The sequence below is a fragment of the Canis aureus genome, chromosome X, assembly GCF_053574225.1.
Source record: "Canis aureus isolate CA01 chromosome X, VMU_Caureus_v.1.0, whole genome shotgun sequence".
NCBI classification, from domain to species: Eukaryota; Metazoa; Chordata; class Mammalia; order Carnivora; family Canidae; genus Canis; species Canis aureus.
In genome coordinates, this window is record NC_135649.1 from 66,245,873 (window position 1) to 66,527,964 (window position 282,092).

Below are 282,092 nucleotides of genomic sequence, written 5' to 3' on the forward strand. Positions count from 1 at the left end.
AGAACTTTTTGAAAAAAGATTTATTTATTTTAGAAAGAGATATTGGGGGGAGGCAGAAGGAGAGGGAGAGAGAATCTCAAGTAGACTACCTGCTGAGTCCAGTATGGGGCTTGATCTCACAACCCCGAGATCTTGACCTTAGCCAAAATCAAGAGTCAAGTGCTTAACCAACTGAGTTACCCAGGTGCCCTGGAAAGAACTTTTTAAATAAAATTCTAGAAGACAAATCATAAAGCAAATCTTTGATAAATTCAAATATGTTAGGATTACATATTTCTATTTGACATAAAACACCATGGATAAAACTGATAGGAAGATGATAAAATTATAGTAAGTATCTTCAATGTCTGAAACCAACAAAAAGTACCTAAAACATATGAGAACTCTGGCAAGTCAACAATGAAAAAATCAGTAATTTCAGTAGAAAAATAGGAAAATAATATTCATAAGCAATATACTACAAGCAAACCCAAAAGATTAATAACATATATAGAGATGCTCAGATTGATCCATAATCAGAGAAATGTAAATTTAAAAAACCAATGAAATATCACTTTATACCTATTAAACTGTTAAAAATTAGAAAGCAGGGTCATGCCAAGTGATGGTATTTTTTTAAAGATTTTATTTATTTATTCATGAGAGACAGAGAGAGAGAGAGAGAGAGAGGCAGGCAGAGGGAGAAGCAGGCTCCATGCAGGGAGCCCGACGTGGGACTCGATCCCAGGTCTCCAGGATTGCACCCTGGGCCGAAGGCAGGTGCTGAACCACTGAGCCATCCAGGGATCCCCCCAAGTGCTGGTATTATGTAGATTTCTACATGCAGGTAGGAATGCAAATTTGTGCCATCATTCTGAAGAACTAACTGAAAGTAGTTAATTAAGGGAGACAGAACGTAATGACTGCTAACTCTGGGAAACGAACTAGGGGTGGTAGAAGGGGAGGAGGGCGGGGGGTGGGAGTGAATGGGTGACGGGCACTGGGTGTTATTCTGTATGTTAGTAAATTGAACACCAATAAAAAAAAATAAAAAAAATAAAACTTTAATATTATAAATAAATAAATAAATAAATAAATAAATAAATAAATAAATAAATTTAATGTATGTCTCCATTCCCCAGCAATTTTGTTCCTGATTCAATATCCCCCAAAAATGTTTACATGGATTCAGGCAGGGCTATTCATTGCAGCACAATTTGTGGTGGTGGGTAGTTGGAGATGCTAGGAAAGTAATGCAGCAGGAAAAAAGCAATGAGCTAGATCTACATACAGCAAAATGGATGAAGCTTTAAAATTTTAAATACAGTGCTGGGGGGAAATGAATATACAACATAATTTTATTTACATATAGATGAAAAGTATGCACATAAGATAATAGGCATTTTGCAAGAATACCTATAATTTTTATTTCTTGAGTAGGCTCTATGCCCAGCATGGAGCCCAACATGGGACTGGAACTCATGACCATGAGATCAATACCTGAGCCAAGATCAAGAATCAGACACTTAAATGACTGAGCCACCCAGGTGCCCCAAGAATATCTATAAACTAAAAGATAGTCACTAAACATGTTAGATTAGTTACATGTAGAGAATGGAGAAGTGAAATGGGAGTCCTATACAGGAATGAAAAAGAATAAAACAAGAAATGGGCATTGCCCAGACCAATGATACTGTGAAAATAAAACACCAGAATACAAAATTATCCAGTCAGAGGGCAATAAAAAGTAGCCAGTGTGCAGATTTCAAGAACTACAAAGGCCATATTTCTGACTCTTTGAAAACCTATAGGGTAAGGAACAAAAAAAGGGGGGGGATTGAGTATCTCAGTCTAGAGGCTGAGCTGCTACAGAAAAATATCTAGAACTGATGCTTGGTGGTCACTTCTAGACAACCTCTCTTTTTCAAGGGTCCACTCCCTATAGTTCACCACACATTTTAAGACGGATTATATTTTGAAAGCTTACTTATGCTAAATTTGACTGTAGCAGGAATGAGATTCATTCTAGGGTCATCTCCCTAGATTCATTTACTCATTTATTTACCAGATATGTATTTGATGCCTAGTATGAAAGGGTGAAACTGAGAGTGTAGTCACTAGATTAGAGGTTGTGAGTATATTCTGTTAGGTTCAGATTTTGCCAATGGTATAGAAATTTCACAGTACAAGGTGTAAGTGGAGCTATAGGCTTCTGGACAAGGAAGATTATTTTTTAGTAAATGTATTGCTCAGAAACCCTGAGATTCTCATTGACTCTTGTGCCAGTTCTTTTTATCACAAGGGAACCCCCTGCATCTCCCATAAAATGCAAAGTATGGGATTTTTAGCAAACATCACTCCCAATGTAAAATCTGATGTGGTTGAGGAGCCCCAAAATGGTTTAGGGTTGTTAATTATTTACAAATAACACTTCCCAGTTAATTTAAAAAAGGAGTAAAGCTAGGTCACATGCGACCTTACAAATGCTTTCTTCTATTAAATCTTTGCTGAGAGTAGGGATCCTGCTGTCAGGATTTTGATATAGGAAACTTACAGGGCTTGCTGATGAGCAGAGGAAATAATAAGCTAAAGTCTGCTACATAGTACTTCAGACTTTAATGGTGATATTTTATACCTTGACAGCCCAATAAATATGTAAGAAGTCAATGGCATTAATGTGTCCCCTAGATGCAGCCTTTAATGGATTAGCATAATGAAGCAGTATAAATTCACGATTGGTCAATCTCCCTAGATTTCTAAACTCCCACTTCTTTATTTCCTACCTCATTGTGTAAAAACATCCTATAGGAGAGTTTAGAATCAGTAATTCTCTACCAGAGGCTTTGATGAAGCAGAAATCCTACCCAACTAGATGAGGTGCCTCCTAGGAAAAACCAGAGTCATGTTTAGGCCCCAACCCATATCCTCAGCTCAACGAAAGCTATAATTAAATATAAACTATGATCTGCCTTTAAAATGTCCTCCACTTTCCATGCCTCCTGTGCATAGCCAAAACTATTATTAAAAAGTCAAATCATCAAGGGCTCAGATTGGGTCATTATCCTGTTCTCTCATTTCTGATATCAAATGTATAAATACTTAAGCTCTCCTGTCTGATTCTGAAGAGCTTGTTAGAAGCTTTTTAAATAATTGAGTGGTGTGAGAGATTTTAATACTCATTCCCTCTTGGGCACCTGCTGATATCCTCAAGTACAAACTTTATACCCTTATCTCAGTTTTGACATGGAGGATGGAGTTTTGGAGATGAGAAATGAAAAGTGACTGAAGACCTACAAACCTGTCCTGCTTGCCAGCTTCCCAACAGAATAAGGCTTTTACCACTACAGTTGATTTAACACTGGCCTGTAAAATGGATCGCCCAGTTACCAGTTGCAGTGGTATATGGCTTTTTAGTTAAGAATTTCCAGTAAAGTGTCCAGACAGGCTAATTAGCAGAACCACAGATTTGGACAAGACCCAAGATTACCCAGGCAGGGATAGTATAAGGAAACAAGGGCTTGGGTTTAGATTGACAAACTTGACTGGAATGATCCACAAATATTTACTGGTCAGTTTGTACACTTAGCTTTGACAAGTACTGTCTTTCTCAATATATGACAAAAGGCCTATAGACCTATATATAGCACCATTCAAAAATCTCCCTTTGATTCTCTATTTCATTACTTATGAGAGAGGTTAGCATATTTAAATATGCATGCCTATATAGATACATAGGCTTATATGTATGCTCCTGCACAAATTCAGTTAGCCAACATTTATTGAATGCAGAACACTATGTGGTAGGGAGTATCAGGAGAAATTTTTTTTTAAACTTTATTTTATTTATGATAGTCACACAGAGAGAGAGAGGCAGAGACATAGGCAGAGGGAGAAGCAGGCTCCAGGCACCGGGAGCCTGACGTGGGATTCGATCCTGGGTCTCCAGGATCGCGCCCTGGGCCGAAGGCAGGCGCCAAACCGCTGCGCCACCCAGGGATCCCTGGGAGAAATTTTTTTAAAAACCTAATCTCTGCCCACATGATAGTTACAGTCTAATGGACAATTTGCAATGCACAGGAAGATGAGCAAAAACTTATTACTCTAGAGATAAAAATCTTCTTTTCTTCTATAACATTTATTTTTCTTCTGAGGACAAAAGTTATAATGTTTCTTGCAAACACTTTGAGAAATAATTGCCTGTAATGACAGTACCCAGAAATATATATTAACATTTAAATATCTATCCTTCCAGAATTATCTTTTCTGTGCTTGTAAAACATGCCTTTATTTTTTTAGGATTTTATTTATTTATTCATGAGAGACACACACACACAGAGGCAGAGACACAGGCAGAGGGAGAAGCAGGCTCCATGCAGGGAGCCCGACATGGGACTCGATCCCAGGTCCCTAGGATCAGGGCCTGGGCCGAAGGTGGCGCTAAACTGCTTAGCCACCCAGGCTGCCTTAAAACATGTCTTTAAAACAAAATTAGAATAAAAAAAATAAAACAAAACTAGAATCATACCATGTGTATGTGATACACTGATTTTTTTCTCATTTGACAACATATCACAAATGTTTTCCATGTCAGCAAAATAAACCATTTAATGGTGCTATAACACTCCATCATAAGGTGTGCCATAATTTATTAACAAACACCTTAGTTCACTACAAAACTATACACTTAAAAATGGTTAAGATTATTTTAAAAAACATTTAAAAACACCCTAATTGAGTGACGGCTGGGTGCCTTAGCATCTGCCTTCAGCTCAGGGCCTGATCCCAGATTCTCAGGATTGAATCCCACATCGGGCTCCTTGCATGAGCCTGCTTCTCCTCCTTCTGCCTGTGTCTCTGGCTCTCTTTCTGTGTGTCTCATGAATAAATAAATAAAATATTAAAAGAATTAAAACACCCTAATTGGGACACCTGGGTAGCTCAGCGGTTGAGCATCTGCCTTTAACTCAGGGCATGATCCCAGAGTCTGGGAATCAAGTCCCACATCAGGCTCCCTGCATGGAAAGTGCTTCTCCCTCTGCCTCTCTCTCTGCCACTCTCTCTCTGTCTTTCATAAATAAATGATAAAATCTTTTTAAAAAAAATAAAAATAAAAGACTCGAGCAGAACTCAATGAAATAGAGACCAGAAGAATTGTAGAACAGATCACAAAACCAGGAATTGGTTCTTTGAAAGAATTAATAAGATAGATAAACCCCTAGCCAGCCTTATTAAAAAGAAAAAAAGACTCAAATTAATAAAATCATGAATGAAAGAGGAGAGATCAAAACCAATACCAAGGAAATACAAAAAGATTTTAAAACGCATTATGAACAGCTATATGACAACAAATTAGGCAATCTAGAAGAAACAGACACATTTCTGGAAAACCACAAATTACCAAAACTGGAACAGGAAGAAATAAAAAACCTGAACAGGCCAATAACCAGCAAGGAAATTGAAGCAGTCATCAAAAATGTCCCAAGACACAAAAGTCCAGGACGAGATGGCTTCCCAGAGTAATTCTATCAAATGTTTAAAGAAGAAATAATACCTATTCTACTAAAGCTGTTTCAAGGATAGAAGGGGGCAGAATACTTCCAAACTCATTTTATGAGGCCAGCATCACCTTGATTCCAAAACCAGGCAAAGACCCCACAAAAAGGGGAATTATAGACCAATAACCCTGATGAACACAGATGCAAAAATTCTCAACAAGATAGTAGCCCATAGGATTCAATAGTACATTAAGAATATTGTTCACCATGACCAAGTGGGATTGATCCCCAGGAGGCAAGGATGGTTCAACACTTGTAAAACAATCAATGTGATAGATCACATCAACAAGAGAAAAAAACAAGAACCATACAATCTTCTCAATAGATGCAGAGAAAGCATTTGACAAAATACAGCATCCATTCCTGATCAAAACTCTTCAGAGTGTAGGGATAGAGGGAACATTCCTCAGCATCTTAAAAGCCATTTATGAAAAGCCCACAGCAAATATCATTCTCGAAGGGGAAAAAAATGAGAGCCTTTCACCTAAGATCAGGAACATGATAGGAATCTCCACTCTCACCATATTATTCAACATACTATAGAAGTACTAGCCTCACCAATCAGGCAACAAAAAGAAATAAAAGGCATTCAAATTGGCAAAGAAGCAAACTCTCCCTCTTCATAGATGACATGATACTGTATTTAGAAAATCTAAAAGACTCCACCCTAAGATTTCTAGAACTCATACAGCAACTCTGCAATGTGGCAGGATACAAAATCAATGCATAGAAATCAGTGGCATTTCTATACACTAACAATGAGACTGAAGAAAGAGAAATTAAGGAGTCAATCCCATTTACAATTGCACCCAAAAGCATAAGATACCTAGGAATAAACCTAACCAAAGAGGTAAAGAATCTATACCCTAAAAACTACAGAACACTTTTGAAAGAAATTGAGGAAGACACAAAGAGATGGAAAAATATTCCATGCTCATGGATTGGCAGAATTAATATTGTGAAAATGTCTATGCTACCCAGGGCAATTTACACGTTCAATGCAATCCCTATCAAAATACCATGGACTTTCTTCAGAGAGTTGGAACAAATCATCTTAAGATTTGTATGGAATTAGAAAAGACCCTCAATAGCTAGGGGAATATTGAAAAAGCAAACTAAAGCCAGGGACATCACTATGCCAGATTTCAAGTTGTACTGCAAAGCTGTGGTCATCAAGACAGTGTGGTACTGGCACAAAAACAGAAACATAGATCAATGGAACAGAATAGGAACCCAGAAATGAGCCTTCAACTTTATGGTCAACTAATATTAGACAAAAGAGGATAGAATATCCATGGGGAAAAGGACAGTCTCTTCAATAAATGGTGCTGGGAAATTGGACAGCCACATGCAGAAGAATGAAACTAGACCATTCTCTTATACCATACACAAAGATCAACTCAAAATGGATGAAAGATCTACATGTGAGACAAGAATCCATCAAAATCCTAGAGGAGAACACAGGCAACACCCTTTTTGAACTTGGCCACAGCAACTTTTTGCAAGATACATCTATGAAGGCAAAGGAAACAAAAGCAAAAATGAACTTTTGGGACTTAATCAGGATAAAAAGCTTTTTCACAGCAAAAGAAACAGTCCACAAAACTAAAAGACATCCTACAGAATGGGAGAAGATATTTGCAAATGACCTATCAGATAAAGGGCTAGTATCCATGATTTTTAAAGAACTTATTAAACTCAACACGCAAGAAACAAACAATCCAATCATGAAATGGGCAGAAGATATGAACAGAAATTTCACAGAGGAAGACATAGACATGGTCAGCAAGCCCATGAGAAAATGCTCCTTATCAGTGGCCATCAGGGAAATACAAATCAAAACCACAATGAGATAACACCTCACACCAGTGAAAATGGAGAAAATTAACAAGACAGGAAACAACAAATGTTGGAGAGGATGTGGAGAAAGGGGAACCCTCTTGCACTGTTGGTGCCACTCTGGAAAACTGTGTGGAGGTTCCTTAAAGAGTTAAAAATAGAGCTATTAATGACCCAGCAATTGCACTACTGGAGATTTACCCCAAAAATACAGATGCAATTAAACAGCAGGACACCTACACCCCAATGTTTATAGCAGCAATGTCCACAATAGCCAAACTGTGGAAGGAGGCTTGGTGTCCTTCAGCAGATGAATGGATAAAGAAGATGTGGGATATATGCATACAATGGAATATTACTCAGTCATTAGAAATGATGAATACCCACCATTTGCTTCGACATGGATGGAACTGAAGGGTATTATGCTGAGTGAAGTAAGTCAATTGGAGAAGGATAATTATCATATTGTTTCACTCATACGGGGAATATAAGAAATAGTGAAAGGGATTATGAGGGAAAGGAGGGGAACCGAGTGGGAAAAATTAGAGAGGGATACAAACCATGAGAGACTCAAACTCTGGATAAGGAACACAGACTTGCGGAAGGGATGGGGGTGGGGAGTTGGGGTAACTGGGTGATGGGCACTGAGGAGGGCACTTGATGGGATGAGCACTGGGTGTTATACTATATGTTGGCAAATGGAACTTCAATAAATACAAAAAATAAAATAAATAAAATAAAAATAAAAACACCCTAATTATTTGAGAGGGCATTTTACTTTTTTATTTAAAAAATTATTTATTCATGACACACACACACACACACACACACACACACATACACACAGAGGCAGATACATAGGCAGAGGGAGAAGCAGGCCCCTTCCGGGGAGCCCAATGCAGAAATCAATCCCGAGACCCCAAGATCACACCCTGAACCAAAGGCAGGCACTCTACCACTGAGCTACTCAGGCATCCCAGGAGAGAGCATTTTAATATTTTGCTGCTGGGATCCCTGGGTGGCGCAGCGGTTTAGCGCCTGCCTTTGGCCCAGGGTGTGATCCTGGAGACCCAGGATCAAATCCCACATCAGGCTCCCGGTGCACGGAGCCTGCTTCTTCCTCTGCCTGTGTCTCTGCCTGTCTCTCTCACTGTGTGCCTATCATAAATAAAAAAATAAAAAATAAATATTTTGCTGCTAAAAGTAATTTAGAACAACCTCTGAGTGTTATTTTTGTGCATGTGTGTATATCTGGTTCTTTCTTTAGGAAAAAATCCTAGAATTAGAAATGCTAAGCTAACGAGTATGAGCAAAAATAGAAACATCTTTATTGCTTTCCCTTATTTTAAAAATAATTTATGATTATAAATTGTTTTAGAAAATTTCCAAAGATACAAACAAGAAAATAAAAGTTACCTTTAAGCCTACCATCCACTAGATAAACATCATATTTTGGTGACTATCCAGAATTTTTTTCTTTATATATATTAGTATCCATATTTTAAAAGGAGAATACTATATTTGGTAACCTGCATTTTCATATTATATACATATATTTCCATACCAATAAATATGGGTAGACATAATCATATTTCATTCCTGAGATACGTTTTACTGTGCAAGTGTACCATACATTATGTAACAAATACTGTATTTCTGAGTATTTTTAGTGTTTCTAGCTTTGCTTTATTATTAACTTTTTAAAAACTTTTAAAAGATTTTAAAGATTTTATTTTTTAAAAGATTTTATTTACTTATTTGAGAAAGTGTAAGCATGGGGAGGGCAGATGGAGAGGGAGAAGGACAGAATCTCAAGCAAACTACCCACTCACTATGGGGCTCAATGTGGTTCAGTGGGGCTCTGAGCGGCTCCTCAGCGGGGCTTGTCTGGGCTCCACGCAGGGCTACACTCATTGTGGGGCTCAGTGTGGGGCTGGATCTCACAACTCTGAGATCACGACCTGAGCTGAAATCAAGAGTTGGGCGCTTAACCAACTAAGCCACTCAGGAACCCCAACAACAATATTTTGATCAGCAGTCTTATATATATGGTTTAGTGCACTTACATGATTGTTCCCGCAAGATAAAGTCCTAAATGCAGAATTTCTAAGTGTAAGGGCGTGCATATTTTTAAGGCTTTTGGTATATAATGCCAAATTTTACTTCAAAAAGAGTGGGCCAGAGCAGCCCGGGTGGCTCAGCAGTTTAGCGCCGCCTTCAGCCCAGGGCATGATCCTGGGCACCCAGGATCGAGTCCCACATCGGGCTCCCTGCATGGAGCCTGCTTCTCTCCCTCTGCCTGTGTCTCTGCCTCTCTCTCTCTCTCTCTCTCTCTCTCATGAATAAATAAAATATTTTTTTAAAGTGGACCAATATACACTTTCGCCAATTGCAGGAGTTTCAATTTTTTTAAAAAAAGATGTTTTATTTATTTATTCATGAGAGACACAGAGAGAGAGAGAGGCAGAGACATAGGCAGAGGGAGAAGCAGGCTTCATGCAGGAAGCCTGATGTGGGACTCGATCCTGGGACCCCGGGATCACGCCCTGAATCAAAGGCAGATGCTCAACCGCTGAGCCACCCAGGCGTCGCAGGAGTTTCAATTTTTACATATAAAATTGTTTCATCCACATGGATATTATTATTATTTGTACTTTTTTGGTTAGTTTTAGAGATAGAATTTGGTGATTCATCAGTTGCATATAATACCCAGTGCTCATTATATCAAGTGCTCTGCTTGATGCCCATCATCCAATTATCCCATCCCCCTACACCTCCCGTCCAGCAACTCTGTTTGTTTCCTGGAGTTCAGTGTCTCCTATGGTTTGCCTCCTTCTCAATTTTCATCTTTTATTTTTCCTTCCCTTCCCTTATATTCATCCGTTTTGTTTCTTTTTTTTTTTTTAAATTTTTATTTATTTAGGATAGTCACAGAGAGAGAGAGAGAGAGAGAGAGAGAGAGAGAGGCAGAGGGAGAAGCAGGCTCCATGCACCGGGAGCCCGACGTGGGATTCGATCCCAGATATCCAGGATCGTGCCCTGGGCCAAAGGCAGGCGCCAAACCACTGCGCCACCCAGGGATCCCATCCGTTTTGTTTCTTAAATTCCACATATGAGTGAAATCATATGGTATTTGTCTTTCTCTGACTTATTTCACTTAGCATAATACCTCTAGTTACATCCACATTGTTGCAAATGGCAAGATTTCATTCTTTTTGATGGCTGAATAATATTCCATTCAACCCAGCAATTGTACTACTAGGTATTTATCCAAAGGATTCAAACACAGTGATTTGAAGGATCACATGCACCCCAATGTTTATAGCAGCAATGTCCACAATGGCCAAAATATGGAAAGAGCCCAGATGTCCATCAATGAGTGGATAAAGAAGATGTGCTATATCTTTGGTACTTTTTTGTTCAAAGTTTATGAATTGTGTGAAGATCACTGATTAAAAGGTAATCTATATTCAGTTGATTTGAAATGCCATCTTTATCATTTACTTAGAATATTTGCATATGATTTGAGCTTTCTATTCCCCACACATACAAGCAGTAGTGCTTGCATCTGGCACTACTTCTTTGAAATTTTCTTAAAATAATAATAATATACCTTCTTTGATCCAATAATTGGATTGGAAGCATTTAATAATGCTTCTTTAGGTAATTAAGTCTACAGAATTAACCTTGCCTGTAGTAACTGCCTACAGTGTGATTTGACAAGTGTCAAGAAGCACTGTCATCTGACAATATGTTCCCTACCAATCTGCTATGGTTCCCTCAAAAGACCTTCTCTTTTGGTTACACCAAAGTTCCCAAACAGATTCCACATTTGAATTACTTGGAAAGGTTTATTCATCTGCTTGTTTTAATTTTTTTTTTTTTGGACTTGAAATTGTTTTTTTATTTTTTATTTTTTTTAATTTATTTTTTATTGGTGTTCAATTGACTAACATACAGAATAACCCCCAGTGCCCGTCACCCATTCACTCCCACCCCCCGCCCTCCTCCCCTTCTACCACCCCTAGTTCGTTTCCCAGAGTTAGCAGTCTTTACGTTCTGTCTCCCTTTCTGATATTTCCCACACATTTCTTCCCCCTTCCCTTATATTCCCTTTCACTATTATTTATATTCCCCAAATGAATGAGAACATATAATGTTTGTCCTTCTCCGACTGACTTACTTCACTCAGCATAATACCCTCCAGTTCCATCCACGTTGAAGCAAATGGTGGGTATTTGTCATTTCTAATAGCTGAGTAATATTCCATTGTATACATAAACCACATCTTCTTTATCCATTCATCTTTTGTTGGACACCGAGGCTCCTTCCACAGCTTGGCTATCGTGGCCATTGCTGCTATAAACATCGGGGTGCAGGTGTCCCGGCGTTTCATTGCATTTGTATCTTTGGGGAAAATCCCCAACAGTGCAATTGCTGGGTGGTAGGGCAGGTATATTTTTAACTCTTTGAGGAACCTCCACACAGTTTTCCAGAATGGCTGCACCAGTTCACATTCCCACCAACAGTGTATGAGGGTTCCCTTTGCTCCGCATCCTCTCCAACATTTGTTGTTTCCTGCCTTGTTAATTTTCCCCATTCTCACTGGTGTGAGGTGGTATCTCATTGTGGTTTTGATTTGTATTTCCCTGATGGCAAGTGATGCAGAGCATTTTCTCATATGCATGTTGGCCATGTCTATATCTTCCTCTGTGAGATTTCTGTTCATGTCTTTTGCCCATTTCATGATTGGATTGTTTGTTTCTTTGCTGTTGAGTTTAATAAGTTCTTTATAGATCTTGGAAACTAGCCCTTTATCTGATATGTCATTTGCAAATATCTTCTCCCATTCTGTAGGTTGTCTTTGAGTTTTGTTGACTGTATCCTTTGCTGTGCAAAAGCTTCTTATCTTGATGAAGTCCCAATAGTTCATTTTTGCTTTTGTTTCTTTTGCCTTCATGGATGTATCTTGCAAGAAGTTACTATGGCCGAGTTCAAAAAGGGTGTTGCCTGTGTTCTCCTCTAGGATTTTGATGGAATCTTGTCTCACATTTAGATCTTTCATCCATTTTGAGTTTATCTTTGTGTATGTTGCAAGAGAGTGGTCTAGTTTCATTCTTCTGCATGTGGATGTCCAATTTTCCCAGCACCATTTATTGAAGAGACTGTCTTTCTTCCAATGGATAGTCTTTCCTCCTTTATCGAATATTAGTTGCCCATAAAGTTCAGGGTCCACTTCTGGATTCTCTATTCTGTTCCACTGATCTAATGCCTTGAAATTAGAACTAAATCACAACAAGAAGTTTGGAAGGACCTCAAACACGTGGAGGTTAAGGACCATCCTGTTTTAATTTTTTATTTTAAAATTTCTTTTTATTTTAATTCCAGTATATTTAATATACAGTGTTATTTTAATTTCAGGTGTACAATATAGTGATTCAACAATTCCATACATCACCCAGCGCTCATCACAGCAAGTGCACTCCTTAAAGACAGATATCTGGAGCCCACCTCAGTCTTATTGAATCAGAGTTGCCAGGGTGAGCTTTGGCACACATGATTAGGAGGTTTGGATGTCATTTTTCCAAGGTTTCAAGAAAAAAGTCAACAATTAACTCAAGAAGGCAAAAGTTAAAACCCCTATCTATTATCTGGAAAGAATCTCTTCCAATCCTTTTTCCTAAGCTGGAAACTGGTTATTCAATTTGAGCTAATTATCACTTTAGAATAGTCAACCAAGGAGGCTTGAGCCCTTGAGGAAAAACTATAGAACTGGCTTAATTGGGAGGAGAAGGAAGGAATATAATGCAATACTCTGGACAGTACTGGGTTTCAGAGCAGGAAGACCAATTCATAAACAAGGTTTCCTTTGTTTATGTTAATCAGCATGTTAAATGTAATCAGCTTGATCTTAGGTGATACTCAAATGAACATCCTGTGTTTTACTACTTATGTATTGATTTTTCTAACTATCTTCCATTTATGGCAAATGATACTGGTTTTCCATTTATAATATTGATGCAAAATATCTTTTTAAATAAACATATTTACATTTTAAAAGGTGAGTCTACTTAAAGAAAAAAATTACTGACAGCTAGGAATATAGTAAAACTTTTGAATATGGTTAGAAATAACTAAAGTTGGCTGAGCATTGACAAATAAATGTTTGGAAGTCTAGTTGGGGGAGCAATGCTGAAGGTACAATCAAAATAAGATAGACAAAACTTTGTCTACCTGGCAGCTTTGCTCAGGATCAGAGCTAATACCAACTACATTGGTGTCTTTTAGGTTCCTCACCTCACCTTGTATTGGCTTTACTGCATTTATTCAACTGGCAGCATGAATAAAACTGTACGATTTCAACTTTACACTAGTGGAAAGCAACCAGTCCAGCTATGCTGCTATCAAAGTCTGATGAGAACATCATGATTTTAGGCTTCTTGTTGAGTAAAGTTCTGGACCAAAGAAGAGAGTAGGAAATCTAGTTATGTGTCTTAGTATAATGATATTTGTGTTACTGCATAGATAGAAATCTTTAGAAAAGATAGAATCTTTTATAAAAGATTTTCTTCAAAAATGGAATGGTAACTCAAGACCCTGGCATCTGGAATCAGAGAAATAAAGATTCCTTACCCTTTACTCTTGAAGAAACAGGATCACCTCTGTCAAGAAGGGGAGCCTATAGGCATCCATAACCAGGCAGATTTAAGCTATAATCCTTCCTTTGAAAGTGAACGTGTGCTTTCCAATATGGGAATAACTGAGAGACCACGATGGAGAAGATAGTACACTGAGTGGAAAGGAACAGGCAGTATTTCCTCTCTGTTCAATGCTCAAACCAGTGCAAGTCAGCTACCACTTAACATGAAGTGGCTGTAAGGGGGATGGAGCATCACATGTGAGAAATGGATGCATCTGCTGGCCCAGTGCTCCATGGAGAAAACAAAAGCAACCAAAATAAAAATACTGCTTTTCACTCACTATTCTAAACCATGTGAATGTGTCTTCAATAACTCATTTGCAGTTCTTTTTTTTTGTCTAAAGGTGCTGACTTTCTGAAAGGTTGACTTGTGGAGGTTTGATAGAGGGATTAATCACCTACTCAGACTCTAAAGTCACAGTCTCAATTTGTATCCTTGGCTGCTCCACTTACTAGCTGTATTGCTTGATAGAGTTAATTTAAACTTTAATTTTCTCAGATTTAATGTGAGTATAACAACACATACATCACAGGTTTATTGTGAACATTAAATAAGAGGACTGCTTAGTGTTTGTATAGAGCCTGACATATTTTAATTGCATAATAAATGTTTTATTTATTATAGTAAGTCATATATTTAAATACCATTCTTTTTTCTCCTTGAAATATAGAGTTATGGAAGACTGATAACAATTTTCTCACAGTTGGATTATCTTTAGTGTTTAGAAGTAGATGAGCACTGACCAGGCTTTCCTGAAGTCAGAGATTTCATTCTTTTTCAATTATTTCCAAGTTCTTTCATCCTGCCAAAAAGGAAAAGAAGGAATTAACCTAGCCAAAGAAATAAGTGACTTTAGCAGATTTCTGCAATGTATATATAGAGGGAGGTGGATAAAAAGGAAGTGGGAGAGAACTTTTATTCGGAAAAAAAAATGCCCATTCAAGATCTTTAGTATTATAAGATATGTAGAGCTTTTTACGGATAATACGTCAAGCAGAGACAGATTTTCTATCTTTTCAATCACCTTTAAGGAAGTATTTTTTTAAATGTATTATTTGCTTGAGTCCTGGTTTAGGAGCTAGGAGATCTGGGTTGTTAGAAGCAGCATGCACTTAAGAGTACAAACCTATATCTGTTATTCACAGTTGTATGATCTTATGTAAATTTTGGCGTTTCTGCTTTGAGCTTCATTTTCCTCAACTATAAAATGCTCATAACATCTTGTGTGTGAGAGAGTTAAATGAGATAATGTGCATGATGTTCTTGGCACATAGTAGGCACACATGGAGGATAACTATTATTGTTTTAACTAAGTCCATCTTCTAAGCACTTCTCTGCAGATAATCCTCATCTGAATCTTCTGGAGAGTTTATCTAAAATGAATATTCCTGAATTGTACCCTAAAATATCTGAATCAGAATCCTAGGGTGAGGCCTAGGAAATTGTATTTTGACAAAGTGCCACTTCCCTCTCCCCTTCTGGGTTTGAGATATGAGATTTTTCTAGGAAAAACAGTCTACACTTGGGTTTTTTTCTCAGTGAATCTAGGGAGAGGGGAGGTCTTTTGGAAGATGGTACTTCTCAGTCAAAGTGCTAAGAAGGACAGACTCTTCAATGAATAGACTAAGAAAGCAGGGGTATGTGCTAGTATTAAACGCATAGTTTCAGAGAGTTCAGTGGAAAGTGTTGAGAGGGTGCAAAATAGCAGAGATGGAGATGGAAGTGGACTTATAGCTGATCTCTATGGAAATGAAAGGTTAGGTGGGTGCTAGACAAGATGGGCTTGAGGCTTTTATGGTGACTGAAGGGGATGGAGATATGAAAGAGGGAAAGAATCATCATCTCATCTCCCCAGATAAGTCTTTTGATGCCAAAGACAGTGTGCATAATCAACCTAGTCTAATTTAAACAATTTTCTCTTCACAGTTTAAATAATTAAACGAAAATGTATTTATTAAAATAGATTGCTAATTGGAGATAAGATAGGTATTCTTCTCTAACCCGTCTTGTCTTCTCCCTGCTATATTGCACTTAATTTGTTACAGAAAAATTACGTTCTGGTTGTTTTGGCATGATTTAGAAAACTACTCTGTGCTTTCTGTATCAGAGCATCTAAACCTTTATGTTTGATGCATAAGGTGCCTGATATTGCTTCCTTAGGAAGATTGTTTTTACATTCCCAGAAAGCATAAAATGTAAAGAGAGACCTTTCATTGCTGCTGTAATAGCCAGAAAAAAGGCACTACACTAAATCTGCTAAGTTCCCCTATTTACTAATGTAATTAACCAGGCATCAGTACATATTTTATTTCTACTGTGTTTGAGTATTTGAAATAATCCATTCTATTTCTAGAGTATATTTTTCTGGAGAAGAAAAACCCCAGGTAATTAATCACATGGCATTTGTAGGAGAAACAACATCCATCATTATATACCTTTTTCAAAGAGATAAACTTAGTTATACAGCAACAGGATTTTCTATAGCAATACTGGTATAAACATGCATTGTGCTGCTAGGACTGAAAACAATTGTCATCTTTTTACTAGCCTAAGGTAAATATACAGCATGCCATTCTTAAGTATTTCAGGTTAAAATGTCTTCTACAGATGGTAAGGAATAAAAGGACTTTACTCTCATGCTTTGTGTGCTTCACTCCCTAATCTTTAATTTATTTTTTAAGCCCTCTAACATTCTATAAATACAAATTGGTGGGTGACTTTCTTAAAAGTGTTGCCTGGTGGCCACAGCAACTTCTTGCAAGATACATCTATGAAGGCAAGGGAAATAAAGGAAAAATGAACTATTGGGGCTTAAGATAAAAAGCTTCTGCACAGCAAAAGAAACAGTCAACAAAACCAAAAGACAATGTACAGAATGGGAGAAGATATTTGCAAATGACATATCAGATAAGGGGCTAGTATCCAAGATTTTTAAAGAACTTATTAAACTCAACACCCAAGAAACAGAAAATCTAATCATGAAATGGCAAAAGACATGAACAGACGTTTCACCAAAGAAGACATACACATGGCCAACAAGCACATGAGAAAATGTTCCGCATCACTTGCCATCAGGGAAATACAAATCAAAACGACAATGAGATACCACCTCACATGAGTAAGAATGGTGAAAATTAACAAGACAGGAAATAAAAAAAATGTTGGATAGGATTTGGAGAAAGGGGAACCCTCTTGCACTGTTGGTGGGAATGTGAACTGGTGCAGCCACTCTGGAAAACTGTGTGGAGGTTCCTCAAAGAGTTAAAAATAGATCTGCCCTACGACCCAGCAATTGCACTACTGGGTATTTACCCCAAAGATGCAGATGCAGTGAAACGGCAGGACACCTGCACCCCAATGTTTATAGCAGCAATGTCCACAATAGCCAAACTGTGGAAGGAGCCTCGGTGTCCATCGAAAGATGGATAAAGAAGATGTGGGATATATACACAATGGAATATTACTCAGCCATTAGAAAGGATGAATACCCACCATTTGATTTGATGTGGATGGAACTGAAGGGTATTATGCTGAGTAAAGTAAGTCAATCGGAGAAGGACAAACATTATATGGTTTCACTCATATGGGGAATATAGGAAATAGTGAAAGGGATTATAGGGGAAAGGAGAGAAAATGAGTGGGAAAAAATCAAAGAGGGGACAAAACATGAGAGACTCCTAACTCTGGGAAATGATCAAGGGGTAGTGGAAGAGGAGGTGGGCAGGGGGATGGGGTGACTGGCTGATGGGCACTGAGGGGGGCACTTGATGGGATGAGCACTGGGTATTATACTGTATGTTGGAAAATAGAACTCCAATAAAAATATACATATAAAAATAATTATTTTTAAAAATACATATTGAGATAGAAAAAAAGTGAAAGTAGTTAGAGATTGAGGGAAAAACAATGGACATGCAATAACCCAGAAATCAATAAAGTAGCTTACTTAAAAAAAAAAAAAAGAGTGTTGCCTGGGTCCCTGCAGTGAAACCAACACATTAGCTTTAGCTTCAACATATTTTTACAAATTGACTGTAGATGGAACTATATCCTGCCTCTTCTGGATGTGAATTTTCTCAGTACAGTGACTATATCTTTTATATCTATAGCCTCAAGGGCTAGCACAGTGCCACAGCACACAATAAATATCATTGAACAAATGACTTGACTGAGAAAAAGAAGAATTACTAATTACTTTTCACTTATCCCTTCCCATCCTGCTATTCTCTTCATCGGGCAAACTGAAGGAAAGATGTAGAATTCATTTATATCTTGAATATTATTGCAAACCCCTAAAGGAGCAAACTGAGGCAAAATGGAATCACTAATGCAGGCATTGGTTTTCTGGTTAAATTGATTTTGGCCAGTAGTTCTTATTCAAAACATTAAAAAATAAAAAGCTTCTTAGACACACTACAGGCAGTATCTAAACTAAATAAATTGATATTTTGTGGGTTGTCTTTAAAAAAAAAAAAAACCAGCTGAGCTTCTTAAAGATAAAGGAGTTTGGAATTTTGAAATAGTCAGTATACTCAGCATCCCTGGGTGGCATAGTCCATTGAGTGTCTGACTCTTGATCTCAGCTCAGGTCTTGATCTCATGGTTGTGAGTTCCAGCTCAGTGTCAAGCCCCACGCTGGGCGTGAAGCCTACTTAAAAAAATAGTAAGTATACTTACTATAAAGAAAATGCAATCTTGAGCACATGGCAGTGTGCTCAAAGTTTAAAGAACTTTAAAACCCTGTATCTGATAAGTTTTTAACTACATTTTTAAAACTCTTCAACAACTTCCCATTGCCCTTAAGATCCAAAATGTCTAATATGAACTACAAGCTAATTCTCTGATTCATTCAAGAAATATTTTCTATTATGTATTTTAGGCTCAGAAAATACAGTGGTGAAATAGTGGGACAAAGCTCCAGTTTCCATGGCATTGAACACTGGGGGCAAGCCAGTGGGAAGACTGACAGGCTAGAAACGTGGACATACAAACAGTAAACAACATAAACAAATAGAAAAGATAGATAAATTCCAGCGTGATAAATGCTAAGAAGAAAATCACAAAGAGCAATTTTCTAAAGAAAATGAGATATTCTTTCAGTTCTCCGTTTTCTCACCCCAGGAAATTTGTACAGATCACTCCCTCTTCCAGGGCTACTCCTTAATCTTTTTTTCTAATTGTCATTCTTACTTTATTTTTATTTTTTATTTTTTTTCATTCTTACTTCAGCTCAGGTCTTAGCTAAAAGTGGCAACATCTCTAGGTCAAATGTTCCTCTTATATACATCTCCCATTGTACCCATGCTTTCTTTGTAATGTTCATTACTTTTGCAAGTATTTGTTCAATGTCTGTCTTGCCACAAGGGTAGGGTCTTCCTGCCTGTGGCCTATTGATCTATTCTTAAAGAGCAGCATACAGCAGATGATCTATATATTTTGTTGAATAGATGAATACAAGAAAGACTGGGAAAATCTTTCATTTTTCCTGTTAAAGGACATCTTATCAGGAAGGGATAAAAATCATCTGAACATCACACATATGTAAGAAGCGCATGGGAGAAAAATGCAATTAGATTGAATGGAAGCTAAATGAAAATTCCTCAGTGGTTGTTTCCTTGGGTTTTAGGGTGACACTGAATGCCATCATAGGATAAACTGTTTTGAGAAGTCACTTCCAAGATATTGGACGTAAGCAGCTCCTTGCATATAAAACTGCATAGAAGAGAGGAAGAGAAAAAGAACAGAAGGAAGAGAGAAAGGGTATATTAAATGATGAGTAGAAAAAAATAGGTGGATGTGAAGATACTTTTTTCTTTTTTCCTTTTCAGAGTTAGACAGACTTTAGTTTCAAAATGAAAATGGCCCCTTCTCCCAATATCAAGTAATACGTGCACATTGCAAAATATTCAAGACAGTGTAAAAAAGAGGAAAGAAGAAAGGTGACAAATAATTTCTTCATATCTTATTTGCATGTATACACATCTAGACCGTTTTCTATGCATATTTACACATATATTTTCAATATAAAAATGGAACCATACAGGCTATTTTGTAAACTGTTTCTTCATTTTATAAATGGCAAGTTTTCAGTTACAATATCAAACATTTCCTAAAATCCATTCTGTAAAAAGAGTTATTTGAGAAAATATCATATTTACCTTGAGTGGATGAGTTACGAAAGAAGAGGGTGTATATCTGTATGTGTGAGAGAGAGTCTGTGTATGTTAGTATGTTAGGTAGCCTACTATTTATACACTCTCATCATGACAAAAGCACATTTGGAATAGTTATCTTTTTTAATTAAAAAAATCCTTAGAACATAGTTAAATTTCCAGTGGTAGGATCATGTTCTAAGTATTTAATAGAATTTATGCATGCAATAAGATAACTCTGAAGATTATAAAAACAAAATATTTGTAATACAACCAAAATATCCTACCCCAAATGTATATGTTATGGCAACTATACAAAGTATGTTTCTAAATGTTGTATCCTTGGAATATAAAATAAAAAATAATCACCTCGGGAAAAAAATAAAAATAAATAAAAATAAAAACAAATAAAAACAACCTGAACATATTTCCAGACCTAGCTACTAATTTTTAATGGTTATGTAGGAATCCATTATGTAGATGTACTGTAAAGTATTTCACTAATTATTATTGAATAGTTTCCTGATTTTTTTCAGTATTTCAATATTATTAGTCTCACTATGATTAAAATCTATAATTAAAATCTTTGTACAGTAATTATATGCATCTTCACAAATGTGTCCACTTCTTCTCCTTAAATAAATTCCTATGTGTGGACTTGGTGTTCAAGCAGTACACTGAGGCATTTGATATGCATTGTTAAGTTGCCTAAAATATGTCAATTTCTACCAGTACCATACAGCTGTGCCCATTTCATAGGATCTTCATAAACACTCAAAATTATCAAATTTTTAGCATTCCACATTCCAAGAAGAAAAAAAGAAATGACTGTTTTTATTTTCACTTCTGGTTACTAGTGAGATTGAACCTATTATCATATGCTTATCAGGCAAATGTTTTCTCCCCTTTTGAATTGCTTATTTATGTCCTTAGCATAAGGGGTGTTTATCTTTTTTAATAAATAAATTTTAATAGCTCTTATAGACTTGTGATATTAGTCATATATGTTTATCATATATGTAGCATTTTTAGCAATTTGTCATTTGTCTTTTAATTTTATCATAGACTAGTATTAGCCCTTAGCTCTCATATGTTACATTGAAATTATTTTTTTCAGTTTGTCATTTCTCTTTTAACGTCGCTAACCTTGTATTTTGACTTCAGGAGCTTTCATTTATGAAGTCTTATTTAACAGTAATTCCTTTTTAAAATTTTGTGTTATGTTTAGGAAGTCCTTTCACATCCCCAAGAATATAGACATATTCACTTACATTTTCTCCTACATCTTTATTTTAAAAGACTTTATTTATTTATTTATTTGACAGAGAAAGAGCACAAGCAAGGGGAGTTGCAGACGGAGAAGCAGGCTCCCCAGTGAGCAAGGGAGCTCGACACAGGGCTGGATCCCAAGACCCTGGGATCATAACTTGAGCACAAGGCAGACGTTTACCCACTGAGCCACCCTTGGGGCCCTACTACTTCTTTGATGACTCTAAATTTCACATTAAGCCGTGTTTAACTCAGGAATAGGTCAAGGAGCGGCTAATGTTATTACCAGAAGCTCAATATCGGGCTTAATAGCAGTTGCAGGCCACTGAAGAATTCATTTTACACATTCTAGGTAAGAGTTCTGGTACTCTACATCATATAAAACAAAAACTGAATAGAGCCACAGCACCTAAATTATGTGCACATAGTATAAAAAACTGGCAATATCAACCCTGGTGAGAAGATGACAGGAAATATGAGAATATATTATTTTAACAGCTTGGAGTGAAATACTTATATTCCAGGCTGATGAAATGGCCATCATGCTGAGGGATGCATGCTCTCAAAAAATATTTGATAGTCCACTATGAGCTCGCTGGGGTTACAATAAACAAAACAGTGAGGTTTACAGGTCTTAAGGGGTGGGATAAACAAATGAATAATATGCTTTCAGATTAAGTACTTTAAATTAAATTAAGCAGTTAAGGGGATGGGGAAGTTGTTATTTTAGCGTCGTTAGGGAAGACTCCTCTGGGGAGAGGAGTCATTGAGAAGATGCTCAGTTAATGAGAGCAAAGATATGAAATGAAAATATTGTAGCCTAGGGCAGCCCGGGTGGCTCAGCGGTTTAGCGCCGCCTTCAGCCCAGGGCGTGATCCTGGAGACCCAGGATGGAGTCCCATGTCGGGCTCACTGCACCGAGCCTGCTTCGACCTCTGCCTGTGTCTCTGCCTCTCTCTCCGTGTGTCTCTCATGAATAAATAAAGTCTTAAAAAAAAGAAAATATTCTAGCCTATATATAGTTATAGAGGTGGGAACAAGTTTGGTTTGTTGGAAGAATATTGAGAAAACATGTAGTGGCAGTGTTATCTGGAAACAGAAAACAAAAAAATGGAAAAAGAAACACAGAAACACCCTAAAAACTTGGACAAGATTGTTTTTTTAAGTTAACTGTGAAAACAGGAATTGGATGCTGTGTGGTCGGTTCCCTAACTTCCTTCAGGCATTATTACCATCTAAGAAAGGCCTTCCTTAACTGTCTTTTTACAAATTCCAACGTTATCAGATTTTCCCATCCTGTTACAATCATCGCCTTTTCAAGCATTTCAGAAAATTACCATCTCAGAGAGGCCATCTCTAACCACTCTTTAAAATTGCAATTCCCATTTACCCCCACCCAGCACTCTCCCACCCCACCCCCTTTCCGAATCTTTTTTCTCCCCAGCATTTATCACCGATAGATATAGATATATAGTAATTATTGTCCCTCCCCCAAGTACTAGGAACCATGAGAAAGTAGAATATAAAGAACCGTAAGAACTGGGATTTTGGTCCGTTTTAATTTCCGTTGTATTCCCAACATCTACTACAATGCTTGACATACAGTTGGCACTCGATAAATATATGTTGAATAAAAGGTAAGACGCTGTTCAACTTAGTCTGGACCAATTGTGTGAATTGACGCCAGGTTGGACTAGTATCGCATTTCTCGCTCTCTGAAAAGGGCTTCAAGCAGTCAAGTGGTGACGTTCTTCAGTTTTCAAAAACGGGAGAGCTAAGGTTCCCACAGTTCTCAGAACGCGAATTTCTCGCCACAATTCAAAATGGCGGAGGAGGGTGGGGCCTGTCACATGGTGGGCGTCACAGCAGCTTTCCTTTTCCAGACTGCTGGCCCGCCTTGCCGCGTCGTCTGCTGCCCCCTTCTTCCTCCCGCCGAGCCTTTTCGAGGAATCGCCTGGGATTGGCTAATAGGCTGGGAGTGGGGCTGCAGGGCCGGGACGCTGCATCATCACTTCCTGTTGTGGGCTGTCGTTTCCTGTCGCTGCTTGGTAACAATGGGGAAGATAATGGCTGCCTGAGCAACGTCTCGGAGCAGGCGCTAGGCTAGAGGCGGGTCTCAACCAGCGACTCATCGGAGGCGGGCTTGAGAGCAGCGGCAGGGGAGGCGCGCAGGAGCCTCAGCGGCGGCAGCAGCCAAACCGACGGAGTCGGACCCGACACTAAAACCGAGTAAGTGAAGCCTTGGGAAATCCTCTTGAGAAATGGATGGAGAGCGAGGGAAAGACAGCGGAGCTGCAGCTGCCGTGTTCTCTCAAAATGGCCTGAGTCCCGCGTTGTGGCGGACGCTCAGCACCGCCTCCGGACCCCAGGCGCTGATTGCTGCGGGGGGCTCCGTGGCGTAGTCGCCGCTGCCATTTTAGTCACAGTCTCTTGAAGAAGGGGAAGGAGGTGGGTAGTACTTCCTCTCCGTGGCGGTGCGAGCCAAAGCCGGGGGCCCTCCACAGTCTGGAGAAATTGGGGGAGGCGATTTTTGAGTGTTGGCCTCAGGCCTGAGAATCTTTGATAGTCTTAAATTTTTCTCTTTGGTTATCTGGAGGCGTCCCTCGCCTTCCCATCCCCCCTTTTATATGGCGGGCTTGGGTTTGGGAAAAGGGGGAAATATCAGTCTGCTCTAAGTCAGCTGCTGGGAACTCTTGGGCCTTAGATTTCCCAGGATTTGCAAAACCCCATTTTGAGCCCTTTTGCTGGGTACTATCAATTAGGCGCCCCCTGGGGCCACGATGACATCTTCCCTGAGGATCCGGGGCAACTGTGGTTTTGCTCCCTTACTCAGTAACCCTGGCATAGCCCTTGCCAGATATCACTGCAAGGATCCCCTGAAAAGGCAGGGAAAAGCCATTGCGTGTTGTTTTTTCCCTGGGTAAGGGTGGGAATTGGGCCAAATGATTTTCAACTTAAATTTCCGTTCAATCCGGCAACAACCCAACCCCTCCCCCCTCAAAGAGAAAAGCCTAAGGGTCTCGGCTTTTGCGGGCGGTACCTGCCACGTACGCCATAGCTTTAGTAACTAGTATTAACCGGTTGGGCTTCTGCTTCCTGAATACTCAGTCCCTTTTTCCCTTATGCTGATTAATTTCAAGATGGAGGAGACAGCCACGTTCCTTCCCTAGACAGTTTCCCCATACTTATTCCACAGGTTACTCTGGGAATCTGAGGCCTAGCAGTCTTGTTATTTAGGTCATTCTTTTTGTTTGGGGGCAAGAGGAAGCATTTATATCAGGTTGTCATCCACCATTTGCGAGGTCCCACATTAATTTTTTGGTGCAAATAAAGAGCCCGCATTTCCTCAATCAGAATTAACCGCAGTCGCTTTGGATGATTGAAGGGAGGAAGAAATAAATGTACTATAGTCGTTTCTACTACTAGAAACATGTATTTGATTCTTCCTCATTAAAGACAAAATTACTCATATCACCCTATCAGGTACGTTATGTCCATCCTGAATGACTTGCGACCAGGCAGGCACAATTAGAGCCCTCCAAAAATCAGTTTTCTAGATTATAAAAATAAAGTACCCAGGAAGACCAATCCAGATGCTTTTTAAAGTATGATTTAGGAAACTGTTGCACTGAAAAATGTTTCATTCTTTAGCCTAAGTATCTTGATGATCTTTCATACTTTAGTTTCTCCATAGAATACTGTAATGTGCCAAGTAAGTCCTTGAAAGTATCAGAATCTGAAAATATTACTGGTTTGAAAAAGAAAGGCCTATTTTAAGCAAGCTTATATTAAAAGGTAGATTGGCTTTCAGCCTTTAAAGAAAATCTGATATCTAACACAAGATTCCTGGTTTCCTCTGACCTTCTCCATCTTCCCAAATATCCTAATTAGGTTGGGTTATGGGGTGTGTAACTTAAGATATATAGGATGTGTTTTTTTGAGGATGTGTCTATTTCATAGAAAATGTGTATCTTATGAAAGAGGAAGAATAATGGATTCTTTTTTTTTCTAGAGCAGAGAGTGAAGAAAACTAAAATCCAGTTTATTGTATTACAATACTATGTCATAACAGTCAGGTAATTTATTTTTTGTTGCGTCTCCTGATGATTTATGTGTAGAATGCATGTTTAAAAATATTTATTTTGTATTGCAGGCCCTGTAATTGGATGGGCTTATTTGATATATGTTTATTGGTGTTGGGCATTTTTCATAATGAGAATGGGTATTTTTCATTGGGAATTCAAAGGGTAGTGTGTCTGAATAACTGAAACTCTGCTAGTGTTTATCTGTGAATTTTCCTCTTTTAAAATAATGTCTGAAGTTTACCAGTACCCATATAAAACAGAAAGAACAAAATAGAAATTTGCTGCTTTAAATCATTGTTGGTGGGATGGGTCTAAATAAATAGCGTTTAAATGTTCATTGAATAACTAAATGAAATATCAGTAGAATATCTTGCAGGAATGTAATCTTACATTATTTTGTGTGGTGTTCATTTTTTTCCTTTAAGATCCAAAATGTCATAATTAATATATAATACTCTGATATTAACTCCTTTCATCATCATCATCATTGTTAAGGTAAGCACATAATTTATTGCCTTAACCAGGATGCTTTTTTTATGCCAACAGGTGCAAACCTGTATTGTGCCAAGCAAACGGGGATGGAGTTAGCCTAAATTCATAACTAACTTGAATGCTTATGTGCTGTGTCCTGTGCTTCACATGCATGACTTTATAATCTTCACAGCAAAGCCTTGTGAGGATATTAGCTGTTTTACCTAGTTAACTGAGACTCAAGGAAGTTAAACATTTTGTCCTCAATTAAATAGCTAATAAGTAGTAGAGCCCCCATTTTAACCCAGGTCTCTCTGATGCTGAAGTCACTAAACTTTTATGCCTCTAGACTTAATTGCTCTCTAATTAGATTGAAAAAGGAAAGAAAATAAAATTTGTAATTAAAGAATGTGTAGGCTATGTCATATCCAAAACTTTTGTTCCCACTTAAAGGGAATCTGCTTTATGATGCAGGTGACACTTTTTTTTTTAGCAATTTCCCTCTCCCCTTCTTTGTGAAATGTTTTTAAGGAAAAATGGTTTTAAGAAATAGCTTAATGTAATGATATCCAGAAATGTTGTGCTGGTTGGATATATTCTTTCAGGTTAGTTAACATGTGAGGACTTAATACAGTAGGTCAAATGGGACGTCTGCATCTATGGAATTATAAATATATTTTTACATAGCCCTAGTAGATTGCAAAATAGAGCAAATCACTCACCAGCTTCTTGTGTTTTGAGTTACCATAGAGTAGATAACAAATTAGAAATGAAAAGTTCTCTCTCAAATCTAGACCCAATGAGGTGCTAGAATTTTGGGCCACTGCCTATGACATGTTTCTCTTTTGTAAGTCTACTTCCTTATCATCTCTATAACACATAGATTTCCAAAACCTTATGACCCATCGATTTCACAAAGTATCAGTTTACATAATCCATAGACATTTTGAAGAAAGCAGTTATACTTCCATGTCTTTTTTCCTTTATTATTTTTCCCACCCTTGAATATGGAAATTTCCCAGATAATCAAACATTTCATTTTTCCTGTCATCAGTTGAGGTTTTACTTTTTTTAATATGAAAATCTTGGCAGTTTTGAACAATTCAGGAATATGTTTATGAATTTGTGGTTTTGCTTCTAAAGTGTATGGTTGATCTTTTTGTTGTAGATTTTCTGACCCAAGACTTTAATTTCATTAGTTATAGCAGTACCTACATATGTGTGAGACAAATATCTATAGACAGTTCATGGTGTGTATATAGATTTGTGGACCTTTTGCAATAATTTCATGACTACAGATTGGGCTGCCATTATAACATTTGTATGGTGGTGAACATGATACTTTGTAGGAGGAAGGAGATACTTGTGTTCAATATTTTAAACTTTATTTAGAATGAAGAATGAATGGTTTCTTTCCTCTCACTCTTCACTTAACTGTAGGGAAAAAGAAGTTAACTCTTAATTACAATTTTCATTTTTTTATTGACCAAAGTTCCTGTTAATGTCTATTGCATCTAAGGTGACCATATTAATTTATCCAAGCTGGGATGCTTTTGAGAGTGAAAGAGGACCGTATTAATAATTACTATGGGACAACAGGTGTAGATTGCCATTCTTCTGGACAAACTGGGGACATATGGTGACTTGTTATCATTTCTATGTAGGAACACTGGTTCAGGAAGCACAGTTGTCAGCATGTTTGGTTTTGTAACAAAACTGTTTTCCTCAAATAACATAACAGTCATTTGTATAGGTAATGCTTTCTTTTTTTTTGGTCAAGGGATTTTAATTTTAAAGATTCGCTTCACTTACTAAAAAGTTAATTTTTGATGGAAAGCTCATGTTCTTAAATTAGTACCTTATCGATTAACACCAAAATTGCTGGTAATCAGTGATTTTACATTAATAACTTTTTTTAAACACATGAACATTTTTTTTTGACTTCTTGGGACTAATGAGAAGGCAGAATCGAGTTTGTGTGGGTTAAGACCAAATTCTAATTTAGTAACATAGCTCAATAAAAAAAGAACATGAAATGGGTAATCGAAGATTAAATTTACTTTCTAAAGTACTTGAGTGAACAGAAATGTCATTAATGGTTTTCTTTTTTAACTAACTTGTTCCTATGAATTGATAGCATTTGATTTGTTTGATCTCTGTCCTCTGATTCGTTGATGTTCTTATTAATAGTCTTTCGATTTAACTGTTTTAGAGGATTTGTAATAGAACTGTTTGTGAGCTGCAAGTCAGTAGACTTCCTGCCAAGAGATGAGACACATGAGGGACATTTCTGAATCCTTTTTTTCCCCTGCTGTCCTTTTCAAGTGGTAACAATAGAAGAATATAAAGGAGGCTCGAGTAACACGGCCATGCAGATACTATTTTATAATATTGTATTGCTATAATAGCATCAACAGTGGTAGAGATCTTGGTAGCATCTTTTGACAGGCCACTATTGGAAATAATAAACAAATTGTGTGGGTGGTGACAGACCTCATGCAATGGGTAAAGGTAGTGAAATATCACCCTGTTCTGTTTTTTTTTTTTTTTTTTTAGAGAGGGATGCTTTATATATGTTTTGAAAAAAGTAAGATAGTCACAAAAGAGAGACAGAAGGGCATAAGTGAAATGGTAGCAAGAAAAGCACAGCTTTTTAAGATTATATCCTAGTTATTCATGTTGTTTCTTAAGCTTTATTTTTGACCTATTATCATAATGTGACCTGGGCTATATTTTATTCATAGTCACAGATTCATAGAGCTGGAAGGTACCTTATGGATGGTTTTAATCCAGTGCTCTTAATATTGATGAAGATCCTGAGGCACAAGAGATTAAGTGAATTGACCAAATTTACATAGGGTTAATGTTATAGCCAAGACTAGAACCCAGTATCTCCTTTTTTTTTTTTCTTTTCACAGAACCAAATTCCACCCTTTTACTGATAGGATAAAAAAAGCTATCTGATTGTCAGTCATCTTTTATTTGTTTTGTTACAAATCTGTAAAATTTTAATTAAACATTTTGTATATAAAGAATTCTCAACACTTTTGGAGGCTATATACACACAATGGTACTTTATATTGTGACCTCAAATTCAGTGGTTCTTTGTAATTTGACTTTTTAAAAAACTGCATGAGGTATTTTTTATTTTGGCAATGGTATTATTGAACTATTTATTGACAAGTATCACATGTCATTAATTTTCGTTTATTTGAGGTTCTTCATGAAGCTCTGTTGCAAAGTGATGCTTGTTCTTTTTCAGTATGATACATTTTATGTTGCTACTATCTTTTTTTTTAATTGGCATGTTCTGCTTTAGAACACTATCGAGCTGGGAGCTTTTATGAACACAAAAGATGAATATGCTCAAGATACTTTGGTAGTTAGTTGATTCTAAGTTACCTTGATTCTTCCTTCCCACATACCTTTTTGTTTTTAAGAAGAGATGATTTCTTCCAGACTTAATAGATGTGGCTTATTTTTAAATTAATATTCACACAAGCATTTGAATTTCAGAATTTAGTTTTATATAAGTCTTTTGTTGAACAGTATTTTGGTACCTTGAGTTTCCTTCATTGGATACTATGATGCAGTATGTCTATTGAATATATATGTGTGCTTAGCACCATGTCTCTTGCCCCATTAGTAGTGAAAGATATGGTTTAAGTAACTTTTCACCCTAATGTAACAAAATTGCATTTTTAAAGTTTGGAGTACATGGATGAAGAGAATTAATGAGAGACTTTTAACAGTGGTCAGAAACATATAATATACTAATATATAATAATGACTATAGAAGAAGTTGAGATCACTAACAGTGCTTTAAAATTCTCAAGGTGAATAAAATCTGTCTTAAATTCCCTGATTACAGAATAAACCTCAGGTTTGGTTTTCTTACTGGCTTGTCCTCGCTGGAGTTAATTTACCTGACACAGTCATACATTCATTGACCAAATGAGTAGTTTTTGAAATGACTGGGCAAAATTTCCAATTTGGCTGCATGTTTCCAGGATTGAATTTGGATATATTGGCACACAGTACTCTGAAAGAAATAAGGTTAATAAAATAGGCTATTTTTTGTTTTTAAAACAAAAATACTAAAACTTGACTTACTCAAAAGTAAGTCCTGCTTGGTTCATATTGCTTATAAAAGATATTTTGTTATTTTGGGAGTTTTCATACCAAGAGTGAACATGGTATAAACAGCTCATAGTGAGGTTGAATACTTTCGACATGCCTATTGGGATGGAAGGAATGTGTTTTAAGGTATGTAGTTTTGGGATATTATTGGGAGGTGGTTGTTCATTCAGTGAAAAGTTGACTGGATTTGGAATTAGGAGACCTGGATTTAATTACTGGCTCTTTCTACGTATTAGCCACATGGCCTTTGGCAAATCACTTTCTCTTTCTATACTTCTGTTAGGTATAAAATATAGGTGACTATTCCTACTTTATAGGATTGTTGTAAGGATTAAATGAAATATATATGGAGGGCCTGTGTAAATAAATGGTGGTGGGTATTGCTTATAACTAGGAAGAGACCCAAGTGACTTAACAGTTAAATATTTGATCTCTTAAATTGTTCTGTTGGTAAGCTTTTATAGAAATATTAAGTTTAAAAGTGTCTGATGTTAATTATATACCTAATCCACAATTTTTTACTTAACCCACATGAATATTATAACTGAAAGTAAGATAACTAAATATAGAGTTAAGATCCTCTCTTTTATAATGAAAGAAGGAGCCCAGGAACGTGGGAGGATTCTTCTTTCCTTTTAGTAGTTAATTTTTTAAAAAAATTTTATTTATTTATTCATGGGAGACACACCAAGAGAGGCAGAAACATTGGCAGAGGGAGAAGCAGGCTCCCTGCAGAGAGCCCGAAGTGTGACTCCATCCTAGGACTCCAGGATCACTCCCTGAGCCAAAGGCAGACCCCCAACCACTGAGTAGTTAAATTGGAAATGTATTGCAGTGTCCACCATAAAAGTAGAATCGAGAGACCCATTTTGGTAACAATTCTTTATTAAAATTTGACACCAAAATGGAGAGAGCACTATATTTGATCATTTGAATTATGATGTCCTGACATCTTTAGCGTGTTTAACTGTTAAAATGTTCATTTTCACTTACCAGTAGTGATACTACATCTACCAAGGGCTGAACTTGTGACTTAAATTTATTATATTTTTTTCATTTTGTGCCACTTAGGTAATAAAGGGACTGCTTAAAATAAGACCAAACTCATGGGTGGGTGGGGTGTATGTAAAATTATTTTACAAGGCATTTGAGGACATTGCTTACATTCAGGATTCCCCCCCCCTTTTTTTCCCAAAATGAAATTCCTTCTAGTCCAGGGGAGCCATGTCAGTGCTGAAATCTCTTGCCCCCCCACACCCCTCGCCCAGCCTAGGAGAAATGCAGTTAGGCAGACAGGAGGCAAGAGTAGGGAGGCAAATCAGATTTTTCTCTCCTTGTCCCCTAACCAACTACAAGAAACAAACTGCTTCTTTAATGGGAATCTATACCTTAGCAAAAACATTGTGTTCTGTTTAATGAAGTCTTGCTGGTCTGGTTGCAGTTTTGAAATAAATAAGTGTGTTGCAGGGATGTCATGTGGGAAAATCATTTTCCTTGATTTTCTCTGGTATATATATGAGAAGGGGAAAGGAGAAAAGGATGTGATTGTGGAAGTAATAGTAATTTGGACAATCGTGTAGTAATTTGGACAATCGTGTTGCTTTGTGAGTGTGTCTCATTGTTAAAATGTTGAATTTAGAGATAAAATTAAACCAAGATAAAAATTCTTGCATGGACTACACTAACCTGTAAGTTCACCAGGCAAGAGCTGTTTAGTCAACAGTCCCTAAAATCACAGTGTCAGTAGGGTCTTGTATAGATGTATAATGTTTTATCTCTACTTGACATGTAGGAAATGATAGAAATTCTCAAAGGTTAGGAATGAATCTTGAAGATTGGTGAGCATAGGAAAGAATCATCTATTCCATGTGAATTTGTAGAATATTCAGCATTATTTTATGTTTGGAAAACATAAAGAGGATATAGAAGTAGTGGATTTATAGAGTATGAAAAATATAGTGGGAACACATTGAAAGTCTTCCCTTAATGTGGGATTTCTCTACCTTACAAACATTTTTTTTTTCAAATTGCACTGCCCAGTGGGATAGCCACTAAGCACGTGAAATGTCACCAGTGTAACTGTGGAGCTGAACTTTTCGTTTTCTTTAATTTTAACTAAGTTAAATAAAAACTGAAGGAGTGTGTATTTTCTCATTAAATACAACTTTGTTCTTTTGGCAGGACTACATTTTACTTTAACCATTGAAAATTTAGTGTCCAACTTGAGATGTATTGTGAATATAAAATACCGCATTTCAAGACTTAAGTATTAAGAAAAGAATATAAAACATCTAATTTTTTATAATGAGAACATGTTAACATGATACTTCGGTGTTGGGTATATAAGATTACTAACATTATTTCAAAGATAGAAAAGACCGGGACGCCTGGGTGGCTCAGCGGTTGAGTATCTGCCTTCAGCTCAGGCCATGATCCCGGGTCTGGGGTCTGGGGATCGAGGCCCACGTCAGGCCCCCTGCGAGGAGCCTGCTGCTTCTTTTGTCTGTGTCTCTGCCTCTCTCGTTCTCTGAGTCTCTCATAAATGAATAAATAAAAATTTTTTTTTTTTAAAGAAAAGACCATGTAAGGCACAAAGTGCCACTCTTAGTGGCTCAGACAAACACTGTGCAGGTATGGATGAGAAAATTGCTAGCCGAGCAAGTAATAGCTTCTTAGGAGGTAAGATTTCATTGAACCTGAAATGAGGGGAGACTAAGAAAGGGCTGAGGGAACAGGGTTAGTTGAAGTGTAAAGGTAGTGAAGTACAAGGTGTATTGGAGGGCAGAGATGGAACCCCTTAAGTGAATTGGTCTTGTCAAAGTGTTACAACAAAATTATGGCGCTGGAATATGTAGCTATTTTAATAGGACCCTAGGCCCAGAATAGAAAACCAGGAGACATTCCCATCCTTAATGACATTTTAGTTCAAAGGGTCTTTTGAAGTCAGTCTATTCAAACTCCTAGCTAATAAGGAATCTCCTCTTAATATCCTGCCTGTGCTTGAATGTTTCCAGAGAATGGGTAGTTTGCTTGCTTCAAGAGGCTGGTGGCATCTCCACTTTTGGACAGTTTGTTAGAGCTTTGTATTAAAAGAATTTTCTGCTTCCATATTTCTTCAGCTATTGTCCCTGGTGTGATTCTGTGGTTCTGCTCTTTCATGCTGTAACTGTAAACATTTGACATTGGTGATCATGCCCATTTTTAGTCTTGTCTTCAGGCTAGATATCTCCAGGTAATTCAGCATTTCCTTTTTGGTGTTCCCTAGCTTATCATCTTGGTCACTCTAGATCTGAACAACAGATTATAGTGGGTCTGTTACTCCTTTTATTTAAATACTGTGATCTATGAAAGCACCAGGAGACTCTCTTAGGTTCCATAGCAGGTCAAACAGGCTTTTTATTGACTTCTGTTAACTTAAGAATCTTCAGATCTTCTTCATGTGAACTGCTTTTTTCACAGGAGTTGGTTTCCCCCCTACTCTGTACTCTTACTAGGGGTTATTTTAGTTTGACAGTCCTTCATAAAGCATTCAGGATAGCACATTTTATCAACATTTTTGTTGATTTCAGCTCATCCTCATAATCCACTGAGAATTTAGGGCATTATTTATCATAAACATACATCTTCATTACTAATTCCCAGCTTTGAGTTGCTTAGATTTGGTTAGCATGTCTTTGATATGGTTCTTTTTTAAATGCTGAAGACAGGACTGTTTGCAGGTTAACATTGCTTTGAGGGTGGTGTTTGACAGCTGTGAATCTGTTAAACTGTATTGTCTTCATGCTCTTTGCTACTCATGCCGTGCTTCTTATGATCAGCAGCATCAGCAGCACTTGGAGGCTTATTTAAAATGCAGGTTCTCAGGCCCCATCCCAAATCTACTGAATCAGAATCTTTTTTAAAATTTGCCATGTGATTCACTCATATGCTGAAGTTACAGAAGTGCTGACTTTAGCTTACATTTCTCCGTGACGCTAAGGATGTAAAATCTTCTCAGACTCTGCAGAAGTCAAGCCAGACTAGTCAACAGTGTTATCCTTACATGTTCCTGTCAAAGAGATTCTCAACCCTAACTGCACAATAGAATTCTATTGTAGAATAGAATTTTTAAAATATTGCTAGCTGGCCAATTCCAGAGAAAGTTTCCCAGGTGATTCTAATGTGCAAATCAAGGTTGAGAACTATTCCTCTGTCAAGCAAATAAGGTTAATTTGGCAGTGAACCCCACTTCTGGTGAACAAATTTTCTACTACATGTTTGCTATATATCTGATAGTCTTTACAGAATTTCCCCCTAGGTTTATTGTCAGATTTTGCTATGCTAAGTTGATAGACTTCACTCTATTTGAAGATTATTAGGTCATTTCTAAATCTAGTATTTTTAGTGTCTTTTCAGTTCTCTGTGATTTCTCAAAGATTAACATTAGAAGTTTTGCAGTTTGGGGTCTTTATTCTCTTTGAGAAGTTTGTTTTTCCATGGTTTACCCCTGGAAAGTGATTCTCCTTGTTGAATAAAATAGAAACAAAACAGAAGTTAGGTTCTTCTACCTTTCATCCTTTGTTAATATACCAACTCCCCCACCTACTCAGTACAAGACCCTTTTCTTATTTCAGACTACGTCTTTCAAAGCCATTTTAAAAATCTCCCATATTTTTGTAAGTTTCTGTTCCATATGGGCTTTAACCTCCCTGACACTCTTCTTCAGATTTTATGCCATTCTTATAACAGTCCTTCGTGTGTGAGTTTTCTGTTATCTTTGGTTCATGTCCTTCAAATGTCAGAACTTTTCAGACATTTCTGTTGTCTTTCAAGATTTTTGTTTTGAAAGCCTTTCATCCCTACTGAGTTGTACTTTTTTATAAATTATTTTTGGGGCACCTGGGTGGCTCAGTTGGCTAGGTGTCCGGCTCTTGATTTTGGCTCAGGTCATTATCAGGATTGTGAGATGGAGCCTCTCATCAGGCTCCTCATGGAGCCTGCGTAAGAATCTCTCCTCTCCCTCTCCCTCTTCCCTGCCCCATGCTCTCTCTCAAAAGAAAATTTATAAATTATTTTTAGAACTATTTACTGATCCTTCACAAGTGGACTTTGTCCTAACTTTCATGTTGTTAACTTTAAAAATAGTAAGTGCTTAAGAACATAAGTGAATATTACTGGTGGTTTTATTTGGTTTGAAGAATTATGGCTGAAGTTTCTTTTTCCTTTATGCTTTTCTGTATTTTTTTTAAGTTAGCTGCTTACTGTTCCCAATACCAAATTGTATTCCTTAGCTACATATGGAAAATTTTGGCTTTCTTCTGTTTGTTTTTTACTTTTCATTGCCTGACCTATATAACTTTAAGCTGTTGATTTCCAGTCTTCTTAAAGTTTCAAGTTCTAAAAACCAGACAGGTAGAGAAGCTTGTTTTGTTTGTTTGTTTTACTATCTGAAAGAGGGTTTGTTTTTATTTTTGTCTTTAGTATTGAATTGTGAACATCCAGATACTTCATGTGTTGTGGTGAGATTAAATCTTAGCACCAATATAGATTACCTCTTCCACAATCAGATTTGCATATTTTCATGGAATTAACTTTTTTTTTTTTCATTGTGATCTTAAGGTCAAACTGGCGTTGAAAGAAGAACTAGAGGATGAAATACTTTGTTTGGCATCTTATTTTAGATTGCTTACTACTGTTGTCTTCATTGGTGTGGTTGGTTGAGAGTAATAGAAAAGCCAGGTAGTAATTTGTTCTTTTGCTTTGCTGATCAGAAAATAAAATTGAGGGATCCCTGGGTGGTGCAGTGGTTTGGCGCCTGCCTTTGGCCCAGGGCGCGATCCTGGAGACCCGGGATCGAGTCCCACGTCGGGCTCCCGGTGCATGGAGCCTGCTTCTCCCTCTGCCTGTGTCTCTGCCTCTCTCTCTCTCTCTCTCTATCATAATTAAATAAAAATTAAAAAAAAAAGAAAAGAAAATTGAGCATATTACATAGTAACTTAGAAAGAGAAGCCCAAATTTCTACAAAGTTTTTCTTGATAAAACTCAAAATGTAGTAATAATGATGATGGGGTAGTGTTTTGTAATTTAGGTTTAATAACAAGAAGAATGGCATTCTTTTTTGGAGGGATAATGTTTTGCTTAATCAGGGCTAAATATATTCCTCATCAAAACTATTTGCAGATACTCATCTCGTGTTACTGACTTGAAATGAGATTTTCCATATCTCCTTTTTTTTTTAAAGATTCTATTTATTCATGAGAGACACACACACAGAGAGAGAGAGAGGCAGAGACATAGTCAGAGGGAGAAGCAAGCTCCTCACAGGGAACCTGATGTGGGACCCAATCCCGGGATCACTCCCTGAGCTGAAGGCAGACACTCAACCACTGAGCCACCCAGGCATCCCATCAATACCTCATTTTTGGTAATGTCTTTCACACATAGAGGTACAAGAAAATCTTGAAGATATTGCAGGTTCAATTCCAAACTAACATAATAAGCAAATATTGCAGTAAAACAAGTCAAATGAATTTTTTGGTTTCCCAGTGCATATAAAAGTTACGTTTACACTATACTGAAGTCTGTGAAGTGTACAATAGCATTATGTCTAAAAAGCAATGCAGAGCTTAATTTAAAAATGCCTTAGTGCTAAAAAAAAATGTTAACCGTCATTTGAACTTTCAGTGAGTCATAGTCTTTTTGCTGATAGAGGTTCTTGCCTCGACATTGCTGCAGCTTCTACATCAGCACTTGCTGCTTCACTTTGCACTTTTATGGTATGGAGATGACTTCTTAAGCCTCATGAACCCACCTTTGAGCTTTTCTTGTGCACTCTCCTTACCTCTCTCAACCTTCATAGAATTGAAGAGAGTTTCGGCCGTTGCTCTGGATTAGACTTTGGCTTAAGGGAATGTTGGGGCTGGTTTGATCTTCCTATCCAGACCACTGAAACTGTCTCCATATCAGCAATAAGGCTGTTGCACTTTCTTATATCATTCATATATTCACTGAATTTCAGCTTTAATTTCCTTCAAGAACTTTTCCTTTGCATCCACCATTTGGCTGTGGCTTTTTGGCTTATCATGGCTTTTGACATGGCTTCCTCACTAAGCTTAATCGTTTCTAGCTTTTGATAAGAAGTGGGGGAGGTGTGATTTTTCCTTTCATCTGTACACTTAGAGGCCATTGTAGGTTTATTAATTGGCCTAATTTCAATATTGTGTCTCAGAATAGGGAAGCTCAAGGAAAGGGAAGGAGACAAGGGAACAGGTGGAGCAGTCAAAAACACATCTATCCGTTAAGTTTGCCGTCCTATATGGGTATGGTGCATGGCACCCCAAAAACAATTACAACATCAAAGATAACTGATCGTGGATCACCATAACAGCTATGATAATGATGAAAAGCTTGAAATATTCCAGTAATTACCAAAATGTGAGACAGAGATATGAAGTGAACTAATGCTGCTAGAAAAATAGCACCAGTAGACTTGCTCCCTGCAGGGTTGTCACAAAGCTTTCAGTTCATTAAAAAACAGTGTCTGAAGCACAACAAAACGTGATATACCTATATTGCTATGTTATCAATACTTGTGGATATCTATCCATATATTTATCCCTTAAAGAATGCATCTATAGAATTCATTTGATATTTACCTTTTAGTGTATCATTACACAGCAGTTATCACTTTTATTTTTTTAATTGAAGTTCGATTTGCCAACATACAGTGTTAACACCAAGGGCTCATCCCATCAAGTGCCCTCCTCAGTGCCCGTCACCCAGATACCCCATCCCCACGCCCGCCTTCCCTTCCACTACCCTTTGTTTGTTTCCCAGAGTTAGGAGTCTCTCATGTTTTGTCTCCCTCTCTAATTTTTCCCATTTTCCCTCCTTTCCCTTAAAATCCCTTTCACTATTTCTTATATTTCCTGTATGAGTGAAGCCATTTGATGATTGTCCTTCTCTGATTGACTTAAATCAAGGTTAGGTGGAAACTCCTCAGATACATAATTAAATGGATTTTGAAATAAGGAAATTTTCTTTGTACTTGAAATAAAGTCCGAAAAAAGCTTCTGGAACTGTAATTTGTGCTTAGAAAATAAATCTGCTACAAATTTGTATGGGAATGGAGCTCTTGTTTCTTTGATGGCATAAGAAGTGCATAAAGCAGCTTGCTTGACGTGATTCCAGTGTTGTTGAAATGATTTTACTGCAGTATGTTTTGCATATAGGTGCTGTTATCAAGTAGCAGAGCAAGTTAGGATATTCAACTTCTATTTATGACAAATTCAGAGAACTGGTGATGGTTGAGTCCACAATAAAATTCACCATTAACACTACTGGTTCAGTAATGTGATAGATTCAGATAGTTTCTACAAACTATCTGCTGATGAATAATACAAGGAATAACCATAGACTTTAAGCACCTTACATTTTCACAAGCTTTATGAATTTGTCCAACTTGTCTTTTGCTGCTTTACACATACAGTTGCCACCTCTTCAGTTACAACACATCTTAGCAGACTCCACTTCAAACTGTATGTAGTGTTTTTACTCAACTTTTTTGAAATACCACCTGAAGTTGCTCCATGCAGATTATTCATAGAGGCTACTTTATAGTTACTTCAAACTTCTGGAGTAATCAACACTTGATTCTTTGAATAAACAACTGAATAGTATCAATTACATTTGTTGACTCATCAAGGGCCAAGAAAAAACACTCAAAATCATTTGCTGTCTCATTTTTCAATCAATTATGACATATCACAATATCCTGGGGTTTTTAAGCAACTGTTCTCACCAAAAGGCTAATAATCAACTTTATTTCCTCTGGACACATTTCTTTAGCTTCTGCAGTCAGGCACAGTTTTAATTAATTCACCATCAATAATACAGCTTTTCTTGCATAGCCAACAAACAAGCAACTTGGAAACTTACTGTGATTGAAGCCTTGTCTTTTATCCTTATGAGAAAATATTTTGTGTTGAGATATTTTATTTTAAATTTTCCAATTTTTCGGACTGTAATTTTTCGGACTTTTGTGATGAATACTTGATCTGATCACATGAACATGTATATTACATTAGCACAGTTAAGTAGTGTCATTGCATACTAAACTCAGTCTTTTCCATCTCACAACAGAATAATCCATACTATGCCTTTAAGAGTGACATTCAAAGTACACTTTTGCTTCATTTGACATGAGAATGTGCCAGTAATTTCTTAAAATGTCATAGTATGGTGAAATGCACAGCACTTGAAATGCTGTCAGGTTACATAACTGCAATTTATAAGGCACAGGTCATCACCAGTACAAAGCAGTGAGAGTGCCACATTCCATCTCTTTGGCTCTGCCATCGTAGCACAGAAGTAGTCACAGACAGCGTGTAAATGAATGTATATGACTGTATTTCAATAAAACTTGATGAACACTGGAATTTGAATTTCAAACATCACAAAACATTTCCCTTTTGTAAAAAACAGTCTTTGAAAGTGTAAAAACCATTCTTTGATCTCAAGGAAAAAAATAGGCACCAGGGTGGATTTTGGCCCATGGGCCATAGTTTGCAAATTCCTGACCTACTTTTTTCCTATATAACAGCGCTTTTTCAGGAGTTTTTCTTTTATGAAATTTTATTCATACGAGATCTTAAAATTCACATCTTGACCTGCATTCTGGATTTTCACATAATTAAAAGTGTTCTACAGAGCACATGCTAACTTTTGTTTTCAAGATTGGATTGATCTCCTTTCTCCTTTTAGATAATTTTCCACTTGTTCATCAAGATGGAAAGCTCAGATTCTAACGATAAAGGAAGTGGTGATCAGTCTGCAGCACAGCGCAGAAGTCAGATGGACCGATTGGATCGGGAAGAAGCTTTCTATCAATTTGTAAATAACCTGAGTGAAGAAGATTATAGACTTATGAGGGATAACAATTTGCTAGGCACCCCAGGTATGTGATGTGTAAAGATTTATATATGTAAATTACTGGTTTTTTAAAAAAATCACTTATTTTAAAAATCTGTTTCTTCAGCCATTATGAAGTATGATTTTAATGCAGTGGATACAGAATGACATTATTGCTGTACTTACTGCCTGGTTCTGTTCATTCCTATTTGCAATTATCCTATATCATATTTTTCAGTTAAGAATTATATTATGAACTTAGAGCAAGCTGAATTGAAAAAGTGGAACTTAACAATATTTTTATTTTTAGTTAGCTTTATTTGATTTACTAGAGATAAATCTTAAGGGTGGAAGAGCTAATGGGAATGTTAGTTCCTAGGACAGACTTCTTTTTTTCTTATTTCTGATTCCAAGATTATGTTCCAGTCATAATCCTCCAAAGCTGTCCTTGGGTAAAATAGTCAGTTTAGGACTTTGTGCTTGGTGATTCTTTTTTGCCAAGTTAGGTCCCATTTGATCCTGATTAAAATTCATTATCTCCGGTGCTCCTCCATTCTATTTAGTTCTAACCTTTGAGTTATTGTATACATTTTAAAACGTAAGGTGTTAGGAGAGGGAGTGCATTTTGAGCCAACCATACCAGACTTGAATCAGGATGCTGAAGTTGGTATTCTGGCCCTGCCATTTCTTAATACATCAGTCTATCACTTAGTCTCAGTTTCCTTATTTTAAAATGCAGATAATAATTTCCACCTCCCAGAGTTAGAGTTTAAAAGCGTGGGATAAAAAAAAAATAAAAAAAAATAAAAGCGTGGGATATCGTATGCAAAAGCACTTAGTAAACTGGAAAGAAACTTGGCATAAATTGTAATGTCATGCCCCCAAAGAAGTAAATTTTATCCAGGTTCCTACTCCATCGCCATTTTTATTTGTAATTTGGCAAACATTTCTAAACTATTTTCAGGTGAAAGTACTGAGGAAGAGTTGCTGAGAAGACTACAACAAATTAAAGAGGGCCCACCACCACAAAACTCAGATGAAAACAGAGGTATATTTTGTTTTGGGTGGGGGTGGGTAGGGGCTGAAGTAGATCAGGAACTACTGGAAATGTCAGCCAAAGATTATCCAGAAACAGGACAAATTAATTTAGTGCTAAGGAACTGTTAACAAAAAAGAGAACTGGCATTTTCTTGGTATTTGGCGAAAATGTCAACATGTTTTTTTTTTCTGCTTCACCTTTGAGTTTATATTAATTGAGACATAGTGAAAAATGGCCTATTTAAATGTGTTGGATTTTTTTTTTATTTTGCATCTCCGTTGAAATTTCCTCCCACCTACTGAATTATTTCTTCCTTATAAACATGTGCACTTTCCACCAGCAGAAAGAAATGCTGTATTCTCTAACCTAATGGTTCTCAATGGATTATATCTCCACCCCTGTCCAAGGGACACTGGCAATGTCTTTAGACATTTTTGGTTGTTGTCACAGCTAGGGGTTTGCTACTAGTATCTAGTGGGTGGAGGCCAGGGATGCTGGCAAACATCACAACATACTAAAACTCATTAACAGCGCAGCCCCCACAACAAAGAATTATCTGGCTCAAAATGGAAATAGTGCCACTGTTGAGAAATCCTGCTTTTAATTTGAAGTAGGATTGTAGGAAATTTCACTGTCTGACATAGGCTATAATAATAATTTGGTTCTTGAGCATGCCATTATATATACCATGCTAGGTGCAAACTGTTCATTTGGTCTGATCTCTAATTTTGTGTTAATTTAAAATCTTGGCAATAAAGTATTAGAATACTTTTGAAGCAGTAAGCCCTGTTTCTATTTTTGCAGTGGCCACAGCAGTCTTGTATTTTAAAAGTCCTGTATTATCAAAGGCACTTAAGTCAGGATCCTAGAGGAAATGTAGACTAATGAAAATTTGACAAAAATGCAATTTGAACTAAAATACTAGCCCTGTACCCTAACTGGCATTTACCTTGTTTGATTAATGTTTTGACAGTGGACTCAAAAAATGTCTTCTGACAGTCCACAGTGGTATCATAAGCTCTGTATATGATGAAATACTGAAAATAGACTTCCTCCTGATTCCCTTTAGATAAACTTTCCCTAAATTTCTTTAGGAATAGCTTGCTCTTTCAAAATGGAATTGGAAAAAAATGGAATTGAAAGATTCCTGCCTTTACTTGCAAATCTATGCAGTATAGTTCACAAAAATCTGTAAATGTGAAATCTATTCAGAATCTTTGTCCTTTTTTTCTAACACAGTTTCAGAGTACTATTACATGATTGTCCTAATTTTAGTAGTTCCTGTTTCTCCCTCTTCCCTCCCTTTTTTAAAAACAGGTGGAGACTCTTCAGATGATGTATCTAATGGTGACTCTATAATAGACTGGCTTAACTCTGTCAGACAAACTGGAAATACAACAAGAAGTGGGCAAAGAGGAAACCAATCTTGGAGAGCAGTGAGCCGGACTAATCCAAACAGTGGTGATTTCAGATTCAGCTTAGAGATCAATGTTAACCGTAATAATGGGAGCCAAAATCCAGAGAATGAAAATGAGCCATCTGCAAGACGTTCTGGTGGAGAAAATACAGACAACAGCAGCCAAAGGCAAGTCGAAAATCCACGATCTGAACCAACATCCACAAGGCCATCCAGATCAGAACGAAATTCAACTGAAGCGTTAACGGGAGAAGTCGCACCTACCAGAGGTCAGAGAAGGGCAAGAAGCAGGAGTCCAGATCATCGGAGAACCCGAGCAAGAGCTGAAAGAAGTAGGTCACCTCTGCATCCAATGAGTGAAATTCCACGAAGATCTCATCATAGTATCTCATCTCAGACTTTTGAGCATCCTTTGGTGAATGAGACCGAGGGAAGTTCTAGAACCCGGCACCATGTGACATTGAGACAGCAAATAAGTGGACCCGATTTGCTAAGTAGAGGTCTTTTTGCAGCTTCTGGAACAAGAAATGCCTCCCAAGGAGCAGGTTCTTCAGACACAGCCAGCAGTGGTGAATCTACAGGATCAGGACAGAGACCTCCAACCATAGTCCTTGATCTTCAAGTAAGAAGAGTTCGTCCCGGGGAATACCGGCAGAGGGATAGTATAGCTAGCAGAACTCGGTCAAGGTCTCAGACTCCAAACAATACCGTCACTTACGAAAGTGAACGAGGAGGTTTTAGGCGTACATTTTCACGTTCTGAACGGGCAGGTGTGAGAACCTATGTCAGTACCATCAGAATTCCGATTCGTAGAATTTTAAATACTGGTTTAAGTGAGACTACATCTGTTGCAATTCAGACCATGTTAAGGCAGATAATGACAGGTTTTGGCGAGCTAAGCTATTTTATGTACAGTGATAGTGATTCAGAGCCTAGTGGCTCAGTCTCAAGTCGAAATGTGGAAAGGGCAGAGTCACGGAATGGAAGAGGGGGTTCTGGTGGTAGTAGCAGTTCTGGTTCCAGTTCGAGTTCCAGTTCGAGTTCCAGTTCAAGCTCCAGTTCTAGTTCCAGTTCCAGTCCTAGTTCCAGTTCCAGTGGTGAAAGTTCAGAGACTAGCTCAGAGGTGTTTGAAGGCAGTAACGAAGGAAGCTCATCATCAGGCTCATCGGGTGCCAGGCGAGAGGGTCGACACAGGGCCCCGGTAACATTTGATGAAAGTGGCTCTTTGCCCTTCCTTAGTCTGGCTCAGTTTTTCCTCTTAAATGAGGATGATGATGACCAACCTAGAGGACTCACCAAAGAACAGATTGACAACTTGGCAATGAGAAGTTTTGGTGAAAACGATGCATTAAAAACCTGTAGTGTTTGCATTACAGAATATACAGAAGGCAACAAACTTCGTAAACTACCTTGTTCCCATGAGTACCATGTCCACTGCATCGATCGCTGGTTATCTGAGAATTCTACTTGTCCTATTTGTCGCAGAGCAGTCTTAGCTTCTGGTAACAGAGAAAGTGTTGTGTAATTAAGTTCTGAACTCTCAGCTACGTAGCTGGTATAGTGATGGGCAAACAGGAATCACTTGCTTTATGCCCACTTTTTGAGTGGTGCTTAAATGTAAAGTAGCAACCTGAATTGAGTCATTGCTTTCTGAATGAATCATTGTCCTTTTTCCAATTTCTGTTCCAGAATAAAAGGAAATATTTAAAAAGCAATGTTTTAGGACATAAAAATCTGATTTCAGTACCAGTAATTGATATTACTGATGATTTGTCATATATGCTTATCAGTTTTCTCCTTTGTTCTCTTAAAAGATCTGCCTTAGCAATGGCTCTTTATCTGTTTCTCACATTGATCTTTAACGTTTCCCATGCCATAGGAGAGAGGGGCAAAGGAAATTCCTAGTTTAGACTAAGTTTCAGTACGTTTCATAAGTGATTGCTTAAAGCTATACTATTCCCAGTTAATTAGTTGGCACACATTCAGCTACATGCTGAATATCATTTGTTCACCTTTCAGATGAGGTGATATTGGACGTCAGTGTAAATAACACTAAGGTTAGGATCTTCTAAGTGTGTAAGCATCTCCTAAGCCCATCACTGTGGCACACTGTAGAGTGAGCTTGTAGTTTAATTGAGATATTTATCTTGTGGAAATATTAAAAAAAAGCCTATGCTTGTGTAAGTGAAAAAATCACATTCATTTGTTTAAAAATGTAAAGCTATTTTGTAGAGGCTCAGTACTTTTCCAATGCACTGTTGTATTAATGCATTAAAAATTGTAAAGTACCATGCTTAGAAATGAAAAAAAAAACTGCTTTTTGTGAGCCAACGTAGTAAAAACCACACCAAACAAAGTACAAAGCTGCTTTTGTAAGTGTGTAGATGTCAAGAGCAGAACATATCTAGTATTTAATGTATGTGAACAGCTACTGTGACATGAAAAGGAAAGGACAGAGTGCAGAATTGAACTGCATTGAAGATACCAATGGAAACTGTATTTTTAACTTGGATTTAGGCAGGAAATGAAAGACGGGAGAAGTAAAGAAAACTGCTCTGAAGAATTTAAAATTTTTATGAAGACAGTAATCATACAGATGTGAACTGGTTTCATATGGTGAGGTCCTTGACACAGTATTCTACTTGAGCTGATGAAGTAGATTAACAAATCTGGTAGAGTTTTGGTTAAAAACAAAAAAACCACTACCACCTAGCACAAATTACGTTGATGTTTTTACAAGTCTGCTCCTCAAAAAAAGACAAAAGGAAGAAGGTGGAGGAAAGAGACTATAAACCACATTTAGCATAAGAATTGAAGTTGGTACAGATGTGTGTACTAATAGGAAAGTCTCAAATTTGCATTATTTTCGAGATTTGTCATTTAAGGTACCGGTGCACACTTGTTAATACTTCATTACTATGTAACACAGATCTAACATCTTATATTTAAAGGCCAGTTGAAGAATTAAGGGGTGTTTATCCTTTGTTGAAAGTGAATCATGTTGGGTCATTTGAGGTTCAAATTTTAATTGTGCTGCCCATATTTGAAGATGAGGCTGCTGACTCACAATCTATGGGACATGCATTTTGTGTTGCTTCCTTAATAATGAGATTAGGTTTGTGAAGAACCCCAGTACTTCTTGCCAAATTTCTCTTTTGAGGCCAGTTGGGGTTGGGATTAGTCTGACCGTGGAGGACTTGTTTGTTTATCTGGGAAAATTGGGAAAAGATAGTGGGCCCAAAGAGGAATTGAACACATCCTTGGTGTTTAAAGTGAAAACTACCCATGCTTAGTCAGATACTCTACAAAATAAACAGGCCTGCTTCAGGAATTCTCTGGCTACCTTAACTGTTATCAACTTAGCCATAAAGGTTGTCTCAAAGGTCATTCTTTCATATTTTCCTCTGGCTTTCACTCCTACCTAAGTATCAAGGAAATTAACATGTAAATATGGTAGTTGTTTACTAAGGATATGTACTGCTCTTGCAAGGAAATAATGTCCAAACAAAGCTTCACTTATTTTTTTTAATATAAGCAGATATCACTGTTTATGGCGCTTATGTAATACATTTTATCTTTTTAAAAAATTGTCCATGTAAAAGTCAGGATTCCTTTATATTTGTGAGCCTCCTTATCTCCTTTCCTAAGGGTGTAACCTACAATTCTCAGATCTGCAGGGTAGTCCTGATTGGCTAAAAATCCATTTTCCTCTTGGTATAAAATGTCCCATTATAAGGATGTTCATTTGAAATAGTTTAAGAACTGCAGCACATTCTAAGAATAAAAGTTATTGATAACAGGTACTTCCCTAACCTCTCAATATGTATTACTCATTTGTGAAGTATTAAAGTAAAAGGTAACTCCTGCAGAATGCTGGTTATGAATGTAGATATTGAAGCTATTCATAAACACTGGAAATAGAATTTTAAGTTTTTAGCCTTCAGTAGAGTGCACATATTGGACATGTGCATGTGGACACCTTTTTCAATAGCACTCATTAATTTCCATTGGATTGTGTAGAATGGATACAAATATTTTAGTGGAATTTGCTACTTAATTTTTTTACAAGGTCCATGACTATACTTACTAGTGTTGTGGACATTGAAGACAAGGTCATTTGTAGATGTCAGATGTACAATGGAGAACAAGAGTCTTTTTTTCCCCACCAGCATCCAAAACACGTATTCTCTTGAGGGAGCATTTTCTTTGAAAAGACTTTACATTTCTTTTTGTATCTTTGCACTTTTTATTACAGAAAGGTTCTGTCTTGAAGATCAAGTTTGAACTTCATGCAGTAATAAGAACAAGAAAGAACAATGTTGGGAAATTACATTGTTCAAAGCATAGGGAAAATATTAAAACCCGAGTTTCCTTGAGTATTTCAGATATTTTTAAAAATTCACTTACTGGTATGAAGCGTTTGAGGTGTTATGTTGTTTAACTCCAAGCAGCTGACAAGGTTGAGATTTATTAGTACTAAAGCCAAAATCGAGCAAGTTAAGTTTAAAGTGTGCAGACTTTATCTATACCGACACTAGAAGACGAGTCATGGTGTTAATTTGGAATATTTGCTCTAAAAGAACACATTAGTTATACTTCAGTGGTGTTCATGGTTAATGGAGGTGGGAATTGAGAAGAGTGTTCACATTAGTGTTGGGAGTGTAGGAAATAATCAATTGTACAGTTAAGGTTTATTACCATGATTTTATGTGTGTGTGCGTGCGTGCACGCACATGCACCACACACACATAATCTCTAAAAACATGATCATTGAGTTTATCCAAACTTTAAGATTAGGAAACTGCTTAGCTATAAGTGTTACCTCAAGTAATTTTTTTTTCCCTTGGGAAAACATGTCCTTTCTGTGCCAAGTGTTCTAATGTCAGTGTCTCAAATTGTATTCATGAAGGGTTATCACTTTCTATGCTTTTTTATTTAACCACCTGTTTCCCAGATGACTATGACTTGAAATTGGTCAAGCATCAATCATGTCTTTCAATCATTTCCCAAAATACCCATGTGATAGGGAGGTGAATGTTGCAAAATGCCTGTTAAAAGGTCACTTTTACAGCTTACTAGAATACAGTGGCACCTTGTGGTGGTTGTTGATACTTTTCTTTTAAAAATGGAGGATATTCCCCCTCCACCCCTTTTTATTTTCCTTTGTTCTTTTGTGAACAAAAAATACTAGTAATCAGCCTTGAATTTTTGAGTTTTAACTTACTGGCTTCCCTGTCAAATGTATTATCAATATTAAGTACGTAGAAGCCACATTTGCAGGGCACTTTTATTCTTTTCTTGTCTTATTATAAGACTGTGCTGACTGCTACTTTCTGAAGTATTCTGTACCTTAGTGATGCAAGAGATTGATAAGACACATATAGAAAGTGTCAGGCGTTTGTTTTTCCATTAAGCATAGTATAATTCTTCAATATGTTTAATATTCAATAACAGTGTTGTAATTCATGGAGTTAACTAGTAAATTATATGCTTTTGAAGAACATTTGAAAATGTAAATCAACAAAAATAATCTTCATTTGGAAAGTTAAAAGTGCAAGGTCTGAGGAATGAGTATTTCACGTATTTCGAAATTGGATTTTTAGTTGAGCAAATAAGAAACAACTATGAATTAAGTACTTGCCCTTCAAAAGTTTTAACATTGTTAAATTGAGTTCTTAACTGGAACATTTCTAAAATACTATAATATTCCCAACAGGTGAGTGATCTCACTTGCTTTAGTAACTCCACTTTATATTTAAGATACAACATAGAATTCAGCTGTTATTGAAGTGTTGGAACTCTCAAGGGATAACAGTTTGTATCAGTTTTATGATTATTTTCATGTTTATATAGGTGTTTTAATTCAAATTTGAAGGAAAGGAACACTCATACAATTACAGTGAGATATTTGGTTTTGATTAGGATTTGTTTACTAAAGATCCACAAGCTGCTTTATAGTCACTTGGACTGAATGATACTTTGAATACATGCAACAAAAGTGAACCCCACCATACCACTGTGCCTCGTTATTTCAGGGTTCTTTTCAGTTCCTCATCTTGCATATTTATTCCAGTACTAAGGTATGGTTGAACCAGCTACCCAGCCTTACCTCTATTTAGTGCCCCTCTGCTAACATTCTTTTAACTGATTGATTGGTATGTATTTTAACTGTCAGGTGTTTGGATTTTACCTCTTGTTAGCTCCATTTGTCCCTGGTGCTGCTTTTAAAGATATAGGGCCATGTGATCAGGTATCAAATTGAGTAGGTACGCAGTTGGCCTGGTTATGTATCTGTGCCTGTTTTATCTTCTCCCAGGAAGAGCTGCTTTGGTATAGATGTTTACTTGGATTCATATATAAAGAATTGGGCAGCAATCTTAGAAAGCTTTCATAAGCCAAAAGAACCTGAAGGGATTTGGAGGGGGGATAGTAACAAAAGCTGCCTTTATGTCTTTGAACATGAAGCACATAAATGTATGTTCTGTAAAGACTAAAGTGATTGTTATACCAGGGCTTCCTGACCTCTGGGAGAGACTTTCAAAAAAAGCAGAAAGGAGCGCAAAGTGAAGTGAATTTGGTTGGCTTGTTTTTATCTGGTTTCTCATTTTCTTTCGATTTAAATCTGAACATAACACCCTTCTCCAATATCTATCCAGAAGACTCCTGGTTTGGAAGCCCTGTATTAAATTTTGAGAATGTACCCAGTTTTTTTTTTTTTTGTACAGTGCTTTATACCTGCTCAAAATTAACTTGTTTAATGCAAAACAAGACCTTGAAAGGTCAAGTCATATTAAGGCTGGTTTGATTATTAATAGTTATCTTTTAGGAAGAAGCTTTTTCCCTATGTAAGATGTCATACTGCAGATTTAAAATATAGACTATCAATAAAATGCATGAAGTGATCATTTGTGGCTGATTATCTCTCGGGTTTTTCTTTAAAAGGGAATATGATCTGATAAAGGTTCTGTTGCTTCAAACCAATGTCAAATAGACTTGATTTTTAGAATCAAGTGAAACTCCAGTGCAACCCTGATTTTTTTTTTATTTCCTCACTGCTATGAGTTTGAGCAAATACTGGTTTATGGGATATAACCTCCATTTTGTGTAGTTTAATGGCTTAGTCTTTGAGTGGTAAAATAAAAGATTAAAGTATATTCCATTATGAGAATCCTGCAAAGATTTATGTAAATGACATTTATGTAGGTGCATCTTCGCTGTTCCTTGTATTCTCACCATTGCCCTGCTTACTCTCTTGCTTGACCTCTATAAATACAAAAACTTGTCTAGATGTGCACATATGCTCATGTAGCTTTTGTTTTCCATCCCTATCTTGAACCTCTTATATGTGTTGTGTAAGGTGTCCTTACTAAGATGTCCTTGTTTTGTAAGTAGGCCTGTCACATTCTGATACCTAGATGAGACTTCCCCCTGGTATTGGTATTTGTTTAGCTGGAGGCGAATTTTATTAGTTTCATTTCCTCTGGTATCCACCGAGCCCTATCATTGGCATAGGAACTCAGTTCCTTGGGGTAACTTTGGTGTGGTCAGCTCTTTGCCTTATGACCTTCCCAGAGATTTTAAGTGTTCATGATTCTACTCCTTGAAGCTTAAGACCACCACTGGAATGTTTCCATTCTAGGCAACAAAGCAAGCCAGTGCACAAGCATCTTGAGAGAAATCCGGTGGAAGAGACCATTATCTAGAACAGGATCTGGTCAATCAGTGGAGTGGAGTATAAGCTATACTTTTAATGATCATTTAAAAAATATAGGAACTCTGGGACGCCTGGGTGGCTCAGTGGTTGGGCATCTGCCTTCGGCTCGGGGCATGATCCTGGAGTCCTGGGATTGGGTCCCATGTCGGGCTCCCTGCGTGGGGCCTGCTTTTCCCTCTGCTTGTGTCTTTGCTTTTCTCTCTCCATGTGTCTCTCATGAATAAATAAATAAAATCTTTTAATATATATATATGAAATCTGGGGTCCAGTTTGAATTTGAGGTCTTTGAATTCAGGCAAGATTTAAATTTAAGACATTCCAAATTGATTACTTAGTTAGCTATATTAAAAATAGCTAAGTTTTTCTGATTGCTGTTAGATGTATCAGTGTAAAATTATTTAATCCTCATAATGACAGATGTGTTATTGCCACCCTGTTTTATAGGTGATGCAGATGAAATACAGGCATTTGGTAATTTTCCCAAGGTCACATAGTAAGTGGCCAATATTTCCAGTCATCTCTGATTCCAGAGCTTATTTTCATTGTACTTTTAGCCCTGCTCCTGTATGGTTCCTAATTGATTTTTTTAAGTCATTTATCTCAAGCCCTAGACGAGATTGCTTTATAAGGTCTAATTTCTTAGAATAAACATAGGTTTTAGCTAGTTTTCCTTGGCAAACTTTAAGGGCAGATCTGAGGAATAAAGGTTATATGTTATAAATTCAGTAAATTCCTGTGGGCATTACCAAATAAACCTAAGTACTCTTCATACCAACGTTTTCATTTCCAAAGTTTTAGAAGGATGGAATACATTTTGGGAATCTTTAAAGTTAATAGTCCTCTCAGCCCCTTATTACATGTGCTCTTGGCCCCAGTTTTTACTCAATTTGAAATGTGAAATGACTAGAAAAGATGGCAGCTTTTTAAAAAGTATGCCAACTAGCCCCCTGGCATCCAAATACATGCCCTGTGCCCTTTAAAGTTGCCTTGGGCAGCCATAGGTATTCTAAGAATGCTGTCATTGCTCAGAAGATACTTGATTGCTTTCAGGAACAATTTTATAAACTGAGAGAAGCAATTTCTTCACATTATTTGCCATATTGAGACAAATCTTGGCTTTCCAAGAATTACCTTTTCAATGATTGGAGATGCCACCTTTAAGCAAATTCAGAAGAATCTACTATGTGCTCTAAAGGCAGTCACAAAAGAAAGGCATTTCAAATAATAGGTACAGTAAGTAGTATTTAGAATAGGTAAATAGCTGCTGAGGTGAGTACTTTGAAGTGATTATCACTCATTCAACACGTAAAGCACAGGAGAAAGGTCTAATCCCTACTCACAAGGAGCAGGCCTTTCAGTGGGGAGACGTGTAAATAGTTAATATTAAAAACCTTAAAAGATAGATATGCTGTAAATGTTCCATCCCCTTTCAAATGGTATTTGAGAGGAGTGGTGAAGAGTTATGGGGTCAAAAATGGGCTCATCTGAACTTAGAGTTTTGTCAGCTAATAGGTAATGTGTGTTTCACTGTTACATTCTAAGTATTGTGCTGGTCTAAGATTTCTTGGTTTTGGCAGGATGGGGACCTAAAGCCTCTGAAATACTGCCGAGTTTATCAATGGACAGTGTTGGTGACTGTAATGTACCTACTTTTTAAATTCACACTTGTTCCCTGTCTACACCAAATGTTCTAGAATAGCACTGTTTAGTAGGAGGATAATGCAAGTGATAAGTAATTTTAACTTTTCTAGCAGCTGCAGTACAAAAGATAAAAAGCTAGAGGCTAACTTAATAATTTGATTTAACCCAATAAGGTCAAAATATTTTAACATGTTGAATTAATAGAGAAAATAATTGAGATTTACATTTTTTCAAATTGAATCTTCAAAATCTGGTATATTACACTTAGAGTATGTCTCATTTTGAATAAGGCATATTTCTAAATGTTCAATAGAAACAAGTAGCTAGCAGCCTCCATATTGGACAGTGCAGTTCTAGAATATGGAAGAGAATGGTTACAGTAAGTAGGGTGCAACTGGTGATGGATTTTTTAAGTTCACCTGTAGATATGCAGTCTTACCTGCTCACCTACACCACCCTACAACTAAATGGACATTATTTTTTAATAGTGTGTTAAAGCTGTAGTTTGAGTGTCCCAGGTGCCTTGGTGGCTCAGTCGGTTGTGTCCGAATCTTGGTTTCAGCCCAGGTCATGATTTCCTGGGTTGTGAGATGCTCCCCACCCCCGCACTGGGCTCCATGCTCAGCAGGGAGTCTTCTTGAAGATTCTCCCTCCACCCCTCCTCCCACTCACTTGTGTGTGTGCTCTCTCCCAAAAAAATAAATTTTTTATTTTAAAAAGGTGTCTATCCAGGCTTACAAAGCTACCATCATTCCCTCCTTTAGAGGTTAATGTACTCCCTACCAAAGCTTCAAATCTAACCATTAAGAATTAGCAAAAGACCTCAGCCAGTTGAAGAACCAATGATTAAAAATTAAGGAAGCTCATCACAACTTCAGCATTATGTAGCAGCCAATAAATAGTGGTTGTCACATTTATCGCAGGAACAAGCACCCAAAATTTTATGTGGATTTTCCTAGTTCTGTTATGTTAAAATAATAAGTAATTTACAAGCAGTTGCCCTATCATCTGAAATCACTGCATTTGAATATTTTTGGCACTTGTTAGAAACAGCTAACCTGGATTTATGTTTCCACTTTAGATAGTGATATATTGTGTTTAAATGACTGAGTGGAAGAGGAAAAGCTGACATGAGAATAGAGGCTACAAAATCAGACTTCAGCCCAAGTGAAAGCACGTATTTCTTGTTACCAAGTCTTTCTGATGCATTGCTGAAAAGTTTGTTTGGTTCAACAACATGGAATGAAAAATTAATTCCTGTGAAAAAAGAGCCTTTGGAGTTGAGGTTTGGGGAAAAGCTAATTTATTTGGGTTGGCTTTACTTCTATTTTCTGTGTGAATATAATGTAACATTTTCTGTGGCCTTTTTATTTGGGAATCTGTTACTTTTTAAAGATCTGAGGTCAAAATCACCTTGAAAAAAAGCTGGAAAAGCCTTCATTCTTTCTCTCCATCCTACCCCAAGGTGTTTCCTTCAGCCCATACTACTGGTACCTTTTAAGTTACCTGCCCAGAATATGTTAACTAGGCCTGGCTTAGGCCTTATTTCCTGTTTAAAATGCCAGTTTATAAACGTAAGCCTAGAAACTTGAGTGGGCTAGATTCCTGACTGAGATTTTTGTGGATGACAAAATGGTCTGATGTGATTGTGCCTAAGATGGAATAGGGTGGTTGCAGAAGATCTTACGAGGCGATGACACAAGCTGAGACCTGAATGTATAGGAAGCAGAACATTCCAGCCCCAGGAAATGAGCCCAGGTCATTATTTAGAGAGAGGAAAAAGGAGCAATGTTGAAGAGGGGGGAGAAGAAATGAGTCAGGGGCCGGTCTGTGAGGGTTTTATAGTCTAGGGAAGGAAGATGGGATTTGATCCTGAGATAGAAGCTGTTGGAGTCCCGATCACAAAAGTGAAGGGTTCTGCCTTAAATATCTACTAAGTGGTAAAATCAGAGCTACAAAACAGATCAAACTCTAGGGCTGCTGCATGTTCCACAGAGGACTGTCCGTTCCCTCCCCCTTTTCCTTCCACAACTGGAAATGCAGGGAAGCTGGGTCTGCAGTACCCAGTGGAGATGGCTCTGCAGTGCTCTAAGCTTTTGACTTCTCTTTCTAGGTTTCCTTGTTTTCCTAAGAAATTTGGTTTGTGAGATGCATATAAACAGCAAGGTAACTCTTTTTTTTAAAAAAATATTTTATTTATTCATGAGAGACACAGAGAGGCAGAGACACAGGCAGAAGGAGAAACAGGCTCCATGCAGGGAGCCCGACGTGGGACTCGATCCCAGGTCTCCAGGATCACACCCTGGGCGGCAGGCGGTGCTAAAGCACTGCGCCACCGGGGCTGCCTGCAAGGTAGCTCTTTATGTTATTTTACTGTAATCCAATTTGATTTTTCTGCCATCTATGAGAAATCCTCAGATAATGGGGACCTAATGCAACAAATAAGATGGAACTAGCTTCTCACTGATAACTGGGCCAGCATTGCTCTGTTTTTCTTGGCTAATAACTGTAGGAGGCAGGGTTGCCCATATAATGAGCCAAAGGGATAGCTGTTTTTAATTTTTTAAAGAGGGGATTACTAAAATCCTCATTGGATGCCTCTAGGTGACTTCTTGTCCGTGATTTTACCGATAGGTAGACTAAATTCAACAAACTTGGATAAATCTCGTAAATTTAACATACATTTGTGGATGAGCTAATATGCTATGGCATTTTATGATTGATAGTCACCCTGTTCAGTTGCCTGCATCTAGGCAGGTCTACATTCAAACCATCCTGAGAAAGAATTGGTAGCTGAAAAAAATGGTAAGTCCAGATTGAATGTTTCTAGTTGTTTAGGTGTTATGAGAACCTAACCTAACCATGCAGTAGGGGTACCAACCTTGGTGTCAATGTTCCCAGTTCATCTTCTGGATTTCAGATACAAGAGCAAATGGCCAAATAAATTAGGGCCAAAGGAAAGGCAGTTAAGGACATATGAATCAGGACAGGGTGCATGGGAACTGGCTTTTCTGCTTGTTATGATGGCAAATATTGCTTCCCTAGTCCAGGAGATAGGTCCATGTTGCAGTCCTACCTCATCCCTCTGCTATGCCACCACTAACTGTTGGGATGGGCCTGGTGGTAATTTCATAGCCACATTCCCTCTGTATCTCCAGCCCTGAGATTTTCAGGGCTGCAGGTGAGTACACATGGAGCTGACTCATTTGCAGAGATCCTCTCAGGCTGAGCAACAAGTTTTGAGAAGAGGCCCTAGTTGAATGGGTGTGGAAATTAAGTTACTATGTTACTAAGTTATTATGACAAAGGACTCTGCAAATAGCATATTTGATATGGATCCTACTCTTGTATAAGACACTTGCCTGGGAAAGTTAACTCTAAGCTTCCCCACCCTCCCCCTGAACCTTCCCTCTATCTTTGCTCCTTCAAAAGAATCTATTCACCTGTAGATCCAATTGAATTATTAGAATTGTGTCTGGATAAGGACACATGGCCCCAGGAACTTTGTTTAAGAGGCAATATAAGGTCCAGGGCTTTAACAATAATGAGCAACAATGATTCTATTAAGCAAATAGCCCATCAGGTAATTTGGAGACCTAAAGATGCAGTGAAAAGAATATAGGTTTAAAAAAAAAAGAATATAGGTTTAAGAGCCCATCAGACTTAAATTCATAATGTCTCCTACAAGCTGTGTGGTTTTAAATGATATTTCTCAGAGCCACAGTTTTCCTTTTTGCAAAGCAGGGATAATTATGCCTACTTTGTTAGAAGCTTAGAGATAAAAAAAAAAAAGAAGCTTAGAGATCACATAGGTAAATTCTCTAGCACTTCAGTGGGAGAGACATTTAGAAAAAAATCTTAATTTTGGGGTGGCCTGGGTGGCTCAGTGGTTTAGCGCCGCCTTCAGCCCAGGGCCTGATCCTGGAGACCCGGGATCGAGTCCCACGTCGGGCTCCCTGCATGGAGCCTGCTTCTCCCTCTGCCTGTGTCTCTGCCTCTCTCTCTCTCTCTCTCTCTGTGTGTGTGTGTGTCTGTGTCTGTCATGAATAAATAAATAAAATCTTTTAAAAAATCTTAGTTTTAAAAAAAAAAATCTTAGTTTTGTTGACTGGATGGAACTGGAGGGTATTATGTTGAGTGAAGTAAGTCAATCGGGAAGACAGTCATTATATGGTTTCACTCATACAGGGAATATAAAAAATAGTGAAAGGGATTATAAGGGAAAGGAGGGGAACTGAGTGGGAAAAATCAGAGAGGGTGACAAAACATGAGAGACTCCTAACTGGGAAATGAACAAGGGGTAGTGGAAGGGGAGGTGGGCGTGGGAATGGGGTGACTGGGTGACAGGCACTGAGGGGGACACTTGAGGGGATGAGCACTGGGTATTATATGTTGGCAAATCGAGCTCCAATAAAAAATATACCAAAAAAATCTTATTTATTCATTCACGAAAGACATAGGGAGAAGCAGGCTCCCCACAGGGAGCCCGACATGGGACTTGATCCCGGATCCCAGGATCACACCCTGAGCCAAAAGTAGACGCTCAACTGCTGAGCCACCCAGGTGTTCCGGGAGAGACATTCTATTTAAGATATTAGTAAAAGAGGAAAGCAGTATTCCCCGGTATGGAGGAGGTGGCTGAACCATCCTCCAATGGCTGTGAAGTCTGTATCTGTATATCTGATTTTGAGACATCTAAAGGATATTGAGCATGTAATTTGGGAAACCAGCTTCAATAAATACAAGTGCATCTGAACAATGTTCTTTGGATGTCCAAGAAAGCCTACTAGGTGTGTATGAAGGAGACAGGCAGGGTGACAGACACAGTTGTTCTAGAATAAGATGTGATCTGTCCATTGTGAGAGAGTTTAAAAAAATATAAAAGCTCATGTAACAGGTCCCTACTTTACCAGGTGAACTAGGATCACGCATAATTGCCTGTGAAACAACAAATCAAATCAATGGCTGAAGATTTGTTGCTATGACAACCTTATTTATTTTCTTTTTGCTCAGCATATAGCCATCGTTTAGAGGCTACAACCATAGCTAGATAGGCAAGTAATTAGACATACCGGGTGCAAAAAATACCCCAAACCCTAAAACAAAATAAAATCTAAACACACACACAAAAACTGTTCAGATAAATGCCAAAAGAAGCATCTTACAATGGTTCTTTCAAAACTTGCATGTGGGGGCACCTGGGTGGCTCAGTGGTTGAGCACCTGCCTTTGGCTCAGGTTGTGATTCCCGGGTCCTGGGATTGAGTTCCGCATCGAGCTCCCTGCAGGGAGCCTGCTTCTCCCTCTGCCTATGTCTCTGTCTCTCTCTGTGTCTCTCATGAATAAATAAATAAAATCTTTTTAAAAACTTGCATGTGGCTCAACAAAGATTCCACACATGCTGAGTGATGCTAAAACAAAACAGCCCACCTTTGATAGAGTTGAAAAATATGGAGAAGGAAAAGAAATGTGGAAAATATGTGTCTGAGGCCCAGGGAAAGCTTTTGTCAGAAACCAATGACTCTCAGAATCTTACCTAGAATTTTTCTGTTTCCCTTTCTCTTATAATTTGGGGTCCCTTAGGAATAGCAGCCTTCAAGTATCCCTTAGCAACATTTTAGACACTTTATCCAGCAGCCTTCTGTTTGTAATCAGCATCCCCAGGTCTGAGTTGAACTGAGATTTTTCCTTTGTTCTTCTGAAAGGAGTGAACAGACTGCAAAAAGATGGCTGAGACAATTCATCTAGAGGGAATCCCTCCTTGCATTACCCTATCCATCACAGAAAGCCCTGATGCTTTCCTCTTGCTCAGGGCTGTTCAGGGTTTCAAATGCCTGAGATAATTGCTCAGAGAAAAAAGGACTATTGAATCCTTCATTCTTCTCTAGTTAACACTGATTTTATCCAGCCACATGGTATTGTTCCTTTATGTAAAAATTGTTTATCTTCCTATTAGAGAAGAAATTTCCTCATGGTTTTAACTATTCTCCACACCCTGACAACTCATGAATCTGTATCTCTAGGCCTGACCTCTCCCTGGAACTTTAGTCTCCCAGTTGTTTGCAGGACATCTCAACCTGGATATTTTACAGGCACTTTGTTTTTTTTTTTAAGATTTGATTTATTTATTCCTGAGAGACAGAGAGAAAGGCAGAGACACAAGGCAGAGGGAGAAGCAGGCTCCATGCAGGGAACCCGATGCAGGACTTGATCCCGGGACTCCAAGATCACGCCCTGGGCCAGAGGCAAGCGCTAACCCGCTGAGCCACCCAGGGATCCCCTACAGGCACTTTAGACTTATGGAATATCCTCCCCCTATTTCAGTAGGTGGCACCATGTAGTAATTGGCGGTGGACTTGAACTGCTAGGCCTAGACAATGATTGGGCCATTTCTCAACAGAAAAGATTGTGAAGGAGGCAAGAAGCTCCTAAGAAACCTTGAGCATGATTGAGCCAGATCCTAAGGATTAATGTAAAGAGGAATAAAGATTAGAAAATCTACCTTGGCAATGTACATTTAAGTGTATGGCTGCCAAATAAAAGGTTAAGCCATCTAGAGGGAAAATACCAGGAGGCAGGAAGACTCCTGACCCGCAAGAAGAACTAAAAGAACTTTGGCATAAGAGAATGTGGTGTAAATGTGGACAAGTTGATGCTGAAAAGTACACTGGTAAGAGTTCATGAGTTTTGAGTGGTTAGGTTTCAGGTTAGGTTTCAGTAATAAAAGTTGCAGTCTCAGTGCTGCACTGACAGTTGTGAAACATTGGGCCAGTTACCTGTCCTTTTGGCATCTCAGTTTCCTTATTTGTAAAATAAGGGATTTGGACTAATTTTTCCAAGATAATTAAAATTTTAGCCTTTTATTTTGAAATAATTATAAATCGACAGGAAATTGGAAAGATAAAAGAGGGACTGTATGTCCTTCTTCCAGTTTCCCCCATTTACTACATCTTAGGTAACTAATAGTACAATATCAAACCAATAGTACAATATCAAAACCATCAATACAATTTGTATTGGTACATGCATGTGTAGTTCTATGCCATTTTATCACATGTAGATCCATATAACCACCACAACTATCAAGATATAGAACTATTCCACCACCCCAAAGACCTCTCTTATGCTACCAATTTATATTCACACCTGGTCCCCCCACACTACCACCTGGCAATCACTAATCTCTTCTTCATCTCTATAATTTTGTTATTTAGAGAATGTTATATAAATGGAATCACACAGTATGTGACCTTGTAAAATTGGCTTTTGTCATTCAGCATAATACCCTTGAGATCCTTCCAGGTTGTTGCATGTATCTGTAGTTCATTTCTTTTTATTGCTGAGTAAGTATTTATTGTATGGATGTACCATAGTTTAACTACTCATCTATTGTAGGACATTTGGGTTGCTTTCAGATTTGGGCTTTACAAATAATGCTGTGAACAATTGTGTAGAGATTTTGTGTGACATAGGCTTTCATTTCTCAGGGATAAGTGCCCAGGAGTGTAATTGTGTCTCATGGTAAATGTATAATTAGCTGTTAAAAGAAACTGCCAACTTATTTTCTTATTTTCTAATGTACCATGTTACATTCCCATAGCAATGTATGAGAGATTTATTTTCTCCACATCCTTCCGGCTTTTGACATTGTCACCATTTATTAAAGCTGTTCTGATAAACCTATAATGATATCTCATTGTGATCATAGTTTGCATTTCCCTAATGCAAGCAACGTTAAACATCTTTTCATGTGATTATTTGCCATATATATATATATATATATATATATATATATATATATATATAAAATACATATATCTCCTCTTTGGTGAAATGCTTCTTCATATATTTTGTCTGTTTTCTAAGTGGATTGCTTGGGTTTTTTCTGTTGAGTTTAATTTATATAGTCTGGACATCAGTCCTTTGTTAGATGCCTGGTTTGTAAATATTTTCACCCAGCATGTAACTTGTTTCATCCTATTAAGACTCTTTTGCCCAGCAAAGTTTTTAGTTTTGATAACATCCAATTTATTTATTGATTTTTCCCCACTATGGATTGCGTTTTTGATGTTATGTCTAAGAAATTCCTCTCTAAGCCCTGAGTTCTACAGATTTTCTCCTGTTTTCTTCTAAAAGTGTTACAGTTTTACATTTAAGTGTATGATCCATTTTGAGTTTTTTCCTTTTTGCTTATAAATATCCAATCATTCCAACACTATTTTCCAAAAGATTATAATTTCTCCCTTAAATTGCTTTTGTACTTTTGTAAAAAATCAGTTGATTATACTTGCATGGGACTATGTCAAGGGTCTCTATTCTGTTCCATTGTTCTATATACCTCTCTACCAATACCACAGTCTTGATTACTATAGCTATATAAGTCTTGAAATCAATTGGAGTGATTCCTCTCACTTTACTCTTCTTGGTAAAAATTGTTTCAGTTATTCTAATTCCTTTATCTTTCTGATATAACTTTTAGAATAATCTTATCCATATTTACAAAAAAAATCTGGTTAGGACTTTGATAGGAACTGAATTAAAACTGTATCAGTTTGGGGGAAATAGACATCTTTACCATGTTGAGCCTTCATGAACACAGAATGTCTTTCCACTTAATTTAGATCTTTCTTGGTTTCTTTCACCAGCACTTTGGCATTGTTAGCATACAGATATAGTACATGATTGTTTAGGTATATACCTAGGTATTTCTTTTTCTTTTTGGTAATGATTATAAATGTTACTGTGCTTTCAACTTCAGTTTCTTCATGTTCATTGATAGTATATAGAAGTGTGTTTCATTTTTGTGCATTGATCTTGTATAATGTAATGTTGCTTTATAAAATTTTTGTAGATTCCTTGGGATTTTCTATGTAGACAATTCTGGCATCTGCAAATAGAGACAGTTTTATTTCTTCCCTTCCAATCTGTATTTGGCTTAGCTTATTGCAGTGACTATAATTTCCATTAAGATTTTAAATAAGAGTGGTGAGAATGGGCTTCTTTGCCTTGTTCCTTAGCTTATTTTATTTCTTTTCCTTAGCTTATTGCAGTGGCTATAATTTCCATTAAGATTTTAAATAAGAGTGGTGAGAATGGGCTTCTTTGCCTTGTTCCTGATCTTAGCAGGAAAACATAGTATTTTCCCATAAAGTATGACATTAGAGGGACACCTGGGTGGTTCAGTGGTTGGGGTCTGCTTTTGGCTCAGGTCTTGATTCCAGGGATCAAGTCCCACATCGGGCTCCTCATAAGGAGTCTGCATCTCCCTCTGTCTATGTCTCTGCCTCTCTCTCTGTGTCTCTCATGAATAGATAAACAAAATCTTTTTTTAAAAAGTATGACATTAGATGTAGATGTTACTCAGTTGATAAATGAGTATTAGTTTTTGTCAAATGTTTTTTCTTCTTTTTAAAGATTTTATTTATTTATTCATGAGAGACACCGAGAGAGAGGCAGAGACACAGGCAGAGGGAGAAGCAGGCTCCATGCGGGAAGCCCAATGTGGGACTCGATCCCAGGACTCTGGGATCATGCCCTGAGCCAAAGGCAGATGCTCAACCACTGAGCCACCCAGGCGTCCCTCAAATGTTTTTCTGCATCAGTTGATAGGATATAGGATTTTTCATCTTTAACTTGCTGATATGATACATTACATTGATGGAATTTTGAATATCAAAAGTCTCACATACCTGGAATTAATCTCATCTTGGCATGATGCATAATTCTTTATACATTTTTTTATTTTTTATTTTTTTAAGATTTTATTTATTTTTCATGAGAGGCAGAGACACAGGCAGAGGGAGAAGCAGGCTCCCCACAAGGAGCCCGACGTGGGACTCGATCCTGGACCCTGGGCTCAGGCCCTGGGCCAAAGGCAGATGCTCAACCGCTGAGCCACCCAGGCATCCCTAATTCTTTATACATTAATGGTTTTGGTTCATTAATATTTTTGAGGCATTTTGTGTCTATATTCATAAGGGATATTGGTCTATAATTTTCGTTTTCTTTTCCTGTTGTATTGTCTTTGGTTTTAATGTCAGGGTAATGCTGGCCTTTAGAATCAATTGGGAAGTGTTTCTTTATCTTAAGTTTCCTGGAACAGATTATATAAAATTGCTGTTAATTCTTCTTTGGAAGAATGTTTGGTAAAATCTTCCAGTGAATCCATATAGGCTTTTCTTTGGGGGAAGTTTTAAATTAAAAATTCAATTTCTGGGATCCCTGGGTGGCGCAGCGGTTTGGCGCCTGCCTTTGGCCCAGGGCGTGATCCTGGAGACCCGGGATCGAATCCCACATCAGGCTCCCAGTGCATGGAGCCTGCTTCTCCCTCTGCCTGTGTCTCTGCCTCTCTCTCTCTCTCTGTGACTATCATAAATAAATAAAAAAAGTTAAAAAAAAAAAATTTTAAAAATTCAATTTCTTTAGTGGTTATAGGACTATTCATGTAATATGTTTCCTCTTGGTTGGGTTCTTGTAGTTTGTGAATTTTGATGAATTTGTCCAATTTTTTATCTCTAGTTATTAAAATTTATCAGCTGTGGGACCTTGAGCAAATAAACTCAAAGCAAACAGGAAAGTAAACAATAAAAGGCAGAAATCAATAAAATCGAATATAGGAAAACAATAGAGAGTATCAGTGAAACAAAAAGTTCTCTGAAAAAATCAGTAATATTTGTAAACCTCTAATAAGACTGCATAAAAAGAAGATTCAAACCACCAATATCTGGTATGAAATAGGAGATAACATTACAGATCCTGCAGCCATTAACAAGAAAATAAGAGAATACTATGAACAACTTTATAGTCATAACTTTAATAAGGAAAATCTGTTGTATTTACTCATATTTCTACTGTTTTAATTGTATTTTCTTCTTTTCTGATGCTCCAAGATTCCTTATTTTGTCATTTCTTTACTGTTTGTAGAACTTCCTTTAGCCATTCTTTTAGGGCAACAAATTCTCTTAGTTTTCCACCATCTGAGAATGTCTTGATTTCCTCTGTTCCTCAAGGATATTTTTGCTGAATATACAATTCTGAGATAACAATTCTTTTCTTTCAGTACTTGAAAAAAATTGTGACTTCTTCCTTCTCCCCTCCATGGTTTCTGAGGAGAAATCAATTATCATTCTAATTGTTTTTTTTTTTTTCTATAATTAAGGTGTCATTTCTCTTTCACTGCTTTAAGGATCTTTTTTGTCATTATTTCTTTGAATACTTTCTCAGCCACACCTTCTTTCTTTTCTTCTTCTGGTACTCTGATGACATGAATATTAAGTTTTTTTCTGTGGTAATCCCACAGTTCCCTAGGGGTGTGTTAATTTTTTTCAGTTTATTTCCTTTCTCTTGTTTATTTTTTTTTAGTAGGCTCCATAAATAGGGAGCTTGAACTCACAACCCTGAGATCAAGAGTTGCATGCTCTTTAAGTTGGCAAGCAAAAATAAATAAATAATTAAATAAATGTTCCCACTGTGGCTGACTTCAAAAAAAAAAAAAAAAAAAAAAGAGTTGCATGCTCTACCTACTGAGCCAGCCAGGCACCCCCCCCCCCTTTCTCTTATTTACATGAGATAATTTATATTGGCCTCTTTTTCAAGTTCTCTGATACTTTCCTCTTTCTTCTTCATTCTGTTGTGGAGCCTATCCACTGAATTTGTTGTTTTAATCTCAATTACTGTATTTATTTTTTTTTTCAATTACTGTATTTATAGTTCCAAACTTCCATTTGGTCTCACTTTATAGCTTCTTTTTATTTATTAAGACTTTCTAATTCTTGGATTATTTCAAGCATGTTCATAAATACTCACTGAAGCATTTTTATGATAACTGCTTTAAGCTCCGTGTCAGATAATGCTAACATCTGTGCCATCTCATTATCATCATTATTTTTTTACTCAAATTGATTTTTTCTTGGGTCTGGTATGATGTTCTTGTGTCATGAATTTTTTATTGAAACCTGGACATTTTTAGTAGTATGTAATGAAACTGTGGGGTTTTAAAAAAATCTATTTTAGCAGACCTCCTCTGACAGCATGCCAGTGGAAGAAAGGGTACACTACCTCATTACTGTCAAGTTAAGTTTCCCCACTGGGCCACTACTGACACCCCAGTGTTGAACAGCTCCTCGTTACTGCTATGTGGGGGTGGGAGTTCAGGCATACCACTAGATTTCTTCTGATACTACTGGGGATGCAAGGGACATGTGTTTCTGTCTGGCTGGGGTGAAAGTCTGAGCTCCATACTTAGCCTACTTTGACACTACCATGGTGATGAATGGGAGAGAGGTTATTTGCTACAGCATGATGAAAGTGGGAATCCAGGCTCTCCACTTTGCCTTTGCTGGCTGGGGTGGTGCTGGGACCATGGTTTTTTCCATGGTGTTTGACTGAAATAGAATGGTTATTAAGGAGAAGTTTTCTATCTTTCTAGGCTGACCCTTTCATGATTCTTTGGCTAGAGAGGGAAAGATTTTCATTGGCTTTTTATGTCAGTTCCCATTGGTATGTTTGGGTTTCTGGCTTCTCCAGCACCACATTTGGGATACATAGGCAAAAAAGAAACTCACCTCAAGTGAGTCACCCCTCAGGTTCTGAGGTTCCTAGCTGGTCTGACTTATCTCCACCTTTCAGAGTCTTATTATATTTGTTTTATATATAATATTCAGCATTTTTATCTGTTGTTCATAGGAGAAATAGGGAAAAATCAGTCCCAGAAATTTCAGTGGACTTTGAGGTAACTCTGAATTCCTTAAAGGAGTCACACTGTATTCTGTGTGTATTACTGGATCTGAAGCTCTCCACTGTTTTAATCCTGACCTTCTTTGGATCTTTGATTTCCTTCTGGTATGACAGCCCCTAATTATATTGACCAATGATTGTGAAGAAAGAACTTAGTTGACTAGAAGAAGATTTAAGGTAAGCTTGTTTGTAGCCCCTGTGCTCTGTCAACATAATATTTAAAGTACTCCTGGAGTTCACTAGTTATAACTATTTACAGAGCTAATGAACTAGAACTAGCTTTGCCTAGAACTTGACTTTCCCTGAAAGTGGCTGTCCTTGCCTTCCAGGCCTAGCCTGGTTGACAGATGAGTCCTAACCTTGGAGGGACCTGGCTTGGATTCTTGAAGCTGTTCAGCATTCAGTAAGGTGTCCTGGCTTAGGTGAGGACTTATTGGGATCAGGAAATTTAGAGCCTACCAAACAATGTGGTACCAAGTGCTGGGGGCTGCTAGATGACTAAGCTCCCTTGCAGATAAAAGGAATATCTTACCTGGGGGCGGGGAAGATGAGGAGGAAGGTAATGGCCATGATTACTGAGAGTTATATACAGAACAAATCCACCTCACTGAGGTGTGTGGGCAGAAGTTTAGGAATGTTCTCCACTTTTCCTTTCCACAGGTGCTGCCTTAGGAGTTTCCCTACCTTTAATTGCATGGTATTTGCTACTTTTTCCCATCCCCTCTCTGAGGCTTAGCAAAGCACTGGAAGTCTAAAAAAGAGGGGCACTTTGAGCTAGCAATGTTGACCACTTAGACACACAAATCCTTTCCCATAAAAGCAGGGCCCCCCAGGAACTGTTCTCTCCCCATTTAATAACCAAACCTGACAAAGATTCCTTTTGGGTCTATCAGCATTAAACAAAGCCTTGGAAATTATCCCTCAGTGGTGATAATTCTATTGAATAATAAGAGGACAGAGGGAGTAAGACACAGGAGAGTTCATTTTGGAGTTTTACCTCCATTTTGAGGCACAGAGGAACCCAGAAGACAATGTTGTGTATTCCCATGGAAAGGCAGATTAGAGACTCCTAATTACTCTTCCAGACTCCCCTCTTCATCCCTCTCTTTCCATAGCAGAGGCTGGGGTGGGTGAGTGGGGGCTGTACAAGGACTCTGGCTCAGCTTCTGCAGCCTTCATGCCTCCATCTTGAGGCTATGGTGCCACTCACTGTCCACAGTTTTCCTTGGGGGACAGAGTGGGCCTGGGGGCAGCAGGTACTGTCTCCAGAAGCAGCAAGCAGACTTTCTGAGAAGTCCTGGGAAAAGACAGTCACTTACTTCCCAACTTTGTGTAAGGAAGTGTGGAAAGAGTCTTGGAGAAGGGGTTTGAAAACTGGCACTTAGTTCCCCTCTGGACTTCACTTTCTCTCCATAAGAACATCCATCTCATCCTCTCAGGATTAAGGGTTTAATCCAACCCAGAGGTTGTATTAAATGTGATGAGGGCTATGGAAGCATCTGTGAACTGTAAATTGCCCACCCAAAGGTGAGGGCACCCTGTTGTCCTTGAAGGGAGCTTCTGTGTTCAGATGTGCGGGGGAAAGACCCATGTGTTCATGGAGCTAAAGGATGAAGGACATGGGTCCCTGTTGGGTGGGGAGGCAACAGGATGAATGAGGAGGCAAGTAGCTGAAAGATCTCCCTGACAGGAGGAAAGTCTGGTCTTTTCAAGGCTTTGAGGTGGATGGAACTGCAGGGCTGGGCGTCCCAGAAGACTGCAAAGACTGCACCCGAGAGGAGAAAGAGTGAATGTGGCTGTCTGTGAGAGAGAAGTGGATGTGGTTATCCTGGCCCTCTCCTTCACTCCCACTCAGGCAAGTGGCTGAATGAAGCAAGTTGGTGGAGAGTAGGGCAGAGGAGTGTTGGATGGAGAGCAAATTCAAGAGGGGATCTTAGAGTCCATCTGGTCCATTCCTGGGTCTCTGTTTAGGTTTGGAGGAGGTTTCTCAAGCCTAGGAAATCCTGCTAACTAGTTCACCTGTGTGAACCTAGGGCAGCTGGTGTGGGTTCAGCTTCACCCTGTGTGGTACCCAGGGACTGTGTGGTGAGGGAGCCTACCTGAGCTGGAAGCTCCCACCAGCATGGTTGGCCACCCCTCCCCAGGAGTTCTGGGACAACTATTACAGGGGACTCGTGGGATTGAAGGATGGGCTCATTCTTTGGAAGGAGCAGCCCCATTGTGCTGACTTGTATGGAGGAGGTGGCCTCCCAGGCCTAGAAGGAAGGAGGTTGGAGTGGAATGGGGAAGAGGATGGCTGCTCTGGACCAAGCATTTCCTGGAGGCAATTCCCACCCCCAGCCCCTTCATCTCTGAGAGCCCCTTGCCTAGAATCACTTAGATCCTTCATTAGCTGCAAACCAATTCAGCCCTTGGGGTCTTGGGGCCAGATCAGGTACGGGAAAGAGTGAAGAGGACTGCTGGCAAGAAGAGGTTGTCGCCCATTCAGCCTGGATCACCCCCAGGGCTCTAGACAAAGTGTTAGGTGGGGGTGGCATGGGCAGGGCAGTAGGGGTGGGGGATGGAGGAGGAGCTGATCCCAAGACCTATGACAGTTGCAGTGTATTCACCTGGCTCCCCAGACAGCTGGCAGGGCCTGGGGCTGGTTTCTCCCGGCTTCCTTCCCACCCCCTTGCCCTGGGCCGTCCTGATTCTCATCTGAGTGGCAGGGTCAGATATATCTCAGTGGTGTGTCTCCTGGGTTCTTACCCTTCCCAGACATGGAAGTGGATAGAGGGCCATGGAGGCGCAGGAACCATGCCTTTCCCCACCCAAGGTGACCAGAGGCCAGTGGCAGAACCAAGAGATGCTGCAGCTAGGGCCCCAGGGACCCCAGCCCCATCTCCATCCCCAGGCACTCCCAGAGTGTGAGCATGAGGTAGATGTGGACACCTGGTGAGAAGTGGTACTGATTAGCACCCCCATCCATGGATTCCAGGGCCCAGTCATTGCAAGGGCAGTGTAGGGTGGGTGTGCAGTGGAACAAGGGTAGTGGTCTCCTGCCTCTAGCCTTCCATCCCTGGAGCAGGTAGGCCTGTGGAGCAAGGAGGCTGTGGGCTGGGGTTGCTTGACAGGTGCTGTCCGTCCACGCTTCCTACTGGCTAGGCAAGAGTGCTGTTGGGCTCAGCTCTGGCACTTGTTAGATGTGAGCAATGGGCTAATTTTATCCAGCTGGGCTCTGCTCAGCAGGAAACCAATGCTGTAGAGTACATAGTTCTTCCAGGTGGCTTTGGCTAGAGGGAGGTCAGTCGCCAGTGAGGAGGTAGAAATGCTGGGGCCTTGGTATTGGAAGGGCCCTGGTGGTTCCTGTCTGGTCTCAAAGGCTCTGAGGTCAGTAAACTCTGAGCTGCTGGGATCCAGGAGAAAAAAGTATCTCAGAAAAAAAAATAGTACAAATTCTTTCTTGTTTTTTTTTTCTCTTTGTTTTCTCCACCTCTGCTTCTTTCATTCTGAAATCCCCGAGTTCTAGCAAAGTGCCTGACACATAGCAGGTCCCTAGAAAATAGTTTTTTGACTTGAAAATCAGCCATGGACCTCTGCTTCTGGTGACCACTAGGGAGAGCTGAAAGGCAGGAATTGAGGGCCTTCTAAAGCAAAACCTCCTAAATCCCTGTAAGACTTGGATATCTAATCCCTTTCTTTGTGCCTCTGGAGTCTCCTGTATATTTCAGCTCATTAAAATTTCAGAACTTCCTTCAAGGGTTCTAGTTCAAACCAGCACCCACTCTATCTAGGCACCAGCTGTCAGACATCAGGGATTTCCTGGGGGCATCTGTTATTCCTTTCAGGGGGCCTACTCTGCTGCTGTGGAGAAGTGGAGAGGAGCTGCTGGCTCCTTCTTCAGACATGAAAAGGCCCTGGAGGAGAGCTTGTGATCATAAAAAGTATAGGATTCCATGGCTTTGAAATCTAATGCTCTAAGTGATCAAAAGACTGGGGTTTTGGGGCTACTAGAGGAGGGACTGAAGGGGCAGCGGAACTTGTGTGGGAGGGCCTAGAGCTAGGCAGCAAGGCAGAGTAATTAGTCTCCTTGGGAGGAGACAAGGAGGCTGGCAGCCTGAGGATTTCTGTACTGAGTCAGGGGAGAAATGACAGTCACCAAGAGCAGAGTAGTAAACCCTCTCTTAGAGAAAACCAGCCCCCTCTCTTTACCCCTCCCGTGTTCAGTATATGACCACAGAGAGATGGACTTTATTTGTACCTTTTGGTTTCCTGGGGGTCAAAAGCAGTAGGTGGGACCAGCATTCCAAGGCCAAGGCTGCATGAAAGTCTGGAGTGCTTGGAAAGCAAGAACACCAGAAGTATGTATGTCCTCATCTGTAAAATAAGGGGTTTGAACTGGCCCAGAAGTTCATGTCTTGGCATGCTCTGTCACTGATGAACTATGTGAACCTGCTCAGTCCCTTGCTTTCTCCAGGCCTCAGTTTCCCCATTAAATTCAATGCAGAGGATGGACAAAGGTACTCTCAGCTTTGTCATTTGTTGTAGGTCTCTCTCCTTCATCACCCTCAATTCCAGGGTCTGTTGCTGTCTGGCTGTTACCCAGCTATACCAGTCCCTTCACATTCTCCCATAGATAACAAGGGAGAGAATTAAAATGGATTGTTGCTAAGGTCTTTGTCCATTCTCAACATGGCATGTATGTAGCAAGGTGGTAGCCTTGGTAAGGCCTCCACTTGGCTTCAGCTACTGTGTTCTCATCTTGTAAAGTGACTACTTTTCCACTTCAGGGCTCCCTAAAAATCTAATCCTGAATAGTCCATCCGTCTCCAAGCCCCTTTTATATATAGCTCCTTTTCCAATTTCTGCTCTCACAGAGAGTAAAGACCCTGGCCGAAATTTTATTTGAAATGAGATTTCAGTTTTGAAGCCAAACTTCCCACTGTTAACTAGATTAAAACTATTTTACCCTATAGGCAACACACACACCAAATCTAGATTTTTAGATCTGTTTATTTTGTTCCAAACCTTTTGAGGATTTAAATGTCTCAGATCTCAAGCTCCCAAATTTTGTTCGTTCTCCTAGATTTAACTGTGCTGCATTAGAGGCTGCATCATACCCTAAATATTAATACTGAGCTGCGTTCACCAACCAACATTCTCTCCAAAAGCACACAAGCTCACACATGTACATGCACATATGTGGAAGAAATAAACTGACACCCCAACTATGTTATGTGATAACTGATAGGGCAGATTTGGGACCTGTGAATGTCTTTCCTTCATCTGGAGAGAAGTGGTTGGCAGCCTGATTTTTAAGAGCTATCTTCACCTTGAGCAACAAAGGAGGCCCTGGAGACTGCCCTCCTATGACTTGGTGGGGGAGGGACAGGAGAAATGGGAGCAGGGGTTTTGTTGCTCCAATATTTTCAATGGTCTCTCCTTGGAGTTACAAGGCTCCTGGGGCCCAGCTTCCCCTGTCCCATGCTATTTGAGCCAGGAGGATAATTAGGCCCCTTACTACCCACAGGGCTAAGAGCCAGTGAGTTTTCCTTTGGGAAGTTAATAAAAGCAGGACGTTGGCCTTGAATGAGGCCATCATAAGCCAACCATGCCCCAGCTGCCTGTTTGTAATGGAAAATGTTATGGTTAGGGACCACTATTTTCTTTGGAGCCCCTCATAGGGAACCTCCTCATCCTCCTGACCCTGGATGCTCTGAGTTAGGGTGGCAAGTCACTGTTAGCTCCAAGTAACAACCAAGGATGCCTGATAAGAAGGTGACAAAAAAAATTAGGGTAACAGGAGCACAACAGACAAAGGCCCAGAATAGAGAGAAAGAAATACAAAGAGACCAAGTAAGGAGAGAGACTGAGCTCCTAAGGAGGTGAGTTGAGCTAACTTGGACACAGCCTGGCTGGAAATGCTGTTCAGCAAGAGTGTTGCCCAAAATCTGAACATAGGTAAGCATCTGGCACCTATTTCAGGGGGATTAAGATGGTCCAGAGTCTACCTTTCCTGGCACCTTTAATGTCCAGAGTGGCTCAGGATGCCCAGCATGGGAGACATACTGGGTGGTAAAGGTTAAGATTTCCTCTTTCTAAAAGAAACTGTTAAATCCTACATGCAGCTACCACTTCTACCTTTTGGGGATCCAGGTAGGGAATGGGATTTTCCCTAAAACAGTCCCTTTCCTGCCCTGCCCCAGGTGGAAAGATTAACCTATCATGACTAATGAGAAATGGAGGAGTTGGTCCTTTGCCAGGTCAATAACTATTGCCCCTCCCCCAACCATGCCCTTCCCCGTCATCAGTCGCTCCTCTGCCTGCTGAGATGAAAGTAATTTCTTCGCATTTTGACAGGTGAATACACAGATGGGGAGCTGGAAGTGCCTGCAGGTTAATGCACTGGCCTGGGAAATCTGTAAAAATCAGTGAGTGGAACCTTATGGTATTTAAGGCCCCTTCCCTATGTGATATTCTATTCTTCCAGTTTATAGCTATAGCAGCTTGAGCCAAAAAGTGAGATGTAAAGCTCAGCCTGAGATGAGTGGAATTGATGATAATATTAGGGGTGGGCTGGGCCAAGGTGAGGCTGATTGGACCAAGCTCTAGGTCCCTCTGTCTTCAAGCACCCATACATCCGTGACAATCATAAAAAGAAATAGAGGGGGAAGAGAAGGAAGAAGAAGGAGTAAAGGAAAAAAATGAAGAAAAGAAGAAGGAGGCAGATTGTTAACCAACTGTATGATGGGGAGACTATTTGTACATTTGTAAAGTAATGTCACCCACAGCTCTTGGGAAGCCACAGCCCTCAGAAGCTCTGAGACTAAACAAGTCTCCTTGTCTGATTTTACCTCTCTGCCCTTTCTCTGCCCCGTTACCAATGGCCCCCAAGGACAGATGGCAAGGAACTCCTGAGCACACAGAGGCTTGGGTCTTCCCACCAGACTCCTAGGGACACAATAGCACCTTTGGAAGTTGCTTTTAGTGGGTAACTAGCAAGCTGGGGCCAGTAGGTACCATCTCCAGGTGTTAGAAAGTATGTGGAGATGTTCCAAAGGCCAGGGAGATCCCAAGCTTTCCTAGATCCTGAGAGAAGGACCCTAGCAAGTTTAAAGGCATTCACAGGGAGAATTTGGTTAATGAGTTTAACAGGAGCTTTGGCTCGAAGGGGCTGGTCAGGTGGCTGAACTGCTGTGTGTGCATGTTTGAGAACAAGTGTGCTGATGGCAAAAATGTAAATGCTGAGCAGAGTGGGGTGAAGGCAAAGGGTTGGGGAGGAGCATACAATGGCAAGGAAAATGCATTAGATTGGTTCCTCAGGGATGGGGGATCCCGGCAGCAGCTCCCCATTGGGGTCTGCATCAAGGGCCAACATCTTATCCTTGCTGGAATCCCTTTGCTCTTTCTTGAACATCCTTTGATGCATCAGAGGGACGAAGAAGAGGATTATAGCCCCAATGATGGGGGGCACACCAGCAAAGTAGAAGGCCACATGGTAGTCTCCAAAACAGTTGCGGAGTAGGCCTGAAACAGTCAAGAAAGACAAGTCAAGTTCAGCTTTGCTCTCCTGCCCAAAGGTGCTCTCTGCCTCATTTAGGGACCATAATAATGCCCATCCAGAGAACCTTGGCCTGCACTACCTTGACCCAAATGCCCCTTCAGTTCAAACATTCCTAATGTAAAAAATAAAAGCTCTGTTACAAATTCAGGTGGCTCCTCCCTGAGATAATGGGGCTGCAGGCCCTTGAGGTTAATGCCTATTATGAAAGAGGCTAATGAAGCTTCTCTTAAAATTCTCCATTTTTTACTTTCATGAAGCTACAGCTTAACTTCTAGTCACTCCTAGGTATGGAGTTAGGAGGGAACCCAGTTTAAAAGAGTTCCACAGAAGATGGCCAGGTCTTGCCTTGATTCATAGTGATATATACCCTCCAACTCCCAACTTAGACTAGAGTGTTCTTGTGGAACAACTCAGCTAAGTTCCTATTTCCTCTTTCTCTGAAATTCCCTCTCTCTGAAGTTTCCATTCACCCTAAGAGAAGGCTATATGTGTATTTTTCATCCCAGTTACAGATATGGTTGGCTCCTTTGGGTTTCTATAAGTTGCCAATACCATGAATATGGCTGGCGTGGTATGCAAGAACTCCCCTGCTTGCCTTCAGAAGCTAATGTGGGGTACCTCATAGGAAAAATGAGCCCAGAAATACTACTGAGGAAAGGAAAATAAGCCTTTGGGCTGCTTAGATGGTAAGCAAAATGGAAAAACAGGTGGATTCTGGGCTCCACCTCTGGGATCAGAGACTGGATAGAGGCTCCCCTTCCCTAGTGAATAGTGTGGCTGTTGCACAAAGGCATGGGTGGAATCTTCTGTCACTATCACACAGCATTACATGCCCTTACAATGCCTTTCACAGAATCGGCGTTCAAGGGATATTTGTTGAATTAGTCCAGTTGGCCAGCCTAGAGATATAAATCAATATTTGCAATAAATTTTAAAGAAAAGAAATGAAGTTCTCTTTTCATTGTTTTTTCTTGTTTCCCATGTTCCCTAGGGTATCAACAATGCTCTTCTTGGAGAGTGGAGAAGGAAACTGAGAGTATTGAAAGACTGCAAGCCAACATTTTTGCCTGCTACCTGCTGGAAGTAAGCCTCACTGGCCCAGTCCTAGGATTTGACTTTAATCAAATCTCTTCTACAGGCTCAGTTCAGAAGCCAATAGAGAAGAAGGGGTGTGTCTGTAAGTCTTAATAAAGCTAGGATCCACTTTCTCTTCTCTTTCTGCACAACTACCTTGCAAATAATTACCTTTATAAAGAGATAGAGATAGACGTAGAGAAAGAGAGAGAGAGAGAGAGAGGAGAGCGAGAGAGAGAGAGAGAAAGATACTGGACCAACAGAAAGATCAAGAAGATGAAACTCATTTCTTTATCCTCCTGGAATCAGCTAGGCTGTCTAAAATAAAACCCCATGGAAACAGCCATGAAAAGCCCATTCTCAAAAAAATGAATCCATGCATGTATACTAAATATAGTGGTAAGGGTTTCATGCACTCTAACAAGGCTTCTTAAATAGAGAATAAGAGTGAAAGGGACTTCAAGCCAAGGTGCTCAGGATTGCTAGGGCCCAGGTAAGACAGGACTCCCCCACTCATGCCCTCCCTGTAATATCAGCCTCACCTGCAATGGGGGGCCCAGCAATCATCGGCAGGGCCATCATGCCAAGGAGGTAGCCAATTGCCTGTGAGGCCTGCATTGGGCCCACCAGCTCAAATGCGATGGGGGCCATGATGGTGATGAAGAAGCCATCACACAGGCCCAAGAAGAGGCAGACAACGATGAGGCCCCCAAAGCCCCGGCACAGGGGAATCATCATAGACATCAGGCCCAGGAGCAGGAAGGAGATGACCTAGAGGAGCAAAGGCCTTAGGTCATGTTGTGCTTGTCAGTCAAGACCACATAGCAAATCATATCTCCTTTCTTAGGGTTTCATTTCTACCATCTATAAACTGGGATGGAGGTGTCAACAGAGAGAGAGAGAGAGAGCAGTTAGGCTATCCGGTTACTTAGGCCCCTTCTAAGTGCTGCACTGAAGGATTCAAGATTTTTAAGACAGCCCCTGTTTAACAGTGATTCCATCAAGACTTTTTTTTTAAGTTAGGGGACATAGCCCCTGTAATTAAGAAGTCGTCTTTTCACTGGACTCCAGGCTAAAGGAAATTGCTGTTTTTCTGATCTTGTGTTTGGCTGTCCCAGGCATTAAGGTCTGGAATCAGACCATGCTGGTATTCTCAGATCCAAGTAAGATATCTTAAGAGGAAGGGAACTTGAATGATGTTCAGATGGGGGCATGAATGGAAGGCACAGCTTCCTGAAGTGAGGAAGAACCCAGTGCCTATTTATGTGCATGGCTGCTTTTAGAAAACACACTGTCATGACATAAACCATTGGGAAGTTCACTTGGGTTCCTTATGATTTAGGACACGGGACACGCCACCCATGTCAGATAGCATGGCTGTGGAGGTCCTCTGGACTTGGTTGGGCACCATATAAAGGTAATAAAGGGGACTTTAAGGAGAACTAAGACACTAGGAGTGGTTCTAGGGAGCCTGAAGCCAGCTCAGGGGCATTGACTAGCCACCAGGCTTTCTTGGGGATAAGCAAAATGACTTCAAATCAAAGAAACTGTCTTTCCAGGAGCTGTTTTTTTCCCACTGAACAGAGAGAAGAGCAACTGGTCTTTTGATTAAGGTCATCTGCAACCTGTGTCAGTGAGCCAGACTGAAGACCTGGGGTGCAGGCAGAGAAATAAACCCCTTTCCACCCACTCTAGTCAGCAGAGCCAGGTCATCCCAGGGTCAGGGCTAAGACCTGATCTGTTTACGAAGTCCTTGATAGGATTCAGGATTTTCTAGTCTTTCACATACAGGCAAGCAAACTTACCCAGGAAGGGTAAGCCATCACATGACCACATGGATGGGGTGGGTAGGAGGGTCAAGGCTCTTTCAAGCCCTAAAGATTTTCTGTGTTATAACTGGCAGTGGATTTGTTAGGATGGTCAGTTGGTTTTTGTTTATTTGTTTTTTGTTTTGTTTTGTTTTGTTTTGTTTTGCTTTGTTTTGTTTTGTTTTTTTGGTCAGTTGGTTTTTATAAACAATAAGAAATGTCCTGGCTGAGCCATCTGAGGAAATCTCTTCATTGGATGACTTTTGAACTTTTCCAAGGCTGTTTTGGAATCTAGGAATAAGAACTCTGATATCCCAGCTTCACCTCTAAGAGATTCATGTACAACGATAAGATAAAAACCAGACCCACCTATCAACCAAGCCATAATGGTATGGCAATTAAGAGTTAATACCATTACACAACACAAAGGACCCCATTAACTGATTTCAATCATCTCTAATTAAACCTATTGTATCTAGCTGCCCTTAACACCCTCCATGAGGCCTTGCCAAGTTTAGAAATTAAAAATCCCTCTTTGAACTGAGAATCAGACATCAAGAATTGGCCCAAAGTGAGGCTGTCCTGCAGGTTATCACCATTTCTTTCTAGCAGACTGTCCAGGGGCTTGACACCAGATATATGTACCTGTCTTTGCCAATAGTAGGAACTACAGGGTCTAGTGGATATCTCTTCAGAACCTGAAGTTGTATACACTCTTTTCCTCTCCCAGGCCTATACTTAATGCATCTGACCCAGGGAGAAAGTGAGGCAAATGCCTGTGATGGATTATCTTGAGTAGCTCAAGAGAAAGAATTTTATCCATGTCTTGTGCTTTCTGCCTGAGACATTTGCCAGCAAGAAGAGTTTGAACCAAGTCACTTTCCCTTTCTAGGCCTCAGTTCCTCAATTTGTAAAATGAAGGAGTTGGACTACAATCAGTAAAGATATATTTTAGCTATAACATTCTAAGATTATTTTATATTACTCTAAGTGGTAACATTAGGTTAAGTAAGACTGGAAAAGGGGAGAGAAAGTGTTGGGTGGGTAGAGGAAGTGATCAGCAGAAGCACTGGGCCCTAAGCCTAATTCTGCTTCTGACTAGTTAATGCCTCTAACTCCCTGGAACTCCCTCTGCACAATAGAAAGCAGAAGCTGCTTGGACCCTATTTATCTCCTAGGGACTGTGGTGAGAAATGAGCTATATGGCTAGGCAAGGGCTGCTCCTTTTCCTCAAGATAAAGTCCTGGCCCAGTGCTAGTTTACCCTGATTTCTAACACCATTAGCATCTTGGAGCAGCTGATAATGACAGGGAAGACTAGAGGGGTGGCATATGGAAGAGGCTGAAAAAGCCACACATTCTCCTATGCAAAAAGCTACCCAGATAAGGCATTTGCTGATATTTTCACAGGAATCCAAAATTTCATAACTGGTTTATCTCAATCACAGTCTTTTGAGTTGACTTCAGTCAAGTCACTTATCTCTGGGACACAGCTCTGTCACCGACCACTTAGCATAAAGTGGAATATGAGAAAAGTGCTACATATCAATTCAATTTTGCCATGACTATCTGTATGAGTCTTTCCCTCAATTTCTGTGTAATGAGAAGTTGGATTGGATGAGCCATAAGGGCACCCCTAGCCCTGACAAAGCAGATTCACCAGCTTTTGCAAATTTAGACTGAAACACAACAGAAAACTGTAATCATATTCTTGTTTAAGACATCTAAGAGTATTTAAGAGAACACTTGGGGCTGTCAGAAAACAGAGAAATGCCTTCTATGTCAGGGCCCCTTGAAATTGCTTTTAAAGCTTTACCAGGAGACTCAGAACTCAGCCACTTTTTTAATGGATTATTTGTGGCCACATGTTTTGAGGGGCTGCTGTTTCCCCTTCACAGGGTTCCACATTCATGTACCTTCTGGTTAACCCAGCTGCAGGAACAAAAAGCATCAACAAGGTCAGAAAGGCAATACTGCTGCCAGGTAGACAAAGACAGATAGCTTTAACAGTAGTCTCAAGCCAGATCAGAGCTCAATTCACACAGAAAGTGGCCTCTCTAACATCTAGGTGGCTACTCTCCACAATATGAGGGACTGTGTTACTGTCCAAAGGATTAAAATCTTGCATGGCTATAACATTTTTTACTTCCCAAACCCTGGTCACGCCTATCAAAAGAAATTTTGTTCTTCACCTGTGAGGTGAGATAAGAAAGGCAAGAATTATTCTTATTGCACAAATGAGGAAAGTGAGTCCCATAGAGGGGAAGTAGGGTTGTGTTTTCTGGCACTTTTTTTTTCTGTCAATCAGGAAGATAGCATTTGAGAGCCAATGCTTGGTACAAGTAACTCTGGAAGTATAAGAAGTAAATGACTTGAACCTGGACTTAAAGGAGAGAAATACTGGGCCACACAGTACTACCGATGCCCAAGGCCTTCCAAGAGAGTATGAGGAGGCAAGGAAATCAATTCTCAATGGGGACAGCATCTAACTCCTGGCCTTAGTTTCCCTATTTCATATGGAAGAGCCATTATTAATAAATGCTTTCTCTAAAAGTGTTCTTAGTTCCATTTACACACTACTCTCATTGGATTCTCACTCCATCTTGATGAAGGAGGCAGTACAAGGATGATTGTCTTCGGTTGAAAGCAAGGGAAACTGAAGCTCAGAGAATTTGATTGACTTTCCCATGTTGAACAACAAGTTCATGTCAAAGGTGGGGCCCAGGGAATGGTAATGACACAACCTACCATTCTATCTCAAAGGCTGGAGGTAACCTAGCATCTGTGTCAGGACATTCCCCCCCCCACACCACTGTGGTCAGGGCAAGGTGGTCACACTTACCTGCAAGTAGATCTTCTTAAGTCCAGGAATGGAGTCACTGACACGGCCTGACACAAGACGCCCAAGGCCTGAGGTAGCCCCAATACACACCAAGAGCACCCAGGTCTGCTTAATTTCCAAGAATTCCTCTTCCACATACTTCATCTGAAAAGCATAGCACCAGGACCCCAGGGACAGGAGGAAGAAAAGGAGCTGACTGGTTAACAGTTGGCATATTCAAAACCCTCTACTGCTTACTTTCCTTGACCATGGCAAGAGCTCCCTCCCCTGTAACCCCCTACTTTGTAGCCTTAGAACCAGTACAAGCTCTCTGGTTGCTTCTAATTGCTAAAAAGGCTTCATATGCCTTGATTTTTTGGATTCTGGGCTTCTGAGCAATAGCTGAAGGGAGTGGGTATCTTCAAGCCCCTTCTAAGCCTTGGCAGGATAGAATACAGACAGCCTTAACAACTAAGAAAATCCAAGGGCTCCCCTCAAATCTCCCCATTTCCTGACCCAAAACTGATAACATGGGGCAACATCAGGTCACCAGGGGAGAAGATCCACCAACCTCCATGTAACACTTCCAGAAGTGTGTTTTAAGAAATACGAGGTCTATGGAAGCTAATGACTGGACTACAACTAACAGTTCTGTGGCAGTATAATTTGGGTGGATAATGGTTAAACAAAGCTAAATGGGTTTCTTTTACTGCTGGATTTTTTGGTACCTTTAAAAGACTGCCACAATATGAAGCTAGAAAGACTTTATATATTGGTTCCTGAACAAATCATTTGACCACAAAGACCAGCATTCCATAGAACACACTCTTAGGAAACTCTATCCTTGAGTCATCTGGGCCAGTCTTCTCCATCCCAGTGATGCTTATCTTCTCCTGAAAACCTGTCTATATTTATCAGTCAGGGGAAACCACAGGCATGGGCTTTCGCCTAAGGAACTCCATCGTTTTCCTGTTGAGGTCAGTCTGTGTTCTTTCCCACTCTGGGTCTCTTCAAAGATTGTTTGGTCTCTTTTTCCAAAGGTCCCAGCTCTGCCCTTTCACTGTCCTCCACCCCACCCTCTGGACTTCGGGCAGGCTAAGGGCAGCTTCATGGAGGTAAAGTGGGTCCACCTCGTAGTATTCCTTACCAGGTGTACATAGGGAACGAAGTAACCAAGGGCAGCAGCAGCAATCCCGAAGGCCCAGATGCGGTAGGTACGTTGGCGGAATACTCGCATGTTGAAGTACTTTCTAAGCTGAGACAGAATGCGTTGGCACAGGGTGCGGACACCTCTCTTGTTTGGGGTATCCTGGGAACTGGGTAGGAGTGGCCGGTAGGTGAGCGAAAGCAGCGTAAGAATAAACATGAAGGTACTCAGCACCTGGAAGGTTTGGGCGAGCTTGATCTTAGCTCCCAGAGTTTTGATGAGAAGAGGAAAGGATATGGAGAAGATGCTACTCCCAGCAGACACCACACCATTGGCCAGACCCAGACGACGTTGGAAGTAGTGGCCCAGGATGACGAGGGATGGCTGAAAGGCGAAGGAACAGCCACAACCAAAGAGAATCCCATAGGTGAAATAACGCAGACTTAGTGAGCTGTGGGAGAAACACCAAGAGCTATTCATAGAAGCCTGACCAGAAATCCACCTGCCCTCTCCCGTCACCCTCCTGAGACCTGCATACCCCCATCATTAATCCACAGCCCTACTTACCACTGACCCTCAGAACAGACAAAGAACAGGACTTTATAATCCCTACTTTGCAGATGAGGAGACAGAGGCTCAGAGAAGTAATTTAACCAGTGTAGCATAACTGGGGATCAGCAAAGCTTAGACTTGACTTTAGATCTTCATGACTCTAATTTGAATCATAGCACTCCATCAGAGAGAATTGTTTAAAAGAATGCCAGAACCAACCTATGCAATGGCTGGATAAGAGGCTATAAGGAGTAAGTCAGGGCGTTAGAACAGTTTAACCTTCTGCTCACTAGACACCGTGGGTAGGCTGGCAGCCAGCTTTATCCCAAGTAACAACAAAGTTCTGCAAGGAGCCAAGATCCTGGAAGGTCAAGATCATCCATGGGACTCTACTATATTTCTTTATGCTCAGAGCCCTTCATATTTCAGAAAATGGCTGGTAGTTTCCTGAGAGACACTTCATCCCCAGCCCTACCCAAGGTCTGGCTCTCCCAAGACCCTTTATTCCAGACCCTAGATGACCCCCTGGGGATCCTGAAGTAAGAAGTCCCTTTAAGTTCCAGAGCCTAGCTCCTGCAGCTGGGAATGATATGGATTAGCCTCCCAGAGTAGCCTGGCTGCTTGATGGGAAGTGGAGCCTCAAAGAAGTTGTGAGCCTGACCAAGTAAGACAGGTTCTGGTTTAAAACTCTTGGGTTCTGCTGTGGCCATAAGCCCCTGTAACAGAAGGCAAAATGTCAGAAGAGTAAGGGCCATGGAAAAGTCAGGTTGGCCAGCTATCTGCCCTTAGACAATACTGGCACAACCTAGTGAAGAATTTTGTTTTCTTTTTGAAGCCTCCACATATTTTGCAATAGTTCTTATCTGACCATTTAACTAATTAATACTCTCCATGGTCAGGCAGTTGCTCCCCATAGATGGACCCAGTCCTCATACAGCACAGGACTAGGCCTATGTTATAGAGATGATGTGGTGTTAGCACTCATGGTTCTAAGACAGCTATATCACCATTGTTTTTATTTGTTTTTATTTTTATTTAAGTGTTTATTTAAATTCCAGTTAGTTAACATATGGTGCAATATTACTTACAAGTGTACAATATAGTGATTCAGTACCTCCTTATAACACTCAGTGCTTATCCCAACAAGTATATTCTTTAATCCCCATCACATATTTCACCAATCCCCCAGCCCACTTCTCTGGTAACCATCAATTTGTTCTCTATAGTTAAGAACCTGGGATTCCTGGATGGCTCAGTGGTTGAGCGTCTGTCTTTGGCTCAGGGTGTGATCCCAGAGTCCGGTGATCAAGTCCCACATTTGGTGCCCCATGGGGAGCCTGCTTCTCCCTCTGCCTGTGTCTCTGCCTCTCTCTGTGTGTCTCTCATAAATAAATAGATAAAATTTTTTAAAAAGAATCTGTTTTATGATTAGCCTCTCTCATTTCCCGCCCCCCTCCATGTTCATGTTTTGTTTCTTAAATTTGACACATGAGTGAAATCATGTGGTATTTGTCTTTCTCTGACTGACTTATTTCACTTAGTTTAATACTCCCTAGCTCCATCCACATTGTTGCAAATGGCAATATTGCTTTTCATCTGCTTACATTCACTGGATATGAGCAAAAGCTTTAGTTTTAAAAAGGGGGCAGCCCTGATGGCCCAGCAGTGTGGCATTGCCCTCAGCCCGGGGTGTGATCCTGGAGACCCGGGATCAAGTCCCACGTCGGGCTCCCTCCATAGAGCCTGCTTCTCCCTCTGCTTGTATCTCTGCCTCTCTGTGTGTGTGTCTCTCATGAATAAGTAAATAAAATCTTTTTTAAAAGGGGGTTGCCTCCACTTGGAACAGATAGCTAAGCCAACTGCTCCTCTTCTGTCAGATTTTTTGGGGATTGGCCTGGTCTGGGGGCCTTGTCTAAGGGAAAGGAATTAGGAAGGTCTAAGGAAGATCTTCAAGAAGAGGTCCAGTGGAAGCAAAGCATGGTATTTATTTCAGAGTGCTGTCTGGTAGATCTATTTCTACCAAAGTTGGGGCCTCAAGACAGGAAGCCCCCGCATAGGCTTGCCAAGAGTGCCTACACTCTATCTTATCTCATGCCAGCTAAAAAAAAAAACTCAGAGCCCTGATTCAGACAACAGGAAGGATGACTTAGAGCTCTAGCCACAAGCAGAGTCATTTTTCCCCTGGACATAAAGCCATTCAGAAAGTTTCTTGGCTCTAAAGATGTTCTTACAGAAAAGGCAAAGGGGATGGGGAAGGGCTTTGGGGCTGGAGAACAGAATGCCTACTCCAATGTGCCTAAAGAAGAGTGCCAGAAAAAAATACATCTAAGCTCCTTCCCCTCCTGCAACTGAGCTCATGTGTACTGGAAGATAAATAGGATCCGTATGTTGCTAATTTGTTTACACTTTGCTCTGCTCAACTTTAAAAAACAGTGCTGAGACTAGAGCCACTTCTGAGGCCTAGCTCCTTCCCTCAAGGGGCCAAGCACCAGCTTGCTAAGGGCAAATGAGGCCAACCACTAGAGGGATCCTAAAAGGGTTTAGAGGGGCTGCCATAAGGAGGGTTGAGCACATTCCAAGCAGGACATGGTTTTTCCCTCCTCTGTCCCAGTTGGATGGGGTCAAGCCAGGAAATCACTGTAGGCCATATCCAAGCTCTGCTGGAAGGTAGGCTGGGTAGCCAGAAATGCTCAAGTCATACAGAAAGCTGGCTCCATTTCACAGGGCCCAGTTGTGACAGAACACAGTTACTCTCCATTGTGATGGAACCTTAGGCCTAGAGAGTATAACTGTAGTCCTTCTCTGGTGACCCAAGATCAGAAAGCAAGTCTCTGACAAGTTAGCCATGTCCCCAGGCCGGCATTCTCATATACCAGCCCAGGCAGATTGGAAGTAGGAGGTATAATAACTTCCAAAGTGTCTTTGGCAGAAAGTCAACAGACTTCTTTAGAGTCCCATATTCCTCAGGCCATGGTGGAGGTTTCATTTCTCCCTTCTCCTGCAGACATGCTTCTGCGAGGTTGGCAGAAAGAAACCAGAGAATGAACTTATAGCCTTCTTCTTGCCTGATTCTACCAAGTTTTGACAGTAGCACCAACCAGACCAGAGTCTGAGGTTAGTCTAGGCCTAACTGTGTAGCTGGGTGCTAGATCCAGACCTCTAGTGGAGGATGCTGCTAAACATTCTTTCTCATGCCCAATACATGATTTTTTTTCCCAAATTATCCATATTTTGGCAGCCAAAAATACCTGGAAAGAAGCCAGAAATATTAAACAGCCTTGGGTTCAGCTGACTTCTTTTTCAACATAAGATTCCCTCAGGAATCCTGTAAGGTAGGTGTTTCACATGGATTCATTCCAGAAGCTCATTCCCAGGAAGGCAAGTTGTGTAGCATATTGGGAATATTGGCAGAGCTGGAAGAGACCTTAAAAGACCATCTGGTCTAATCCCCTCATGTTGCAGATATAGAAACTGAGGCCCAGATGGGGGAATGGTACTTATTAATTGTTTCATAGCCATTTTTGTGGCCAAAACTGGACTTAGGCCTAGCTTTATGAACTCCCAAGCTTAGGTTTCTCCCACCACTTTAGAACTCTTGGGTCCTCTTTGGGATATTGTATACCAATGTGTCCTGGAGACCCTACCTAGATGAATCCTATTAGACAATTATTCTCAGAAGCAGGGTCTCTGAGGGCCCTACATGGAAAGGGCCACAGTGGATTCTGCAATGAGAAGTGTCCCTAGCTGAAGCCCAGAAAGAAGCCAGCCTTCAGCCTTGGGCAAAGCCAGCAACTCCTAGCCTTACCTGGTGAAGGAGCTGGTATGGAGGCCTATGAAAGCGACAGCAGCCCCTGCAGTTGCTGTGATTCGGCAGCCCAAACGATCAGTGAATATACTCACAATGGGAGAACAGAAGAAGATCATGCCCATTGAGAGGGCTCCTACCCATGCTGCAGAGAAAAGAAGCACAAAGACAACTTAGCTTAATGTGGTACCCAGTGATGCAGCTGGTATCTCAGTTCTTCTTCTCTGGCCTTTCACAGGCAACACTGCATTGGCCTCACTGCCATTCTGCTGGTCCCTAATGGTCAGAGAGGTTAGGTGCCTTTCATAACACTTGAGCAGGACAATGTGAGAACCAGGAGTTTAGTTAACAAACACACCTAGAACTTCAGGGCTGGGGTAAGGAGCCTTTGGAGATCAAGTATATGATGGGATCTTCTAGCTAGTCCCCACAAGTCTGTACTACATTTCTCAGCTACTTTGGCTGTTTGGTCTGACCATATGACTGAATTCTGACCAATAGGATGTAGTTACATAATGAGGGCCATTCATTACAGCAGTTAAACCAACATAAACTAAAAAAAAGAAGAGTCCTCCACTACCATTTTACTGATAAGGAAACAGGTCCAGAAATGTGAAAGGACTTACCAAAGATCACACAGCAAGTTAGTGGCAGAGCTGGGACTCAAACCCAACTCTTCTTATTCCTAGTCCAATAACATGTAGTTACCCACATCCCCTCCCAGGCCTAGACCATAAAAAACTCTCATGAGATTTCTGCTTTCTTGTGAGCTACAACTGCAAAGTGACCTTGTAAGCAATGTATTAAGACTGGGAGAACTGCCATCAGTTCTGTCTGGGCCCCTAGATAACTACGGGAAGTAAAGTTCCCTCTCCAATCTGGAACCCCTTCCCTGAACATTGCATTAGAAATGAAGAAACTTTTTTTAATTTAAATTCAACTAATTAACATATAGTGTATTATCAGTTTCAGGGGTAGAGTTTAGTGATTCATCAGTTGCATATAACACTCAGTGCTCAAAAAAAAAAAAAAACACAACACTCGGTGCTCATTACATCAAGGGCCCTCCTTAATGTCCATCACCCAGATACCCTATCCTCCCACCCACTTCCCCTCCAGTAACCCTCAGTTTGTATGCAATAATTAAGAGTCTCTCAAACTTCTTATCCTATAAGCCACTGAATTTTTGAGGGCCATTCATTACAGCAGTTAAACCAACATAAACTAAAAAAAAAGAAAAGTCCTCCACTACCATTTTACTGATAAGGAAACAGGTCCAGAAATGTGACGGGACTTACCAAAGATCACACAGCAAGTTAATGGCAGAGCTGGGACTCAAACCCAACTCTTCTTATTCCTAGTCCAAAGTTCATTGTATTATGTCTTCTATTGGGATGAATGAAGCTTTCCATAATTGGAGATTTGCAAGCTGATGCTATATATAAAACAGGGGATTCAAGAATTGGGGTCAGATTTGGACTAGCCAACATTTTAGGCCCTTCCAGGCATGCTAAGCCAGATTTATAGCCTTAAGCACTGTTCTATTTAGCTTCAGGGTCAAGGAGCATGGGCATTAAGCCTTCAGGAGCTAAGGTAAATTTTATTTTGGCCACTGAAACAGTCCTGTAAAGATGCTAAAACTAAGGAGCAGAGAATTCCACAAAGTCCTCCTAGAATTGAATGAGAACACAGGGCAGATTTAGAAGCCACCCAGAGATTTCTAAGGAAAGAGGTCATGTAACCTTTATGCTGAAATCCTTCATCAGAGCCGATGTTTGGGAAATCCCTGACTCCAAACTCAAATAAGAAGAGTTTATTCTGCTTATAAGGGCTTTTAAGTGTCCATAGCAATCCTTACCAGGGAAGAAGAAATTTACTTTTTACTTAGATTCTTCCAGCCCATTTCCCTTTGCTTACCCCTCAGAAAGAAAGCTCAATTTTTTTTCTTTTTTTTTTCAGGTTTTTTCTTTGAAAACTTGTTAACAAGTTTCTTCGTGGGCCTCTTTTCTAGGCAAAATAATATTAGTTTCCTTAGTTAATAAAACGTTCTTTTTAGCTTTAATTTCTAACTCAGTAATTACTTTCAGATCTCTCCTTTGAACATGTTCCAAGTCTTCATCATCATCATTAAAAAGCATTCACTGAGGGATGCCTGGGTGGCTCAGCGGTTAAGTGCCTTTCTTTGGCTCAAGGAGTGATCCTGGAGTCCCGGGATCAAGTCCGCATCAGACTCCCTGCATGGAGCCCGCTTCTCCCTCTGCCTGTGTCTCTGCCTCTCTCTCTGTGCGTCTCTCATGAATAAATAAATAAAATCTTAAAAAAAAAGTATTCACTGAGTATCACCTGAGCAAGGTACCAGGCCAGCTTCTGGCTCTCTTCAATTGTGGAATCCCAAGCTGGTCAGAGGAGTGCAGTCTGAGGTAGATCACAGCTACTCCACTATGTCTCTTATCTTAGTGCCTAATAGGTTGCTCAGATCCCCACCAGGAAGGAATCTTTGCTTTGCTGGGGCACCAACTTGAGCCCCAGCTGCTTGGCTTCAAAAAAGTACTGACCTGGGACAGCAGGAAACCCGAACTTTCTCATCAGAGTTTTACCTCTTACCTTGCAATTTCACCTGTTATCAGCTGTGGGACCTTGAACAAGTCACACAGCACTTCTCTAACCCTCAGTTTTCTCATCAGTAAAATGGGGATTTAAAATTCCTGATGTGCCTTCCTCCAAGTTTTCTTTTAAATAATAATCAGATGTAGTAATATTTAAGAAAGCTGTATAAATACCAATAGTCACACCATATACAAAAATTAATGCAAATGGATCATAGGCTTAAATGTAAAACTTAAAACTAAAAAACTTACAGAAAAAAAGTATAGGAGAAAATCTTCCTGACTTTTATTTAGGTAAAGATTTCACAGATATTAGCAAAAAGTATGATCCATAAAAGAAAAACATACATTAGACTTCATCAATATTTAAAATCTCTACCTTTCATAAAATAGTGTTATCAGAATGAAAAAACAAGCCACAGGCTGGAACAAGTATTTACAACAAACACATGTGATAAAAGACTGGTATCCAGAACACAAGTGTTAGTTGACTCTCACAACTCAATAAGAATAAAGCAAGCAATCCAGTTTAAAACATGGGCAAAAGATTTGAACGAACATTACACACACACACACATACACACACTATGAATGACAAGCACATGAAAAGATGCTCAATATCATTAATCATTCAAGAAATGTATATTAAAGCCACAGCGGGATACCCCTACATACCCACTAAAAAGGTTTTTAAGAAATTGCAATTCCTTCTACTGGGGAGGATGTAGAAGAACTGGAAATCTCATATGCTGCTGGTGGGAATGAAAGTGGTATACCAACTTTGGAAAATAGTTTGGCAGATTCTTATAAAGTTCAACATATAATTACTACATGACTTTGAAATCCCATTCCTAGGTATTTACCCAAGATAAAGGAAAACATGTTTACACAAAAATCTATACCTAGATGTTCATATTTTCTCATTTTTTAGTTTTTGTTCTCATTTTTAAAAATTTTATTTAAATTTTAGGTAGGTAATATACAGCGCGATATTGGTTTCTGGAGTAGAATTCATAATTCATCACTTACATACAATACTCGGTGCTCATCATAACAAGTGCCCTCCTTAATACTCATCACCCATCTAGTCCATCCCCAAACCTACCTCCCTCTGTCAACCCACAGTTTGTACTCTATCATTAAAAAAAACATCCAGATGGCTAACAGACACATGAAAAGATCTTCAACATCACTTATCAAGAAAATACAAACCAAAACCATGATAAGATATCATCTTACACCTGTCAGGATGGTTAAAATTAACAACATAAGAAACAACAGGCATTGGCAAGGATGCGGAGAAAGGGGAACCCTCTTGTACCGTTGGTGGTAATGCAAACTGGTGCAGCCACTCTGGAGGACAGTATGGAGGTTCCCCAAAGTGTTTAAAAATATACCTACCCTAAGATCCAGCAAATTGCACTACTAGATATTGACCCAAAGGATGCAAAAATACAGACTCGAAAGGACATACGCACCCTGATGTTTATAGCGGCATTATCTACAATAGCCAAAAAGATGGAGAGAACCCAAGTATCCATTGACTGATGAATGGATAAAGAATATATGGTATAGGGACACCTGGGTGGCTCAATGGTTGAGTGTCTGCCTTTGGCTCAGGGCATGATCCCGGGGTCGGGGATTGAGTCCCTCATGGGTCTCCCTGCATGGAACCTGCTTCTCCCTCTGCCTGTGTCTCTGCCTCTCTCTATGTCTCTCATGAATAAATAAATAAAGTCTCTTTAAAAAGAAGATATGGTATATATACACAATGGAATATAAGTCAACATCTTTCTTTATAACTGCCAAAACTTGGCAATAACTCAAATTGTACATCAACCAATAAATGGATAAGTGGGTATACATTAATACAATAGAATACAACTCTGCAATAAATAGGAACAAATTCCTGATACCAGCAAAAACTTCAACAATTCTCAAAGGCATTACACTAAGTGAAAGAAGCCAGACAGAAATGATTTTATTTATATAAAATTCTAGAAAAGGCAAAACTATGGGGACAGAAAAACAGATCAGTGGGTACCAAGAGGAGGGATGGGGGTTGGGAGAGGATTCATTCCAGAGGAGCATGAGGGAACTTTCTAGAGTGATGAAATGTTATATATTTTAATTCTAGTATGGTATTCTTTTGTCAAAATTCATATTATTGAGCATATAAAAAAGTGTTACCATATGTAAATTATACCTCAATAAATCTGATGTTATAAAAAAAAAGGAGAGAGAGCTGGGAAGCAGAAAATGCCAATGGGAGATCTCATTTATGATGTATGTAGTATTATTCTGGAAAAATTTCCAAAAAAAATAGTTCTAGTGTATTGTCAAAGAGGAAAATATTACATTCACTAAATCATCTTGCTGACATTTAATCAACTAGAACTCTTGATTATTTGGCCCTTCTGAATATTTACAATACAATGAAAACTGATGACTGGGCTTGAAGGTAGCTTTTGTGCAAAGAAAGTTTAAATTTATATTTGATATAGCATTTTATGGTTAATAACATATATCCATCATCATGGTATCACACAGAATATTTTCAGTGCCCTAACAATCCTGTACTCCACCTATTCATCCTGCCTCACCCTTCCAACATCTGGCAACCACCAATCCTTCTACTGTCTTCATAGTTTTGTCTATTCTAGAATGTTATATAGTTGGAGTCCTACAGTATATAGTCTTTTCAGATTGGCTTCCTTCACTTAGTAATATGCATTTCAGGTTTCTCCATGCTTTTTCATGGCTTAATAACTCATTTCTTTTTAGTGATGAATAAAATTCCATTGTGTGGCGGTACCACAGTTTCTTTATCAACTCACCTACTGCACTGGAGGACATCTTGGTTGCTTCCACATTTTGGCAATTATGAATAAAGCTGCTATAAACATTTGTGTGCAAATTTTTGTGTGGACATACATTTTTCACATATTTGGTTAAATACTAAGGAGCTCGATTATTAGATCATATGTTCAATTTTGTAAGAAACTGCCAAACTGTCTTCCAAAGTGACTGTAACACTTTACATTCCCACTGGCAACAAGTGAGAGTTCTTGTTGCTCCACATCTTTCTGGCATTTGGTGTTGTCAGTGTTCCAGACTTTGGCCATTCTAATATGTATGCAGTAGTATTTCATTGTATTTGTAGTCTTTCCAAATTTTTTATTGTACTTGTCTTCTGGTTTCATAGCATTTTGGTCAGAAAAGCTGCATGGTACAACTTCAATCTTCTTATATTTGTTGAGGCCTGTTTTCTGACCTAATATGTGCTCTATTCTGGAAAATAGAATGCACTTGCAAAGACTGTGTATTCTGCTCTTTTAGGATGGAATGTTCTGAATATATCTGTTAAGTCCATCTGGTCCAGTGTGTCATTCAAAGCCATTGTTTCCTTGTTGATACTGTGTTTAGATGATTTATCCATTGATGTAAATAGGGTGTTAATTTCCCATACTATTATTACATTACTATCAATTAGTTCCTTTATATTTGTCATTAATTTATTTTATATATTTGGGTGCTCCCATGTTGTGTGCATAAATATTTACAATTATTAGATCTTCTTTTTGGATTGCCCCTATTATGATTACATGGTGCCCTACTTTGTCTCTTATTACAGTCTTTGTTCTAAAGTCTAGTTTGTCTGATATAAGTATTGCTACTACAGCTTTCTTTTGATATCCATTTGAATGATAAATATTTCTCCATCCCCTCACTTGTCTGCAGGTATCTTTAGTTCTAAAATGAGTCTCTTGTAGGCAGTATGTAGAGGGTCTTTTAAAATTATTATTAATTCTGACACTCTGTCTTTTGACTGGAGTGTTTAGTCCATTTACATGCACAGTAATTATTGATAGATATGTATTTATTGCCACTTTATTACTTGTTTTGTCATTTTTTTTCTCTGAAATTTTCTCTGATCCTTTCTTGCTTTTATCACTTTTGGTCTCTCCTTTGTGCTCAAAGCAGGGCTGGTTTAGTGGTCATGAACTCCTTTAGTTTTTATCTGGGAAACTCTTTACTTCTCCTTCTATTTTAAATGATAGCCTTGCTGGATAGAGTATTCTTGGCTGCACATTTTTTTTTCCATTCAGTACTTATGCCATTTTCTTCTGGCTTGCCAAGTTTCTGTTGAGAAATCCCCAGCTAGCCTCAGGGGTTTCTCCTTGTAAGTTAAAACCTTCTTTTATCTTGATGCTCTTAGGATTTTTTTTCTTTATCACTATATTTTGCCAATTTAATTACCATGTCTTCATGTTGGCCTGCTTTTGTTGATTTTGATGAGAGTTCTCCCTGCCTCCTGGGTCTAGATATCTTTTTCTTTTCCCAGATTAGAGAATTTTTCAGGTATTATTTCTTCAAATAAATTTTCTTCCCTATTTCTCTCTTTTTCTTTTGAGACTCCTGTAATACAGATATTATTACATTTAAGGGAGTCACTGAGTTGCCTAAGTCTATCCTTATGTTGCATAATTCTTCTTTCTCTCTTTTGTTCAGCTTCATTATTTTTCATTACTCTGTTTTCCAGGCCACTAACTCATTCCTCTGCTTCTTAGAGCCTACTGTTCATCGCATCAAGCTTATTTACAACCTCATTTATTGTACTCTTTATCTCAGATTGATTGTTTTTGAATTCTTTTAACTCTGTGGCAAAGGTTTCATTGAAGTATTCTATTCTTTTCTCAAGCCTAGGCTTGAGAAAGGATCTCTGTATCCTTATGATTGTTGCTTTAAACTCTCCATCAGGAATGTTACTTATATCTGTTTCACTTCACTCTCTGGCTGTGGCCTTTTCTTCTTTCATTCAATATGAAATTTGAATGAAGCAACAATATGATTATTGCTTTTAAATTCTCCATCAGGCATATTACTTTTATCTGTTTCATTTAGATCTCTGGCCTTATCTTCTTCTTTCATTCAATTTATCATTGGATAAATTCCTTTATTTTTGCATTTTGTCTAAATCTCTGCCTTCTTTGTGTTAGAAAAGCCCATTATGCCTCCTGCTCCAGAAAGTAGTGGTCTTATGAAGAGGTCATTAATGCCGAGGGCCTGGTGCTTCAGGAAGTGTCTTTGGTGTGCTCTGTATATGCTCTGCTATTATGTTTTGACTGCTCTATCCTCAAGCCAATAATTTGCAGAGGTTCTGCTTGCCTGCTATGGGCAATGTTTAGTCCCTGGTCTGAATGTGGCAAGTTTTAACTAGGTGTCCTCTGGTCTGCTTTATGAAATGAGACCAGACACCTCCTCCACCAGAACTGAGGCCCTGCAGAACTCTCTGGTCAGGAGATGTAGTGTGGGTAGAGGTTTGTGCTCGTCTAGGGGAGGGGCCTGCTGCACTGGGACTGAGGCAAGCATGACTGAGAAGGGTAGTCCCACCAGAGCACAGGGATGGTGGAACTTTTATGTAAGTTTGGCAGGCAGTGTCAGCACTATGCTATTTCTGAAGGTGGCTCTGTGTTTAAGCTGAGGGGTGAGAGAGGGAAATGTCACCTACCAGCTCATTTGTTTCCAGAGAGACGTCTTCTTGAATGCTGACTCTCAAGGATGACTCTGAAAAAGAGTGAATAATCTTCCCACTGTGTACACCAGGTACTCCTCAGATGCTGTTTCCACACTGTCTTCCCCCTAGTTGTCTGCCTGCCTTCTCTCCAGGAGCAGCACAGTGCCCTCAGGGCGCTATCCTAGCCAAGTCTACTGACCTTTATAACTCCAGGCTTTAAGCTCCAGGGGTTGCAAACACTCACAAAATTCAGCCCCTTTCATTTCTTTATGCCAATGGCTTTGGAGAAATGTCCTCCTTGTGCATTCTCCTGTGTGCTCTCCTCTCTCTTGCCCTTCTCTACGACCATAGCTCCCTCCCCTCTGCTGCACTCATGATCCATTTCTCCTTTAAACCACATCTCCACATTTTCTACCTTCTTCAGTGTGGCCTCTTCTCTTCTTTTAGTTGTGGGTTTCTTTTTCTTTTGGTCTTCAGGTCAATTTCTGGGGTATTTAAAATAATTTGATACTTATTTAGTTGTGTTCATAGGACAATATGGGCCCTCTAGGGCCTCCTACTCCACTGTCACCTTCCTCTGAGATCTATGTATTTTCTCTGATAAGGTTTCTCCTAAACTTTGACACATTTTTAAATGTGGTTGTTCATTTTTTTATTGTTGAGTCTTAAGAGTACTTTCTATATTTTGAGAGTACTTTTTAATATTTTGGATAACAGTCCTTTATCAGAGATATGTTTTGCAAATATTTTCTCCCAGTCTGTGACTTACTTTCTCATTCTCTTGACATTGTCTTTTGCAGAAATTAATTTTAATGAAGTCTACCTTATCAATTATTTTCTTCATGACTGTACCTTTGGTATTGTATCTAAAAAGTCATTGCTCTACCCAAGGTCATTTAGGTTTTCTCCATTGCTATTTTCTAGGCGTTTTATAGTTTTGTGCTTTACATTTAAGTCTGTGATCCATTCTAAGTTAATTTTTTAGAATATTGTGATGTCTGTGTCTAGATTCATTTTTTTTACATGGATATCCAGTTGTTCCAGCACCATTTGTTGAAAAAACTATCTTTGTTCCATTGTATTGCATTTACTTCTTCGTCTAAGTTTAGTTGGCTATATTTATGTGGATCTATTCCTGAGCTTTCTATTCTATTCCACTGATCTCTTTGTATATTCTCTCACCAATACCACACTGTCTTAAATATTGTTGCTTATAGTAAGTTTTGAAGTTGGGTAGTGACATCGTCCAACTTTGTTCATCTCCTCTAATACTGTATTGGCTATTTGGAATCTTTTGGCTTTCCATGTAAGGTTTAGATTCAGTTGTTAGTATCCACAAAATACCTTGAATTTTGATTAGGATTGCATTGAACCTATATATCAACTTGGGAAGAACTGACATCCTGACAATATTGAGTCTTCCTATGCATGAACATGGAATATCTCTCTATTTATTTAGTTCTTTTTTAATTTCATTAATCAGAGTCTTGTAGTTTTCATCATATATTATATATTATTATATATATATATATATATATTAGTTAGTTAGATTTATACCTAAGTATTTCATTTGTGGGGTTCTAATATAAATAGTATTTATCTTTAAAATTTCAAGTTCTATTTGTTCCTTACTGGTATATAGGAAGGTAATTGACTTTTGTATATTAACTTTGTATCCTGCAACCTTACTATAATCACTCATTAGTTCCAGGAGTTTTTTGTTGATTCAGATTTTCTACAAAGATGATCATATCATCTGTGAATAAAAAGACCGTTTTAGCGCAGCCCAGGTGGCTCAGCGGTTTAGTGCCACCTTCATTCAACCCAGGGCATGATCCTAGAGACCTGGTCGAGTCCCATGTCAGGCTCCCTGCATGGAGCCTGCTTCTCCCTCTGCCTGTGTCTCTGCCTCTCTGTGTGTGTCTCTCATGAATAAATAAATAAAATCCTTTTTTTAAAAAAAAGACAGTTTTATGTTTTCTTTCTTAATCTCTATACCAGTTATTTCCTTTTCTTGTATTATTACATTAACTAGAACTTTCAGGATGATGTTGAAAAGTGTGGTAAGGGGGGATACCTTTGCCATACCTGATCTTAAAGCTTCAAGTTTATCATCATTATGTATAATGTTAGCTATAGGTTTTTTAATACAGTTTTTTTTAATTTATTTATTTGGGTTTCTTTTAAACTTTTAAGTTTTAAAATAATTACAGGTTCACAGGAAAGAGCCAAAATAATCCAGAGAAGTTCCATGAACCCTTTACTCAGTTTCCCCTAATGGTTATATCTTATGTAACTATACTACAATATCAAAACCAGGAAATTTACATTGGTACAATATATGTGTATAGTTCTATATAGATTTATCACATGTGTAGATTCTTTTTTTTACATGTGTAGATTCTTATAACCACCAATGCAATCAAGATACAGAACTATTCCATCACCACAAATATCTCCTTTGTACTATTCCTTCACAATCATACTGAGTCCATTTACCTACTATTCCTATGCAACCATTAGTTTTCCATCTCTGTGATATTATTTTAAGTTATATAAATGGAATCATATAGACCTCTAAAAATTGGCTTTTTTCACCCAGCATAATTCCCTGGAGATACATATTTTCAGTGAGTTTTCTGTATAGTTGGGATTTGTGGGCTTTTTTTCTATCCACTCTGCCAATCTCTGTCTTTTAAGTGATGTATTTTGACTACTTGCAATGGACACACTCATTAATATGGTAGGGTCATTTTATTTTTGTTTTCTGTTTTTCCTTCTTCTAGGTCTCTTTTCCCTGCCTGCCTGTAGGTTCTTTTTTTTATTTAATAAATTTATTTTTCATTGGTGTTCAATTTGCCAACATATTGAATAACACCCAGTGCTCATCCCATCAAGTGCCCCCTTCAGTGCCCGTCACCCAGTCACCCCCACCCCCCGCCCACCTCCCCTTCCACAACCCCTAGTTCGTTTCCCAGAGTTAGGAGTCTCTCATGTTCTGTCTCCCTTTCTGATATTTCCCACTCATTTTTGCTCCTTTCCCCTTTATTCCCTTTCACCATTTTTTATATTCCCCAAATGAATGAGACCATATAATGTTTGTCCTTCTCCGATTGACTTATTTCACTCAGCATAATACCCTCCAGTTCCATCCACGTCAAAGCAAATGGTGGGTATTTGTCATTTCTAATCTGCCTGTAGGTTCTTTAACAGTTTTTAGAATTCCATTTTGATTTATTTACACTGTTTTGGAGTGTCTCTTTTTGTATACCTTTTTAATGGTTGCTCTAGCTATTATATGTATACAACTTAAAGTTTGAGTGGAATGTAAGAACTAACCTCCCTTATGTGCCTTCATTTTCCCTCATTTATAATATAATTTTTATATACATTTTATATACATTGATAACCACATCAGGAATCAATATAATTTTTGCTTCAACTGTTAAACTTAATTTAGATAACACAAAGGGAGAAGGAAAGTCTTTTGTATTTATCCACAATTTTACTCTTCATTATTTTCTCCCTCTTCTTCATGTTTCAACATTCCTTCTTTTATTGTCTCCTTTCTGTTTAAAGAACACCCTCTGGCCATTCATTTAGGGTAGGTATGCTGGTGGCAAATTCTTAGTGTTCCTTCATCTGAGAATATCTTGCTTTCCCCTTCATTCCTAAAGGATATTTTCATTGGATATACAATTCTGGATTGACAGGGTTTTTTTCTTTCAGCACTTAAAACATGTACCAATTCTTTCTTCTGCCCTTCATGATTTCTCATCAGAAATCCACTGTCATTTGAATATTTCCCCCTTAGTTAAGATGTCATTTCTCTTTCGTGTGTGTGTGTGTGTGTGTGTTTATATTCCAGAAGTTTGATTATGATGTATTTTGGCATAAATTTCTTTGAGTTCATCCTCTTTGGGATTCACTCAGCCTCTTGATACTGTAGATTGTCTTTGCCTAATTTGGGAATTTTTCAGTTATTATTTCTTTGAGTACTTTTTCAGCTGCATCTCCTTTTTCCTCTCCATCCAGAATTCTTCCTATGACAGTAATGTTAGACCTTTGTTATAGCCCTACAGTTCCTTGAGGCTCTGTTTACCTTTTTCTAGTGTTTTCTCTCTGTTGTTCAGATTTGATGATTTCTATTGTTCTATCTTTAAGTTCATTGATTCTTTCCTCTGTCCTCTTTATTCTTTCATGGAGCCTATCCAGAGAGATTCTAATAGTCACTATTTCAGTTGTTGTAGGTTTTAGTTCTAAAAAGTCCATTTTGGGGGGCACCTGGGTGGATCAGTGGTTGAGCATCTGTCTTTGGCTCAGGTCATGGTCCTGGGGTCCTGGGATTGAGTCCCACATCAGGCTCGCTGCAGGGAGCCTGCTTCTCCCTCTGCCTATGTCTCTGCCTCTCTGTCTGTGTCTCTCATTAATAAATAAATAAAATCTTTAAATAAAATAAAATGTCCATTCATTTCTTCTTTGTATCTTCTATTTATTTGTTGAAACAATATTTTTTCATTTGTTTCAAGTATGATTTTAATTGCTCATCAAAGTATTTTTATGATGGCTGTCCTTGTCAAATAATTCCAAAATCTGTGTCATCTTGGTGTTGATGTTAGTTGATTAGATTTTCCCATTGAAGTTGAGATTTCCCTGGTCTTTGGTATGACAAGTGGTTTTCTATTCTGGACATTTTGGATATTTTAAGACTCTGAATCTTATCTAAATCTTGTCTTTTAATAAGCCTACTATGACATTGTGCCAGTAAAGCCCCGCTTCATTATTGCTGGATGGGGTATAAGAGGTGGGGGTGGAAGTCCAGGTTCCCTGCTTAGCCTCCATGGGGTATAAGAGGTGGGGGTGGAAGTCCAGGTTCCCTGCTTAGCCTCCCTGGCACCGGGAAAGAATGGGTGCCTTGTTACTGCTGGGCAGGGTTGATGTTCAAAATCCCCACTGGTCTTCTTCTGATATTTTCCTGGCTAGGAAGTGTAGGGATTGCTTATCACTGTTTCCCACATTGCTTTAACTGTTACTATATTGAACTATGTTAAAAGTCTTACTTTCCTACTTGGCTTTCAATGACACCACCTTGGCACTTCTGCAGAAATGGGAGGAGAGTCAAAGGTTAAACCCTGAAGTCAAAGGTGAAAGTCCAGGCTCCTTCCATTGACATTATGAGGGAGGAGTGGCCTTCTTACCACCAAAAGGAAATGAAATTCTTAGCTCTTCACTCAGTTTCTTTTACTATCTCAGCATAGTGGGGCAGTTTGGGGCACCTTGTTACAACTGGGTGAATGTAGGAGTCTAGGTTTCCCACTAGGCCTTTGCTGATAAAAGTCAGATGGGGGCAGCCCAGGTAGCTTGGCGGTTTAATGCCGCCTTTGGCCCAGGGCATGATCCTGGAGACCCGGGATTGAGTCCCATATCAGGTTCCCTGCATGGAACCTGCTTCTCCCTCTGCCTGTGTCTCTGCCTCTATCTCTCTTTCTGTGTCTCTCATGAATAAATAAATAAAAATGTTTTTAAAAAGTCAGATGGGATGAATTTTTTTCCCCATTGTGTTTGGCTGGAGCAGAGTGGTTATTGTCTAAAAGTTTTCTTGCTATGCTGCCTCTTTTGTGGTCTTTTAGCTAGAAAAATCAGGATTTTCTAGGGGCTTGTTTATTCATTGGTATTTCTGGGTTACTAACCTTTTCAGCTCTAGGTCTAAAATATATGAGGCAAAAATAAAAACCATGTAAATCACTGCTGTGTTGTCCCTTGGGTCCTGAGGTCCCTAGCCCATCAGCTTCCTTCTCTCAACCTTTCAGTCTCTTATATTTTATATAAAATATATAAATATCTTGTATATCTTATTTGCAGTACCCAATGTTTTTAGCCATGCTTCATGGGAGGAATATAGAAAAGTACCTTGATATAGTTTTTTTTTTTAGATTTATTTATTTATTTATTTATTTATTTATTTATTTATGATAGACATAGAGAGAGAGAAAGGCAGAGACATGGGAGGAGAGAGAAGCAGGCTCCATGCTGGGAGCCCAACGTGGGACTTGATCCTGGGACTCCAGGATCGCGCCCTGGGCCAAAGGCAGGCGCTAAACCGCTGAGCCACCCAGGGATCCCCTTGATATAGTTTTTAATGTTAAATGCATATTATAAAAAATGAAGCCACCTATATATAATATTAACTTACTTGATAGTTATTTTTTAAAGATTTTATTTATTTATTCATGAGAGACACAGAGAGAGGCAGAGACATAGGCAGAGGGAGAAGCAGACTCCCTGCGGGGAGCCTGATGCAGGACTCGATCCCAGGATCACGGGATCACGACCTAAGTTGAAGGCAGACACTCAACCACTGAGCCACCCAGGTGCCCTATTCGACAGGTTTTTAGCATCCTCTCTGGCCTAGACACATGGCTATCCTACAAACACCGAGGTTGCTAAATAAGTGATATGTGGTCCTTGTATTCAAGGATCTCACAGAATACGGAACATTTTTTTTAAAAACAGGGCAATACAATTTATAAATCCTATGGTTCAAGACTAGAGTAAAATTTTATATTTATAGATTTTCATACAAGTCAGCCATTCCAAGTGACAGAAAAATTGTTATATTGAGGGAAAGAAAGGTAACCTAATAGCTAGATTAATAACTGCATGATAGAAAACAACAGCATGATAGAAAATATTTAAAAGATTGTTAGAAGTAAAGGTTATCAGAGGAAATTTAGTAAGATAAAAATAATCAAGGGATGACTACATTTAAAAAAAGAAGAACCAATAATCATAATAATAATGATGATGATTATTAAATGCTATCAGTTATCCTTTACTTTCCTTGAGCTCAGTTCATTTTTTGATGAATAAAAAGCATGAGTAAGCGTTTTCTAGAACTTTTGACAGTCCTTAGACTCAAAGCTAGGGAGTTTTTGTTTCCTTGTATTTCTCTTGCTCTCATATGAGGAAGACAAAGAGATTTCAGTGAAGCACCTGAAATCTGGGAGACTTGTGAAGCATGAAAAGTATAGACATACCTCATTTCTCTGTGCTTTGCTTTATTTGTTTCACTGATTTTGAGGTTTGTGTGTGTGTGTGTGCGTTACAAATTGAAGGTTTGTGGCACCCCTTCATTGAGCAAGTCTATTGGCACGATTTTTACAACAGCATATGCTCACTTCATATCTGTGTCACATTTTGGTAATTCTTGCAATATTTCAATTTTTAAAAATTTTATTATACATGTTATGGTGATTTGTGATCAGTAATCTTTGATGTTACTATTGTAATTGTTTTAGGACACCACGAACTGTGTCCATATAAGATGGCAAACTTAACAGATAAATGTTGTGTGTGTTCTGACTGTTCCAATAACCAACCATTTTCCATTTCTCTCCCTTTCCTCGGGCTTCTTTATTCCCTGAGATACAACCATAGTGATATTGGGTCAATTAATAATCCTACATTGGCTTCTAAGTATTTAAGTGAAACAGAGAGTCACATGTCTCTCATCTTAAAAGCTAGAAAGTAAAAAAAAAAAAAGCTAGAAAGTAGTATGCTTAGTGAGGGAGGCATGTCAAAAGAGGAGAGGCTGAAAACTAGGCTTTTTTGCCAGCCAAGTTGTGAATGCACAGGAAAAGTTATTGAAGGAAATTAAAAGCTACTCCAGTGAACACATGAATGATAAAAAGGAGAAACAACTTTATTGCTGATATGGAGAAAGTTTCAGTGGTCTGGTTAAATGATCAAACTAACCCCAACATTCCCTTAAGCCAAAGCCTAATCCATACCAAGGCCCTAACTCTCTTTAATTCTATGAAGGCTAAGAAAGGTGAGGAAGTTATAGAAGAAAAGTTTGAAACTGGGAAAAGTTGGTTCATGAAATTGAGGAAAATAAGTCACCTGTATAATACGAAACTGCAAGGTGAAGCACCAGTGATGTGGAAGCTACAGCAAGTTATCCAGAGAATCTGAGGTAGATTGATTGAAGGTGGCTACACTAAATAGCAGATTCTCGATGTAGGAGATACAGCTTTCTATTGGAATAAAATACCATCTAGGACTTTCACAGCTAGAGAAAAGATGTCAATACCTGGCCTCAAAGCTTCAAAAGGCAGGCTGACTCTCTTGTTAGGGGCTAATGTAATTGATCACCTTCAGCTGAAGCCAATACTCATTTACCATTTTGAAAATCCTAGATCCCCTAAGAATTATGCAAAATCTACTCTCCTTGTACTCTACATGTGGAACAACTAGCCTGAATGGCAGCCCATTTGTTTACAACATTGTTTACTGAATATTTTAAGCTGACTGTTGAGACTTATTGCCCAGAAAAAAAAATTCCTTTCAAAAGATTATAGTTCACTGACAATTCATCTGGTCACTTAAAAGCTCTGATAGAGATGTGCAACAAAATTAATGTGTTTTTATGCCTGCTAACACAATATTCATTCTGTAGCTCATGGATAAATGAGTAATTTTGACTTTCAAGTCTTATTCTTTAAGATATTCATTTCATAAGGCATAGATCCCACCTACTGAGATTAATCTGATGATTCTGCACAAAGTAAATTGAAAACCTTCTGGAAATCATATAGCATTCAGGATGGCATTAAGAGCATTTGTGATTCATGGAAAGAAGTAAAAATATCAACATTAACAGGAGTTTGGAAGAAGCTGATTCCAAACCTCACAGATGACTTTGAGGGATTAAAAAATAACAGTGGGGATCCCTGGGTGGCGCAGCGGTTTGGCGCCTGCCTTTGGCCCAGGGCGAGATCCCGGAGACCCGGGATCGAATCCCACATCGGGCTCCCAGTGCATGGAGCCTGCCTGTGTCTCTGCCTCTCTCTCTCTCTCTATGACTATCATAAATAAATAAAAAAATAAAAAATAACAGTGGAGGAAGTAACTGCAGATACAGTGGAAAAAGAAAGACAAATAGAATTAGAAGTGAAGCCTAAAGATGCAACTGAACCTTTGCAATCTCATGATAAAACTTGAATGGATAAATTGCTATGGATGAGCAAAGAAAGTGGTTTCTTTTTTTAATATTTTATTCATTTATGAGAGAGAGAGAGAGAGAGAGAGAGAGAGGCAGAGACACAGGCGCTAAACCGCTGTGCCACTGGGGCTGCCCGGGATCCATCATTCTAGATGTCATTAAGTACATTAGTGATTCATGGGAAGAGGTCAAAATACCAATGCTAACAGGTGTTCAGAAGTTGATTTCAACCCTCATGAATGACTTTGAGGAATTAAAGACTTCAGGGATCCCTGGGTGGCGCAGCGGTTTGGCGCCTGCCTTTGGCCCGGGGCGCGATCCTGGAGACCCGGGATCGAATCCCACGTCGGGCTCCCGGTGCATGGACCCTGCTTCTCCCTCTGCCTATGTCTCTGCCCCTCTCTCTCTCTCTCTGTGACTATCATAAATAAATAAAATTAAAAAAAAATAAAGACTTCAGTGAAGGATTAACTGCAGATGTTCTTGAAATAGCAAGAGAACTAGAATTAGAAGTGGAACTCAAATATGTGGCTGAATTGCTGCAATTTCATGATAAAACTTTAATGGATGACGAGTTCTTCTTTTGGATAAGCAAAAAACCCGGTTCCTTAAGATGGAATCTACTCCTGGTGAAGATGCTGTGAAGACTGTTGAAATGACAACAAAGAATTTAGAATATTATATAAATTACATGTTAAAGTAGCAGCAGCATTTGAGGGGACTGACTCCAACTTTGAAAGACATTCTATTGTAGATGCTCTCAACAGCATCTCACACTACAGAGAAATTGTGAAAGGAAGAGCCAATCAATGTGGAAAACTTCATTGTTGTCTTATTTTAAGAAATTTCCACAGCGACCCCAACCTTCAGCAACCACCATCCTGATGAATCAGCAGCCATCACCATTGAGGCAAGACCCTGCACCAGTAAAAAGAATACCTCACTAAAAGCTCAGATGATGGTTAGCATTTTTTAGCAATAGAGAGTTTTAAGTTAAGGTATATATATATTTTAAACATAATGCTATTGTACCCTTAACAGACTACAGTATAGTATAAACATAACTTTTATATGTACTGAGAAACCAAAAAAATCACTTGACTCACATTATTGTGATAGCTGCTGCTTTATTGTGTGGTCTGAAACCAAATCTGCTGTATCTCTGAGGCATTCCTGTAGATTTTAACAGAGTACATAAAGGGCCATCTTTCTAAACAGGCTTTGCAAAATAAGAGGTGGCACCCCACAATTTTCCATCAGGCACAGAGTATTATTTTCAACCCACTGTAAGTGTTATAAGTGCCTAATTTCTGACTAATAAACTATCTGTCCAGTACAGCCCTAAGACTTTGAGGATGAACTATGTATAAATCCACTATCCACAGCTTTCATCCATTAGTTCCCAAGGTTCTGTTCAGCCTCAATCATTATCTTAGGTAAGCTAAATACTTCCAGAGAGTTGGCCTCAAAAGGTCTGTACCTGAAGTAAACACAATGTCTGTATTCAGCAGGCACCCCCCCCCCCCCCCGCTTTCCTCCTTTAGGCATCCACAGCCAGCTGAGTTTTTGTTGGGCCTCAGCATTATAAGAGCAGAACCCTGGCCTTTCCAGATCCATCCTGGTCCTATTGGTCCTCAAGATTCCTTATGCTCAAAGTCTTTTCACTCAAGTGCCCAATTAGGGCCCCAGATCCTTACCCAGGCACACAGGCTAATGCCTTTGATGTACTAGGATAGAACTCAAATGCAAGACCAGATTTCTCATTCCTTGGCTGCCAAAAGCCAACCTTCCTGAGATCTCCTTCTGAGCTGCAAAAGGAGGGAAGGGTACTCTGAGAGCCAAACTCTCCAAATAAATTACGGGCTTTTACAAATTAATGTTGTGGGGAACTAATGAAAGCTCAAATGAGGGAATGATGGAACAAAGCAATAAAGGGGCAAAGCTGGGGAAAGGGGCAGATCAGAGAAGTGAAGGGGGGCTGACATATGGATGAGATGGCTCTATTCAAGAGCCTCTACTTCTGGGCAAGGTTCACAGTATGATGAAAGGATAGCAAATAGGATTAGAAGGTCATGTTTTGAGGCTTAGCTCTCCAACTATTATACATAATGTTAAATGGGAAAAAGTGGCACCATGAATTACTGTCTCTGTTACCAGAAGTATTCCCCTGTTTCTGCTTCATCTCTATCCCTCTTCAGAGTCCCCAGAATATGGTAAAGAGTCTAAATTAATTTGAGACAAGTGAGGGTGGTCTTAATGGTTTGGTAGGGCATGGATACTATGTGGGATAGGTGGCAGGCAGCTCAGGATAGTGCTGATAGTACATCAGGCCAGGTGGTCAGCAAATACTAGTCAGATGACTGAAAGCACTGTAGAACACAGTTACAAGGAAGCACTTTAAGGGTCAGCTGGGGAGCTTTAGAGGGAAGAAATCAACCCCCTGGTCTTCCTTTGGTATTTAGATGGCAGAGCCTTGACCTCCATTCTTTCTGTGCCTGACTGGAGAGTGACCTCCAGCTCAGCTTCATTTATTAACTATTTCTTTAACCTTATGCAGAAACCGAAGTTAAATGCTAGGTAGCTATTTCTCGAGTTAATAGATGAAAATCTCTTGTTCACAGAAGCGAATTCCAAACCTTCTTCCATTTTCTAACAAACATTTATTTGAGAAGCTCTTTCTTCTAGCTTTCAGCTTCTTTAAACCATTTACCTTGGTAGCTTCTCACCATCCATTCATTGTGTTTAGAATTCTACAGATTTGTAGCAAGGCTTTATTTAAAAATTTCAAAAGTGTTTTTATATTTGTCCTGGCATTTGATCATTTGATCCTGCCAGTATTTAATTTTTTTCTTCATTAGAATGTGGTGGTACTTTTCTGGGTTGGCACAGCAATACTGGAAAATATTCTTTTGTAAGCATTCAATATCTAAACAAATCCCATTTTTAACTTTCCATTCTATACTTTGCCTCAAAACATGCCAACTTTAATGGTCTATCTATTTTTGAGTATTAGAACTTAAAAGTCAAATAATCACTGAAAACATAAATTGTCTTACCCTCTTATTAAGTCATTTGGCCTCCTTCTCTCTGATGCTATTGTTTATTTACTTTCATTTTTGGAATCAGAAGATCTAGAGATCCAGTTTCTAATTTTATAGGTAGTCAGACTCAGAGAGACTAACACTTAGAAGTACCCACATCAAGTCTGAAAATTCAGTCCTTCTAACTTTTGCCCAAGTCGTTCATGGGTTGACTGGGCTCTACTTAATGGTCTATGGCCCACTGATTTGGCAACCACTGGTTTAGGACAATAGTCAGTTATCTACACTAGCAGCTAAGGTATATTATAGGTGGTTCTTGAGCCAAAACCATCAGTGCTTGGAGGAACAATGAATTGAAACAATTTCCTCAGCTCTCTCTCTGAAGAGGCTAGCCAGCACCTACAGACTCAGATTGTCATTCATCTGATAGAGGGTATGAGAAAGAGGGAGGAAGCAAAAACAGACAGATAAGAAGTAAGGAGACAAGGAGAGACACACATAGAAAACAGAAAAATTGATGACATAGGCCTTATTAGAATTGCAGAATGTTAAAAATGAAGAGGCCCTCAAGAATCATAGAGGGGATGGGGCACCTGGCTGGCTCAGTCAGTAGAGCAAGCAACTCTTGATCATGAATTCAAGACCAATGTTGGGTATGGAGCCCACTTTAAAAAAAATCATAGAGAGGGTAATCAAGATGATTTCACTGGTGAATTTGAAACATTTGAGGAAACAGTAATGCCAATTCTACACAAACCCTTAAAAATAATAGAAGACAGAACACTTTCCAATTCATTCTATGAATAGTATTAGTATTACCTGATACTAGAATCAGATAAAGACATCACAAGAAAACTACAGATGAATGTCCCTCATATAGTTGCAGAGCCCTTAACAACATTTTAGCAAATTGAATCTGACAACATGTAGAAAGGATAAAACATGATGAAGTTGTATCTATCCCAGAAATACAAGATTACTTCACATCTAAAAATTAATCAATGCAGTATGCCATTATAACAAGACTACAATATAATTATCTCAATAGAGGCAGGGAAAAAAAACATTTGACAAAATTAAATATTCATTCAATATAAAAGCTCTCAGCAAACCAGTAATAAAATGGGACTTTCTCAAACTGATAAAGAGCAACTATAGAAAACCTATATCTAACATCATATTAATTAGTGAAAAACTAAAATCTTCCACCTTAAGATTAGGAACTAGGCAAAGTTGTCTGCTACTTGTATTTAACATTGTACTGGAGGTTCTCATCAGTGCAGTATGACAAGAAAAAGAAATAGAAAACATACAAATTAGAAATAAGTAAAACTACCTCTATTTATAGACAACATGATTGTCTATCTAGAAAATTCAAGACTGCAAAAAAGCTACTAGAACTAATAAGTGAGTTAAACAGGCTCGTAGGATACATAGCCAACATTCAAAACCCAATTGTATTTTTATATACTAGCAATGAATAATTAAAAATAGAGGCAAAATATCATTTATAATGTCATCAGAAACTTGAAATACTTACAAATTTGATTTTAAAATATGTGCCAGACCTCTATACTGAAAATTACAAAATGTTGATGACAGAAATTAAAGAAGACCTAAATAAATAGAGGGATATATCTTGTTCATGAGTCAGAAGACTCATTATTGTTAAGCTATCAATTCTTCCCAGATTATTCCATAGATACAATGCAGTCTCAATCAAAATACCAGCAAGGTTTTTCTTTGTAATTGGATTTTTAAATTTATGTGTAATGGAAAGCATATAAAATTGGGGGAAAATTTTTGACAATGAAGAACAAAGTTGGTGGACTTACAATGACCTGAATTCAAGATTATAAAGTTACAGCAGTCAAGACACGGTAAAAGATGGATATGTAAATCACTAGTAAAAAATGATGAGTCTAGATATGGGCCCACACATATATTAACTAGCTGATTTTCAACAAAAGTGTCACAACAATTCATTAGAGAAATAATATTTTCAACAAATGGTGCTGTGTTAACTGAATATCCACATGAAAAGAGTGAAGTTGGACTGTGACTTCATATCATACTTTAAAATGAACTCAAAAATGGGTTATAGACCTAAATATAAGACCTAAAACTATAAAACCTCTAGATAACAGGAGAAAGTCACAGTAACCTTGGGTGAGGCATTCATTTCTTAAATAGAACAGAAAGAGCCAAATTATAAAAAAATACATAAAATTGACTTCAACAAAATTTAAAAATTTACTCTTCAAATACACTTTTAAAAGAATTAAAACACAAGTTACAAACTGAGAGAAAATATCTGCCAATTATATATCTGATAAAAGAGGTTTTATATCCAGTGTGTATTCTCAAAACTCAAAAATATGAAATTATTTGCAATTGAAAATAGGCAAAATATTTGAACTGACACTTCACCAAAGAAGATACTTAGATGGTTAGCAAGTACATGAAAAGATGCTTAACATTATCAGTCATAAGGGGAATGCAAATTAAAGCCCAATGTGGTGCCACTACACAATTATTAAAATATTTAAATTTTTATTTTTTAAAGATTATTTATTTATTCATGAGAGACACACACACACACAGAGGCTGAGACACGGGCAGAGGGAGAAGCAGGCAGGCTGGCAGGGAGCCAGAAGTGGGACTCCATCCAGGTCTCCAGGACCACACCCTGGGCTGAAGGTGGTGCTAAACCAAGCTGCCCAAAATACTTAAAATACTTAAAATTTTAAAAAATAGAACATGGCAACTGTTGTTAAGGATTTGGAAAAATTGGAACTCTTAGCTGCAGTTGTACAGCAGCTGGGAATGTAAAAGAGTGCAATCACTCTGTTAGTTCTTCAAATAGTTAAAAATGGAGTTATGATGACCCAGCAACCCAAAAGAAATGAATGTAATAGTAAATAATAAAAAACTAGAAACAAATGAAGTGTTCATCAATATGTAAATGGATAAACACATCCATGCCAGGAAATGGTACTCAGCAATAAAAAGGATTGAACTATTGATATATGCAACAACTTGGATGAATCTCAAACTATTGTGATATGTGAAAGAAGCCAGACTAAAAAAAGACCACTTTTGTAATGACAGAAAGAAGAGCAATGGTTTCCCGTGGATAAGGAGACTTCTGAGGATAATAGATATATACTCATTATTTTGAATCTAGTGATGGCTTCATGATGTATACATATTTCAAAACTTAGCTCTTATCTTTTTGTAGAAGCTATGTAGTGTCTTTGAAGGGAGTGAGGAGAGAGAAGGAACATAAGCAGAGTTGTAAACACATTTCTACCCTGATTGGTCTTCAGCCACGAAACTAACACTGACTAATACCTTGCCAGGATTTTGGCCTGAAACCAGGGGCTGAGGTGGCTATGGAGCAATGCAGAGTCAAAGGTCTGACCAGTCCAAGCAGGAGGCTAATACACATGTAAAGGGAGCCTGTCTAGTGATCCTAAATGCCAGCTTGGGTAATTCAAAGGCACTGTCAAGTGGAGAGTTCTGGATTGGTTCAACTAGTATTGTCCATTGTCAGGGTCCATTGTGGAATGTAGGGATAGCAGGAGGAAGAAGTCAGAAGGACAATTAGGATAGAGATCTCATTCAGAAAAGGTCTTCAATAAAGACCTTATTAAATAATTATCTTGTGAATGGTATATGTTGCATTTTATATGAGTGATGTATGTTAAAATGTTTAGTTGTTAAATATAAGTATTTCAAAAGTACCACAATTTCTGATAATATATTTTGACTTTATTTTTCATTTTATAATATCCAGAAAGCCCCACAAAATGGATGCATCCTAAGCCTTTCTCCAACTTTGAGTATAGAGAGTTTCCAATGACAGTATCAGGACAAGGACCCGGATCTTTTTTTTTTTTTTTTTTAAGGACCTGGATCTTTAGGTACTAGAGCCCCCACATGTCAAGCAGAATTTTAGAAAGATAGACATGGTCATTGTGCCCATAAGGATGTGAAGGCAGGATTAGAAGCCATCCTTGAGGAGGCTGGTGTCAGTGTTTTGGGGGGACAGTAGGAAAGCGCCTGGACTGGGGACCTGCCAATGGGAGCAGACTTAAGTTTTAATCATATATACAGAAGTTTATAATAACACTTAGTGCTCATTTAAACCAATATCCTCATTTTATGCTGAGCCCAAAGAGATTAAAGTGTATTACCAAAGTTACTAATCTGTTAGTGCCAGAGCCTATAGTAACACATTATATTTTTCTAGTACAGGAAGACTTGGGATACTAAAAAGAGATGGGACTCTTTCTAGAGAGGGGAAAGAGAGACCTGAAAAGGACTCCATGGCTTTAAGCATGTACCTACATCTCGGATAGTCTTGGACATAAGACCTGAAGATGTTCCTTGGATCCTCCTACCCTGGAGGATGGACAAGATTTCAGGAAAACTTCAAAGAAAGTGGCTGAGGCCTTACCCTCAGGTCCAGGGCTGGGGTGTATAGAAGACACTAAGGGCTCTTTCCATGCAGTGGGCCAGGGGCCAGTCTGAGATTTGGCTAAGGATCCTTGCCTGGTGGGTTTTGGTGGACCAGCAGGTATCAGTAAAAGCCAGGCTATTCATCTCCTATTGCAAGCTATTCCATTCTTCAATGTGGGTGGCATTCCCCAAGGGGCAGGGTTGGAGCAGGGTGAACAAGCTAGGGAACAGCAAGGTGAAGAAGAACAGGAGCTGTTTATTGAGACATGCGATTTTTGGAGGAGGTGGTCCCCATGCCAAGACAAACTCCTTCAGAAATAAAGATTGTACACAAAAGAGTAATTATGGGTTTGGAGTTTAAGGTTTGGTAGAAGAGAATTGGTTCTGTCCAGGATGAACTTTCGCAGTCTTCAGTGCCAGACTACAGAAGGGGAACATGTGAGGGCAGAGTGGGAAGTAGGTATCTCCAGTACCACTCAGCAGTCTCCTCTGGCTAGGAGGTGATATTTATCTAGGGGGAGACAGTTCTATAAAGTTGGTTTTCCTGGGAACTAAAACCAAAGGGAGCTAAAGCAGAGATGGGGCCCACCAGAAATGACAGCAGCAGCACTAGGGTCTTGCCCCTTGCCCTCCTTGTTCAAGGGGCTACAGCTGCACCCTTTCCAACCACCCTACTCAACTGGCTCGTGCTATTGTCATCAGCTGCCCCTTAAAGTGTTCTTTGCCACCAGCCTAAGGAGAGTATCACTCTGCTTCCTCCTACACTGAATGGCATCCTCTCTGCCTTGTCTGCCCAGCTGAGGTTAATACACCTCCAAAAGCGCCTAAGTTGAAGTCAAGCAGCTGTTCTATACATACCTCCAGGCCTCTCTGGTGAGATTTTGGTCTGGAGACACTAAACAATAGTCTTGACAATTGAGTGCATAGTCCTCGCCTCATCATTTAACTTCTATATACCTTCAGGCAAGTAAAATAACCCCTTCTAATTAATTATCTTACTCTATAAAATGAAGGTAATAATTCTCATAAAGTTATTATAAGGATAATATAAAATAATGCATACAAAGTAAAATGAATAGTACTTAAATAGGTGGAGAACATAATTTATCATCCAAATCATGCCAATGGGTACATAAAATTTTCTTCCAATAATTAAAATGGGAGAACATTCATAAACTGGGACTTCCAGCTATTCAATTTATAAAGGCTACCTATTATTAAGAAACATGAGTTTCAATTCTGCAATTGATTGCCATGGAGTTTTGAGCAAATGAATTCCTGTCTCAGAAACTCTGTTTGTCTATCTTAGAAATAGAGTGTACAAGGTACAAGGGATAGGCTTAGAATTATAACAAGGTTGATAATTGTTTGAGATCCAACAGGACTGTGCATTCTATTCCAGAACATAATTCTGTGATAAGCACTGCATTAAATTACTAAAAATTGAGTGAAATAGAGGTACACAGAATTCTGATACCTGTGACAAGAGCAAGTGCACTGTGACCTCTAGGCCTTGGATCCCAGCTCTTAGTAAGAAGGGACTGGATACCACCAATCAGTGCTCTCCTATGATTCAAAGTCTGACATGGGTAGAACTTAGTATGGAAGAGAGAAGGAATGTGAAGCCCTGGACCTCAAAGGAATGGAGGCTGGCTGTCTTCCACGGGCGCAGGCCCCACACCAGTGACATTGGCAAAGAGAGAGCACCTACATATGAATGGAAAATCTGAGATAAGAAGAGGCCCAAGGAAAAAGAGGGCCCTCCCTTTTCTGCTCCAGGAAAATATACAGATCCGTAACAACTCAGCACTTACAAAACAGCCTGAAAACAGAAAGACCCAGAAACCAAATAATAGGAATGACCAAGCAGCTAAAACAAGGCTTTCCTTATTTTTTCCACGAAAATTTCACTTAAACATCTCTACATGTCACTGAGCTCAGTTAAATATAGAATCCACAGGACACTTTCCAAACTCCCTTCCCCTTTGCTTCCTGTGACACTTCCCTCCACACAAATAGAAGAGCAGCAAGAGTGGAAAAAAGGGGCACCTTTGCTCAGTGCCCTTCGTATTAATTGTCAGGATCAATGGGAACTGAATCACAGGCACAGGTTTGAAGAGTGAAACGACTTGAGAATGAGCAAGGGCAAATTTCTTTTTCACAATAATTTAACTTTTGACGCTTTTTGAGTCCCCACAACCCACACTTCACATCACCACAACCACTAAAGAGAAAGGGGTCCCAGTTCATATGTAACTTCTACTCAGAAGACTCAACAGTGAGCTCTGGGGCGCCAACCCATTACTTCGAGAGCCCCTACCTGAAGAAGGAGGCCCTACCTCCCCTCCAAGTCCCAGAAGTTGTCCAGTTCCTACTGAGATAACAAAAAGTTCCTGAGGGTCATCCACATCCTTTAGTCTGCCTGCCTGATCTAAAGAAGGGAGATCACTTTCTCCCCATGGCTACCTTACCAGCCAACCAGAGCTGACTCTTCTAGAAATGAGCACAGCCAGGGAGTGCCTATAGCACAGTGCCTGTAGCCCCTGAGCCCCTGAGATGGGCTCTGGTGGGTTCCCACAGCTCCTGGTTTCCTTGAGCCTGGGACTAGTTCCCTGGGTTGGAATCTCCTCTTGAGCACTTGCCTGCCTAGCTATGTTGGAAACTCTGAGAGGGCAGGGACCATGTCCCACTTGTTCACAGTTTGGTCCCAGCAACTTAGTCACCATTTGTTGAATAAATGAAATAGCTGGGAGATTCAGCGGCTCCTGGTGGGGTGGTCATGTTAGAGCCCCAGCTCAGCTGCTTGGTAGTCAGACATGTTTGTGACCTCTTCTCCTGTGGTGTGTGGGTGTGGGTGTGGGTGTATGCATGTTCCCCCAGGAGCTCACTGATGGTGGGTTTCACAAACTGGTTTTCGTTTATGCCACAACTCTGCTCCTTGGGGACTGGCTCTCTTCCTCACCATCTCCACCCCTCACCAGGAAAGATACCTCCTGAGGAGGTCCCCAGCTCTTCCCCACTCCAAGCTCCTTTCTGCCCTAGATCTCTGTGAGCTTTGACAAGTCTTTCTTTCCTTATCTAGAAAATGGAGAGGTTGGGCTACATGGAGGGCAAGGCAATCAGTGTCACAGTTATTCATCTCCATGATGTCTGAACATGGCTGCCTCCTGAACACGTCTGGGGTTGGGAGCAGGGACTGCAGGGCTCCAGACCCCACTCTCCCACCATTGTGACTTGAGTTGTGCATTCTATTCCATGAGAATGCCTGTTGCCCACCCAGGTACTTCCAGGACAGTCAAGATGCTTATCCAGACCTGGGCCTTCCCAGAGGAGCCAAGGCTCAGAGACAGTAGGAAACAGACAGGAAGACCTTCCTGACTGTAAAGATAATTAAGAACAGTAGCCATTTACCAAGGAATGTTGTGGGTTTCCCTTTCCTGGCGATCACAGGAATGTGGAGGCTAGTGGGCCCCTAGAGATCATCTGGTCTAATCCCTTCATTGTATAGATAAGGAAATAAAGACCAACAGGGAGGAAATTGCCTGCCCAGGGTCACTGAGCAGCAAAGTGAAAGAGCAGAGACGCAGACCTGCCATCAAGGTTTACCAGCCAGAGCACATTTCATTGCTCCAAGCTGAGGGCTCCTACAACCACAAGACAGCCCAACAGTATCTTTGCTGTGCAGATGAAGACTCCCTGATGCTTTCAGAGGGTAAATGGTTTATAAGAGGGAGGGGTGAGGCCAAAGGCCCCTGTTCTCAGGGTGCCTGGGCCCAGGCTGCTCCCTGGACACTGCCTTGCCTTCTCTGAGGACAAGAGGGACCACTTTCACTCTGCAGTGTCTGATGGCTGCTCCTTCCTGGGGTCCAGGATCTCTTCTCCCAAAGACTCACTGTATTTCTAGCACACCTATCCTCCAGAAGGTCTCTGACTCAGGCAGTCAGTAGGTAGGCCCTCCCTTTGGGGAGGACCTTCCAAATGCCTCTGGGTGAGTCCTCAGCTGGGGCAGGTCACCAATATCCAGAGCCAAGGTCCTTGCACTCAGGAGCTTTTGAGTGAGTGGGAGACTGAGGCACATGTACCCAATGGCAGATACTTGGGAGAAAGGAAATGGGCCAGTGCAGTCAGAGGAGGTGGGATTGCATGGGTCTTTCACAGATCCTGGGTAGTACTTGGATTAAGAGGTGGTCAGGGGAGGCCTTCCCTGACTCCTTCCTAAAGCTTCTCTTACCTCTTTGGAGGCAGGACAGGTGGGGGTGGCAGAGTATGGTTGTCAAGACACATACAGTTAGGAGTTTGGACTCTTGACATGAGTTATTGACCTGGATCTGTGCCTCATTAGCTGGGTGACATTGAGCTCTTCATTTCACCACTTTGAACCTCAGTCTCCTCATCTTAAGGAAGCCTCACACAGCTCAGGGCAGAGCTCATAGGAAGTCTAGGAAGAGCTTAGGGGTCAATAGTTTGTTTCCAGGGTAATTTAAGTTCCTTCTTATGTTGGAATATTGTGGGGACCCACTTGGAATCCTAGAGTTGGTATAAAGATTATTTTTAGCTAAAGACACGTGAGATTCAACAGATAACAGGGGGGAAATCCTTCTTGGGGCTTCCCTTATTTGGCTAAAAGCAGCAACTTCTGGGAAATGAGGCAGCCATAAATTCCTTCTCAGGCCATCTACACCCAGAAGGTAGACTGTGAATAAAATCTACCTGAAATCTCTTCTCCAGGAGAATCTTTTGGCTCTGAAGGAGACAGAAAGACCATTCACATGTGTAGAGACAAACACTATCACAAATCTTCCTATCAACTGTTTGTTCTCCTGAAAACTCATTTATCTTTCTAAAAAGGCATTTGTTTTCCAGCAAGTGCCTTTCTCCCCTAGCCTTCACCTAGTAAGATGGCATATAAGCACCAAACTCCAATCACTCCTTTGAGTTATGATCACTCAGTTTTTGCCATGTATATGGAGGTTGCACATGGAAATAAACCCTGGTTTTCCCCTCCTGTTAGTCTGTGTTTTATAGGCTTAATTTACGTACCTCACTGAGTTTAAGAGAGTAGAAGAAAAGTTTTTCCTCCCCTACAATATTCAGAAAGTGGAATGTGTAGATTGATGTATAGATTTATTTAGATCCTGACCCAAATAAACTGTTAAAAAAAGACCAATCCTTCATGATATTGATGATACATTTGAACGTTTGAACACTGATAGGGTATTTGATGATATTATGGGTTTATCGTTAATTATTTTAAAATAACACTGTAAAAAATAAAAAATAAAAAAATAACACTGTAGTTATGTTAAAAAGATAATCCTAATGTTCCAAAGCCACATACTGAACGCTTGCAGATACAATGATGTGACAATATGGCTTGGAGTTAATAATTGTTGATGCTGGGTGGTGTGCACAAGAGGGCTCATTATGCTATTCTACTTGTGTGTAGGCTTGAAATTTTCCATAACAAAAGGTTTTAAACATGAAATAGAAAAACGGTGGATTAAGGAGGTATTTATCCAAATGGGGTTATCTGTCCGACTTTGGAAGGCTTTTCATTATAGAGCACAGCCATCACAAATTTAAGAAAATGTGTAATTTGTGAGCACCAGAGGCAGTGCTGGCAGAGGCTTAGGACGAGAGACAAAGATTTTGCCCCTTGTTTCAGCCCCCTCATTAGGCAGCATCTGTGCTGCTCTTCTCAGCCTGTGGCAGTCTGGTTGCCAGGCAATGGAAGCCAGAAGCCCTTTTCTTGGGAGAGAGAAAGGGGGAAAGGGAGGGAGAGAAGCAAGAAGGGGGGGAAGGTAGAAGTTGCCCAGGGGAAGGCTTGTCCCTGCCTAGAGGCCTGGCTCAGGGTGAAAAATGGGGATGGGGGTCCCTTGTCCGATGCCAGTTTCCCACAGCCCCCACTTTCCATGGTTTATCTCTAGGGGACAGCCCTGCTGTTAGAGCTTGAGGCCCTACAGAAGGGGTAGAGGAATGCATGCATGTGTATCTCCTGTGAAGTCCAGTGAGATCTGAGATTAAGATACCAGTTAGCCCCCACTCACAGAGTCAGAATTCTGATCAGTCCTCTCTCTCCTGGGGGATGCTCCTGAACTCTTATTATGTTAAAACATTCTAGGAAAGCAGCTTGTCAAATGGAAAATCTGTACTGATCATCACCCTGAGCTGAGGCCATCCCAAAAAGCAGGAGGGCAGAAGGCTTCTTCTTCTTCATGGTGGACAACCCTGTCCTCACTGTCTTTTGAGGAGGGGAAGCAGAAGCCTGGTGTGCTGCACAGTAGCCTGGCAGTCTCACGGATGCTGACTGTGTTGGGGAGCCTTGTGCTCTGGCATTGGTTCAGACCCAACTGTCACTGAAATGTTGTGCGGATCTGAGCCCATCTGACTCTCAGTTTTCTGACCTCTAGAAGTAGGGAGTTATTGTGTATGGTCCCTTGTCTCCCCTCAGACTCAGGTGGGCTGGGATTACAGTGCACAGCCCCCTACACCCAGGGCAGGAATTGCTCTCACCCTGAGTCAAAGGAGCCTGGCCCACCCCACTCCCACCCACCAGGCCAGCCTGGAGGAAACTATGTAGCCAGTGATCTCTGTCACTGGTCACTGGAAGGTGAGGGCACTTCCTAGAGCCACCCTACTGTGATCATGGGCTGTCTTCTGCTGGGCTTGGAGGTGGGATTCAGGGAGGCTCCAGGCAGGAAAAATGGGGGGGGGGGGGTGAGGTCAAGGCAGCTGCCCCAGAGATCAGCCTTTCAAGACCTGGCATCTGAGAAAGGAAGGGTGTCTCTATTCGATGAGAAAAACATCAGGGAGGCCAGCAGTCAGGAGCTGAGCAGGGTTCAGACAACCCCTTCTTTTTGCAGCATCTTTGTGGCTTCTGGTTGCTAGGATCAGGCTTTTCTGTTGCTAAGCAACTAGAGCTGGTGGATTAAAACCAATTTCCTGAGCTCACTGGCAGGGGGAGGGAGAGAAAGTGCAATGCAGATGCCATGGAGAAGCTCATCCAGGCCTCCAGGCTTTGTTGGGGGATGTGGGCGGTGGTGGGTGAAGGGAAGATGAGGCACAACTTTGAGCTGATCTCCAGGGAGAAGAGGGGTGGCAGGAATAGGAGAGGATTAGGCACCAGGTATTCACTATAAAGCCTAAAAGAAGAGAGTGAGACTGGCAATTAAAATGCCAATTAGAGGGATCCCTGGGTGGCGCAGTGGTTTAGTGCCTGCCTTTGGCCCAGGGTGCGATCCTGGAGACCTGGGATCAAATCCCACGTCGGGCTTGCAGGGCATGGAGCCTGCTTCTCCCTCTGCCTCTCTCTCTCTCTCTCTCTCTCTCTGTGTGTGACTATCATAAAAAAATTAAAAAAAATAAAATGCCAATTAGAGCACTAATCAATGCTAATGCTGCTCCTTTTTGAAACCTCAGGAAAGGGCTGTTGGTCCCTGGGGTGCTTCTGAACCACCTGACCAGGCCAGACAGGACTGGGCAGGGTTTGTCCTCCAAAAAGTGGGAGGATCAGAGTATTTTAGGGTCCACAGGGCCCCCAGGGGTTCTGGGGTTCAACCTCTTGCTGAATGCCAGAGGCCCCTCCACACCTGTCTGCTCAGATAATAACCTCAGTATGACAGAGAGCTACTTCTTCCTGGGATAGCCCTTTCTGTACCTTATCCTTAGAAAGTACTCTGTCCCTTGTAGCCCAAGTCAGTCTCACTGTGGCTCTTCCCTCAAGGGCCAAGGGAGCTAGTCCAATCTGCCTTGCTGTAGGGACCTGTAGTTTGTCTCTTTTGTGAGCCTCATACCCCACCTCTTGCCACTTCTTGGGGAACAGCCTTGGTGGAAGACTTATGGTGACTGGTGCCCTCTGGTCCCCCACTCTCAGTCTGATCTTTAGCCTCCTTAGGGGGTGGGCCACTAGGATAGACAAATTTATAGAGTTCCTGGATTAATTCATCTCCCAGAGTCCATGCTTTTTCCACCACCCTGCTCAGGTGGATACCTCCTAGCCCAGGACAGCGTATCAGGTCAGAGGGAAATAAATTACTCTGAAGGTTGTTTACAAACCTAACAGAGAGGTTTCCAGTTTTGAAATGAGGGGTATGATGAGCTCTGTAATCCCATTTTCTAGTGAAATAACTGTAGCTGTTAAATTTCATTAAATTAATGTTGTCCTAATGTCATACAACAAATGAAGCAGTATTTATTCAAGAAACTAATAAATCTTTGTAAGAACAACAAGAGTCTATGGCATTTGAAGCATGAGTTTTCCTGTCCCTGCTCACATCCAGCTCAGTGTGATGAAAGTTCTATTCTGGGTGGGTGTGATCAATAACTTACAGTTCCATCATCTAGTACTCAGCTACAGTTTGATCCCTGGAAAGGTAAGATGCTAGAATCTTAACATTACTTTCTAGTTCTTTGTTGTAGAAGCTTTATTCTAGACTGGTGGAGCCAAAAGCCCTGGAGAGTCTTTCTACCACCCAGCTTCTCCTAGTGTGTGAGGTGAACGTAATAACCACTACACTACGGAAACTGGCCTAGCTTCTCCTAGTGTGGCTGGCCAAAAATATTGTGTCTTTGTTTACCTCAGCCTCATCTCACTCATAGGGTGGAGCTTCCATGCTAGGTTAAGTCAAGATGAGAAAAGCAGCAGCTATCATTGTTTCCAGCACCTTGCTTACAGAGCAGGGGTGTCATTCTGGGAGATGTGGGACTGGTATCCCCACCTCCAGCTCAAGTGCAGTGGGGCAGAATTTCTGCCTGGAAGAAAGACAGGTTTTTAAGAATGGAGAGCACCTCAGTTCTCCCTAAATAGACTAATATTATGTGGAAAAGTTCTTCCCTGGGGGTATTTTCAGAAACAATAAAGGTCTTGGTGGTGAGTAATTAAGAGGGAACTGGTAGCTCCATGACTCTAGTAGCAACTGTAGATTGGTAGACTAGCTAGAAATGTAATAGAAAAAAAAAGCACAGAAAGATCTAAGAAGTACTATTCTAGGATCTAAGCAAGCCTCAAAGACTGATAATACCCTGCCCCTGCAATAAACTACAACATTAATTGGATCAGATTGTGGAACAATTTATGCCCACAGGCATCATTAAAAACACAATGGTGGAATTAAGCAGCAATTAGCATAGGCTAATAGCTGGGTGTGATACCACTGGAGACAGATTTGCCAGAAGCTAAAAGGAGATCTCCGTGAAAGAAGCAGAGAGCCCCGCTAAAACCACAGTAGTAGTAATGCTGTGTGCATGTCCAAGGCTACAGCTACTTCTGGGGAGCAACATAGGGCCATGTACTGCAGGAAAGAGACTTCACCAAACAAGTCCAGAAAAGTCAGTAGTAGTATCCAGAGTTGCTACAATATATTATCTAAAATGTCCAGTTTTCAACAAAAAATCATGAAACATGCAAAGAAATAGTAAAGTGTGATCCATAAATAGGGAGAAAGAGCAGACAATAGAAACTGTCATGAGGAGGCCAGATGTTGAGCTTAAAAGGCAAAGCACCTATTACAAATATGTTCAACAACTAAAGGATATCATGCTTAAAAAATTAGAAGAATGTATTATAATAATAATGTCTCATCATATAGAGAATATCAATCATGAGAAAGAAACTTTTAACAAGAACTACATGGAAATTCTGGAGTTGTAAAGCACAGTAAGTGAAATAAAAAATTCAAAAGAGAAGCTCAATGTAGTTTTGAGGTGGGAGAAGGAAAAAATCAGCAAACTTGAAGGTAGATCAGTATATATTATGCAAATTGAAAAAGGATTGAGAATATAGAATGAAGAAAATGAACAGAGCCTCAGAGAAATGTGGGACATCATTAAAAACACCAATATACACACAATGAGATTGTAGGAAGAGAAGGGAGAAAAGGACAGAAAAAAAATCAGAAATAATGAAAGCTCCTCAAATTTGAAGAAAACATTAATCTATACATCTAAGAAGCTTTTACAAATAACAGGTTGGATGGACACAAGGAGAGACATCCCAGACACACCACAGTCAAGATGTAGAATGCTAAAAACAAAGGGAAATTTTGAAGGCAACAAGAGAAAAAAATGACTCATCATGGACAAGAAAAACTTCAGTACAATTAATGGCTGACTTTTACCAAAAATAATAGAGGCTGGAAAATAGTGGGATGACATAGTCAAAGTAGTGAAAAGAAAAAAGTTGTCAACCAAAAATCTTTTCTATGAAATGTCCAAAATCCATAGCAGAAAGTAGATTACTGGTCACTAGAGACAGAGGAAAAAGGAGCTAGGGGAAATACTGCTACTAAATATAATCTTCTGGGGGTAAAAAAATGTTCTGGAATTAGATAATGGTAATCGTTGGAACATTAAAAACATACAAAAAGCACCAAATTTTACACTTTAAAAGGATGAATGGTATGGTAGGTGAATTTTAGCTCAATAAAAATTTTAAAAATAAAAATCTTGAGTCACTAGCCTAGCTTTCCAGCTAAAGAAACTAGAAATAGAGGACCAAACTAAACCCAAATTATGTAGAAGAAAGGTAATAATTAAGACTACAAGAGATATAAATTAAATAAACAATAAAAAATGGAGAAAATCAATAAAACCACAAATTGGTTATTTAAAAATATCTGCAAAACTGACAATTTTTAACTGGATTGACCAAAAAATGAAAAAAAGATTCAAATTAGCAAAATTAAGAATAGATCTGGGGGGTTCCAGGGTGGCTCAGCAGTTGAGCATCTGTCTTCAGCTCAGGGCATGATCCCAGGGTCTGGGATCGAGTCCCACATCTGGCTCCTTGCAGGCAGCCTGCTTCTCCTTCTGCCTATGTCTCTGCCCCCACCCCTCTCTCTCTCTATCTCTCATAAATAAAAACTTTTTTTAAAAAAAGAATAAAGCTGGGATATCTACAACTTTACAGAAATAAGAGGAGCACAAGGGAATACTATCAACAACTATATGCCACTAACTTAGATAACTTAGATGAAACGGACAAATTTCTACAAAACCACAAACTATCAAAATTGATACAAGAAGAAATAGAAAATCTGAAGAGATACATTAAGAAATTGAATTAGTAATTAAAACACTCCTCCCTTTCTCAAAAAATCCCTTTACTGATTAATTAATTGTATCAAACATTTAAAGGATAATTAGTACCAGTCTTCACTAACTCTCCCAAAATAGAAGGAAGCATTCCCAACTCAGTCTATGAGCCCAGTATTACCTTGATACCAAAGCCAGCCTAAGATATTACAAGAGAATAAAACTAAAGACCAACACCTTTCATGAATACTGATGCAAAATCCTCAACTAAATATTTGCAAATTAAATACAGTAACATGTAAAAAATATTGTACACCATGACCAAGTGACATTTATCCCAGGAATGCAAGGTTGACTTAATTTCTGAAAGTCACCTAATGTAATACATCATATCAACAGAACGAAAGACAAGAACCACGTGATCATTTCAAAAAATGCAGGAAAAAGAATTTGAAAATACACAATATTCTTCGATGATAGAAGTATTCAATAAACTAAGAATAGAAGGGAACTTCCTTGACCTGATAAAGGCCACCTATGAAATAGCCAAGGCTAATATAATACTTATTGGTGAAAAACTAATTTCTTTCCCCCTAAATCAGAAGCAAGACAAGGATATCTGCTGTCATCATATCCATTCAACATTGAATAAGAATTTCCAGCCAGGCCAATTAGGCAAGAAAAAGAAATAGAAAGCATCCAAATTGGAAATGAAAAAATAAAATTATCTCTATTTGCAGATTACATGATCTTATCCTAAGAAACCTGAAAAATATATATTAGAACTAGTAAATTAGTTCAACAACATTGTAGGATACATTGTAGGATACAAGTATACAAAGATCAATGATACATCTCTGTAATAACAATAAACAATGTGAAATGAAATTAGGAAAACAATTCCATTAAGAATAGCATGAAACAACATAAATTAGCTAGGAATAAATTTAACAAAATAAGTATAAAACTTACACTCTGAAAACTACAAAATACTGTTGAAAGAAGTTAAAGAAAACCTAAACAAGTTGAAAGACATCTCTTCTTCATAGATCAGGAAATTTCATATTGTTAAAATGAAACTTTCTCTTAGTTGATCTACAGGTTCATTACAATTACTATCAAAATCCTAGCTGCTTTTTTTTTGCAAAAATTGATAAGTTGATTCTAAAATTTGTATGGAAATGCAAGAGATTCAGATGGCCAAAACAAACTCGAAAAAGAAAAACAAAGTTGGAGGACTCACACTTCCAGATTTAAAACATACTACAAAGCTACAGTAATCAGACAATATAGTACTGGCATAAGGATAGATAGGCACATTATTAATGAAATAAAATTGGGAGTCCAAAAACAATTCACATTTATTGTGAATTGATTGCTGTTAAAAGTGCCAAGATAATTCAGTGTGTGAAAAAAATAGTCTTTTTTTGACATGAGGTAGGATTTATTGGTGGGCATGAATAAAGAGGGGGTAGTGCCAAGGTTCTCATGAGTGCAGAGCCTGCCGTTTGTACAGAGGGCCATGATTAGGGATGTATTTGACCCCACAACCACTGACGATAAGCCACTTTTCAGCCACCATGTCTTCAAATTTGTCCACATTAAATTTAGAAAAAAAAAACACTTCTTGGAAATGTAGATCTTCTGACAGCCAGGGAACTTGAACTTGGCCCTGCATAGGGCCACAATCACATGTTCCTTATTCTGCAGCTTGATACAGATGGACATGATGACTTGGCCAATGTGGACCCTGGCCACTATGCCCTAGGGCTTTGCAAGGTCACCTTGCATACCTGTCTGGAGCCTGTCAGCCCCAGCACAGGACATCTTGTTGATATAGATGATATGGAAGGGGTGGAATTCCACTCAGGTGTGAAAACCATCTTTGCCACAGCTTTTCACCATGTACTTGTTAGTACAAATATGGGCAGCATCCAGAGCTTCAGAGGAGAGCTACTCATATTCATCTGATACCATGTGCCCACATAGTGGGAACTCCTCGACTTTTGCCTGCTGCCCCAGGTCAAAGATGTGGATCTCAGCATCAGGGGCACCTCTACAGAAGGGAGACTTGGGATATTATTTGTTTTTACAATACTGGTAACACCAGTATGGACAGTGCTCCATGGTGACACCAAGACCTTCAGTGTGCACCAAAGGAAAGTAGAGTGAAAAATAGTCTTTTCAACAAGTGGTGGTGAGTCAATTGGATGCAAATGAATTAAGTTGGACCCTTACATCACACCATATACAAAAATGACCTCAAAATGAAACATAGGCCTAAATGTAAGAACTAAAACTGTAAAACTCTTAGAAGAAAGAATAGGAGTTAATCTTCATGACCTCAGTTCAGGCAATGGTTTCTTAGATATGATAACAAAAGCACAAAAGAAAGAAATGGATAAATTGGACTTAATAAAAATTAAGAACTTTTAAAATCATATACCCAAAAGAATTGAAAGCATGGACTTGGACAGATATCTGTATACCTATGTTCATAGCAGCACTATACACAATAGCCAAAAGATAGAATGATCAAAATGTCGATCAACAGATGAACGTATCAACAAAATGTGATATATACACAATGGAATATTACTGAACTTTTAAAAAGAAGAAAATTCTGACACATGCTACAACAGGGATAAACTTTGTTGGCATTATGATAAGTGAAACAAACCAGTTATGAAAGAATAAAGGTATGACATCACTTTTAGGAGTTATATAGAGTATTCATAGAGACAAAATGTGGAATGTTGGTTGCTAGGGGTTCAGGAGAAGAGGATTGTGAGTTATTGTTTAATGGGTACAGAATTTCAGTTTGGGAAAAAGAAAAAGTTCTAGTTTTGGGTGGTACTAATCATTGCAAAACAATGTGGATGTACTTAATGCCATTGAAATGTATACTTAAAATAGTTAAAATGGCAAATTTTATGTTATGTGCATTTTGCCACAATAAAATATTTAAAACTTTTGTGCTTGAAAGAACATCAGCAATATAGGAAAGACAACCCACAGTATGGAAGAAAATATCTGCAAACCACTTATCTGAAAAGGGTTGAATATACAGAATATATAAAGAACACTGACAACTCCGTAATACAAGAGAAATAGGCAAAGGGCTTCTGGTCTGGCTTGTAAGGAGCTTAGAAGTCATTTATCACTCTAATTAAAGCTAAACAGACTGAAAAATCACAAATGTTTCTTAGATCCATCAGAGAAGTGAGGTCACAGGGAAAATCACTGTACCAAAAATTATAAAGACAGTTGAATACAGAGAATCACAACTTATTGGAGCTGACACCTCTGTGGAACAAGCAGCATGGCTGGAAAACCTAAACTGTAACTGGAAAATTTTTAGAGGCTCAGTGTGAGAAAGTATGAGACCTAAAAACTCCAGGAGGGGCCCATGATGGGCGGGGGGGAAACATTTTGTAAATTTTACCTCAACAGCTCTACAAAATTCTCACAGTAAAGACTGAAGAAAAAGCCTTTCCTGCTTCTGGCAGGAGAAGGGAAAATGTAGCCATTTTGAAACACACCAGAGCATTCTGTTCTTCTTAACAAGGTCTGCTCTCAGCAGAAACAATTTTACTAGAGCCTAAACTATAGGGGTTTTATTGGAGACTAACTCACCTGGAGGAAGAGAAATACTCAAGGCAGCAGAAGGAAGGAAATAATAAAGATTAGAGCACAAATAAATGATGTAGAAACTTAAAAAACAATAGAACAGATCAATGAAACCAAGGGCTAGTTTTTTGAAAAAAAATTAATAAAATTGATAAAACTCTAGCCTGACTTATCAAAAAGAAAAGATAAAGGACCTAAATTAATAAAATCACAAATGAGAGAGGAGAAATAACCAACACCACAGAAATCCAAACAATTCTAAGAGTTTTTCATAAAAAACTATATGCCAACAAATTGAACGACCTGGAAGAAATGGATAAATGCCTAGAAACATACAAACTAACAAAACTGAAAGAGGAATAAATAGAAACTTGAACAGACTGAGATCCTGCAAAGAAATTGAACCAGTTATCAAAAACTACCAACATACAGAAGTCCAGAACCAGAGAGCTTCATGTGCAAAATCTACCAAACACTTAGAGAAGAGTTAATACCTATTCTTCTCAAACTATTCCAAAAAAATAGAAAAGAAAGGAAAACTTCCAAATTCATTGTATGAGTCTAGCAGTACCCTGATGTCAAAACCAAGTAAAGACATCACTAAAAAAGAGAACTACAAGTCAATACCCATGATGAGCATAGATGCAAAAATTCCCAATAAAATACTAGCAAATCAGATGCTACAATACATTAAAAAAATCATTACCATGATAAAGTGGGATTTATTCCTGGGTTACAAGGGTGATTTAATATTCACAAATCAATCAACATGATACACCATATCAATAAAAGAAAGAATAAGAACCATGTGATCATTTCAATAGATGCAGAAAAGCATTTGGTGAAGTATAACATCCATTTATGATAAAAATCCTCAACAAACTAGGGTTAGAGGGAACTTACCTCAACATAATAAAGGCTATGTATGAAAAACTGACAGCTAATATCCTTAGTGGGGAAAAACTGACAGATTTTCCTCTATAGTCAGGAACAAGACAAGGATGTCCACTCTCACCACTCTTATTTACCATAGTACTGGAAGTCCTAGCCACGGAAATCAGGCAACCAAAAATTTTAAAAGGCATCCACAATGGCAAGGAAAAAGTAAAATTACTTGCAGATGACATGATCTCATATATAGAAAACCTGAAAGACTCTACCAAAAAAAATCCACTAAAACTGATGTATGAATTCAGTAAAGTCTCAGGACACAAAATCAATGTACAGAAATTTGTTGCATTTCTATATACCAATAACGAAGCAGCAGAGAAATTAAGGAATAAATCTCATTTACAATTGCACCAGAAACAATAAGATACCTAGGAATAAACCTTACCAAAGAAGTAAAAGAAAACCATAAAACACTGATGAAAGAAATTGAAGATGATACAAAGAAATGGAAAGACATCCCATGCTCATGGATCAGAAGAACAAATATTATTAAAATGTGTATACTACCCAAAGCAATCTACACATTTAAAACAATCTTATAAAAATACCAAAAGCATTTTTCATGCTACTAGAACAAACAATTCTAAAATGTATATGGAACAACAAAAGACCCTGAATAGCCCAAGCAATCTTGAAAAAGAAGAGCAAAGCTGGAGACAACACAATTCTGGATTTCAAGATATATTACAAAGATGTAATGGTCAAGACAGCATGGTACTGGCACAAAACCAGACATAAATCAATGGAACAGAATAGAAAATCCAGAAATTAATCCACAACTATATGGTCAATTAATCTTTGACAAAGAAAGAATATCCAGTGTGAAAAAGACAGTCTCTTCTACAAATGGTGTTGGGAAAACTGGACAGCAACATGAAAAAGAGTGACACTGGACCATTTTCTTACACCATACACAAAAATAAGTTCAAAATGAATTAAAGATGTAAATGTGAGGCAGGAAACCATAAAAATCCTAGAGGATTTAATCCTAGAGGCAATAACTCTTTGACATTGGCCATAGCATCTTCTTACTATATACATCTCCTCAGGCAAAGGAAATAAAAGGAAAAATAAACTATTGGGACTTTATCAATATTAAAAACTTCTGCACAGTGAAGGAAACAAAAACAAAACTAAAAGCAACATAAGTAATGGGAGAAGATAGTTGCAAATGACATATCTAATAAAGGGTTAGTATCAAAAATATATAAAGAACTTAGAAAATTCAACTCCCCAAAGCCAAATAATCCAATTTAAAAATGGGCAGAAATCATGAATAGAGATTTTTCAAAAAAAAAGACATACAGATGGCTAGGAGACACACGAAAAGATGCTCAATATCACTCAGCATCAGGGAAATACAAATCAAAACTACAATGAGATAGTAGCCACACACCTGTCAGAATGGCTAAAATAACACAGGATACAAAAAATGTTAGTAAGAATGCAGAGAAAGGGGAATTCCCTTACATTGTCGGTGGGAATTCAAACTGGTGTGGCCACTCTAGAAAATAGTATGGAGTTTCCTTTTAAAAGTTAAAAATAGAGCTATGATCCAGCAATTGCATTCCTAGGTATTTGCTCAAAGAATACAAAAATTCAGCAATTGCATTCCTAGGTATTTGCTCAAAGAATACAAAAATTCTGATTCAAAGGGATGCATGCACCCCAATATTTATAGCTGCATTATTAATAATAGCCAAATTATGGAAAGAGCCCAAATGTCCATTGACTGATGAATGGATAAAGAAGATCTAATATATATATATCATAAAAAATGAAATCTTTCCTTTTGTAACAACATGAATGGAGCTAGAGTATTATACTAAGTGAAATAAGTCAGTCAGAGAAAGACAAATACGATATGATTTCACTCAATGGATTAAGAAACAAAACATGAACATGGGGGAAAAAGAGAGAGGCAAACTATAAAACAGACTCTTAACTATACAGAACAAACTAAGGGTTGCTGGATGGGAGGTGGACGGGGGATGGGTTAAATGAGTGATGGGTATTAAGGAGATCACATGTTGTCATGAGCACTGAGTGTTATAAGTGATAACTCACTAAATTCTACACCTGAAATTAATATTACACTGTATTTAATTAACTGGAATTCAAATAAAAACTTGGTGGGGGAAGGAAGACTAAAAAATTCCTGGAATTAATAAGCAATTATAGCAAGGCTGCAGGGCACAAGGTTAACATAAAAAAGTCAATCGTTTTCCAAAATTAACAAGTGAAATTGAAATTAAAACACACTACCACTTACTTTATCACCCCTCAAAATGAAATACTTAGGTATAAATCTTTAAAAGTATGTACAAGATCTATATAAGGAAATCTACAAAACTCTGATGAAAGAAATAAAAGGATTAAATAAATGGAGAGATATTCCATGTTCATGGATAGGAACACTCAATATTTTCAACACATCAGTTCTTCTAACTTGATCAATGCAATTTCAATTAGAATCCCAGCAAGTTATTTTGTGGCTGTTGACAATATGACTGAAGTTTTTATGGAAAGGCAAAGGACTGCAAATAGCCAACATGAAATGAAAGAGAATACCCCAAATACCAAGTAAAGTTTGGAAGAACTATATGTGACAAATGATGCTGTTAAGTCCTCTTACTTGAGGACAAGTTATTGTTTATCTTGAGAAAAAGGATATAATAGTTTGTATCTTCTTGGCTATATAAAAGAGCAAGATTCATTTTTGTCTTTGCAGTCTTAGTGGATTGACTATGGTGTAGGCATCATAATCTGGATTAATGCTTAATCCATAATAAAATTATTTTCTTTATCTTTTAAAAACAAAACTGGTAGAGAACAAAGTGGGAGGGCTGATACTACCCAACTTCAAGGCTTACTTACTATAAAGCTTTAGTAATCAAGATGCTGTGGCATTGGTGAAAGAATATACAAACAGATCAGTAGAACCCAGAAATAGGCCCATATAAATATAGTCAACTGATCTTTGGCAAAGAAGCAGAGACAATACAATGGAACAGAGATAGTCTTTTCAAAAAAAAATAATGCTAGAACTGTACATCCATGGACAAAGAAAGAAAGAAAGAAAGAAAGAAAGAAAGAAAGAAAATTAATCTAGTCACAGACCTTACATTCTTCATAAAAATTAACTCAAAAATAATCATAGGGGATGCCTGGGTGTCTCAGTGGCTGAGCGTTTGCCTTCGGCTCAGGGCATGATCCCAGTCCAGGAATCGAGTTTCCATTGGGTTCCCCACAGCAAGCCTGCTTCTCCCTCTGATTATGTCTCTGATTCTTGCTCTGTGTTTCTCATGGGTGAATAAGTAAAATCTTTAAAAAAAAATCATATACCTAAAAATGGAAATGCAAAACTCTTAAACTTCTAGAAAATAATGTAGAAAAAAATCTAGATGACCTCAGATATGTTAATGACTTTTTTATATAATCCATAAAAGAAAGAATTGATAAACTATATTTCATTAAGATTAAAAGGTTCTACTCTGAAAAGACTCTATCACAAGAATGAGAAAACAAGTCACAGACTGGGAGAAAATATTTGCAGAAGAATATCTGATAAAGGACAGTTCCTAATCCACAGTATACAAAAAACACTTAAAATTCAATAATAAGAAAGTAAACAAGCCAATTAAAAAATGGGCAAAAGATCTTAACAGATACCTCACCAAAGAAGACATACAGATGGCAAATAGGCCTATGAAATGATGTTCCACATCATGTGTCAATTAGGGAATTGCAAATAAAAACAACAATGAAATAGCACTATACCCTTATAACAATGGCCAAAATTCAAAACACTGACAAGGACAGTTCCTAATCCACAGTATACAAAAAACACTTAAAATTCAATAATAAGAAAGTAAACAAGCCAATTAAAAAATGGGCAAAAGATCTTAACAGATACCTCACCAAAGAAGACATACAGATGGCAAATAGGCCTATGAAATGATGTTCCACATCATGTGTCAATTAGGGAATTGCAAATAAAAACAACAATGAAATAGCACTATACCCTTATAACAATGGCCAAAATTCAAAACACTGACAACACCAAATGCTGGTGAGGATGTGGAACAACAGGTTCTCATTCACTACTGATGGCAATACAAAATGGTATGGCCACTTTGGAAGAAAATTGAACAGTTCCCTACAAAACTACATCATCTAACCACATGATCCCCTCCAGTTACGCTCCTTGTATTTAGCTAAAAGATTCAAAAAAACCTATGTCCACACAAAAATTTGCACACAATTGCTTATAGTAGCTTTATTCATAATTGTCCAAGCTTGGAAGCAACCAAGATGTCCTTCAGTAGGTGACTTGATAAACTGTGGGTACATTCAGATAATGAGATATTATTCAGTACTAAAAAGTAATGAGCTATCAAGACAGGAAAAGACATACTACTAAATGAAATGCATATTACTAAGTGAAAGAAGCCAATCTGAAAAGGCTACATATAATATAATTTCAAGTATATGACATTCTGGAAAAGGCAAAACTATAGAGACAGTAAAATGATCAGGTTATCAGGGGTTCAGGGGAAGGGAGAGAGGAATAGCTACAGAGCACAGAGGATTTTTAGGGCTGGGAAACTATACAATAATATAAGGGGGAATATTATAATGGAGGAGTTTGACATTTGTCAGAGCTCATAGAATGTGAGCTCTGTTCAATGTTCAATGTGAACATTGAAGAGTGAACCTAATGCAAAATATGGACGTTGGGTGATAATGTGTCAATGTAGTTTATTGATGGTTGAACTTCAAATGTATCACTCTAGGATGTTCGTAGTAGGGGAGGCTGTGCATACAGAGGAACAGAAAAAATATGAGAAATTTCTGTATCTTCCATTCAATTTTGGCATGAACCTAAAAAGAATTTTTAAAAGTCAGACAAAATATTTGAATAAATATTTCTCCAAAGAAGATATATGAATGGCCAATAAACATATGAAAAGATGCTCAACATCAATTGGGAACTGCAAATCAAAATCAAAATGAGATACCACTTCACACCTACTAGGATGGCTATAATAATAATTAAAAAGGAACTAAAAAATAAAAATTTTTAAAAATAATAAAGGAAAAATAAATGTTGGTGAGGATGTGGATAAATTGAAATCATCATGCATTGCTGGTGGGGATGTAAATGGTTCGTTTGCTTTGGAAAACATTTTGGCAGTCCCTTAAAATGTTAAACATAGAGTTATCATTTAATCCAACAATTGTACTCCTAGGTATATACCTAAGACAAATGAAAACACATCTACAAAAAAACAAAAACAAAACAAAACAAACAAAAACTCGAATACAAATGTTCATAGCCAAAAAGTACATAAACTGATGAATGGATAAACAGAATGTGGTATATCCATACAATGGAATATTATTTTGCCATAAAAAGTAATAAATTACTAATACATGCTACAATATAGAAGAATCTTCAAAATAAAAAAAATATTTTGATAGGTGAAATAAGCCAGTAAAAGAAAAAGAGCACATATTCCATTTACATGAAATGTCTAGAACATGTAAAGACATGTAGACTAAAAGTACATTAGTGTTGCTTAGAACTGGAATGGCAGAATGAGAAAATTCAGGGTGATAGCTAAAAGGTATAGGTTTCTTTTTGGAAGATGACAATGTTGTAAAATTGATTATGGCGATAGTTGCACAATTCTGTAAAGATACTAAAAAACATTGAATTGTGTACTTTAAATGGGCTGATTGTATGGCATATGAATTTTGTCTCAAACTTATTTTAAAAAAGCTTAGCAGAACAAAGGTAGTTTTTGGGGTGAGCCATAGAGAATGATCAAATAATCAAAGTAAAGAAAGGTATTTTAAGCTAGTGGAAAAGTGTGAACAAAATATGATAATATGGTACAAAATATGAATGATATGATGTGAATGAAAAAGGCATGTGTGCGTGGTTTAGATAGGTGTTAAGTGGAAGATGAGCCTGAGAAAGTAACCTGGGAACTTGAATGGTATACTCAGCAGTTTGGATCTAATATCACCAAGTTAAATGAAGATTCATGAGTGGTTCCTGTACTGGAGACTGACAAACCCAGATTTCCATTTTATGGAACATGACAACAATCAGTCTATAGAATATATGAAAGGAGGCAAGGAGGTTATGGGTCTTGACCTGCTTTCTCTATGCCCCCCCAACATACATAATTTAGGATATCCTCTGTTTTAGAAGCTTCCCTTCCATCCTTAGCCCTAGACTCCTGTTCCCAGCTCTGCTGCTAATCTATGTGACCTAAATCAAATCCCTTACTCTTCTGCATCCTTGTTTCTCCATCTATATCATGAGGAGTTCTTTTTTTTCCATCAGGAGTTCTGAAAAGAATTTCAATAAGGGCCCTTATCACTTTCCAGTTTAGCTCTTTTTAAGTGGAATTAAGTCCTAGTGAGCAGAGAAGGGACAGCGATAGAGAATTGCCGGAAGGCAAGGAAAAGGGATAAGCCCTTAGAGGTCCTTAGATCATATTGTTTTGGGTTAAGATAGGAACCCATAGGTAGGAATCCATAGGAAGCATACCTTCATTAACAACCTAAACAATCCACTGAAAAATGGCAGGCAGACCAAAAAGTCCTTGGAGATCAGGCATAGCAACACTGTAGTGAGGATCCTTGCTGTGGCCTTTTATGCCTATCCTTAAGAGGTTTCTGGGTTCCTATCCATAATTCACAGAGGCCTTACAACTGAGGAGAAATGACCCAGAGAAGAAGGTCTACTTATCCACAAAGGAGCCATGGTTTAGAAGGCTGGTGTGGCAGTGTCATAGAAACTGGGGATCCAGGTTTAGAAGCAATAAATATGGGTACAGCAGACAAAGGGAGCTGGGATTGATTCCCTGGGGCACCCCTAGGGCTGATGGGAGCTTAGTGAGCATCTGTTCCCCAGCTTCTAATTGAGAGTGGTAGAAGTAGTAAAAAGGGAGTGGAAGGATGGAAGTCTTTGAATAAATCCAAAACTCTCAAAGTTTAAATTGATCCAGGATAAGATGACATATAGTATATGCTCACTAAATTTCAATTTCTTTCTTTTTGGCTACACCAGTCATTATCTTTACTGGTCAGTTCTGATTAGCAGTTATGACATCTGCTAATAAGATGAGGAAATGAATTATCATGTAATCAATATATTTATTGGTAAACAAAATCTTGAGAAATGCATGGCTCAGGAGAGGAAATATTTTAAAGGGTGAAAAATTTGAGAACTGTTGACAGAATCCAAGCATTTAATTTTACTCATGAGGAAACTGAGACCCAAAGAACAGTAGTAACTTGTCTGAAATCACATAGTGAGTCTGGTTCTGTCAGATCTGGAGCCCAGGTCTTTTAGTCTTTTAAGCACCAGCCAGAACTCTGTTTCCTCTGCTCCTCTCCACTCCAGGACTGCTTATTCCCCACAATAAAGTAGGTACTCAGGAAAGATTTGTTGAATTAAATGAAACCCATCAGTTTTGCCAGGAAAGTGTCTAGCTTAATTGTTTCCATGGACTGAAAGTGATCTGTGTTGGCAGAATTGGGCCAAAAAACCTAGACCTTAGGCCAAAAAGTCTAAAACCTCTGTAAGGCCGTATCACTAAGTATTGAGTATTATGACAAAATCATGGGCTTCTGGACCATGTTAAATTTATGGCAACAGTAACTTAGATTAAGACAACATTACAGTCTCAACCCAAACCACAAATTCCAAAACTCCAAGATCCCTTTGACCAGGTGAGTGTTTTATTGTACCCCTAATGTCACTGAACTGGCCCTGAGAGTGGCTGTGGCTTGGGTGGAGCTTGGTAAAGTAATTCAGGGAAGGGCAACTTTGTTTTCGTTAGGCACAACAGGTCTATTTCTCTGTGGCAAAAAAAGGTTCAAAGAATGAGAGCCCCAGAAAAAGCATGAATTTGCAGCAGACCCCAGTGAAAGGAATGGCAAGTGAGGAGCCAAGGGAAAGGGGTGGAGAATGCTGTTACCTGAGCATCTTTTTCATAGCTTTTGAGGAGCCAGATCTAGAGAAAGCTCATAAAGACGATGAAAGTAAAAGTTCACACTAGCTCTAAACACCAGGGCTTTGAAGCATTGATGAGAGAGTATGGAGTTGACATCCACCGCCCATCCGGACTCCTGGAACCCTGGGTCCTTGGATGGAGCCTGTACCCTTCATCCTAGGTTTTTCCCTCAATGGCATTGCCTGCTGAGTTTGCAGTTCTGTTGGTTCCCTTCTCATCTCTCCTTGGAGGTGGCGTTGACCAGCCCTCTCCCACCACATAAGGACATCTTGTTCTTCCTGATCTAGGAAAGCAAGCATTCCCTGGGGTCTGGGAGGGTCAGAGAGGGGAAGTTCTAATGTTTGTAAGCAGATCAATCGGTTGCCTGGGCAGCCCCAGGGGCTCCTGGTCCAGATATTCTTCACCACCTTCCTTTCAGTCCCCTTCTCATCTTTGTCCTGTCTCCTCACATGGTCTCTTGACTACTTTGTTCATTGCCCAGACACTTTCAGCAAGCCAAGAACAATGCATTCCATCTCCCTGGAATTGTCACTCAAATATGGGGGTTGGCTGAAGAAGAAAACTGCAGTGTGCTCCTCACTAGGCCTTTCTCCAGCCCTCAGCCCTTTCCTGTCTGGCAGTGGGGACTGCCCTGGTGCTCAAATGCTGTCTCCAATCTACCTTATAGGCTGAGTGCTACATCCAGCCTTCTTGGCAGCCCAGTATAGTGAAATACTATTCAAGCTGATCTGAGTGGCCTCAAGGCCCAGGAGAAGAATCTGAAGGGTGACAAGGGCAGCAAGAACCTGTGGAGTTGCAGCAGTTGATGAGTCAATGCTTTCTGAAGGGTTTTGTTCTTGTCTTTCTCTGCAGTAATTCTATTCTCAAGGACATATGAAGGGACTCCAGAGTCTGGCAAAGATTTTGTGCTTGTATTCCCCATTCCAGGCTACCCACACTGTGGCAAAATCTCCTTAAGCCACACTGTCTCCTGGCCTGAGAGTCACTTTGGTTTCCAAATAGTCCCATAGGGCCATTTTAAATTTTATTAAGGAAATATAAACTAAGATAACATAAGAATGAAATAAAAGTATGGCCATTTCTTTGGGGAGGTATGGAAGGAAGACATGAGATAGATCTCATATCCTATCCTATTAACAGATGTACCTCATGCAATTCACTCCAAACCCCCTTCTTGAAACAACAGATGTTTTTGCTGGCCATGGGCCAGCCCAGTCCTGAAGGCCAGTTTCCTCTGTGTTGCCATATTCTCTGGCTCAATGGCAGAACAATAGGTCTGCAACAATTTTAGGATTCTGTCTACTGTTTCATTCATGGATTTCTAGTCTCTCCTATCTGAGTGAAGACTGTAACCTTTGTCTAGGCCAGTGAGTTTAAAAAGAAATTAATACTGTCTTTATTTGGTATTATAGTTATTGGTTTGTTTTACTAAAGGTAAATATTTACAAGGGCTTTGCCTCTCATTTCCCCCAAGAAACTTTTTTCTACAAAAATCTTAAGTTTTTCAACTGTAATTCTTCCTGCATGGGTTGTCAGAACCCATTCCCCATGTTTGGGCAAGTGCTACCATAGGGTCAAAATATGTAATAACATCAAAAGGATGTATAACATCAACAACAATAAAAATGCCAAAAATATCCTTGAGTACAAAAGAGAAACACAAATGCAACATTTGCCAAGTCAGTTTCCGCTAGAAACATTCTGAAAGTGGAAGTCATCAATTAAATTAAAAAGTACTTGTAAATGACTTATACATAAATGTTCATAATAGCTTTATTTATACATCTAAAAACTGGCAACTACCAAAATATCCATTAACAAGTGAAATAATAAACTGTGTTATATCCATACAATGGAGTACTACTTGGCAATAAAAAATAACAAAATATCAATACACACTTTATTTTGAATCTCAAAATAATTATGCTGAGTGGAAGAATCTCTAGATAAAAATAGTACATACTGTATGACTCCATTATTTATTTAATTTTAAATTTTTATTTGAAGTATAGTTGACTTATTATATTAAATTCATTTCCTGTATACAACCTAGTGATTCAACAATTATATATATTACAAAATGTTCATAATAAGTGTATTATAATACTATTGATTATGTTCCCTATGCTATACTTTTTATACCCATGACTTATTTTATAACTGGAAGTTTATACCTCTTAATCATTTTCCTTCACCATTTTCCCCATCATTCTACCCCCTTTCCCTTTGGCAACCACCAGAGTATAATTCAATTTATATAAAATACTAAAAAATGCCAACTAATCTATAGCAACAGAAAACAGATTAGTGGTTGTGTGGGGATGGTGGTAGAAGGAGAGGTGTACTGAACAAGGGTGTGATGAAACTTTTGAGGGTAATATGTTTGTAACTACAGTATTGCAATGACTTCATGGATATATACATGTACCAAAGTTTACCAAATTATACATTTTAAATGTATGCAGTTTACTGCACATCAATTATACCTTTATAATCTATAAAAAGCATTAGATTTAGAGCAAAAAATTAAATATAGCAAATGCTGTTGGGCTAACTCAATATCCATTTCAATTCTCTTCTCTATTTCTGTCAACATTACAGAAGCTACAAACTCTAAATGCTTACTTTTCTAGACTCACGGCTAGAAGTTAGAAAGTTTAAAATATTTCTAAATCTATGGAACCCCTTTTCCTTTCCAATTGCAGTCTTACACTGGAGCACATTATATAAACCATATAAAAGGAGGGCTGCACTGGTGTTATATGGGAATGGTTGTCAGGATACTGGAACCTCCACTGATTTTTTTTTCTTATTTACTTTCTCTTCATTTATCCTCTCCTTCCACTGTGCTCCCTGAGGGGTACTAAATAATCTCGAGTTGTACAGATCTCTTCTTTCCCAGGCCACTTACTTTCTCAGTATCTATCGTAAAAGATGATAGAGTCCAATCCTTTCACTTGATAGATGGAGAAATTGAGCCATAAAGAGGTGAAAGGACCTGTACATGGTCTCAGAGACAGAAGCAGAAGTTGGTGGTCCAAGTACTTGGGAAGTACTAAGACAGAGCCCTGTGTTGTGCCTGTGGTGGTGTTTCTGAAGACGTTTTGTTTTGATGGGATTTTCTCTTCAGTTTCTATACAAGTGTCTTGCACCCTTAATGAATTCCTGCTATGCTAATCCCAAGCACAACTACTTCCTTGCCCCCTGCTTAGTCCTGTTTCTATTTGGTCAGGGTCTTCCAGACCTGTGAACCTTCTTCCTCCCTTCTGGAGCAGCCCAGATATCTGCAGATCTCAGCAGATCTGCAGCAGGCTCACTTGATGGTAAAGTTGTGACATATTGGGATAAAAACACCAAATTAGAACCAAAAGCTCTGGGTGAAACACTGGCAGTCAGGAGGCTACAAGGAAACAAGTACTTCGGTACAAGTACCACTTCAAATGAAAAGAATTTCAAGCCCCCAAATAGCCTAGGAACCAGAAAGTATAAACAATCTTGATTCCTAATCCTTCTCTGGATGCCTACAAGGAGCTCCACCCAAATTCAGAGGGGCAGCTCCAGACCCTCTTCAAAGATACTGGGTCAACAGAGGTGGGGTTTCCTCCACTAGGGGTTAGAGGAGACAGGAAGAGGGAGTTCAAGGGGAGGGGTAGCTATAAAAGGAGCTGATCTGGGCTGGGCCAAAGGGTTCAGGAAGAGACACTTCACTGAGGGTAGGAGAGAAGGAAGGCCACTGTAGCGGAGAAGGTAAGATTTAGAGAAATCAGGAGCTTGGAATAAAGCATCCTGGCCTCTCCAGAAAAATCTAGAAATGAGATTAAGGCTGAATCTCACCTAGGAGGAGGTGAAAGTGATTAAGTTTAAAATTTCTGGGGTGGTTTCTGGCGACATGAAGCTGAGAGCTAGAATGCCTTTCAATCTCATAATTTCTTTAATTTGGTGATTATACCAGAGCCACAGACCCTATGTTCCCTACATCTGTACCTGCCATTTAGTAGCAGATGCATTCCAGGCCAAGTAACAAGGTAAAGAAGACTGTAACTCCAAAAGCAGCCTTCTTGCAAAAGTAGGTCACCATGTGTGTTGCCTAGCACTCCATGTGAGGGAACTGCCAAGCAAAGCTGGAAACAAGCTGTAAGAAGGAGTTGTCTTCCCCCCACCTCTGTCACACACACACACACACACACACACACACACACACTCCTTTTCCAACACATTATTGCCCTTTAGAACTTAAATACCATGATTTGTATAAGGAAAGACTGAGAAAACAGGAAACAAAAGTGGAAGTCACAAAAAAATAAGAACTGAGGCCCAGAAAGGGAAGGTCATAGAGAGTGTAGGGACTTGTCCAAGGTAACATAATTTGTCAGTGGCAAACCTGGAGCTAGAATTCTGACTCCAGATCAAAAATGGAGATCAAGATGAAGTTGCTCTCTTGGGTAATACCGTAGCTAGACTAAAGAAAGATCTTCCTACAAAATCTTACCATTTGTGACAGCATGGATGGACTTTGAAGGTATTATGCTAAAGTGAAATAACTCAGACAGAAAAAGACAAATACTATACGATTTCACTTATATGTGGAATCCTTAAAAAAAATTCAAGCTCACGAATATAGAGAACAGATTGGTGGCTGCCTGAGATGGAGGTGGGTAAAATGGGTGAAATGGGTCAGAAGGTACAAATTTCCAATTATAAAATGAATAAGTTATGAGGATATAATATACAGCATGGTGACTATAGTTAATAATACTATCTTGCAAATTTGAAAGTAGCTAGGAGCCTGGATCTTGAATTCTCATGATAACAAAAAAGTTGTAACTATGTATAGTGATATATGTTAAATAGACTTACTATGATGATCATTTTGCAATGTATTAAATCATTATATTGTACACCTGAAACTAATACAATGTTATATCAATTATACTTCAATAAGAAAAGAAAGATCCTCTTCCATATAAAGACATATAAAGCTTTGCACAGTAGCAGTGTTGTAGCCAATAAGATTTATCCGAGGAGCGATTATTGCTAATTGAAAAGACATATAAGACATTGAGTTAAAACACTGAAAAAATTATCTGAAATATTGATTTGGAGTAAAGCAAAATTTGGATCACTCACAAAGTATCCCTGAACCCTAGGGATTCTTCCCCAATGTTTAGAAACCTGCTGACTGTTTTCTAAGGATAACCCCTGGCTTCTCATTACATAGGACCCTAGGTATAGGTCCAGACTCCAGGCCAATGCATTTGATTTCACATTGCTTAGAACTTGTGTTAGTCTGGGGCCTCCAAGGATTAGACAATAAAATGGGATTAAGTGTGCAAAGATTCATTAAGGAAAATGAAAGTAAATGGGGAGGGAGCCTGGAAAGATTAGGAGAGCCATGAAACTATAATATAAATCTGCCCCTGAATAAAAGAAGGAGGGCGGGAAGGTTGAGTGAAAGTGTCCTAGTCTGCCCTACACTCTAAGGAAGGCTTGTCAAGGCCAACAGGAATTGATGAAGACAAGGTCAGTTGGCAGTCAGAGGACTTCTGTGTCTCCCAAGAATGGGCCTACTTGTAGCAGGTGCCTCAGTGAAAATGCTGGGATGGGTTTCAAAGCAAGGTAGCCAAGGCCCTTCGTCAGTTATGCTCTTTGTAGTTAGAGGTCTGCAAGGCGCACTGTCTTGGGTGCTACAGAACTCCACCTTTAACTTCTACTATATCCCTTCTTTGCCCAGCTGCAGATGCTTTCCCATACCCATAGGCCCAACTGGGGCCTTGAGTCTCTAGAGAAGGAGAATAGGAAATGACAGAGACCGGAGAGCCTCTGTCAGAAGCACTGAAGTCAGACCTAAGTTGAACTGTGGCTCTTTTCTTCCATGGCTCTGCACTGCAGCATGAGCTAACATGTTCATACCATTCATGCTTGTTGTCAGTCAAAACCACTCAATTTCACTCATATGTGGAATTTAAGAAACAAAACAGATAAACATAGGGGAAGGGAAGGAAAAATAAAATAAGACAAAAACAAAGAAAGAGTCAAACCATGAGAGACTCTTAATTATTGGAAATAAACTGAGGGTTGCTATAGGGGAGGTGGGTGGGAGTATGGGGTAACTGGGTGATGGGCATAAATGAGAGCAGTTGAAGCAACTGGGTGTTGTATGCAACTGATGAATCAGTAAATTCTACTTCTGAAACTAATAATACAGTATATGTTAATTAAATTTAAATAAAAATATTTTTAAAAACCACTCAATTCCAGTAGCCCTTCTGGAACCCTGAATATAAAGAACTTTTATTGCTTCATATACCCATTATCCTTTCTTTCTCTAGCCTCTCAATCACCCAAGTCTAAAGAACACAGAACAAAACAGAATGGCCAAGGAGGTGGAGGTGAGAGTTGGAGAGTGTCACATGTAACTGTTTTCTTCCAATAGTGGGTGTGACTACTGAAACCAGGATAGGGAAAGGTTAGGAACTAACATTTTATTAATCTCCCCATGCCAGCATGCCTAACCTGCATTATTCCACACACCTACACTGATAGGTATTAGTGTGCCTGCTTGATGGATGAGAAAACTGGGGATACATGTAAGCCACTTGCATATGGTCACACAGCTCAAAGTAGTGGAGCCCTTAAACTCACAATGAACCTGAACCCCAGTGAGGGGGGACACAAGCTTTGCCCTTCAGTGAGTTTTTCCTCTTCTAGAGCCCTGGGGACTGGCAGAGGTACAGCTCTTTCTGCAAGCTGCTTCTGCTGGAGGCCACCACTAATCTGCATTTCTGTCTGCTGACTGCCATGCCTTCAACTCAACTCCAGCCCCTCAGAGGCCACTGCCTTAGTGTCTCTTTCCCAAAATACTTCTCAGCTTCTGGCCTTGATAGGAAATGGGAACCTCTGGATTAAGACCAGAATCAGGGCTCAGTTATAGATAGAGATCAGAGCAGAGGTCTGTAAATGGCTTGAAGCAATCCAGGAAGGGCTCTGGTATGGCAAGGATTGGAGCTGGGCTTTCTGAGTACCTCAGTCTACGAAACCACCCACTACAGTAAACAGAATATGCTATCCTGACACAACCGTGGTCCAAAGGGATTTCTTTATTACTCTAGCTTTGATTTTTACAATTTAAAAGCTCACGAAGCAACAGTCCAGGAGATTTAACAAGCACATTCCTGGACACTGAATCATAGGTGGGAGGAGGTAAAGGAGGGAGCAGAAATCTAAGGGAGGGCATGAAAGACTACAACATAGCAAAGTGCCTATGTTGCCAAACAATTATTGATTATTGTTTCCCTTCCTACCTGATTATTTGAAAATAGGTGTATGTAGTATGTTCCAGAAAATGTTTTGTCAATTTAGTATTACTAATGTTTAGTTTTACTACTAGAAATTTTCAATAAATCTTAATTTTCTGAAAAAAAGGAAAGAGAACTTGGTGGTATGGAAAAGATACACATGTCTACCTTCTCATCCCCAGGCAAGTCAAACTAACACATAACTATGGGCTCAGAGCCAGCAAGACAATAGGCATCAGGGGCCCCAGTCCCCAGTGTCACCTTTTTCCCTGTTCTGTACTGACTCTCTAAAAGTCTGGTGTTTAAGAAGCAGGTTATATGTGTGAGAACTATAAGCAGATGAGGTAGCAGCTGGAGGGTGGCTCTAGATAGCACAAGTCCCTTGAGGGGAGCCAGAGATGAGATGTCTTATGTGTGGAGGTCTTCAAAACGAGTCAAAAAACTGAGACAAAGTGGCTTCCCATTAGAGGCAAGAAGTCTCTTCAGAGGAATTTGTGATAGATAAAGAATAAGAAGGCTGGAAATAAAATATTTCTGACCTAGGATGAGGGGGAAGGTGATTACAAAAGGATCAGTGGGGCTCAGGGCAACATCAGTGACTGAAAGATTCCCACACTCCCAAGCCCTCCACATACCAGGGTTCAAGGGTTTGCTGAGGGGCTCAGTGGGTGGAAAGCCTGCTTTGTTGGTAGTCTGTCCTTTATATCTCACATATATGAGGCTTGGAGGTAGTCAGCTGGCTCAGTCAGTAGAGCATGCAGCTCTTAATCTTGGGGTTGTAAGTTCAAGCCCCATGTTGGTATAGAGATTACTTAAAAACATATGAGGTTTGTTTTCTCTAGAGCAGTGTTTGTTTTATTTTATCTTAACTGCACATTAGAATCACCTAGGGAGCCTTTTAAAATACTCCCCAATCCCCTAGAGATGCTGATTCAATTGGTCTGAGGTAGGGCCAGTACATCAGTATTTTTTAAGCTCCTCAGGGCATTTTGGTGGGCTGCTGGGACTGAGAATAACTGTTCTGGAGGAAGCCCATAGTCTCAGTCAGATGCCAGCTTAGGTGAGGACTTAGTGGAGGTAGAGAGGAAGAAACAAGAGGTATATGCTATAGAAAGCACACACTGGCCTATATGAGCCAGGAGATGTATGTCGGGGCACTGTTTCTGCCACTGCTTTACTGTGTGACCCTCAAGTCCTCATCTCCCTCTGAACCCCCCATCTCCCCCAGTACAACAAAGGAGTTGGACTTCATAGCTTCTAAGGATCCTTCTGACTTCTTCAACATTCTAAAAATTTACTAGACAGAAGAAAAGAGTGGGGTTGGTGGAGAAAGGGGTGGATATTTGGGCTGCTGCATGCTATGCAGGGGGTGCAAAAGAACACTGCTAACCCAACTCCCTGAGAAGGGCTGGTCCCAGGGAATTGTCTATCCAGAGCCCACATGGAAAGGCATGGAAGCTGTCCTTAGATCCTCCTCAATTGCGAGCCCACTAGGCACAGACCATGCCCAAGTGTAGGATCTCACTAGTGCCATCACACACAAGTTTATTAATATTATTTATGGTCATCGTAGGAGTAGTGATCTTAATTTGACATCCAGCTTTCCCATTTCATAATGACAGCTCAAATGTGTCTATAGTAGTATCCCAAGGAGCTGAAACTACTTCAACTGTACTCTCTTTTTCATTCTTATTATCTCTCCACTGGGGAGACAAAGTCCCAAGGAGCTGAGGTAGAAGCATATGTGGTAATTCATATTTCAAGTCACTGGTTTCCAAGTTTAATCCTAGCTGAGATTCTCAGCACACACTTTGGACTCTATGTATAGATGTCTTCCCAGTTGGGAAGGACTTATAGCCCATCAAAATCCTGTAGGGAGCTTTAAAAAAGTACTGATGTACTGGCCCTACCCCAGAAAAATTCAAATTCTAACCTCTCTTTTCTGAACCTCCTTTCCCAGCCAGTGACCTCATGCCCCTTGGCAGTCTCTTCATCCATTTCTTACCTCTCCCCCATAGCCCTACTCATGAATTACATACAGAACACAATTAACAGCTTCACCATGCAACAACTGGAAATTCCTTAAGAAAGATATTTTGCTTTCTCTTTCTCCTTAGTTCCCTACAGCTTAACACAGAACTGAGCAGACACCGCACACCTTTCACAAGTGGCTAGTTGGCTCATCTGATAAGGTTGTCAGGGTTGATCAACCAAGGGTTGTAAGAACTCAGTGAAGTAGCCAAATATTCATGGATTTTGAGAGTAGGTATTTTGGAATATAGGTCCAAAGCCTTGACTTGCCACTACAGATTCTCCTCCTCCCTCTCCCACATAGTATAACCCTCTCCATAACACAGAACTACTCATGCCTGCTCCTCACATGACTGTCATGCACACTAGTGTCTCTTTTTCAAGTTCATTCTCCTCCTGATCCAGGTCCTCCATATCAAAAGTATAATGTAGAGGGAGCAATACCCCACTTCCTCCACCACCTTCTCCCTCACTTGGGCCCCCTCTGCCTGGAATTGTTCAATAGACTCTTATCAAGGGCTAATTCTATTTGGCTCCCTCCTCATTGCCTATTCATCACCATCAGCAAGACTTCTCTACTCCCTCAACCAGAAGAAAGCCTTTAGCTCCCCTCTCTCATAGCCCTTAGCATTTTCTATTCTACTCTGTAGTTAATCTCCCATAACCCTAAGACAGCTCATTTGTTATATGATCTTCAACAAGTCACTTAACCTCTCAAACTTTACTCAACTGTAAAATGACAATCCCTGCTTTAACCTCCTCCCGGATCAAATGAGATAAAATATGTAAAAGTATATAGTATATAATCATGATGTTAGTTAACATTGAGTACTTGATATTGATCAGACACCATTCTAAATACTTCATATATATCAATTCACTTAAACAAGTAAGCAGCCCTTGGGACGCCTGGGTGGCTCAGAGGTTGAGTGTCTGCCTTTGGCTCAGGGTATGATCTCGGTCGTGGGATTGAGTCCCACATCAGGCTCCCTGCGAGGAGCCTGCTTCTCCCTCTGTCTGTGTCTCTGCCTCTCTCTCTGTGTCTCTCATGAATAAATAAATAAAAACTTTTTTAAAAAAACAAGTAAGCAGCCCTAGGTAATGCATACAGTTATTGACCTGATTTTGAGGAAACGGAGACACATGGAAAGATTAAATAATTTGCACAAGGACATACAACTAATAATTTGTAGAGCTGGATTTGAACCCAGGCATTCTGGTTTTGGAGTTCCCACTTGTATGACTCAGCTATACACCCCCAATGTAGGAAAAAATATACGTAATATAAGAATACAATATACATATTATTATGTAATATTGTGTGAAGCAATATATAGCAAATGCAATAAAAATGTAGAAATTCAGAGGAGAGACAAATATGATTTAAAGCTGTCGAATAAAGCATCATGGAAAATGTAGTGACTTAAATTGGGTCATGAAAGAAAGATTAGAGCAAGAAGAGTATCATTATATGAGGGCTTAGTGTAGTAAAAAACCCAGAGGCAGAAGTATCTGGTGTGCAGGGAGATAAACAATGAGGATATTGGCTTGGATTGAGTGGGAGCATCATGGTAGTCAAACAGAAAAAGGATAGATGACCAGGAAAAGGAATGATCTGGAAAAAAAAAATAACATGCTGAGCAAGAGCTATGTGAGGTTTATAGTTCTGATCCAATTAAACCAAAATTATTTTATTGTTTTTAAAGATTTTATTTTTAAGTAATCTCTACACCCAACATGGGGCCCATAACCCTAAGATTGTGTCACATGCTTTACTGACTGAGCCAGCCAGATACCCCAAAAACAAGTTTAAATATGCATGGGTGGTCATGGATGCAACATGTAAGTGGATTTTAAAAATGTGAGTCAAGGTGAAAGGTAAACTGTAACAGAGATAAATTACATTTACTGTACTTGAACTAAAAAGCAGCCTGTACAGAAGTGGTTCAAGATGAAGGCATAGGAAGACCTGAATTCATCTCCTTCCAAAGAGACAACAAATATATAGCTATATATGGAATAATTTCCTCTGAAGAAAACCTGAGAACTAGCTGAACACCTGCTCCACAACAAAGAATAAAAGAACCACACTGAGACATTTCAACTCCTTCAAAACAGGTAGAGATAGCTGTTTTACATAATACACAGAAACAAACACAGAGAGGTTATTACATATGAACGTCATGATAACCACAAACCTATAGTAGATAAACAAAACACAATGAGAAAAGAACCTAAACATAACACTAAAGAAAGTCATGAAAGCACAAGAGAAGAGAGCAAAAGAAGAAAAGAACAGAGGACTATAAAAACAACCAGAAAACAATTAACAAAATGATAATAAGTACATACCCACCAATAATTATCTTAAATGTAAATGGACTAAATTCTACAATCAAAATACATAGGGTGGCTACATGGATTTTTTTTTTTAAAAAACATCTCTATGATGCCCACAAAAGACTCACTTCAGATCTAAAGATACACACAACTGAAGGTGAATGGATGGAAAAAGATATTCCAAGCAAATTGAAACAAAAAGAAAGCTGGGGTAGCAATATTTAGAGAAGATAAAAGTTTAAAATGCAACAGAAGACAAAGAAAGGCACTATATAATGATAAAAGGGTCAATGCAACAAGAACATATAATGTTTGTAAATATTTATGCACTCAATATAGGAGCCCCTAAGTATATAAAGCAAATATCAACAGACATAAAGAGAGAATTTGACAAAAATACAATAATAGTAGGGAACTTTAATATCTTACCTATATCAATGAATAGAATAGACCAGCCAGACAGAAAATAAATAAGGAGACACCAACCTTAAATGACACATTAGACAGATGAATTTAATAGATATTTATGGAACATTCCATTATAAAACAGCAGAATACACATTCTTTTCAAGTGCACACAGAACATTTTCCAGGATAGATCACATTTTAGGCCACAAAAAGGAGTCTCAATAAGCTTAGGAAAGTGTAAATTATATCAAGAATCTTGTCCATGTAGCGGAATGGGCAAAATGGGTGAAGGAGAGTAGGAGGTACCAGTTTCCAGTTATGGAAAGAATAAGGCACAGGGATAAAAGGTATATCGTAGGGAATACAGTCAATGGAATTGCAATAGCATTGTATGGTGACAGCTGGTAGCTATACTTGCTGTGAGTATAGCATAATTTATAGAGTTGTCAAATCACTGCATTGTACACTTGAAACTAATGTAACATTGTGTGTCAGCTATAATTTAAAAAAGAAAAGATTACTAATATTTCTAAAGCCCTTTATGTAACTTTCCCCTAAGAAAATTTTCCAACCACAATGGTATGAAACTATAAATCAATTACAGGAAGAAAACTGTAAAAACCCCACAAACACTTGGAGGTTAAACAATATGCTACTAAACAACAAATAGGTCAAAAGGGGAACAAATATCTTGAGACAAATGAAAATGGAAATACAACATTCCTACATCTATGGTATGCAGCAAAGGCAATTCTAAGAGGGAAGTTCATAGCAATACAGCCTACCTCAAGAAACAAGAGAGATAGTGTAAGGGAAGATGGTGGAGTAGGAGGACCCTGAGCTCACTCTGTCCCATGTTTACAACTGGATATCATCCATATCCAAGTCAATAAGCCAGAAAGCAATCTGAAGACTGACAGAACAAACTCCACAAATAAATATAGAGAAGAAGCTGAATCTGAAAGCTAAGGAAGGTGAGAAAGGTGGAGAGAGGCTGCCTGCAGGACGGAGGAAGATGCACATAGAGAGGACAGAGAAATGGACCCTTATACCAGGGAGGTCACACAGAGAAGACTAATTTGCATAATGTTTGGGTTTAAAAACCAGAAGAGCTGAATTCTGTGAGTCTATTAAACCAGTAGGACTTGGAGTCTGGAACTTTAAAGGTCAGCTAACTCAGCAGTGGGCAAGCTGGGAAGGCCAGTGAGAGCTGGGTTGCTACCCTTAATGAGACAGCAGCCTGCATGGAGAGGCAACATAAAAACAGCAGTTTACATAATGCCAGGGTCAAACAGGAAACATATCTGTTTATAATGATTTCAGAGGATGTTGGGAGACTTCTTTGAAAACAAGGGAGCTAGCAGGCATCATTTTCCTCCTGCAACACCCAGCATAAACATAGAACCACCTGTGGGAGGCAGGCTGCATGGACAGTTGTAGCCTTGGCCAAGGGCTCAGGGGAGATTTTGTTAAAGTTGCATGTATGTCCCACCCAGGCACAGTGCACCCAGACATGCACACCCAGCCGCCATTGCATGCCACACCCACATGCCAGGTGCAAGCTACCACTGCACATTGCACCCAGACACCACAATGCATCCAGCCATGTGCCCCCAGGCAACCACCAGGGGCTGGGCTCAGCAACACCCAGCTATCACACAGCTCCACACAGCCCTCAAATGCCACAGCACTTTGGGGGATCCAGCATAAGACTAGTGGCCCAGGGCTGCCCCGGTGGCTCAGTGGTTTAGTGCCACCTTCAGCCCAGGGCCTGATCCTGGAGACCCAGGATCGAGTCCCACGTCAGGCTCCCTGCATGGAGCCTGCTTCTCCCTCTGCCTGTGTCTCTGCCTCTCTCTCTCTCTCTCTCTCTCTCTCATAAATAAATAAAAATAAATCTTAAAAAAAGGAGAGATCAAAAGTGACAGTATAAAGATAAGAAACACAAAAGCAGTGAAAATGAACATTTCAGTAAAAAAATCAGTCAAGGAACTCACAAAATTAAAGGATATAAAATATGGCAACATTTGCCTAAAACGTGGGAAGGTCATTTGAAACTTAAATGACCACCAACTTAATATAGACTGGTATACGCAAGAAGAGGTTATATACAAACCTAATGGTAATCCCGTATCAAAACTCACTGATATAGGACGCCTGGGTGGCTCAGCAGTTGGGCACCTGCCTTTGGCTCAGGGTGTGATCCTGTGGTCTCAGGATGGAGTCACACATCGGGCACCTTCAATGGAGCCTGCTTCTCCCTCTGCCCTCTGCTTCTCCCTCTGCCTACATTTAAAATCATTTTTAAAACCACTAATAAACAGGCAAAGAATAAAGGGAAGGGAATCCAAATATATCAGTAAAGAAAATCAGCAAAACATAAGAGAGAAAGAAAAGAAAGAGACTACTAACTCTGGGAAATGAACAAGGCGTAGTGGAAGGGGAGGTGGGTGGGGGGATGGGGTGACTGAGTGACGGGCACTGAGGGGGGCACTGAGATGGGATGAGCACTGGGTGTTATACTATATGTTGGCAAATTGAACTCCAATAAAAAAATATACAAAAAGAAAAGAAAGGATCAGAGAAAAACTTCAGAAATAGCCACACAAGTAATAAAATGGCAATAAATACATATCTATCCATAATTACTTTGTTTTTTTTTAATTTTTTTTAATTTTTATTTATTTATGATAGTCACAGAGAGACAGAGGCAGAGACACAGGCAGAGGGAGAAGCAGGCTCCATGCACCGGGAGCCCGATGTGGGATTCGATCCCGGGTCTCCAGGATCGCGCCCTGGGCCAAAGGCAGGCACCAAACCGCTGCGCCACCCAGGGATCCCCTATCCATAATTACTTTGTAAGTGGGCTAAATGCTCCAATCAAAAGACATAGGGTGACAAAATGGATTAAAAAAAAAACAAGACCTTGGGCAGCCCTGGTGGCAGAGCGGTTTAGCGCCGCCTGCAGCCCAGGGTGTCATCCTGGATACCCGGGATCGAGTCCCACATCGGGCTCCCTGCATGGAGCCTGCTTCTCTCTCTGCCTGTCTCTCTCTCTCTCTCTCTGTGTGTGTGTGTGTGTGTGTGTGTCATGAATAAATAAATAGAATCTTTTTTAAAAAAATCTATATGATGCCTACAAAAGAATAATTTTTATTTTATTTAAATTCAACTAATTAACATATACTGTATTATTAGTTTCAGAGGTAGAGTTCAGTGATTCATCAGTCGCATATAACACCAAGTGCTCATTACATCAAGTGCTCTCCTTAATGCCCATCACCCAATCATTTTAGGCTGAAAAACTAAAAGTGAGGAAACAGGGAAACATCTGCCATGCAAACTGATGTCCAAAGAAAACCAGAGTAGCAATATTTATATTGGACAAAATAGACTTTAATACAAAACCTGTAACAAGAAACAAAAAAAGGACACTATATAATCATAAAGGGGACAATCCAAAAAGATCTAGCAATTGTAAATATCTTTGCACTCAACATGGGAGCGCCCAAAACATAAAACAGTTAATAACAACCATAAAGGAACTAATTGGTAATAATACGATAATAGTAAGGAACTTTAACACCCCACTTACATCAATGGAGTGATCATCTTAAACGAAAATAAACAAGGAAACAATGGCTTTGAATGACACACTAGACCAGATGGATTTAACAGGTACATTCAGAACATTCCATCCTAAAACTGCAGTATACACATTCTTTTCAAGTGCACATGGAAAATTCTCCAGAATAGACCACATATTAGCTCACAAAACCAGCCTCAACAAATTCAAGAAGATTGAAATCATACCATGCAGCTTTTCTGACCACAGTACTATGAAACCAGAATTCAACAAGAAAAAATCTGGAAAGACCACAAATACATACGGGTTAAATAACGTGCTACTAAATTACAAATGGGTCAACCAGGAAATAAACGAAGAAATTTAAGAAGTACACGGAAACAAAAAAACTGAAAAACAAAACAAAACAAAAAAAGAAGTACACGGAAACAGATGAAAATAAAAACACAATGGTTCAAAACCTCTGAGATGCTGCAAAATCAGTTCTTTTACAGAAGTTTATAGCAATTCAGGCCCACCTCCAAGAAGCAAGATAAATCTCAAATAAACAACCTAACCTTATACCTAAAGAAGCTAGAAAAATAACAACAAAACCTAAAACCAGCAGAAAGAAGGAAATAATAAATATTAGAGCATAAACAAATGATATAAGAACTAAAAAAAACAATAGCATAATCAATGAAACGAGAAACTGGTTCTTTGAAAAAAATTAATAAAATTGATAAACCTCTACCCAGAGTTATTGAGAAAAAAGAGAAAGTACTTAAATCAACAAATTTTAAAAAGAGAGAGGAGAAATAACAACTGACAGCACAGAAATACAAATAATTATAATAGATTATTATGAAAAATTACATGCCAATAAATTGGACAACCTGAAAGAAATGGATAAATTCCTAGAAACAAATAAACTACCAAAACTGAAAGAGGAAGAAATAGAAAATTTGCACAGACCAATAACCTTCAAAGAAATTGAATCAGTAATAAAAAAATGCTCAACAAACAAAAAAATCCAAGACAATATGGCTTCATGGGTGAATTCCACCAAACTTTAAAGAAAAGTTATTTTTCCCAAACTATTCCAGAAAAAGGAGGAGGAGGAGGAGAAGGAGAAAGGAAAGCTTCTAAATTCATTCTGAAGCCAGCATTATTCTGATACCAAAAGCTGACAAAGACATCACTAAAAAAAGAGAACTATAGGCCAATATCCCTAAATAACAATGATACAAAAATGGTCAATAAAATACTAAAAACCAAATACAACAGTACATTAAAAAAATCATTCACCACCATCAATTGGGACTTACTCTTGCGCTGCAAGAGTAGTTAAATAATTCACAAATCAATGTGATAGCTCACATCAATAAGAGAAAGGATAAGAACCATGTGATCATTTCAATAGATGCAGAAAAAGCATTTAACAAAGTACAATATCTATTCATGATAAAAATCCTCAACGAAGTAGGTTTAGAGGTAACATACCTCAATATAAGAAAAGTCATCTATGAAAAACCCACAGCTAGCATGATCCTCAAAGGGGCAAAGCCTGAGAGCTTTTCTTCTAAGGTCAGGACCAATACAAAGATATCCACTCTCAACACTTCTATTCAGCATAGTACTAGATATCCTAGCCACAGCAATCAAACAACAAAAAGAAATAAAAGGCATCCAAATCAGCAAGGGAGAAGTAAAATTTTCCAGATTTTCAGATTACATGATACTGTATATAGAAAACCCAAAAGACCACCAAAATAGGCTATAACTGATAAATGAAATCAGTAAAGCCGCAGGGTATAAAATCAATGTACAGAAATCTGTTGCATTTCTATGCAGCAATAATGAAGCAGCAGAAAGATAAATTAAGAAAATAACCCCACTTAAAACTGCACCCAAAATAATAAGATACCTAGTAATAAACCCAACCAAAGAGGTGAAATATCTGTACTCTGAAAACTATAAAACACTGATGAAAGAAATTTAATATAACACAAACAAATAGAAAGACATTCTAGGGGCATCCCTGGTGGCTCAGGGGTTTAGCACCACCTTCAGCCCAGGGCGTGATCCTGGAGACCCGAGATCCAGTTCCACATCAGGCTCCCTGCATGGAGCCTGCTTCTCCTTCTGCCTGTGTCTCTGCCTCTCTCTCTCTCTCTCTCTCTCCCCTGTGTCTCTCATGAATAAATAAATAAAATATTTTTTAAAAAGTTTAAAAAAAATTAAAAAAAAGAAAGACATTCTATACTCATGAATTGGAAGAATAGATTTTTTTTTAAAAAAAGCCTATACTACTCAAAGCAATCTACACATTTAAAGCAATCCTATCAGGGAGCCTAGGTGGCTTAGTTGGTTAAGCATCTGTTTTTGGCTCAAGTCATGAACCCAGAGTCCCATTCATTGGGAAGCCTTCTTCTCCCTCTCCCTCTGCCTGCTGCTCCTCCTTCATGTGTTCTCTCTCTCTCAAAAAAAATAAAGCCTATCAAAATACCAACTGCATTTTTCACAGAATTAGAATAAGCAATACTAAAATTTATGTGGAACCACAAAAGACCCTGAATAGCCAAAGCAATCTTGAAAAAGCAAAGCAAAGCTGGAGGCATTACAATTCTGGACTCCAAAATATATTACAAAGCTATAGTGATCAAAATACTATAGTACTGGCACAAAAATAGACCATAGATGAATGAAACAGAATAGAGAGGGATGCCTGGGTAGCTCCGTGGTTGAGCATCTGCCTTTGGCTCAGGACACAATCCTGGAATCCCAGGATTAAGTCCCACATTGGGCTCCCACAGAGAGCCTGCCCCTCCCTCTACCTATGTCTCTGACTCTCTCTGTGTGTCTCTTATGAAAAAATAAATAAAAATCTAAAAGAAAAAAAAGAAACAGAATAGAGAGTCCAGAAATAAAGCCACAAATATATGGTTAATTAATCTTTGTCAAAGTAGGAAAGAATATCCAATTGAAAAAAGAGTGTCTCTTCAACAAATGGTGTTGGAAAAACTGGAGAGCAACATGCAAAAGAATGAAATTGGACCACTTTCTTACACCATACACAAAAATAAGTTCAAAGGGATTAAATATCTAAATTTGTGGCTTAAAACCATAAAAATTCTAGAAGAGAACAAAGGCAATAACCTCTTTGACATCTGAAATACCAACTTTTTTCTATATATGTCTCCTGAGGTTAGGGAAACAAAAGCAAAAGTAAACTATTGGGACTACATGAAAATAAAAAGCCTCTGCACACTAAAGGAAACAATGAACAAAACTAAAAGGCACTCTATAGAATGGGAGAAGATATTTGCAAATGATATATCCAAAAAAGAGTTAGTATTCAAAGTACATAAAGAACTTATACAACTCAACATCCATAAAAAAAACAACCCGATTAAAAAATGGGCAGAAGACATGAAGAGATACTTCTTCTCCAAAGAAGACATCCTGATAGCCAACAGACATATGAAAAAATATTCATCATCACTTACCATCAGGGAAATGCAAATCAAAACTATGATGAGGTATCACCTCACACCTGTCAGAATGGCTGAACTTAACAACACAATTAACATCAGGTGTTGAGGAGGATGTGGAGAAAAAAGAACACTTGTGCATGGTTGCTGGGACCACAAAATGGTGTAGCCACTGGGGAAAACAGTACAGAGGTTACTCAAAAAGCTAAAAATAAAACTATCCTATGATCCAGCAATCATACTACTGTGTGTTTACCCAAAGAATATAAGAACACTAATTCAAAGGGATACATGAACCCCTATGTGTATAGTAGCATTATTTACGATAGCTAAAGTATGGAAGCAGCTCAAGTGTCCACCAACTGAATAGATTAATAAAATGTGATGTGTGTATGTGTGTATGTGTGTGTGTGTGTATAGAGAGAGAGAGAAAGAGAGAGAGAGAAAATTAAATACTATTCAGCCATAAAAATGAATGAAATCTTGGCATTTGTATAAAAATAGATGGAAATAGAGAGTATAATGCTAAGTGAAATAAGTCAGAGAAAGACAAATACCATATGGTTTCACTCTTATGTGGAATTTAAGACATGAGCAAATGGAAAAAGAGAGAGAGAGAGAAAGAAAGACACACCAGGAAATAAACTCAATTATAGAGAATAAACTGACCCTTACCAGATTGGGCGGGGGGGAGTAAATAGTGATGGGCATTGAGGAGTGCACTTGTTGTAATAAGCACTGGGTGATGTATGGAATTGTTGGGTCTCTGTATTGTACACTTAAAACTAATATGGCACTGTATGTTAACTAACTGGAAGTAAAATAAAACCTGGGGGGAAAAAAGGAGAATTGGTCCTAAGAATCTGCAGTTTTAAGAAAAGAGAATATAAACACAATGATAGTCATCAAAAGAAACAAGAGAACTCTCAAATGACCCAAGTTTACACTTAAAAGAACTAGAAAAAGAAGAACAAACAAATCTCAATGTTAATAGAAGAAAGGATATAATAAAGATCAGAGTGGAAATAAAGGAGACTAAAAAAAATAGAAAAAAAAATAAAAGCAAGATCTGGTTCCTTGAAAAGATAAATAAAATTGACAAACCTTTAGGTAAACTCATCAAGAAAAACACATAGAGCCCAAATAAAATTAGAAATAAAACAGAAGTTACAAGTGATACCACAAAATTACAAAGGATTAGAAGAGATTATCACAAACAATTATATACCAACAAATTGGACTTAGAAGTAAATAAATTCTTAGAAACACAATCTTGCAAGACGGAATCATGAAGAAATAGAAAATCTGACTAGACCAATCACTAGTAATGAGACTGAATCAGTAATCAAACTTTCCGACAAAAGTCCAGGACCAAATGGCTTCACTGGTGAATTTTACCTGATATTCAAAGATTTTTTTTATATTAAAAGATTTAATATCAATTTTTCTCAAACTATTCCAAACAATTCAAGAGGACATAACCCATACAAATTCATTTTATGATGCCAGCATTACTCTGATACCAAAACCAGGCAAAGATACCACAAAAAGAAAAATATAAGCCAATATCTCTGATAAACAAATGAAAAATCTTTAACATGATATTAGCAAACCAAATTCAACAATATATTAAAAGGATCACTTATTCAAATGAGATGCAATGATGGTTCAATATCTATAAATCAATCAACATGATACACTACATTAATAAAATAAAGGTAAAAATCATATGATCATCTCAATAAATGCAGAAAAAGCATTTGATAAAATTCAACATCCTTTTATGATAAAAGCTCTCAACAAAGTAGGCATAGAGAGAATGTACCTCAACCTGATAAAGGTAATAAATGAAAAACGCACAGCAAACATCATACTTAGTGGTGAAAAGTTGAAAATTTTTCCTCTAAGATCAGAAAGACAAGGATGCTCTCTCTTGCCACTTTTATTCAACATTGTATTGGAAGTTCCAGCCATAGCAATAATGCAAGAAAAAGAGATAAAGGGCATACAAATTTATTTTTTTTAAGATTTTATTTAGGGGAGGAGGGGCAAGATGGCAGAAGAGTAGGGTCCCCAAATCACCTGTCCCCACCAAATTACCTAGATAACCTTCAAATCATCCTGAAAATCTACGAATTCAGCCTGAGATTTAAAGAGAGAACAGCTGGAATGCTACAGTGAGAAGAGTTCGCACTTCTATCAAGGTAGGAAGACTGGGAAAAAAGAAATAAAGAAACAAAAGGCATCCAAGGGGGAGGGGCCCTGCAAGGAGCCTGGCTGAGGCCGGCGCCCGTGCCCCCAGGACAGGAAAGCCCCGTCCCAGAGAAGCAGGGGCTTCACCAATCTTCCCGGGCGGAAAGGGTCTCTCAGGGAGTTAGAGCAGGACCCCAGGAGGGCGGGGATGCCCTGAGGCTCCCTGGGACACTAACAGACACCTGCGCCCCGGGGAGAGTGCACGGAGCTCCCTAAAGGGCTGCAGCTCACACGGCTGGACCCAGGAGCAGCTCAGAGGGGCTCGGGAGGAGGCTCCGCGGAGGGGGCTGCGCGGCCCCGGGAGCAGCTCAGAGGGGCTCGGGCAGAGGAAGAGGCTCCGTGGAGGGGGCTGCGCGGCTCTGGGAGCAGCTCGGTGGGCTCGGGCGGCGGCTCTGCGGAGAGGCGGCTGCGCCACTGGGAGCACGAATCCACCAGCGCAGGCCCGGGAGCACAGGGCGCCTGGGAAACAGCCCAGGATCTGGCCTCCCCTCGGACAGGCAGAAGCTGGGAGGGCCCAGGACAGCAAGGACGCTCCTGCCCCGAGCTGAGCAGATTAGCGGCTCCGCCCCCAGAGCATCCAGGCCCCTGCAGACTGAGAGCTCTGTAGTTACTGCGGGAGCTGAATCCAGGGCTCCAGAGCTAGCCGCCGCCACCGTGGTTGTTCCTCCTGGGGCCTCACGGGGAAAACAACCCCCACTGAGCCCTGCACCAGGCAGGGGGCAGAGCAGCTCCCCCAAGGGCTAACACCTGAAAATCAGCACAACAGGCCCCTCCCCTAGAAGACCAGCTAGACGGACAAGTTCCAGGGGAAGTCAATGGACTTAAAGTATACAGAAACAGAAGATACTCCCCCGTGGTTTTTTTTTTTCTTTTTCATTTCTGTTTGCTTCCCCCACCCTTTTTTTTCCTTTATTTCTTTTTCTTTCTCTTTTTCTTCTCTTTTTTCTTCCTTTTTTCTTTTTCTCTTTTCTTTCCTTCTTTCTCTCCTCTCTTTTTCTCCTTTTCCAAATACAACTTGTTTTTGGCCACTCCGCACTGAGCAAAATGACTAGAAGGAAAGCCTCACCTCAAAAGAAAGAATCAGAAACAGTCCTCTCTCCCACAGAGTTACAAAATCTGGATTACAATTCAATGTCAGAAAGCCAATTCAGAAGCACTATTATACAGCTACTGGTGGCTCTAGAAAAAAAGCATAAAGGACTCAAGAGACTTCATGACTGCAGAATTTAGATCTAATCGGGCAGAAATTAAAAATCAATGGAATGAGGGATCCCTGGGTGGCGCAGCGGTTTGGCGCCTGCCTTTGGCCCAGGGCGCCATCCTGGAGACACAGGATCGAATCCCACGTCAGGCTCCCGGTGCATGGAGCCTGCTTCTCCCTCTGCCTGTGTCTCTGCCTCTCTCTCTCTCTCTCTCTGTGACTATCATAAATAAATAAAATCTTTAAAAAAAAAAAAATCAATGGAATGAGATGCAATCCAAACTAGAAGTCCTAACGAGGAGGGTTAACGAGGTGGAAGAACCAGTGAGTGACGTAGAAGACAAGTTGATGGCAAAGAGGGAAACTCAGGAAAAAAGAGACAAACAATTAAAAGACCATGAGGATAGATTAAGGGAAATAAATGACAGCCTGAGAAGAAAAACCTACATTTAATTGGGGTTCCCGAGGGCACCAAAAGGGCCAGAGGGCCAGAATATGTATATGAACAAATCCTAGCTGAAAACTTTCCTAATCTGGGAAGGGAAACAGGCATTCAGATCCAGGAAATAGAGAGATCCCCCCCTAAAATCAATAAAAACCGTTGAACACCACGACATTTAATAGTAAAGCTTGCAAATTCCAAAGATAAAGAGAAAATCCTTAAAGTAGCAAGAAACAAGAAATCCCTGACTTTTACGGGGAGGAGTATTAGGGTAACAGCAGACCTCTCCACAGAGACCTAGCAGGCCAGAAAGGGCTGGAAGGATATATTCAGGGTCCTAAATGAGAAGAACATGTAACCAAGAATGCTTTATCCAGCAAGGCTCTCATTCAAAATGGAAGGAGAGATAAAGAGCTTCCAAGAAAGGCAGGAACTGAAAGAATATGTGACCTCCAAACCAGCTCTGCAAGAAATTTTAAGGGGGACTCTTAAAATTCCCCTTTAAGAAGAAGTTCAATGGAACAATTCACAAAAACAAGGACTGAATAGATATCATAATGACCCTAAACTCATATCTTTCAATAGTAACTCTGAACGTGAACGGGCTTAATGACCCCATCAAAAGGGGCAGGGTTTCAGACTGGATAAAAAAGCAGGACCCATCTATCTGCTGTCTACAAAAGACTCATTTTAGACAGAAGGACACCTACAGCCTGAAAATAAAAGGTTGGAGAACCATTTACCATTCAAATGGTCCTCAAAAGAAAGCAGGGGTAGCCATCCTTATATCAGATAAAATAAAATTTACCCCGAGCACTGTAGTGAGAGATGAAGAGGGACACTATATCATTCTTAAAGGATCTATCCAACAAGAGGACTTAACAATCCTCAATATATATGCCCCAAATGTGGGAGCTGCCAAATCTATAAATCAATTAAAAACCAAAGTGAAGAAATACTTAGATAATAATACACTTATACTTGGAGACTTCAATCTAGCTCTTTCTATACTCGATAGGTCTTCTAAGCACAACATCTCCAATGAAACGAGAGCTTTAAATGATACACTGGACCAGATGGATTTCACAGATATCTACAGAACTTTACATCCAAACTCAACTGAATACACATTCTTGTCAAGTGCAGATGGAACTTTCTCCAGAATAGACCACATACTGGGTCACAAATCAGGTCTGAACCAATACCAAAAGATTGGGATCATCCCCTGCATATTCTCAGACCATAATGCCTTGAAATTAGAACTAAATCACAACAAGAAGTTTGGAAGGACCTCAAACACGTGGAGGTTAAGGACCATCCTGCTAAAAGATGAAAGGGCCAACCAGGAAATTAAGGAAGAATTAAAAAGATTCATGGAAACTAATGAGAATGAAGATACAACCATTCAAAATCTTTGGGATGCAGCAAAAGCAGTCCTAAGGGGGAAATACATCGCAATACAAGCATCCATTCAAAAACTGGAAAGAACTCAAATACAAAAGCTAACCTTACACATAAAGGAGCTAGAAAAAAACAGCAAATGGATCCTACACCCAGCAGAAGAAGAGAGTTAATAAAGATTCGAGCAGAACTCAACGAAATCGAGACCAGAAGAACTGTGGAACAGATCAACAGAACCAGGAGTTGGTTCTTTGAAAGAATTAATAAGATAGATAAACCATTAGCCAACCTTATTAAAAAGAAGAGAGGGGATCCCTGGGTGGCGCAGCGGTTTGGCGCCTGCCTTTGGCCCAGGGCGCGATCCTGGAGACCCGGGATCGAATCCCACATCGGGCTCCCGGTGCATGGAGCCTGCTTCTCCCTCTGCCTATGTCTCTGCCTCTCTCTCTCTCTCTGTGACTATCATAAATAAATAAAAATTTAAAAAAAGAAGAGAGAGAAGACTCAAATTAATAAAATCATGAATGAGAAAGGAGAGATCGCTACCAACACCAAGGAAATACAAACGATTTTAAAAACATATTATGGGGAACCCTGGGTGGCGCAGTGGTTTGGTGCCTGCCTTTGGCCCAGGGCGCGATCCTGGAGACCCGGGATCGAATCCCATGTCGGGCTCCCGGGGAATGGAGCCTGCGTCTCCCTCTGCCTGTGTCTCTGCCTCTCTCTCTCTCTGTGTGTGACTATCATAAATTAAAAAAAAATTTAAAAAAAATAAAAATAAAAATAAAAAATAAAAACATATTATGAACAGCTATACGCCAAGAAATTAGGCAATCTAGAAGAAATGGATGCATTTCTGGAAAGCCACAAACTACCAAAACTGGAACAGGAAGAAATAGAAAACCTGAACAGGCCAATAACCAGGGAGGAAATTGAAGCAGTCATCAGAAACCTCCCAAGACACAAAAGTCCAGGGCCAGATGGCTTCCCAGGGGAATTCTATCAAACGTTTAAAGAAGAAACCATACCTATTCTACTAAAGCTGTTTGGAAAGATAGAAAGAGATGGAGTACTTCCAAATTCGTTCTATGAGGCCAGCATCAGCTTAATTCCAAAACCAGACAAAGACCCCACCAGAAAGGAGAATTACAGACCAATATCCCTGATGAACATGGATGCAAAAATTCTCAACAAGATACTAGCCAATAGGATCCAACAATACATTAAGAAAATTATTCACCATGATCAAGTAGGATTTATCCCTGGGACACAAGGCTGGTTCAACACTCGTAAAACTATCAATCTGATTCATCATATCAGCAAGAGAAAAACCAAGAACCATATGATCCTCTCATTAGATGCAGAGAAAGCATTTGACAAAAGACAGCATCCATTCCTGATCAAAACTCTTCAGAGTGTAGGGATAGAGGGAACATTCCTCAGCATCTTAAAAGCCATCTACAAAAAGCCCACAGCAAATATCTTTCTCAATGGGGAAGCACTGGGAGCCTTTCCCCTAATCAGGAACAAGACAGGGATGTCCACTCTCACCACTGCTATTCAACATAGTACTGGAAGTCCTAGCCTCAGCAATCAGACAACAAAAAGACATTAAAGGCATTCAAATTGGCAAAGAAGAAGTCAAACTCTCCCTCTTCGCTGATGACATGATACTCTACATAGAAAACCCAAAAGCCTCCCCCCCCAAGATTGCTAGAACTCATACAGCAATTTAGTAGTGTGGTAGGATACAAAATCAATGCCCGGAAGTCAGTGGCATTTCTATACACTAACAATGAGACTGAAGAAAGAGAAATTAAGGAGTCAATCCCATTTACAATTGCACCCAAAAGCATAAAATACCTAGGAATTAACCTAACCAAAGAGGTAAAGGATCTATACCCTGAAAACTATAGAACACTTCTGAAAGAAATTGAGGAAGGCACAAAAAGATGGAAAAACATTCCATGCTCATGGATTGGTAGAATTAATATTGTGAAAATGTCAATGTTACCCAGGGCAATTTACACGTTTAATTCAATGCCTATCAAAATACCATGGACTTTCTTCAGAGAGTTAGAACAAATTATTTTAAGATTTGTGTGGAATCAGAAAAGACCCCGAATAGCCAGGGGAATTTTAAAAAAGAAAACCATATCTGGGGGCGTCACAATGCCAGATTTCAGGTTGTACTACAAAGCTGTGGTCATCAAGACAGTGTGGTACTGGCACAAAAACAGACACATACATCAATGGAACAGAATAGAGAACCCAGAAGTGGACCCTCAACTTTATGGTCAACTAATATTCGATAAAGGAGGAAAGACGATCCATTGGAAGAAAGACAGTCTCTTCAATAAATGGTGCTGGGAAAATTGGACATCCACATGCAGAAGAATGAAACTAGACCACTCTCTTTCACCTTACACAAAGATAAACTCAAAATGGATGAAAGATCTAAATGTGAGACAAGAGTCCATCAAATCCTAGAGGAGAACACAGGCAACACCCTTTTTGAACTCAGCCACAGTAACTTCTTGCAAGATACATCCATGAAGGCAAAAGAAACAAAAGCAAAAATGAACTATTGGGACTTCATCAAGATAAGAAGCTTTTGCACAGCAAAGGATACAGTCAACAAAACTCAAAGACAACCTACAGAATGGGAGAAGATATTTGCAAATGATGTATCAGATAAAGGGCTAGTTTCCAAGATCTATAAAGAACTTCTTAAACTCAACACCAAAGAAACAAACAATCCAATTATGAAATGGGCAAAAGACATGAAGAGAAATCTCACAGAGGAAGACATAGACATGGCCAACATGTACATGAGAAAATGCTCTGCATCACTGGCCATCAGGGAAATACAAATCAAAACCACAATGAGATACCACCTCACACCAGTCAGAATGGGGAAAATTAACAAGGCAGGAAACCACAAATGTTGGAGAGGATGCGGAGAAAAGGGAACCCTCTTACACTGTTGGTGGGAATGTGAACTGGTGCAGCCACTCTGGAAAACTGCGTGGAGGTTCCTCAAAGAGTTAAAAATAGACCTGCCCTACGACCCAGCAATTGCACTGTTGGGGATTTACCCCAAAGATACAGATGCAATGAAACCCCAGAACACCTGCACCCCGATGTTTATAGCAGCAATGTCCACAATAGCCAAACTGTGGAAGGAGCCTCAGTGTCCATCGAAAGATGAATGGATAAAGAAGATGTGGTTTATGTATACAATGGAATATTACTCAGCCATTAGAAATGACAAATACCCACCATTTGCTTCAACATGGATGGAACTGGAGGGTATTATGCTGGGTGAAGTAAGTCAATCGGAGAAGGACAAACATTACATGTTCTCATTCATTTGGGGAATATAAATAATAGTGAAAGGGAATATAAGGGAAGGGAGAAGAAATGTGTGGGAAATATCAGAAAGGGAGACAGAACATAAAGACTCCTAACTCTGGGAAACGAACTAGCGGTGGTGGAAGGGGAGGAGGGCGGGGAGTGGGGGTGAATGGGTGACCAGCACTGAGGGAGGCACTTGACTGCATGAGCACTGGATGTTATTCTGTATGTTGGTAAATTGAACACCAATAAAAAATAAATTTATTATAAAAAATAATTTTAAAAAAAGATTTTATTTATTAATGAGAGACACAGAGAGAAGCAGAGACACAGGTAGAGAGAGAAGCAGTCTTTCGATAAGGAACCCGATATGGGACTCGATCCCTGGACCCTGGGATCATGCCTTGAGCCGAAGGCAGATGCTCAACTGCTGAGCCACCCAGGCGTCCCAAGGCATCCAAATTTAAATGAAGGAAGTAAAACTGCCACTATTTGCAGATGACATAATACTATATATGGAAAATGCTGAAGGTGTTACAACAACAACAACAGAAAAGACAGTTGTGCTTTCCTTTGCCCTAGGCAGACTACGCCTGGAAGACTGTTGTAGTTCTGGGGCCCTACGCTTTTTTTTTTAATGTGAAATTTTCAAATTTAATTTTAATTCCAGTATAGTTAACATACAGTGTTATATTAGTTTCAGGTGTACAATATAGTGATTCAATAATTCCACACATCACCCAGTGCTCATCATGGTAAGTGCACTCCTTAATCTTCACCACCTACTTCACTGACCCCCCCCCCCACCTCCCCTCTGCTAACCATCTGTTTGTTCTCTATAATTAAGAGTCTGTTTCTTGGTACAAGGCGGGGGCATAATTTCTCAATAGGGCATAAAGAAAGCAATTTGTTAGAAGGAGGTGACTAGAGGACTTGTCTCCATGCTTATTTGCATAGCAAGCTCATGAGTTTTGCTTAGATTATCAGTTTATTAGTCATGGCTTTGGGGGATGCTAAAGTTCCCCAAGCTAGTCTTTGTTGCGATCACTGGTGATAAAGAAAGGGTGTACATTCCTGACAGACCACAGTGCCCTGTTCCGAGACAAAGACAATCCCATTATCCCTAGGGGATTGGGGCAAGGGTTGGGGAAAAGGAGGAGGGGGGGAGAATTTTTAGGAGAAGGGTTAGGCGGAGGAGAAATCCCCAGAGCAAAACTGCCAAATAGAAGAGTTCCTCACAACAGGATGAAGCAAGGTCTTTCCAGTCAGAGAAACCACAGGCTGCAGTGCCAGCAGGTGACGTAGAGGAGTGTGTGGCTGAGGGAGTCAATGTGCCAAAAAGCCCCACAGATGTTGTAAGCAGGCAACAGAGAATGAAGAGGGGATCCCAAAAAAGTAGAGTTAGCTATATCCTGGGACACCCACATCCAGTAGGAAAAGCAGTTTTCTGTTGCTCCTGACTGCCTTTAAGAAGCTGAAATATCCCGACTGCAGTGAAGCCAGGCTGCAGTGAGATATTGCCCAGCTGAGACCCACTGAAGCTAGCACAGTAGGGCATGAACATATGCAAATTGCTTTGGAGGTCATATCTTGAACCTGGGCTAATAACACATTTTCCAAGAGTGAACTCAAGGGCAGCCCCGGTAGCACAGCGGTTTAGCACCGCCTGCAGCCTGGGGTGTGATCCTGGAGACCCGAGATTGAGTCCCATGTCGGGCTCCCTGCGTGGAGCCCGCTTCTCCCTCTGCCTGTGTCTCTGCCTCTCTCTCTCTCTGTCTCTATGAATAAATAAATAAAATCTAAAAAAAAAGAGTGAAAAAAAAAAGAGTGAACTCAAGATCTGAGATGAATAGGGCACCATGAGTTCAGAGAATGAACACCCATTAGGTGATCCCTCCATGATCCTACAGCTTTGCTCTTGAGTTATTACCATTCAATCAGAGCTGAAAGGCTCTGAGTCCAACCTCCTCATTGTGCTGACAGAGAAACTGAGACTTAGAGGTGTGAGGGCCTACTCCACAGTCACACAGTGAATGAACACAGCAATGGTGAGGCTAAAACCCATGTGAAATGATCAGTGCTCCCCTCCGCAACTTGGTACTGAGCTCCTCTCAATGCACAATAATGCAAACTACATCAGCCCTGTCTTGCCTCCCTCCAGCCATCTTTCCATTCTACTTCCTAACTTGGCCCTGAAAAACAGCAAGCCAAAGCAGTGGGCAGCCCCGCAGAATGAGGCAGGGTGAAACAGTGCTGAGAATGATAAGCACAGCTTAAGATGTGGACATGAAGGAACAACTCCCAGAGGTTGTCTCAATGCTGGGTAATTGACGTTTTAAACATTTTTCAAAGCATGTTATTATCCTTGCACTTAAGATTGCCATTGGCAATAATGTGATGGGAATAAAGCCAAAATTCCCCAAGATAAACACTCAGCCCCAGCCTGAGCTTCAGGTAACCTGCTGCCACTAGACATTCTGGCTCCCTCAGCACAAGGATTGGGTTCCTGGGTCCCACATGGCTCTGGATAGCTCTCTGGCTGCACAAAAAGTTGAAACCTTACAGCCAACCCTGCTTTTTGAAGGAAGGGAATAGTGTGTCTCTAGCCCCAATCCTCGATCTCTGGAAAAGTAGAAGTACAGGAGATAGGAATGTGCACCTGCCCAGCAAGTTGGCAGCCTGGCTTCAAGGATTAAGCTCAAGGACATAGAAGCCTCAAAGATGGATTTGACATGGTTCCACCATCAAAGCACTCACAGTTCTGGAGACATGGAAAGATAAGTAATGGCAGAATGAGGGAAAGTAATGTGGATGTTCTATGCAAAAAGAAGATGGTGAGAACTGAAGCAGAAAGGCTCTGTCCTTATTTTCCTATCTGTCCACTTTGTTGTAGGCCACTGCCCTCTGAGCCTCAGTTCCTCACCTAAAAAAAGAAAAAAAGAAATCAAAGGATTCAACCAGGCAGTTCTCAAAATGGGCCTATTATCAGAATCACCTGGTGAGAGTATTTAAAATACAGGTTTTGAAGCTCTACCTCAGAAACTCTGATTTAGAAAGAGTCATGGCTGCAAGCAAGCTGTATTTTTTAAAGTTTTTAAATTCCATTTACTTAACATACAGTGTAATATTAGTTTTAGGTATACAATATAGTGTTTCAACACCTCCATATAACACCTGGTGCTCATCATGATAAATTCCATCCTTAATCCCCATCACCTACTTAACCCATCCTCCCACCTATCTCCCCTCTGGTAACCATCAGTTCTCTGTAAAGAGTCTGTTTCTTGGTTTGACTCCCTCTCTTTCTCCTTTTCCCTTTGCTTGTTCATTTTGTTTCTTAAATTCCACATAGGAGTGAAATAATATGGTATTTATCTTTCTCTGACTTATTTTGCTTACCATAATACTCTCTAGCTCTATCCACATTGTTGCAAAATGGCAAGATTTCATTCTTTTTATGGCTGACTAATATTCCATGAATATTCCATATGTATATCACATAAAGAAACTATTTTTTAAGAATTTATGTATTTATTCATGAAAGACACACAGAGAGAGGTAGAGACACAGGCAGAAGGAGAAGCAGGCTCCATGCAGGGAATCCAATGTGGGACTCAATCCGGGGACTCCAGGATCATGCCCTGAGCTAAAGTCAGATGCTCAACCCTGAGCCACCCAGGCATTCCCAAGAAATTATTTTCAACATACTCCCTAGATGATTTTGATGATCAGCCTTGGTTGGGAACCACTGGACTAGAAGACCATTGAGGACATTTTAGCTCTGAGCTTCTATGACTTTAAGTCAAGTTTAGACCAAATACTTTATCAAAATCATCAATGTCACCATCCGGAAAGCCATCATCATACAACTACCTTCACATGACTCAGGTTCAGGATTTTCACACAGGGAATTTGTGGGCCTCTCTGAAAACTCCCAAAGATTGAAATTGACCATGTGTTCAGACCCAAAGGACATACCTATGATCATTTGAACATTGGATCTTTTATTTGAATAAGTAAGTCAATAAGTTAAAAATCTTATTTAGGAAGAGAAGGGCAAAAGCCTATTGAGGGGTGGCAAAGGGAGAGGTATTCAATTACATGTTGGGGCAGGACCGGGTGGGGAGGAGTGCATTCTCTGTTGCAGTTAGGTAACTCTGTCATCTTGTCATCCTCATCTTCATCCAGGCTCTAGGCCAAAATCTGAACTTCCAACAATAAGAAAATAAACAGAGACCTTCATCATTCTGGCATGACTGGAGGCAAGAGGCTGAATCCAAAAGTTTAGGGAGAACTGTATCTGTAACAATGTCCTAGAATTCTCAAGTTGAGAAATTCTTTATTCCAGATTAATTTTCTTCTGCTGCTTCTACTTGTAGAAGTAAACTTTATTCGGTCTTTATTTGAGAGGTAAGCAAGCTTAAATTACCACTCTCTGGACAATTATGTGTCAGAATCCACTCAAATTTGGGATGCAATCTACTTGCTCCATCCAAAGGTATCACGGAGGCTGGCAAGAGAGGAGCCTGCTTTCTATGCCAGATTTTCTCTTTAAGGGGGGAATAAGGCAGGGAATTGACTTATGTTGAGTCTAGAAACTGGAGGCAGGGAGGCCAGACTGCTCAGGGAAGAACAAGGCAGGATTTTTATCCTGTCCAGCTGCACCTGGCATGCAGACAAGGCAGACCATGCTTTGGGAATTCCAGACTCAGCTGAGGATGGATGAGAATGTGGCTCTACTCTGGAATTCAGAAACCTGATTGGTCCCAGGGGAAACAGGGGATGGAATCTTGGTCCCCATAATTAAAAATCAAGAGTCCATAGGTAGGGCAAGGATATGAGAGTCATTTGTCAGGCGTAAAGTGAAGCTTGAAGTTTCCTATGGGATTTGTTAGGCAGAAGGAGCACTGATCAGTGTCAAAGGAAAAGCCTAAAACTCTAACTTTGCTTGTTAAAGAGAATGATTTAGAAAACAAATCCAAACACATCACACTTTTAAAACAGTCTTGCAAATAAGGCCTAAGAAATAAGCAGTGAATTCTGGCTTTGGCTAGTATGCCTAGAATGAGAAGCATGAAACACTTGGACCTTTTTGCCCACAATGTATTAATCTTTCCCCAAACATGTCCATGTTCTCTGACCTTTGGCCCTCATTTCTTTCAGTACACATTTATTAAGCACTTACTATATATAGTGCATTGTGTTAGGTGCTGGGGTCACTACATATCTCTTTATAAATCACTGTACTCAATTGTACGTCTGTTCATACAGACATCAGACGTGAAACTTAGTTTTCTGTCTCCCCTTGACCCTTCAATCATAGCACCTAGCAAAATGTGCTATATAGAGAGAAATAAAATGAGTTTTCTTGCAGGAATTCAAGCCAAAAAAGGAAAGAGAGGAAAATATAGTACACAGTATCTTTTGGGTACTCTACCTAATTTTTTATTAGGCTTACTGCCTGTTTTTATTTAATTCCTGGAGACTGATGGCTATCTTAACAACTAATCCAAAATTCTCACCTATCATATGCTTTCAGATGAACTTCCTATCAACACACACACACATACACACACAACTTAGAACCTTCCACTTGTTATCTATGTGCCCTTCACTTTTCTGAGCTTCAGTTTTCTCATCTGTAATAATGGACTAGTAATAACATCCTGAGACAAGCCTCATCTTTCCAAATAGATCTTACCTACTGACTGCATTGACTTAAGATTGCCACTGCTTTTGTGGGTGAAATAAGAAAACCTTTCTGTGCAGAAAAGCCCAGCTAAGTTTGTCCCTGGGGAAAAAAAAAGAGTACCCTATGGGAACCTTGTGATTTTCCACTACAGACATAGAGATTCCAGAAGCAGATGACTACCTAGTCTTCAGAGCAAATACTGGAGGTGAATGAAACAGGATATTAGCCAAGCTGGGTAAATTTCAATTATTACATATATGGAAAGGCAGTCAGGGAACAGGGAATATTAACTATAGCAACTCCTCCTGTATGAAGAGCACTTTAGAGCTCACCAAATATTTCCAGATTATTCTCTCATTTGATCCTCAAAACAAGTAATAGAATTGTCCTAGATGTTTTTGCATGGTTTTATTTTTCATTTTTTAAAGATTTTTAATTTATTTATTCAAGAGAGACACAGAGAGAGAGAAAGGCAGAGACATAGGCAGAGGGAGAAGCAGGCTTCCTGCAAGGAACCCCATGTGAGACTTGATCCTGCACCCCGGGATCACGCCCTGAGCCGAAGGCAGTTGCTCAACCGCTGAGCCACCCAGGTGTCCCTTATTTTTCATTTAAATCCTGAATCAAACCTTAAAAATAGTCTGGTTTTTGCCTGTTTTACAAATACGGGAACTGAAGTTCAGGGCAGTAAGGTACCTTGACCAAAGTCACACAGGGAGATAGTGGTAAAATTTGCAGATAGTGGCAGAATCCATGTTTTCTCATTTTTTGTAGAGTGTTCCTTCACCTGTACCAAATAACAAGGGTAGAGGAGGGGCAGGGGGCAGAATATGGTGTAGGACACTAAGGTTTGAAGAGGGAGGCAGTACAGAAAAGGAATTCAGAAGGCATCAAGATCAGGGAAGGGGAAGGAGGGTGGGGAGTTATCCAAACCACAGCCTCCACCAGAGTAATTTCCCAAGTGCTGCTCAGGGGTTCTCCTAGGGAAAAACTCCCTTCCCCAAATGTTGGCTATAAGCAACTTGGCTCACTTTAGACCCTGGCCACTATGTACATCTGGATAGTCCTCTGATGGGATAGATCAATACAACCCAACCAGGTACCTGAACTTGACTAATCACTTAGGGAGCCAACCAGCCTTCTTCTGCTTGAGGTTCAGAAAGGGATATACAATTCATCAGCAGCTTCCAAGAGAAAATGGTCTGATAGAGTACGTAGAGGAGAAAATATTCATCTCAGCCCAAGGACGGCTTTGGACAATGTAGGATCAAGGTTGTCCTCTGTCTGCAACTCCTGGCTGTAACATGTACCCAAAGAAGCACACACACATACATGGGTACAATCACCTCAGGCATGGAAGCAGCTTCCCTGGGCCCTCCCTTTCTGTAAGATTTTTCTCATTTGCCAATTTAAGGAGATTCTTTCTTTCTTTCTTTCTTTCTTTCTTTCTTTCTTTCTTTCTTTTTCTTTCTCTTTCTTTCTTTCTCTCTTTCTTCAGAGAGAGAGAGAGAGAGAGAGAGTTACAGGGCCCAGGCCTAGAGCCCAGAGCAGCTTCTGGAAGTTATTACAAAAAGCATCTTACCTAGTGCCTGGGGCCAGGAGTGGGGAGCTCAATCAGTCTCAGGCCAAGTCAGGCTGAGCTTATTGGGGAGGCACTTGCCTACTCTTCCTCTGTACCACATACAAAGAGAACTTAGTGGGAAAAGGAGCATGATAGGTCCCATAGTCGAGTGACTCAAGGCTGCCTGAGTTATTGGGGAAGGGTTATCATAGAGTTGCTGGCCTCTAGAATGTCAAATCTGAAAGGGGCTTTAGGAATCACCTAGACAGAGTATCTGATATCCATGGAGGAGCAAAAGAGAGACACCCTAGGCTTGGGAGTCAACAAATTATACTTGTGCTATACTGGCATCTGACCTTGGATAAGTTACCTAACATTTCTATCCAATACATTTATCTATAAAAAAGGGATGAGTTTCCCCTCATTGGGCTATTTTGAAGGTTAAGTGAGATAACCCATGGAAAAAAATCTTAGCATGGTATCTGGCATGCAGTGGGATCTCAATAATTTCTTTTAAATGTAAATGGCTTTACTACCATTAAGCAAGCAGAGTCCTAGTTAAATTCTGATTTCCCCATTTCTAGGTGTTTTACTTTGAGAGGCCACTTTACCTCTTGGTGTATGTATCTTAATGGAACTAATCTAACTTCACAGGGCTGATGTGGGGGTTCAATGAGGTAATTAACACATGTAAAAGTGAGAATGGTGCTAGGCACTCAGTAAAATGCTCAATAAATATTTGGTGAATGTGAATGGGCATATCACTAGGACATGAAACTTGGATTATTTTCTCAGAGTTGTGCTTTAACACTCCATACTTTTTTGCCTCATCTGTGTGACTGGTCAGGCAAATGGATACAGCATAAACAGAGCCTTGAGGGAGCTGAATTTGTTCAGAAGAGTACTGAGCCACAGTATGGGATTTTGACTTCATTAACACTAGGCTAATGCATGGCTTGCGCTTGCTCACTTGCACAGCTTAACTCCTCAGCAACAGACATAACAGGCCAAGGTTCATGAGGTAGTCTCTTTTATGCTCCTGGAGGCACAAAATCCCATTCCAACAGCCAACTCTAACACTCCTGGGACCTCTATAGCCATTTTCCTTGCACAAAGCCCAAAGTAATGAGGGCAGAAACAGAAAGGTCAAGGATTAAAGAGAGGCTTTCCTTTTACTGCTCAGTCTTGAAATACTTTCAGCTTACATTTGGCCTGCATCCTATAAAAGCCTTTAGTGGATCTTTACTACCCAGGATTGCCTACAAAGCAAACCTCATTTGTAATTTGTATATGTGTATGTGTGTAGGTGATGGTGGCAAGGGGGGGTTGCTGAATGACGTTCAAACCACAGAAATTTTCCATGACCTGACATGGTGCTTCAGGGGAAGAGGCCTAGGAGAACTGGCCAGCTACCAAATCTTCCCCTTGAGCTCAAATCTATACTTTACAGGAACCTCAAGCATATTTTTTTTTCCTTTACAGATTTTATTTATTTATTTATTTATTTATTTATTTATTTATTTATTTATTTATTTATGAGAGAGATCAGGTGAGAAGCAGAGGGAGAGAGAGAATCTCAAGCAGACTCTGCACTGAGTGTGGAGCCCACACGGGGCCTGATCTCATGATCCAGAGATCATGACCTGAGCCAAAATCCAAGAGTTGGACACTCAACCAACTGAGCCACCCAGGTGCCCCTCAAGCTTACTCTTAAGTGGCTTCCCACGCTTGCCAAGCACCAGTTTTTAGAAACCCTAAAGAAATAGCTGGGTTTTTACTCCAATGTATGGATTGACAGTTAATTCCTAATCAGGATTACTGTGACTATTGATAGTCTACCCTCAACCACTGCCAAGCAAATAGTGAAAGTAGTTCTCATGACACATGCCTCAGTTTCTATCCATGCAAAATGAGGTTGTGGTTTATGTGATTACTCTCTGGAAATTGAGGAGTTCTCAACTCAATGAACCAAGGAGTCAGGCTCTGCTCTACACATGCTCATGTATGTGCACAGATGTGTGCACACACACACACACTTTCATTTATCCTCATGACATCCACATTCATATACTCCTATGTCCACATACACGTATATGCCCACAGTTACACACAGTTACATATACTCACATTCCTACTCATATTCATAAATACTTTCAAAACTTTGACACATATACATGTAATGCATAAAACTGCATAAACAGAAGCACACATACACAAATAGTTCCTTCTCTTATGAAGGTGACCAGGAAATAAACATACTTAAGAATGAATTCTATTATATATTCACAGACAACAACAAGAAAAGGATTTAGGGGGAATCCCTGGGTGGGTCAGTGGTTTAGCACCTGCCTTCAGCCCAGGGCATAATTCTGGAGTCCCGGGATCCAACCCCATGTCGGGCTCCCTGCATGGGGCCTGCTTCTCCCTTTGCCTATGTCTCTGCCTCTCTATCTTTCTCTCTGTGTCTCTCATGAATAAATAAATAAAATCTTTTAAAAAAAATAAAAGGATTTAATATTCATAGTAAACAATCCCCAGTCTCAAAGCTGAATCTCCCTGCCCTGATCCCCACTACCCAACCCCCATACACATTTTTTAAGATTTTTTTATAAATTTATTTTTATTGGTGTTCAATTTGTCAACATATAGAATAACACCCATTGCTCATCCCATCAAGTGCCCACCTCAGTGCCCGTCACCCAGTCACCCCCCATCCCCCGCCCACCTCCCCTTCCACCACCCCTAGTTCGTTTCCCAGAGTTAGGAGTCTTTCATGTTCTGTCTCCCTTTCTGATATTTCCCACTTATTTTTTCTCCTTTCCCTTTATTCCCTTTTACTATTTTTTATATTCCCCAAATGAATGAGACCATATAATGTTTGTCCTTCTCCGATTGACTTATTTCACTCAGCATAATACCCTCCAGTTCCATCCACGTTGAAGCAAATGGTGGGTATTTGTCGTTTCTAATGGCTGAGTAATATTCCATTGTATACATAAACCACATCTTCTTTATCCATTCATCTTTCGATGGACACTGAGGCTCCTTCCACAGTTTGGCTATTGTGGACATTGCTGCTATAAACATCGGGGTGCAGGTGTCCCAGCATTTCATTGCATCTGTGTTTTTGGGATAAATCCCCAGCAGTGCAATTGCTGGGTCGCCCATACACATTTTTAAAGTCATCTTGTGAGGAACCCTTACATTTTGCCCTTTCTTAGCAAGATGGAACAATAAGGCCTAAACCCAAAATGAAAATACATCTTGGTCAGCCTGGGACAATCCTGTTGTCCCAGCATTATCTTGATAGTGTCTCCTTTCACTCTCAAAAGTCCACCCATGAAGGAGTCCATTACATCAGTCCTGGGCCTACTGTCTCCCTGAAAAAAATATTTAATTCTTTAACCATGCTTAACTCTTCAATTTTATCACTAGAGATTCTTTTTAGTGTTCCAATCTTGCATTTAAACAAAAACAGTTTAGTACCCAATGTCCTGGTGATTAAGGGGAGACTGGGGTACTTTGCCATTCTAGTTGGCCTCACAGTGGGCATTAACCCTCCTTTTGTTTTCACACCATTGAATTCCCCAGCTAAATTCTTTCTGCTTATAATCCTGGACACCCTAACATTTTTTTTAAATAAAGATTTTATTTATTTATTCATGAGAGAGAGAGAGAGGCAGAGACACAGGCAGAGGGAGAAGCAGGCTCCATGCACTGGGAGCCCGACGTGGGATTCGATCCGGGCCAAAGGCAGGCGCCAAACCGCTGCGCCACCCAGGGATCCCCACCCTAACATTTTTTGTCCTTTTTCTTGTCTTAATCTTTTCTAAAACATTAGGCTCTGAAGACCCCAGATTCTCTCTGAAGCAAATTACACTCCATGCCATCACCACCCACTCTACCTTAGACTCAGAGACCTTTGGAATAAAAAATAGTAGAAGGAAAGGGAAAGAGAGAAAGGGAGATGGAAAGGAAGAGAGAGAGATTCAACCTCATTTAGGCTCTGTGACTAATTTTCATTAGGCCTGCTGCCTAACTTCTTTTAGCTTCCAGGCATGGGAGCTAGTGACTATTTTTGTGGCTGGATTAACTATGTTTTGAAAAAATCTGAAAACTTTGTCAGCTCTTTGCAAACATGGCTATAAATATATTGTGCAGAATAGATTTGTAATGCTATTCACAGAGCAACAGGAAAAGAATCCATATTCTCCAGACATGTGTATACCACATACTGCAGCTTGAATTTTGGCAGCAAACAAGACGAAGCAGGGAAGAGACCTCAAAAGAGCAAAAGGGACATTATCACTATGAAGTGGGGGGATTTACACATATGGCCTTTCTTAGACCCTAAGAAAACTGAATAGTCTGGAGAGAAGCTGGAGGGCATGATGGGCTTACCTGTACAGCTATGGAGTTGTACATATATGTACATATACATACATATATATACATCTGCCTGTGTGGGGTATATGTGTAAGAGAAAGTGAAAGGGCCTATCCATGTAGATAAATGTGTATGTGTGTGCCCATGTGCGTGTGTTCTTTTAGTTGTCTCATGAGTTCAAGCTTAAAGTCAGATTGTACATATAGTTTTATACACACAAGTGGTTGATTATATCATTGGTGATGCCTCAATCCAGCTATAGACGCATGAGAACATGCACAAATCTATAGATAGACTTATATACCTGGCAGCCATGATGATAATTTATATATAAGATGTTTTCAAAATATTGTCACTGTGAGATAGAGATTATTAGTCCCTCCTCCCATTTTGCAGATAAGAAAGTGAGACTCAGAAAGGCCGAGTGACTTGGTCAAGGTTGCAGATTAGGTAAACCGCAAAGCCAGGACTCTAATCCTGGTCTATCTGATGTCAGAGCCTGTGTCTGAGGCTATGCCACACAGCACAGAAAGAAACGAGGCAAAGAACATTTGAACTCTGGGGTCTACTTTGTGATCTCCCATTTCAAGGGCACCTTTTCTATTAGTGCTAAAACAAATTCCATGGTGGGGAGACAAAAAAAGAAGGTCCCATGGTAAGTGCTATTCTTTGTTGAGGCATGGTCTGGAGAGCAGTCTGTAGGTTGCTGGTCTTGCCTGGAGACACTAGCCAAGTCCACTCATGAGACATAGATGAGCCATGGCCTTTTTGAGCAGATGTTCACTGGTGATACTCTGGAGCCCATTGGAGGTACTTTCTGGAGTCAGGAGCTAGGACAGTAGGTTTGTTCCCTCTCTATTCTCTGCTTTGGCTGTCTGTCTTTCCCTTCCTAAATATAAAAGCCACAGGCTCCCAACATCCTAAAAGCCACAGGCTCCCAACATCTGGTCTGACCGGTTCTACCTGAGTCTTCCATGTTCAAGACATCCTGTGAGGAGGGCAGGTAGCACAGGTCTAGCTAGCCTGAATTTGAGTGGTGCCATCCCAGGGCAAAGTAGCAAATAAGTCCATCTGGGGTTTTGCTAACCTCCCTTACCTTGACCACTAGGTCCCTCCAGCTTGTCGGCCTATAGATCTAAGGGAAAACTTGTTTTGGCTAGTCTTTCCATAGGCAAAATCTAGGTCAAGGCAAAAAAACACTGTTTCCAAAAATGAAACACACACTGTCCTGTTGTTTACCATTTGGATGGTTAAAACCTGGGCAAGAGCAATGGAGATAATGGTAATGATTCCAAGGTTTCAGGATTCCTGATTTGAAGGCCTTGGAGACAGGGCTCAGGAGAGGAGAGATGGTCTCCTAGTCATTTCAAGGCAGGTGATCTTCACCATTCCCCCCACTCTAATATGACTGTGATCAGTGATTCCAACTGGGTACCAGAATTTTTACTTGCTAATGTTTAGAGATTCCTGCAGGGGACTCCTATTGGGACTTCCAGGCATTTGTCCTCCCCTCCCCCCAGTCCCAAAAAATAAACCCTCTTTCCAAGTAACAGGATGGGAGGTCCCAACTGGCAAGGAGGTCATAGGGTTTGGCAGGATCTTGGCAAGCTGTTAGGAGGTGGGATGCAGAGCACCCTGTTGTGGATGGAGTTATTTCAGTTTCAAAACCATTGTATGTGGATGTGTAGACAGCTCACAGTCATTAATTCCCTCCAGAACTCAGGGAGGAGCTTATAGGCAGATGTGGCCAGTTCAGGATTAACCAACATGTGGACAAAGTTACAGGTTTAGAGCACTAGTGAAGTGGGGCCACCTCAAATGAGAAAAGCATAAATTTAATGAATTGTTTCAGAAGTTGGCTGTTGAAAAATAGTGCATAGGGCCTTTAGAGATCTTAATCTGGTCCTGAGCATAACCAACATCAGAGCAGCTCAGGTGGTACCTAGATAAAGTAAGTTTACCCCCAGAATTCCTGAGTGCTAACCTCCCTTGGGCTCACTTGGGGTTACACTAGCCTACTAGTGAGATAATAAGAATAGCAAAAGCTCATATAGCACTTAACATGTGCCAGACACTATTTCAAGCTATATATAACTCATTTAACAACCCTATATGGTAAGTACTCTTATTATCCTCCTTTACAAATGAGGACGGAGCAGCACAGAGAAGTTAAGTGGCCTGCTACGGACACAGCTATGTGGTGAATCCAAGACTTACTCAAGTGGTTTTGCTCACTCTAGAAGGCTCCATGAAAGAATTCTCAGAGGTACTTCACCCCTAGGACACAAACCCCCTTTTTAAAAAATAAGGCCAAGATCTTAGGAAAGTGATCTTAAATTGGAGAATATTCAAAAAATATTTCCAGGCAAAAAAAAATATTTCCAGGCATGTTAACTCACCATATCATAATCTGTCCCACCACATCCTAGCTTTGCATTGAGGTATTTGCTCACATGTGTACATATGTTCTCTCTTGGCCTCTCCTGGATGGAATTCTCCAAGGAGACAGGATGGATACCACAGGATAGATACCCTTTCCAAAACTCATCCTTTCTCAAATATGGGGGGAATTTTTTCCATTTTCATCAGAGAAGTTGCTCTCTTACTCACTACCTCACCATTCCCCATCACCCCCAATCCCTTGCCAGAAAGCACCCAAGACCTCTTTGGTTTATAGAAACCACTGGTTATAATCACAGCCTCTGAGAGGTCTAGTCTTCTCATTGCATTAGTGAAAAAATTGGGGCTGAGAAAGGGGAAGGGACTTTTCAGGATCACAAAGACAGTCACAGAGCTAGAAACAGAACCCAGGTTTCCTGATTGGCAATCCAGTACCTTCCTTGATCCTAGCTTACAAGACTTAGTGAGGCCCAGATCTTTCTTCCATGATCCTCATTTCCATCTCCCTTAACTTTTTGACTCCCAATTGTGTGTTTTTCATTATGCCATACTTCATCTTATCCATATACTTAAACCTCAGGCTGCTATCAAGTCTAGGAACAGTTCTATTCCAGGTTTCAGCGAGCTCCTGTATATTGTCCCCATGGAACATGAAATAGGGAGACCTGGGTTCTAGCCTCAGCTCTGCTAAGTATTTAGTGTCTGACCTCAGGCCACTCACTTGCCCTCAGTCTGCTCTCCATTTTTTGCGACTATAAAATGGGAATATAAGTCTCTTATATAGCCCTTTCCTGTTGTGAACGTTTCCCTAACTAAATACAAACAATATTGACTTACTATTTTTCAGAACCCCCCAACATAGCATTTGTTGTGATCAAAGATGTTGGCACATGATGAAATTCAACGGAGTATTTTATTTCATAACTGTCTCTGTTGCAAGGATAAACATCAACTAAGATGTAAACTACAATGTGCTACACACAGAGGGGATTGTTACCACTCAGTAGTCTTCCAATCTCCTAGGGCTCACAGCATCTGGAGGTCTATCTGGGACTCAGAGTAAGGGGCTGAGAGCTGTTGCCATTTCTGTTCTCATGCCCTTTATTCCTCCCCCTCAGACCTCAGAAAAAGTGCCTGGGCTGCTGACATGGAAGAGCAGGTGGTGTAGGTTGGGCAGGCTATGCCACAAGCCATTTGCAGGCACCTCATTCCGTGGCCCAATGCCCAGACATCCTCCCACCCAGTGCCCTTCTCTCCAAATGTGCTCAGTATCTTCCTCTACTCCTGCCCCTCCATTCCACCCTGCCTGCTAGGTCAAGGCCTAATGGGGAACAGTGACTCACTGGACTCTCAGAGAGCAAAGACCCAGACTTGAAGCAACAATCAAACTAATTCTCAACCTCCATCCTGCCACTTCCCAATTCATAGGCTCCTCTTCACTTAGCTAAATCCCATTTTGAGTTACAACTCTTCTAGCAAACCTTCCTTGATTCCTCACACTCATCTCTCCTTTTCCACATTACCACACAAAAATTGCATTCAGTTATATGTATGTACATATTTGTATTACTTAGCAACAATCTGCAATTGTTTAGTATCTTATGCCTTTGCAAAGAAATTATAAACTTCTTGAGAGACATTTTGCCCTCTCTGGCTCATCCTAGGTCTAGCCTTGCACATAGTAAACACTTATTGAGTTAAACTGAACCAACATCAATTGAATTGGGTAGAGAGTATGGGGAAGGTTTGTAAGCAGGGAGAAAACAAACATGTATTGGCCATTTAGTATGTGCCTGGCTATATGTTAGATATTTTGTGTGCCTCATCTCATTTAATCTCCATGCCTATAATGAAAAATGTTATTATTATCCCTATTTTATGCATGAGAAAACCCAGAGTCTAAAAAGTTAAAAACTTTGTCAAAGCCAGCCACATGGTAACTAATTGAATCTAGCACTGTTTGATTCCAAAGCCCATATTCAAAGATATGTAACAGCTTTAATGTCTATTAGTGAAGTGTTGATTAAATAAATTATGATATATCCATGTAATGCAGTACTGTACAATTATAAAAGAAAGAATGAGGACTTTATGGATTTAATGTAATAATATCCAAGATATATTTTGAAGTATATAAGGCAAGTTGGAGGCTAATACAAAGTATGGGCTACCATTTGTGTTTTAGAGTGTACACACACACACACTTACATGTACATATACAGAATATCCCAGGGTGCCTAGGTGGCTCAGTCAGTTAAGTGTCTGCCTTCAGCTCAGGTTGTGAACCCAGGGTCATGGGATCAAGCCCCACATCTGGTTCCATGTTCAAGTGGGGAGCCTGCTTCTCCCTTCCCACCCAACCCTCACCTCCCCTCTCATGCTTTCTCTCTTGCAGTCTCTCTCTCTCTCTTTAAATAAAATCTTTTAAAAAACATATACAGAATATCTCTAAAAGGACACATCAAACAACACTGGTGGCCTCTAGGGAGGAGAACAGGATAACTGGGAGACAGGAGTAAGAGAGAGACTTTACAGTGTTGTACCTCTTGCATTTTATCTCATATTAATAAGTAAAATCATATTTGTTAAAACACAATACAATCTCTTTCCACAAGTAGTGCCTGAGGATTGACTTTGGAAAAGTTCAGGGAGAGAAGGGGGCAATATGTCAGTGAATTGGATTGGGGACCTCCCAGTGTGCCAAAAGCCCCATCCTTTGCACTCATTTTCTAATTCCTCTTACAAACGAATCTCCAGGGATCCCTGGGTGGCGCAGCGGTTTGGCGCCTGCCTTTGGCCCAGGGCGTGATCCTGGAGACCCAGGATCGAATCCCACATCGGGCTCCCGGTGCATGGAGCCTGCTTCTCCCTCTGCCTGTGTCTCTGCCTCTCTCCCTCTCTCTCTCTGTGACTATCATAAATAAAAAATTAAAAAAAATTAAAAAAAAAAACAATCTCCACTATAATAATCTGACTGTAACGTTGATTGAGGTCACATCGTTCCAGATCTCAGTTCTCTACCTATAAAATGGGATCCAGATGGGGTAGGAAGAGATGGTTTCTAAAATGCCTTCCAGTGCAGACATTTAAATAACCAAAAATCAAAAGGGTGAATCTACTACATTTGAAATCTTAATCTCAAAGAAGGGCTTGGAGGTTTTGTTTTGTTTGCAACAAAGAAGAGAAACATTTCGATTCAGATTTGCCTACTAGATGGTCTTAATGGAGACTCCCTAAGTGGTCACTGAAATGCTTGCTCAAAATTGCTATTGCAGTCTTCCTCCAAGCCTCTGGCCTTCTGTGGCCTCTGTTCTCCAGGGCTATCCTGTTTAGAACACAAGGAAATTGGCCCACTCCAAAACTGAATACAAAAGAGCAAGGCCTCTTCTATGCTTAATGTCCCCTGGCCCAGACCTTTTGACCCTAAATATCCCTTTCCTTCTTCCTCACTACCTGCAGAACACAGGCTCTGTGAGAGACCCTTGGGAGGAAGTGACGCCTTAACTTCACCCACCACTCACCCACCCCCATCCCTAGCAATTCCTACTAAAAAACTCAGTCCTTGACTTGTAGGGAGGTTTGTGAGCTCCTGCCAAGAGCTGTAAATATTTTAACATGCCTTGTTTCCTTGAATGTATATGACCTGGGATCTGGCCCCTCCTTTCTCTCGGCTCTTAGAGAACTGAGAAACAAAGAAAACACAGCCAATCCTTAGCTATAGGACACCCAGATCAAATTGCAGAATAATATAGAGGGGATATGAGGAAGAAAGAGATTGAGTTGGGAGGTGGAAGGTGGGGAGGAGAGTTGATTCCCCTTCCAGAAACATTTAGAGAAAGGTATTCAATTTCTAGGGGCTGGAAAAGGTTCCTGGAAATAAAAATAATACCAGCCCCTCCACAATTTACAAAGATCTTTCGTATACATAATCTCATTGGATCCTTCATAGTCCTATAAAATATTGTTAATTCCATTGTGCAGATGAGAACACTGAAGACTTGGAAATTTATATAATTTGTTTAAGGCTAAATACTTAATAAGAGACTATTTCTATGGTCTTTTTTGGACCCAGAAATCATGACTTTGAGTAGAGTGAGATGGATAGTTAGTGGAGTATATCACACATCACAAAACTGTCAGATTTCTGTCTACTAAACCCTTTTGGTCATCTTTTTTATCTCTTAGTCATAAGAATGCCTTGAGGCTCCAGGAATGGAAAACTTGGTAGCAGTTCCCTTGTTAGCTGCCTCTTCCCATCCTTACTATGTATTAGGTGATATATAAAAGCAGGAATTTTAGACTTAGATGCTTTGTGTTCAAATCGTGGCTCTGCCATTATTTGCTATATGAGATTAAGCAAGTTACTAACTTCTGTGACTCTGCCTTTTTATCTACAAAATGGAGGAAATAATGATACCTATTTCATGATGTTGAGAATGAATTGGTACATGTAAAGAATTTCATATAATGCTGGCACAGACTTAATTGCTAAATGCTAAATAATAATAATAATAAGAAGAAGAAGAAGTAGCAGTAGTAGCAGTAGTCGTAGTAGTCGTAGTAGTCGTAGTAGTAGCAGTCGTAGTAGTAGCAGGGAGGGCTTATAGAGAGCCATCTCCATACTTTTACCCAGTCCCCTTGAAATCGGTGGCAATACCACATGAAGGGCATGGGTGGTGAACAGAAGAGCTCTTTTCTTTGTGAGAAACTCAGTGACCTAAACAAGTGACTGAACCTGTGATCTCAGCCTCATAGGTGCTGTGTTCTAAGTAACTGTGATAACTGGCCCAGACAGACATCATATGCCCAACTATACATACACACATACACATAGGTCAGGACATATGGGTGCATGTATATACCCTTTCAGCCTGGATAAGAGGGTGAGTGGGTAGGTCCACAGGATAAATTGAGCAAAAAGACTGTGTAGGGACTGCTTGTTCCCCTTTTCCCTTCAGCTACAAAGAAGCAGGGAAGCAACTAACTTGGGAGCTTTACTTGCTCTCTTTCTACCCTCACTGAAAGCACTTTTGACCCTAGTTAGGACTTGGGTGTCTGCTTCCTTCTCTGACTCCTTTACAATCAATTCTGTAGTAATTTTTGGCAAAAAGAGAGATAATGAGACTCAGAATAAAGACTTCTGTTCTATCCAGAGCTATTGAAGCTACTAAAAACCAATCTGAAATCTCTGGAAGTTCAGTTGGCCCAGAACAAGGAAAGTAAGGACTTGAATAGAAGGGAGAGCAATGGACCAGGACATTTGTTGATAACAACTGGATAAGACCTGCTATAATACTATTTCCTTGGCTGGGGCCCCAGAGTTATGAAAAGAGGGGGTGTGTAAATGACAAAAACAGGTTCACAGCAGCTATCTTACTGCAAAAAACCAGACATAATAGCCTCCACATTCTTGAATGCTACATAGAAAGTCACCTTCCCCCCCAGGAAGTGGAGAGTTAAGAGAGGGAAGAAAGGGGAAAAAGGAAGAGATGCCTCTGTGGGATGTGTAGAAATGGGCCAAGATCCAGGCTGGAGTTGGACCTGTACAACATCTTAAATTCCAGCTGTTCCTTTGAGCAAAAGAAAGAAAAAGAAGAGAGATAACAATACTGTGAGGAAAGGGGATAGCATATCAATCAAAGGTGATACAAATGCACCATGAAAATGGAAGAAGCCAAGAAAATATGGTTAGGACAGCCAATTTCATCCCTTGTCTCCTGTCAACTCAAGAAGCTGGAGCAATAGAAGATAAGGTAGGCAAGACTACCAGAGTAAAGAGGCATGTACTTCCTCAAGCCACCCAAACAGGCCACATTCGACACTCACAAATTGGTGCCAAGTGATTTTACATTAGTAACTACAGCACAGTAATTAGATATCTTTATGCTTAGTCCTCTGTCATTCCTAAAATGGGAGGGGGCTGGAGTGTCCTAAACCCTATTCCCAGTAATCTTTGAGTACCAAGACTGATGCAGGATAGGGGAAAGGATGGAAGCAAAAAGAAACTTATAATAATAAGTGTTTCCAACCTCAAGTGTTGGGGAGTTACAAAGGGGTCCAGGCCAAGAGGAATGGATCAGGCTGTCCATATCCTCTCCATCACCCTCACCTAACAAGTTTTTCATTCTGGGCCCTCTGTGCTAGTCTCCCATAACCCCTACAGAAGCCTCTATTATGTTTAACATGATTCCATAAACAGATGGGAAAGATTTCTTTCATAATCCACAGGTTCAGATGAGTTGTATGGTGTGTGTGTGTGTGTGTATGTGTGTGTGTTATGAATAAAGCCTTTTCTCTAAGATTTGATCATTGAATCCCAAGTGAGACAGTTTCTTTCAAGGCAAGAAAGTTCACTCCATCTTTTATACAATCTGAAAAGAGTGAATGATCTTTTCTTTTCAAAAGGCAACAAAACAGAAAGATGCTGGTGGTAAAAGCAGCACACCCTCTTGGGAAACTGGTCCTTTCAAAAGGTCAAAATGGCATCCTTTACATATTTCTGCAAATGTTGATAGTCCAGCTGCTTGTTTACTCTTCATGGCACTGGAGGAAATGTTTCCAGTGACAAGCAAGTATAAATTTAGGGAAAGTGAGAGAGAGAGCTCTATGCTTACTACTTTAGTAGCCATACTCTCAGCTAAGCCTTGAGTGAAGCTGAAGTTGACCAGTAATTGTGAATGAATACCCAAGAGGGCCTCCTCTAGTATTGAAACAGCAGTCCTTCTACACCCAACCACAGTGAGATCCAGGCAGCAGCCCCAATCCAGCTATAAAGATGCCCTGTCTGAAGCCCCCTGAAGAAAACCACTCTGTCACATTTAGGAATCTTGGTTTACTCTTCATTCCTGAAGTAACAGCAAACCAAGGTCATAATCATGCATTTCTGAGAAATAAGAATGAGATGTGGGAAACTGAGTTTCAAAAGAAGGGTCCAACCTGAGGCTTAAGGAAATGCTTCTAGTTTAATGCTCTTTAGGAACAGGCTCAAATGCTGGGAAACAGACCCACTCTGCTAGCCTGCAGTCAGCCAAATTGAGGGAATTTTGTTAGGTGCCCAGTTCCATACTGAGCAGGGCATTATGAGAGAAGAAGTTGTCCATCCAGAGTAGCCTTTACACACTGTGTAAAAAGGAGTGGATCTTTTCAATCACATTGAGATATATAAGCAGCCATATAATCTTTAAGTACATATGACATATGTACATATTTTCTCAGGAAAATAATATCTATATGTTTTTTTCCAATAACCTCCCAACCTGTCTATACTTACATTTGGGTAGATTAACAAATTTCCATTTTATCTGAATGAGTCAAAATGTGTGCCAAGTAAATAGTTAAGAATAGAATGTCACATAATTCTAGAAGGATAGAATGGCAGAGCTATAAACTTCATCTAGTCAAATCCCCTCATTTTACAGATAGAAAGACTAAAGTACAGAGAAGTAAAGTACCTGCTCAAAGTCAGAGAGAAAGTCAGGGGCACAAGTTGTTGAACTCCTAGTCACTGTCTAGCTGGTATTACTGAGATCACCAGCCCTTTAGGGTCCAGATGTATATTTAGAATGAGCACTTGAGGCCACTGGACAGTGAGCCAGGGATCCAGCCTCAACCAGCTACTCCAGCGAAAACAAACATCCCCCTGTTTGGCTTCCAAATACCCCAACCTCTCCTCCTAATCCCTTCCAATATGAGTCAAGGTCCTAGTTTGGAGCCCAGCTTGGTGGAAAGGAGGGAGAAGAGTTACTTGAAAGATACCTGACCAATGGCCCTGTGGCCCAAAGCTCCATTGAGGCTCTAAACCAACTTGATCAAGTTTATCTAGACGGTAGGCAAAAGCCTTCAGCCAAAGGCAAGACCTGGCAGATTTGCTCAAAAAATACCTGGTTCCTAAACTCAGCAGTTTAGTGGTCATCCCAGTGAGACACTGAACCAAGCAATGAAAGACCCTAAGATGGGGAAGAGGAAGATAGCCTAACCTACCTTTGACCCTACCCATCCTTGGAACTCTCTGTATAAATACATAGTATACCATTTTCCCCATGCCTAGAAAATTCTGTTTCCACTAGTGTGATCCATGAGTCTGAACTATCTTGTGCTCAGTAGCAAACTTTTCTGACCATTGTCCCTTTCCCTGGGTGGTGAGAGCCCTAGCCCAATTCTCCAACCTACGAGCCTACAAGGCCATGCTTACAAACTACCCAATAAAAGATGCCTTTCATCATATTCTATGGCTCATTGCTAGACTGGCAGTCAAGGTGGAAAGTGCAGAGTAATGGGTTTACTCTGGAGCACATTTAAAAAGACCTAAGCTTGGAGCCAATGTTAACAACTCTGGCTTGGTATACCTTGTCCCTGGGATCCCAATCCTAAGCCTGCCCCAGCCCTAACTCACTTAGGGTTCCAATAGTGACCTGGGACCCACAACCAATGCCACCTGTTGCTCTTTACCCTCTTTCCTCCAAATGTCAACTTTCCCTGGGAGGAATAGCAGGCAAAATGTCCCTGAGATGGAGGCAAGGGGGAAAAGGAAAAGATCAGGAGAGAAATGAGCCTATGCTTTTTGCAAAGCTTGTAGGAAAGCTCAACCAAGAAGCCATGCTATACTTTCCACCTAGTTGCCTGGCTGCCCTGTCCTGTCTGCTGCTTGGTCTGGGTGAGGGGACTCCCAAATTTCCTACAAACTGTAGGAACTGTAAAGATATTTAGAACTGTAAAGATAGGGCAGGCCCGGTGGCGCAGCAGTTTAGCGCCTCCTGCAGCCCAGGGTGTGATCCTGGAGACCCTGGATCGAGTCCCACGTCAGGCTCTCTGTATGGAGTCTGCTTCTCCCTCTGTCTGTATCTCTGCTACTCTCTCTCTCTGCATCTCTATGAATAAATAAATAAAATCTTTAAAAAAAAGAACTGTAGAAATATTAGGCTTATCCAAAGAGAATCTGGGTTACGGGGTGCCTCTAAACATTAAATTCATAGATTTTTAGAGCTGAAAGGCATGTCAGACATTAATAGAAATGGATAATCCACCAACCTCCTTAACTATGGGAGTATATGTTCCGTGTTCCCCAGAATGGCTATTAGGCAAATATTGGCTGATAAACATTTTAGCAAGCTTCTACTGGCTTCCTCTATCCCTTTGAGACACCAGTGCTGTGGCACAGATTGCTGGGAAATTTTTAGTAAACTGCAGAAAGCGTGTGGAGGCAGAGGCATATTTGGAATCTCAGGATCTGAATGATTGCTTGGGATAGCTGAGGGGCCCAAGAAAGATAGTGCTAAGGATGAGATTTTCTAGGAGCTCAGGAATGTGGTGGGGTGTTCTTTATCTTTTCAAAATAAAAACTGATGTGTTCCCAAGAGCATCCAGTATCAAAAATAATTTTCATGAATTCAAGATGCACCACAGCATGGACCCAAGCCAAAGTATTCTGAGACCCTGGGGACATACCAAATTCCTTTTTGTCCCTTCCTGACCTATACTTACCATAATTTAAACCAGTAAACCCAGATCTTCAATGGACCTAGTCTGTGGCAGAGTACACACCAGCCACACCTCTGCACAGCCCACTGCACCTCCCTCTTCCCAGCTGTACTGTGAGGTCTTGACCGGAAAGTCCCAGCCAGCCCTCCCCCTGAGTCCCCTATGATCACCTACTTTGAAGTTTGTTCCCCAGCAGTAAACCTCTTCCTGGTAAAGTAGTGGTTTTTCCAAGTTTTATTACACACTCTGAAGGGCCCAGCTCTAGACCTGCTCACACCACACAAATGCCAGATCTTAGCTTCAGCCCATCCTCCACTGCCTCCCATGAAGTTTCACCCAGACTTTGCCACTGACTCTGAAGGCCAACAGCCTGCCTTCAAACACAGGGCAATGCTCAGCAGGTGCTCTCCTAGGTAACCTAGGCAACAGCCAGAGGCCCTACCCTGGCTGCCTTCCCAAGAGCCCCTGAACTGCATCAAAGCAAGGGAAAGGTAGTCCCAGGGATGACTGTGGCAGTGACCTTACTCCGAGAAGTTGTTCCACACAGTCCAGGGACCCCCCCACCTACACTTGGGCATCAGTGTGGCCTAGCATCTCTATCCTGGACAGCCACTGAGGCACACTCTAACTTTCAAGTAGGGCCCACGCATTTCAGTGCCAATGGGTCACAAAAGGTCCAAGAGGTAACCCAAATCCTCTTCTCCAAAAGTAGCCCTGTGAAACTGCAAACTTTAAAAAAAAAAAAGCGGGGAGGGGTGTCCTTGGTTCAGAGGGGCAGTAAGAGCAGCTGTTCAAGGGCTCAGGGAATCCACAGGTGGACACCCTAGAATTCAAGGTTTCTATGTTCAATAAATAATCCTGAGGTCCCCACAGAGGGCAGCAGAAGTATGCGTTGGGGTGGCAAGAAGAGGGAACCCTTCTTGCCACCCCAGGGCAACACTATAAAAAGCCACAAATTCAGAGTTTCCAACTTGCAGTGAGGGGCAAGTGCAGCTGTCCTGAGGAGGCACAGAAGGAGCAAGCCTTGAGGGAGAGGGCATCCCAAGTCCCTTGCTCTCTCCCTAGACTCCTCAACAGAACTGCTGAGGGGCATCCCATTGGCTTTCTGAGAAAACCGTATAACTCCTATGGGCAGATTCAATGCAGGAGAACACAAGGTTGCAGTCTTGTGGCCACAGGCCTAGAGAATGAAGGCTATGGCCCCCAGCCCTGCTTGTCTTAGGGAAGAAGACCAAGTCAGTCCCATGAGAATAGTGGGAGAGGTGGAGGCCAGCATTCTGGCTGAGGCACAAGGAGGCATCCCACGGCTAGTAGAGAGGCTCAGGTGCCAACCAGGGAGGTCACGGCTCAGGTTGAGGATAGCGTGGAGTGAATCTCAGAGGCCAGCAAGCCAGCTGCCTTACACTTCTCTGGCAGGAGACCTCAAAGCCCACCTCCCTGCTTGCTTTGGGGATCAGCTCAGAGGGCACAGAGATCTGCTTGCTTCCTCAGAGCAGCAGAGGACGGCCTGACCTGGCTGGGCCATAACCACCACCAGCAAAGAGAGGCCCGTGCATGCACACACACACACACACCGGCAGACACACACGCCTGCCTTGTGTTTGACTCTTCACTCAGTCACCAGGATTCCTAAAGTGTTTTTGACAGAAAACACCTCTGCTCCCTGTATAGGAACAGGGGTTGCTGCGGAGATCCGCAGTACAGTATTTCTCTCAAAGCCCTCCCAACCTCCCAACTCTCTCCTCTTTCCATGACTTTGCACCCGCCTCCAAAAAAATCTGCAAATATTTCCCCCCACTACTCATGGTCAGCATACTTAAAAACCAAAAAGTGCACCTGGATTTGTCCCAGGGCAAAAAAGTTCATTCCTTATCTGTGATCAATGAATATCCCAGGTCCCACCTAAGGGACGTCTTGTGCCTAGTCTCCTAGCTAAGTGTGCCCACAGTCCTGCAACCCGCGCCTTAGCAGCGCCTTGTGCAAGGGACAAGGAGGAGTCGAAGTGGAAAGATGAAGGGGCGCCTCCGACTCAGAGGTCAGGAGTCAGCAGCAGTGGGAGCGAAGGACACCCTTGCCAGGAGGGGCGCGTGGGGCCACTCACCTGCTTGGAACTCCACTTGGCGATTTTTCTCTCTTTCCTCCTGCAGCAGCATGGAGTAGAGGATCCCAAAAGAGTTCTGGATGCCAAAGATGGAGCCGTTGCACCAGGTGGCAGCGAAGACCACCATCCAGCCAAAGCCACCTTCGGGGGGCTGAAAGCCACGCGCGGTGCCACGGGTCTCCACAGTGGGCGTGGACTTGGATTCGTGCACGGGTTCAGGCTCAAATTCCAACTCCGGCAGGGGTGCAGGGTCTGGTAGGGGCTGGGGCTCCGGCTGCGGCTCGGGTGGGGGCACTGGCACCGGCTCGGGCTCAGGCTCGGGCTCGGGCTCGGGCTCGGGCTTGGGGCTGCCCACCCACTCCTGCTGTTCCTGGTCTGCCTCCCGCCAGGGCCCCTTGGCTTCCTTGCTCGCCAGGCTTTGCAGCGCCATCTCGGCAGGGGGACTGTGGCTGCTCTGGCGGGAGGAGCCGCTGTGTGGCTGGTACTTGTTTCTGCTGCTGCGGCGGCGGCTGCTGCTGCTGCTGCTGCTGCTGCTGCTGCTGCTCCGAGCACTGCTGCTGCCCCTGCCTCCTCCTCCCGGCTCCGCGTCCCAGCTGGCCCGCCTGTCCCGCGACAGACGGTCCCTCGAGTCCTCTCCTCCTCCTCCCACGTCCAACCCCCCCTTCTGCTCTCCCCATGTCATCTCTCTCCTCCCCTCCTCTTCTCCCCCCCACCTCTTCCTCCCTCAACAGGCAGCCGCTTCAGCCTTGCTCTTCTCCCTAGCCCTTCCTGCTCCCCATACTCGCCTACCTACTCTAGCCACTGCTCCCTACCTTAACTTCCTTTCCAAACTACCGAATCCTGTCCTCCTTGTCCAGATACCCGGTAGAGGGAGAGTTAAAATGGCTTTTCCACAAACTATCCTGTTCCCTCTGCCTTCTCCTCCCCACAGGCTCCGAACAGGCATTGATCAATCAACCTTTCCAAGGAAGACCCTACTGTCCTTTGCTCCCACTCCCTTCTTCCTCACAAGCAGCCTGGAACTGGGGTGGCCTTGAGGACCCCTGAACAAAAGCTGGACAATGAGAGACCCCACCCTGCCCTCGGGAGTCTCTTTGTCCCCCACTTTGGCTTGGGGAGAGCGACCTGGAGGGGAAAGCCAAGACTTCGGACAGAAGATGGGCACAATCTTCTAAAGCCCGGGGGCTCAGCCTCCCACGGCCCTATGAAACCCCCCTTTCCCGGGCCCCCCAGTCTGTCCCCCTTCGCCCCCGCCCTTCCCGGCAAATCCCTGGCGGGGCGCGAAGGGGAGGAGACAGCCCGGCAGCGAGGCCCGCCCCTCCGGGCAGTCAATCAGGGTTTTGTTTGCGCCAACCTGGAGTGCAGAGGAGCGGTAGAGGGCCGGGGCTGGGCCAGGGGCTGGGCCAGGAAGGGAGGGAGGTGCAGTGGCACCGGAGGGGGCCGGGCCCAGGCGGGGCGGGAGCCCAAGCTCAGTTTAGGCTCCTCCCGGCTCCCTGTCCCGCAGTGGGAAACTAGAAGTGGAGGCCAGGTCAAGCCGCCAGTTGGGCAAGGGCTGATCTTCCGGCCTTTCGGACTCAGCGGAGCCACTTGCAGAGGGTTATCTTTCCAGCACCCACCGCCCCCTTCCGCCCACCTCAGGCTTAGAGAAGTGAGTCTCGCTGAATGTCCCAGACTAAAGCCCCAGCCCTGGAAGGGTAAGGGAGATTTTGCTCTCCAGAGAGTGCACGGGTCCCAGGAGGCGGGATAAGTGATCTGCCCTGTGGGCGGCCCAGCTCCTCGCCCCCTCCCCCAAGCGCTCTGCTGCACCCCTCAGCCCTGGGGACCCGCCCCACAATCCGGGGAAGTTCTGCCTACGCTGGGGGCCCAGGCGTCTAATGCACTAATCAAGAGGTCACTGTGTGGTTACTAAGCTACTCCGCTCTCCACCAGCAGGCGGGTGAGCGCCAAGCTATTTCTACTCAGCATCTCATTAACCTTCTTGCTGGGTGAAAAGACTATATGGCCAGTGAAAATGCAGCTCAGGGCTCTGCCAGATGCCCGTGAACACAGAGTTATTAAGCACATAAGAGGGGACTGAACTGGGCAGAAGAAAATAGGGGTTTGGAGGAGCTTGCCTTCGATGAAAGGAATCTGTCCAAATTCACAAATCGCGTGGGCTATACCAGTCAACAGAGCAGGCATTGCTTGAGCCAATAAGAGCACTTTTACTGCCACCTTTTTAGTCAAGGGTCTCACCTACTTTTTCCAATCTCAAAACCGGAGGTTCAATGAGGCCAAGGTATTTTTTAGCCTAAGGTCATGGGACAAGTCAAGTACAAGCTGGAATTCGAGGCAGGTCTCCATACATAAAAGCCTCACGCTTCCTAATCTTCACCACAGGAGCCTAGGGCTTGGCACTGTGGGAGAGGGACTGAGGAGGGAAGGCAGGATTTGCCTGAGCAATCACTGTAGGCTTCTGGAAGAGGTTGTGGCCTAGATGGGCCTTGAATATTCAGAAAGATTTTAACAGTCTGGGGGTAGGATCCCTGCGTAAAAGAGTTAAAGAAAGCATAGAGTCATAGAAGACTTCTACTTGTGGAAAGAGGTAAGTGAAAGTTAATCAGGCCAAGAAGTTAATATGTATGTTACCTCTTCCAGGAAACATTTACATTTTAATAAAAATCCACAATGCTTTAGCCATGAGTGACAAATCATGCACATAATGGGCTCCAGGGCTTAAGATCTGTTTTTTAGTCAGGTGTCTCATCATACACATGACCAACTATTGCCCCAAGGGGCACTAGCCTTAGTTTCCATTTGCAGGGAACCTGAATAAAACCCTGAAAAAAAGTTATTTCCAACCCCGCAACTAGGAATAGACCTGGAGTCTTGCAGCTTATCTCATACCCTACTGTCTAAATTCTGTTTCCTCATTGTTTAAATGGGTTTTTAGATCACTGGAGTGTGGGATGAGGGTGGGTGATAACACTCATTGAGAATCTTTTATGAACCTAACACTATGTTAGCCCTTTACATACATGCTCTCATATAATCATAACAACCCTATAAGGTCAGGATGGATTTGTGCCTATATTATAACTGAGGAAACAGAGACTCTAAAAGGTTAAGTCAGTTGTTTATGTCTACAAAGCACAGGAACCTTTGCTCATTTCTGTGAGCTTCAAAGTATATGCCCTCCCAGAAGACAGGATCCTATAACCACCATCCCACTATTCTAGCAGCACATGCAATACCTACCATTTCAACCCTCTTTAAAAGATACTTTATAATGGCTAGAGTACTGATATGAGAAGACCTGGGTTCTAATCTCGATTCTACCATTGTGTACCCGTGTGATTCTAAGCAAATTGTTTTCCCTTTTTGAGTTTCAGTTTCCTTACTGCAGATTGAAGCTAATACCTACTGTGCAGTTATTAAATACCATGCTGATAAGTACAGGCTTTATTTTGGATATACAAAGGAGCCATTAAAGATTTCTGAGTAGGAGACTAACATCAAATCTACATTTTATTTTTTTAAAGATTTTATTTATTTATTCATGAGAGACACACACACAGACAGAGGCAGAGACACAGGCAGAGGGAGAAGCAGGCTCCATGCAGGGAGCCCGACGTGGGACTCGATCCCGGGTTTCCAGGATCAGGCCCTGGGCTGAAGGTGGCACCAAACCGCCGAGCCACCCGGGCTGCCCTCAAATCTACATTTTAGAAAGAAAACGGTGGCAACCACATAGAAAGATACTGTGGCTTGGAAATACAAGAGGTAAGAAAACCAAGCAGGTTAAAAAAGTGTTGATAATATGAAATAGGGCACTGACTGTGAAGATGAAGATAAAGGGATGACTCTGTGAACCACTGTTATAATAAAGTTGACAGATTTGGGTACTGAAGAAAAAAGAAGAAGCAAAGATGATGCTGACATTTCTTGCTGAGTGAAGGAAAGAGTGGTAACAGTGTTAACAGAGATTGGGAATTAGCAGCCAAATGAGGTCTGACATGCCTGTGATTTCCATACTCTTTCTAAATAATCCTGTCAATTACAGCTGTAAAATAGAATTTTAATCATGATATTTCTCTGCCCAGCCAGAGAAGTATCTTTTCTTTCCCCAGCCAGGCATAAAAAGTCCTTGGTTTGGGACCAGCCTTATTCACTCAGTAAATATTTACTAAGAGCCTCTGTCTGCCAGGCTCTGTACTAAATATCAAGGGGACACACACACACACACACTGGTGCCTGTTTCTGAGGATCATATATGCAACCTGTCTAGCACCATACTCTGTCACTTTGTTCCCCTCTCTTTTCTTCCATCCATGCCAGGCTCCAAACACACCACCATTCCATGATTTATGGGCACCTGCTGATCTCTCAGCCTTACCACCCATTCTTCTCACTGTTCTCCAGTTGAAATTCTATGCCTTTCCTAAATTTCCAGAGTCAGTTCAACAAAGCAAATAGGAAGGTTAGTACTGAATTGTGGAGGCATGTCTCTTGCCTTTCTTATGGCATTCAGCCATTCGTATTACAAATAGTTATTGAGCAACTATTGTGTTCCAGTCACTATACTATGTCAGGTGCTGGAAACTTTAATAGTTCTTATCCTGGTGGGGTTTGCATTATAGTGGGAAATATTAATAATTACCATTTATTGAACTTGACTCCACTAGACTGGATGAAGACATTTTGAGATTGAGGAAAAGGGAATTGAGGGATGTAAAGGATGAGACAAGGTTGAGGATGAAGTGGTAGAGGTAGGGCTAGTGTCTTGAGATGAATGAATTTTTTCTACAAGTTTCTAATTCAGATGTAGTCAACAAACATCATAAATAGCAAAAAAGAAAATCTTTAGAAAGAATATACTATGTATAGACCCATTCAGTTTGGTCCTCATGACAAGTAAGTTAGGTGTGGCCCCTGTAGGCCCTTTAAATTATTTTACTTGTCAGGCTGTGGATCTTAGGAAACTCTAGTGGAGGTCTCTGGTTTATATTGCAAGTGAATGAATGTTCCTAACAGAAATAAGCCCACAGTGGAATCATTTCTATTGCTTATGCCCTTGATTACTCATACCAGTGGGTGAAACAGAGCAGTGGTTCCTTGACCTGGTCGAACATCAGAATCACATAGAAACTTTTATAACAATACTGACTCCTGGGTCCCACTCCACACTTGCTGACTCAGAATATCTGGGGGTGGGAGCCAGGAATTCATGGTTTTAACAAGTCTCCCAGAAATATAGATTCACTGCCAGAATTTGAAACCACTAGACCAAAACAATAGCAACCCAAAATTTCTATCTCAAAGACTAGCATAACTTCTGTAAAATCTCTCCCAAAACTTTGGAACCAACATAAGGATGTCAATTTTTAATGTTGCCACGTGATAACATGTATCATCACTAACATATCATCAATGAAATGATGTTTTAACATTGAAATAATGAAATTTTAGAAAGGCCATAGTCTCTCTCTCTCTTTTTTGAAAGATTTTATTTATTTATTCATGAGAGGCACAGAGAGGGAGAGAGGCAGAGACACAGACAGAGGGAGAAGCAGGTTCCATGCAGGGAGCCCGATGTGGGACTTGATCCTGGGTCTTCAGGATTACACCCCAGGCTGAAGGTGGAGCTAAACCACTGGGCCACCGGGGCTGCCCATCTTTCTCTTAAAGATTTTATTTATTTATTCATGAGAGACATACAAAGAGAGAGAGAGGCAGAACACAGGCAGAGGGAGAAGCAGGCTCCATGCAAGTTGCCCGATGTGGGACTCGATCCTGGGACTCCAGGATCACATCCTGGGCTGAAGGCAGGCGCTAAACCGCTGAGCCACCCAGGGATCCCCCATAAGAAGTCTTTCTCAAGAAATGTCAGTTGGCAATAATTTTTCTCATGTGTCAACAGTCTGATGAAAATGTCAGACTGTCATGGATCTGCAGATTAGTGCTTGGGATTCACTGGACCATATAACCTTTGAAAGCACTGCAATCTCTGGCATTCTCTATTTTAGGCCAAAGGTACTTACTTCCTTTGAGTCTCTTCTATTCTCAAATAGAATTTTTCTGGCTAGAGTGGAATTAAGTAGGTCATTCTCATTCCCCCTGCTCTGTGCCTAACTCATCCTAACTATTTGAAAATGGATAATGTAGTGAGAGCTTTCTCAAGAAGGTAAGTACATATTTTTCCTCCTTTACTCACTTTCCTTTATCTCTATGAGGGTAACTTATCAGTTCTGATGACACAGCACCACCCTTGAATCCAAGAGCCACGTGGGGTTAATTGTGAAAAGGAGACAGTAGTGGCAAAAAGCCACTAGTAGTGGCAAAAAGCAGAGAAGACTTAAGTTTTATTGTTCATAATCAGGAAAGAGTACTGATGGGAACCCATATTATTGGGAAATGAATTTGAATATTGACACATTCTGATGTCCAAAGTAGATGTGTGGAAAGGAAGATATTGGATGTAGTCTGATATCAGATTAAGCCAAGAGGCTATTCATAACAATAGGTGCACTAAAAACAAATCAATTGGCCATATGCATGGATCCTGCTTCCTGAATGCCAAGGATGCAATTGTGCTCAATAATTGGTCTATTATTAGAGCAAGCTTAGAAGGGAAAAGAAGACAGAAGCAACAGAGCATTACAGAAAAGAATGAGATAGGAAATACTTAACCCTCTAAGGGCCAGCAAAGCTTGAAGTGAGAAAGGATGAAATGGATTGGTTTCTTTCTTTTTTTTTTTAAGATTTTATTTATTTATTCATGAGAGTCACAGAGAGACAGAGAGGCAGAGACATAGGCAGAGGGAGAAGCGGGCTCCAGGCAGGCAGCCCAATGTGGGACTCGATCCCAGGACCCTGAGACCATGCCCCGAGCCAAAGGCAGACGCTTAACCACTGAGCCACCCAGGCATCCTTGGATTGGTTTCTTGATTATACCCAAGGGAAAAATGGAATGGGGTTTTTAAGGCTTTTATTCATTTATTCATTTTTTAGTCATTCAAGAGATACTTATTGAGAGCCTACTATATGCTAAACATTGTGCTAAACCCTGATTGAAAATGTCCTATCCTAGAGTTAGCAGTCTTTACGTTCTGTCTCCCTTTCTGATATTTCTAGGGGTGGTAGAAGGGGAGGAGGACGGGGGGTGGGAGTGAATGGGTGACGGGCACTGGGGGTTATTCTGTATGTTAGTAAATTGAACACCAATAAAAAATAAATTAAAAAAAAAAAAAGAAAATGTCCTATCCTGAGAAGTGGAGCCTTTGTAAGGCTGGAACAGAGGTGTCTCAGGTGTATGGTTGCAATGCAGCGTAAAGAATGGGCCTTGCCTGTGTTACATCTCAGTTTCCTTTCATAGACTGTGACTTCCCTGAACATAGAGTCAGCATTATTTATTTTTGTATGCTTAGTATTAACGTGATGCCTGATACAAAGAAGGTGCAATCAATCAATCAATTTAGTTACTTCATCTAACAAAGCCCATACACAATAGGGATGAGGCTCATCTTTCAGGTTTGTTGTGAGGATTAGAAATAAAATATGGAGGGAAGCCTGGGTGGGTCAGTGGTTGAGTGTCTGCCTTTGGCTTAGAGCGTGATTCCAGGGTCCTGGGATCAAGTCCCACATCAGCCTCCCTGCAGGGAGCCTGATTCTCCCTCTGCCTATGTCTCTGCCTCTCTCTGTGTGTCTCTCATGAATAAATGAATTTAAAAATTAAAATAAATAAATAAAAATATGGAAAGCACCTAGCATAGTACTGTATGTAGTAGGACTCAATAAATGTTAGCATGTAGTACGTGGTTAATTAATGTTAACAGCAAGATGTTTTGAAGGTTCCTTTCACTGAAAAAAGAAGAAAACAATTTAGTATGTTCTTTGGCATTGGTGTAGTTCCAAATTCTAGGAAAAACATAAAGTATCAGAGCTGGAAGGGATCGTCCATGAAGTCCAAACTCCTAATTTAACAGATGGGAAAACTGAAGTCTAAAGAGGAAAAAGGACTCACTTATGGTGCCATTTAATTTATCTAAGCTTTTCCTTTTAATGACCCCAAATCCTGGTGGAAGGCAATATAATATACATATTATACATACAAGGTAGGGGCATCATTTTTACAATTGGCACAGAATAAGATTAAATAATTTGCCCAAGGACCTATGATTTACACTATGGCTGTCTGACTCCTAGGTCTAAGTATATCACTATACTTTTCTATCACAGAACTTATAAAATCATAGTAAAATTACCCATTTAACATGGCTCCTCACTAAAACCTAAGCCCTTTGAGGGAAGAACACTGTCTGAATTCCACTGTGGATAGGTATTAGTTCACTTAACAAATATTTACTGAGCAACTATTATACACTAGGACTTGCTAGGCCTAAAGAGCAGGGCCATATCTTTAGGCCAGATTATCTAGTTCTGTGGTACTGTTGATATTCATTTCCCTTCTGCTATATCCTTCCCTTTACTATTGTCTTGTTGAACATTTTAGCTTAGTCACATCTGTTCTCTGCAGCAAACTATACTGTGCCCGTTCTTGAGCCAGGTTGTTAGAGGAGAATACGTAGTGAGAAACTTCAGGGAGAAAGTGTAAAATCAGAGACATGATGAGAACAGGGATTTCCCTACCACATGGAGAGTCTTCTTTCAGTAAAGGCTTTTGAGAATTACCTGTGGTAGGTGTTTTGTTTTGTTTTGTTCAATTTAGGAAGTGCTCTGGTCTTAAGGATACCTTTTGCCTGCCTCCTCCCATTTGGCCCTCTAAGAATTCACAGTTTAGCTAGAAAGATAAATCATATATATATCATATACAAATTATATATATATATATATATATATATATATATATATATATATATATAGTAAGATCATTCCCCAAGCACCAAGTCACTGGAAGAAACACTAACTGCTAAAGAGACCTTAGGACAGCAAAGTGAGGGAGACCTGGGAGGTGGGGCAGAGTGGGGTTCAGTGTAGCAGAGGGAAGCTAGGAGTAGACATCGTGTGCCTACATTCTCAGATATTGCCTGGTTCACCTCTTTGGGGAATATTTCTCAGAATCCAAGATAGACACTGACCTAGAGCCATTAGGAACCCTGAGGATCTTGCACAGAAAGTTTCTAGAGAAATGAAACATTAGTGGGCCTTAGGGCCAGAACCAGGTATAAGCAACTGAGTTAGAAGAGAGTGACTGGTATAGTCTGGCACAGAGGCCAAGTTTCAAGTCCAACTTGCTGACCCTGCAGATAAATAAAGCCAGTTAAAGGGCAGGAAAAATTATTCAAATGGAGCAGGGGAAAGGGTGCAAGGGGCAGGGGGCAAGGGAGTTGGGTGGAGGGAAAGAACAAAGAAGAGACAGCTTATTCTCCTCAGTACATATTTACAGAGTTCCTTCTGTGCCTGACTAAGCTGTTTTTCTAGGGCCTCTTTTTGGATGAAGGAAGGGATAAGTAGAAGGAGTTTATTTTGTTAAAACTTCCCGAGACCTGGAGATGTTAACCTACTTGCCCAAAGAAAGCTTTGAGTGGGACCAGAACCCTTGTCTCTTAGCTCTAACCACAGGACATTTCTCCATGCCACATTACCTCCTATTATGTCATTCAACTGCTTAAAAATCTGAGATGGCTCCTTATTGCCTAAAGAATAAAGTCCTAACTCCTGGGCTGCCACATTGGGGCCCTCATTATGCAGGTCCTGTTCAACTCTCCATTGGTTCCTAGGCCACTTCCCACAATGGGATGTAAACTGAAACAGCACAGAACTCTTTCCTACTCACCGACCCCAAATGTCCATGTCTCTCTCTTTTTTTTTTTTTTTGCAACTTTTCCCTCCCCCAATTGAAATAATTTTACCATTAACATCTACATACCCACCACTGGATTCTACCATTAATATTTTTACTATATTTGTTTTAACACATATTTGTCCATCTAACTCCCCACTGACCTATATCAATCCATCTTACTTTTAATGCATTTTGAAGTAAATTAAAGACATCGATACACATTTTTCCCAATACAAAAATATTTGTATATATATATATGCAGAAACATGTATATTACTAGCTAGAGTTCAATTTTTTGCATTGTTTTCTTTTGAGGTAAAATTTACATACAATGGAATACATCAATCTTAAGGGAATATTTGCTGTGTTTTGATAAATGTATATGTCTCTATAACCCAAACCTTTATCAAGATATAGAACATTACCATCACCCTGGAAACTTCCCTCATGTTCCTTCTCAAACTCCCACCTCGTTTTTAAAACAACCACTATGGATTAGTTGTCTTTTATAGAGATTTATATAAATGGAACAAGATAGTATGTAGCCTTTTGAGTATGGTGTCTTTCACAACATAATGCTTTTGAGATTTAGCCATGCTGTGCTGAGTAGTATTCCATTGTATTTGCATTGTATTCAACAGTTGGTGGGCAGCTGGGCTGTTTCTAGTCTGGAACTATTATGAATAAAGCTATTATGAACATTTGTATACAAGTCTTTTCATGGACATATTTTCATTTCTTTTAGGTAGACATCTAGAAGTGGACATGTTAGGTCATTGAGTAAGGTATATGTCTAACTATAGAAGAAACTGCCAGAACTCTGTCAAAAGACGTTATTCCATTTTACACTCCAGCCAGCAGTATATGAGTTCCACTTATTCCATATCTTCACCAATACTTGGTATTTACAGGTTTTTTTTAAAAAAATAGTTTAACCATTCTAGTGACTGTGCAAGTGGCTTTAATTTGCAGTTCCCTGATGTCTAATGATGTTAAGTATTTTTTTCATGTCCCTATTGGTCAATCATACATCTTCTTTTGTGAAGTGTCTGTTCAAATATTTTGTACACTTTTTTAAAGATTTTATTTATTTATTCATGAGCGACACAGAGAGAGAGAGCGAGAGAGGCAGAGACACAGGCAGAGGGAGAAGCAGGCTCCATTCAGGGAGCCTGACGTGGGACTTGATCCCATGTCTCCAGGATCACACCCTGGGCTGCAGGCGGCGCTAAACCGCTGCGCCACCGGGGCTGCCCTTTTGTACACTTTTAAATTGGATTATTTATTATTATTAAGTTGTAGGAGGTGTTTTTTCATATCTAAGATACCAGTCCTTTTTTTTTTAAGGTTTTATTTATTTATTTATTTATTTTTTAATTTTTATTTTATTTTATTTTTTTTATGATAGTCACACAGAGAGAGAGAGAGAGGCAGAGACACAGGCAGAGGGAGAAGCAGGCTCCATGCCGGGAGCCCGACGTGGGATTCGATCCCGGGTCTCCAGGATCACGCCCTGGGCCAAAGGCAGGCGCCAAACCGCTGCGCCACCCAGGGATCCCAAGGTTTTATTTATTTATTCATGAGAGAGACACACACACACAGAGGCAGAGACACAGGCAAAGGGAGAAGCAGACTCCACACAAGGAGCCTGATGCGGGACTTGGTCCCTGGACTCCAGGATCATGCCCTGGGCCAAAGGCAGGCACTAAACCGCTGAGCCACTCAGGGAGCTCCAGATACCAGTCCTTTGTCAAATATATGTTTTGCAAAATTTTCTCCCACTCTATGGTTTGCCTATTGATTTCTTGACAATGTCTTTTGATGAGCAGACATTTTAATTTTGAGGAAGTCTAATTTAGTCTCTTTTTGTTTGTTTGTTTGGGTATTGCTTTCTGTGATCGTTTTAAAAATCTTTACCTACCCCCAAGTTATATTCTCCTGTTTTCCTCTAAAAGCTTTATGATTTCAAGTTTTATGTTTAGACATATCCATCTCTAATTTTTGTGTATGATGTAAGGTAAGGGTTGAGGTTCATTTCTTTTTTCATATGGATATCCAATTATTCTTTACCATTTGTTGAAAAGACTTGTGTTTCCCCCTTTTGATTCCTTTAGCTAATTATCTTTTCATTCTTAGCTCTTTTATTTAGAAAAGTAGATGTGTAAACCTCACTGAATTTTCACAAGTGGAACACTCTCATTTTACCAGCCTCCATATCATAGCAACCATATCATTACCAGCATCCCAGAAGCCCCCTGTGTGCCTACTTAGAGTTACAACCTCTCCTTCTGTGGCAATGGTAACCATATCCTAATGTCTAATAGTATAGATTAATTTTGCCTATTTTATATTTTATATAAATGGAATTATACATTGTGTACTCTTTCGTATCTGGCTTCTTTCTCTCAATATTATGTTTATGAGAATCATCATGTTGTGTATAGCAATAGTATATTCATTTGTGTTGCTGCATATTATTTTGTTGAATGAATATACTATAAGGACATGGACATTTGGGTTGTTTCCAGTGTTTGACTATAATGAATGGTGTTGCTATGAACATGTCTTTTGTTGCATATATATATATTTATATTTGCATATATTATATATGCATATATATAAAAATATATTTCTGTTAGATGTATACTTAAGAAGTGGAACTACTAGGTCATAAGGCATGCCTAGCTTCACATTTTAATAGATGCTGCCAAACCGTCTTCTGAAGTGATTATTTCAATATGTACTCTCACTAGCAGTTGCTCCACATCCTTGACAATTCTTGATACTATTTATCTTTTCCATTTTACTTATTTTGGTGCAAATGACATTGTGGTTTTAATTTCATTTACCTAATTAAAAGTACCTATTCATATGTTTACCAAACATTTGTTTATCCTCTTGAAACTGTCATTTTTTTACTTATTACAATTCTGATGGGTGATTTACTTCCCTTTTTACTTAATAAAAATCTATTCTACCTTCAAGACCCAACTCGAATGTCACTTCTTTGACAAAGCTTTCTCTATATCCTAGGCCATCTAAATATTTCCTCAGAATTCCCATAGCACTTTTTACTCAATTATAATATTTCACTTTTATTGGGCATCTATTTTCACCCATTACCGGGTTAAACTATTTGTTAGAGCAACTCTAACTTTGTGTCATGGGACTTCTATCTTTGTAATCGCCTCCCTCACTAGGCTGGCAACTCTCCAGAGGGCAGAAATTCCACCTTGTTTAATTCTGTACACCCTCTTCCATTTGATATTCCCACATATACATTATGACAAACACACATTAGGCACTTAATAAACACTTTTTTAAAATTACATGCTTGTTGAATACATGATATATATTTCTTTGGATCTGCACAGGGCTTTGGCAAATGGTTGATATTGTTGAACTACTGCTAAAACAGATTTTGTATGAGGATTAAATGAAGTTACTGAAAGCTCTTCCATAGCCCTGAGGTTCAGAGACCTTGGATTCAATTTTCTAAGCTTGAGGATTAGGCGCTCTTCTTTCTAAGTCCCTACCATGATCCTGGAATGTCAGTTTATTTTTTAAGTTTTTATTTAAATTCCAGTTAGTTTATATACAGTGTAATATTAGTTTCAAGTGTACAATATAGTAATTCAATACTTCCATACAACACCCAGTGCTCATCACAAGCGCACTCCTTAATCCTCATCACCTATTTAACCCATCCCCCCACCCACCTCCCCTCTGGTAACCATCAGTTTGTTCTCTGTAGTTAAGAGTCTGTTTCTTGGGATGCCTGGGTGGCTCAGCGGATGAGCGTCTGCCTTTGGCTTAGGGCATGATACCAGAGTCCAGCATCGGGCTTCCCGCGAGGAGCCTGCTTCTCCCTCTGCTTATGTCTCTGCCTCTCTCTCTGTGTCTCTCATGAATAAATACGTAAAATCTTAAAAAAAGAAAAGAGTTTGTTTCTTGGTTTGCTTATCTCTCTCTCTTTTTCCCTATGCTTGTTTTTTTTTTGTTTCTTAAATTCCACATAGAGAAGTCATATGGCATTCGTCTTCCTCTGACTTCTTTTGCTTAGCATAATACTCTCTAGCTCTATCCACGTTATTGCAAACGGCAAGATTTCATTCATCTTTATGGCTGAATAATATACATATTAATTTGCATATATATCACTTATATTATATATATCACATTTTCTTTGCCCATTCATCAGTTGATGGACATGTAGGCTGTTTCTGTATCTTGCCTGTTGTAGATAATGCTGCTATAAACACTAAGGTTCATGTATCCCTTTGAATTAGTAATTTTTTATTCTTTGGGTAAATACTTAGAAGTGCAATTTCTGGGTCATAGGGTAGTTCTATTTTTAACTTTTTGAGGAACCTCTATGCTCTTTTCCAGAGTGACTGCACCAGTTTGTAGTCCCACCAACAGTGTGAGAGATTCCCCTTTCTCCACATCCACACCAACACCTGCTGTTTCTTGTGTTACTGATTTTAGCCATTCTGACAGGTGTGAGGTGATATCTCACTGTAGTTTTGATTTGCATTTCCCTGATGGTGAGTGATGATGAACATGTTTCCATGTGTCTGTTGGCCATCTGGATGTCTTCTCTGGAAAAAATGTTTATTCATGTCTTCTGCCCATTTTTAACTGGATTATTCATTTTTAGGGTGTTGAGGATTATAAGTTCTTTATATGTTTTGGATACTAATAGAGCAGGGGGTTGGGGTGACTGGGTAATGGGCACTGAGGAGGGCACTTGATGGGATGAGCACTGGGTGTTATGTTATATGTTGGCAAATCGAACTCCAATAAAAAAATATACAAAAAAAAAAAAGAATGTCAGTTTAATGGAGGGATGGATTTCTATCTCCAGTATCTAGAAGAGTGCCTAACACATAGTAGATGTTTAATAACATGTCAAGTGAATAATAAAGAAGTCAGTAAAGTGGCCTGATCCTCCACCCACTAGACCATACTGCCCTGATTTTTAAAATGCTGTATTAGTGGTTGCTTTCTTCAAGTTATGTTCTTCCAAAATACCAGTCCCCAAATAAAGGTGACTCATTCAACCTTTCACCTGTGCGTTGTGATTGGCTCATCACAAAGCAACTTCATGTCCAGTATCCTCTTTGATCTATCCAGCAGTTTGCTGAGGTAGGCAGGGATCATCATATTCATTTTGCAAAGGGGAATTGAGACTCAGAAAAGTGAAATTATTTTATTCCAAGTTACTCAACTAGTAAATGAAAAAGCCAAGATTTGAACCGGTTTTCTTATATCTATCCAGAAATTTTCCCCCTGCAAATGAATTTATCAGATTGGTAAAGGGGAGGGTACTTGCAGGCCCTCCGTATATGAATGGAGTGAGAAAAAAAGAGGGAAAACTACAAACAAGGAGAAGGGTCCTGAAGGGAGAGGAGGGAAAGATAGTTAAAAATGAGTCTGGTGCCGTCTGTCCCCCTCCCTACTTATTGCCTTAGGAGGCCCAGTTTTAGCAAGAAGGCCAAGCCTGGTACCTACATCAGTGGAGCTCCCTCAGGGTGAACACTTCCCTGGCTGAGAAAAATCCAATCCAGGAAATAGCTGTGAAGGAAGCAATACTTCAGGTCTTCTTCCTATTAGAAGATTTAGTTTTAGGGGTTTGGAAATTTTGAGGGGCAAAGAAAGTGGTAAAAGTAGCCCTCAGAACCCTGCAGCCAATAAACAACAAAATCCCTATCTTCATATTTCTGGGGAGGGATCACGTGTGTGAAGGAGGTGGGAGTGGATTCCAGCTTCCCATCCAACTAGGAAACGCCAAATGGAGCTACCAGAATCAGATGATAATAATCTATTAGAAATCCATTTCCAACATTTCCTTTCTGAAGTGCCTCATGAACAAGTTTGGGCAGGGGACAAGGTTGGTAAGAGCCGTAACTCAGAGCTCAATACTCTCGTGGTTGAGTTTGTGGCCACATTCAATTTGTTAATTCCCATTTGGAGGGTGGGTTCCATGTTTGTACATGAGACGAAGGAGCAAGGGAAAGGAAGCGACATTGGTGACAACTATCAGTGGTAAAAAAGAAAAAAAAGCAAAGGATTACATGGCTATGGCCTTTGTCTGGCAATGGGTTGCCAACCCTAGCCTTTCAACGGTATTTAACACCTATCAGTCCCCATGGTTGAGAGGAGAGAAAACTGAGCCTCTGTAATAGGGGCTGCTGAATTTTCATAGGACAAGGCTTGTGTCCCCTCTCCGTCCTTTCCTCACTCCCATCAAGCCTTCCTCTGGCCTCTTGCAGTACCATCCGAACTCTCTAATCAGCTGTTTACTGAGCTGTTTTACCCACTGGAATTTGAGCTCCTTCCTGTGTACTCACGCATATGATAAGTGCTCTATAATTTCATCTTGTGATATGAGCAAATGAGACCATGCTTTGGAAGATGGGGCCTCACAAGTACTTAGCCCAGTAAGACATGAGAAATCATTGTACCCCACATTTGCCTTAGCCTTCCTGAGCTATAGTTTTCCTGATTCAGCAATCCAATGGTTTTTTTTTTTCTTCTCCTTCCCTTCTTCCTTTTCTTTCTTTCCTTCCTTCTTATAGGAGAGTCTGGATGGTGGAAAGGCTTCCTAATGCCCTTGGAATCTGGTACAATGAAAGTATCAAAGGGCTGGGAATCGATAGACTTGTATTTAAGTCCCAGCTCTGTCACTGAGTCACCTTGGGTGAGTCCCTTACCCTTTCAAGGTCTTTTATTGTCTTCACTTGACAATATAATAAACCAGGATGAGTACTTTTCCAATTGTGCCCTTTGGTGTCATAGAGTGTCATTTCCCAAAGTATAATACAGGAACATGAGACAATTTTAGGTGTTACCAGAAATAAATCTTAAATTTCAATGGCTGTGTATGTATTTTAATATGAATTAGAAAAAATATGCCTAGAGCATTAAAATCTATGATATTACATAGAATGAGAGTGAATTTATTTAAGAAAAAAGTGAGTCAATTAAAAAAATAAATATCATCACCCTGGCTGGTAGATAGGTGCTCTAGGTAGAACTGAAAGTTGCTAACATTGCCCTTAGAGACTATCACCATCTCTTCAGACCAGAATTGAACCCTAGGCTCCCCATTGACAACCATCATCACTACCCTTTAACCAAAAGAGTTGCACCTTTAATTTGAAAAAAAAAAAAAGAAAACAAAAATAAAACCTAAGCCCTGGCCCAGGTAATCTCCAAGGGTCCTCAGTACTGACATTCAAAGACTGTAAATCACAACAGCTGAATTTGAGTGTTCTCCTGGACTGAGGGGTAATTTGATGACTATGTGTAAGTCAGATGATTGGAAAAGTTCCCTGCTTCCCTGCAGTGTACTTCAGGGTCCAGGGAGAAGTTATGGGGAAAAAATGTAGAAGCTGCCATTCAAAATTAGCCTTGGAAGGGGAGGGGTGGGGCGGCGGGGGTGGGGGTGGAGGTAAGGGTGGGGGATGGTGATAGTCTCTAAAGTCCAGCTGCCCCCTACTGGCCATAGACATCAATGTGTATGGTCAGAGAGTTCCTTTTGACCTGGATTAGCATTCATTCAGAGCAGCCAGTTCCAGAGCACAGTGGTTTTCAACAAACCTCAGAGACTGTGGATTGAGGGGACTGGGTTGGGATGGGGATGAACCTGAGAAGTCTTTACAGTTCTGGCCTTTATATCTGATCAGGCTATATACCTTCGCAGCCCAAGAACAGAATGATAAAAAAGGGCTGAATAAATTCTGGACCCACCCCAAAATTCAGATAAGTTTGCTTGACTCCCAAGTTCCTCTCAAGAAGTGACTATTAGTGGTTGACTAGGCTCACCTTCCCATCCTTACATGTAGCCTCAGAATCAGCTTCCTCACAACAGAACTACTTGCTACTTCAGCAGCATCAAGAGGAGTCTGGGAAGGATTCAACACCTCATTCCATAATTCTCATCAGTCCTCACACACCCATGATATTGACAACTGGTGTTTTCTCAAATTTATGCAATGTACTTTGCAAACACAACTTGAAGAAAACTTCCCTAATCCTTTCCTCCAACCAGCCCCCTCTGCCACCCTTTATTTATTTTTTATTTATTTATGATAGTCACAGAGAGAGAGAGAGAGAGAGAGAGAGGAAGAGAGGCAGAGACATAGACAGAGGGAGAAGCAGGCTCCATGCACCGGGAGCCCGACGTGGGATTCGATCCCGGGTCTCCAGGATCGCGCCCTGGGCCAAAGGCAGGCGCTAAACTGCTGCGCCACCCAGAGATCCCTCTGCCACCCTTTAAAAAAATGCTTGTTTGGATATTCTGGTGCCACTTCAGCACTTGGGGTACACATAGCATTCATAACTGTTTATACTGGCAAGCATAGTGTTTTTTAAATTACGACATATAAATCACTGAAAATGATGGAATAAGGAACTCCAGGTATACAACCCTCCCAAAAAGCTAGAAAAAAACTATCTGAATCAGCTTTGGAAAAACTCTGGAATCCAGTCAAAAACTTACAACAAAAGGGAACTTACAACACCAAGATTTGGTGAAGAAAGGTGTTGCTTTTTGGTAATTGCCTGCTGTGGTGTTTTAAATCATCCACTTACCATCCTCCACATCTCAGATCAACAGCAGCTGTAAGGAGAGTAGCTGGCACAACTGGTGCAAGCTGCTAGTGCCAGAGGGAGCAATATGGGTCTTACTTTTAAAGAATTGTGTTAACGGTCTCAACCTGACTGGAGGCTCCCTCAAGAACTTTCACTAAGGTTTCTCTCTGCAATTTTTGACTCAGAGTTCACAGGGCTGGGTGGCTTCCAGGGAGGCCATTGCCACAAGCATTTAAAGACATAATATTGGCCACAGCAGTCTGGGGCAAGGGACAACACTTGATACACACAAGCAATAGATAAACTTAGAAGCTTGGAAAAGAAGATGCTGAATAGGAGATATATATGGTAATAAGAAATTTTAAAACCTTTGATGTACATTAGGGAATCAAGAAACCCAAGTACATAACCAAGATAAGATATATGACTGAAAAGGCTTGAGGAGACCCTAAGTTTTCACTTCTGGCTGCTCTTTAGGCTTGGCACTTGTGGGAAGCAAAAACGAAGGTAGAGTTATAAATGACCTAGTGAAGCATTGAAAAAGTGCCAGAAGGGGATCCCTGGGTGGCTCAGTGGTTTAGCACCTGCCTTCGGCCCAGGATGTGATGTGATCCTGGAGTCCTGGGATCGAGTCCCACACCAGGCTCCCTGCATGGAGCCTGATTCTCCCTCTGCCTGTGTCTCTGCATCTCTCTCTCTCTCTCTCTCTATCTCTGTGTGTCTCTCATGAATGAATAAATAAAATCTTAAAAAAAAAAAGAAAAAGTGCCCCAACACAGAACCAATAGGCAGAGATTAGAAGAATTTTTTTTGTATTTCTTTTGTTTTTTCACATTTCTTGGCTCCAAGCATTTAAAAACTGTCAAAACACTAGCCGACCATTACACTAAAAGAACACAGACTTCAAGGGTGACAGACAACAAAGAATATAGACTTCATAAAAAGAGTTTAGAAAAGTCACTAAATAAGCAAACAATAACCCATAATAGGCAGTAGGGGGAAAAAAGCCCTGGGGAGGAGGGAGAATCTGGTTGCCAGAGTTGTCACATTAGAATACTCAAAATGTCCAGTTTTCAATAAAAAATTATGAAGCATGCAAAGAAACAAGAAAATATGGTCCAACCACAGGAAAAAAAATAGAAAGTATCTATAAAGAAGGCCAGACATTTGACTTACTAGACAAAGACTTTAAATCTATGGTGTTATTATGCTCTAAAAGATATAGAAAACTATTAACAAAAAACTAAAGGAAGACAGGAGAATGATATTTAACCAAATAGAGAATATCCGTAAAGAGAAAAAGGGAAGTTATAAAAAAATAGAAATTCTAGAACTGAAAAGTACAATTATTGAGATTAAAAATTTACTGAGAGGTTTAACAACTAATTTAAGCAGACAAAAGAAAGAATCAATGAACTAACGACAGGTCAATTGAGATTATCTAGTTTGGGGAGTAGAAAGAGAAGAAAATGAAGAAAAATGAAGAAAGTCTAAAAAACCTGTGGTATAACATCAAGGGTACTAATAGGCACATTGCAGGATTCTATAAAGAAAGGAGAAAGATAGAAGGCAGAAAAAATATTTTAAGAAATAATGACTAAATTTGGGAAAAGATACGAGTGTGTACATCCAAGAAGATCAGCCAACTCCAAATAGGATAAACGTAAAGATATCTACACTAAGAGACATTATATTCAAAGTATCCAAAACTAAAAAGAAAAAAAATCGGCAAGAGAAAAGTGACTGAACATGTACAAGGGATCCTCAATAGATAAACAACCAAATTAACACCAGAAATCCATGGAGGCCAGAAGGCAGTGAGATGACATATGGAAAGTGCTGAAAGAAAAATAAAATCAACCAAGAATTCTGTATCCAGCAAAACTAGCCTTGAAAAATGAAGGAAAGGGGTGCCTGGGTAGCTCATTCAGTTAAGTGTCTGACTCTTAATATTGGCTCAGTTCATGGTCTCAGGGTAGTGAGATTGAGCCCCACATCAGGCTCCACATTGGGTGTGGAGCCTGCTTAAGATACTCTCTCTCTGTAGTGAAAAACCAAGACACCTGCACCCCAATGTTTATAGCAGAAATGTTCACAATAGCCAAACTATGGAAGAAGTCTCAGTGTCCATCGAAAGATGAAGGGATAAAGAAAATGTGGCATATGGCTTATATATATATAATGGAATATTACTCAGCCATTAGAAACAACAATACCCACCATTTGTTTCAAAGTGGATAGAACTAGAGGGTATTATGCTGAGTGAAGTAAGTCTATCAGAGAAGGACAAACATTATATGGTTTCATTCATTCGGGGAATATAAAAATAGAGAAAGGGATTAAAGGGGAAAGGAGAGAAAATGAGTGGAAAATATCAGTGAGGGTGACAGAACATGAGAGACTCCTAACCCTGGGAAACAAACAAGGGGTAGTGGAAGGGGAAGTGGGGGGGGTTGACTGGGTGATGGGCACTGAGGGGGGCACTTGATGGGATGAGCACTGGGTGTTTTATGTTGGCAAATCAAACTCCAATAAAAAAATATACAAGATAATTTTTAAAAGATACTCTCTCTCCCTCTCCATCTGCCCCTCCTCCTCTGCTCTCTCTCCAAAACCAAAAAAAAAAAAAAAAAAAAAAAGGAAGGAAAGACTTCTACTTTCTAGTATAGCATGTATAAAACTTGGAAATTATCACCCATCCTAACAACAAATAAAAAACTGAACACATTAAAAATTAACAACTCTTTGTAGATCTATCAGAGAATTGAGGATTCAGGGCCTACTAATGCCCCCAATATTGGAGACATAAATAGGCAGATAAAGAATTACATTTACCAGGCACCTGAGTGGCTCAGTGGTTAAGCATCTGCCTTTGGCTCAGGTCATGATCCTGGGGTCCTGGGATCGAGTCCCACATCAGGTTTCCTGTAGGGAGTCTGCTTCTCCCTCTGTCTATGTCTCTGTGACTCTCATGAATAAATAAATAAAATATTTTAAAAAATAATTACATTTACCAGAACAGAAACTCAAACCAGAAACTCCCATGGAAACCAGTGCTGGCATAGGAAAATCTAAACTGAAATTGATAAATTGCCAGAGGTTCAGTGTGGATGAATTTGAGAGTTAAAAACTCCAAGGGGCCTAGTAACAGAAGTGCCCCCAAAACTCTTGCGATTTTTACTCTAGGAGCCCTACCAGGTTCTCAAAATGAAGATTGGAGAAAAATCTCCTTGTGCTTCTAGCAGGGAAATGGAAAAGGGAGCCATTTTGAAGTATGCCTGGAGTATTCTGTTCTTTACCATGAGGGCTGTGCTCCAAACTGTTTTGCCACAGTGTACTCTACTGGAATTTTATCAGAGCTTATCCAACCTGAAGGAACGGAAATATCCAACTACAGCACACTGATCTTTCTGACTCATATAAAAGGAAGGAAAAACTAAGAAGCACTTGTGAAGGTTACAACCCAGAAACACAGGCTTACTAAAAGACTGAGGCCTAATCACAGGTCCACAGAATGTTTCCCCTCTTCCCATACCTTACTATCACTACATCAATAAAGGCCAATTTACCCCAGTTCCTTTTACCCAGTACATCATGTCTTGTTTTAAAAAAACAAAAACAAAAAACAAAGAAAACATACAAGGCATTCTGAAAGGTTAAACAAAAAACAAAAACAAAACAGTTTTTTAATATGGGAATACTAGAAGGAGAAGAGAAAAAGGAACAGAATACCTGAAGCAATGATGACTGAGAATTTCATAAAATTCACAGACACTAAACCAAACATCCAGAAATCTCAGAGAGCAGCAAACAAAATAAATGCCTAAAAAGTACAACTAAGCATATTTCATTCAAGCTTCAGAAAATCAAAGATAGAGAAAAAAATTTTAAAGAAGCCAGAGGAAAATAAACACCTTACCTACAAAGGGGCAAGGATAAGAACTACATCAGACTCCTATTCAAAAACTATGCAAACAAGAGGACAGCGTTCTGAGATAAAGTATTGAGAGAAAAAAACCCATCAACTTAGAAATCTGTGTCCAGTGAAATTATCCCTCAAAAATAAAAGAAATAGACTTCCTCAGGCAAACAATTAAGGGAATTTGTTGCTAGCAGACCATCCTTGGAAGAAATGTTAAAATAAGTTCTCCAGAAAGAAGGAAAAGTATATGTTAGAGACTTGGATCTACAAAAACAAAGGAAGAGGGATGCCTGGCTGGGTCATTTGATGGAGCATGCAACTTTTGATCTTGGGGTTGTTGGTTCAGTTTGAGTCCCACATTAGGTGTAGATATTACTTTAAAAAATAAAATCTTAAAAAAGGAAGAGTGTTAGAGAAGGAATAAGTGATAGAATAATAAAAACATTTATTTTTATTATTCTTTTTTAAAAGATTTTTAAGGGGGATCCCTGGGTGGCGCAGCGGTTTAGCGCCTGCCTTTGGCCCAGGGTGCGATCTTGGAGACCCGGGATCGAATCCCATGTCGGGCTCCCGGTGCATGGAGCCTGCTTCTCCCTCTGCCTGTGTCTCTGCCTCTCTCTCTCTCTCTCTCTCTCTCTCTCTCTCTCTGAGACTATCATAAATAAATAAAATTTAAAAAAATAAAATAAAAGATTTTTAAATTTATTTATTTGACAGAGAGAGCACAAGCAGGGGGAGAGGCAGGCAAAGGAAGAGAGAGAAGCAGGCTCCCAGCTAAGCAGAGACCCCGGTGCAAAGCTTGATCCCAGGACCCTGAAATCATGACCTGAACCAAAGGCAAATGCTTAAACTATTGAGCCACCTAGGCACTTCTATTTTTCTTATTTTTAATTGATCAATATATAAAAATTTATTTAAAATAATAGCAACAATGTGTTCAATGATTATACTTTATATATAAGTGAAATGAAATGACAGTAATGATTCAAGAGACGGAAGGAAGGAATTAGGAATATTTTGTTATAAGATACTTGCACTACCCAAAAAGTGGCATAGTATTATTTGAATGTGAACTTGGATTCATTGTAAATGTATATTTTAAACTATAGAAAATCACCAAAAATTTCTTTTAACACAAATAATTGACATGTTAGGAAAAAACAAAACAAAATCATATAAAATGCTCAATTACTTCATTCAGTATAATACCCTCCAGTTCTATCCACGTTGAAGCAAATGGTGGGTATTTGTCATTTCTAATGGCTGAGAAATATTCCATTATATATATATACCACAACATTATATGGTTTCATTCATATGGAGAATATAAAAAAATATAAAAAATAGTGAATATAAAAAAATAAAATAGTGAATATAAAAAATATTAAAAATAGTGAAAGGGATTATAGGGGAAAGGAGAGAAAATGAGTGGGAAATATCAGAGAGGGTGACAGAACATGAGAGACTCCTAACTCTGGGAGACGAACAAGGGGTAGTGGAAGGGGAGGTAGGCGGGGGGATGGGGTGACTGCGTGACGGGCACTGAGGGGGACACTTGATGGGATGAGCACTGGGTGTTATACTATATGTTGGCAAATCAAACTCCAATAAAAAAATACCAAAAAAATGCTCAATTTTAAAAACAGCAAAAGCAGAAAAAAGGTAGAAAGGTTGAAAAACAAAAGTAAAAACAAAGAATAAGGACAATGAATAAAAGCAGTAACTGGGATGCCTGGGTGGCTCAGCAGTTGAGCATCTGCCTTTGGCTCAGGGCCTGATCCCGGATTCCCCGAGATGGAGTCCCAAATCAGGCTCCTTGCATGGAGCCTGTTTCTCCTCCTTCTGCCTGTGTCTCTGCCTCTCTTTCTGTGTCTCTCATGAATTAATAAATAAAATCTTTATAAAAAAAATAAAAGCTGTAACTAATATGGTAGATGTTAACACTGTACCAATAATCACTTAATTAGTCAATTGTCTAAATATACTAATTAAAAGAGAGACTGTCAGCATACACAAAAAACAATATATGTTGTCTAAAAAATCTATTTTAAATATAAAAGCACAGATAACTTTAAAAGTTAATTTATCTAAATTAAAGAGATGAAAAATAAGTGACATTCTAAAATTCAGCAAAAAAAAACTGGGGTAGCTATTTAATTTCAGACAAAACAGACTTTAGATCAAGAAATATCATTAAGAAAAAAAAGGGGGGATCCCTGGGTGGCGCAGCGGTTTGGCGCCTGCCTTTGGCCCAGGGCGCGATCCTGGAGACCCGGGATCGAGTCCCACATCGGGCTCCCGGTGCATGGAGCCTGCTTCTCCCTCTGCCTGTGTCTCTGCCTCTCTCTCTCTGTGTGTGACTGTCATAAATAAAAAAAAATAGAAAAAAGAAAAAAGGGGGCATTACATAATGACAAAGGAGTCAATTCTCCACGAAGACATAGAAATTCTTAATGCATATGCATGCAACAACAGAGCATCAAAATATATGAGGCAAAAACCGATAGAATCACAAGAAGAAATAGATGAATTCACTATTATAGTTGGAAACATTAACATCCCTCTATCAGTAATGGAAAGATCCAACAGGTAGAAAATCTGTATGGGCATAGTTGAACTTAACAATACCATCAATCAAATGGATCTAATTGACATCTATAAATGATTTCATCTAACAGTATCAGAATAAGCACTCTTCTCAAGCTCACATGGAACATTCACCAAGGTAGACCACATTTTGCACCATGAACCCACCTTAATTAACTTAGAAAAATAAGGATTATATATAATGTCTGTGCTCAGACCACAATGGAATTAACCTAAAAAATCAGTAACAGAAAGATAACTGGAAAATACAATATTTAAAAACACACTTCTTTTTTTTTATTTATGATAGTCACAGAGAGAGAGAGAGAGAGAGAGAGGCAGAGACATAGGCAGAGGGAGAAGCAGGCTCCATGCACCGGGAGCCCGACGTGGGACTCGATCCCAGGTCTCCAGGATCGCGCCCTGGGCCAAAGGCAGGCGCCAAACCACTGCGCCACCCAGGGATCCCTAAAAACACACTTCTAAATAACATATGACTCAAAGAAGAAAACTCAAGAGAAATTTTTAAATATTTTGAAGAAAATGAAAATATAACTTACCAAATTTTTAGGATACAATGAAAGCAGTGCTTAGAAGGAAATTTATAATATTGAATGCATATCTAGAAAAAAGATGTAAAATCAAAAATCTAAACTTTCATCTTCCTAGAAAAATAAGAAAAAATTAAGTCTAAAGTAAATAAGAAAGTAAATAATGCAAAAATAGAGCAGAAATCAATGAAACAGGAAATCAATTAAGAAAATCAACAAAACCAAAAGCTGGATCTATGAAAAGATCCATAAAACTTGTAAGCCTCTAGCCAGCTAAGAAAAAAAGAGAGAAGACACAAATTACTAATGTCAGAAATGAAATATAAGGAATCACCACAGATTCTATGGATATTAAGATAGTAATAAGGGAATACTATGAACAACTCTATGTCACAAATTTGATAACCTTTCAAGGACCAGTTCCTTGAAAGACACTATCTACCAAGACTCAAACAGGAATAAATAGACAATCTGAATATGTATATATTTATTAAAGAATTTGAATCAATGATTAATAACCATCCACTATTAAATGTTGAGGTGTTGAGTGGTTTTTATTGATTTCAGGGGGGAGGATCTCTCTATTTCCTGGATCTGAATGCCTGTTTCCCTCCCCAAATTAGGGAAATTCTCAGTTATGATTTGTTCAAATACATATTCTGGACCTCTGTCCCTTTCAACGCCCTCGGGAACCCCAATGAAACGTAGATTTTTCCTTCTGAGGCTGTCATTTATTTCCTTTAACCTATCCTCATGATCTTTTGTTTTTCTCTTTTTTCCTCAGCTTCCCTCCTTGCCATCAACTTGTCTTCTATGTCACTCACTCGTTCTTCTACCTCGTTAACCCTCATCATTAGGATCTCTAGTTTAGATTGCATCTCATTTAATTGATTTTTAATTTTGGCCTGATTAGATCTAAATTCTGCAGTCATGAAGTCTCTTGAATCCTTTATGCTTTTTTCTAGAGCCACGAGTAGCTTTATAATAGTGCTTCTGAATTGGCTTTCTGACATTGAATTGTAATCCAAATTTTTAACTCTGTGGGAGAGAGGACTGTTTTTGATTCTTTCTTTTGAGGTGGGTTTTTCCTTCTAGTCATTTTGCTCAGTGCAGAGTGGCCAAAAACAAGTTGTACTTGGTAGAAGCACGAACTCTTCTCACTGTAGCATTCCAGCTGTTCTCTCTTTACATCTCAGGCCAAATTCGGAGGTTTTCAGGATGATTTAAAAGTTATCTAGGCAATTTGGTGGGGACAGGTGACTTAGGGACCCTACTCTTCCATCATCTTGCCCCCTCCTCCTTAATAACCATCCAAAACAGAAAGCACTAGGCCCAAGTGAGTTTACTGGTGAATTCTAACAAATATCTAAGGAAGAAATTCTACCTATTCCTATAATCTTTTCCAGAAAATGAAAGCAGAGGGAAGGGTTCCTAACTCATTCTATGAGGCCAGCACTAACATAATACCAAACCAGGCAAAAGCAATACAAGAAAAGAAAATTCCTAAATATATAAAGTAAACTGACAGAATTGAAGGGAGAAATACAATAGAAGTAGAAAACCTTAATATCCCACTTTCAACAATGTATTAAAAAAAAAACCCAAATGGTGATACAGGAGATCAGCCTCACCATCTCCCAACAAAGATCAGTAGAAAAACAGGTATCCACAAACAAAAACAGTTCTGAGAGAGCCTAGAGTTCACTTAAGAAATTTTAGCAACGCAATGGAAACAGGGACACCTGGGTGGCTCAGTGGTTGAGCATCTGCCTTCAGTTCAGGTTGTGATACTGGGTTCTTGGGATCAAATCCCATATTGGGCTCCCCACAGGGATCCTGCTTCTCCCTCTGCCTATGTCTCTGCCTCTCTCCTTGTGTGTCTCTCATGAATAAATAAATAAAATCTCTTTTAAAAACCACACAGTGGAAACAAAAAGCTACCCTAATTGCAATAAGAAGAGAAGGAAAACAACTTCATTTTTCCTGCATCATCCTGCATCAGACCACTACTGCTCAGTGCCAACAGGGAACTTTCCAGCTAAAGTTCCCTTTACCAGGGAAAAAAGTACAGGATAAGCAACCAGTTTTCCCGGCATTTTAAAGCACTACACAAAGGTCCTGCTTTGGTTTCATGCCACCCAGACCAGCAAAGTTCAGATATATGGAGATGGTTAGGAACAAGGAAGAAAAGCGGGGGCTATTAATAGCAGCCACACTTCAAGAACCTGACGGATCACAGAGACCGGCTCTGCAGACAAACTCAGCAGATTTCATCACTGGTGAAACCAGCAGCCAGCACAGATGCCATAGACTCCCTGAATATTTCACTGGCTTTTGCCCCACAGGTATTCACAGCCACTTGAGTCTCTCCCTGCAACTTCCCCCATCCTGAGCAAAGATCAGATGGCACTGGCAACCAGCTCATGCCTCTGGCTGCATGGATGCAAAATGCTAGCCTAAACACACACCCAGACCCCTACCGCTGTATGAATGTTCAGAGATAGCCACTCTAGCTGTGTATCTGCACTGCACACCCCCAAGTTGACACATGTCATAAACCTCCACTACAGTGCATATGCCTAGGGGGAGAGTGAATAGCCACAGGAAAACACACTGACAGCAACAGTTTCCATAGCTGCTTATGGAACCAGATTAGATCCTGTCTTCTGTCACTGGCCTGCACCACTATGCTCACCTGTAGCTACCAACTCCAGCTGTGCACATGGATACCACCAGCCTAATGCCTATCATTAGACTTCACTGCAGTACACATGCTCAAAGGGCAAGTATGCCACCTCAAGATAGCACACTGACAGGGCTGCCACATCTACCAATGAACCTGGAGTTAGCCCTGGCCCAAGTTGCCTCCTGACCCCCAATACTACATGGATGTTTGCAACCAGTCTTTGCCACTACACAGATACCTACAACTGGTCCTTGCAGCTGAGTGTGTGGACACCACTAGCTCTTACCCCACTGCTGCCTGCCCTTGTCCCTAGCCACTAGAATTGAAGGCATCACTGAGGACTCCAATGGCCCTTGCAGCCACTGGGGACCCTCCACAGTATTTGCCAAGGACCACACAGTTGATAACAGACCCCAATGGCCTGAGCTAAAGACACACCACACAATCCTGGATCTGATGCCTCAACCTGTCCCTGAACTTAATGTCCTGTACCACTAGACATGAAGTCCCAGCACAGAATGCCCCCCACCTGCATACAAAAGACTTCCATTACTGAAGTCAGCCCGTAAATTCTGGAAGTGATAACTGCTTCTTCAAATATTCAGACACCTATTAAAGTCTAAGGGGATCAAGGAGAATCAGAAAACATGATTCCAATGAATATAGTAAAGTAATTAACTGGCCACAAAAAAAGGAAATCAAGGAATTTCACAATAATTCAAAATAGATGTTCCAAAGATGCTCAGAGAGCTACAAGAGAATACTGATAAACAACTTAATGGTATCCAGAAAACAATACAAGTACAAAATAAGAAGTCCAACAAAGAGCCTAAGAAGTTCAACAGAGATGGGACACCTGGGTGGCTCAGTGTTGAGCATCTGCCTTTGGCTCAGGGCGTGATCCTGGGATCCGGGATCAAGTCTGCTTCTCTCTCTGCCTGTGTCTCTGCCTCTCTATCTGTGTCTCTCATGAATAAATTAACAAAATCTTTTAAAAAAGAAGTTCAACAGAGAAATAGAAAACATAAATGATGTAACCAGAAATTTTGGAACTGAAGAATACAGTGAGTGACCTAAAGAATTTACCAAAGAACTTCAATAACAATCTTGACCAAGCAGAACAAATAATCAGTGAGTTAGAAGACAAATCAATTAAAACTATCCAACTATACGAGCAAAAATTTAAAAAATAATGAAAATAAATTTTAAAAAGCCTATGGGACTTAGAGGACACCATCAAGAGAAATGATGTATGCAACACTGGAGTACCAGAAGTAGAAGTGTGGAAGGAAAAAGGGGTATAAAGGTTATTAAAGAAATAATGACTGAGCATTTCTCAAACCTGGGGAGAGATTTGGATATCTAAGTTTATGAAGCTAATGGGTTACCCTCAATTTGATCTTCACCAAAAGACATAAAACCAAAATCTAAGCCAGAAGTTTAAAAGCAGCAAGAGAAAAAATTTTGTCTCCTATGATAAAATCATCATAATGCTATCAGTAGATTTTTCAATGGAGAACTTGTAGACCAGAAGAGAATAGGTTGATGTATTCAAAGTGCTAAAAGTGCCAACCAAGAATACACATCAAAGCATCAAAGCTGTCCTTCAGAAATTAAAGTAGAAGGGTTGGAAGGAGTTCTTCAAAACCAAAACAAAAGGATGCTAATTGGTAACATGAATGCTTTTGAAAATATACAACATACTGGCAAAGGTAAGCATATAGTGAAATTAGTCAGGTCCAGAATACTCTAATACTGTAATATGGCAATGTGTTAACTACTTAACTCTAGTGTAAAGGTTAAAGTAAAAAAAGTTTTAAAATTATGTACAGCGGGCAGCCCGGGTGGCGCAGCAGCTTAGTGCTGCCTTCAGGACAGGGCCTGATCCTGGAGACCCGGGATCGAGTCCCATGTCAGGCTCCCTGCATGGAGCCTGCTTCTCCCTTTGCCTGTGTCTCTACCTCTCTCTCTCTCTCTCTGCATATCTCTCATGAATAAATAAATAAAATATTAAAAAAATAAAATAAAATAAAATTATGTACAGCTAAACAATTTGTTAATGGATACACAATACAAAATGATTTTAAATAATATAGAGACATCAAAAATATAAAAGAGGGAGTAAAAGAATAGAGCTTTTGTATATGATTGAAGTTAAATTGCTACCAACATAAAATAGACACACTCACATATATGTGTATGTGTATATATGTATATGTGTGTGTGTGTGTGTGTGTATATATATATATATATATATATGATGGTTTGCGTAAGGCTCATAGTAACCACAAAAAAGAAACCTAGTGTAGACTCATAAAAGATAATGAGAAGGGTATCAAAGCATACAACTAAAGGAAATCATCAATTCACAAAAGATAGCAATAGAGGAAGAAATAAAACAACTACAAAACAGCCAGAAAAAAATTAATAAGATGGCATTAGTAAGTCCTTACCTACCAATAATTACTGTAAATGTAAGTGGATTGACTTGTCCAACAAAAGGCAGAGTGGCTGGGTGGATTAAAAAAAAAACAAGACTCAAATTATATACTGCCTACAAGAGACTCACTTTAGTGTTAAGGACATAAGTTCAAGATGAAAGGATTACAAATGATATTCCATATGAGTGAAAACCAAAGAGAGCAAGAATTGTACTTATATCAGACAAGATAGGCATTAAGCAAAAAATGGTAATAAAAAGAGACAAAGATGGTATATATATATATATATATATATATATATATATATATATATATATGAACCCAACATCAGACAGCCTAAATATATTAAGCAAATACTAACAGATCCAAAGGGAGTAATAGACAACAATACAATAACAGTAGGGGACATCAATACCCCACTTTTAACTATGGATAGCCATCCAGACAAAAAGTCAACAAGGAAATATACATGAACCACACTTTAGACCAAATGGATCTAATAGGCATATGCAGAACACTCCATTTAACAGCACCAGAATACACATTCTTCTCAAGAGCACATAAAATATTCTCCAGGATAGATCATATGATAGGTTGCAAAATAAGTCTCAGTTAATTTAAGAAGATTGAAATTATACTGAGTAACTTTTATGACCAAGATGATATAAAACTAGAAATCAATGATAGGAGGAAAACTGGAAAATTTATAAATATGTGGAAATTAACATACAACTAAACAAACAACATATCAACAAAGAAATAAAGAAGAAATTTTAAAATCTTGAAGCAAATTAAAATGGAACAACATATAAAAACCCATGGGATGCTGTAAAAGCATATCTAAGAGGGAAGCTTATAGTGATAAATGTCTACATTAAGATTACAGAAAGATCTCAAATAAATAACCTAATTGTACATCTCAAGATACTAGAAAAAGAATAAACTAAGCTCAAGTTAACATAAAGAAGTAAATCACAAAGATCAGAGCAAACATAAATGAAATAGATAAGGATAAAAATAGAAAAGATAAACAAATTAAGAGTTTTTTAAAAGATAAAATTGACAAACCTTAGCTACTAAATCAAAAGAAAAGAGAGAAGATTAAATAAATAAAAACAGAGGGGCACCTGGGTGGCTCAGTTGGTTGGGTATTGAACTCTTTGTTTTGGTTCAAGTCATGATTTCAGGGTCGTGGGCTTGAGCCCCACATCGGGCTCTGTGTTCAGCATGGGGTTTACTGGAAGTTGTCTCCCTCTCTTTCTCCCTCTGCTTGCAGTCTCACAGTTTCTCTCATAAATAAAATCTTTAATAGAAAATCATAAAATTAATAAAAACAGAAATAAAGAAGAGACAGTAAAACTGATACCACAAAAATATAAAGGATCATGACAGAATGCTATAAACAATTATATGCCCACAAACTGGATAACCTAGAAGAAATGGATGAATTCCTAGATACATAGACCCTACCAAGGCTGAGAGGAAGATGGTGGTGGTCCAGTAGGAGGACCCTAGGCTCATTTCCTCCCACAAACACAGCTAGATAACTATCAAATAATCCTAAATACCCCAGAAATAGACCTCAAAACTGACAGAACAAACTCCACAACTAAAGGGAAAGGTCACATCAAAAAAGTTAAGAAGTGTGAAGATGTGGTTTAGGGGAAAAACAGATCACAGATGCTGTGGAAGGGAGGGAGCTGTGGTTACAGAGAGCTGTGAAAGGGAGAGGAGCACCGAGGGGGATGCACGAGGAGAAGGTTTCCCCAAAGCCATTGGCTTAGAAAATGAGAGAGACTGAATTTCATGAGTTCTTATAACCAGTAGAGCTTAACGCCTAGAGATTACAAGGTCAGCAGTCTTGGCTGTGATAGAGCCCAGAGGGCATTGTGCTGCTCCTGGAGAAAAGACAAGCAGACATCCAGGAGGAGACAGTGTGGAAACAGTGATCTCAAGAGCAACTGGAGTAGAAGTGGGGAGATTATTTGCTCTTCTTGGAGCCATCTCTGAGAGGCAGTGTTCATAGAGACACCTCTCCAGAAAGAAAGTTGCTGGCCTGCAACATTTCCCCCAGCCATCCCTCAGCATAAACACAGAGCCATGTCGGGGAAGAAGCACAGCACTAATACTTGCTGCCCAACTTGCATTCACCAAGGCCCACCCTCCTGTGTTCCAGTGTGACTGCCCTTCTCAGTCATGCTTGCCTCAGTCCCAGTGCAATGGGTCCCTCCCCCAAAAGACCAGCATAAACCCCTGCTCAAACAGCATTTCATAACCAGAGAGTTCTGAAAGACCTGAATTCTTGTGGAGGTGGCATTAGGTCTCTGTCTCACAAGCAGACCAGATCACACCGAGTTAAAACTCACACATTCAGGACAGGGACCCACACTTCCCACAGCAGGAAAGGAGAGCCTCTGCAGACAAGTGTCCTGAAAGATAGAGCTGCTAAAACACAATAGAAGAATGCATGCAGCACACACTGGAGATACCCCTGAAGCACCAGGCCCTGAGTATTACATGATTTCTTCTTCCTAAGGCCATTACTTTCAGAAGCAGGAGATACAACTGGCTTTTCTCACACAAAGAAGTCAGAGATTTAGACAAAAATGTTAAGATGGAGGAATTAATCCCAAATGAAAGAACAAGATAAAGCCATGGCCAGAGATCTAAGAAAAACAGATTTAAGTAGCATACCTGATAGAGAATTTAAAGCAACAATCATAAGATTCAGAAAAGAAGGCATCAGTGAGACCCTTACCACACAGATAAAGAGTTTAAAAAGAATCAATCAAAGATGGAAAGTAAAATAAACAAGTTTGGAAACAAGCTTGATGCAATGAACAGCAGGCTGGAAGAAGCAGATGAATGAGTTAATGATCTGAAAGTCAAAGTAATGGAAAGCAAGCTGAACAAAAGGGAGAAAGGGGAATTATGCAACATGAGAAGAAACTTAGGGAGCTCACTAACTCCATCAAATATATTATTTGTATTATAGAAGTCCCAGAAGAAAAAGAGAGAAAAGGGTGAAGAAAATTTATTTGAAGAAATAATAGCTGGAAAACATTCCAAATCTAGGGAAGGAAACAAACATCCAGATCCCAGAGGCACAGAGAACTCCCATCCAAATCAGTAAAAGCAGGCCAACGCAAAGACATATTGTAATTAAATTGGCAAAATATAGTGACAAAGAAAAAAATCTTAAAAACAGCAAAACAAAAGAAGTCCTTACCTAACAAGGGAAAACCCACAAGGCTAGCTGGAGATTTCTCAACAGAAACTTGGCAAGCCAGGAGAAGCATGATATATTCAAAATGCTGAATGGGAAAACTCTGAAACCAAGAATACTCTATCAAGCAAGACTAGCATTCAGAATAGAGTATAAGAATGAATAAAAGAATTAAGACCCATCTACATATTGACTATAAGAGACCTATTTTAGACCTAAAGATGCTTGCAGGTTGAAAGTGAGGGGATGAAGAAACATTTATCATGCAAATGGATATCAAAAGAAAGCCAGAGAAGAGGGGCACCTGGGTGGCTCAGTTGGTTAAGCACCTGCCTTTGGCTCAGGTCATGATCTCAAGGTCTTGGGATCCAGCCCTGCATTAGACTCCCTGCTCAGTGGGAAGTATGCTTCTCCCTTTCCCTCTGCCTGCTGCTCCACCTGCTTATACTTTCTCTCTGGTAAGTAAATAAAATCTTAAAAAAAAAAAAAGAAAGAAAGCTAGAGTAGCAATACTTACATCTGACAAACTGGACTTTTAAACAAAGACTGTAGAATCAGATAGGAGACTGGCAAGATGGCCAAAGAGTAGGGGTCCTCAACTCATCTGGTCCCACAAACTTATCTAGATAACTTTCAAAACATCCTGAACACCTACAAATTCGACCTGAGATGTAAAGAGAGAACAGCTGGAATGTTACAGAGAGAAAAGTTTTCGCTTCTAACAAGGTAGGAAGATGAAAAAAAAACAAAAAAGGAATAAAGTTGGGGAGGGGAACCATGACTATCAGGGCTAAAGCAGATCTGCAAAAGCCTCTAGGGTATGAAAGCCCAGCCCTAGACAAGCGGGAACTTTAAAAATCCATGCTTGGGTTTTCCCTGACAGAAAAGTGCTTAGCAGAGTAATCAGGCAGAATGACAGGTGGGGCAGTGAAGCATCAAGATTCCTGGAGTCATTATAAGAGGAGAAGCGCCCAGGGGAAAGCTCACCGCAAACCATGGTCAGATATTGGTAAAGGGCTAGAGCACGGCAGTCCTCCAGGGCATTTGGGAGAAGCCCACTGGTTATGGGGCCAGCTCTGGAGCTGCCTTTACCTACAGCCTGGCAACGGACAGAGGTGGCTGTACTCCATTCCCTGCAGGAGAGGCAGTCCCCAGGAAAACAGGTCCAGTGGGCACAGGGCCCTGGATCCAAGGGTGCCAAAGTGGACAGAGCCAGCTATCTTCTGTTCCCCCTGACACAGGTGGAAGCTGAGGGGGGTACAGGAAAGAGAACTCTCCTGCCACTGGGTGCCCAGAAAGCTGTGCAGATCAGTGCACCCATGATGCTCCCCAGGAGCATCTAGACCAGTATGGACTGGGAGACTGCACTTAGTTACTCACTGGGAGCTTGACTCCAGAGCTGGAAATTTGGCCACTGCCAATTTTTTTCTTCTGTGTTTTACACTAAGCCCAGGACCTGTCAAAGGGTGGGGCATCTCTGCCCAGGCACAGATACCTGAGAATCAGCGCACCAGACCCCTCCCCAAGAAGAACAGCTGAAAGAACAAGGGAAAAGCAAGTTTACTGAACAAGCAGCACTGGAAAGTTCCAGGACTGGGGGAAAATAGTATATAGAACTAGCGGGCCTTTTTTTTTTTTTCACTACAACTCGTTTTTATATCAGGCTACAAATTTCCAGTTAGTATTTGTAACTTCCAGTTAGTATTTGTAGCATTTCCAGTAGTTATTTGTAAAATAAGTACAATATTTTACCAACTCTCCATTTTTAAGTTTTGTCCTTTTTGACTTCCATATTTCTACAATTACATGTCTTAGATATATTTTTCACTTCTGAATTCCCTTCAATATACTCAATTTAATATTTTTTAAAGATTTTATTTATTTATTCACGAGAGACACACACACACAGAGAGAGACAGACAGACAGACAGACAGAGACAGAGAAAGGCAGAGACACAGGCAGAGGGAGAAGCAGGCTCCATGCAGGGAGCCCGACGTGGGACTCTATCCCAGGACTCCAGGATCATGCCCTGGGCTGAAGGCAGGCACTAAGCCACTGAGCCACCCAGGGATCCCATCATATTCAATTTAATTTTGCTGGATATACAAGACATGGGTTTTTGTTTTGTCTGTCTCGTTTTGTTTTACAATAGTGGAAGTTAGTACCTTCTAACACACAACCAAAATACACCCAGAACCAAGTGGAATACTGTGTTGGTTTATTCTGTGAGATTATTTTCTCTCTTCCTTCTCATTTTGCCCCACTCTTTTATCTTCTTTATGTTTTTGTGGTCAATGTTGGGGCCTTATATAAGTATTGCTGGTTTATATAAATTTGCAATGGAGCATCTTCTAACATACAGAACAAAAAACACTCAAAACCAATAGGATCACCCTCTTGGTCCCCTCAGGGAGATTACATTATTTCTCCACTACCACTTCCTCACCACTACCATAGCCCTCTTTTTTTCTTTCTTTTTTTTTTCTCAATTATTTTTGGTTTTGGGTTTTTTATTTTTACTACTTTGTTTTAAAATTTGTTTTTCACTTTATTTTTTAAAATATTTTATTTATTTATTCATAGAGACAGAGAGAGAGGGAGAGGCAGAGACACAGGCAGAGGGAGAAGCAGACATCATACAGAGAGCCTGATGTGGGACTCGATCCAGGGTCCCCAGGATCACGCCCTGGGCTGCAGGCGGCACTAAACCACTACACCACCAGGGATGCCCTGTTTTTCACTTTAATTGTCTTTTTGTTTTATTTGGTTCTATTTTTCTTTTTCTTTTATTTTCTGGTCTCTGACTTCTTCGAAATCATCTAGGGTATATTTTACTTAGGTTGTGGTTGAAATTTTTGACTCAGCTCGCTCATACAGGCACTCTGCACTTGACAAAATGACTAGAAGGAAGAATTCACCACAAAAGAAAGAACTGGAAGCAATACTCTCTGCCACAAACTTACAGAATGTGGATTTAAGTACAAGTCAGAAAGTCAGTTCAGAAGCACAATTATAGAGTTACCTATGGCTCTGGAAAAAAAGTGTAAAGGACTCTAGAGACTTCATTACTGAGAATTGAAATCTAATCAGACCGAAATTAAAAATAATTTAGCTGAGATGCAATCCAAACTGGATGCTCTAACTGCTAGGGTTAATGAGGTGGAGGAGTGAGTGACATAGAAGACAAGTTGATGGAAACAAGGAAAGCTGAGCAAAAAAGAGAAAAAACAATAAGGATTTCACAAGGAAAGGCCTAGGGGAAAAAATGATAGCTTGAGAAGGAAGAATATACATCTAATTGGGATTCCAGTAGAGGCTGAGAGAGAGAGATGCAACCAAAAAGTATATTTGAACAAATAATAGCTGAGAACTTCCTTAATCTGGAGAAGGAAATAGGCATTCTGATCCAAGAGATAGAGAGAACTCCCCCCAAAAAAATCAATAAAAACCATTCAAAAACTCAACATTTAATAGTGAAACTTGTAAATTTCAAAGACAAAGAGAAAATTCTTAAAGCAGCTCAAGACAAGAGACACTTAACTTAAATGGGGAGAAATATCAGATTAACAGCAGACCTCTCCACAGAGACCTGGCAGGCCAGAAAGGGCTGGCAGGATACATACAGGGTATTAAATGAGGAAAACATGCAGCCAATAATACTTTATCCAGCAAGACTGCCATTCAGAATAGAAGGAGAGATAAAGAGTTTCCAGGATAGGCAGAAATTGAAAGAATACATGACCACCAAACCGGCTCTACAAGAAATATGAAGAGGACCCCATAAAAGAAAGAGGGAGCCCAAAGAAACAATCCACAAAGACAGAGACTGTGCAGGTAATACGATGACACTAAATTCATATCTTTCAATAGTTACTCTGAACGTGAACGGGCTAAATGATCTCATCAAAAGACGTAGGGTATCAGATTGTTTAAAAAAGCAAGACCCATCTATATGCTGTCTACAAGAGACTCATTTTAGAACAAAGGACACCTGTAGCCTGAAAATGAAGGGGTGGGTAACTATTTACCACTCAAATGGTCCTCAAAAGAAAGCCAGAGTAGCAATCCTCATATCAGATAAATTAGGTGTTCTACCAAAGACTGTACTAGGAGGTAAAGAGGGACACTATATCATACTTAAAAGGTCTTTCCAACAAGAAGATGTAACAATCATGAATATATTTATGCCCCTAATGTGGGAGCCGCCAAGTATATCAATCAATTAATAACCAAAGTAAAGAGATACTCAGATAATAATACACTAACTGTAGGAGACTTCAACAAGGCATTCTCAGAAAATGACAGATATTCTTTTTTTTTTAATGACAGATATTCTAAGCAGAACATCACCAAAGAAACAAGGGCCTTGAATGATACACTGGACGAAAAAGATTTCACAGACAAATACAGAACCCATCTGAATGCAACTGAATACACATTCTTCACAAGTGCACATGGAACTTTCTCCAGAATAGATCACCCACTGGGTCACAAATCTGGTCTCAACTGATACCAAAAGATTGGGATTGCCCCCTGCATATTTTCAGACCACAATGCTTCAAAACTCAATCACAAGAAGAAATTTGGAAGAAACTCAAACACATGGAAGTTAAAAAGCATCTTACTAGAAGATGAATGGGTCAACCAGGAAATTAGAGAATAATTTAAAAGATTCATGGAAACTAATTAAAATGAAAATACAACTGTTCACAATCTTTGGGATACAAGAAATGCGGTCCTAAAAGGAAAATACATCACAATACAAGCCTCCCTCAAAAAATTGGAAAAAACTCAAATACACAAGCTAATCTCGCACCTAAAGGAATTGGAGAGAGAACAGCAAGTAAAGCCTAAATGAATCAGAAGAAGAGAGATAATAAAGATTGGAGCTGAACTCAATGAAATAGAGACCAGAAGGATTGTAGAAGAGATAAACAAAACCAGGATCTGATTTTTAAAAAGAATTAACAAGATAGATAAACCCCTAGTCAGTCTTATTAAAAAGAAAAGATGCAAATCAATAAAATCATGAATGAAAGAGGAGAGATCACAACCAAATGCCAAGGAAATACAAATGACTTTAAAAATGTATTATGAGCAACTATATGCCAACAAATTAGGCAATCTAAAATATATGGATGCATTTTCGGAAACCCACAAATTACCAAAACAGTAACAGGAAGACATAGAAAACCTGAACAGCCAATAACCAGAGAACAAACTGAAGCAGTCATCAAAAACCTCAAAAGACACGAAAGTCCAAGGCCAGATGGCTTCCTAGGGGAATTCTACAAAATATTTAAGTAAGAAATAATACCTGTTCTACTAACCCCATTTCAAAGGATAGAAAGGGAGGGAACACTTTCAAACTCGTTTTATGGGGCCAGTGTTACCTTGTTTCCAAAACCAAAGACTCCACCAAAAAGGAGAATTACAGACCAATATCCTTGAAGAACATGGATGCAAAAATTCTCACCAAGATATTAGCCAATAGGTTCCAACAGTACATTAAGAGGATTATTTACCATGACCAAGTGGGATTGATCCCCAGGATGCAAGGATGGTTCAACACTCGCAAAACAATCAACGCGATAGAACACATCAATAAGAGAAAAAATAAGAACCATACAATCCTCTCAATAGATGCAGAGAAAGTATTTGACAAAATACAGCATCCATTCCTGATTAAAACTCTTCAAAGTATAGGGATAGAGGGAAAATTCCTCAATATCTTAAAAGCCATTTATGAAAAGCCCACAGCAAATATCATTTTCAAAGGGGGAAAAAACGAGACCCTTTCACCTAAGATCAGGAACATGACAGGAATATCCACTCTCACCACATTATTCAACATACTCTAGAAGTACCAGCCTAACCAATCAGACAACAAAAAGAAATAAAAGGCATTCAAATTGGCAAAGAAGAAGTCAAACTCTCCCTCTTTGCAGATGACATAATACTATATAGAGAAAACCCAAAAGACTCCACCTGAAGATTGCTAGAACACATGCAGCAACTCAGCAATGTGGCAGGATATAAAATCAATGCATAGAAATCAGTGGCATTTCTATATACTAACAATAAGACTGAAGAAAGAGAAATTAAGGAATCAATCCCATTCACAATTACACCCAAAAGCATAAGATACTTAGGAATAAACCTAACCAAAGAGGTAAAGGATCTATACCCTAAAAACTACAGAAAGCATCTGAAAGAAATTGAGAAAGATGTAAAGAGATGGAAAAACATTCCATGCTCATGCATTGGAAGAATAAATATTGTGAAAATGTCTATGCTACCCAGGGCAACTTACACATTCAATGCAATCCCTATCAAAATACCATGGATTTTGGGATCCCTGGGTGGCTCGGTGGTTTAGTGCCTGCCTTCAGCCCAGGGCATGATCCTGGAGTCCCAGGATCGAGTCTCACATTGGGCTTCCTGCATGGAGCCTGCTTCTCCCTCTGCCTATGTCTCTGCCTCTCTCTCTCTCTCTTTCTCTCTCTCTCTTTCTGTGTGTGTGTGTGTGTGTGTGTGTGTGTGTGTGTGTGTGATGAATAAATAAGTAAAGTCTTTTAAAAAATACCATGGACTTTCTTCATAGAGTTGGAACAAAGAAACTTAAGATTCGTATGGAATCAGAAAAGACCCCAAAGAGCCAGGGGAATATTGAAACAGAAAACCAATGCTGGGGGCACCACAATGCCGAATTTCAAGCTGCATTACAAAGCTGTGATCATCAAGACAGGGTGGTACTAGCATGAAAACAGACACATAGATCAATGAAACAGAATAGAGAACCCAGAAATGGGCCTCTAACTCTATGGTCAACTAATATTCAACAAAGCAGAAAAGACTACCACTGGAAAAAGGGCAGTCTCTTCAATAAATGGTGCTGGGAAAATTGGAGGTCCACATGCAGAAGAATGAAACTGGACCATTCTCTTAAATCATACACAAAGATAAACTCAAAATGGATGAAAGATCTAAATGTGAGACAAGTATCCATCAAAATCCTAGAGGAGAACACAGGCAACAACCTTTTGAACTTGGCTATAGCAACTTCTTGCAAGATACATCTATGAAAGCAAGGGAAACAAAAGCAAAATTAACTACTGGGACTTCATCAAGATAAAAAACTTCTGCACAGCAAAAGAAGCAGTCAGCAAACTAAAAGACAACCTACAGAATGGGAGAAGATATTTGCAAATGATGTATCAGATAAAGGGTTAATATCCAAGATCTATAAAGAACTTATTAAACTCAACAGCAAAGAAACAAACAATCCAATAATTAAATGGTCAGAAAATATGAACAGAAATTTCTCCATAAAAGACATAGATATGGCCCACAAGCACATGAGAAAATGCTCCACATCACTTGCCATCAGGGAAATACAAATCAAAACCACAATGAGATACCACCTCACACCAGTGAGAATGGGGGAAATTAACAAGGCAGGAGACAACAAATTTTGGAGAGGATGTGGAGAAAGGGGAACCCTCTTGCACTGTTGGTAGGAATGCAAACTGGTACAGACACTCTGGAAAACAAAGTGGAGGTTCCTCAAGAAGTTAAAAATCAAACTACCCTATGACCCAGCAATTGCACTACTGGGTATTTATCCCAAAGATACTGATGTAGTGAAATACTGGGACACCTGCACCCCAATGTTCGTAGCAGCAATGTCCACAATAGCCAAACTGTGGAAGGACTCACGATGTCCTTCCACAGATGAATGGATAAAGAAGATGTGGGATATATATACAATGGAATATTACTCAGCCATCAGAAGAGATGAATATCCACCATTTGCTTCTTCGTGGATGGAACTGGAGGGTATTATGCTGAGTGAAATAAGTCAGTCAGAGAAGGACAATCATCTCATGGCTTCACTTATACGTGGAATATAAGAAATAGTGAAAGGGGTTATGAAGGAAAGGAGGGGAACTGAGTGAGAAAAATTAGAGAGGGAGTCAAACCATGAGAAACTCTTAACTCTGGGAAACTAACAGAAGGTTGTGGAAGGGGAGGTGGGTGGGGGCATGGGGCAACTAACTGGATGATGGTCACTGAAGAAGTTACTTGATGGGATGAGCACTGGGTGTTATACTATATGTTGGCAAATTGAATTTAAGTTAAAATTTTTTTTAAAAATTAATTAATTAATTAATTAAAAAATGTCCATATATTAAAAACCCACAACTAATATCATCCTCAATGGGGAAGAACTGAAAGCCTTTTCTCTATGGTCAGGAACAAGACATGGAAGTCCACACTCACCACCATTCATTCAACATAGTACTGCAAGTCCTAGGCCCAGCAATAAGACAACAAAAAGAAATTAAAGGCATCCAAATAAGCAAGGAAGAGGTATAACTTACATTGTTTGCAGATGACATAATCTCCTATATAGAAAACCCAAAACACTCCACCAAAACCTGTTAAAAATGATAAATGAATTCAGTAAAGTCACAAGATAGAAAATCAATGTACAAGAATTTGTTGCATTTATATACACCAACAATGAAGCAACAGAAAGAGAAATTAAGGAATCAATCTCATTGATAATTGCACCAAAAACCATAACATATGTATGTATAAGCCTAACCAAAGAGATGAATACCTTGTACTCTGAAAACTGTAAAATGCTTATGAAAGAAATTGAAGATAACACAAATGGATAGACATTCCATGCTTATAGACTGAAAGAAAAATATTGTTAAAATGTCTATATTGCCCAAAGTACACATTTAATGCAATCCCTATCAAAATGCCAACAGCATTTTTGCGTGAAATTTGAGTGAAACAACAAAAGACCCTGAATAGCCAAAGCATTCTTGAAAAAGCAAAGTAATGCTGGAGGCATCATAATTCTGGGCTTCAAGATATATTACAAAGCTGTAGTGATCAAAACAGTATAGCACTGGCACACAAATAGACACATAGATCAATGGAACAGAATAGAAAAATCAGAAATGAACCCACAATTATATGGTCAATCAATCTTTGACAAAGCAGGAAAGAATATACAATAGTAAAAAAAAAAAGTCTCTTCAACAAATGGTGCTGGGAAAACTGGTTAGCAACATGCAAGAGTGAAACTGGACCACTTTCTTATACCACACACAAAAATAAATTCAAAATTGATTAAAGTCTTAAATGTGAGACAGAGACCATAAAAATCCTAGAAGAGAACACAGACAGTAACCTCTTAGACATCAGCAATAATAACTTATTTATAGAGATGTGTTGTAAGGCAAGGAAAACAAAAGGAAAAATAAACTATTGGGACTTCATCAAGATAACTTTTACACTGTGAAGGAAATAACAAAATTAAAAAACAACATACAGAATGGGAGAAAATATTTGCTAATGACGTATCTGATAAAAGGTTAGTATCAAAAATATATTCAAAAAACTTAGAAAACTTAGCACCCAAAAAACAAATAATCCAATTTAAAAATGTGCAGAAAAAATAAAAATAAAAATATGCAGAAAACATGAATAGACATTTTTCCCAAGAAGACATACAGATGACCAATAGACCCATGAAAAGATGCTCAATATCATTCATCATCAGGGAAATGCAAATCACAACTACAATGAGATATCACTTCACACCTGTCATAATGACTAAAATCAATAACACAAGAAACAACAGGTGTTGCCAAGGTTGTGGAGAAAGGGAAACCCTCTTACACTGTTGGTGGGAGTGCAAACTGGTGCAGCTACTCTGGAAAACAATATGGAAGGTCCTCAAAATGTTAAAAGTAAACTATCTTACAATCCAGGAATTGCACTACTAGGTATTTACCCAAAGAATACAAAAATACTGGGATCCCTGGGTGGCTCAGTGGTTTAGCACCTGCCGTAGGCCCAGGGCGTGATGTGATCCTGGAGTCCCGGATCGAGTCCCACATCGGGCTCCCTGCATGGAGCCTGCTTTTCCCTCCAACTATGTCTCTGCCTCTCTCTCTCTCTCTCTGTGCCTCTCATGAATAAATAAATAAAATCTTTTAAAAAATACAAAAATACTAATTCAGAGGGTTACATGCATCTCAATATTTGTAGCAAAATTATCTACAATAGCCAAGATATGGAAGCAGCCTATGGTGTCCATCGACTGATGAATGGCTAAGGAAGATGTGATCTATATATTATATAGAATGAAATTTTGTCATTTTTAAAATTGCAAGAACATAGGGCAGCCTGGGTGGCTCAGCGGTTTAGCGCCGCCTTCAGCCCAGGGCATGTTCCTGGACACCCGGGATCAAGTACCACATCAGGTTCCCTGCATGGAAACTGCTTCTCCCTCTGCCTGTGTCTCTGCCTCTCTCTCTGTCTCTCTCATAAATAAATAAATAAAATCTTTTTAAAAAATTAAAAAATAAAAATAAAATTATAACAACATAGTTGGAGCTTAAGAGTATTATGTGAAGCAAGGTAATTCATCCAGGGAAAGACAAATACCATATGATTTCACTCATACATGGAATTTAAGAAACCAAACAAACAAGCAAAGGAAAAAGAGAGAGAGGCAAACCAGGAAACAGACTCTTAAAACTGTAGACATCAAACTGATGGTTACCAGAGAGGAGGTGGATGGGGGGAATGGGTGAAATACATGATGGGGATTAAGGAGTGAACTTGTGATGAACACCAGTTTGGTGTATGGAAGTGTTGAAACACTATATCGTACACCTGAAACTAATAATGCACTGTAAATTAACTAACTGGAATTTAAATAAAAACAAAACAAAACCAATAAACCTACCAAGACTAAATCATGGAGAAATATAATTATAAATTAAAGCAAAATTAATTCCAATCCTTCTCAAACTGTCCTAAAGAAATTAAAGAATGAAGAAGAAGGAAAACTCCCAAACTATCTTAGAAGGTCATTATTACCTTAACATCTGTGAGATAATAGAAACATATATATTAGTGTCTGCCTCTGGTTCTTGATACAGAGCTCCTGAAACCCTTGTAATTTCCTAAGTGATAAGGGCACCAGGAACATATTTTGCTCTAATGTTTAGTCTTTGACCCTAGTTCTTGACACAAGTCTCCTGAAACCCTTATAATTTCCAGGATAATAGGAGTGTCTTTTATTCTAATGAGGCAACTCTGAGTGGGTTGCTGGATGGCCCCTGGGTGAGGGCTGGTAACTGAAAAGACCAAGCCATGATTAGAAGCTTACAATTTTCACCTCCCCATTTTCTTGATATGAGAGAAGGGTTGAAAATGGAGTTAATGATCAATCATGCCTACATGATAAAGCCTGCACAAAATCCCAAAAGTATAGGGTTCTGACATCTTTCAGGTTGATGAACACATAATGGTACTGAAACAGTGGCATGCCCTTTCTGCATACCTTGCCCTATTTAACTCTTCTGTTTGGATGTTCTTGGGTATTATGTCCTTTTACAATAAACCGATGATCTATTAGGTAAAATGCTTCTCTAAGTTCTGTAAGCCACTCTAGAAAATTAGTCAAACCCAAAGAAAGGGTCATTGGAACCCCCAGTCTGTAGTATGTTGGTTAGAAGCACAGGTGATAACCTGGGCTTGCAAATGACACCTGAAGCTGAAGTTGGTGGGGGGCATCTTGTAGGACTAAACCTTTAATCAGGGGACTCTGATAGTATCTCTGAGTAAATAGTGTCAGAATTGAGTTGAATTCTTGGACTTCTTGCTGGTGTCTAAGAATTTATTGATGATGTAGGGAAATGCCTCTACACATTTGCTGACCAGTAGTGAAGTGTTAGTAGTAAAGGTGACTCACAAGAAAGAAAGACTGTAGGGAAGAGCTAGGTTTTTCCATATACAGGGGTAGAAACATTAGGTTTTTTCATTATTACGACATTATTACATTATTACAACATCAAAATCAGATAAAGATACCATAAGAAAAAATTATGGACCAATATCCCTGATTAATATTGATGAATTGTTTTAAAAAATACTAGCAATCTGAATTCAATAGCACATTAAAAGAGACATACACTATGATCAAGTGGGATTTATCCCTGGGATGCAGGATGGTTCAACATATGCAAATCAATAAATGTGACACACCACATTAATAGAATGAAAAATAAAAACTTGAGCATCTCAATAGTTGCAGAAAATGACAAAATTTAACATCCTTTTATGATAAAGACCCTTAACAAACTAATTATAGAAGAAACAGATTTCAAAACAATAAAGGCCATATATGACAAACCCACAGCCAACCATACTCAAGTGAAAGATTGAAAGCTTTTCCTCTAAGATCAGGAATAAGATAAACATGCATACTCTCATCACCCTTATTCAACACAGCACTGAAGACTTAAACAGAAAGACTAGGCAAGAAGAAAAACTAAAAGGAATTCAAATAAGAAATGTAGAACTAAAATTGTCTTTGTTTACAGAGAATATTTTTTTAAGATTTATTTGTTTATTTGAGAGAGAGAGAGCACCTGAACAGGGAGAGGGGTAGAGGGAAAGGAGAGAGAGAATCTCCACCAGACTCCTCACTTAGTGTAGAGCCTGATGCAGGGACCCATGCAGGGCTTGATCCCAGAGCCATGTGATCATGACCTGAACTGAAATCAAGACTCAGCTGCTTAACCAACTAAGCCATCCAAGTACCCCCAGATGATATGATTTTATTTATAGAAAATTCTAAAGATTTCACCAAAACACTGAGAACTAATCAATTTAGTGAAGATGTAGGATAAAAATCAACATACAGAAATCAATTGTTTTTATACATGAACAAAGCATCTGAAAAATAAATAATGAAAACAATCCCATTCACAATAGGATTCAAAACAATAAAATATTTTGAAATAAATATTTTTAAGGAGATAAAAGACATATACACCAAAACTTATAAGACTTTAATAAAAAGAAAAAAACTGAAGAAAACAAATGAATGAAAAGACAGCCCATGTTTATGGATCAGAAGAATTCATATTATTAAAATATCAGAAAGAGAGACAGAACATGAAGACTCCGAACTCTGGGAAATGAACTAGAGGTGGTGGAAGGGGAGGAGGGCGGGGGGTGGGAGTGAATGTGTGGCGGGCACTGAGGGGCGCACTTGACGGGATGAGCACTGGGTGTTATTCTGTATGTTGGCAAATTGAACACCAATAAAAAATAAATTTATTATTAAAATAAAATAAAATAAAATGTCCATACTACCCAAAGCTATCTATAGATTCAATGGAATCCCTATCAAAATTCCAATGTCATTTTTTTGCAGAAATAGGAAAAAAAATCCTAAAATTCATATGGAGCCACGAAGGATTCCAAATAAGCAAAATAATCTTGAAAAAAGCTAGAGGCATTGCATTTCCTGATTTCAAACTATACTACACAAATATAGTAATAAAAACAGCATGGCATTGGCATAAAAATATACACAGACCAATGGAACAAAGTTGAGAGCCCCAAAATAAACCTAATATTTGACAAGAAAGCCCAAAATACTCAATGGGAAAAGGATAGCCTCTTCAACAAATGGTGCTGGGAAAACTAGATAGCCATATGTAGAAGAATTAAATTGGATACCCGTCTTACAGTATTCACAAAATTAACTCAAAATGGCTCAAAGACTTAGGCATGAGAGTATTTCTGGGATATGACACCAAAAACATAAGAAACAAAAGCAAAATCAAATAAGTGGGGGCTGCATCAAACTAAAAAGCTTCTGTACAGCAAAGGAAATAATCAACAAAATGAAAAGTGAACCTGTGGAGAAGGAGAAAATATTTGCAAATCATGTATCTGAAAAGAGGATAATATCCAAAATATATAAAGGATTCACTCAACTCAGTAGAACTTAGTAGCAAAATAAAACAAAACAACTGAATTACAAAATGGTAAGAGGAACTGAATAGACATTTTTCCAAAGAAAACATACAAATGGCCAACATACACATGAAAATGTGCTCAATATCACTAATCATCAGGGAAATGCAAATCAAAACCACAATGTGATATCTTTCTTATATCTGTTAGAATGGCTATTATTAAAAACATAAGAGATAAGAAGTGCTGTCTAGTATGTGGAGAAGAGGGAACCCTTGCACACTATTTGTGAGAATGTAAATCAGTGCAGCCACTTGAAAACTACATGGAGATTCCTCAAAAAAATATAAATAGAACTACCAGATGATCCAGCAGTCTCACAACAAAGGACTAGTATCTAGGATCTATAAAGAACACTCAAAACTCAGCAGTAATAAAGCAAATAGCCCCATTAGTGCACAAAAGGGATGCCTGGGTGGCTCAGCGGTTGAGCGTCTGCCTTCCGCCCAGGGCATGATCCTGGAGTCCCAGGATCGAGTCCCACGTCGGTCTCCCTGCATGGAGCCTGCTTCTCCCTCTGCCTGTGTCTCTGCCTCTCTCTTTCTCTCTGTGTTTCTCATGAATAAACAAAATCTTAAAAAAAAAAGAAATCAAAACAGAAGATTTCTGGAAAATTCACAAATACTTGGCAGATAAATAGCATACTTCTAAGTAACTCAAAGATCAAAGAAGTCAAAAGGGAAATTAGAATATATCACATGCTACATGAAAACAAAAATACAACATAATGAAATTTGTGGAATGCCACTAAAGCTGTATTTGTTGGGGGAAATTTTGTAGCTCTAAAGACCTATCTTACAAAAGAAGAATGATCTCCATACAATAACCTCAGTTTCCACATTAAGAAACTAGAAAGAAAGAGAGCAAATTAAATCTAAAGTGAAAGAAAGATATAAGGGTTAAGTGTAAAAAATAGTGAAAGAGAAAACAGTAAAACAATAGAGAACACCAGTGAAAGCAAAAGGTGTTTCTTGTTGAGAGCATAAATATAATTGATGGAATTTTGGCCAGATTTATCAGGAAAAAATGGGAAAATCCGACACAAATAACTAATATCAGGAATGAGAGTGATAATGTCACTAAAGATTCTGCAAGTTTTAAAGGATAAAAAGAGAACATTATGAATAACTTTATGACACTGAATTCAACAATTTAGATGAAATACACAAATTCCAGAGCACCTGAATAATTCAGTTGGTTAAGGGTTTGGCTCAGGTCACGATCTAAGGGTGGGATCCAGCCCCACACTGAGCACAGAGCCTGTTTAAGATTCTTTCCTCCCTCTCCTTCTCCCCACCCCTCTGCTTCTCCCATCTTTCAGACTCTCTCTCTCAACCTCTCATAAATAGAAAATAAATAAATAAATAAATAAATAAATAAATAAATAAATAAATAAAAAAAAACAAATTCCTTTTAAAAATAGACAAATTCCTTGAAAGACACAAATAATTAAAGCTCATTGTTTCGCTGTGATCTCATCTGGAGCTTGAGGTCTCTTCCAAGCTTACTAGTTTGTTGGCAGAATTCATTTCTTTGCAGTCTTAAGACTGAGGTCTTATTTTCTTGCTGGCTATTGGTTGGAGGTGACTCTCAGTTCCTTGTAGCCAACCTCACATTTTAGTCATATTGCCTTTCACAACATGGCACCTTATTTCTTCAAAACCAGCAGAATATCTGTCTCCAGCTCTGCTAAAACAGAATATCATCTCATGAGATTGACTGTCTCATCACTTTTGCAATATAATATAATCTAATTGAGGTATCACATCATATTCACAAGTCTATCCCGCACTTAAGGGAAGGGAATTATACAGGACATATATACCAGGAAGAAGAATCTGGGGGAATCATCTTAGAATTCTGCCCACTACAATCAATCAGGAAGAAAGAGATAAACTGAATAGTCCTCTATCCAATTTTAAAAACCAAACTTGAAGTTAGTACCCTTCTTGCAAAGAAAACCCCATTCAGGCTAGATGGCTTCATTGAAGAATTATTCCAATAATTGAGAAGATAATAAAACGAACCCTGCACAAATGTCAAGAAAAATTTAAATGGGGTAATAGTGAACTCTAATGTAAACTATGGACTTTAATGAAGAATAATATATCAAGGGGCATCTGGCCTGGCTCAGTTGGTGGAGCATGTGACTCTTGATCTCAGGGTCATGAGTTTGAGCACCAAGTTGGGAGTAGAGTTTACTTTTTTAAAAAATGTAATAAACTCAAAAGGATACATGCACCCCCAAATGTTTATAGCAGCATTATCTATAATAGCCAAATTATGGAAATAGCCCAAATGTCCACTGACTGATGAATGGGTAAAAGAGATGTGGTGTATACTATCTTGGCCATCATGACGACTTACAGTTAAAAAAACAATGAAAATGATTTTTAAAACACTTTGGGATAGGGGCACCTGGGTGGCTCAGTGGTTAAGCATCTGCCTTTGGCTCAGATTCCGGGGTCCTGAGATCAAGTCCCACATCAGGCTCCCTGTAGGGATCCTGCTTCTCCCTCTGCCTATGTCTCTGCCTCTCTCTGTGTGTTTCTTATGAATAAATAAACAAAATATTTAAAAATCAATCAATCACTTTGGGATAAATTAGAAGACAGTCCACATCCACCACAAAATATACATAGCTTAAAAGTTGCATCTTTTCTCTCAGCAGGTACCAGTTGTAAATAGGAATGAACTAGGGGCCAAAATATGAAACCAAAATATGAATGAAGCAGTAATGTGTAGCTAGTAATTTCTAGTGTAAACTGTAATGGACATTGTATTCATATTTATTATTTTATACCGTACTTTCCCCATTACTCATGGTTTGCACTTTAATAAGATAAATTCCATAGTTTTTAACATTGCAAAATGAGAATATTTGAACAGTGTATTCTAGAAAGCAGTATACTTGACGAAGCGAATGCTTACATATATTAAGATATAGCCTTAAACCTTTATCTCTAATGCTTTTATTGCCAAATAATTAAAACTTTTAAAAGCATAGGATTATAGTCAGCATGCTGGATTGAGAGGTAAACACTGAAATGGTTAGAGCAGGTAGTGATGCTCTATCAATGTTTTCACTATGTTTATGTTTAGCTGTGATTATGCTACAAAAGTGCAATATTAGTCACGAGCTACCTTGTACCAATGCCTCATATAACTCCAAAGAGGAAAACAGAATTTGATTAACTAAATGCACATGAATTTTTAAGTTACTCCTATTGTCCTTGGCTTGGATGCAATGCCATGCAGATTTATGTGGCTGCTATTTTTACTTAGTTTGATTAATACCTTGAATGGAGAGCCAAACATTCCCTCTTCACCTGACCAGCAATGGCCCTTTAACTGCAGTAGGAAAAAAGAAAAAACAAAAAACCATTTTGTATGAAAATTGGTGGCAACTGGCACTTTAGATCAGAAAAAGGGTTTGTTTATACTTAATGCCTTAGGATGCTATCTGCCCAAAGCTCTGAAAGACTTTAAGATAGAAAGTAATACTACAATACTAGTGAATTTTCATAGAATTGTTACATTTGATAATAAAACCCACCTGTTTGATCTCAAAAAAAAAGATGTGGTGTATAAAAATACAATGGAATATTACTCATCCATAAAGAAGAATGAAATCTTTCCATTTGCAATGACGTACATGAAGCTAGAGAATATTATGCTAAGTGAAATAAGTCACTCAGAGAAAAACAAATACCCTATAATATCACTCATGTGGAACGAATTTAAGAAACAAAACAAATAAGCATAAAGAGAGAGAGAGAGGCAAACAAAGAAATATACTCTTAACTATAGAGAACAAACTGATGGTTATCAGAGGGGAGGTGCATATTGGATGGGTTAAATAGGTAATAAGGAATAAGGAATGTACTTAGAGTGATGAGCACCCTGTGTTGTATGGAAATGTTGAATCACTAAATTGTACACCTGAAACTAATATTACACTGTATGTTAAATAACTGGAATTTATGTAAGAATTTTTAAAAATAATATTGGCTAATCTAATTATAACAAACATCACTGCAATTTAATGCTAGATGATAATAATAGGGAAACTGCAAGGGAGGGGCAGAGAGTGGTCATGGGGACTCTTTCTGCTCAATTTTTCATGTAAATTTGAAAGTTCTCTGAAAACTAAAATTTTTTTAGTTTTTTCAAATTTAAAGAATTTTCATTTTTTAATAATAAATTTATTTTTTATTGGTGTTCAATTTGCCAACATACAGAATAACACCCAGTGCTCATCCCGTCAAGTGTCCCCCTCAGTGCCCGTCACCCATTCACCCCCACCCCCCACCCTCCTCCCCTTCCACCACCCCTAGTTCGTTTCCCAGAGTCTTTATGACTTTAGGAGTCTTTATGTTCTGTCTCCCTTTCTGATATTTCCTACCCATTTCTTGTTCCTCCCCTTATATTCCCTTTCACTATTATTTATATTCCCCAAATGAATGAGAACATATAATGTTTGTCCTTCTCCAATTGACTTATTTCACTCAGCATAATACCCTCCAGTTCCATCCACATTGAAGCAAATGGTGGGTATTTGTCATTTCTAATGGCTGAGTAATATTCCATTGTATATATAAACCACATCTTCTTTATCCATTCATCTTTCGATGGACACCGAGGCTCCTTCCACAGTTTCCCCTAAGATCAGGAACAAGACAGGGATGTCCACTCTCACCACTGCTATTCAACATAGTACTGGAAGTCCTAGCCTCAGCAATCAGACAACAAAAAGACATTAAAGGCATTCAAATTGGCAAAGAAGAAGTCAAACTCTCCCTCTTCGCCGATGACATGATACTGTACGTAGAAAACCCAAAAGCCTCCACCCCAAGATTGCTAGAACTCATACAGCAATTTGGCAGCGTGGCAGGATACAAAAATCAATGCCCAGAAGTCAGTGGCATTTCTATACACTAACAATGAGACTGAAGAAAGAGAAATTTAGGAGTCAATCCCATTTACAATTGCATCCAAAAGCATAAGATACCTAGGAATAAACCTAACCAAAAAGGTAAAGGATCTATACCCTAAAAACTATAGAACACTTCTGAAAGAAATTGAGGAAGACACAAAGAGATGGAAAAAGATTCCATGCTCATGGATTGGCAGAATTAATATTGTGAAAATGTCAATGGTACCCGGGACAATTTACACGTTTAATGCAATCCCTATCAAAATACCATGGACTTTCTTCAGAGAGTTAGAACAAATTATTTTAAGATTTGTGTGGAATCAGAAAAGACCCCGAATAGCCAGAGGAATTTTAAAAAATGAAAACTAAAATCTTTAAAAAAATATTAAAATTGGGGAATATTCCTCAATTCATTCTATGACAGTAGATTTATTGTGACCTTCCAAACCAACCCATAGAAGATTTTCTTTAAACCTCCTTTAGAGAAAAGACATTAAAGAAAACTACAAATAAATATCCCTCATAAATTTGGATGCCAAAAATTTAAAAAAATTAGCAAATCAAATCCAGCAATATATAAAAATAATAACACATTACAACCAGGTGGGGCATATCCCACAAATGCAAGTTTGGTTTAACATTTGGAAATAAATTAAAGAAAATCATCATATTTACAGACTAAAAATGAAAAACTATATGGTCCTCTTAATAGACAAAAAAATCATTTGGGAAAAACAACATGATTCCAGATAGAAATTTTCGACAAACTAAGAATTGAAGGCAACTTTCTCAATGATAAAAGGCATCTACAAAAATCTCAGCAAACATCATATTACATGATGAAAGACTGAATGTGTTTCCCCTAAAATCAGGAGTAAAGCAAGAATGTCTGCTTTCACTAGTTCTGTTCCATACTGGACATTCTAGCTAGTGGAATTAGACAAAGAAAAGAAAAAAAGACTCCCATATTGGAAGGAAAGAAGCAAAACTGCATTTATTCATAGGTTATGTGATTAATCTCTATAGAAAAAGCTGATGAAATCTACAAAAACTCTACTAGAACTGATAAATGAGTTCAGTAAAGTTTGCAGGATACAATAATCAGTTGTTTTTTCTACATAGTAACAACAGTTAGAATTTTAAATTTTAAAAAACAATGTCACCTTACAGTAGCATCAAAAATTTTGAATAAATCTGACAAAAGATCTATACAATTAAAACTATAAAACATTGCTGAGAAAAATTAAGGAAAATCTAAATAAATTGAAAGATATACTGTGTTCATGATTTAGAGGATTCAATGTTAGATGTCAACTCTTCAAATTGTTCTATAGATTTGATAAAATAGCAATGAAAATCCCAGCATTATTTTTGTAGAAATTGATAAACTGATGCTAAAATTCATATGGAAATAAAAAGGACACATAATCCCAAAACAAATTTGAAAAAGAACAAAAATGCAGGATGAAACACTAACTGACTTCAAGATTTATTATCAAACCACATTAATCAAGACAGTGTGATATTGGTTTAAAGGTAGACAAATAAGTCAATGAAACAGAATAGAGTGTCCAGAAATAGATCCACATATATATGGACAACTGGTATGTTTAGACATGTGAAAAGGTTTCAAAAGTAATTCAGTAAAGAACAGTTTTTTTGATCAATGGTGTTGGAACAATTGGATACCTATATACAAAAAAATAAATTTCAATCCATAGTTTGTACCATATATATAAAAATCAACACAAAATAGATCATAGACCTATTTCTATAAAATTTCTAGGAAAAAATGAGGGGGATAATCTGTGTAACCTGGTGTCAGGCAAAGATTTCTTACATCACGTCAAAAGTACAACCCATAAAAGAACAAATTGATGAATTGCACTTCATTAAAATTTAAATATGCCAATTCTTCATAGTTACATACTGTTTTATTCCAGTTATATGACATTCTTGAAAAAAAAAAACAGAACTACAGTGATGAAGAGCCAATCAATTGTTTCTGGGGATTATTGTGGAAGGTAGCGTATGACTCTAAAGAGATAGCATGAGGGAGTGATGGAAATAACTATGGTAATTTTTACATGAAGCTACACATGTGTTAAAACTTACAGAACTGCTATAAACATTCATGTACAGGGTTTTGTGTGAACACAAGTCTTCGTTTTTCTGGGATAAATGCCCAGGAGTGCATTTGCTGAATCATATGGTAGTTGAATATTTAGTTGCTTTTGTTTGTTTTTTTAGCTGCCAAACAGTTTTCCACCTTATCTTTCATTTCCACCAGCAATGTATGAGTAATCCAGCTTCTCTATCTTTGCCAGTATTTGCTGTTGTGAGTTTTTTTTAATCTTAGCCATTCTGGTATATAGTACTATCTCATCATGATTTTAATATGTATTTTCTCTGATGGCTAATAATTTTGTATAAGAAATTTAAAAGAAGTACTTCCATGTACTTATTTACCAGCTGTATAGCCTCTTCAATAAAACGTCCCTTCAGATTTATTGCTCACTGTCTAATTGGATTGTTTGGAATGGGGGAAGTTTGTAAATAATGCTGCAATAAATATAGGGGCACATATATCTTTTCAAATTAGTGTCTGTTTTCTTTGGGTAAATACCCACAGTGGAATATGATATTTCAATTTTAACTTTTTGAAGAAACTCCATACTGTTTTCCAGAGCAATTGCACCAACTTACATTCCCATCAACAGTGCATGAGAGGTTTTAAATTGTGAATTCAATTTTTCTAATAGGTATATGGCTATTCAAATTATGTATTTCATTGTGTGTGAGTTGTGATAATTTGGGTTGTTCAAGAAACTGATCCATTTTGTTTAAATTGTCAGAGTTAGGTCTTTAGAGTTGTTCGTGGCAATTTTTGTTACCCTTCCGATGTCTGAAGTAGATGAAGTGAATAGCCCTGTTTATTCCTGATATTTTGTGTCTTGTCTCTTTTTTCTTTGTCAGTCTTTCTTAGAGGTTTGTTAACTTTTTTAAACTGTTCAAAGAACCAACTCCTCATTTCACCGTGAAATGTTTTAGAATTCTATTTGGGGGTGCCTGGGTGGCTCAGTTGGTTAAGTGTCAGACTTTCAGTTTGGCTCAGGTCATGATCTCAGGGTCCTGATGTGGAGCCCAGAGTCTGCTCTGCACTCAGTGAGAAGTCTGCTCGAGATTCTCTCCCTCCCTTTAAAGTCTTTTTAAAAAAGAAAATAAAATCTTTTAAAAATACTTCTATTGTATTTATCTCCATTGTTTTCTTATTTTCAGCTTCATCGATTTCTGTACTTTACTATTTCCTTTCTTCTGCTCACTTTGGGCTTATTTTGGTCTTCTTTTCCTAGATCCTTTTTTAAAAAGATTTTATTTATTTATTCATGAACGACACGAGAGAGAGAGGCAGAGACATAGGCAGAGGGAGAAGCAGGCTTAATTCAGGGAGCCTGATATGGTACTCCATCCCAAGACCCCAGGATCACGCCCTGAGTGGAAGGCAGAAGCCCAACCACTGAGCCACCCAGGCATCCACTTTTCCTAGATTCTTGAAGTGGAAGCATAGATTATTGATTTGAGACTTTTGCTCCTCATAAATGTATGTACTTAGTGCTATAAATTTCCCACTCAGCATTCTACAAACTTTGATATGTTGTGTTTTCATTTTCATTCAGTGCTATGTATTTTTTTATTTCCCTTGAGACTTCCTCCTTGATTCATAGGTTATTTAAAATTGTGTCATTTGGTTTTCAAGTATTTGGAGATTTTATTATTGTTTTTCTGTCACTGATTTTTAGTTTGATTTCATTGTGTTCTGAAACATGTGTCCTGAAACATTTCAGTTCTATAAATTTGTTGAGGTTTATCTTATGGCCGGGATATGGCCTATCTTAGAATATGTTCCATAGGCACTTGAAAAGAATGTGTATTTTGCTTTTTGAGTGGATTGTTCTATAAATGCCAATTATATTGTGTTGGTTGATAGTATTTTTGAGTTATTGTATATTCTTACTTATTTTCTGTCCAGTTATTTTATCAATTGTTTAGAGAGAGGTTTTGAAGTCCCCAAGCATAATAATGGATGTTTATATTTCTACTTTCAATTCTATCAGTTTTCACTTCACATATTTTGCAGCTTTATTTTTGAGAGCATAACATTTAGAACTTATATTATTTATCATTATATAATGTCTCTGTCTCTGATATGTTTTTGGCTCTGAAATCTACTTTATCTGATAATGCAAATTATCATTCTTTCCCTTGGTTAATATTTGCATCACTTATCTTTTCCCTTCCTTTTCCTTTCAACTGAAAGGAAATATATATTTGAAGTAAGTTTGTTTTAGATAGCAAATAGAATAGTTGGGTACTGTTTTTTTTAAAGATTTTATTTTATTATTTATTAGAGAGAGAGAGAGAGAGAGGCAGAGAGAGAAGCAGGCTCCATGCAGGGAGCCTGACATGGGACTCGATCCCAGGTCTCCAGGATCAGGCCCTGGGCTGAAGGCGGCGCTAAACCACTGAGCCACCCGGGCTGCCCTTGGATACTGTTTTTTAATCTATTCTACCAAACTCTGTCTTTTAATTGGTATATTTAGATTATTTATACTTCTTACAATTATTATTTTAGCACCTAAGTATGCTATTTTATTTTTTTGTTTTGTTTGTCTCCATTTTTCTTTGTCTTCACTTGAATATCTAGAAAGGTTTTTAGAATTCTATTTGTATTTATCTATAGTTTTTATTTTATTTTTAAGATTTTATTTGTTTATTTGAGAGAGAGAGAGTAAGCAAGAGAAAAAGCACGAGGTGGGGAGGGGTAGAGGGGATGGAGAAGCAGACTCCCTTCCTGAGCAGGGAGCCTGATGTAGGGCTCGATCCTAGGACCCTGGGATCATGAGCTGAAACAAAGGCAGATGCTTAACTGACTGAGCCACCCAGGTATCCCTTAGCTATAATCTTTTAAAGTTCATTTCTTTGTATAGTCTTATTTGTTGTTGCTCTAGGTATTACAGTATAGCTTATCACAGTATATTAGTACAGTATATTATATTACAGTATAGCTTATCACAGCATACTGGTGTCCTCATTTCACCAGCTTGAGTGACGTATGGAAATCATACCTTCCTTAATGTCCTATAACCCACCACTGATTTTATATATATGTATATACATATATATATCTTAAATATTTCCTCTACATCAGGCAGAATTATAATTTTTGTTTCAATAATCAAACATAATTTAGAAAACTTGGAAGGAGGAAAGTATTGCATCTACTCATTTTTGCTTACCGTGTTCTTTCTACTTTCCTGAAGTTCCAAGTTTTCTTATTATCTCCATTCTGGTTACAGAACTTCACTTAGACACTCTTCAGGGTGGATTCACCATTGACAAATTGTCTTAGTTTTCCTTCATCTGAGCAAGTCTTGATTTCCCCTTTATTCCAAAAGTGAGTATAGGATTCCATGTTGACAGTTCTTTTTTTTTAATTAATTAATTAATTTATTTATTTATTTATTTATGATAGTCATCAGAGAGAGAGAGAGAGAGGCAGAGACACAGGCAGAGGGAGAAGCAGGCTCCATGCACCGGGAGCCCGACGTGGGATTCGATCCCCGGTCTCCAGGATCGCACCCTGGGCCAAAGGCAGGCGCCAAACCGCTGCGCCACCCAGGGATCCCCATGTTGACAGTTCTTTCAGCACCAAAAAAACATTGTGCCACTTTCTTCTCACTTTCATGTTTCTGATGAGAAACCCACTGTCATTCAAATCATTGTTCCACCATAGGTAAGATGCCGATCTTATCTGGCTGCTTTCAAGATTTTTTCCTTTGTCTTTAGTTCTCAGAAGATTGGCATGTGTCTTTGGGTAGATTCCTTTGAGGTTTTCCCGTTTGGGGTTTGTTCTGATTTTTTAATCTGTAGGTTTATGACTTTCTCCAAATTTGAGAAGTTTTCAGTCATAATTTCTTCGGGCATGTATTCAGCCTCACCCTCCCTCTCCTCTCCCTCTGGGATCTTGATGACACAAATGTTAGATCTTTTCTCTTAGTCTCCCATGTCCCTAAAGCTCTTTTCATTTTTTTTTCAGTATATATTCTCTCTGTGGTTCAGACTAAATCATTTCTTTTGTTCTATCTTCCAGTTCACTGATTGTTTCCTCTGGCCCTATTGTTTTGTTATTGAGTCCATCTACCGAGCTTTTTTAGTTATTGTTTGGGTTTTTTTTTTTTTTTTTGGTGGGGGGACTCATAAAATTCCATTTTGCTCTTCTATATGACTTAAATTTCTTTGTTGAAATTTTCTATTTTTTCATGTGTTTCACATGTTTGTCATTTCCCATTGAAGTTTTTTTTTTTTTTATCTTGGCTGCTTTAATTTTTTGTCAGATACTTTTAATATTTATGTTATCTCGGTATTGGCATATATTGATTGTCTTTTTCATTCATTCTGAGATCTTCCTATTTCTTAGTTTTATGGCTAATTTTATTTTATTTTATTTTTTATGGCTAATTTTAGTTTGAAACCTGGACATTTTCATATTATGGGACTCTGAATATTATTAAAAACCTGCTATTGTAGCTAGTTTTCTCTAACATCCCTCTTGCAGGGGAAGTAGGGTACTGTCTTATTACTTCCAGGTGGATGTAAATAGAACTCCTACTTCCCCACTTGACCTCCATTGACAGAGGGTGGGGGATATTCTCATTACTGATGGATAGTGATGACTGTTCCGGCTCCTCTTGTCTTCTCTATGGACATGATGGTGGGGATGTTCTTGTTACTCCTGGATTGTGATTAAAATCCTGACTCTTCTCTAGTTCTCTTCTGATACCACTTCAAAGGATAGAGGGAAGGGAACCTCATTGTTTTTAGGTAGGGGTGAAAGTGCAGGCTTTCTACATGGTCTCCAGTGATGCCATCAGGTGGGTGGCTCATTACTGGCTGGTGGAGATTTTAAAAAACTGAGCTTCTCACTTGGCCTTTCCAAAACTGATTAAAGTGGCTCACTGTACCTACGCTATTTGTACAAATGATAAGATAAGGTTTATATTGACTAACTACTTTCCTTCTGGGAATCTATAATTTTAGTATGTGCTAGGCAAAAGGTACCTACATGACTAGCTCCCAATGAAACCCTTGGGTATTGAGTCTCCAATGGGCTTCCCTAGGCAGAAACACTGCACAAGTTGTTGCATTTTTTGCTAAAAGAAGAATGCTATCTGTGTGACTGCTAACAGGAGGAAGAGAACATAAGGAAACCTGCACAGATATTCCTCCAGACTTTGCCTGTTTATTTTCCCATAATGATTATGCTATATATCCTTACTATACATCACTATAATAAATCTTAGTTATGAGTAACACTATACACTGTGTCCTGTGCATCCTTCTAGTAAATCTCCAAATGTGAGGTGCCCTTGGAGACCCACTTTGGAAAACAGTTTGGCAGTTACTTGTAAGTACAACATACACCAACATACATCAAATTATTCCACTCCTAGATATTACCAAAGAAAACTGAAAGCATATATTCATGCAAACATTTGTACATTTGTACATAAATGTTCATAGCAAAATTTTTAATAGCTCAAGCTCTAAACAACCCACATGTGTATCACCAAGTGAATGATAGCAAAACTATGGAATACTATTCAGCATTAAAAATGAATGATTATAAAGCAACGTGAAAAAATTTTGCAGTTGATGGATATGTTTATTATCTTGATTATGGTGATGGTTTCATGGTATATCATGTCAAAATTTAACACATTTATGCTTTAAATATGTGTAGTTTATTATATGGCAGCTGAACCTCAATAAGGACATATGCCTTGTTTGTTGTATATTTTTATTAATATTCTTTTTTATCCATCCAATATTTAATAAATCAATTCAAAAGTATATACTTTGGCCCCATTAATTATTCTTCTTGAAAATAAATGAACATATATAAACATACAAGACTGTTAATTTATGAGTATGTTTAAGGACATTTGCCACAGGGTTATTTAAATAAGTGGGAAATTGGAAACATCTTAAATATTCATCAAGTAATACTCAGAACAGCATTGACATGTATACTCTTAATACAAAGTAAGTTCTTAAAAATCAATAAGAAAAAAAAAACCAGTAAAAATGGAGGAAAATACTTGATAGTTAACGCATAGAAAACAGCCCAAATGGTCAACTAGTATATATAAAACATTCAACTTTACTCAAAAGTACATAAATGCAAATAAAAGTAACAATGAGACATAATTTTCCAATTTGAAAAGATAAAGCTTTTATAGTTCTCATTATCGATAAGGGAGTGGACAATCAGTCTCATATAAAGCTGGTTCTATAAAGGACTACATTAAAATCTCAAGCATCTGTTTATTCAAGAGAAGTGATTAAGACTGGGAAAAAGGAACCCCACTGATTCAGAGAAGATCTTTCCAATAAATATATTTGCCATAGGGCTCATATCCATAATGAATACAGAAACTGTTACAAATCTATATGAAAAAGATAGACAACCCAATAGAAAAATGGGCAAAGGAATTGAAAATGCACTTCATAAAAGATGATATCCAAAGGCCAACAAACATACAGAAAAGCATTTGGGGCACCTGAGTGGCTCAGTCCGTTAAGTGTTCAACTCTTGATTTCAGCTCTGGCCATGATATCAGGGTTGTGAGAAGAAGCCCTGCATCAGGCTCCACATTGGGCATGAAGCCTACTCGAGATTCTCTCCACCTCCCTCTGCCCCTCTTTCTCTCTCTCTTTCTTAAAAAAATGCTTGACTTCATTAAAAAAATTGAAATCAAAGAGAGATACCAGTACACCTCCATAAGAGTGGATTTTTTAAAACTCAAAATACTAAGTATTTTCAAGGACCTGGAGTAAGTGGTAAGAACATTTGCCTCTCATAGTACTATAAACTGGTATAACCAGTTTGGAAGACTAGCAATAGCTACTAAAACTGAAAATAAAACCATCCCATATACATAGCAGTTCCATTCTTTGGTATATATCAAACAAAAATGTATAATTAGGTACAAGAATATTCATGCAATTTCATAATACCCAAAAACTAGAAACAACTGAAACGTTCATCACAACAGAATAGATGAATACTCTGTGATATATTTGAACAATGGAATTTTATTTTTTTTAAGATTTTATTTATTTATTCATGAGACACAGAGAGAGAGAGGCACAGACACAGGCAGAGGGAGAAGCAGGCGCCATGCAGAAAGCCTGATGTGGGACTCGATCCCCGGTCTCCAGGATCACATCCTGGGCTGAAGGCGGTGCTAAATCGCTGAGCCACCCGGGCTGCCCGAACAATGGAATTTTATATGTCAATGAGAAAAAAAGAACTATTACTGTATAATAGTTGGAACTTCAAAAAATATAACTTTAAGCAAAAGAATATAGACCAAGAAATATACATACTTATGATTCAGTTTATAAAAACAAACTAATCTGTTATTTTTTTTTAATTTTTATTTATGATAGTCACACACAGAGAGAATGAGAGAGAGAGAGGCAGAGACACAGGCAGAGGGAGAAGCAGGCTCCATGCACCGGGAGCCCGACGTGGGATTCGATCCCGGGTCTCCAGGATCGCGCCCTGGGCCAAAGGCAGGCGCCAAACCGCTGCGCCACCCAGGGATCCCAATCTGTTATTTTAGAAGTCAGAACAGTAGTTACCTTCAGGCCCTCAGGGCTGGAGGAAGTGTATGACTAGAAGCAGCCACAGGGGCCTTCTGGGGCATATGTTATATATAATCTGAATACTGGTTATAAGGGTGGGTTTACATTATAAATTATATATATTTATATAATATTATATATTATATATCATGGAGCTTATATATTACATTATATATCATGGAGCTATACATTTATGATCTGTGCATTTCTTTGTATGTATGATACAACTTGATAAAAATTTTCTTTATGAGGCACCTGGCTTGTTCAATCAGTAGAGCATTTGACTCTTGATCTCAGGGTTGTAAGTTTAAGCCCCATGTTGGATACAGAGATTACTTAAAAATAAAATCTTAAAATAAAATCTTAAAAAAATAAAAATTAAAGATTTCCTTATAAAACTGCAAAAGCAGGATGGATGTAGAACAGTATGTCTATCTGGAAAAACACATACAAATATTACTAGAGGTTATCACTAAAATCTGAGGTTTGGAGAAATTTATATATAATATAAATTATAAAATTATAATTAAATTATAAAATTATAAATTATAATATATAATATTAATATATATAATATTCCTTGATATATTGCTTTCAGTTCTTACAATGAGTCTGCATCTTTTTAATGTAAATTCATAATTGTGATCACATATATTCCTTTTTTAATGTGGCTTTTTTCTTTCCATTTTTTCCTATTTTCCTCCCTTCCATGTCAGCATGTCCTCCACCCTACCATAGGTAACCTATATTAAAAATTTGCAGTCTTCCATATTTTTCTCTTTATTTCCCAAATCCTATCTGGATATACACACACATATTTGGGGGTGTTTTGGTTATTGTTTTACAAAAAAGCAGAGGTGGGGGAGATAGTATCCACATTTTTTCACATATTTCTATTTTTATTAAACAAAACTTTATGAAATATATCATTTTTATGATCAAAACAAGCAAAGAAGCTGTTTTCATTAGGAGAGGAAATAAAATTCCCATTACCTGAAACCTGGCTAGCTCTAGGATTGGTCCATTGAAAAGTGTTAGGAGAGCCTGAAACACTGTCAGCAATGCTCAACTCCCAAGCCAAGAATCCCCTCAGAAAGAATCTAAACCTTCCATTGGTCAAACCCAAGGAGGTCTGGCCTAGCTCAGAATGAGGAAAGTCTAGGAAGAGATGTGGCATTAGTATCTGTGCTATTCCTTTAAAAACAGCCAGCTCAGAGCACCCGGGTGGCTCAGTCGTTATGTGTCTCCTTCTGCTCAGGTCATGATCCCAGGGTTCCGGGATGAAGCCCCACGTTGGGCTCCCTGCTCAGCAGAGAGCTGCTTCTCCCTCTCCTTCTGTTGTTCCCCCCCTCTGCTCATTCTCTCTCTCTCTCTCTCTCTCTCTCATAAATAAATAAAATCTTTAAAATAAAGAACAAAACCAACAAACAGAAACAGCCAAACCTCCTGAAGGAAGGGTGCAAGCATCACATTGTGCCCAATTTTTGTAACTGTCCAGGAATCTTCCCTTTTACTTTCCTGGATCATTTCCCTGGTCTCATGTTAGAGTCTCTGCTCTCCTTCCACCCTCTCAGGATAGGTGATCTGTCTGGACTCCCCTATTTGGATCACTGACCTCCACACTCTCAAATAGGACATTTGCCAGCTATAGAGGTACCTAACAGATTTGCTAAGAACATGCCCTCCCTTTAGAGAGGGGGGATTCTTATACTTTGGCCCTCTAGTGGACCTATTTTTTTAACTTTTCCTCCTCAGTGTCCCATTGTGAACCCAGGCCCCAATGACAGGGTCTAGATTCCATTCCTGACACAGCAACCTGGAGCATACAGTCTTAGGCACTAAAATATGGTCTTCTCTGAGGATACATCCCCTCTAGGATGAAGGTCTCAGCATTTTCCCCTCCCCACTGCCTTGTAAGACTGACCTCTTCCTAGCCAGATCCACTCAGAAGAACTACACACTACTCAGCATTGGTTTCCTGCTGAGCCAGAGCCCAGCAGGATAAAAGTAGCCCATTGATAAGGTACCTGGGTGGCACAGTCCGTGAAGTGCCTCCCACTTTGGTTTCAGCTCAGGTTATGATCTCATGGTCATGGGACTGAGCCCTTAGTGAGGCTCCTCGCTCAGCAGAGGCTGCTTGAGATTCTTTCCCTCTGCCCCTCCCACTTATGCTGTCTCTCTCTGAAATGAATAAAAAATGTTTTTTAAAAATTAGCTCATTGCTCACATCTAACAAGTACCAGAGCTGAGCCCAGCAGTGCTCTTGCCTAGCCAGTAGGAACCATGGACTGACAGCACCTGTCAAGCAACCCCAGCCCACAGCCTCCTTGCTCCACAGGCCTACCTGCTCCAGGGATGGAAGGCTAGAGGCAGGAGACCGCTACCCTTTTCCACTGCACACCCACCCTACACTGCCCTTGCAATGACTGGGCCCTGGGATCCAGGGATGGAGGTGCAAATCAGTACCACTTCCCACCAGGTCTCCACATCTACCTCACGCTCACACTCCAGGAGTGCCTGGGGATGGAGATGGGGCTGCGGTCCCTGGGGCCCTGGCTGCAGCATCTCTTGGTTCTGCCACTGGCCTCTGATCACCTTGGGTGGTGAAGGGCATGGTTCATGAGCCTCTGTGGCCCTCCATCCACTTCTGGGTCTGGGAAGGGTAAGAACCCAGGAGACACGCCACTGAGATACATCTGACCCTGCTAATCAGATGAGAATCAGTATGGCTCAGGGCAAAGGGGTGGGAAGGAAGGCAGGAGAAACCAGCCCCAGGCCCTGTCAACTGTGGGGAGCCAGATGAATAGACTGCAGCTGTCATATATCCTGGGCTCAGCTCCTCCTCCATCCCCCACCCCTACTGCCCTGCCCATGTCACCACCACCAGGGACTGCAGCATTGCCGCCCCTACCTAACACTTGGTCCAGAGCCCTGGGGGTGATCCAGGCTGGATGAGCGACAACCCCTTCCTGCCAGTGACCCTCTTCTCTCTTCCCTGTACCTGATCTGGCCCCAAGGCTCCAAGGGCCGAATTGGTTTGCAGCTAGTGAAGGGTCTAAGTGATTCTAGGCAAGGGGCTCTCACAGATGAAGGGGTTAGGGGTGGGAATTGCCTCCTTGGTCCAGAGCGGCCATCCTTTTCCCCATTCCACTCCAACCTCCTTCCTTCCAGGCCTGGGAGGCTACCTCCTCCACACAAGTCAGCACAATGGGGCTGCTCCTTCCAAAGAAACAGCCCATCCCTCAATCCCACGAGTCCCCTGTAATAGTTGCCCCAGAACTCCTGGGGATGGGTGGCCAAACATGCTGGTGGGAGCTCCCAGCTCAAGTAGGCTTCCTCACCACACAGTCCCTGGGTACCACACAGGGTGAAAATGAACCCACACCAGTTGCCCTAGGTTCACACAGATGAACTAGCTAGCAGGATTTCCTAGGCTTGAGAAACCTCCTTCAAACCTGAACGGAGACCCAGGAATGGACCAGATGGACTCTAAGACCCCCTCTTGAATTTGCTCTCCATCCAACACTTCTCTGCCCTACTCTCCACCAACTTGCTTCATTCAGCCACTTGCCTGAGTGGGAATGAAGGGGAGGGCCAGGGTAACCACCTCCACTTCTCTCTCACAGACACCCACAAACACTCTTTCTCCTCTCGGGCAGGGTCTTCTGGGACACCAAGCCCTGCAGTTCCATCCACCTCAAAGCCTTGCAAAGACCAGACTTTCCTCCTGTCAGGGAGATCTTTCAGCTACTTGCCTCCTCATTTGTCCTGTCGCCTCCCCACCCAACAGGGACCCATGTCCTTCATCCTTTAGCTCCATGAACACAAAGGTCTTTCCCCAGCACATCTGAACACAGAGGCTCCCTTCAAGGACAACAGGGTGCCCTCGCCTTTGGGTGGGCAATTTACAGTTCACAGATGCTCCCATAGCCCTCATCACATTTAATCCAACCCAGAGGATGAGATGGATGTTCTTATGGAACATGTGAAGTCCAGATTCACATGGTTCTTATGGAGAGAAAGTGAAGTCCAGAGGGAAACTAAGTGCCAGTTTTCAAACCCCTTCTCCAAGACTCTTTCCACACTTCCTTATACAAAGTTGGGAAGTAAGTGACTATCTTTTCCCAGGACTTCTCAGAAAGTCTGCTTGCTGCTCCTGGAGACAGTACCTGCTGCCCCCAGGCCCACTCTGCCCCCTAAGGAAAACTCTGGACAGTGAGTGGCACCATAGCCTCAAGATGGAGGCATGAAGGCTGCAGAAGCTAAGCCAGGGTCCTTGTGCAGCCCCCACTCACACACCCCAGCCTCTCCTATGGAAAGAGAGGGATGAAGAGGGGAGTATGGAAGAGTAATTAGGAGTCTCTAATCTGCCTTTCCCTGGGAATAAACAACATTGTCTTCTGGGTTCCTCTGTGCCTCAAAATGGAGGTAAAACTCCAAAATGAATTCTCCTGTGCCTTCCTCCCTCCATCCTCTTGTTATTCAATAGAATTATCACCACTGAGGGCTAATTTTCAGGGCTTTGTTTGATGTCCAGAGGCTCTCAAAGAGTCTTTGTCTGGGATGGTTATTGGAGGGAGTCAAAATTCTGTACTCATCTTAAAGTAGTTGCTATCACATACTCTCTCCCTGACAGCATGTATTTCCCCACGTCTCTCATCCTTCCACATCTGGCTTATTGGTAGGACTTACATTACTTGCCCAATATTGAAACCATGCCAACTCAAATGGCCCCAAAAGGCTAACCCAACTTCCCAGGATATCCTTTCTCTGTCATTTATTTGCTCAGAAGTTTAGACAGTTACTCTTTGGGTTTCAGGTTCTTCATCTGTACAGTTGTGTTAATAATAATTATTCCTCAGGGATAATATGACACCAGAAAAATGAGTCAATTAGTTTAAATTGGTTGGTCCAAAGTAGACATGCGATAAATGTCCCTGTAAGGGAGCCCAATAACAACCTTCTTACTGTTTGGGTCTAAAACCCTGTCTCAGGCTTATACTCCCCACGTTAGTTTTCTTTGTTAGAGGCACCAGTGCCTCAGCTATTTTCCTCCCTTCTACCTTATGTCATATTCCACTATTTTATGCTCTTCTAGATCCCTAGTGCCAGGTAAGTAGCCACATTTTCTAACACATGACTCCACTAGTTTTCCCTCCCCCATCACAGTTAAATTTCTGTGGTGAGGGAGACAGACCTTTCTAAGAGCATGAACTGTTCGGTATAGGCTACTTTGAAAGAATGAGCTGGTCACATACTTTATTTCTTAAATCTAGAATATGAAACAGAAAACTACAATAACAGAAAACAAACAGTGAATTATTATACCTAAAAGGTCATGAGGTATAAATGGGGCTGGAGAAGCCATGATAGGCTATGTACAGAGTGATTTATGAGTAAGAATGACTAATTATCAAGTGGTAGTGGGATGAAAAGAAGACTCAGTCACTAGAGTGAAGACTCTAAGCTCTTACTGAAATTCTCTAAGGTTAACTTGAAGCCAAAACTATCCCCCACTCTAATCTTGGTGAATTCCATTCCTTTTAGTGTTTATTCTTGGATTTATGTACTACTCCTTTCATTCTGTTACTCTGCTCATAGCCTTAGAATAAATATTTCACTTTATCTTAGTTAGCTTAAGTGGATTTCTTACAAACAATTGAGCCTGAGTAGACCCTCTGTTCTTTCTTGAATTTCTCATGGATTTTAATAGAACGTTTTGCCCTGGAATAAAATGACCAAATATAAAAATGGATTCCATTTACACTTAAATGTGTACCAAATAATGATAGACATTAGTCAGAAGCACAATTGTAATGTCTTTATAAATATTCTGCCTGAAAAGAGGGACGGACAGAAATGGAGACATCCAATAGAATGCAGGATCATTCAATATAGGTTGAAGGGCTAGAGTGGCAATTACAAAGGCGCTCATCCAAATCATGTTGATATAAGTATAGTAGTGGGAGTGTGGTCTTGCCAAAATAATCAGGAAAGCCAAATCACTGCCTTGAAAGCTCTTGGCTCTGTTGGTTATATCCACACAACATGGGGCTACCTGTCTGGTTTGGCTGACCTCCAAATGAGTCAACTGGTTCCTGACTTAGTGATTTTAGAATGCTCCAGTTTTTCTCTAGGGCTTTCTACCTCATTTTTCTTCTATCCTGTCACACTACCCCTTCACCTTCTACCCTCCAATTTCTGATTTGGACTTCCTGTCTTATCTGGTTGCTTACTCTTTAGCTTTTGTTATATTTCTGCACTCCCTGCCTCAGAAGCAAACCTATGGCCCATAAAGCAGTTTGCCTATCATAACAACCTGACTTTGGGAGAACTGACACAGAGTTCTCTGCTCTGTCCTTTCTGAGATCCCTGGCTAACATCCTACAGATTGTCCAGTAAGTGTATTTCATTCCTCTACTAATCTGGTGTCTATATTCTCTCTGAATGGCTCCTTCCTTCTACTTTCCCTGCAACAACCTTCCAACCCACTCTAAATATGTATATAAATAATCTACTGCTACAGACTGGAAATAAATGCAGCTATTCTGCTGGCACTGCCTTGTGACTTGGCTCTGGCTCAACCCCTTGGGTACTGGCAAGAGTAACTAATTCATTTGCAGCATGTCAGCCAGTGGAAAGAAAGGGCCTAGAGAATAGACTGAAGCATGGAGAATAAAGGGTGTTCTTAAACATTGTTCCAGACACAGTGCTAAAAGATAAATTAAAGAAAATTGGTCCAGAGAATTAGGCATGATGATCAACCTGACTAAAGTCTCCACACCAAGATTCTTTAGTTACAAGTAACAGAAACAAATGTAAGCTACTTTCATCAACACAGGGAAACTTATAAGGAGTTAAAGGTGTGTCACAAAACCCAAGGTCAAAAATGTAATTGGATTTCAGGAATGCACCAGAGCAGGCAACTGCAAAGTCTTCAGAAACTTAGACAATGGACAATACCATTTATCTTTCTCTTTATGATGTTTCTTTTTGCTTCTTTCTCTGATGAGCAGCTTTCTCAGCTCATCAGAAAGCATGGAAAATATAACTTCCCCACAGAACCATGGCATTATTGTTTACTTTCTAAGGTTCACCCACAGGGGAAAAACAATCCATTTCCATCTCTCTCTCTCTCTCTCTCTCTCTCTCTCTCTCTCTCACACACACACACACACACACACACACACACATACATATTAAATTTTTCTGGGAAGAACTTCTCATCAGTCAGGTTATTATTCTTAGGCCAATCAACTTAGGCCTAGGATTGGAACAACATTTACAAATCACATTCATCACCAGGATCCCACCATTATAAGAAACTGGAAAATGAGGGAGCACAATTTAAGGAGTCATATGAACTGCACAGATACTCCAAAAGGGATTCACCACAATGGCCAAGCAGAGTTTTTTCTTAGTTTTATTTATTTATTTATTTATTTATTTATTTATTTATTTATTCATTCGAGACACAGACACAGGCAGAGGGAGAACAGGCTCCATGCAGGGAGCCCGACGCAGGGCTCGATCCAGGGTCTCCAGGATGACACCCTAGGCCGAAGGCGGCGCAAAACCGCTGAGCCACCCGGGCTGCCCCTTTTCTTAGTTTTTATTAAAATTCTAGTTAGTAAAAAAGAAATGATTCCAGTTAGTTAACATACAGTGTAATATTAGTTTCAGGTGTATAATATAGTGATTCAACACTGCCACACAACACCTGGTGCTCATCACTACAAGTACATTCCTTAATCCCCATCACCTATTTCACCCACCCCCACCCCACTTACTTCCCCTCTGATAACATCAGTTTGTTTTCTATAGCTAAAACCCTATTTCTTCGTTTGTGTCACTCTTTCTTTTCCCCCCCTTTGCTAGTTTGTTTTGTTTCTTTCTTAACTTTCACATATGAGTGAAATCATATGATATTTGCCTTTCTCTGACTTATTTTGCTTAGCATTATACTCTCTAGCTCCATCCATGTCACTGAAAATGCCAAGATTTCATTCTTTTTTATGGCCAAGTAACATTCCTATATATATATATATATATATATATATATATATATATATATATATATACACACACATACCACATCTTCTTTCATTCATCAGTCAATGATGCCAAGATTTCATTCTTTTTTATGGCCGAGTAACATTCCATTATGTATATATACACATACCACATCTTCTTTCATTCATCAGTCAATGGATACTTGGGCTGTTTCCATAATTCAACTATTGTAGATAATGCTGCTATAAACATCAGAGTATATGTATCCCTTTGAATTAGTATTTTTGTATTCTTTGGGTAAATACCTAGTAGTGCAACTGCTAGATCATAACATAGTTCTATTTTTAACATTTTGATGAACCTCCATGCTGTTTTCCAGAGTGGCTGCACCCATCTGCATTCTCACTGACAGTGCATGAGAGTTCCTACTTTCTCCACATCTTTGCCAGCACCTGTTTTTTTTTGTGTGTGTGTGTGTTGTTGACTTTAGCCATTCTGACAGGTGTGAGGTGATATCTCATTGTAGTTTTTAATTGCATTTCCCTGGTGGTAAGTGATGTTGAGCATCTTTTCATGCATCTTGTCTGTTAGCCACCTGTATGTCTTCTTTGGAAAAATGTCTATACTTGATTTCTGCCCATTTTTAATTGTATTATTCATTTTTGGGGTGTTGAGTTTTAAAAGTTCTTTATGGATTTTGGATAGTAACCCTTTATCAAATATGTTAGTTTCATATCTCTTCTCCCATTCCATGAGTTGTCCTTTACTTTTGTGGATTATTTCCTTTGCTGTGAAGATTTTTATATTGATATAGTCCCAGTAGTTTATTTTTGCTTTTATTTCCCTTGCCTCAGGAGACATATCTAGAAAAACTTTTCTATGTCAGATGTCAAAGAGGTTACTGTCTGTGTTCTCCTCTAGGATTTTAATAGTTTCCTGCCTCACATTTAGGTCTTTAATCCATTTTGAATTTTTTGTGTGTATGGTGTAAGAAAGTGGTCCAGTTTCATTCTTCTGCATGTTGCTGTCCAGTTTTCCCAACACCATTTGTTGAAGAGATTTTCTTTTTCCCATTGGATATTCTTTCCTGCTTTGTCAAAGATTAGTTGACCATATAGTTCTGAGTCCATGTCTGGGTTTTCTATTCTGTTCCATTGGTGTATGTGTCTATTTGTGTGCTGGTACCATACTGTTTTGATCACCACAGCTTCGTAATATAACTTGAAGTCCAGAATTATGACACCTCAAACTTTGATTTTATTTTTCAAGATTGCTTTGGCTATTTAGAGTCTTTTTTACTTCAAACAAGTTTTAGAATTGTTTGTTCTAGCTCTGTGAAAAATGCTGTTGGCATTTTGATAGGGATTGCATTAAATGTGTACATTGTTTTGAGTGGTGTAGACATTTTAACAATATTCTTTCAATCCATGATTATGGAATGTCTTTCCATTTCTTTGTGTCATCTTCAATTTCTTTCATCAGTGCTTTCTACTTTTCTTTTTTTTTAAATGTATTAACTTTTTATTGGTGTTCAATTTACCAACATACAGAATAACACCCAGTGCTCATCCCATCAAGTGCCCCCCTCAGTGCCCGTCACCCATTCACCCCCACCCCCCGCCCTCCTCCCCTTCCACCACCCCTAGTTCGTTTCCCCGAGTTAGGAGTCCTTTCTTCTCCCTTACCTTATATTCCCTTTCACTGTTATTTATATTCCCCAAATGAATGAGAACATACACTGTTTGTCCTTCTCCGATTGACTTACTTCACTCAGCATAATATCTTCCAGTTCCATCCACTTTGAAGCAAATGCTGGGTATTTGTCGTTTCTAATGGCTGAGTAATATTGCATTGTATACATAAACCACATCTTCTTTATCCATTCATCTTTCGATGGACACCGAGGCTCCTTCCACAGTTTGGCTATTGTGGCCATTGCTGATAGAAACATTGGGGTGCAGGTGTCCTGGAGTTTCATTGCATCTGAATCTTTGGGGTAAATCCCCAACAGTGCAATTGCTGGGTTTTAGGGCAGGTCTACTTTTAACTCTTTGAGGAACCTCCACGCAGTTTTCCAGAGTGGCTGCACCAGTTCACATTCCCATCAACAGTGTAAGAGGGTTCCCTTTTCTCCACATCCTCTCCAACATTTGTTGTTTCCTGCCTTGTTAATGTTCCCCATTCTCACTGGTGTGAGGTGGTATCTCATTGTGGTTTTGATTTGTATTTCCCTGATGGCAAGTGATGCAGAGCATTTTCTCATGTGCATGTTGGCCATGTCTATGTCTTCCTCTGTGAGATTTCTCTTCATGTCTTTTGCCCATTTCATGATTGGATTGTTTGTTTCTTTGGTGTTGAGTTTAAGAAGTTCTTTATAGATCTTGGAAACTAGCCCTTTATCTGATACATCATTTGCAAATATCTTCTCCCATTCTGTAGGTTGTCTTTGAGTTTTGTTGACTGTATCCTTTGCTGTGCAAAAGCTTCTTATCTTGATGAAGTCCCAATAGTTCATTTTTGCTTTTGTTTCTTTTGCCTTCGTGGATGTATCTTGCAAGAAGTTACTGTGGCCGAGTTCAAAAAGGGTGTTGCCTGTGTTCTCCTCTAGGATTTTGATGGAATCTTGTCTGACATTTAGATCTTTCATCCATTTTGAATTTATCTTTGTGTATGGTGAAAGAGAGTGGTCTAGTTTCATTCTTCTGCATGTGGATGTCCAATTTGCCCAGCACCATTTATTGAAGAGACTGTTTTCTTCCAATGGATAGTCTTTCCTCCTTTGTCGAATATTAGTTGCCCATAAAGTTCAGGGTCCACTTCTGGGTTCTCTGTTCTGTTCCATTGATCTATGTGTCTCTTTTTGTGCCAGTACCACACTGTCTTGATGACCACAGCTTTGTAGTGCAACCTGAAATCTGGCATTGTGATGCCCCCAGATATGGTTTTCTTTTTTAAAATTCCCCTGGCTATTCGGGGTCTTTTCTGCTTCCACACAAATCTTAAAATAATTTGTTCTAACTCTCTGAAGAAAGTCCATGGTATTTTGATAGGGATTGCATTAAATGTGTAAATTGCCCTGGGTAACATGGACATTTTCAAAATATTAATTCTGCCAATCCATGAGCATGGAATATTTTTCCATCTCTTTGTGTCTTCCTCAATTTCTTTCAGAAGTGTTCTATAGTTTTTAGGGTATAGATCCTTTACCTCTTTGGTTAGGTTTATTCCTAGGTATCTGATGCTTTTGGGTGCAATTGTAAATGGGATTGACTCCTTACTTTCTCTTTCTTCAGTCTCATTGTTAGTGTATAGAAATGCCATTGATTTCTGGGCATTGATTTTGTATCCTGCCACGCTGCCAAATTGCTGTATGAGTTCTAGCAATCTTGGGGTGGAGGCTTTTGGGTTTTCTACATACAGTATCATGTCATTGGCGAAGAGGGAGAGTTTGCCTTCTTCTTTGCCAATTTGAATGCCTTTAATGTCTTTTTGTTGTCTGATTACTGAGGCTAGGACTTCCAGTACTATGTTGAATAGCAGTGGTGAGAGTGGACATCCCTGTTTTGTTCCTGATCTTAGGGGAAAGGCTCCCAGTGCTTCCCCATTGAGAATGATATTGGCTGTGGGCTTTTCATAGATGGCTTTTAAGATGTTGAGGAATGTTCCCTCTATCCCTACACTCTGAAGAGGTTTGATCAGGAATGGATGCTGTCTTTTGTCAAATGCTTTCTCTGCATCTAATGAGAGGATCATATGGTTCTTGGTTTTTCTCTTGCTGATATGATGAATCACATTGATTGTTTTACGAGTGTTGAACCAGCCGTGTGTCCCGGGGTTAAATCCTACTTGGTCATGGTGAATAATTTTCTTAATGTATTGTTGGATCCTATTGGCTAGTATCTTGTTGAGAATTTTTGCATCCATGCTCATCAGGGATATTGGTCTGTAATTCTCCTTTTTGGTGGGGTCTTTGTCTGGTTTTGGAATTAAGGCGATGCTGGCCTCATAGAACAAATTTGGAAGTACTCCATCTCTTTCTATCTTTCCAAACAGCTTTAGTAGAATAGGTATGGTTTCTTCTTTAAACGTTTGATAGAATTCCCCTGGGAAGCCATCTGGCCCTGGACTCTTGTGTCTTGGGAGGTTTTTGATGACTGCTTCAATTTCCTCCCTGGTTATTGGCCTCTTCAGGTTTTCTATTTCTTCCTGTTCCAGTTTTGGTAGTTTGTGGCTTTCCAGGAATGTGTCCATTTCTTCTAGATTGCCTAATTTATTGGCGTATAGCTGTTCATAATATGGTTTTAAAATCATTTGTATTTCCTTGGTGTTGGTGGTGATCTCTCCTTTCTCATTCATTATTTTATTAATTTGAGTCTTCTCTCTCTTCTTTTTAATAAGGTTGGCTAATGGTTTATCTATCTTATCAATTCTTTCAAAGAACCAACTCCTGGTTCTGTTGATCTATTCCACAGTTCTTCTGGTCTCAATTTCGTTGAGTTCTGCTCGAATTTTAATTAACTCTTTTCTTCTGCTGGGTGTAGGATCTGTCTGCTGTATTTTCTCTAGCTCCTTTATGTGTAAGGTTAGCTTTTGTATTTGAGTTCCTTCCAGTTTTTGAATGGATGCTTTTATTGCGATGTATTTCCCCCTTAGGACTGCTTTTGCTGCATCCCAGAGATTTTGAACGGTTGTATCTTCATTCTCATTAGTTTCCATGAATCTTTTTATTTATTTTTTATTTTTTTCCATGATTCTTTTTAATTCTTCCTTAATTTCCTGGTTGACCCTTTCATCTTTTAGCAGGATGGCCCTTAACCTCCACGTGTATGAGGTCCTTTCAAACTTCTTGTTGTGATTTACTTCTAATTTCAAGGCATTATGGTCTGAGAATATGCAGGGGACGATCCCAATCTTTTGGTATTGGTTCAGACCCGATATGTGACCCAGTATGTGGTCTATTCTGGAGAAAGTTCCATGTGCACTTGACAAGAATGTGTATTCAGTTGAGTTTGGATGTAATGTTCTGTAGATATCTGTGAAATCCATCTGGTCCAGTGTATCATTTTTAAAGCTCTCGTTTCTTTGGAGATGTTGTGCTTAGAAGACCTATCGAGGGTAGAAAGAGCTACATTGAAGTCACCTAGTATAAGTGTATTATTATCTAAGTATTTCTTCACTTTGGTTATTAATTGGCTTAAATATTTGGCAGCTCCCACATTCAGGGCATATATATTCAGGATTGTTAAGTCCTCTTGTTGGATAGATCCTTTAAGAATGATATAGTGTCCCTCTTCATCTCTCACTACAGTCTTCGGGGTAAATTTTAGTTTATCTGATATGAGGATGGCTACCCCTGCTTTCTTTTGAGGACCATTTGAATGGTAAATGGTTCTCCAACCTTTTACTTTCAGGCTGTAGGTGTCCTTCTGTCTAAAATGAGTCTCTTGTAGACAGCAAATAGATGAGTCCTGTTTTTTTATCCAGTCTGAAACCCTGCGCCTTTTGATGGGGTCATTAAGCCCGTTCACGTTCAGAGTTACTATTGACAGATATGAGTTTAGTGTCATCATGATATCTATTCAGTCCTTGCTTTTGTGGATTGTTCCACTGAACTTCTTCTTAAAGGGGAATTTTAAGAGTCCCCCTTAAAATTTCTTGCAGAGCTGGTTTGGAGGTCACATATTCTTTCAGTTCCTGCCTGTCTTGGAAGCTCTTTATCTCTCCTTCCATTTTGAATGAGAGCCTCGCTGAATAACGTATTCTTGGTTGCATGTTCTTCTCATTTAGGACCCTGAATATATCCTGCCAGCCCTTTCTGGCCTGCCAGGTCTCTGTGGAGAGGTCTGCTGTTACCCTAATACTCCTCCCCATAAAAGTCAGGGATTTCTTGTCTCTTGCTGCTTTAAGGATCTTCTCTTTATCTTTGGAATTTGCAAGTTTCACAATTAAATGTCGAGGTGTTGAACGGTTTTTATGGATTTTAGGGGGGGGTCTGTCTATTTTCTGGATCTGAATGCCTGTTTCTCTTCCCAGATTAGGAAGGTTTTCAGCTAGGATTTGTTCAAATACATATTCTGGCCCTCTGTCCCTTTCGGCGCCCTCGGGAATCCCAATTAAACGTAGGTTTTTCTTCCTCAGGCTGTCGTTTATTTCCCTTAATCTGTCTTCATGGTCTTTTAATTGTCTGCCTCTTTTTTCCTCAGTTTCTCTCTTTGCCATCAACTTGTCTTCTATGTCACTCACTGGTTCTTCCACCTCGTTAACCCTCGTGGTTAGGACTTCTAGTTTGGATTGCATCTCATTCAATTGATTTTTAACTTCTGCCTGATTGGATCTAAATTCTGCAGTCATGAAGTCTCTTGAGTCCTTTATGCTTTTTTCTAGAGCCACCAGTAGCTGTATAATAGTGCTTCTGAATTGGCTTTCTGACATTGAATTGTAATCCAGATTTTGTAACTCTGGGAGAGAGGACTGTTTCTGATTCTTTCTTTTGAGGTGAGGTTTTCCTTCTAGTCATTTTGCTCAGTGCAGAGTGGCCAAAAACAAGTTGTATTGGGAAAAGGAGCAAAAGAGAGGAGAGAAACAAGGAAAGAAAAGAGAAAAAGAAAAAAGAAAAAAGGAAGAAAAAAAGGAAAAAAGAGAAGAAAAAGAAAGAAAGAAAGAAAGAAAGAAAGAAAGAAAGAAAGAAGAAAGAAAGAAAGGGAAAAAAGGGGTGGGGGAAGTAATCAGAAATAAAAAAAAAAAACCACGGGGGAGTATCTTCTGTTTCTGTATACTTTAAGTCCCTTGACTTCCCCTGGAACTTGTCCGTCTAGCTGGTCTTCTGGGGGAGGGGCCTGTTGTGCTGATTTTCAGGTGTTAGCACTTGGGGGAGCTGCTCAGCGGGGGTTGTTTACCCCGTGAGACCCCAGGAGGAACAACCACAGTGGCGGCGGCCGGCTCTGGAAACCTGGATTCAGCTCCCACAGTAACTACGGAGCTCTCAGCCTGCAGGGCCTGGAGGCTCTGGGGGTGGGGCCGCTGATCTGCTCAGCTCGGGGCTGGAGCCTCCTTGCTGTCCTGGGCCCTCCTGGCCTCTGCCTGTCCCGGGGGGAGGCTGGATCCTGGGCTGTGTCCTGGCGCCCTGTGCTCCCGGCCTGCACTGTTGGATTCGCGCTCCCGGCAGCGCAGCCCCCTCCGCGCAGAGCTGCCAGCTGAGCCCCTCCGAGCTGCTCCGGGTCCCGCAGTGCGCGCTGCAGCCCTTAGGGAGCTCGGGGCACTCTCCTGGGTGCGCAGGTTTCTGTTAGTGTCCCAGGGAGCCCGAGGGCATCCCTGCCCTCCTGGGGTCCTGCTCTAACTCCCTGCGGGTGCCTTTCCGCCCGGGAAGGTTGGTGCAGCTCCTGCTTCTCCGGGACGGGGCTCTTCTGTCCTGGGGGCACTGGCCCCGGCCTCAGCCCGGCTCTTCGCGGGGCCCCTCCCCCTTGGATGCCTTTTGTTTCTTTATTTCTTTTTCCCCGTCTTCCTACCTTGATAGAAGCACGAACTCTTCTCACTGTAGCGTTTCAGCTGTTCTCTCTTTAAACCTCAGGCCGAATTCGTAGGTTTTCAGGATGATTTGAAGGTTATCTAGGTAATTTGGTGGGGACAGGTGATTTGGGGACCCTACTCTTCCACCATCTTGCCCCTCCTCCATCGCTTTCTAGTTTTCATGGTACAGGTCTTTTACCACTTTGATGAGATTTATTCCTAGTATGGTCAAGCAGTTTTATTTCAGAACCAGAGGGTATACATCGGAGAACAAGCCCCAAAGGGCTCTTTTTCCTTAGGAATTTCTGTCGGTTTTCAGTCCCCCAAGAGTGAAAAAGATCTAAACACAAGAGGAAGTTAAAATAGTGAGATAAATTGACAAGTAGCCTGCTTAGTGCATTGAGTTGAATCAAAATGTGACTAGGCCTATAACATAGAAATAAGTTTTAAAAATATTAGCTAGTATTGTAATCAGAAGAGGCTGGATGCAATGGGACTCTAAGCAAAAGAGAGACTAATCTTTATAGATAGTTCCTTCAAAGCCACAAAGCAACCACTCCATAGTGGAATATACCTCAATAGGAACCAAGATTTAGGGCTGCCACATACAACACTCTCCTCCCTTAATAGAGCTAATCAACACCAACAAATTCTTGGGTTTGGGTCCCACTCTTTTTTAAAGGTACTATGTAAATTTCCCTTTTATTATGGCAACACAACAATTATCTCATTTGTTACAGTTGAACCCAAGACAACCTCCTCCACCCCAATGAATCCCATTCTGAAGTGATTTCTACTCCACAATAAATCTAATTGAACTTATACGGCCCCGGTATCCTTGATTATGTTTAGAAAACATGTAGTATACTTTATGGAAGTGTGGGAAACACTCAAGTAACAATATCATAAGCACATAGTCTCTCCAGGTTGTCTACTTTTTGCTAATCTCCCTCACCTGTTAATATGGTTTTTTTAGTTTAGCACCATTTATTAAGTGATCTCTGCTCTCGTAGCTGCTGCTTGTCAGCCTGTTCTTAAAACATAAAACACAGGATGCCTGGATGGTGCAGTTGGTTAAGCATTCAACTCTTGGTTTTGATTCAGGTTGTGATCTCGGGGTCACGAGATCAAGCCCTGCATTGGACTCCATGCTCAGCACTAAGTCTGCTCTACTTCTCTCTCTGCCCCTCATCCCTGTGCCTTTTCTTTCTCTCTCTCTTTAAAATAAATAAATATATTTTTAAAAAAAACATAAAATTCTTTTCCAATTCTTCTTGTGTAGGACAGGAGGATCTTCCAGATAGCATGCCAAAAGAACAAGAGACTCTGATGATACCAGCTAAAATGATGGTGCCATACAGAGAGGGAGAAGGTCATGGCACATTCAACTGCAGCTTCCAGAGGTTTTGAAAAAGGAGCCTTTGAGGGCCCACACTACCTGGCATTTTGATGCTGCCACTATGGGTTTTGTACTCCATAAGTTTTTGGCAGGTAGGTTAAGCACTCACGAAAGCATATTCTGGATTTGGGCTATGGTTGTTTGGTCACTGGCAGTCTTATTCCATATTTAAATAATGTCCTCCTGAAGCTGGACAGAGACTACAGCCCCAAAGATCTCCTCCCCAACTGTGAACTGTTCCTCCAACATGGCCAGGATAAGACTCCCAGCAATGAGATGCCAAGCCCTTCAGGAGCTGAATGATTCACTTGCCACCATTTTTATTTGCATCATTGTCCTACATGGGCTTAATTCCTTCCTTGAAGATATGGAAGTCACTGTGGCCTGTCAAGTCCCCAGGACCTGCCATGTGGCCATAAACTCCTCCAGAACTGTTCCACAGAGGCAAAGGTTCCAATATGTTTGATATTCTGTTCATAGCTCTGTGAGCTGGTGGGACAGCCAGGGGTTCTTCTCAAGTATCAGAAAGTATAGTTGTACTGCAGGAGATGCTCGTACAGGGGCAGCAGCCCTTCTCTTGCTGCTGCCTTAACTCTTGTCTCATTCCAGTTTTTCCTTCTCACCTTCTTCCTGTGCTGTTTTCTTCATTCTGATCATGGTCCCCACTATCATCATCTTTCAGTGCACTGAATTTGTTCATCCTCTCACTGCTGCCATCACCACTGCTTCATGGAGTGACTTCCACTCTGCTGGCTCTCTCCTGTCAATTCTTGAAATTTTCAATTTGAGAGGCATTTTCTGACATTTTCTGACTCCAAATACTCCCTTTTGGGGGCATGTGACCTTCTCTGGGTTTTGGGGTCACATCATATACACGTTGGATATAAGAATATGAATAATGAGGTGAATCCATCTACTATTCCACCCAATAAATCTAAATCTTGGTGTGAATGAGAGATGGGAGACTTGAATCAACTCTCCACTTAGATGATCAGTTTCTGTGTGCTTCTCACAGTGTAAGTATGCCACCACCTTGAATGTGTTCTAGTGTTTAAACATGTATTTTTTCATTCAACAGGGACCCTAAACATAAGCCAGCTATTTTTTAAAGATTTATTTATTTATTTATTTATTTATTTATTTATTTATTTATTATGGAGAGAGAGAGAGAGAGAGGCAGAGACACAGGAGGAGGGAGAAGCAGGCTCCATGCTGGAAGCCCGACGTGGGACTTGATCCCAGGACTCCAGGATCGCACTCTGGGCCAAAGGCAGGTGCTAAACCGCTGAGCCACCCAGGGATCCCCCTAATCCAGCTATTTAATCTGGTGCTCAATTGAAGAAACAAGGATATATTCCAATGCTGGCCTTATTGATAGACATTATGTAGATCTTTCACATGGAGCTCTCACAAATGACTTTCAAGGATGATTTTGGCTACATGTACTTTTCCCTTAAATATTTAATCCCCTTTAAAATCTTGGTATAAAAGGCAATTTCACTGCACTAACTATAGTTTACTCGTTGAGAAAAGTGTTTTTTCCCCCACCAAAGTGTGTGTTTTAGAAAAGTCACTAAAGAGGAAGTATTTCATAGAAAAAGGAAAAGGCTTGGTAATGGACACCAATCCTCTGAGCACTTGGCCAGTGGTAGTGAAATTCCATAGTTGGTGCTTGGAGACAAGGATTGGAGATAGACATTGTATCCTCACATCCCACCTTGCAACCCAGGATTTTTTTTCTACTAGTAGAACAAAGGTGTATGGGAAAATCATGAATGGGGTAGTATATTTTCAAATCAAAACCCAGGAAAAATGTATGGATAAGAAGTGTATGGGATGAGGAATGGGGAATAAGATAAAGAAGTTATGTTCAAAAAACATTGATTGGGAGGTAATAAGATCCTGAATATTGGAGTGGGGACTTATGGGGAAATTCCAATGAAGCTGGAGATATCATACTCCTAAGTTCTATTGAGTTTTCTTTGCCAGGCTTTCCACCCCTGCCTGAGTAGGTTAGATATGCTTTGCCCAAAATATCTGTAATGGCCTCTCTTATGGTACTTTCCTTGTAAAGCACTGCTGACTCTCCTCAGGATCTACCCCGCAAACTTCTTTGCTCCTAGATAAATGCTGGGGCTCAAGTCCCAGCAAACCTTGAAGGGTAATCCACTAGAAGATGTGCTACACACCAAAACATGTGCATGATTTTTCCAATTTAAACAGATGGAAATACGGAGAATATGTGTGGGAATGAAGTGAATAATGGTGGAAGGAATATGAAGCTGAATGAGGCTAAATTGGCTGATATGAGCCCACACTAAGCAAAGATTATGGATTCAATGATTTAGTTCAAGTTGTTAGAAAGGACTCTAACAGTGTGGTTGGTTGGGTAGCTGAAAATGGACCCAAAAGTGACCTATACTAAGTGAAGTTGAAATACCAGAACTGTCCTGTTATACTATAAAAATAGGGATTCAAAGGCTTAAGAAGATTGGAATGTTAGAGTGGATTTATCATTTAAGATCTGCTCACTTTTTCCCCATTCTCACTGGTGTGAGGTGGTATCTCATTGTGGTTTTGATTTGTATTTCCCTGATGGCAAGTGATGCAGAGCATTTTCTCATATGCATGTTGGCCATGTCTATGTCTTCCTCTGTGAGATTTCTCTTCATGTCTTTTGCCCATTTCATGATTGGATTGTTTGTTTCTTTGGTGTTGAGTTTAAGAAGTTCTTTATAGATCTTTGATACTAGCCCTTTATCTGATACGTCATTTGCAAATATCTTCTCCCATTCTGTAGGTTGTCTTTTAGTTTTGTTGACTGTATCCTTTGCTGTGCAAAAGCTTCTTATCTTGATGAAGTCCCAATAGTTCATTTTTGCTTTTGTTTCTTTTGCCTTCGTGGATGTATCTTGCAAGAAGTCACTGTGGCCGAGTTCAAAAAGGGTGTTGCCTGTCTTCTCCTCTAGGATTTTGATGGAATCTTGTCTCACAGTTAGATCTTTCATCCATTTTGAGTTTATCTTTGTGTATGGTGAAAGAGAGTGGTCTAGTTTCATTCTTCTGCATGTGGATGTCCAATTTTCCCAGCACCATTTATTGAACAGACTGTCTTTTTTCCAATGGATAGTCTTTCCTCCTTTATCGAATATTATTTGACCATATAGTTCAGGGTCCACTTCTGGCAGGAAACCACAAATGTTGGAGAGGATGCGGAGAAAAGGGAACCCTCTTACACTGTTGGTGGGAATGTGAACTGGTGCAGCCACTCTGGAAAACTGCGTGGAGGTTCCTCAAAGAGTTAAAAATAGACCTGCCCTATGACCCAGCAATTGCACTGTTGGGGATTTACCCCAAAGATACAGATGCAATGAAACGCCAGGACATCTGCACCCCAATGTTTATAGCAGCAATGTCCACAATAGCCAAACTGTGGAAGGAGCCTCGGTGTCCATCGAAAGATGAATGGATAAAGAAGATGTGGTTTATGTATACAATGGAATATTACTCAGCCATTAGAAATGACAAATACCCACCATTTGCTTCAACGTGGATGGAACTGGAGGGTATTATGCTGAGTGAAGTAAGTCAATCAGAGAAGGACAAACATTATATGTTCTCATTCATTTGGGGAATATAAATAATAGTGAAAGGGAATATAAGGGAAGGGAGAAGAAATGTGTGGGAAATATCAGAAAGGGAGACAGAACGTAAAGACTCCTAACTCTGGGAAACGAACTAGGGGTGGTGGAAGGGGAGGAGGGCGGGGGGTGGGGGTGAATGGGTGACGGGCACTGAAGGGGGCACTTGACGGGATGAGCACTGGGTGTTATTCTGTATGTTGGTAAATTGAACACCAATAAAAAAATAAATTTATTAAAAAAATCTAGACAGGCACATGAAACTGAAGACAAAAAAAAAAAAAAAAAAGATCTGCTCACTTACCCTGGAGGATCTACTTTTCACCGTGATTGTGATAAATAAATTTGTGAGGGTAATCCAAGCATCCTTGAAGAACTTTATGGTTAATCTTCTCTTGTAGGTCAAGAATTACAGTGTGAACTGCTGCAACTGAACTGGAATATTTCAATACAATGAGGATAATTGGATCCCAGAGTTGTAGGAGCCAAATAGTGAAACTTAATCACCAAAACAAGGTGAGTTTGGTTGCAGTAATAGACAAGAGAGTCAAAGCAGTAATCAGAATAGGCTAACTTGTAGAGATCTTTGGGATTTTTTAGTTGATTATCACATCCCTGGAGAAGAAATAGATGAGCAATCTATTAAATTCTTACTTGATCTAAGTAGGAAAGTTCTCATTTGAATGAACAATGTCTAACTTGAATCACCAAAACAGAGACTCAGTGGGTTTTCAAACCCATGCTATGGTTATTTCTCTATTCCCAAATGCGTAATTGAAATAAAAATGCTCAAAAAAAATACTCAGCAACTGGATGAATCCACATATTGGTTCTGTGATTGTGGATTGAGTGCTATTAGGCTATGAAAGGCCAAGTGGAAGCCACTAGAACTGCCTCTACCTGGAAAAATAGTAAACCAACAGCAATACCACATTCCTGGAGAGGTGGGAAAAATTAGTACCATCATCAAGGACTTCAGAGATTCAGGGGTGGTGATTCCCAGCACTTCCTCATTCAGTGTACCTACTTGGCCTGTGCAGAAAACAGATGGAACTTGGAAAATGACAGATAATTATTGTGAAATTAGCCAGATGATGATTCCAATTCCACCTACCTTCCAGATGTGGTTTTGTTGCTTGAGCAATTAATACATCCTCTGGTACCTGGTATACAGCTGGCAAGATCTGGCAAATGCCTTCTTCTTGATAGGTGTTAGCAAATAAGCCAGAAGCAGTTTGCTTTTCACTGACAAGGACAACAATGCAGATTCACTGTCTTTATGTCAGGAGCATATTAATTCTCCAGCCCTATGTCATAATTTAGTCTGTAGTGACCTTGATTGCCTTTCCTTTTCACAAGAGTTCATTACATTGATGACATTATACTGATTGGATCTGGTGAGCAAGAAGTAGCAGCTACTTTATTTTTTTATTATTATTTTTTTAAGATTTTATTTATTTATTCATGAGAGTCAGAGAGAGAGAGAGAGAGAGGCAGAGACACAGGCAGAGGGAGAAGCAGACTCCATGCAGGGAGCCTGATGTGGGACTCGATCCTGGGTCTCCAGGATCATGCCCTGGGCCCAAGGCAGGCTCTAAACTGCTGAGCCATCCAGGGATTCGCTATTATTTTTTTTAAGCAGCTACTTTAGACATATTTGTAAGACACATCAGAGAGTGGGAAATAAATCTGATAAAAATTCAGGGGACTGGCACCTCAGTAAAATGTTTAGGTGTTTAGTGACATGGAGTATATTGAGAAATCATTTCTGACGCAAAGGTAAGTTATGTATCTGGCCCCTACTGCATCCAAAAAAGAGGAACAATGTTTAATGGGCCTCTCTAGAATTGAAACAACATATTTCTCACTTGAGTGTGCTACTCAGACCCACTTACTAAGTAATCTGAAAAGCTGCTAGCTTTGAGTGGGGTCTAGAAAAAGAGGAGGCTCTAAAACAGATTCAAGCTGTCATGAAAGCTGCTTTGTTACTTGAGTCATATAATCCAACTAATCTGTTGGTGCTTGAAGTGTCAGTGACAGGTAGAGATGTTGTTTTAAGACTTTGGGAGGCCCCTAGAGCTGAATAGCATTGCTGTGAATACTTCCGTTTTGAGAAACAGATTTCGGCTTCCCATTGGGCCTTAGTAGAGACAGAATACTTAACCACAAGCCACCAAGTAACCATGCAACCTAAGCTGCCCATCATGAACTGCCCCACCAAGCCATAAATTCGGCCATGTTCAGCAGCATTCCATTATCAAAAAGAAGTGGTATATACAAGATTGGGATCAAGCATACCCTGAAGGCACAAGTAAGTTACATGAAAATGTAGCCCAAATGCCACAAATCCATATATTCATGGGCCATGAACAATGGTTTATTACATGGTCAAAGACTTGGTAGATGGGGATCCCTGGGTGGCTCAGGATCGAGTCCTGCGTCGGGCTCCCTGCATGGAGTCTGCTTCTCCCTCTGCCTGTGTCTCTGCCTCTCTCTCTCTCTCTCTCTCTCTCTCTCTGAGTGAATAGATAAACAAAATATTAAAAAAAGAAAGTCCTTAAAAAAAAGACTTGGCAGAAATATGATTGGAAAATTGGTGACAAGGAGTCTGACAAACTGTTATGTGGATAGAATTCCCTGATGTGGGCAAAGAATGTAAGATATTATGCCCCATATAATGCAAATCAAAAGGTAACCTCAGCAGAGGAAGATTTAATAATCAAATAGATAAAATGGCCCTTTTAGTGAATATCTCTTAGAGCATTTCTTAGTAATATAATACCACGTTCTATGGTTAAAGTCAATGGAAATTACAACAAGCTATTCAGGCAGGACTACTAATGGTGCAGACCCTTCAGGAATAAATTTTTAGACATCTCACCAGGCAAAGAATTACAATCAACAAAAGGAAAAGGGAATATGAAATGGGTAGTAGAAAAAGATACTTAGAAATACCAGCAGCTATGATCATGTGACCAGTCACAAAAATGAGGAGTACGGTAGTTATGAGCATTTTTTCCTTGATAACCTACAGGTTAGCTGTACTATCAGGCTTCTTATTATCATCTCTATCTGTTGTAAGAGGACCTGTTGTGTTTTTAAAGGAGCATCCAGAGGAGTAACATTGGGTGGCAATTTCCCTCAAATATTTCCCAAGTCTTTATTGATGATGGTTTTAGTGGGTATGAAAATTTTTCTAACTATAAACAAGTAGTTATCAATTTGGGTAAAGAAACTCCCATGCATGAGAGGTTAGACTCCTCTATGAGATCAAATATGTTTTTTTTTATAAAAATTGCTTTAACATTCAACAGCTATGATTGTTTACTGTGAGCGGTCAGTATTACAATGGTAGAACCCACTTCCATTGAATATTATATAAAACTTGCATTTAGCATTGTAAGAGGTTTGGTTAGAGAATAATAATTTCCAAACTGGTTGTATTCTCTGATTTTTTAGACATATCTTAGCATAAGAAGTATGTAGTATACATTGCCTTCCATATATATATATATGTATATATATTGATTAGCAGGTCCAGGGAAGGTGTATTAGGGTTCTACAGAGAAACAGAAACAGGGTGTGTGTGTGTGTGTGTGTGTGTGTGTGTATGTGTGTGTGTGGTGTGGAAAGAAAGAGAGAGAGATTTATTTTAAAGATTTGGTTAAGGGTGATATGCTATATGTTGGCAAATTGAACTCCAATTTAAACCCCCCCCCAAAAAAATAAACCTCCCAAGTATAAAAAAAATAAAAATAAATAAAGATTTGGTTAAGGGGCACCTTGGTGGCTCAGTCAGTTGAGTTTCCAACTCTTGATTTCAGCTCAGGTCATGTTCTCAGGGTCATGGAATTGTGCCCTGCCTCAGGCTCCACACTCAGCATGGAGTCTGCCTGTCCATCTCCCTCTGCTCCTCCCCGCACTCTCTCATTCACTCTCTTTCTCTCTCTCTTGCTCAGAAGAGGTTGATCTTTGTTGTATTAAGGCTTTCAACTAATTGGATGTGGCCCACCCACATTATGAAGGGTAATCTGGACCTAGGCAAATGGTGGAAGAGTAGGGGTCCTCAATTCATCTGGTCCCACAAACTTACCTAGATAACTTTCAAAACATCCTGAACACCTATGAATTCAACCTGAGATGTAAAGAGAGAACAGCTGGAATGCTACAGAGAGAAAAATGGAGGCTAGTCTGCTTTACTTAAACTCTACTTACTTAAATGTGAACCTCTTCTCAAAAATACATGTGCACAGAAACATACAAAGTAATGTTTGAGCAAATATCTGGGTGCTGCGATCTAGACAAGCTGACACATTAAATTAACCACCACAAAGAAGGTTCCTGTTTTTTAAAAAAGATTTTTATTTATTTATTCATGAGAGACACAGAATGAGAGAGGCAGAGACATAGGCAGCCACAGACCCCATGCAGGGAGCCTGATGTGGGACTCTATCCTGGAACTCCAGGATTACACCCTGAGCTGAAGGCAGCTGCGCTTAACCACTGAGCCACCCAGGCATCCCAAGAAGATTCTTCATAAGGTGCCAATTTCTTTGCACCTCAATAAGTGGGGCTTTAATTGGAGAAGGAGAGAGATGATTATAATTAATTTCAAAAAGAAGTCAATAGTTGTAAGCGTATATACTGTTAGCAGAGTTTATATTTTATATTTAGTTATATTTATCATATAAAAATAAATATTTATATTGAAAACTATAATTTATCTATGTAATCCTGTAGGATTTGTTGGTATTGGTTCTAGATTACAACATTTTTTATTTAATTGCACAATTATGAGCATTCTAGTGGTAATATTGGATGCATACTATATCTAGAAATTCATTAAATGACACTTGATAGGTGGTGGCATGTTGCTCTATTTATTTGGTGGCACTAGTTAATAATAGTAGATTTCATTTGATTTGAACTAAAAACTGGCTCATAGAGCTTAGAAGGCACCTATGAGTCACCAGCAACATTATAGAGTCTGGCTTGGCTGAGAGGATTGTTGTCAGCAGGAATAGAGATAGGAAATAATGTAGTAGTCTCAGTGTTGGTGTTTGTGGTCATGTTAGTAAGATTAATCAATCTGAATAACCAACAAATTGGTTATCATTGTCCTCAATCTGACCAGTGTTGCATGTCTTCCTGTGGTATGCAGGTGGCATGGATGCCAGTGGGTGTATAGGAACACTGGTGAATGTTGTGACTTCTCAAGTAAGAAAAGGGCACAGCAACAGAGTAGGGGTTAAAGTCAGAGGCCATTCATAGCCAGGAGTAATGGATCTGATTGTCACTATATATCACCCAGAGCAATTAGTTCCACCTTCTGGGAGTCAGAAGCAGTTCCAGATTTGTTCCACAGTGCCTTTAGAAGAGCAAAGTATGTGGGTGGCAGATTAGCATGCCTCTCTCTCTCCAGATACTAGTAAGTGGTTTGTTCCACTTATACTGGATGATGAGCAGACATAGGCTGAGGATGATTCCAGAGTCAGTAGTAAGGGAGAGATTGAAGGAGAGACAGCTAGGCTCTGGATTTTTGATAAGGCAGGAAGGAAAGGTTAAAGTATCAGGTGGGTGCTATTTTGCTGTAGGCAATAATGTCAGGCTTACTGCATCTATGAAAATGGATAATTGTGTTGCATCCAGTGTGGTTATATAAAACAGCAGAGGTTACAGCATCTCTGTTGGTGGTCTCCTTATTTGTGGTGAATTTAAATATGGCATAGTTATGCCATGTGGGGGTGGGTTTAATGTAATCAGGACTATGAGCAGTATTTTGACCACTTAGAGGACCATTGTCCTCCAGGTTCTCTCGATGGTCCTTGTTTTAAAAGCCCATTATGGGAGCACCTGGGTGGCTCAGTTAAACACCTGCCTTCAGTTCAGGTTATGATCCTGGGGTCCTGGGATCAAGCCCCATGTTGGGCTTCCTGCTCAGTGGGAGTCTGCTTCTCCCTCTCCTTCCACCCCTACCCTCCACTCATATTCTCCCTCTCAACTGAATAAATAAAATATTTTAAAAATCATAAAATAGAAGCCCATTATGTTTTTCTATGATATCTGCTGCCATAAGATCATAGAGTAGGCAAAAAACCCAAGCAATGTTATTTTGTAATGGCCATTGTTGCATTCCCTTTGCAGTGAAGTGAAAGTGTTGACCTGACTGTGTAACTTTGTAGCACTCCCAAAGTTTCATTAACCTCTCAAAAACACTAGAAAAGTTTAGTGCCTTACATGAGTTAGCCAATAAAAGACCTGTGTGGATATCTGCCATTGTTAAGGCATATTTGATGACTCCTGCTGCTTCAGAGAAAGGTCCAATGAAGTCAATTTGTTAGTTCTCATGTGGCCCTTCTCCTCTGTAAATTGTTCCAGTGTCTAGATTTTTGGCATCTGGTATAGCCCCTAATGGCTCTGTGTAAATGTTTCTCTACTAGATCAATTGATCTATTAACAATCCATTTTCATAACACCATGATACCCAAATCCACTGACCTCTTGGGTGCACACCAATAGAAGGAGTAAGGTGGCTAATCTCAGAGTTCTGGAAATTGTCCATCCTTCAAGAAGCTTATCTATTTTAGAGGGCTGGTTAGTTCATTAGTTTGTGTATTGTACCACTCCCGTGTCTTGTTTGGCATGAGCCAAGATATGTTTCACCAATATGGGCAGAAAAATTGCCAATGTGGCAATTTTTTTCCATATCTCTTTATCCCAAATGAATCAACCTTGTATTTTCCAGCCATGATTTTGCTAAAGTCCAGATCAAGTACTTAACCCATTAGCCATCAACCAGGAGTCTGTGAAACTAGAACCTTAAGAAAATGTTTGCCAAGAGCATGCTTTATCTTTTTTAAAGATTTTACTTATTTATTCATGGGAGACAGAAAGAGAGAGAAAGAGAGGCAGAGAAGCAGGCTCCATGCAAGGAGCCCGAGGTGGGACTCGATCCCTAGTCTCCAGGATCACGCCCTGGGCTGAAGGCGGTGCTAAACCGCTGAGCCACCTGGGCTGCCAGAGCATGCTTTATTAATAGAAGTATTGTGTGCAGCTCAGCCCTTTACCCTCCTTATGGAAATTGGAGCGTTTGAACAGGGGTAATGGGCTGTGGCTGTCCATTGTCTTGCTGCCTTATACCCTATGCTCACTTCAGTGGTAAAGATTGACCTTTTTTTTTTTTTTTCCTCATTTTCAGAGTGTTGGCTGTTCTCCTTCCAGTCCCCTTAAGAAAGAAGCAGAGGCATTTGTGGGGGCTTTGGCAAGTTAACCTCAGTGGCAGGGTATATGTTAATTCCTCATAGAGTTGTGGCACTCCAGCATCTCGATCATTTAGATGCCATTTCCATTGCAATAAGGAAGCCTCATTAAATTTTACAGGGAGCTTTTTCCATTGATCAGGGCATAATAGGCATCTCTATCCATCGAGTAATTGGCTCTCCTCCAGTAAGGGTTCAGTTTTATAAGTGCCTAGTATATTACTAGGGGGTGCCTCTGTACTGGTAAATACTTTTGGGCTAAGTCTGGGAGCTGCTTACACCAAAAGTCTAAGCATAGCCATTTAATTGTTCATTTGATCCAGAGGCTCCAGGAAGCAAATTTTCAGTGGCCAAAACTTCCCATTAAGTCCTGTCCTCAAAGATTTAGTAGAACTGCCAAAGTAATAGCCTCCTTATTTTATCTAGTACCAGTTGTTGCTCAAGTCTCCATTAAAAGATGAAAAACATAGTAAGAAGGACCAGCATTGGAGATGAAGAATGTGTTGGCACCAAAATCCAAACATTCTTACCAGATGTTGGTCTTCCTTTATTAATGTGAGAGGTTGAAGTGCTAAATTCTTATCTTTTACTAGATTTGTAGCAGTTCTTCTTATAAATTCCAAAGTCTCAAAATGTAGCAGATTGATAGGACCTTGGATCTTATGTGGGGCAATTGCTCATTCCTTCTCAATGAGGTGTTTGCTCACAGTTGTGATGACCTATGAGACAGTCTTGGTCAGGTCCAATGAGAAGGAAGTCATTGATATAATGCCAAAACTGAGTTTCTAGTACAAGAGCAAGTCAAATATTTAGGTCCTGACTGCAAAGATGGTGTTTAATTGCAGGACTATTTAAATACCCCATAGGCAACTGGGAAAATATATATTATTGGCCGTCAAAGGTGAAAGTAAATTGTGGTTAACTCCCTGCGAAATTTTTACAGAACAGAATATGCCTGCAGAAGTACTAGATATTTACTCAAAGGATATAAAAATACCAATTTGAAGGGATAAATGCACCCTTATATTTATCAAAAATAATGAAATCTTGCCATTTGCAAGATTGTGGATAGAGCTAGAGTGTATCATGCTAAGTGAAATAAGTCGGTCAGAGAAAGACAAATACCATATGATCTCACTCACATGTAGAATTTAAGAAAGAAAACAGATGAACATATTGGAAGGGGGGAAAGAAAAAAAGGAGAAAGGAAAACAAGCCGTAAGTGGCTCTTAATAATAGAAAACAAACAGGGTTGATGGAGAGTGATGGGGGATGGGCTAGATGGGTGATGGGTATCAAAGAGGGCACTTGTTGTGATGAGCATTGCATGTTGTATGTAAGTGATGAATCACTGAATTCTACTCCAGAAACCAATATTGCATTGTATGTTAGCTAACAAAATTTAAATTAAAAAAATGCTAAAAAAAGAATGTGTCAGCAAAGTCTATAACTATAAACCACTTACCCATGTTGTTTTAAATGTCATTCAATAAGGCAATAATATCTGGTAGAGGTGCTCTAATAAAGGGAACATCTTTGTTAACTCTCCATAGATAGTTATCCTCTGCTCATTAGTTGTAGCTTTCAACAACTAATATTAGAGAATTAAAAGGTGGTAAGGATCTGTACTCCTTCTTTAACTAAGTCAGCTATGAGAGGCCATAATCATTCAGTGCCTTGCCTCAGCTGGTACTGTGGCACATCTACCACTCATACCGGTAGGGGAAAGTTAACTGATTTCTCATGGGTGACGCCCACCAATAGCATAAAAGCTTAGTCTTGTTCCGTGAGATTACCTACTAGCTGAAGATGTACATTCTAATAATGGGAACGAGGGTAGTTTTGGAGGGATGGGGAATAAGTAGGACAGAAGAATCTTTTAGCAATAACTGGGCCAATTTTAATAGTTAAGCAGGTAATCCCCCCCCTTTTACTCCTCCTCCCAAACTGGTCCTCCTAGATGAGGCAGTCTCTTTAAAACTGAGTGCTTTCTGGGATTAGGGAGATTTTAGTACCCCTATCAAGCAGAGCCAACTAGTGTTGCTTTTTCTTGGAACCCAAACTGCAGTTAATGTAATGAAAGGGTAGTTTTCTGCCAGAGGGGACATACCTATGACCATTAGATCCCTATGTAGAATAAGGTCCCTATCATAGCTGAGATCAAGAGCCAGTATGGAAGGTAAAGTTGACTCCAAAGGGGAAGCCTGTGATGAGTCTTTTTTTTTTAAGATTTTATTTATTTTTTCATGGGAGACAGAGAGAGAGAGAGAGAGAGAGAGAGAGAGGCAGAGACACAAGCGGAGGGAGAAGCAGGCTCCATGCAGGGAGCCCCATGTGGGACTCGATCCTGGAACGCCAGGATCACGCCCCGGGCCAAAGGCATGAACCAAACCACTGAGCGGCCCAGGCATCCCGAGTGTGATGAGTTTTAATCTGACTCTAGTAAGTATTGTAATTGTTGCACTGATTTACCAAAGATGATCACTCAGTTTGGGGCCCTCTCATCACTTGGAATATAGTAAAATCTCCCTGATAAGCCCTCTTCAACATCACCAATTTGTGGAGGAGATGATTGGCTTTAGCTAACATTTTCCACTGATAGTTGGCCTGGACCTTTATAAAGCCCAACATAGAGTAGGTAGACATCTAAGCCATAAAAATCCACATTAATAAAATATAAATCTGGACCAAGGTCCAAAGCCTCCTCTGGAGGTCATTACAACCTTCTGCACAAATTGTGCAGGGTTCTTTAGTAGAAATTCCATTATTCCATCTCATACTATGGTAGCCAATTGTTTAATTTCAGACTCTGCTGGTCTCACTTGCTCCTTGACAGGCACATTCTATGTACCTAAGCAGCCTCTTTTTAATCTGGTTTCTGAACCAAGTCATTAAGGAGAGTCTAGGCCTCAGGGTAAAAGGGAAGATGTGTCTCTCTTACCAATTGAAAACCAGTCCCTCCTTCTTTGCCTTCCCCAATTTGTCTTTTCAGTCTTAATTACTTTGTGAGCAATCACCAGCAAAGCAGTGGGCAAATCATCCCAATCAATGTTGTGGTGACACCATGATGTTTTTTCTTCTAGAGAGCACCAGTCCTTCTCCCCTAGGAAGTTTAGGCTCCTACCTCTTTTCCTCTGTCTTGTCTTCCCTCTGTCTTGTTTCCCCAGGAAGTTTGGGCTCCTACCTCTTTTCTAGGTGGCATACTGCCACCTAGAGCAGGACCTAGCAAGAGTCTTGTGGTTTTTGAGCACCTGATCAGCAGGACAATGACCTCCTTCAGAGTCTTGGAAGAGGCAAGGCTATAAATTTTCTTGCCTTTAGTCACTTTAAGAACTGCTCTAGCCAGTTCAGTCCAAGTATTAGGATCTCTATATCTCTCTGGGGAAAGGCTAGAATGACACCTGTAATAGAAAAAAAAAGAGAGAAAGGAAGAGAAACAAACCAAGAAACAGACTCTTAACTATAGAGAACAAACTGACAGTTACCAGAGGGGAAGTGGAACAGGGGATGTGTGAAATAGATGATGGGGATTAAGTAGGGCACTTGTTGAAATGAGCACTGGGTGATGTATGGAATTGCTGAATCACTATGTTGTACATCTGAAACTAATATAACACTGTATGTTAACTATACCAGAATTAGATAGATGATAGATAGATATATAGATGGTAGATAGATAGATAGATAGATAGATAGATAGATAGATAGATATAATAATGTGGGCGACCATGAACTAGCTGGAGTAACTGAACAAAACCAGGCCCGGACTTGCGTCCCTCATTCACTCAGAAGGCTCGGGAGCCTAAAGGGTGAATAGTTGGTAGATGCTTGAGAAAGGGCTTGAGCAATGGTTCTCAGGGCTCGCTTGTACGTTATCGTCCACATAACACAATAGATACAACTTATTCTGACCTGGTCATAAATGTAAATAAGGGTCTGTGCTGTCCTTGCTGGTCTGTTTTCCATACCTAATATTCCTTTGAAGTATGCACATCTGGAGCAACAAGCTTATCTATTTACCAAGGTCTTCTGGCACCTGTGAGTCTGTCTTGCATGCTGAGAAAAGGGAACTTTGGAGGGTTTCACAAACCTGCTAAAAATAAACACCTTCTTGGCTTTGTTTTGCTCATGCTATAAAATGTTGTAAAACCTTGAATAAAGCTGGCACTGCTTGGACATCATCCACTGTGTCCCTCCTGTCCCCATCTCTTTACTTTTCTTTTATTTTCCTCATCCCCTTATCCTCAGGATCCTGATCATGTTGCTGCAGTGCGCGCAACATAATAAAAAAGAAAACACAGAACATGTGCCTCCAGTCACAAGAACAGTCAAGGAAAGACTAAGGCAGGGAAAAAAACAGACATGAAAATTATTCCCATTCTCAGCTCCAAGGTTCCTTCATTGTGCCAATTTTGCTTATTAGTTTGCATTGTTTGCACTTCCTTCTTCTATGATTTCCTGCAGGATAATATTTTTGAAGCAGTTGTAAAGCTTCAGAGTTAGTTTCCATTCCTTCCATCTTCTTCAATCTCTTCTGGAATTCATTTTTCCAATGCCCTTTTTATAGTAGTGACATGCTGACTTTACATTAGAGGACTCCCTCATATGTGTAGAGGGCTCCAGATAATGATTTGTTCTTTTTGTGAATAATTCTGAGAAGTTAACACTGAGGTCTTAAATTTCTTTTTGTCTTTTTCTGCCTCCATAATTTTCTAAAACTGAGTTACTGCTGTTGCCAATACCAAAGAGACTGTCCTTACAATCTAACTACTTTTTCCCTTACTCATGCTTGAGTTCTGGGCAAAAAGGCTATCACAAAAGTAAAGAAAACCAAAGAATTTTTCTAATCTGCCCCTAAATCCATCTTTGTAAATTTAGATAATGCCTTAGCAAACTACTGGTGAAAATCAGTGAGGATTCATCTAGCTTCTGGGGGCAGCATTGTACTTTCTTCCAGTTCACCTTCTGCAGAAAGGCTTCAAGGATTGCCATCATCAGTCCCTTGCAATGAGTTTCCAAGGCTCCGTGAGCAGCCTGAGTTGTGGGAAGAGGTAAACAGGAGACTTCCTGACATGGCACTTCCTGGTGATGGGAGTTATTTGGTCCCTGTCATGAGCTGAATTGTGTCCCCCAAAAATATATGTTGAAGTCCTAACCCATGACACCTATGAATGTGATCTTTTTTGGAATTGGAGTTTTTGCACATATCATCAAACAAAAGGTAGGCTTTTTTTTTTAATATTTTTATTTATTTATTCATGATCGACAGAGAGGGAGGGAGAGAGAGAGAGAGGCAGAGACACAGGCAGAGGGAGAAGCAGGCTCCATGCACCGGAGCCCGACGTGGGATTCGATTCCGGGTCTCCAGGATCGCGCCCTGGGCCAAAGGCAGGCGCTAAACCGCTGCACCACCCAGGGATCCCCAAAAGGTAGGCTTTAATTCAAGATGACTGATGTCCTTTTAAGAAGTGGCAAACACCATGTGAAAACAGGAATGCATAGGATAAACACTATGTGAGGACAGAGGCAAAAATTGGAATGATACAGCTATAAGCCAAGAGTGCCACAGGTGGAGAGCCACTACCAGAAGGTAAGAAAAGGTAAGAAAGGACTTTACTCAGAGCCTCTGAGGGAGCATGACCCTGCTGGCACGTTTATTTCAGACTTCTAGCCCTTTAAACTATGAGAGAATAATTTACTATTTTATGCCACCTAGTTTGTGGTACTTTGTTACAGCATCCCTAGGAAACTAATATAGCCACATTGTGCTTATTCCATTAGTTGAGCAAAATCATCCAGAAGCAAGTTTATGAAGCAGCTAGGATACATCCTCATGCCTAAGGCTATAGATTGAAAACACTCTGTGGAGGACCTCAGCAAAATTTTACAGATCTTTCTAGAACACTGAAAAAGAGCTCTTAAGATAGTAATATCAGCTAGTAAAAGTACAATTCCAGTCTTGCCAGTAGTTCTGAGTAACTTTTAAGAGGCACTTGAGTCTTTGGTGCTCCAAGAGTGTAGGGTTGATTTTCTTCATGTTGAGATGAAAAATAAGGAGGTTTAAAAGGCTTTGTAGTGGGAAGCCTGGGTGGCTTAGTGGTTGAGCCCAACCCTTTAGCTTGGGGTGTGATCCCAGGGTCCAGGATGGGGTCCCGCATTGAGCTACCTGCATGGAGCCTGATTCTCCCTCTGCCTGTGCCTCTGTCTCTCTCTTTCTGTGTCTCTCATGAAAAATAAACAAAATCTTTAAAAAATAAAATAAAAGGCATTGTAGTTTCCATTCCCATTTTGCCATTTAGTAGCCTGTCTGCTTTTTAAATTCTTTTTCTTGCAATCCAACACCTTCATTCTTTTTTAAATTTAAATTCAATTAGCCAACATATAGTACATCATGAGTTTCAGATGTAGTTTTCAAGTGTACTTTTAAAAATATTTTATTTATTTCTTCATGAGAGACCCACAGAGACAGGCAGAGACATAGGCAGAGGGAGAAGCAGGCTCCCTGTGGGGAGCCTGATGTGGGACCTGACCCCAGGATCCCAGGATCATGACCTGAGCCAAAGGCAGACGCTCAACCACTGAGCCACCCAGCCCCCCCCCCCGCCCAGTGTACTTTTTAAAATTTACTTTAATTCAATTTGCCAACATATAGTATAACACCCAGTGCTCATCACATCATATGCCCTCCTTAAGGCCCATTACCCAGTTATCCGATCCCCCCTCCCACCTCCCCTTCAGCAATCCTCAGTTTGTATCCCAGAGTTGAGTCTCTCATGGTTTGTCTCCCTCTCTGATTTATTCCCTGCATTTATTTTCTGCATTATTTCTTATATTCTGCATATGAGTAAAACCATATGATAATTGTCTTTCTCCAAATGACTTATTTCACTTAGTATAATACCCTCCAG

General features: G+C 39.7%; 2 protein-coding genes, 1 long non-coding RNA gene and 2 pseudogenes across 7 annotated transcripts; 2 read left to right on the forward strand and 3 right to left on the reverse strand.

Annotated features, from left to right (window-relative positions):
- The first annotated feature begins 23,509 nt into the window (after positions 1–23,509).
- RLIM (ring finger protein, LIM domain interacting) lies at positions 23,510–49,440 on the forward strand. 5 transcript variants are annotated; one of them, XM_077887558.1, is made up of 6 exons: positions 23,510–23,724; positions 25,508–25,571; positions 26,006–26,075; positions 39,933–40,125; positions 41,044–41,127; positions 42,436–49,440. In XM_077887558.1, exons 4-6 carry the CDS (start codon positions 39,957–39,959, stop codon positions 44,058–44,060), a joined length of 1,878 nt encoding a protein of 625 aa, XP_077743684.1. In that variant the 5' UTR covers positions 23,510–23,724; positions 25,508–25,571; positions 26,006–26,075; positions 39,933–39,956; the 3' UTR covers positions 44,061–49,440. The 5 variants fall into 5 exon arrangements, with proteins under 5 accessions (XP_077743684.1, XP_077743683.1, XP_077743688.1 ...); XM_077887557.1 differs by lacking the exon at positions 26,006–26,075; XM_077887562.1 differs by lacking the exon at positions 26,006–26,075 and having other exon boundaries at positions 25,513–25,571.
- Positions 49,441–65,278: 15,838 nt separating this feature from the next.
- On the forward strand, positions 65,279–85,855 carry LOC144307631 (uncharacterized). The gene is made up of 4 exons (XR_013374422.1): positions 65,279–71,034; positions 73,159–73,344; positions 82,807–82,900; positions 85,461–85,855. It is a non-coding gene; the product is annotated as an uncharacterized LOC144307631 (long non-coding RNA).
- SLC16A2 (solute carrier family 16 member 2) lies at positions 69,599–185,720 on the reverse strand. Its single transcript, XM_077887563.1, has 6 exons — positions 185,059–185,720; positions 83,374–83,518; positions 79,017–79,467; positions 77,891–78,034; positions 73,784–74,012; positions 69,599–72,130 (listed from the first exon to the last, which is right to left on the reverse strand). Exons 1-6 carry the CDS (start codon positions 185,486–185,488, stop codon positions 71,910–71,912), a joined length of 1,620 nt encoding a protein of 539 aa, XP_077743689.1. The 5' UTR covers positions 185,489–185,720; the 3' UTR covers positions 69,599–71,909.
- On the reverse strand, positions 120,524–121,164 carry LOC144308247 (large ribosomal subunit protein uL16-like; annotated as a pseudogene).
- A 78,538-nt stretch (positions 185,721–264,258) lies between the features above and the next one.
- Positions 264,259–264,984, reverse strand: LOC144308878 (eukaryotic translation initiation factor 4E type 2 pseudogene; annotated as a pseudogene).
- Positions 264,985–282,092: the final 17,108 nt, after the last annotated feature.

Bases quoted from the DNA above. Each gene is read 5' to 3' on its own strand.
- SLC16A2 (XM_077887563.1), bottom strand. From the start codon at position 185,488: ATGGCGCTGCAAAGCCTGGCGAGCAAGGAAGCCAAGGGGCCCTGGCGG. The intron at 79,468-83,373 runs GTAAGGCTAGGA...TTTCTCCCACAG, and splicing joins CATACCAGCTCCTTCACCAG to CTCACTAAGTCTGCGTTATT. The intron at 72,131-73,783 runs GTGAGGCTGATA...TGACTGTTTCAG, and splicing joins TGCTGGGCCCCCCATTGCAG to GCCTACTCCGCAACTGTTTT.
- RLIM (XM_077887558.1), top strand. From the start codon at position 39,957: ATGGAAAGCTCAGATTCTAACGATAAAGGAAGTGGTGATCAGTCTGCA. The intron at 40,126-41,043 runs GTATGTGATGTG...AACTATTTTCAG, and splicing joins CAATTTGCTAGGCACCCCAG to GTGAAAGTACTGAGGAAGAG. The intron at 41,128-42,435 runs GTATATTTTGTT...TTTTAAAAACAG, and splicing joins AAACTCAGATGAAAACAGAG to GTGGAGACTCTTCAGATGAT.